The sequence below is a fragment of the Fundulus heteroclitus genome, chromosome 22, assembly GCF_011125445.2.
Source record: "Fundulus heteroclitus isolate FHET01 chromosome 22, MU-UCD_Fhet_4.1, whole genome shotgun sequence".
Lineage (NCBI taxonomy): Eukaryota > Metazoa > Chordata > Actinopteri > Cyprinodontiformes > Fundulidae > Fundulus > Fundulus heteroclitus.
The window spans coordinates 1,908,375-2,145,123 of NC_046382.1; the positions used below are offsets into that span (position 1 = coordinate 1,908,375).

Consider the following 236,749-nt stretch of genomic DNA (forward strand, 5'->3'; position numbering starts at 1 on the left):
TATTTTTTTTATTGTTCTGTGTTGCTGTAGTTTCATTAGGGGCCACTAGATGCTGCTATAAAGAGCTTTATGTGTATAATAATATAAGTCCAACAACTTCTCACAGTAAAACTTTGCAAATTGTGCAGTTTATCATGATTTCTGTAAAAACTTAGTCTTAACTCAGCACATTAACATAAAATTAAAGATGAACTAAAGACTTACAAACCCACCAGAAGGTTGGCAGTGACAGCTGTGTTGTCATAGCAGAAGATACCAACCATTTATTTTACTAAACTCGTAGGAGAGATAAAGTCAAAATTACTTTCAAACTGAATCAAAGCATTGGTTAATGCTCCTGAATTACATCACAGCCCATGATCGATACTAGGGTTGTCAAAATAATTGATAATCTGTTTCCACATTACCAATACCAAAACATTGACTTATTCAAAAGTCCTTATGTGCAGCTAAATCGATGATCAGCAACGATGATCAGCTGTTGGAAGTTAAAACTCTGCAAACGTGTTGAGTTCAGCTAGATAATAAAAGAGGAACATTCCTTTAAACGCAGACGGACAATTAAAATCTCAATGCTGAATGATGCCAAGGGCTAGCTATCGCTACAATATATCGAGACAAGATAACACTATAAGCTAACACTACGACACTGATGTTTGAGAACAATGTGAGAAGGTCATTAAATCTCCTGTATCTGCAACTGTGAAGTAGTTAACCTCCCGGGCGACATAAGCTAGTTATATCTGGTTAAATATTAGCTTCGCAGACACAGACAGGCCAGATGTCGGGGTTCTGGCAGTCTGAGTTTATCTGTTGAGATGCACTTTTGCTCCGTTCTGCTACGGTAACAATCAACTAAATATGATGATAAGCTAATGACTTAGCTAGCTAATAAACAGTGAAGTAACAAAACAAACCAGGGTCACCCCCCCCCCCCCCCCCCCCCCGACCATTACTCCTCTGTGTAGGTGTAAGGCTACTGGAGGTTAATGTGGCTAATAATAACACAGGTTCTGGTGGAACCAGACTATTACAGCAGCACAAATGAATTACAAACTTGTTTGAGTGCTGTTCCTCAACTGGCCACCAGGGGCTGCTAAAACGCATTATTTGTAGTTGCACTGTCTCTCCGGTCTAAAATAATAATCTCCCAGTCCCACTCTGACTCTTTCCATCCTGAAACTGGTGCCATGATTGTATTTTTCTCCAGATTCTGAATGAACAGACTCAGATTTGCCTAAATTCCACATTTGCAGTGAAACTTCTGCGATAGACTGGCGACCTGTCCAGGGTGTACTTCACCTCTCGCCCTTTGACAGCTGAAGATAAGCACCAGCACCCCCTCACGGCCCCACAAGGGATAAGCATGTCAGAAAATGGATGAATGGATGAAACTCATGTTCCCCAAATCTGCTGAAACCAGGTTCTTCTGCAGATTTAGTTAAAACCGACCAAGCATACCTTCATGTATCTCAACCTGAACCATAACCTTGTGATTTAGTGAAGGTTGTTCTGAAGTTCTGCAGTGTAAACAGACCCATTAAACATGATCTGGGTCATAAGGTTTACAGTTTACTTACAAAAAATCTAATAAAAACAACACTCCAGATAAAATTTAGTGAAGCCAAACATCCCCAGTGAGGATAAATCCACCTTTCCATGAACATCAAACCGTCTGAAGCATCAATAAATATAAAAGAAGAAGAAATATGGTGAAGGAGGATGGACTTCATCACTTCCCTCTGAGATTCTGCAGCAGCTTCACCTGCAGGAACAGCAGCTCTGTGCTCAGAGAAAACAGCCTGAAGAGGATTAGTTCATTTTTGACCAGGTTGTAACTATTCTGTCTCGTTTTGGACGTTTTCTGGTTGTTTTGATCTCTTCATGTCTCCTTTTCTCAGTCATTTCTGTCTTTGTACTCCTACTCTGGATGTGTTGAGTCCTCTAACTGTGACTGGACTGAGAGTTGACTCTGATCCACAAACAAGCAGATTTTATAAATGAAAATTTTCCCTTTTGGCTGACATCAGGGACCATAAACGTCCCTGTTTGAGCTCTGAGATGAAGCTGCTGCAGAGACACGAGTAAAGCTGCATCTGTTGGTAGTTTCTGGATCAATCTGCTGCCAGCCTCCCTTCCTAAAAACAGCAGACAGTTGGTGAAAGAACCCTGATGTGATGCTGTTTAGTTCAGGGATCGTCATCAGATTTAGAGATCTCAAAACATTAAAGCTCCACAAATGGACCTGCTGCTGCTTTGAAAAACAACGTTTCTGCTAAACTCAACCTTTATACAATAATAAGTTAAAATTAACCTCAACGAGTCAAACAGGCACATCTGCTGATTAATTAAAAAACATTCTTCATTATTAAATTATGATGAATTTCATCATGGGAAAAACAAAAGTCATGTTTTGTATTTAGAATGAATAAGATTTTTGTGGAGAAAACATCAAAGTTCAATAAACAACTAAAAGTAAAAAGTTATTTTTCTGTCTGCTGTGCCGTTTTGCTTTAGCGTGAACCTGGCTGTGTCTGAACTGAACGGCGCTCTGATGTAACTCAGCCAGACAACAGCAGGAGTTCCTGTCTGGAAGCAGAACCACCAGGCAGCATCGTTTCAACATCAGTAACGCACAAATAAACCCAAATCCGTGAGTTTCCGGCCCGGTTAGCGCGGCAGCGTCCAGCTGGGGGCCGCGGGGCTCCGCCAGCCGAGGGTCTACACGTTGATGGCGTGAGCGTGCTTCTTGCACAGAGGCTTGTCTTTCTTGGAGTAGAAGGGCTGACCCTCCAGGTTCACATGGCAGACCTGCAGCGACAGCAGCAGTTAGAGTGACAGAACCAGAACCGCGACCAGAACCCCCGAACAGAACCGGGCTCTCACCGCGCACACGAAGCAGGTGTCGTGCCAGGTGTGACCCAGAGCCTCGATGAATTTGTCTCCAGCCTCCACGGGGAAGTCGCAGCCGTGACATTTGGTGCTGAAGAGGGAGATGTAGTCTGCAGACACACGAAGGAGGGAAGGTTCAGATTTTAAGAAAAGCTGGAAAACAATCAGCTGCTCTGGTTTTCAGGTGGAACATATTTCAAATCTCAGCCAGGTCACCATTCAATAACTCAGTAACCTCCATGACGGTTCCCTGTTCCCCCCCTCAGGTTCCCATCTAGGACCGGCTAAGTCCAAAACCAATGACCTCCTCCCTCTCTGGACAGTACGCATGCATTCGACTCCCGGTCTGTGTTTGGTTCTCGGTGTTCTGGCTTCAGGACGACATCACGTACCTTTCTCACAGTACGGTTCTCCGTCCTCCATGTGGAACAGGCTGTTGCCGAACGGTTTCCCACAGGCGGCACAGACGAAGCAGGTGGTGTGCCACGTCTGCCGCAGGGCGTGCATCACCTCCTGCAGCACACGGAGCATGTGGACGTCAATTCACGGCCACCAGAACATCAATGATTACAGAAGAAACTTTAAACCAGGATTAACGTTAACGTTTACCTCAGCCTCCCCTCAGTGGCGCCCCCTGTCTACAGTCTGTGTTCATAAAACATGCTCAATAAACAAATAAAAACTAAAATCTTCATAACACCAAAGCCCTGTGATCTTCGGCTCGTCTACCTCTAGAGGACCTCAGGGCTCCATCCTGAGCCCAGTTACTGTCTCAGAGCTGCTCACTGAGCCTCCAGCCCTCATGTCTTTAAAGTTATGGTCAACAAAGATTATGCGTATTTTTAGCCTAATCATGGGGCTAATTAGTCCAGCATTGATCTTTTGGTCATTTTAACTTTAACTTGGGCTGCGTCTGGCGGTTCTACTGCCCGTTTTCGCCCGTTATTTGACTCCTCCCTGCTCAGATTATCTTTGTCTGGTTTAGTGATTCCTCCGGCCTGGTAAGGCCTGGAGGAGGAAAACGCCTCCTGGGTGTTGCTTTAGCCCCCCTGTTGTCACTTTAAAGAAATGTGCGAGAATATGGATAATATTTTATAGACGTTGTTTGTGGTATGCCCGAGATAATATGCTTGTGTTCAACTTTAGGAAATGTTCTGTCTGAGTGAACGTGGCACTTTTTAAAGCATATTGTTTTCCTTTGTGTATGTGTGTCTATCTATCTATCCATCTTTCTATCTATCTATCTATCTATCTATCTATCTATCTATCTATCTATCTATCTATCTATCTATCTATCTATCTATCTATCTATCTATCTATCTATCTATCCAGGCCAGCTGACAGCTTTGCTAGGGCCCGGGACAACGCAGTGTCCCGGGCGGGTGCCATGGGCGGGTGCCATGGGTGGGTGGGTGGGTGCCATGGTGGGCACCCACCCACCCACACATCCACCCACACACACACACACACACACACACACACACACACACACACACACACACACACACACACACACACACACACACACACACACACACACACACACACACACACGCACATACACACACACACACACACACACACACACACACAAACACACCAAAAAAAATTAACTTAACTGTATACTTCATGCCCTGGAAATCTCTGTATTTTATACTGGATATTTTCAACCCATCTATTGAATTTAGTGCACTAGTTGATCTTTTCTTCATCAGAGAACAGCAGCACTGCAGCCAAAATATGGCCTTTTTTGACCTGCTGTATATTAGCCGGTCCCTAAGCTTGATGTATCATGAAACTGTTGACCTTTCGGGTTTTGTGATTTTTATTTTATTATTACAATTAAATAATAATAATGTTATGTTCATAGTGTTTTTTTCCTAATCCACCTCTTATATCTTTCAATCCTTATGTAATTTTGTCAGTGTTGTGTGCACCTGCCTGTTGCTTTAATCCTATAAATTTCCCCGTCGTGGGATAAATAAAGGATTAGCTAATGTTATTTTATCTTAAATAACACTTTTTAATAGGATATATGTACTGGGTTCTTTCAAGGTCTTAATTACATTTTCTGTATGGGCTCCAGTAACATATGATATATAATATCTACTTTGAAAGTTAACATGAACTGCTGCTGAAGATGACCACTCTGCTCTACCTGGATGTTCTCTGGAGGCCTGAAACGCCTCAGTCACTGATGTCAGTCTGTGGGTCTGTCGGGGTAATCAGAGAACTTTCATCTCCTCTCCGTTTCTGTCGCTCGACGTTTTCCTGCTCATGATTTTTCACGTGTTTAGATAAATTTGTTGTGTTTCCACTGAATTTAACCGGATTTTTACAAAACATACAGCTTGATTTCATTTAAGGTATTAAAATAGAGCCAAAAGGTCTCTTCTGTTTTTCTGCTCCTGCAGTCTCTCTCTCTCTTCGAGTCTGATCAGCAGCAGCGCGGTTGTTTGTGAGAAACAGTTGAGTGGGCGGGCCAGGCTGAGCCTGCGTGCTGATTGGCTGGGGCCGCTGAGCTATGTACGAGAGGGGAGGGGGACCAGCAGAGTGCCGTGACACAGAGTGTCAGTCAGTCAGCATGCGCTGACTGACTGACACTCTGACTGACCATTAAAATGATCAGTCAGAGTGTCAGTTTTGCCCCCCCCCCCCCCCCCTCTGTCCTGGGCCTGGGACAACTGACCCGTTTGTCCCCCCCTAACGGCGGGCGTTGGGGGGGGACAGAGTAAAAAAACAGAACCAAACTAAAAGTAAAATTTTCTTGAAATTAGTGTATTTTTCCTTGGTTTGAGCAGGTAAATAAGACTATTTTGCAAATGGAATGAGTAGTTCTACACCTAAAGTAAGACAATTAGATAAACTGCACTGAAATAAGATGACAGAGACGATTTTGTTCCTGTTTTAAGGAGAAAATCTTAGTCCATTGGGAAATAATCTAATTTACCTGCTCAAATCAAGGAAATACTCTAATTTCAGGAAGATTTTACTTTTAGTTCCCTTGTTTGCAATAAAACAGTTTCTGCTCCTGAAACACTTGAAAGTGAACAGAGCCATAACGAGCCGGTGGAACTTGGCCTTTATACGACCACAGCTGAGGCGTCTGTCTCAACGAGACCCAAACGTCTCTGGCAGAATCTCACCGACTCCCAGGGAGCTTGGAGACGGTCAGATCTGGCTTTGCTACAAGCTGAAGCCAGATCTGACCCTGAAGACCCTGGTGACTCTTCATCATGACCCTAACACTACTGACTACTGAGTTCCTGGTACTTCAGGCATTGCTGGAGTCTTCCCCCCGACGCATCGGTCTCACCCCCATGATCTTGGTGTTGCAGCGAGCGCAGGTCGGAGCGAAGAACTCCTCGTAGCAGTTCTCACAGTAAACGTTGTTCTGCTCCTCCACGAAGCTGACGTCGGCCAGGGACACGTGGCAGTAGTGACAGTTGAACTCCTCGGGGTGCCAGGACCTGCCGAGGGCCACCAGGAAGGGCCCCCTGAGGACGACAGCGACACGTTCACACCGTCAGTCTGTAGCAGAGGGTAAACAAAGCGGTGGCAGCGGACGGCAGGTACCTGATGACACTGTTGCAGGCCGAACACAGCGGCGTACGGCTGCTGGCGGCAAACCGCTCTGCTCTCTGGGCCACGCCCCTCGCCACAGGAAGGAAAGGGGCGGGGCTAGGCGTGACTGGGGCGGGGCTGGGAGCCGCCGGTCCAGCGGGTGAGGGGTTAGGGATGTAGGTCGGTGGGGGAGGGGCTCCTTGGGGAAGCGGCTGAACCTTCATGGAGGAGGTGGTCGTCTTACCGGGGTCAAACTTATCGGCGAAGTTGGTGTCGGTCACCCACGGCGGTCTGCCGGAGGTGCCGGAGTCCATAGCAGGAGCAGAAGGAGGCGGGGCAGGGGCGCCCCCTGGAGGTGGGGGGTGGTTGGGGACTGGAGCTGAAACCGGAGGCAGTATTGTTGAAACAGATCATGACGTCAACAGTGTGGTATTAATCATTATCTATAAAATAAAACTTTATATTGGGTGACAAAAGACAATAGATAATAGAGCAATTATTGTTAGTACAAAACCTTTTCACACAAAAACACATTTCCGGATGTCGTACTGTATGATAAAATACTAAACAGGAGGAATAGTGACCAGTACCACCTAGTCTCACACAACCCCCCCAATGTGACCCGGTTCTGGCTGTACACCACCAGCTAGGACTCACCTTCTCATTCAGCAGTTTGCCTTTATTTTTATTAGTACCTATGACGGTACAGCTTGCACAGTGTGTATATTTGAGCTTTAGACACAGCTCAAATATACATTATTTATTTTAGTTATTTCACAATTTTGTGTTTCATACATAATTCTGTGAACTGTTGAGTCGTAGTTTTGATGTCTTCACTGTGTAGCTGGAATGTGGAAAGTCATAGAAATGAAGGAAAAGCCATTGAATGACAAAGGTAAGTCATAACTAATGACATCCCTGTTCTAGACGTCTCGTTCCTACACACCTGATTCATGCAACATTCTCACCAAGACAGCAACTTCTGCTGGGATCTGTTAAAAACTCAAACGTTTAAATTGAATGTGTGGCATCAAGCTCAAAGGACCCTAAGGACCAGGGATGGGGACCCCTGGCCTTCATTCACTGCTCTGAATGGAGGCTCTGGTAGCTGCCTAGTATCTCTGCTTCTATGCTCCTGATGCCACCAGGTATGCCCCCCAGTGGCCATCATTGGCATGTCAGCTGCTATAATATTCCAATCAGTGGTCCCAATCACATCCAGGATATCCTGGGGGCTAAACTCTTTTAAGTCCAAGTAGAGAAACTTTGGGTAAACTATTGAACTGAAATACTTGATTGTCTCCAAGGAGCCATGGTGGGCACTCACCCAAAAATCAAGACATTAAGACATTAAAACATTTTTACAGGATATTATCTGAACTCCAGGAAGCACTTTTTTTATCAGGAGTGATTTAAAAAGCCAACAGCTAAAGGGATAAAAGACCTCAGGCATCATTTAAGCCTCACCTGGCTGGGAGGGGTAGATGCAGGCCGTGCTGACAACCTTAGGGGGGGCGGAGCCAACAGGGATCTGGATGGAGCTCTGCTGGGTGGGCGGGGCTTGTTGTGGGGGTGGCTGCTGGTAGTGCTGTGGGACTGGTTGGTACTGCTGCGGCATTGGTTGGTACTGCTGTTGGATTGGTTGGTATTGCTGAGGGGGCGGAGCCTGGTACATGGGTGGGGGCATTCGGTACTGGCTGTAAGAGACAACAACCAGGTTCAACATCTACAGCAGAACTTTATTATGCTTCTGAGAAGGAGGACGTCTCATTCACAGCCAGCAGATGATCCTCTGCTTTATCATGCAGGGTCCTGATTACACATCCATCCTTCATCCGTCCATCATCCATCCATCCATCCACCCCATCTCTAGCAGTAAATGTACCCCCTAGTCCAAGAGCACAAACCCAGATCAATCCATCGTTCCCAGATCTGAGTCTTTAATCAGTTCAGCTCTGCCGACGGCCTGATAACTGACTATCTGTAGAGCACTTAAACGCAGCACGTTTCCTACAGCAGACTCGTAGACATTATATACATGGACGCCTCATTAAGCGCTGGAGTGCATCCTGCGGCGCCGCCATCTTGGATGGGTCTCTCCTGCTCTAGGCTGGCGTAGGCTAGGCTAGCAGCTCAGGATTGTACACATGAGAGTGAAATACATTCAAATAAACCATCCAACTCTTTTCTTTATTAAACTATAAAATGTATTAATCTATCATTTATTAATTAATTATCATTTATTAATTTGTAATACCACACGTCTCTTTGTATTAGAGCATAAAACAAAGCATTTCAGCATGAAATTATGTATTTATTTACATATTTAATAATATCCCATACCACATATACATCTGTTGAAGAGCATACATTTATGAAAGACATTGTTTAAACGACATATTTCAGAATTAAAACATGTCTTTTTATGTGTGACAGCGTCCTGTATCATACCCACATCTCTGCTGTTTGTAACAAACCAGAATCGCATAAAAATACAGGTAATTATGATTAATTTGAGTTGGGCAAACAGCTTCCTCACGACAAATAAATGCACTGGGGTCAGTGAGAGACCCATCCAAGATGGCGTCTGTGCTGAAACGTCAGCTGCATTAGGCCAGTTAATGGCGGTCCTGAAATGTGACCAGAGGGAAACTCCCACCAAACATCAGACAAAGCAGCTGCCTTCCCACCAAACACATCCTTACTCTCTGACGTCTCCTGCTTTATTTCAGTTTTTCCTGCCGACCTTTGACCTTCTCAACAGCAGCAAATTGCTCCATTGATAGAAAAGCTGGAGAACGGTCCAATCAGAGGACGGGCGGATGTGCTGGGAGTCAGGAATATTCCAGGACTGAGTCTAAACTGGGAGCCGTAGCAGCAGCAGGAGGAATCTGATTACAGGTTGTTCCAGGGAGGGTGGAGGAGCAGTAACGTTAAAATGGGACCAGCCGTCACTGGCCGTCTAAGATAAAGATGCATTTTCTCTTGCATTGAGGAATTTCATCAATTCTCCTCCCAGCAGATGGATTTCTGCCCTCCTCCTCGTCTGTGGTCCAGAATCTAATAAAGTCCCATCAGTGAGTGAAAGCAGCTGAAATCCAAGCTCTGCAGAGCTGGAAATCATCTTAATTCCTGTCCTGGCTGCAAAAAGATTTCAGAGTCTGAAGGAGGCGTTCAACCTTCATCCAGTCCATGACCTCTGATCCACCACTAACGCAGCTCCACACGACCAAAATGAAACGGATCAGAGAATCAGGCAGAACGTTAGAGGAGAAGCAGCCGTCTCTGTCCCCCCCCCCCCCCCCCCACCTCCATCAGTCTGGACCACAGGGCGGGAAGGATCAGGAGGTTCTGTGCTGCTCCTTCAGACTGAATCACAAGCTAGAACTGTTTCTGATGGTTTTAGTGCTGATTAAACACACCTCCAGTTCATTTCTGTTCACTTTATTCAATAAATTATCATCAATAAATCAAACAAGCAGCCGATTTGCTCTAATCTCTGGACACCAGAGAGAAAAAAACGGACCTGACAGTTTTTCTAATGAGCAGAAACCATCTGAAACCAGAGCAGACCTCCAAATGTTCCCCTTAAGGAGGAGGTTCTGCTTCAGTGGAAAATTGTTCCTTAGGAGCTCCGGGTCTGGTTCTGGGAACCTCTGAAAGACTTATTTGATTTACAAGAAGTTCTCTGAGGAGATGCAACATTTCAACAGGAATCCTGCAACATCTTATCTACACTGAACCAACCAGCAGCTATACGCTGATACTTTCCTGCCTTAAAGCCTCTAAATCCACAACAAAAGACGGCCGAACCCAAAGAAAGTGTAATTTGTAATGGTTCTGATCCAATCTCAGGTTTTCTTTTGCTGCGGACATTCAGAGAAGAAGCTGAACCTTCCACAAAATGAAAGGAAACCTTTATATTAGACCCTGAACTCTTCACTTGTTGCATTTTTCTCACTTTCCTCCTTCTGTTCTGATTCAGCTGCATCTCGTCTGGCAGCAGATAAATGAATATATTTAGTGTTTATATCAAGACGGATGAACTTAGAGTTTTTTTCCAGTTTTCTATTGTTTTAATAGAAAACAGTTTTATTGTCATTTCTAGTGTTTTAAGCTGGAAGTCGATGCGATTTCTCTAGTTCTCTTGGCCTGGAAGCCGTGAATCAATTGCTTAAGGAAAGCCTCCACCCAGGGAGACACTCATCCCTGCTGCAGCCTCTTTATTGGTGGATAAAAGCTCGACCTGCGCTCCTATTGATTCCTGTTGAGTCATCGGACGCAGGATGGAGTCTGACAGGAGGCTGCTTCAGAGCGATGCAGCCGGGATCGATGGGATGTAATGGAGGCATGATTAAATAAGTGCAGGGAGAACAGAAAGCTCCATCCATCATTGGTGAGGGGGGGGGGGGTGGATGGAGAGGAGGAGGCAGCAGCAGCTGCTGCAGAGCAACAGGCTGGGAGGCCCTGGTGTTTCAGCTGTTCTCCAACAGAACCAGCACATTTCTCTGCAGCTTCAGCCTCTAATGGCTGCAGGAAAACTGGGGTCATTTACAGCCAACGTGTTCCTGCAGGTTTTCCACCATCCTGTAACATTTAGAGGATTTTAAACCATCTTCATGGTCCTTCAGGTGATGGAGAGACAAACGTCTCTCCTCCTCAGGTTGATACGACCTCTGATTCTGCAAACATCAGCCAAACACAACAATATTCATGTTTCAGTCCGTCGGTGTGATGAAATAGAGAACCCGACAGGAAACTGATGATCGCTGATGAACAAGAACTTTTCATAACAGAAAAGGTCCAAGAGTCCAGAACCACAGATCCACAGAGGAAACTAAATTAGAGCAACAGGAGACATGACCACAGAGACGACGAACAGCTGTAAACCTGGAGGTGCCAGCAAGAGGATCTGACTCAGCCCCAAGTCCTGGACTACAAACATGAGTCCTGGACTACAAACACGAGTCCTGGACTACAAACCCGAGTCCTGGACTACAAACATGAGTCCTGGACTACAAACCCGAGTCCTGGACTACAAACCCGAGTCCTGGACTACAAACATGAGTCCTGGACTACAAACCCGAGTCCTAGACTACAAACCCGAGTCCTGGACTACAAACCCGAGTCCTAGACTACAAACCCGAGTCCTGGACTACAAACCCGAGTCCTGGACTACAAACATGAGTCCAGGACTACAAACATGAGTCCTGGACTACAAACATGAGTCCTAGACTACAAACCCGAGTCCTGGACTACAAACCCGAGTCCTAGACTACAAACCCGAGTCCTGGACTACAAACATGAGTCCTGGACTACAAACCCGAGTCCTGGACTACAAACCCGAGTCCTGGACTACAAATCCGAGTCCTGGACTACAAACATGAGTCCTGGACTACATACCTTAGTCCTGGACTACAAACATGAGTCCTGGACTACAAACCCGAGTCCTGGACTACAAACCCGAGTCCTAGACTACAAACCCGAGTCCTGGACTACAAACCCGAGTCCTAGACTACAAACCCGAGTCCTGGACTACAAACCCGAGTCCTAGACTACAAACCCGAGTCCTGGACTACAAACATGAGTCCTGGACTACAAACCCGAGTCCTGGACTACAAACCCGAGTCCTGGACTACAAACCCGAGTCCTAGACTACAAACCCGAGTCCTGGACTACAAACCCGAGTCCTAGACTACAAACCCGAGTCCTGGACTACAAACATGAGTCCAGGACTACAAACATGAGTCCTGGACACAAACCCGAGTCCTAGACTACAACCCGAGTCCTGACTCCAAACCCGAGTCCTAGACTACAAACCTACAATCCAAGTCCTGGACTACAAACATGAGTCCAGGACTACAAACACGAGTCCTGGACTACAAACATGAGTCCTGGACTACAAACCCGAGTCCTGGACTACAAATCCAAGTCCTGGACTACAAACATGAGTCCTGGACTACAAACACGAGTCCTGGACTACAAACATGAGTCCTGGACTACAAACACGAGTCCTGGACTACAAACATGAGTCCTGGACTACAAACATGACTGAAGTTTCTATCTCATTTCTATCAACTGATGCTGGAGACCATGTCAGGGTGGGTTTGGTGCTAAAAACATGTTTGTTTTCCATCACGCAGCGATGAGAGAAGGTTCCTGAACGCAGCACAGAAACAGAGGCGTGTTGGAAGAGAAAGGTGTAATTAGAACAAATGTTTGTTATTCTTTACTGAACGTCTCTGCATTTATTACAAAATATAAATTGTTGTTTTCTTCTAACGGACTTATATGTTTTTAATGAGTTTTACTATAACATGAAAGTCAGACGCCTGTATCATCTGCTGGATTTTTACAGGAACAAGAACCTTTTCATGGATCAGAACCTCCAGAGAAGAACGGGCCCATTACAGAGAGGGAAAACTCTACCAAGAACCAGACAGCTCTTTAATCTGGACTTTTAGTTCTTTGTTTCCTCCTGATGTCTAGGTATTCAACAGAATATTTTTCATTAATCTCAGCTGTGTCTCCTTCTTGGTTCCACACCTGTAGTGGATTCAGATCCAGAGGCCCGGATCTGAAATCAGCCTGAATCTATTTCATGGATTATTCCCAGTTTTCCATAAACATTTTTAACTTGATTTTTATCTTTCTGGCTGTCAGTGTTTTAAATCCCAACAACAAACCTGCAGGTTGTTGTTTAATCTGTGCACAAAAGAGACGTCATCAGTCCTACAGCTCCTCCTGCTGGTGGAACCTACTCATTACATGTAGATTGGTTTAAATGGAGCCTGATTAAAACCAGAACATGCGGGGCACCATCAGTGATCCAACCAACCTCCTGAGAACCTGTGGGAGGAAGGATCAGCTTGTTCCTGCTGGGATAATCATGTTAAACACCAGAGGAGGACCAGTGAGGGGAGAGGAGGTGACTGAATCCAGGGAGGGAGTGCAGAGGATGGGGGACTGTGCTCAGGTGAGGAGGCGGGGTCAGCCTACCTGCTCCTCCTCGTCACCTCCTCCTCCTCCTCCTGCTGATGCTGCAGAGCTGCAACACAAACACGAGGAACGTTTCTCAGAAGCTTAATAAACAGAAATGTGTCGTAGAATAAACCCTGAAACAGAAGAACATTAGTCTCCATATTCCTTCCTTAAACAGTATAAAGGTGTTCATGCTTCGTCTCACTTGCTTTGTTTCTTCCTGCTGTTTAAGCTGCAGCCCAGAAGCTGTTGTCCCTCTTGTTAATGTTTCAGTTCCTGCACTGCAAAAAGGAAACTAAAAGTAAGTAAAATCTTCTTGAAATGGTTGTATTTGTCCTTGATTTGAGCAGATAAATAAGATGATCTGCCAGTGAAATAAGATTCTTGCATTTAAAATTTATCTAATTATCTAATTTTAAGGGTCAAAATACTCGTTCCATTGGCAAATAATCTTATCTAGCTGCTCAAATCAAGGACAAATGCACTAATTTCGAGAAGGTTTTACTTACTTTTAGTTCCTTTTTGCTGTGTGCTTCTTCTCCAACACCTCCAGCGCTGAAGGCACCAAACCACGAGGAGCTCCTGGTCGTAACGTGTCCCATTTTTCATGAAAACACCTCCTACCATCACAGAGTCTGGCTGCAGGGACTGGATGCTCTGTTTTCATCAAACATCTGGAGAACCGACCCATCTGGTCCATGGTGGTCCATCCCAGAAGCCTCTGAGCCCAGAGATACTGAACCTGCTGAGGAGAACATCAGGCTTCCTCTCTGCTCAGCGAAGGCTGTGAATGTAACCCTGGATGTAGAGCAGGATGAAGGTTCTCCAGAACAATCCCTGCTCCACAAGGTTCTACTGGGGCTGGATGATGGTTCTGGATGCAGAACCGTCTGAGGGATCGACTGAAGCTGCTTGTTGGAACTCCTCCAGACTACCTGGAGGGTTTCATGATGTTCTTCTCTGGAGGTGAAGGAATCTGCAGATCTCTTCAAGAGGAATGTTGCTCCTCAGCATTTTATGGATGCTGCTTCTAGACTAAATGTCCACAATTAGTCACACGACGGGTTTAATGAGCTGCAGCTTAAAAGCAGGAACTGATGGATCTGAAACATCTCAGCTGCACCCAGTCTGACCAACATTAAAGTCATAATGACTCTAATAATTTAACTGAGAGGAACCGGCCAAAGCACTTACAGGACTCGGTGTGGGTCATGTGGGCCAGGAGCTGGAAGGTCTTGGACTGGGAGCTGGTGCTGCGACGGCCCCAGTCATTCAGGTCCTGGTCCTTCTCTGTGATCCGGACCGCCTGATGGACCGGGGAGGTGCCGTCCACCAGCCGGTCCTTACCCGACACCGGACTGCAGCTGGATCCCCCAGAACCAAAGCGGGTCGGCACAGAGAGACACTACATGAGAACACTGACTGCCAGGGAAGGAGCTTTCTGAATCGTGGAGGTTCTGACGCCTGAACCCGACAGTTCAGGCCGACGCTGCCAGAACTGTTGGGTTCTGTTTAGAGCTTAATGACATAAAGAGGAAAACACAGTGAAGCTTCTGAAGATCGGAGCAGGAGGAGAAAAAGGAGAAACCAGGTTTAATTAGCAGCTGATTAAATGTTCAGAAGGAGAAGAACACGGATCAGAACACCCAGGGTTTCTCTCTTCACTTTAACCTTTATCTCTGGTTCTCGACTTTATTCTGGGTCGATCTCAGCCTCGTTAGGATCTCTAGTCAGTCTGTATCGTATTTTAGGAACGTTTCTGTTTGGTCTTGTCTCTTTTTGTATGTCAGGAATCCTGATTACATCTTTATGTTCATTAAAGGCCATTTCTCTTGTGTTTTAATGAGATATTATAGTGTTTGTTTTCTATCAAAATCAGAAACCAGCAGAAAAAAACTGATCCTGGGATAAAGAAGCGCTGCAATGATGTTCTCACAACAAAAAATACAGGTTCAATGTTTTATCACAGCAGTGAAAGAGAGAGAAATCATAGCTGTAAATAAAAACAAAAGCTCCTCTGACTGTGATGACATTTATTGGCAACAGTAAAAATAGTTATTGATGCAACTGTTAAACCTTTGTCTCTTTCCAAACCGGTGAATTTCCAAACAAAATGAAAACTGCAAAAATTAGCAGATAGACTCCAATTCACCAACTATAGACTGTTTCTCTGCTTCCACACATTTTTGATGATTTTAGAAAAACTCTTTATTAACAGTCTGGAAAACTTAATTGATAAACACAAAGTATTTTCTAAAAGTCAACATGAATTTAGATCTTATAGATCAACAGCCTTGGCAGGGATTCAGCAGCTTCATAGATAAAAACAAGTTTGTAGTTGGTCTGTTTGTTGAACTAAAAAAGGCATTTGACACAACTGATCACATTATATTAAAAATAGAGACACCACTCTATTATTTTAGCTTTGTACGATCAGGACGGGTTTAGGGAAAACTGTAAGACCTTCAGCGATAGTAAAAATATTTTCTGAAAGCAGAACTGTAAGACACCAAACTGACTGAAAATGGTGACCCCAGAGTGAAGATAAGTTAAAAAATGTGTTTTCACTGAGAGAGGCTGCTGACCTCTAGTGACCTCTGGTGACCTCTAGTGACCTCTGGTGACCTCTGGTGACCTCTGGGGAGAGCAGATGAGAAATAAAGCCCAGACCAAATGTACGCTACATGAAAACTGTAATTGATATCTGAAAAATAGTTCAAACCGTGAGCGACAGCCTTACTTCATTAGATGTAAAAGATTTAACAATGTGAATATGATGTATGGCTCCATCATTTCTGGGCAAGCTGGGACAGAAATTGCATTGAAAAAAATCTGTGCAATTCTGAGACTTTCATGCAGTTAGGATAGCCTTCACAAAAAAAACTATAGGACCTAGACCTAGAGCAATTCTGAATATATTCTATGAAAGCTGAAAGACGTGACCACAAACTGTGCAAAAACGGCGACTGTGGAGCGACATTTGTGGCTGTGAGGGTGAGTTAAAAATCTATATTTTGTGGGGGAAAAAACTGTTAGCTGTGATCGCACTCTAACATTTTCCCACAAACTTTGTGGGGGTTTGAGGCGCATTTTGAAGAAATTGTAGCAAGTGTTAACATACGGTCTCCACTTCTGAAGAGAGGACGGATGTATCTACAAACTGAAAGATAAAACCGTGTTTTAGGACAACATAAAACAACACAGGGAAGGCTCAAAAACAGTGGTTTTGATTACTCCACTCATTCCAATGTGATTTTTTACCATGTTTTTTTGCTAATTATGTCACCATAGTAACTGGAAACACAAAGAAAAGTAATAGTACACATCTCAAGATAGAGACGCATATTTTGATACATATATTGATAGGGTGCACCCTACAGTTTGGGCTGCATTTATGTCCACGTGTTAATAATAAAGAGTCCAGATTAGAGGTGAATGGTAATGGGTGGCGCTCCAATATGAACAATACTTTTCCAGACACGCTCATCTTTCCAGGTGATTTAACAGAAACTTGGCAATTGTGATCAGCAGCAGCATCAGAAAGTTTAACCTTCCTCTGGTGTTAGCTTTCTGCTGCCATCCGTAGTGTTAGCGGGTCATTTTGGACCTGTGTATTAAATCAGCCATAAAATACCCTAAAAACAATCTTTTATCATCCAATGTTTTGTTAACTCTTGTTTAGCTGGTTGGGCTCCCTTTTCCATGAAAAGATTGGTATTAATATTTTTTTGTGGCCCCTGGGCCTTTGTTTTAACAGCATATCTTCTCCTCATTGTTGCATCCTGTGAATTGGAGATGTGTACTCTGCAAGTCACCACCTCTACACTCAAATGGCTTGACAAGCCTGGACATGTCTCCCTTTGTTTGTTCTTGCAAAAAGGCAAAGAGAAAAGCCCCCAAATGAAGCTCAAGTGGTTGGAGGAAGAGGCTGTTGGTTGACTGTGTGTTCATGATTTAATTTTGGGCATTTTTTATTGTTTTATAATAGAAAATTTTAACCGGGTCACAAATGACCCGAACACCACAAAAGTCATTTTTTTCACCAGAGCACTTTATAATTTAGTAAAAAAAAAAAAAAAGATTTTACTTTGTTTAAATGGAAGTCCCTGACAAAGTCAAAAAGTTTCAACTCAAAAAACAAATGTATGAAGTGCTTTTATGCCGTCGGAACCCTAACACCATAGGAAGGTTAACACAGAAGACTTTCCCCACATCTCCTCCAGCAGCAACATCAGCTCCAACCCAAAAGTCCCAGACACACAGAAAATGGACTGAACCAACAGCGGACATCAGAACCGTCTCACATGTCCTGATATCTGAGGTAAACGTTGACGCTCAGACTTCTGACAGTGAAAATGATCAATGAGAGCAACAAACATCCAGAACCAGAGGCTGGAGCTCCAAAGGTTCACACAACCAGAACCCAGGAAGAAACCCCCCCAAGATCTGATCTGACAAGGAGGTCTCAGCATGAAACAGGAGGGAGAGGAAGATTAGAAGGAGACGCTGAATGGTGGAGGAATCATTTCTGGGTTAATCAACATCCAGCAGATGGAAGTCAGAGGGAAACATGGAGAAAGAGAAGCTCAGACAATAAACCCGTCATCAGCTCGTTTTAAGCCCTGCAGATGTTCCCAGATGCCTCCAAACAGCAACAAGCTCTCATCCTGCTGCTCTAGACTGGACTCATCATGATGCTGCGTCTCCAGACACGAGGACAAATTCAACATCAGCATCTTCATCTCACACACATAAAACTTTACAGGAGATGAGCGCCGTAAAAACCTCACGGAGAAAGAGGAGGAGAAAGAGCAACTAAATGGAGGAAGAGGAGGAGGAGGAGGAGGAGGACAGCATGAGGAGGTGTCCCTACCCGGCATCGTGTCCCTTGGCCTGTGATTGGCCGGCGATAGTGTCCATGATGGCGTCCTGAGAGTACAGGCTGATGGGCGTGTTGTACTGGGCGTGGATGATGGTGGCCTTGCCGCCGGGACCCGTCACCTCGATGCTCTTATGGCTGGAGACGGACGTGTCCTTCATCACGCTGGGGCTGAAGCCGGCGCTGATGGGGGGGACGGAGGGGACAGGGAGGGGATGAAGGACAGGACGGACGGTTGGAGGAGGATGTGGAGTAGACGGGTTTGTGTTTAAAAGAAGAAGAACCATCCAGGCAGCTCCATGCTCACAGCAAACACACCAGGCCCGGTCCATTCAGCAGAATTCAGGTTCTTACTGTCATCCGCGTGGAAGAACCTCAGAAACACCCAACAGAACACGACAGGGGGGGATCCAATCAGAGGAGAGGACAGACGATGTCCTCTCCTCTGATTGGATCGCCTTGCATACATAGGCTGTGACTTCTAGTTCCAAACTGTCCACAACCAAAACCAATGATGAGTCTTTGTAGAAACAACTGACAACAAGCTGAAAGCAGGAGAACGGAGCTGGTTCTGGTTCTGCTGGTTCTGGTTCTGCTGGTTCTGGTTCTGGTTCTGCTGTAGCGGGTCAGACCCGTCTGTCACAGAGTTACTTTTCTAATTCCATCACCACCCAACCTCAGACTTCAGTGGGTTAAAGCAGAACTGTGAGGTATTTACGGATATAAATCTGAAAAGTGTGGTGTGCATCTTTGGAGAACCACCTCTGACTGCAAGTCCTCTGGGATATCTAAGAATATCAGTTTTCAACACGGATTCTCAGTTGGATTCATGTCTGAACTTTGACTAGGCCATTCTAACCTATGAGTCTGATCTGATCTAAACCATCCCATAATTCTCTGGCTGCATGTTCAGGGTGGTTCTGCTGCTGGAAGTTTGAATCTCCAGCCCAGTCTCAGATCTTCTGCAGCCTCTAACAGGTTTTCTTCCAGGATGGTCCTGGTTCATCTCCATCCATCTTCCCAGCAGCTCTGACATGTTTCCCTGTCCCTGCTGAAGAAAAGCATGATGCTGCCACCACCATGTTTCACCGTGGAGATGGTGGGTTTTAATATTCCATCATGCAGCAAAACCTAATAGAAAATGTCGTCTCCTCTGATCAGATCACCGTCCACATGTTTGCTCTGTCTCCTACAAGACTTCTAGCAAACTGCCAACAAGGCTTCCCCTACCTTTCTTTTAGTGAAGACATTCTTCTTGTCAGTCCTCTATAAAGGTCAGATTTGTGGTATTCATAACCAACAGATTGTCCCACCTGAGCTGTGGGTCTCTGCAGCTCCTCCAGAGCCACCACGGTCCTCCTGCTTCTCTGATCAATGCTCTCCTGGTCCAGCCTGTCAGTCCAGGTGGACGTCCATGTCCTGGTAGGTCTGCAGGTGCTCCATCCTCTCTCCAGGTCCACATGATGATCAGAACTCTGGGAGGTTCTGTAGAACCTGAACCTGCTGTAAACTGGACCAGAACTTCCTGGTTCTTCTGGAACATCCCTGGTTCCCTGGTCTCTACGATGCTGGTTGTTCTCTGATGTTCTCTGAAGACCCACTACAACATTCAGGGAACATCTACAGTTAGACGGAGGTTTGTTGACACACAGATGGCCTCTGGTTCTGGATTGGTGGACTTCTGATGGTAACCGGTTGGATTAAACTTAGAGGTTCTGAGTGAGAGAAGCTAAATACGAATGCATGCCACACTTTTCAGATCTTGTTTTGTAAAGATGGTGAAAACCATCAATCATTTTCCATCCTCTTCACAGTGGTGATGGTCCATCATGTAATAAACCCACTGAAGCTTGAGGTTGAAACGGAACAAACTGGGTTGGTGTTACAGGGATGTGAATAATTCTGGCAGGTTCTGGAGTTTGGACTCCTACCATGTTTAGAAGGTTCAGCCGCCACCTGTGAAGACTTTTCCTGATCGGCTCCCAGACAGATTAAAATGAAATGATCTGTCAGGTGGAGTACCCAGTGGAAAGGCTTCTGATGGAAAAGCTTCAATAAAAGCTGAATTTTCAACTGAATGACAGAAAATTACATTTAATCATCTTCTGCCAGTTTGTTGGTTCACAGCACTTAGAAATCATCTGCTGTTTGCATGTGAGCGGCCCAATTTAACACCAGACAAAATGCTGATCCAGAGAAGTCTTTCAGCTTTCAATTTAATTAAATAAAAAAAATAAATATCAATAGAACTAAATGTATTCATATTGACCAGAAAATGATTGTAAATTAACATAAATACTCATAGTTTAGCAGAATGTTGAGATATTCCCTGACTAAGAAACAAAACAATGACTGTTTATTATCTTTCCTTTAAAGGATCAATTAAATTAATGACAGATTTATGTTGTCATTTCCTAAAACTGCTGATCTGATTTAAAAACAGATAATTCTACGTTCGATTTGTGGAGCAGAGGTAAAACCGAACAGACCTCATGAATTTAGAATTAAAACACCAAGATTTTCCAAACCTAAGCAGCAGGTAGACATGAACCAGGTCATTAAACATTTCTGACACATTCCTCTTTTCTTCTAACAGTACAAACTTTTTACACCAGGAATAATCATGCAGCTCATGCAGCCTTCAGGAAGGTTTCGGGTTTTAATGCAGAGCTAAAACTTAACAGCTCGGCTGCTGTAAAATCTGGTGATTAGTGGGATAATCTGGCCCAGAATGTCTCACATAATGAGACGGACATTAATGAATAACACAAGAAAATACTGAAACATTTGCTGTTCAGATTAAATTCAAACTTATTTTTCATATTAAATAATGTTAAAATGACCAGTTTACTACAAACCATTAAGATAATCTGACATGAAAGGTGTTATTCTGATGGTTAAAGCCAGGAAATCACTTTGCTAAACTGTGAACTTTAAACCTTTAAGGCAGTTTAGAGTATCTAGCAACAGCTTCCTGACAGATCAGAGGGAATTATACCGTTAGTTTCATTTACTGCTAAAACAGTGAAACGTTCCCCTGAAGGGTTTCGCCAAGCAGCTCCCAGACGGGCATCAAACCGCCAACCCAACAGCCTGTTACTGTACAGCTGTCCATCTGCAGACACCAGCAGCACCACGACATGCCTTCACACAACAAACACACAGCCAAGGCGCACTCAGCAGGAGAGGATACTAACTTGGGAGGAGTGGGGCAGAGAACCTTTTAGACAAACAGCAGAGACAACAGAGACACAGAGGAGAGAGAAGCATCATCAGAAACCCTTTAGATGGAGTTAGATGGAAGGAGGCTCAACGTCCTTCAGAAAGAGGAACTCTCAGTAGCTTCTTGACTGCAGGGAAGTTGGACCTGTGAGTTAAGAAATGTGGTTTATCAAGACCTTCAGCTCTTCCTCTGATGGCGCCGGAATCACCTCTACTCTCCACAAAAACCAGCCTGGAAGAGGTCAGAGGTCATGACCTTCCTGCAGCCGTCCAGACGCTCTGCTGCTGAACTCTGCTGGGATTGTTATGACGGAGTTCTGCGGGCTGGTGAAGTTATCAGTGGACTGGGATTCAACAGAGTCAATGGAAAGCTGATGGAGTCAATTTAATGCTGGTATATATTATTAAATGCTGCTACTGAAGCATGTGATGTGTCATGATTACTGGGTCCTGGAGCAGGATTCATAAAAGGAGCTAAGATGGCCAAAGAACATCCAGTTTCCTTTTCCTGTGAGAACAATCATGAACATTACAAAGAGGAAGAAACTGTAATGTTGTCCAAAGCTCTTATTCTCATCGTTATGTAGAGAAACTGATCTCTTCGGCTGCTGGAGAGGTTCACTACAGGCGCAACAAAAACAGAGAATATCATATATGAGCCACGCTTCTGTTGAACAAGAAGGTGGCAAAAATATATATATATATATATATATATATATCGCCGTGCTTGATATATATATATATATATATATATATATATATATATATATATATATATATATATATATATATCAAGCAGCACGTTAGAGAAGCGTGCTTGTGTTCTGAGAAGGGTGCAAGTACCCAGTTTGATCCCCGCAGACTACCACTGTGGGTCCCTGAGCAAGACCCTTACGTGTTAAATGCTGAAGACAGATTTCATTGGAAGGTACAATAGAAATGACGAGTAATGATTTCTTTCTTTCTTTGATGCAGGTATACCAATGAAACTAATGGTGCATTCCATTTACCTCAAAACTCAAATGAGCCAGTTGGAGATGACATAATTTCCGATTTTCTGCGTTCCAGTTTCCCTCTTGTAGGATAGAAGGAAAAGCAATGGACGCTTGCAAAAAAGCCATTTTTAGATGTACAACTTGAGTCTCAGAATGCCTTTTAAAGTTATGTTATTGCAAAATTTGTCTTTTTTACATTCCTTATCAGCGCCTATTAAGACAGAATGACCATACATGGTATTTTGGGCACATAAATAGCGCTGAATCATCATGTTTTATGAACACAGAAAAATAGCACCTGTATGACTTAATACATTTTAAATGAATAATAAAGTGCAACAAACAGCCAAAGTACAAAGCTTTACCGAATGTTGCTAAAAGTTCAGCCATCTTGAATGCACAAATCTGAAATGGTCCTGTTGCACCAACTTTCTGACTTGTAATTCCAACTTCAGGGGATGTTCCAGTGGAACTTTCCAGCTCAGAGGACAAACTGATAATTTTAGTGGGCAGGTCTCACTTCCAAACTTTTAGACGGTACATCTATTTCAGCTCCAGTAGCTTTGGGAAAGGGTTTTCTTCTGATTTTTGACGGAGAACCAAACATACTTCCATGATGTGTAGAAGACAAAGAAGATAAATAGCATTTGATGAAGAAGAAACCGTATGCTGAGCAGGATCCATACAGAGTGAGGACGTTTAGATTGTGATTGGTTTTAAGACAGACAGAAAAAACAAATCTCTGATATTTCCTGTTTTTCTTGTCCTCTAAAAAGTAGATTATTAACATCTGCAAGGCAGTAATGGAAGTAATAGAGAGTTCCACGTCTTACAGCCGGTTCCCTCTAATGGAGACTGAATGCAGGCTGGGGAAGAGTCGCTGCTGACCAAGGAGTCAAACTGAGTTCTGCTCAGGGGTTAAGAGACATACCAGGGGAGCTCCTCCAGAGGACAGGTAGATCTCCTACATCTGATGGAGGATGTAGGATATTTTTGACTTTTTATTAACATCTGATCTTTTTACATGTGAATGTTTCCTGATGGTCTCAAGGTTAAAGTTTTAATAGGTTGAGTGGAAGTTTGTATTTATGTGAACTTTCCTTTAAGAGGGCAAGATATTTTATGTTTATGTATGCATTTAGGATTCTTGTTGTGTATGATATCAAGAGTTTTATATTAAATGTAAGATTGATTTTAGAGTTTAATTGCACTTTGAGTCAGCAATCATCATTAATATAAAACAAGTTCCCAAAGCCCATCACAGTGTGAGGTTAAGTTACTGTGGAACTTCCTGAGAGGTCTACTGACCTTTAGGAGCGTTCATATAACCTAGCAGGTGCTCAGCTTCATCGTTTACACAGTAACCAAATCACAGCTGAGGAAACCCTCCAGGCACGCCGGGCAGCAGAGTGTAACTCCTGCAATGTGACCGGCGGTAATGTCTCTGGATAAACTGTCCTCTTTACTTTCAGATAGCACTCTCTGTCATGATCACTAATTCATTCAGCTGGAATCAACAGCCAATTGATCTCATTAGGCTCTGCAGTCACGTTTTGCTGTGTGAGGTAAAAGATTTTGACCCTGAATGTTCTGAACAGCCAGTGTTTCTCCTCCCTCTGGGTCAGAGGTGAACAGAGCAGAGGTTCAGTGGAGCTGCTGGGGTCCAGGTTAGCTGCAAACATACCTTCTTGAGGTTTGTGTTGACACAATGCCAGGATGGAAAGATAAAAGCAATTGCATTCCTGATCAAATATATCTGAAACAAATCTGTTCAAGTTCTATGGAGTTCTGCTAATGACCTGATTTTGTGATTCAGGTGTGTTGAAGTAGAGACACGTCTAATAGCTCCACAACACAATCCTTGGACTGGAGTTTGATGCCTGTCCCCTAAAGCAGGGGTGTTAAATTCCATACCAGTAGCAACTCTGATTATTTAAAGTCAATTAGATATAATGAATCACCTCTAACTAATGCTATGTTCACTCTGCAGAGAAATGTAACCCTTTCACGGCAGTGTGAACAGACCAATTCCGATCTTTTCGTCTCCCAAAAAATCTGATTTGTGCCACTTCCATATGTGGTACTAATTTAGAGATCTATCAGATTTTTTTAAAGCTTCTGCGGTCGGAATGGTCACGTTGCATTTTATTCGTCTTTCACGTCACTCTCCTGTTTCTCACTACACATCCACACTCTGTAGTAGCAGTTAGCGCTCCATAACAGACTGTTTTTAATACCTGTGCTGCTTTCTTCTTACCTTCTTTTGTCTTGCTACGATGTGGTCTTATTATTGTCAGCTCTCAATGCTCAACAGATTTCTAATAATAACAAGGAGACACACTGGCTGGTATCTGCATTCTCATTTCTTTTGGGAGGTTTTTCTAAACAAAACTTTATTGAACACTTCTAGAAACAATTACATCCACCATTACATCCACAAACAGTGGATGCTCTGTGACGTCTCCTTCTGTTGTCTGTGCACATGCGGGTCACTTTACAGTCTTGAACCATTCAGACAGCAGAATGATGGTGGTCGCATTTAATAGTAGTATGAATGGCCACCTCAGAAAAAAATCAGGAATCGGAATTGATCATCAAAACCTACAGTGTGAACATAGCCTATGAGACTAGAATAAGACACTTTAGGATCTGCCAAAAACTGCCTTTCAAACATGATTTTAATCTGTGTTTGTATGTTAAATGAGAAATGTAAAATGTATTCAGCCTCTTGTTTACTGAAAATCAAGTCTTGTTTTAGTTTTTTTTTTCTCTGGACGATATCTGAGATTTGACCAAACTGTTTGTGGTAACAAATATACTAAACAGCTCCAGGTTGTTTGGGTTGTTAAATTTACGAAAATGTAATTAAACTCAGTTTAGAGATGACCTAATGAAGCATGATAACCTCTGCTCTCATAACCAGATTTATATCTGAGAACCAGCCTCCGGTTTCTCCTTTTGTTAGTCGTCTTTTTCTCTACGTACCCAACAGGCCGACCCGCCTGCATGGCTGCCATCTCCCTCAGAGTCTCCTCTGAGTACAGGCCGATAGGGGAGTTATACTGCCTCCTCTGACGGGGGCTGACCGCTTCCCCTCTCCTCCCGGGAGAGCCTTTCTCTACAGGCTTGGATGAGGCCGATGGGCGGCCATTTACCTGCACCGACTGAGGCACCAAATGGAGGAGGGTGAGTCACGGGGGAGACATAAGGGGGAGGGTGCACAAAATGTTGGGCATCAGCTATCTGATGAACAGATTAAAACGTTTATTTAGACTTTTGACAGTTTTTTTTATTTCAACATCATCACAATGTTTTTCCAGTTTCAAAGACAAACATTGCATTTTTAAAATAAAGAATGTTTTTTGCTTACCCCCCTTTTGTTGTTATATTTCATCTTCTACATACATACTTTACCATGATTATGTTAAGGACTTGTGATCGGAGAAGTTTAACTGTGATTGAGAGCATTCCCCAGGATTTTAAAAAGAGAATTATATTCTAACCTGAAACACGTTTTCACTAAAACTACAAACCAAGTGTCTGCACTGCTGTTTCCAAGTAAAAATACCACATTTCTGTTGTTTGTTTAGCAAATTAGTAAGTAGTGGCTTTATTTGGACTTTCACAATGTGTAAATTAGTCCAGTATTAAAAAATAGAGATCAATTCCATTCTTCCGTTTGTTAAATCATATTTTAGGCAGTTGAACAATTTAATTTTTGTGGCCCTTGTTCGCATTTCCTTCAGCATCCTCTAGGGGCCCAAAAAGCTGTAATCGTTCTGAGTCCCAAGAGTCGATGTGACCAAGCAAGTGTGTGTGTGTGTGTGTGTGTGTGTGTGACAGAGTTCCTGTTTATCCCAGTCCGTGAGGACCAGTGACAGTCATTCTGCTGACTGAGGACATTTTGCAAAGCGGGGACAACCTAGAAATTAGAGGACTTGGTCCTGTATATAAAGTATGTACGCTACTGTTATGTTATTTGTGAGTAGTTGTTCACAGATTTCCAGTTTTATCTTCTTTTATCTTACAACCATAGTCATTATTATTTGTTAAATGTGTACTTGTGATTAATTTGTATAAAGTGTTTGCCTTTTATTTATGATAAATCTTTACCAAATTGGGATTAAAAATGTGTTTGTACTGATAAAAACGGATGACTTCATGACAAAGGAGAACAAAAAGAAATGGGAAAAAAGGAATCATTTTGAATAAAGAAATTACACAACAACCAAATGACTAGAGACAAACAGCTTCTGTGATGGTAAGAGAGCGGGTGGAGCTACCTGCTGATGGGGGATCATGGGAATCCCTGCATCCATTCTTGGTGGCGCCATTGGAACTGGTCGCTTCGACCTGCAAGAAGAAACCAGAGATAAAGAGGATTATAATAGTGTTTAGACCATGTTAAATCTTCTTCTGCTCATCCTGAAAGTTAAATTAACCTCTGAACAGAGTCAGAAAAGAGGTGATGGGTGGATTTATTTCCCATTTGTTTAAACATCTAAGCTGTGACTGACTGCTGTCTTCGTGGGTGCTGTGACAGAATCGAGGCACAGACAGGCTGAAGTTAACCCATCCCTGTTTTACTCTGACTCACCAGGAGGAGCAGTATCAGTCCTGCTTCAGCTGACCTGTGAACCGGTAGACTGGCAAAGCAGCTGCAGGTATGAAAGCTGATTGGTGGATTTAAAACTAAAACACACGTGCAGTTTGGATTTAATAGACAATATTTGTCACCATTAACATTGGATGTGTCGTGGTGCGCTAAGACAGAATCGGTCAGTGAACTCTTTGTGGTTGTGGCAAGTTAAACTAGTTTATATGATTCAGACATCTAACCAGGATGACTCTGAGATTTGCAAGCTGATCAGCCATGTTTAGTTAAACGTCTATAAACTAGAACATGAGGTCAGAGTGCATCAAGCAGTCACTTTTCTATGATTCCTCCTCTCAGCATCCTGGTGGATATGATAGAAACTATGCTAAGATTAGAAGGTAAACAGTTGCAATATTTAGTTTGTGTCCTGTAGAATCAAATCAGCAGAAACAAAGCTTTAACTTCTCTGCAACAAGTGAGAACAGCAGGAGGTCGAGGGTGAGAAGCTGGGTTGAACTTGAGGGTTAGAAGTGTGTGAGCCTCGTGGTCAGAAAGCTACTGCTCCACATGGAAGAAGGTCCTACAGGAAGAGCAGTCAACAAACTTCAGAGAGGAAAAAGTAAAAAAAAATGGTGCTGTAGCTGGAAACATTATTTGTGAAAAGACACAAACTCTGTTCACTGGGGAGGAGTTGCTCTTAAGGCAAGGCAAGGCAAATTTATTTGTAAAGCACATTTCAGTACAGAGACAAGTACGCAAAGTGCTTTACATGATTAAAATATAGGAAAATAAAACAGAATAAAAGCAAGCAGGAATAAAATGCAGAAACAAAATAGAACATGGGCAAATATAAATTAAAAGCAAACAAGTAAAAACAGTTGGACTACAAAGTAAACTAATGACGTTTCAGTAAAACAGTTTAACTAGAACAGCCGAAGGCAATCCTAAACAAATGTGTTTTTAATCTTGATTTAAAGGAATTCAGGCTTTCCGCACTTTTACAGTTTTCTGTTAGTTTGTTCCAGATCAGTGGAGCATAGGAACTAAATGCTGCTTCTCCATGTCTGGTTCTGGTTCTGGTTCTGGTTCTGCAGAGCAGGCTGGAGCCAGAAGACCTGAGTGGTCTGGAGGGTTGATGCCCTGATAACAAGTCTGTGATGGATTTAGGAGCTAATTCAGGGATTTATAGACTAACAGAAGGATTTTAAAGTCTATTCTCTGAGATCCAGGGAGCCATGGAAGGACTAAAGAACATTTTGAGAGAGTCTGTCAAATGACTTTGTACTGTGTGTGTTTGGCACCAGTGGCCTTTATTTCACAGTAAGTGGGGTTGAGAGAAAGGAGGAAGATATGAAACAAAGGACCACAGGATGGGACCCCAACCAGGACGACTACGTTGAGGACTGAGGCCTTTGATCACGTTCTCTACTCCAGCGCCGCCACCACGCTCTACACTCTACTCTATTCTAAAATCTTAAGGCTGTGAGAAATGTTCCCACCAACAGTATTCAGCAGTCACTCTGAAACATATAAATTACTTCTCTACAGGATTTAAATGGGAGTAAAAGAGGGGCTTAAAGGTTGTTGGGTTAAAGTGCTTCCAGGAGAATTCAGATCTTACTTGGTCATGGTGAGCGCCAGGTTGTGATGGGCCATCTTGATTTTGTTCTGCGCCTCCAGGTGCGTCATCCCCTCTGTGCTGACGCCATCGATGGCGACGATGACGTCGCCCTGGATCAGGTTCCCCTGCGCCGCCTTGCTGCCCGGAGAGATCTGTCCAAACACAAAGACGTTCCCCTGTGAGAGCCTGTGAGGGTGATGAACTCCTGCTGGAGCACAGGTCAGTGCACACGATGCCCTGCATCTCTGGATTATTTTATCCGGAAGGCAGCAGAGCTTTCCGTGAAACCATCAGAGAAATGGGGCAGAGCATTAATCAATAAGTTAATGACTCATACGCTCGGGTTACTGTAATCTGAAAATCTGAGGACACGCAATCTCACCACGTTGGAAGACGGAGGGAATCAGGTCAGCATGCACAGGTTTGCTCTGCATGAATGTCTGACAGAGGAGAACTGGACCAGAAAGGTCTCAGAGAATCAACAGAGAGCAGCGGGTCAGATGAACATGACGTTTTCCATTGTTCAGCTTTAACCTCTAACTTTAACCCTGCAGCATCACTGCAGCATTAGGCGTTCCCAGTCTCCTGGACCTCCTGAAACGTCTGGACCTCCTTAAACTCCTGACTCTCCTCCACCTGCTCACTCCCGCCTTTTTTTAGCTGGTTGGTTTATGGCGGCTGGATTAAACAGAACCAAAGTGTGGAGTTTGATGCAGAATGCCGCTCACTGAGCCCGAACAATACCGGGCCTGTCCGGCCGGCGGACCGGCCTAGTTTCCCAGGAGCCTCTCACACTGACCCACATACGTGTTCCACACAGCAGGATCACATTTCTAAACTGCCAGGACCTCTCCCACGTTAACTGAGGACCAGATGATCTGGGTTTTGGTTCTGCTGAACAGGTTTTAGAGAGCAAGTTCTCTTTCTGTGTTGAAAAGGATCCCTGCAGGTGATCATTATTTAAAACAGATTAAAGCTGATGCTGACTCCTCTCTGTGTGATATAAACTTAACGGAGATCTGGAAATATGGACAAGAAAAAAGCCAGAGACACACAATATGTCATGATATTTAACGTTTCATTGTCATATAAATATATTTGATCCAGTTTCAGTTCAGGGTTTGTCTTTTTGAAGCTCAACCATCATGTGTTCTTTATCTATATGTTTGACCCTCAGCTTTTATGTGACTTTTAGTGGAACATGTTAAACTTCTTTGCATGTTTCTTTTTATATTACATTAAATCTGCTGTTATCTCATGTATTTGCAGCCAATTGCCCACCCTTCCCTTAATATCTTTGGCTCTTTGTTGGTTTGGTCGGAGCCAAGCTGCTCTGTCTATCACTCCCAATGCTGCCTGGGTTTTTGGGAAGGTTTTGGTCAGTTCTTGTAAATTTGAATCTTATTTATGTTTATATTATTTATGTAATGTTTTTTTTTAATGCAAAGATGCATCAAGTGTCTCTGCAGTGTCTTGTTTTCTTATCAAACACCACCGTTTTAATAGAACTTGCAGAGAGACGCCCACAGAGAGCTGCTGCACAGTTACAGAGGTATAGCGTATGTTGGAGGATCTCTGCAGGAGCAGCTGTGACCCTTCAGAGTCGTCTCTGCAGGGCGTGGCGGTTTAAACCCAGCAGGCTGCAGAGACACAAGCCAAACATGTCAGATTGTTTCACAGAGACAGTCCTGACAGGAACGCCTGCTGGTTGGTCTCCTCTGACGTCTCATTATTGAGAATCCTTGCAGTAATAATGCTCCTTGTGTTCATGTCTCTGCTTTAACCTTCAGAGGCTGGATGGTGAGTTACATCCTGCAGGAGACGTTTAATCTATTTTCAGAACTTTTAATCTCCTGATGTCTTATTATGCCATGATCTATGGCTTTCTGTCTCGCAGATAAAAGGTTCTGGTTTGGTGTTTTGTGGTTCTTAGATGGATTTTGTTGCAATAATCTAATAACTGATTCATTGCCCTAAATCTGCTCTCTGCTTTGGTTTCAGTCAGTCGGCTCAACCCTGACGTCCAGAAAGAGCTTTTAGATTATCTATTTATATGATCTAAATCTAATTCCTAATCATTATTAAGCTGTTTAGTTAAAATTATAAATAACAAAGACTGATATTATGACTAGTCCCTTACTCTGGTTATCTGACGCTGCCTGTAATCAGGTCTAATTAAACCTCTGAGCTCTCAGATGTGTTTCCTTCTAGCTGAGCTGTGGGAGCTTCACCATCACCAGAAACCCGAAATCCCCCCCGTCCTGCATCCCTGCTGATCTAATTTGGGACGTCCGGATGTGGGAGCGTTTGGGATGCCCCTGAGCGGCCTGTGTGTGCTGCTGTAACCGGATGCAGGAGAACCTCAGAGCGCCGGGTCAGCTCCATGTGTTACAGCGGGGATCCAGTTACCGAATGCTCGGCTTTCACACACTGTAAAACTTTACAGGAGCAGCTGAGGGGGCGGCTGGACGGACGGCAGCAGGAAGACCGACGCCTGGGCTGCAGAGCAGAGGGCTCAGATTGTCTCTGCAGGCACCAACGTGTGAGATAAAAAATATGCTTTTAATAAAAAAAATCAATATGAGACTCTGCTGCAGATGGAGGATGTTATTGGTTCAGAGGAAAGCTGCGTCCTTCAGAAACGCTCAGATTCCTGCTGAGGAGAAATTAAAGCAGCTCGACTGAACTGAGCTGCAGGATGAAGCTTTTCTGCAGAAAATCTGCCTCAACAAAGAGCCGAAAACACTGACTGGGAATCAAACTGAATCAGCTTTTCTTGTTTCTTACGGAACCAAGTAACAAGAAAACGTGGTCCGGTTCTAGGATGTGTCCAAATGAAGCCACTAGAACGATCTGATGTCAAAGCAGGTTGGTGTTAACGAGGAACCAGACACACAGCTGAGTTCTCTCTGGTTAATTGGGTCCGCTGCTACCAGTCAGCTGTGTTTTAACAAAGAGGAACCATTGATGCCGGCTGTTAATAAACTGTTAAAAACCCTCTTCTGGAACCAAAAACACAGTCATGGTTTGGTTACCAGACACAGCGCCACCCGGTGCTTGGTGCAAGCTACCACAGTTTTAAAACAGAAGTCAGCTGACCCCCAGCATATTCAACAATTATCCTGAAATGTGTGAACTTCCTACCTGCTATAAACGCTCCCTATCAGAGTCTGTACCTGTAGCCTACCATCCTCCCCCTGCCTAGAACAATCAACACTCCCCAGGTATTTATCCCCTCCCCTCCTCTCCTCTCCCTGAACACTAACAACTGCGTATCTGCAGACCCATTTGTGAAACTCCTGAGGTTTGCAGATCATATCACTGTCACTGGTCTGAGCTAGAACATCAACACCTAAACACAACTGGAGATTCAGCCGTCCACCTGCCCCACAAGAGCAAAGGACACTCTTTTAACGACAATGAAGTCCAGATGTTGAAAAGAGAGAACAGATGGTTAGAAAGAAGTGAAAGAAGCCATCTTGGTCCAAAGAGCAAAGCCATCAGTGAACAGAGGAGGAGGATGGAGCTTCAGCTCCTCAGAGTTTACAGCTCTGTCCTCCAACACGTTCCAGAGAGATTACATCAGCATCTCATCATGGTTCAGGAGACCAAGTCCTCCACTCACACCAAGCAGCAGCTTCTAACCACCAGGACAGTGATGGTGGCTCACTGGTTCTGACCTGGACTGGTTCTAGGAGGATGGACCTCCATGTGCTCAGAAACATCAGCGCTCCACCTGCAGGTTGATCAGAACCTCCAGAACTGACAGAGACTCCTGGACAGGTGAGGAAACGTCTTCAGAAGAACTGAACAATAGTCCGGTTGCCTCTGATTTAAGCCTGTTTGCTGCTGATGACCCGGATCACTGAGGATTTGCACAGGCATCTATATAAATGGAACCTGAACTCTTGCAGTATTTGTGCGTTCACAAACACACGAGAATCCATCTTGTAGCCCTCAGGCTTCAACCGTTTGTGCCCGAACCAAAAACAGTTTGGGCCAATCATGTTGCAGTATTGAGGTTTAAGGCGGGACATGCGACGAAAGCAAGAGTGGCTGAGCCGCTGGTTCTCAGCAGGTAAGAAAATATTTGATTATTATGTTCTTTTTTCAACTATGTTAACATTATTTACCATGAAATTGTTATGATATTTTCTTACAAAAAATTATTTCAATATATAATCAACTATTATATATCGAGTTAAAATAACAATCACACAACAGGAATTGAACTGTGCATGGAATGACTGAAAAAAATTGCCTAAAAAATAACATTGTTTTGGCGCACAACGCTTGCCGTACATTAAAGTGGCTTTAAGTGTTTTAGATGAGAAGAAAAGAGAAATGACCTCGGCCATGATGATGTTCTAGCTCAAGAGGACCAGCACTGGATGATAAAAGCAGCTCTGAACTGTCCTTCACTACACAAAAAAAAAAAAAATGGAGGTCGGACTCCACAAGCTAGCGCATCTTATGGTGATCCTGATGCTGCGCAGACGCCTGTAGCTGATGATTTAGCTGCAGATAGAGACTCAACACTAACGTTAGATAAGATGAGGAGAGGCCAGACTGTTGGTCAGAGGATCAGATGCTGCTGATGAGAAGCTGGAAGCACCGAACCAGTAGAGATGAACCCAAAACCTGCTGGAGACTTTGAGAAAGCTGATATCTTCATTCTAAACTACGTCATCACTGTTATTTTTTATGAAACTACTGTTTTCTAAACAATTATTAATAATTAACATTTTAACATCATGCTGTATGTGCAAAACCTGCTGTTATATTTCAATTATTCAAAGTACTAAAACTGGCACTTATAAATTCCTGATGGAGTGAAATGTTCTCACAACAATGTTTTCTGCTTTTTTGTCCTTTATCTTTCAGCCTCTGTTATCTAAAATAATATAACATATTTTCAGATTAAAGGGAAGTTTATGAGGTGGCATGGGTTAGTTGAGACCAGACCTAATATATGTTACAGAAGGAAACGATAATAGGCGTATTGAAAATCTTAGGTTCAAACCCTATAACGTCTTTATCTTTTTAAGGATCATTTGTTCTATATTTTAAGGTTTTTAGGTGTTTTTCCATGTCAATGTTAACACCATGAGGCTTGAAGTTAAAAGCGGCTACATGGCACTTTGAATTTGGCTCCTGTGGGTTTGATTTAGAACTGATTTAGTTATTTTGTTCTTTTTTTTGTCATTTCTGTACAATGAAACTATTGATCCACAGATTGACAGACGGATCTACATGAAAATATTACTCACGTTTCTCTCCCATATTTGTATAACATTGATGTAAGTACCAACACTTATTTTTTCCATTTAAATCACTGATTGAAAGGAACACATAATGCAAAAGAAATAATAATTTATTAGTGCCCATATTTCCGTAGATGGAATCAGAGAAGGATGATATTTTGGAAGCAGACCCCGACCAACAAAGGAATATTAATCTGGATGAAGGGGATCTTTCCGCTGCTGCTGAGAATGCTAACTCTGCTAGCAGTGGATGGATAGAGGATCTTAGCAGAAGTCAAGATAGACCAAGACAACTTCTGCAAACATATCCGTCTCGCCTGTTTGGAGCAACAAAGAAGTTTGAACTAAAGTTGACTTGATCAACATTTTCCACCTATGCAGAAACATCTGCAGAAACAGAACACAGAGAAACCACTGTGACAGTTTACATACTTCACTATTCAGCCACATGTCATGATTCTATGCCTTAACCGAGCTGCAGAAAAACACAAATCTTCATATCCACTGACTGGTGAACGAGTTCTGGGTCAACATGTGTGTGTTCAGAAATTAAGGAACAAATGATCCTCAGTAAAATGCTGAGCCCCCCTCAGCGCCTGCAGGAATAAATCTCTGCTGACCCATAACGCGAAAAATAGCAATATCCGCGTTAATCACCGTGGTTCACAGAGCTAAACTGGGCTGACCAGAACCCCGTACAGAACAACTTGAGAACCGTCCAGAACCAGAGGTCCAGATTAGATGAAAGCTGCTATCAGAGCAATCTGGGCTTCCAGAACCCCTCAGCAGAACCACGGGCTGGTCTCCTCCTTTTCTGCTGCATTGATGCAGGAATTCATGCAAAAGGAGCCCAGACCCGGCACTGAGAGCAGAACCTGAACAGAACATGGACCTGCTGCTCAGTTGGCCCACATTTCTGCCTCAAAACCATTTTTACTCGTCTAATGTGATTTCTTTAAAAAACTGAATGTTGGCTTTTCATGAACTCTGAGCAAGAATCGTCAACATTAAGGAAAATAAACAGTAAAATCTGTAAATCTTTGTAACGAGTCTGTAAAGCTACAGTTTCACCCTTTTGAGCTAAACTATTGAAATAAAATCCCTTTTCAAAGATATTTCAGCAGCAACAATCTGTCCTCTGGACAAATGAATGAAGCTTCCTGGTTTTAATTTGACTCATTTTCCAGAATAAGAGTCAAAAACAACCCAAATTAGACCGTAGACACAAGTAGACCCAAATCAGACAGAACCGGCCGGTTCCTGCTAAGCGTCAGGAGTGGACCGGTCGGTTCCTGCTGAGCGTCAGAAGTGGACCGGCCGGTTCCTGGGTGGCGTTCAGCCCACAGGAGGTCCAACATGTCAGCATCCCTGCAGCAGATGCAGGGGTGAGAACAGACAGGAGGTTCTCCTCTCCGGCTATTCACAGACGGAGCTCTGAAAACCTAAACCAGCTCCAGTTTTAGAAGCTGCAGCTCTGCTTTCAGGGGCCGCCGGGGGCCACGGAGCCACCGCGGCCCAAATCAGCCACCAGTCAAGTCTGAGAGCACAAAGAGCTGCAGGGGGAACAACCAGCCAGCTGTGGAGCAACATTTCACAGTTTATGTCCAACATTTCACAGTTTATGTCTGTTCCAATGAACACGCAGAGAAAGCAAAGCTCAGTTTTAACATCCGCCGTGGAGAGTTTAGGTTTCTGATCATTAGCTGCGGTCCAACCAGGACAGGTAGCTGGTCTGGCCTTAAATCACTCATTCAGACACAGAACCTGAGCTGGAGTCCTGAGGGACCCATCAGGAAACACAGACGCAGGTTCCCAGCAGTTCCTTACCCTGGAGATGGTCAGAGGCATGTTGAAGTCCTTGCCCCCCTGCAGCCTGAAGCCCCAGGGCCCGGGGCCTGGCAGGGTCACCGTGTAGGCGCTCATTCTTCCAGAGAAGCCAGGAGGAGCTCCAAACTGAGGGCGGATCTCTGAAGCACAGCCCCACGCTGAGCAGAGAGACGGGACGGAGGCTCTGGAGGAGGACAGCAGGAGAACGATGGGGGAACTGAGGCGAAGGCACCGAGGGAAGCTGAGGAAGAAGAGGAACCTGCCTGCTCTGAGCTGAAGTGACAGCCTAAGAATAGACAGAGATAGCAGAGTGGCATTGTGGGAGGGGGTGAGGGGCGAGGGAGGAGGGGGGGGAGGACTTATATGGCGTGAAAGGGGACACCCGGAATGCCAGGCTCGCCGTGATTCACCGGGTTAATATAGACCCAGCAGATTCCTGCGGACCCCCTCCCCCCCCAGGCCGGTCCTGCAGGGCACAGGGTCTCCCTGCGACCCAATCAGGAGCCGCGGCAGGAAACGTCTCGTTATCTGGGAGCTGATAAAACCCAAACTGAAAGGCCAGGAGCTGAGAGGCTCTGATAGGGAAAAGGTCAGCAGCAGCAGGCGGGTCGTTAATGCCGGAGGCTACCGTCCGTCTGGAGTCAGAGTCCAGCATCTCCCTGACAGACGCAGGAGGAACAGCCGGAGAACCACCAGAACCTGAACACCGGGGGACACAGAACCCTGATCTAAGTTTAAAACGTTACAAAGTCCACCCTGTAAGAAACTAAATATCACCGTCGCCTGTCCAGCAGAGGACAACCCAGAGACAACCCAGAGACAAGCACAGGTGTAGTACAGGACAACTCAGCAGGTAACCTGGACAGCAGAGTACCCAGAGAAAGCCCAGACATGACAGGAGAACATGAACGTTCCACACAGAGACGGCCCGGCTGGGATTTGGACCTGGGAGCGTCTCCCATCTTCATCTGTGGATGGAGATGTGCAGAGAGTCAGTTTGTCTGGAGATGAGATGAAATGACCAGCAGGGGGATTGCTGCATTAGCTGGCACTATTTTCAGCGGCGGAGTGATCCGTGGGTGTCGTCTGCAGGGTGAGGCCTGGAGATAGAAGCTGGAAGAAGCTGCAGAAGCTTCTCCAGGCTTCAGGCAGGTAATGAGTTCCTGATGTTCCTCAGGTGTTAGAGCAGGTAACGACCACAGATCAGCAGGTTCCTGGGATCTGCAACCTGCTTCATCACCAATCCTGGAGGACAAACACATTTTCTTTGAAGAAACGAGGAGATTCTGAGGCGTGACGACATCCGTCCATCCCCAGAAACACAGAACAGCGACGATATAAACTGGTAGTCTGATCCAGAGCCAGGATCCATGGAGGTCTGGGTCTCTGGGAGATCTGGACCTTCAGAGGATCTTCAGCCTGGCACCAGAGGAGAACATCATCAAATGTTCCTCATAGAGACCTTCAGACAGATGGTCCCCATGCAGAGCAGCAGCTCAGGTTCCTGCACCACGTGATCCGGGTCATGCATGTAACGTGTTCTGCAGGGACTGATCCCAGAGCAGCTGGATCTGCTCAGCGTCCCGTATCATCGGCTAAGTTTAGACGCCTTTGTGGCAGAGAGGAATCTGACAGAGGCGCTGCAGAGCTTCCCCAGGCTGAGGAAAGGTCACACCGGGTCCATCCCTCTGCTTCCAGGTTCTGCCCAAGCTCCGCACCTCCCTGTGATCCTTATATCTGGATCACTGCAGAACCGGGCCGAATCTGAGCGAAGGAGTTTATGGAAACACTCAACAACAGACTGACCAGAACAACAGATCATTTATAGATAGTTAATCAAATAAAATACAGCAAGCAGCAGAAACAGGCCTGTGGTGCTTCTGGACGACATCATGAACTCATCGGGTCTAGAACCATCCAGTCTTCTCAGAAGATCAGGAGAACTTCAGCTACGCTAAGGAGACCAGAACCCAACACAGCCGTAGATGTTTTACTGCTAACGGTTCTAAAGAACCGCTCCGTGGCCCATTTTGTTCCCTTCATGAACACCAACAACCATGAGACAGTCACACTGAGCCTGGTTCTGGTTCTGCTGGAGGTTCTCCTCCCTGTTAAAGGGGAGTTTTCCTCTCCACTGTCGCTTCATGCATGCTCAGTATGAGGGATTGCTGCAAAGCCATCAACAATGCAGACGACTGTCCACTGTGGCTCTACGCTCTTTCAGGAGGAGTGAATGCTGCTTGGAGAGACTTGATGCAACCTGCTGGGTTTCCTTAGAGAGGAAACTTTCTCACCAACCTGGAGGATCTGATGGAGTCTGACTTTGGAAAGAGACTTGAGATGATGTGTGTTGTGTATCATGAATCTGAGCTCCATAAATAAAATAAAATTAAAGTCACACAGATCCTTTCTTCTTGTCCTCCATTCTGATGCTCAGTTTGAACTTCAGCAGGTGGTCTTCACCACGTCTACAGGTGCCTTTAACTGCTGCCATGTGATTGGCTGATTCTCCTCCAGGGGGAACATGTGTTCCTAATAAACCTACCGTCATTATATTTTAATGTGTCTTAATCAGATTTTGCTGCTGCTGTTTGTCATAGCTGGCCCCTTCACACAGAGTTTAATCCGTGTTGTTTATAGACGGACATTAAATGAAAAGGGGAGAATGAGCATTAATTAGCTGAACCTGTATTTATTCAGTCCTCTGCTGCTAATATTCATCATGGCCTCTTTGCTCCACACGGCAAACACCAGAACAGGAACATAAAACCATCCCATTGCTTTTGGTTAAGGTGTGCCAGCCCTTAATTATCAAAGCCCCCCCCGACCTCCTACCCTGATTTAAGATCGCTGAGGAAGATTTTAAGTGACTCTTTTACGGTCAGAAGACCAGCAAAGGTCCAAGAGTCTCTGGGGCTGGTAGAGTCAGCTTCAATCGCTCCATCATGAAATGACGGCAGACCTGTAGCCAATCACAGACCCCAGCAGGTCAGGAAAAGACGCTGCTAACCTGGGTCTACACTTCATCCTGGACCACCAAGACCATCCAGGCACACAAACAGGATCCTGTTCATGGACTTCATCTCCACCTTCAACACCATCAGACCAGACATCCTCCACCAGAAGCACCCAGTGCCGCCCTCCACCTGTCACTGGATCACCTGCAGGTGAGGCTGGGGAGCATCTCCTCCTGCTCTCTCTGGACCTGAGCTGGTCCTCCCACACGGACCTGGTTCTGCTCCACCTTCCCCAGGACCAGCTGGTCGTCTTCTCCACCACCATCCTTCAGTCCTCCATCAGTGTGGTTTGGGTCGTCTACAGAACAGGACCGGTCCAAACGGTCCAAACAGCAATGAACACTCAGGTCTGCAGAGAGGATGATCAGAGCGGACCTTCCCTCCATCCAGAACCTGAACGGGTCCAGAGTGCAGTGTCTCTCTGATGGATACTAAACAGTCAGAGGACCCGGATCAGTACCAGGGTCTTTGGTACCAATCCAACCACGTCCTCCTCTTTCCTAAAATCATGCATGTAAACATTATTCACAGAATTATTCTTTGTGTTTAAACTTAAGGTCTTTGCTGTGAACAGAGAGGAACCAAAGTCTAACTCCTCCGTCTCCAGCCTGGTGACTAAAGCCCATTGTCTCTGTCTCAGTGGGAGTGGGTCCAGTTCAGTGGGAGTGGGTCCAGTTCAGTGGGAGTGGGTCCAGTGGGTCCAGTGGGTCCAGTTCAGTGGGAGTGGGTCCAGTTCAGTGGGAGTGGGTCCAGTGGGTCCAGTGGGTCCAGTTCAGTGGCAGTGGGTCCAGTGGGTCCAGTGGGTCCAGTTCAGTGGGAGTGGGTCCAGTGGGTCCAGTCCAGTGGGTCCAGTTCAGTGGGAGTGGGTCCAGTGGGTCCAGTGGGTCCAGTGGGTCCAGTTCAGTGGGAGTGGGTCCAGTGGGTCCAGTGGGTCCAGTTCAGTGGGAGTGGGTCCAGTGGGTCCAGTTCAGTGGGAGTGGGTCCAGTGGGTCCAGTGGGTCCAGTTCCACTGACGGAACCAGCGGACGGTTTATGGAGCAGAAAGGAGGATGAGTAAAAGCTGCTGACCTTTAGTGGAAAGGTCAGAGCGTTCATGAGTGAGAGTGGAAGGCCTGATGTGACAGAGAGCCATGCAGCTGCTGAGCATTAGCCCCCCCCCCCCCCATACCGTCACCACGGTGACAGAGTAAACTGATTCAGAGCCTCAGGCGCTGATTAAAGGTCAGATCTGCACACCTCAGTCCCTCTGAGACCAGAACCATCAGACAGAATTCACCTTTAAAGATGTTTTATTCTCTACGACACTGAAAAAAGCTCAGATCAGGTGTGTAAGGTTCACCTGAGAGCCCAGGTAACCCCGCCCACCTGCTGCAGCTTAGCTCCGCCCAGCAGGGCCGCTCCGTGCACAGAAACCAGCAAACACCCAGAAAACTTCCAGACCCGGAGCTCTCAGGTCCGTCCGGACCCGGAGCCTCTGCTGCCTCCGCGGGGGGAGGCGACCGCGGGACCCGGCGGCAGGAGCTGCCAGCCGGGCGGCGGAGCTCCTGATCCCGGAGCTGCAGGAGGCGGAGGAGGCCGGGAGGGAGAGGAGAGGGGAGAGGAGAGGGGAGACGGGGTGGAGGAGCAGGAGGGGGAGGAAGCATGGTACCTGTCTGCGGCGATCCGGGGTCCTGCTCCGGTCCCCGTCCAGACTCCCTGCCTCGGAGCAGGAGGGAGGCCCGGGAGAGGGGGAGGAGGCCCCGCGGGAGGGGAGGAGGCGCAGCAGGAGGGGGGGTTAGAGGATTTTCATTAACGGGATTTTCATTTAAAGAGACAGGAGGCCTCAGTTAACAAAGCCTAAAACTCTCAGCTCCAGTTTCCTTTACAGGTTAAACGGCACATTTTATGTTTAATTAATCAGTTAATTAATTTATTTTTTGTTTTTTGTTCTGTCTCTTTCCAGGTTGGATTTCATCAGTGCTTCAGTTTTGTTTTCAGTCATTATTGCTGACCAGTATTTAAGGGACTTATCCAGCAATATGCACAGTTTTAGCCTTTAAATCCATGTTTTGTCCCTGGAGTCTCCAGGAGAGCAGAAGGTGAATCCAGACTTTCCAGGAGCTGCAGACAGAACTTTAGGTTCTGTTTGGGTCTGATTATTCAAGACATTCAGCTTTCTCTGTTCTATATTACATTTTTAACAATTATGTCCCAGTATTAGCTGCAGAGCTGCTGTACAAGGTCCTGGACTTCCTGCTCACCAAGTTCACAAATCCACCATTTCTATTTTGTAGATGAAGGACGCCGAAGCTACAAGCAGAAAAGTCAAAACGTTTGGCTGTTCGTCACCAGACTACAAATATGGCTGCAGGGGGCGCTGTTAAATGCACAGTGACATGGGAGGGGGGGAATTCAGATTTAAAGAGACGGCACCAAAACGAGTTGCTCTCAGTGAGAAAATGGGGAACGTGGAGTACATTAATAAGGAATTATGACCATAGCATTTTGGTTCCTCTTTATGTCGACGATGATTTTAATACGAAAAGGAATGCATTAAAACTAGGATATGAACCCTTTAATTAACCAATATTCCTCTTATAAACCATTTAGCAAGAGAAACAGGTTGTTTTGTTCTGAACAGACAAGTTTCTGGAAAGAACCTGTTAGGAAAACATGAGACGGTGATTTTAGATCCAAATGCCGACTCAGCGAGCTGAAAGCCTGCAGCAGATCTGAAGGACGATGCATCGCTGAGTTCCCGTTTCATCGTGCAGAACTGTTCTAATGTTTTCTATTCTAACTATGTTTTCAGCTCAGATGTTTCTCAGAGAAAAACAAGTGTACTGGTGCAAAAAGCAACATTTATGTCTCTGCAGATAGAAAGAGAGCTGCTGGGGTGTGGAGAACAGGTTTTTATTTAGAAAAATAATGAGATCAGCAGCGAGGTACACAGCATAAATAATATCTGCTTCTCAGAGCAGAATCACAAACACGTGCTCAGCTTGTTTTCTGTGGGCTCTGCAGGATTTTCTGCGTGTTAAAGGGAAAACCTGGAGTGACGTTCTGACAGGAAGTGATGGAAAAACAAGGTTCAGCCCGACTCTCTGCTGGTCCACTTCTACTGACCAGACCAAAACCTTCCTGCAAACAAAGAGTGCAGAAACATTCCAGCACCGCTTCGGACAAAGCAGGCTGATCCAGAACCCCCCCCCCCCCCCCCCCCCAGCTACAGGGTCACAGCTTCAGCGTCCCTCAGCTGGACCAACAGCAGAGAGCAGACACAAACATCCACACCAGAAAACTACAGAAACATGTCAGGAGAAGTTCTGGACCGTTTCTGCTGGACAGAACCAGAGAATATTTAAAAACCTAAATGTTGGAAACATTGAACAGATCAGGATTTATACAGACACCTATAAATACGCTGCAACATGAACAGTTGGACTCCTTTGGTTCAGATTGCTGCCACAGCAACAGTCCACCATCGCTACATGCATGCTCGGTATGAGGGATTGCTGCAAAGTCAACGACTCAACGCCAGCAGCTGTCCTCTGAGGCTCCATGTAGATCCAGGAGAGAATGCTGCCGGTCAGTGACTGGATGCAACCTGCTGGGTTCTAGAGAGGAACCTGTGGACCAACCTGTCTGGAGGGTCTGATGGAGCTTGGATAGAGCGATGTGTTGTGAATAATATTGAAGAGAACACCTGTGCAGGTGTGCCTGGCCTCTCTGCCTCTACAGCCGGTTGATTCTTCTCTCTGAGATCATCCCTGATGGACCTCCATGTATCCAGCAGATAAATCCCACCAGAACCGTCCAGCTGGTTCTGGTCCATCACATCGTTCTGACTCCGCCCATTTTCTGCATCTGGATTAAATCGTCTGTTTTAAGGCTGGACTCTCCTTTATTTACAGCTTGTTGATAATATTATTATATCACAAACATATTAAAGCCTCTAATCAATCCTTGAACTCCAGCCGATCCAACATCAGAGAACTACAGAGAAGATCCACAGGTTCAGGTGATTTTTTTTTACATGCCGTTTGGTTTTAGGTTTTATTTTATCCTGTTTTTGGTTTTTCTCTGAGCTCTGACTCCTCTCAGGTCACCAGATCTCTGCAGATGACCCGTTTCCAGGTCATCTGCAGGCCTTGACACTCGGGTTCGTTTGCAGATGATCAATCAGACCCACAGACATGGAAATGTGGTCTGAATGATGCCTTTAAAGCTGAAAATGTCTTTACTGTTATGGTTTGGACAGGAAAAGGTTTCAGATCCTGCAGCTCTGGGTCCAGCTGGTTAGTGCTGATAGTCTTTGGTCCAATAACAGCTTTTATCTTTATTAATGTACATTTTATTGCACACTTTATTGTTAATGTTGTATACTGACATGATGGGAGGGACCTTTAAGCAACGTGTGTGTTACAACTGACAACTAAACCAGAACTATTGTTAAGACGTTGGGTTTGGGTCACGTCTGTCAGAATAAATCCGACCCACAGACCCACAGACCCACAGACCCACAGACCCACAGATCCACAGATCCACAGACCCACAGATCCACAGACCCACAGACCCACAGACCCACAGATCCACAGACCCACAGACCCACAGATCCACAGACCCACAGATCCACAGACCCACAGACCCACAGACCCACAGATCCACAGACCCACAGATCCACAGACCCACAGACCCACAGATCCATGTGTCGGAGCAGCAGCTGCAGTTAACAAGTTTAGATTAAAACGATTGTAGGAGTCAACGTCCATAATTTAACAACTCGGTGGTTTCATCTGTTGGGAGCAGCGGTGCCAGGAAGTGGGCGGGGCTCTATCCAGGCCCCGCCCCCGCGTTGGATGCCTTGGGTCGGTTTGTGCGTGATCCGTTCCGCCCAATGGAGAGGAAGGGGCTCGCCTCAGACGTGATGACGATGCTGGGGATTCGTCCGATCTGGCCTCTCATGACGAGTCCCTCAGAGACGTCTCCGCTCTGTCCAGGAAGACAAGGGAGAGTTCAGGACACTGAGACAGAGACGGCAGGACAAGAGGAGATGAAGCAGACTATACGGGTAAGGCCAGTCCTGACACCATGAGACAGCATGACGGACGTCAGCAGAGACAGACCAGACCATGAAGACCACACAGACCCAACAAGACGTAGAACGTCGATAAAAACAGGAGAAGCAACCATGAGGAGACGAAACGATCAAAGATAAAGATCTGATAATAAATATTTTACTCCTGGTAAATAACTGAAGAATGTCCTGGACTCACATTTGAGAAGCTGTGGCGTTCACTGAGTCCTCCCATGGAGATGGTGTCATAGGACGTCTGAAGGAGGCAAAGCAGATCAGATGTTAGACGATGAAGTTTCATCTGAAGTTTCATCTGAAGTTTCATCAGAAGTTAACGTCTGAGTTAGCTTTGGCCTTAGCCGACGTTAAAAACAGAACATATCAACATCTGCAGCCTCAGTCATTGTCTAGTTTTATGGAGGCTCCATGCTTCCATCGCTGGTACCTCACTCTGCAGAGTCACGAGCCTTTAGCCAATCAGAACTCCTTTCCTCTGATTTATTCCCCTCGCTGTCCGTCTGGGAGGACCCTGAGAACATGACAGGAACCGCCCTGTGTCAGAGAGCTCCACCCAGCAGGAGGAACTTCAGCAGATGCTGAGCACCCAGAACCAGAAGGTGCTGCAACGACGACATGAAGCATCCTCCCAGGTCCGTGTAAAGATGATGGAGAACGTCAGGAAACATGGTCCACACTTCATCCTGGACCAGGTCTTCATCAGAGTAAAGATTATTTAAGACGCATGAAAGCTTGGATTGACTTGGAGAAAGAAAACTTTTGGGATGAAGGTCTGGAGAACTCTGTGGTTCCGGCTGCTGGTGATGGGAAGGGATCTACAGCAGACAGTTGGAGATGGTTAGGGGACACAGTGTGGGGAGAATCCTCTGGAGGTCCACTGTCATCTCCACAGTCCTGAGCTCCAGGTGGCTCTGACAGCACCAGTGGACCCGATGATCCACCTCCATCTTCAGAAAGAGAGACGTTGCTCCTCCTTACCAGAAGGAACCAGCAGAGGAGACCTGAGACTCAGGAATAATTTCCAGGGTTGTCCAGTCCAAAGATCCTAACTCGGTTAGGATCTTTGGACTGGACCACCAGACAAAGGTCCCAGAGTCGACTGCTTGGAGAGATCAGTCAGCAAAACTGACTGTGGAAGGAAACGTTCATGAGTCTGCTGTCAGTAGATGGATGGATGGATGGATGGATGGATGGATGGATGGATGGATGGATGGATGGATGGATGGATGAATTAATGATGGATGGGTGGATGAATTAATGATGGATGGATGAATTAATGATGGATGGATGGATGAATTAATGATGGATGGATGAATAGATGGATTAAATAATGATGGATGGATGGATGAATAGATGAATTAAATAATGATGGATGGATGAATTAATGATGGATGGATGGGGGATGGATGGATGGATGGATGGATGGATTAATGATGGATGGATGAATTAATGATGGATGGATGGATGAATTAATGATGGATGGATGAATAGATGGATTAAATAATGATGGATGGATGGATGAATAGATGAATTAAATAATGATGGATGGATGAATTAATGATGGATGGATGGGGGATGGATGGATGGATGGATGGATTAATGATGGATGGATGAATAGATGGATTAAATAATGATGGATGGATGGGTTAATGATGGATGGATGGATGGATGGATGGATGGATGAGGGAGGGATGAATGGTTGGATGGATGAATTAATGATGGATGGATGGATGGATGGATGGATGGATGAATTAATGATGAATGGATGGGTGAATTAATGATGGATGGATGAATTAATGATGGATTGATGGATGGATGGATGGATGGATGGATGGATGGATGGATGGATGGATGAATTAATGATGGATGGGTGGATGAATTAATGATGGATGGATGAATTAATGATGGATGGATGGATGAATTAATGATGGATGGATGAATAGATGGATTAAATAATGATGGATGGATGGATGAATAGATGAATTAAATAATGATGGATGGATGAATTAATGATGGATGGATGGGGGATGGATGGATGGATGGATGGATGGATTAATGATGGATGGATGAATTAATGATGGATGGATGGATGAATTAATGATGGATGGATGAATAGATGGATTAAATAATGATGGATGGATGGATGAATAGATGAATTAAATAATGATGGATGGATGAATTAATGATGGATGGATGGGGGATGGATGGATGGATGGATGGATTAATGATGGATGGATGAATAGATGGATTAAATAATGATGGATGGATGGGTTAATGATGGATGGATGGATGGATGGATGGATGGATGGATGAGGGAGGGATGAATGGTTGGATGGATGAATTAATGATGGATGGATGGATGGATGGATGGATGGATGAATTAATGATGAATGGATGGGTGAATTAATGATGGATGGATGAATTAATGATGGATTGATGGATGGATGGATGGATGGATGGATGGATGGATGGATGGATGGATGGATGAATTAATGATGGATAGATGATGAATGAATTAATGATGGATGGATGGATGGATGGATGAATTAATGATGGATGAATGGATGGATGGATGAATTAATGATGGATGGATGGATGGATAGATGGATGGATGAATGAATGATGGATGGACAGATGGATGGATGGAGGATGGATGGATGGATGGATGGATGGATGGATGGATGAATTAATGATGGATGGATGGATGGATGGATGAATGATGGATGATAGATGGATGGATGGATTAATGATGGATGGATGGATGGATGGATGGATTAATGATGGATGGATGGATGGATGGATGGATGGATGGATGGATGGATGGATGGATGGATTAATTAGTGTTGAATGGATGTCAGATGGAACAACTGTGCAGTGAAGCTCAGAGACCAAACAGCTGCTGGCAGATCTTCACCTTTTCAAAGATGCCAGAGTCGTGGTTCTTCAGCTTGAAGCTGGACGAGTGTCTGAAGTCCGGCAGCTCGGCCGTGTCTCTGCTGATGTCACAGGAAACCTGCCGGCTGGCCGGCCGGGAGCCCAGACTGGTCAGGTCGGCCTCGGTGTCGGTCAAACCCTGCACAGACAACCATCTGCATTAAGCCCCGCCCCCTTCCTGTCTGCAGGAGACATGGGAGTCTGAGGCTCACCGATTCGCTGTCTGAGGCGGAGGAGAGGCGGGACTTGGCGCTGCTGTGCCTCCTGTACTGGCTGCTGATGTCGGAGCTCTGACTGGTCAGGGTGGAGCGCCGCGTGGAGATGAAGCTGCTGCTGGTGGAGCGCAGGTCACGAAGACGGACGCAGAGCAGGACGCCCAGACACGGGATGTACTTGGCTAGAGCCATCCTGGAGGAGAGAAGAAGAGCTTCACAGTCTGAGGATCAGCTGACCCTTTGGTCCCAGACGCACTGATCTAAACCCTGACAAGGATGAACTAACCATGTCTGACCACAAGGTGGCAGTAAAAACAACACGAGAGGAAATATTCTGAGCTCATTTATCCTCATGACATCACTGATTCCTTTCTCTGAGTAATTAAATCAAAACGTGTCGGTGTTGCAGTCTCGTTTAGATGTTTACAGCAAAAAAAATAAGAAAATATGCAGATTTTCTCCTTTTTAAGCTTTCTAGACCCTCAATAATCCATGTCCTGTGAAAACTCATCATGTGTGAGAGTTTAATTTCCTGCGGTCCAGTTAACATCCTCAGCCATTAGGAAGTGATTATTTCAGACGAGGTTTACCTCGGATTAACAGAACCATTAAAAACCGGACGCTTCACTGAGATCACGTTAAAAGGTTCAGGTTGTTCTGAAACAGCTGCAGGACATTTTCATTTTCATTGTTTTTATTTCTCACTCAGTGTTAAATAGAGCAGGACAGGAAGAATCAATCTTTTTTTTGTTTTGCTGCAACGTAACACGAGTTCAGCACAAATAGAACATTTTACCTATTTTTGTTGTCAGTTGGAAAACAAAACAGAAGTTTAACATTTTTAGTTTAAAAACTGAAAACTAAGATTAATTCAATAAGGATTTTGTGTTGCTTTAATGCATAGTTGAGAGGAAATTTCTACACATTTTTACACTAATAATAGTGTAAATAATAATGATAATGAGTAATAATAATGATTTATCATTAAAGTTCCTTATTGCAAAGACATTTGATGCTAAATAAAAAAAATTAACAGAAAAAATCAATTGAAGGAAAACAATATATGGTTATCTTACTAGATTATTCATTAAACTATAAAACTCAAAATAAAGCTTTAAAACTGAGCAGCTTCTGTGACCTAACCAGAGCCGGCCCAAGGCATAAACAAACTAAGCTGTTGCTTTGGGGCCGGCAGAGGGCCCCAAGAGAGCTACAGTTCTCACACAGAATGTAGATTTATAAAAACTTAATTTGTAAAATATTTAAAAATAAATCAGTTTAAAATTATTTAGAACTTTATGGATGATAGAAAGCTGTTAGTAGTTTGATAGTTATGTTAGTAGATGGAATTTAATCAGTAGTTTATTCATTTCTGCTGCTTGTGTCATATTTAGTGTAATGACAAATTAATCGATTAATAATAAGTCCCCCCCCCCCCCCGCAGACCCCACAGACCGTAGACTGGGGCCCCTGGGGGACTCACCTGTACTTTGGGTGTGTGATGGCGTAGATGATGGGGTTGTGGATGGCCGAGGCTTTGGCGATGACGGCGGGCACCGAGTTCATGTAGGGAGTCAACATGTCTGCGTACCTGCAGCAGAACCAGAACCAGAACCAGGTCAGATTCACACGCTTCATTAACCCTCATCTGTGTGTCAGGAGCCAATCAGAGGGCCTGGTTGGTGCATTTTAGTGTTTTGATAAAGAAGGTGATCGCTGATGGAGAGAACAGATTTAAAACTGAGTTGCCTGTTCACCTGTCTGCTAATTCTGAGCAAGACTGTCAATTATAAATAAAAAACGGAGGTAAAATTGTCCTAATCATGACACAACAGGAACTATTTTCCTCCCAGCAGTTATTTAAAAGTGATGACTGTAAACCTGGACCATGATCTACTGGATTCCTCCCTCAGTTACACCACACTGCTCTGCTCTATCTGCAGAATGTTTTTCAAAGAGCGCCCCCCTCTGGTAAGAGGAAAAATCTTTGTTTCTGCTAGTGAATGCTCAACTGACTCTAATCCAGCAGTCTGGGAGGATCAGTTCTGCCCCAAAGAGCTTATTTTCTCTTTCATTTATCAGAACATTTATTCTTCACAAGAAAAAACAACAACAGGAGCTCTTATTTCTAAGGAATCTTTAACGTGATCAACAGGAAATGTGATGCTTTCTGAGTTATTTCTAAAGTTATGTCCAAAACATTAGCTGCAAATAAACTCTCTGGTCCGAGCTTTAGTTTAAAGATTGTGGCATATTCGGGTTATTAGAAAAATGTATAAGCCTTGTGTCTTGACATAAAATATGAAAAAGAGGAGTTTGCCACATTTTCAACAGTTACCTGATCTTAACTGTAAGTCAGTTTTTACTGATAGGAAACTTGTCTGACTGAATTTACACAGCTCTCACTGAAACATCGAGTCTCATCAGAGCCAGAAACTACGAAGCAAAAAAATCATTAAAATGTCACAACCAGCCTTTGCATTTGTTTTTAAAGTTGATACATTATTTTAAAACCAGCTTTCTGACACAGGAAGAGCTAAATATACTTTTCTACTCTGTCTTGTACCTTGTGTCTGGTTAAATGCTTAATATCCACAGACGGTGTTGAATCAATAACCGTCACTCCAAATCTTCCTCATGAATAGCTTAACCCATGAGAATTAGCTTCTGACTCAGTGACTGATTGTTCAATTGATTTGAGAAAAATAGAGTATTTGACCCCACTGCTGTCTGACTGTCATTATTTTAACTTCCCTTCTGTCCATTCATTATGTGTATAGCATTAGCTTGGCATAGTGTAGCGTTAGCTTGGGGTCGCATAGCATTAGCTTGGTATAGCGTACCATTATCATTGTGTAGCACAGCATTAGCTTAGTTTAGCATAGCATTAGCTTGGTGTCGCATAGCATTAGCTTGGTGTAGCATAGCGTTAGCTTGACAGCAAAGCTAAGAGTTAAACATTGACAAGTAAACAGGCTGATTATGTGGAGAAAAGTGAGACTTACATGTCCCCTGGCTCTTATTATAAACTATATGTTAGGAGGAACATGCAGACATCTGGCTGCTTACGTCAGTTAACAGATTGCTGATCAGAACTGGAGCAGAAATTATAAAAGCCTCTATCTGAATAATGCCAGAATTTAGCTTTTCTAATAGTTTGTGACAAGGTTTTTTGCCCCACGGAGGCTTACAGGCCCGCTGGGCTCTTCACAGAGAGAGCTATTACATCTCTGGATAGGTACAACGGTAGTTCTCTCAGACAACTGGTCTCCTAACTGCCTTTTCCTCACAGCATTCACCATCATGCAAGTCTTTAGTTAACACAATTAAATTTGAATAACACTTTACTATCACTACTTTGTTCTTGGGTGGACCCTGGTGCACCAATGGCATTCAGAATAGAAAATCTTCACTTTTCCTCAACCTGCAGCTGGAAGTTAGCATGGCTATCGTTAGCTCACAGCGTGATAACAGCAGGTAAGCAAAAGTTGTCAAATAAAGATGGAAGCCCTCGTGGGTTTGTGTGTTGTCTGATTTATTCCGACGTTACCCGGCGAAGGCGGTGAGGGCGACGGTGGAGTAGGGCGACCAGGAGACGACGTAGAGCAGGATGACGATCAGGGCGATCTTTGCCATCTTCCACTCGTTCTGCAGCCGACGGAAAGTCTTCACCGAGTCGCGGCTGCTGCTGTGACTGTGGGTGCTGCCGCTGATCTTCCCCACCGCCCTGCAGACATCAGACACACCGCTCACTGGAGCAGGCCTGACCGGATCCCCAACAGGACACCAACACAACCAGAAACAGAAACAGAAGAACAGAACAGAACCGGAAACGACCCGACTGACCGGTTGGTGGAGCGGATGGCTCTGAAGATGAAGACGTAGCAGTAGATGATGATGAAGAGCGGCAAGAAGAAGACGAAGATGAAGAGCAGCATGGTGTAGGCTCGCACTGACGGGGTGAAGGTCATGTAGTCCCAGGTACAGGAAGTCAGGAGGCCCTCAGGGACGTAGGCACCTGGGGGGGGGGGGAGAGAGAGAGAGAGAGACAGACAGAGACAGAGAGAGAGAGACAGAGACAGAGACACAGAGAGAGAGACAGAGAGAGAGAGAAAGAAAGAAAGAAAGAAAGAAAGAAAGAGAGAGAGAGAGAGAGACTGTGCTGAAGCTGGGTTTCTGCAGGAAACTGTTTTTGTGTTTTTGTTGTGTTTTTGTTGTGTTGTTGTATGTTGTGTTGATGATGTGGTTCCTGTGTTGTTGTGTTGTTGTCTGTCGTTGTGTGTTGTGGTTGTTGTTGTGTTGTTGTGTTGTTGTGTGTTGTTGTGTGTGCTCGCTCTCACTCCAGCCGAAGAACGGCGGCAGGCTCCAGCCCAGCGAATACAGCCACGCCACCAGGAGGACGAGGAGGGCCCGTTTCCGTGACAACACGCCGATGGAGGTCAGAGGGCGCGTGATGACGAAGTAGCGATCGATGGCGATCACCATCAGCGTGATCATGGAGCAGATGCCAAAGAGGGCGCCGCAGAAGGCGTAGAGCTCGCAACCTACAGAGCAGAGAGGAGCCGTGGATCAGCCTGCTGGTCCAACGGGCCGGTTCTGATATTACAACGACCAGCAGAACCAACAGAACCAGCAGAACCAACAGAACCAGCAGAACCAGCAGAACCAACAGAACCAACAGAACCAGCAGAACCAACAGAACCAACAGAACCAGCAGAACCAACAGAACCAGCAGAACCAGCAGAACCAACAGAACCAGCAGAACTAACAGAACCAACAGAACCAGCAGAACCAGCAGAACCAAGCTCATTTCTCTGGCTCTGTCCAGAGGGTTTAACTTTCAGCCATGAGGGACGTTGAGACAAAACAGATTTTCTGGTTTTACTGAATAAACTGAAGGAAGTTGAAGCTGCAGAGAGAATCAGGATCAAAGCTGAAGTTTGGACCTGAAACTTTATCCATTTCATCTGCAGTAGCTCAGTTTGATGTTTTAACTGCAGCGGTTCACAAGCCCCCTAGTGTTGGAGTTTTGCTTAACAGCCAACATCAGGCTCATTTTTCAGCATTAATTTCAACCTGAGGATCACAAAGCTGTGATTTTGGCCCCTATGATGGAAGACGAGGGCCCCTCTCGTTCTGCTCAGGGCCCACATGTCTGTGACGGTCTCCAGACGCACCTTTCTCTCCAAAGATCCACCTCTTGTGCATGCTGGTGGTGAAGAAGATGGGGGACTGGGTGATGCACATCAGCAGGTCGGTGATGGCCAGGTTTATGATGAACATGTTGGCCGGAGTCCGCAGACTGCGGCTCCTGCAGAGACACACAGATTTACTCTAGACCAGCAAACTTCTAATGGTTAGGGTTAAACAGTTTTCTGTCCTCATCTGATAAATAAATTCTGGTTTCTGATGATTTTTTTTTTATTGAAAACTAATTTCTGGAATTAAATGTTCCATTTTTACACCACATCAGCTCACAGGGAAGGATGACACGACTTTACTTCCTGGTATTTTTGTGTTGACAGTCTGGGGTGGGCACGGCCCCCCTGAGCCCACCCATGATTCTGACGTTTGGTTTGAATTTAGCTGTAATTTACCAGGCAGGAAAGGAGATTAGATGCTTTTGTTTCATGCATTATGTTAATATAAATGTATGCAGGCAGGTGGCGCTGTGGGCTGTAAGGAACATCTGGTTTAGTTACATCTATGAAGTCTTGTTTTTGAAATCTAACATTAATTGGTTCCTTAACGTGTATTTGGAAGGAACCGTTCTCAGGTCATTATCAGAACCTTTTGTCTGTTTTTTTAGGGGATTTTAACCTTATGGGTTTAAATTATTTAGTTCTGGGCAACTCAGGGTCACATGTTTATTATTTAAAGAAGCAGCTGAAACTGAACAAGTCAAAAATTAAAACTGACTGCTGAAAATCAGATAAATGTCTATTCAAGCTAAAATAAAAAAACATTTCTTTTAATAAAGTAAAAAATAAATAGTTTTAAGCATTTCTTTTTATTTTAGGACTCAAGATTATTTTTTCTCTACAGGTATCCTCAAGCATCTGGCTTTCTTTATAATACTATTATAATAGTAATAATAATACTATTATTACTATTTAGACCCTTAGATCCAGGTTAAATTTATGGTTTCTGCCAAATCAGTTTTAACATTTTACCTGGAAAAACAGTATTTGCTTTTTGCTTTAGTTTAAGTTAATAGATGAGAAGATGAGGAAAAATGACTCCAGTTTCTGAACTGAAACTGGAAGAAAACAGCAGATTTGGCCGTTTTACTGTAAATTATAACAGAGCAACTCTTTTCCCTGATTGTTTACCTGTTGGACTTCCTGCATTTTAAATTGGACAGAATTTTAGTTATTAAATTATTCTACATCAAACCAAGCCGCTGACATTAATTAATTAAATTTAACAGATTTTTTTCAGGACCTCTCAGAGGCGCCGCAAACAGCGATGACCATATTTGGTCACAGGAAGTCCCGTACCTGCTGAAGGCGTAAATAACCAGGAAGTTTCCGACCACGCCCGTGATGCCGATGACCAGGATGACAGAGCCGATGGTGTAGTGGGCGTGGTCAGGGACGTCCACAGTGGGGAACGGGTGTGGCAGCTCCATCGCCACCTGCAGGACAGAACACACAATTACAGGTAGCTGTGACACGAATAAAAACGTTCCACCTCGTGTTCTTAGCATGCGTGAAACGACAACGAAGACTCTTTGAATAACCGTGAATAATCTGCTGAATCTTTGCTTCAGATCCACAACATCTTCACCATCATCACCATCATCACCATCATCACCATCATCTCCATCATCTCCATCATCACCATCATCACCATCATCACCATCATCACCATTATCACCATCATCTCCATCATCAGGCCTCTATAATCTATGTTCTTCTCCTCTGTGGTCACCGCCCGGCCAAAGGTTCTCCAAAGTAACCCCATGGTAGAACTCAAGGTTCCACCAGCCTCTGTTGAATGTTCCCGTCTGAGGGGTCAGAGGTCACTGCTGTCCAGCTGAAGCTGCTCCCCTGAAAGTCCTCCAGACTCCCTGGATGGTCTCAGGAAGTTCTGCCCTGCAGACGGTCAGATATCCAGAAACCTCCAAACTTTGTTTACAATTTCTGGCTTCAATCAGCTGGAGATGTTTGGTCCTCCAGGATCTTCTCTGGTTCAGAGATTCTGTGGCCTGTGGCGTCTCTCAGCAGCCTGGATCCAGAAGATACGGCTCAGCAGATGTTCCACAGCATCACGGGATTGACATGAACATTTAAAGCAAAATGACGTGATCAGGAAAACCTGAAGCTCCATTATTTCTGTTGTTTAATTGGCCCAAATGTTCCTCATGTTCTGTGTTTTCTGATCAAAATGTTCTCGTCGTTTTCCAGGAGACACGACGATCCTCACCATCTCTGCTGTGCTTCTACATGGCAGCAGGTCCAGTAGACCCAGCAGCCCTTCATGTCAGAACTCTGTAGAACCTCAGCATGTGGTCAGCAGCCTCTCATCTCCTCTCAGCAGAAACATCTCCTGGCTGCAGAAGAAGCTCCTCAGTCTGAGATAAACCCGTCACAGCAGGAGAACGTTCACAGCTTTAATTAAACCTGACGTCTCACAGCATCCAGCCCGGCGTGAAGACGTCTGATGGTCCTCATCTCCTGCTGTGGCCCACAAAACCAGATCAGACGTGAAGGAGCTCAGAGGTCCAAACAGGAAACTGATGATGATGGAGAACCTTCAGAGGAAGGAACTCTGCAGGTTCTGGCTCCGTTCTGTTGGTTCTGGATTCATCCTTAACGGGTTCTCAGCTTTCATTCTCTGGCATCTTCACTAATATCTCAGGTTCTGTCCACTTATGACGTTTCATCAGTCCGCGTCTCGTTCTGCATCTTAGGTACGTTTCCACCGCAGGAACCTTTCCCAGGAACCAGGGCAGGTTCTCAAAACCAGATCCAGATCAGGGGAGCAGAGAGGATTTTTACCCCTAAATAATGTTCTGGTAGGAAGGTGATTAAAACTCCCCTAAACATTTAAAGGTTTGTGGAGTTTTTTTCTCTTTTCATGTTCATGTTAAAGTTTTATTTTCTGTCTCTGGTGATTGTTTCTCTTCTTTTGTGTTTCTGTGGTTCTGGTTGATCCAGGATCTTTAAACTTTGACTTTACAGAAGGAACCAGTGGCTTGTTCTTCAGTCCAGGTTCAGAAGAAGCTGAAGCCTTCAGAGAAGCTCCTCCCTGGTTCGCCAAAGCAGAATTTAGAGATCCAGGAGACCATCAGGTGGATCACAGATCCACTGTTGATGGAGGCTGATGAGCTTCAGCTCTTCATCAGACTCCATGAAGGAAACCCTGCCGCTGCTTTTTTAAAGGAAAACACGTTTATCTGGAGCTGTGGAACAAAAGTTAAACCATTTCCTCTGATCTATCATGCTCTGACTGTAGGGGGCGCTGTTTCTCTGACCCATAACAGCAGCAGCAGCATGGAGGATGAAACTATTCAGCAGAACAATGTTCACCTCAGGTCAGATTTTAACAATGTCTGCATTTAAAACTCTAAGCATTGCTTCTGGTTCTGCTGCGACCCGGTAGATCAACCTCAGAACCACTGATCCACTGATCCGCCTCACATCGTCTTCAGGTGATGAAGAGCAGCAGCGAGGCAGACCATGGACACCGATAAAGCTCTCACAGAACCAGACCTGAACATTCAGACCCAAACAGGTTCTGACAGAACCAGACCTGATCCAGCTGTGAGGAGAACCCAGAACCACAGATTTTAATCATTTTAACCATATTTTAGATTATAAATCATCATAATAAAATCCAGGAAACATTGTAACACCTCAGGGAGAACCATCTGTTTTATCCATTAAAGGCGTTAATTAAATATCAGCTAAATAAACTTAAAGGATTCGTCTTATTTTTCTGTATTAAAGCAGAAACGTTTATACTGTTGGGTCCAAACAGGTCGGTTCTGGAGCCGGACCAGAACATTTCCTCTCTTCTTAGAAATCTTCTGTTTTCAGGCATTTTTCACCAGAACCCCAGCAGGGAGGATAAATGATCCCAAATAAGAGACGCTGTCTGGGCTTAGCCCTCCAGAACCTCCTGGTCCGGTTCTGACAGCAGCCGGGTCTCTCGTGTGATTTGTTCTGAATGTTCCTGTCTGAATGTTCCTGTCTCTGACGTCTTCGCCCCGGGGCCCGCCGTCTGATAATCCGTCCTGACTGCTGGACAGAAGGTCAGCGAGGCGACGGAGCAGGACTCAGCGTTTTGGAGGCCGGGTCACAGCCGGGCCGGGCCGGGCCGCTCAGAACCAGCAGAACCCTCATCCTGTGGGGTTTATCTCCATCAGGACAATTCAGAGACGTTCAAACTGAATTCAGGTGGAAATAATCAGAAAAATGTTCCTGAATGCCGCTGAGGAGATGAAGCAGAACCTCTGCAGGGGAACGTTGGCCGTCGGGTTCTGGAAACGTCCCGGTAAACCCGGGAAGGTCCAGCTGGGTCAAACAGCATCAGTGCTCTCCGACCCGTTAAGGTTCTGGTCACCAAACAGTGTTCAGAACCACAGATTTCTGTTAAAACGGGCTGATTAAGGCAGAACCAGGAGGAAACAGGAAGCCGGACTGAAGCAGCCTGCAGACAGAACAAAGGAACCAGAACCTGGAACACGAGTCGCTGTGAAAAGTTTTAACACCCCTTTAACTTCTGCACATGTGACCCGGTTCTGATAATTTACCTGAGATACGCCTGAATTAAACCAGTTCAGCTCTTCTAACCCTGCGTGCTGATGATGTCATCCACTGACGTCAGCGAGTCAGTTTGTCCGCAGCATCAGTGAAATGGGTCAGAACCTCCAGCTTAATGCAGAAAAGACTGAAACCGCTGCTTTGGTTCAGGAAATGTGAGAATCGAGATCTCTGCTGAGCTACAGAGTACGAGGGGAACCTGGCTGCAGTTTGGACTGGGATCTAAGTTTATAAAACGACCTAAAGTCTGATGCTAAATAAGATGTTATGTCAGGTTTAAGATGCTAAATCAGGTTTAAGATGTTAAATCAGGTTTAAATCGGGTTTAAGATGTTAAATCAGGTTTAAGATGTTAAATCAGGTTTAAATCGGGTTTAAGATGTTAAATCAGGTTTAAGATGTTAAATCAGGTTTAGGGTTTAAATCAGGTTTAAGATGTTAAATCAGGTTTATGATGTTAAATCAGGTTTAAGATGTTAAATCAGGTTTAAATCAGGTTTAAGATGTTAAATCAGGTTTATGATGTTAAATCAGGTTTATGGTGTTAAATCAGGTTTAAATCGGGTTTAAGATGTTAAATCAGGTTTAAGATGTTAAATCAGGTTTAGGGTTTAAATCAGGTTTAAGATGTTAAATCAGGTTTATGATGTTAAATCAGGTTTAGGGTTTAAATCAGGTTTAAGATGTTAAATCAGGTTTATGATGTTAAATCAGGTTTAAGATATTAGATCAGGTTTATGATGTTAAATCAGGTTTAAATCAGGTTTAAGATGTTAAATCAGGTTTAAGATGTTAAATCAGGTTTAAATCAGGTTTAGGGTTTAAATCAGGTTTATGATGTTAAATCAGGTTTAAATCAGGTTTAAGATGTTAAATCAGGTTTAAGATGTTAAATCAGGTTTAGGGTTTAAATCAGGTTTAAGATGTTAAATCAGGTTTAAATCAGGTTTAAGACGTTAAATCAGGTTACTACCATCACCAGAATGAATAACTGCCTGTCTGGACAGGACATCTGAAATCTGATGTTTTTCATCCAACCAGGCTGAGCTGGAGAAGTTTTAAAAAGAAAAATCAGCAGAAATGTTTTGTCTGTAGACGTTCAAAGCTGGTGGAAACAAACGCCAGAAGACCTGCAGCTGGACCTGCTGCCAGAACAGGTTCTACAGAGTTCTGGACTCAGGGGAAATGAAAGCAGATGCACTCCACACTTTTCAGATTTGTAAAAATAAAAACATGTGAATTAACTCAGTCCTCCCTCCCTGTGCAGAGCTGACCCCAGAAATCTGTGGACCCCAACAGAACCACACCAGGCGGATTGAAGGTTCTGGTTCTGTGTGGTTCTGATGCTCCTGCTTCCTGAGATCTCCACATCCGTCATCTCACCTTTCATCTTCAGATGTTCTGCCCGGCTTCTGTTATGGAGGTTTCTGATGCGTTGGGCCCAACGTCTGCTCCAAACCAGAACCTGGAGGTATTAATAACCTGCTCCAGAGAGGTCCGCCTGCAGGAATGTCAGCTATGCCAGAAGATGGAGAACGCTGGAGATCAAACTGTCCTGGAAGCTGGGAGATGTCCATACATGGAGAGCTTTGTGGCACCAGGTGGCTGAGAGGTTTGCTGAAGACCAGGATTAGTGTCTCAGAGGTTTAACCCTGAAGCTGCTCCACGGTTCCTTCACTTAGCGCCTTAAATCCTCACGTTCTACACAGAGAGTGGTTAGGAAGCAGAGAACGGAGCAGCAGTTAGGTTCAGGAAAGCTGCTCCTATGAAGAAGACCTCAGGAACAACGCTGTTAGGAGAGGAGAGACCGAGGAGGAGATGTCTGTTCATAATGACCAGAACCATGCAGGAGAAACCCAACACGGCCGAGCAGAACCTCTCACATCAGCTGTGAAGCATGATGATGATGATGATGATGATGATGATGATGATGATGATGATGATGATGGGCAGCCATTCTGTCCAGCAGCTGAACCCAAACCGGGTCACCAACAGAACAATGAGGTCAAAGGGTTCTGCAGGAACGGCCTAGTCAAAGTCCAGTTCTGACTGAAACGAGGAGGTGGGACCTCCAGAGCGCCGAGCAGAAACCTGGACGACCTGAAGCAACGTTGGAACAGAAGAGCGGAGAGGCTGGTGAACCCAGACAGGAAGGTTCTGGTGATCCAAACAGGTCTGAAGAACCTCCAACAGAACCGAGCTCTCTGATCCGATCCCTTAGCGGTTCTGCTCAGCGCCACGGTGAGATGATCCCACCACCTCCTGACATCATCATCTCTCCCAGAGTTCATCCAACCCAGAAGAACAGGAGCTCAGACGGACCTTCAGATTCTGACCCGGTCATGAGACGGGTCAGCGGGTCAGAACTTTGGTTCAGTCGGGTCAGAACATCAGAACTGCAGCATCCTCTGGGTTCTGCCAGGACGTTCCCACATCCTCTGTGCACCAAACCAGGTCTGGTCCCGGTTCTGAGATCCTGGTTCTGACCCACAGCTGCTGCACACTAACCTGCAGCAGCTGCATCAGAATATTCTTCTGGTTCTGGTTCTGGTTCTGGTTCTGGTGTGCAGGTTGTCTGCAGTCTAACCTCTTCTGTCTCTCCCTGAAATGATTCTTTTATTGTGGAGAAACTTCTCAGCAGCATAAATTCCTGCTGAGTCGTCTGAAGCTGCTGGAAACGTCTCCAACGTCCTTAAAGCCTCAAAGTTCTCAGCAGAACCTGAACCCACCTCAGAGGCGCCGACCCGTTTCTGCTCAGCCTGGTTCCGGTCCGGTCCGGTCCGCTAGGCGAGTCTGGAGGTAAAAACGGCCTGAAGACACAACGACTGGTCTTCATGTCTAACCATCACTGAGGAGGAGAAGTTCTCCACCTGGAGATCTTCCAGAGGAACCAGCAGAGGAACCAGTAGAGGAACCAGCAGAGGAACCTGCAGAGGAACCAGCAGAGGAACCTGCAGAGGAACCAGCAGAGGAACCTGCAGAGGAACCAGCAGAGGAACCTGCAGAGGAACCAGCAGAGGAACCTGCAGAGGAACCAGCAGAGGAACCTGCAGAGGAACCAGCAGAGGAACCTGCAGAGGAACCTGCAGAGGAACCAGCAGAGGAACCAGCAGAGGAACCAGCAGAGGAACCAGCAGAGAAACCAGCAGATCTGCAGCCTCACAGCGGAAACTTGGCAGAGACCCACCGACCATCGACCCTTCTCAGAACCCACATGTGAAAACCCAGAGGACCGCAGGCTGCCCTCTGCAGCGACCCGGACCTGCTGCCTGGGTCCAGCTGGTTCTGGGTCAGCTGGTTCTGGATCAGCTGGTTCTGGAACAGCTGGTTCTGGATCAGCTGGTTCTGGATCAGCTGGTTCTGGATCAGCAAACTGGACCCAGAGCTGCGTTTTACAGCGGCAGGAGGAACAGAACTGGGTCTCCTGTGAAGCTGCAGGGAGCAGACAGCCTCAGGCTCTGGGCTGATCTCAGCTTCGGACCTCTGATGGTACCGATGGTACTGATGGTACCGACCTAAATCATCGTTATGGTACCGATCTAATTGCTTGTCTGATCGGGTCCGGTCCAGCCCATGCAGATAGAACCCATTTCTACTGCAGGAGACCAGAAAGAAAAGTTCTGGTCTCGGTTCTGGGATGAGGTCCTACCTGGTTCTGACGAGCCCAGCCTGGAGAGGTCCGTCCAGTCAGTCCATCAGAACCGCTCCTCGCTCTAACAGGTTCTGCTCTGATCTCTGCCGCTGTCAGAGTGAATCGGGTCATTTCATGCGATCAATACCTGGTTCTGTTCATGACCCGATAATATTTCCCTCAGGCTGCCGCCATCTGGGTCAGACCAGCAGAACCCAGAACACCTCTCACAGAAGCCCGCTGGTTCTGCCAGAACCCTGCCAGGTTCTGACAGCAGACTGGACCCAGCAGAGTCACTCACCGTGGGGGGTTCTGCTCCGGGGAGCTCCTGGTACCGGCTGGGATCCACGGCCGGGCCGGGCTCGCTCCACGCTGGTACCGCTGGTACCGCTGGTACCGTGGACAGCGCCGGAGCGTCGGAACCGGGCGCCGCGGTGCAGTCCAGCTGCTGGGGTCCGCAGATGGAGCCGGAGGTCCGGGGGGACAGCAGGAGCAGCAGCGCGCTCCTCCCGCTCTCCATGCCGCTGGCTCCGCCTCCTCCTCTGCTCCTCCTCCTCTGCTCCTCCTCTGCTCCTCTGCTCCTCTGCTCCTCTGCTCCTCCTGCGGCCTCTGACCGGAACCACAGGTGGACCTGTTGGAACCACATGAAGTGATCAGCCGCTGTTCCTCTCATTAATATTTATTTTGAGCAGTTTTTGTTCCTTTGGCCTCTTTTCTGGATCCATTTTAAACACATTTTTGTATTAGTTACATTTTATCTTTTTTTGGTTTATTATAATCGTTTTTATGGACATTATTATTATTATTATTATTATTATTATTATTATTATTATTATTATTATTATTATTATTATTATTATTACTCCTAGAACACGCAGGTTCTCTTCATGTTCCTGCAGAGCAGCAAACTGGACCCCACAGTTTATCTTTAATTAAAAGAAGTTATGTAAACGTAGACATGTCATGTTTTAAAATTATGCAAATGTTTAGATTCTCTTAAAGGTACACTGAATATTTTTAATTGTTAAAACACAGCTAATTAACACCTTTAAAATGAAATTACTACTTATTAGTACTTTGATGCAATCAGCTGGTTTCCTCATATAGGACATTATTTTGACCAATCTGTATAATATAATTGAATTTGACTTTGTAAAGAGCCTCGAGATGACATGCTTCGTGAATTGGCGCTATAAAAATAAAATAAAATTGAATTATAATCTAATAAATGACAGAGTTCCCTGTTTTAAAGCCACAGCGTGTCTGCAGAGAAGTGTTTCAATAAAAAATTCAGAAAAGTCAGATTTCTTCTCCTCTCAGGAACCTGTTGGTGTTTTCTAGCCTGAATTCACAGTTTTTTAATCTGCCGTCCCACAAGGTTCCTCGTTAGGCCTCCTTTCAGTTTCAGTGTGCAGAACCGTCAGTTCCTACAGAACCGCTCAGTCCTGATGAAACTAAAAGGATTAAAAAGTAGAAAATGAATTATCTTCCTAAAACCTGTTCAGCCTGGAATGAGTCTGTTTTACAGCTGAAACTGGAGAAAAGCTGTCAGTAACAACCAGTTCAGACCCCAGGAGGCAGAACCAGAGACCATGTGGATCCTGACAGACGTTCCTTCACAGATACATGAGAGCAGCAGCGGTTCTGACCGCATCTCTGAACCTACAACAACTCTGGATCATTTATGGATAAAGAGTTTAATGAAAAACAGAAATAATCAGTGAATAAATGGATTATTCTCTAACGCCTCCACAGTTCAACAGTTTCCTCTTGGTATTGAATATTATAACAACTAAATTAGATCGTTGCTTTGGAAACTAAAACACTCAGCAGATCAAATTTAGACCCAAACAGTTTTAATTTCTCTGGAAAGGTTTGAAAGATAAAAAAATAAGAAGGAAAAGTTAATGACAGCTTCTAAAACACCGTAAAAGGAGACCAAATGACTTAAGCTGGGTTAATATAATAATAATAATAATAATAATAATAATAATAATAATAATAATAATAATAATAATAATGGCTGGGTTATAATAATAATAATAATAATAATAACCAAACCACCAGATTCTGGATCTTTTGTACCTGAAAGCTGCAGGAAACCAGGAGGTTCTGTGAGGTTTTAGCTTGAAGGTCCAAGTAAAGCAGGCGGTTCTGATAGTTTCTGGTTCGTCTTGATGGAGCAGAAACCTCCAGGATCCAGCTGGTAACTCCAGACGCCTCCGTCAGGTTGGTTCTCCTGCTGGTTCTGCTGTCGGTTCTGCTGCTGGTTCTGCTGTCGGTTCTGCTGTCGGTTCTGCTGCTGGTTCTGAGCTCACAGGGAGAAGGACCCGGCTGCACGGCGCTGACGTTTATAAGAGGCGCGGCTCTGACGCCAGATGTGGGTCTGTGGGTCAGAGCAGCAGCAGAACATCCTCAGGGATTACCTGCTGACCTGCTGACCTGCTGCTGGTTAATTCCCATCAGACAGAAAGGAAAGCTGTCTGACACCAGAACCACAGACCCACAGAACCACAGAACCACGGACCCGCTCCGGTTCCGTGTCTCAGGCTGTCTCCTCTCAGCAGGAAGAACCTTCCAGAACATCTGCTGCAGGACCAAACATCTGGAAGGTCCTTCAGTGATTAGATGGACAGGATCTACTCTCAAACGTCTGCCTTCCTAAATATCTCCACTTTCTCTGAGGCTTAGTTTCCTTTTTCAATAAAAATGTTGATTTTTGTTTAAAATCATAAATAAACTCAGAAAAACACCCTGAGAGACAAAAGGAGATACTGGAAGATCTCCATCAAGCTTCAGATCTTCTGAAGGAAAACATATTTCACTTTATTAATAATCTACTTTATTGGTCTTAATTAATTTCGTTTTATTCAATATTTTTATTTTTCATGTGGCAGATGGTTTTAAAATAAATTAATCTTGAAGTAGAAAAGATTTAGACAAAGACCTTTAAGATGAATCCTAATTATGGAGAAACAAGTTGTAAAAGTAAAAAAATCAGGATAAAAACAGACAAAAATAGCAGCTGCTGTGTTTGCAATAATTATATAATATATTTATATTTTAAGGCTCAGCAGGACCTCTGGTCGGTTCTCCAAGAGCTTTCTTCAGGCTCAGGAGTTTCAGGTAAACAGCAGAACCTCAGCAGAACCTTCTAATAGTGGATCAACAAGTCTAACGGTGACGGTCAGAACTAGAAGAGGACCATCAGCCGGTCAGCCCGTCACTCTGATGGCTTCTTCTGCTCCAGAGCCTCTTTTTTTGGTGGAAATACGCGACTGGAGCCAGCGGCATGGATCAGAACTGCATCAGTGGAAAAGACCACTCAGTCAGCCATTACCATCTAACATAGAAAGTACTCCTGGGTCAGTGTGAGCTTCTGCTTTCTGTGTCTCTGCTCTGTCTTCTCTAACATAGAAAGTACTCCTGGGTCAATGTCAGCTTCTGTGCTTTCTGTGTCTCTGCTCTGTCTTCTCTAACATATAAAGTACTCCTGGGTCAATGTGAGCTTCTGCTTTCTGTGTCTCTGCTCTGTCTTCTCTAACATAGAAAGTACCCCTGGGTCAATGTGAGCTTCTGCTTTCTGTGTCTCTGCTCTGTCTTCTCTACCATAGAAAGTACACCTGCATCAATGTGAGCTTCTGAGCTTTCTTTGTCTCTGCTCTGTCTTCTCTAACATAGAAAGTACTCCTGGGTCAATGTGAGCTTCTGAGCTTTCTGTGTCTCTGCTCTGTCTTCTCTAACATAGAAAGTACTCCTGGGTCAATGTGAGCTTCTGTGCTTTCTGTGTCTCTGCTCTGTCTTCTCTAACATAGAAAGTACACCTGCATCAATGTGAGCTTCTGAGCTTTCTGTGTCTCTGCTCTGTCTTCTCTAACATAGAAAGTACTCCTGGGTCAATGTGAGCTTCTGAGCTTTCTGTGTCTCTGCTCTGTCTTCTCTAACATAGAAAGTACTCCTGGGTCAATGTGAGCTTCTGTTCTTTCTGTGTCTCTGCTCTGTCTTCTCTAACATAGAAAGTACTCCTGGGTCAATGTGAGCTTCTGAGCTTTCTGTGTCTCTGCTCTGTCTTCTCTAACATAAAAAGTACTCCTGGGTCAATGTGAGCTTCTGTGCTTTCTGTGTCTCTGCTCTGTCTTCTCTAACATAGAAAGTACTCCTGGGTCAATGTGAGCTTCTGAGCTTTCTGTGTCTCTGCTCTGTCTTCTCTAACATAGAAAGTACTCCTGGGTCAATGTGAGCTTCTGAGCTTTCTGTGTCTCTGCTCTGTCTTCTCTACCATAGAAAGTACTCCTGGGTCAATGTGAGCTTCTGTGCTTTCTGTGTCTCTGCTCTGTCTTCTCTAACATAGAAAGTACTCCTGGGTCAATGTGAGCTTCTGAGCTTTCTGTGTCTCTGCTCTGTCTTCTCTAACATAGAAAGTACTCCTGGGTCAATGTGAGCTTCTGAGCTTTCTGTGTCTCTGCTCTGTCTTCTCTAACATAGAAAGTACTCCTGGGTCAATGTGAGCTTCTGAGCTTTCTGTGTCTCTGCTCTGTCTTCTCTAAGCCCCAGTGGGTGGAGGCAGATGAGCGTTCCCACTGAGCCTGGTTCTGGTTCTGCTGGAGGTTCTCCTCCCTGTTAAAGGGGAGTTTTCCTCTCCACTGTCGCTTCATGCATGCTCAGTATGAGGGATTGCTGCAAAGCCATCAACAATGCAGACGACTGTCCACTGTGGCTCTACGCTCTTTCAGGAGGAGTGAATGCTGCTTGGAGAGACTTGATGCAACCTGCTGGGTTTCCTTAGAGAGGAAACTTTCTCACCAACCTGGAGGATCTGATGGAAGCTGACTTTGGAATGAACCTTGATGATGACGTGCTGTAGCCATCTAAATAAAAAGCTATTGAATTAAGCCGCTCTGGCCTGAATCCCTGTGGTTTTATAACGATCATCAGCTGAAGGAGGGACGGGTTCTGGTGGATCCGGGCTGAACTGGGTCACTGTGCTGGATTATTCATTTCATATCAGCCTGCAGTCAGGTGGAAGAGGGCCTGATCCTGCAGGCTGGAGCTGGCCTGTACTTCAGGGGGCGGCCAGCAGGGGGCGGTGGCGCGCGGCTCAGTGACACCGGTCGGAGAAGAAGAAGAAGCGGCGCAGCTGCTCCAGAACCAGCATGGGGGAAGATCTGCGCTCTGAGCTGCAGGAGTTCCTGCAGAACCTGAAGATCCAGACCAGCTGCGTGGAGCATCCTCCGGTAAGAACCAGAACCTGGATCAGAACCTGGACCAGAACCTGGATCAGAACCTGGAGAACCTGGTCCTGGCTGCAGAGGGACGCTGAGCTCCGCCGAACCTCGTTCCTTTTCTGACGGTTTAAAGTAAAAACTGTTCTGTTTAAACCTTTTAGACATTTTACCTTCAGGAAGGACACATCTGGACCTGGACCGGTTCGCTCTGTGGTTCGGCTCTGTGTCAGAACCTCCTGCGGTCCAGTTTTAGCGCTGAAGAGTGGGTTTCTGCTCTTCATCACAGACACGGAACCAGCTCAGTGTCTCTGCAGAACCTTTCCTCTGACCCGTTTCTTTGATTTGGACCCAAACAGCCGGAACCAGTGGAACCAGAACCTCTTTGGTTAAAGGTTCGGGTTCTCCAGGTCAGGGTTCTGCTGAGGCCGCAGCTGTAAAGCAGGTCTTTTAACCAAATGAAGGAACTTTTCATAACCGGTCTGACTCGTTCCAGCAGCACCGAGCCGCTCTGGCCGGCAGGGGGCGCCACGCTGAAGCGCTGCATGTGTGTCTGAGCTGAGAAAAAGACACAATAATGATAAAGCTTTAGTTATAAAGTGAGTAATACGTCATGGTGAGTAGAGGAAGTTATGAATAACACATGAGGGGAAATCTGGGCGTAAATAAATGAATAAATGTGGCAGAAGCAGTGAAAGGAGGAAAGAGATGAATTCCTCATCATGTCAGGGTTTTCTAATTTTGTGGGACCCACAGAGCTCTGCTGCCTCCTAAGGGGAGAGTGACACGAGGAAAAGAAAAACCAGTAAATACATTTAGCCTGTGGCTGTCTGTGGAGACAGAGTTCCACCTTTTAAAAAAGTGCAACAAATACTGATTCTGTTCATGTTTACATACCTATGAGCAATAGGTTTCTCTGCGTTAACATCAAAAACAAGCAGCAGTCAAACTTGCAGGTAAAGGGTGATAAATGTTTCTTACTGTCACCTGGCCGCATCAGGTTACTGTGCATCTCTAAGAAGCAGATTAATTTCTCCTACTACTGCCTGAACCTCAGCAGCTCCTTTGTTTCCTGATTAATCCAGGTGAGTCTGGCTGGTTACTGAGGTCAGACACACCTGGATTAATCAGTCTGACCAGTAATGAAAGGCAGGAAGTAGTGGAGCTGTGCTTAGAGCCTGTTTGGGATGAGAAAATGGGTTGTGGTGATGTGAGGTGAAACAAAGGCACAGACTTTAAAATCCTCCTGACATGAATGCCAGTGATTGTGTGTGTAGTGCAGCATGAGCATGAATAAACTTACATAAAGTGTGTATAACTACATTATGTGTATGGTAGTAGTTGATGTGTCAGTATATTGTTTTTGCTCCTTTAAGGTGAGTTAACTCCGGTCAGTGAGTCACTAACATGAGATCATCTCTGGTTTCTTCAAGGCGTTCTGTGTCTGAAGAGCCATCAGCCACGGTATCCAGAGGTCTGGATAAAATAAGAGGAGAAGAAGATATATAATGTGCAGAACTGAAATTTTTAAGACACAAGAAAAAAATACAACTAATCTGCCTCTTAGTTCTGCCACAGCTAGGGAAGTGCAGTGAAATTCATGTTCAGTGCAGAGACTCAGAAAGAGGTTATATCCTCAGACAATTAGGCTTCTCAACTCAAACCTGAGTCACTCTGTTTTACACAGCATACTTCACACACTACATTACTCAATACATTAAAGACATTATGTAATTAAAATCACTTCCAAAAACATTAGAATGTACAACATGAAAACTTCCTATTATTATTTTTATTATTATATCATCTAATTAAATACTACAAATCTAATAACGACAATATTAGGAGCTAAAAGCAAAAACAACATAAATGAACATTAAACAGGCAGTTATCTCTTCCTCCATCATTCTCAGATCATCCAGATCTTCATTCAGTTCTCCTGTCACTGGTTCCTATTTTTTCATGAGGAACTTTCATAAATCCAGACTAAGCAGTAGAAAAGCTAAACCTGGAAGTCTATGCTCATAAATCACCACCATGAATCAGCAAAGCGTCACGGTCCGGTTCTGGTTCTCAGTCCTGATGTTCAGCTGTGAGTCTGATCTGGAGCTAGGAGAGGTGACAGGTGAGACGTTCTGGTTCTCCAGGCCTTGACAGGTAAGACGTTCTGGTTCTCCAGGCCTTGCTTTCACATCGGTTCTCCAAGATGTAGCCGGTGGGTGGAAGGTCAGAGAAGATCACCTTCTGCAGCTTCCTCTGCTCCCCTAACGTCCAGCGTACCCTGCAGTGATGCTGCTGGTCTCTCTGCACCAGCAGACGTTCCTGAGGAGGTTCTGAGGGAACCCAGCCGTCCTCAGTGTCCTCTGAAGGTGCTGCTGAGCACCTCCTGGTCCACCATAGGGTGGATGGACCAGGAGGTGCTCAGTGACGTGGACCTAAAGCTGGGGACCTTCTCTACCGCTTCTCCATTGATGGTTGCCCGTAGAAGAACCGAGCTGGCCTTCCTGAAATCCACCAGAACCTCCTCGGTGCTCCTGCGGTCCAGGATGAGGATGCTGGTGGAGCAGCAGGTTGTCAGGATCCTTCAGTTCCTCCTGAGTCATGAGCACCAGAGATCAGCCCTGTGGTCACCGTGCTGTCTGACCTCTGGACAGGTTGGCCTTCATGGTGGACAGCAGGGGCCTGAGGCACGCCGCTGCTGGAGGTGATGGTGAAGGTCTGCTTCTAACAGCGAGGGACTGTTGGTCAGGAGGTCCAGGGTCAGGAGGTCCAGGGTCAGGAGGTCCAGGGTCAGGAGGTCCAGGGTCAGGAGGTGCAGCTCAGGGCGAGGTTCTGACGTTTGAAGGAACATGTGACTGGATCAGGAGCTCAGAGCTCATCCTGGAGAGGTCCACCTCTGATCAGAGACCCTCTGCTGCAGGTCTTCACCGTGGAGGAGATGATGCCTCACCTGCAGGATGTGAGCGGCGCCGTCACCAAGAACCTCTTCCTGAAGGACAAGAAGAAGAAAGGCCTGTGGTTGGTGTCTGCTCGCCACGACCGGCAGGTAGGACCTCAGAACCGGTCCGTCTCAGAACCGGTCCGCCTCAGAACCCGTCCGCCTGGACCGTGGGACCTTCTGGGCTCTAACGGGTCGGTCTTCTCCGTGTCTCTGCAGGTGAACCTCAACGACCTCGCCAAGAAGCTCGGCGTTGGCAGCGGGAACCTGCGGTTTGCCGACGAGGCCACCATGGTGGAGAAGCTGAAGGTACCGACAGGTCCTGAAGGAACGAGGCGGACCTTAGAGTCTGGAGAAGCCTTGGTCCTGTTAGATCGGTCTGGGTCCCAGGAAGGAGAATGGAGATCTTTGAGGAGTCCATCCTGGACCAGAACTCCTCAGCTGGTAGTCTTCATGGGTCTGAAGCTCGTAGTAACGTTGTCTCTGGTCTCCTCTCAGGTGGGTCAGGGCTGTGCCACCGCTCTGGCGCTGCTCTTCGATAAGGACCGGAGCGTGAAGCTGGTTCTGGACCGGGACCTGGTGGAGGGCGGCCACCAGATGGTCCACTTCCACCCCATGACCAACGGCGCCACCATGGGGCTGAGGCCAGAAGATCTGCTGCGCTTCCTCAGGGAGACCGGACACGAGCCCGTCCTGGAGAACTTTGAGTAGGACGGGCTGGACCTGGACCAGAACCTGGACCTGGACCGGGTCCTGAACCTGGACCTGGACCTGGACCTGGACCTGGATCTGGACCTGGACCTGGACCAGAACCTGGACCTGGTCCTGGATCTGAACCTGGACCTGGACCTGAACCAGAACCTGGACCAGGACCTGGACATGGATCAGAACCAGGACCAGAACCAGAGCCTAGACCTGGACCAGAACCTGGACCGGGTCCTGGATCTGGACCTGAACCAGAACCTGGACCTGGACATTAACTGGACTTATCTGCAGGGATCAATCTTAGACCAGAACTTTTGTCTTCTGTGATCTTCATGGTGGAAACACAGAACTTCTCGCCTGATTTTAGCAGAAGTCCTGAAGGTCTTACTTTGGTTCTGAGAACTTGAGCCTCAGGTCCATAAGTCCTGGTTCTGATGTTTAAGTTTAAAGGAGCAGTAAGTGAAGCTTCACCTCCAGGCGGGACGTTCTGTCTCTAGACCAAAGCAATAGATCGACCCCATAGATAAACTGATTAAACGATTAATGATCCAGATACAATGGTGCTAAATGAAAATATTCATCTATATCGTCGTTTTTAAGATTATTATTATTTTAAAGTTAGAAGAATGCAGTTTTTTATTTAAATGCCTGATAGACATAAAAAGTCAACCCATATTTATTAACTTTCTGTGAGCTGTTAGAAATGTAATTATCAGTTTGATGGCAGATAATCATAATAATCTGTAACAAATCGTTATTTGTTATATCAGCAGATTTCTGAAATATCGCCTTTATTTGTTCGCCATTTTTAGTTATTTCCATCTAAAATAATGAATTTTGCTTATTGCTCCTTTAAAGTTTGTCTTCAGTTTCTTTTGTCTCAGTTTCTGGTCTCCAGATTAAACGTCTCCTGCTGACGGTCCGTCTCATTAAAGGTCCAACAGAACCAAAGTGACTCCGGGAGAGTTTTACTGCTTCAGATGTTTCCTTCCCTGCTATGGGTCCAAACTGGAGGCCCAGTACGTACCGGTACCGGTTCTGTTTCATCTGGGAAACAGAACCAAGGCGGCTCTGAGACGGGGAAGAAGGAGCCATGTTGGTTCTGGTGCTGCTTCTCTGGCTTAGTAAAGGCAGGAGGTATCAGGTTCTGCTGGGGTTCTGGTTCTGGACCGGCGCACCAGCCTGTGGTTCTGGATGATCACCTGCAGCAGTCCGGGTTCTGGTTCCGGTCAGAAACACCTCAGCCTCCGAGGTCCTTCAGGGAGGGAAGTCGGGTTTAATAACAGAACCAGAACCTGCAGCCTTTGGACCTCGGCTGTAGGACCTGAGCTGGACCCGGTTCTGGACGGGTCCGAATGAAACATCAGAACCTTCAGAACAACAAGCAGCAGAAATTATCCGTTTAGTGCGAAACATGAAAGAAAGTTTCCAGCAAAGCTTTAAACTGAATTAAAGGCAAATTTATTAATAAAGAACTTTTCAGAAATAAAGTTCTGATTAAAACCTGCCGTGATAAAACGGACCCGGTCAGCACCGACAGCAGCTGGTTCCTAATCTGAGCTCTGAAGAATTTGTCTAAATTCTGATTTAATGAATCCAGATGCTAAATGTCTGTTTTCACAACTTGGAAGCAGAAATAATTCACAGAAATTAAGACAAAAACATTATTCTTTGTTTAATAATCCAGATTATTTAATTATTTTCAGTTTTCTGTAGCATCATTTATTGAAAATGTCTAGAAATAATACCAAGTTTCTTTTCCTCGTTGTTTCAGCTCAAAACTTCACAACAAAACTCATAAAATATTAACTTTTTATGGCTGTTATAAACACGGCTCAGCAGAACGTTTATAAAAACCAAAAGTTAAAGAAGCTTTTAATTTGTCTGCTAAAGCTCAGGAACGTCAGGATTAAATGTTCCTTAACTCAGAGGATCTGTGAGCTTCATTCCTGGTGTCAGAAATCATGGCAGAGAGAGAAAGAGGTGGGGGAGGGGGGAGGGGGCCTGCATCCTTAATGAGGCTCTGCCTATTGTGGCTTTGTTGAGTAAAATTAGCAACTGAATGAAGCTGACCTGCAGGGCCCGGTTCCCAGGAGTCCTTTCACACGCTCCGGTTCTGCTCCGCTGTCATGTTCCCATGTTCTGATGTTCTGATGTTCTGGTTCTGGACCAGGAACCGGCTAATATGTTGCTGAATAAACAGTTTTATCGCTGCTTTTCTCTGAGTCGATCACTAACATTCAGCGTTGATCAGAACAGCAGCACCAGGCCCGGTTCTGTTCTGTTCTGCAGGGCCCGGTTCTGTTCTGTTCTGCAAGGCCCGGTTCTGTTCTGTCCTGCAGGGCCTGGTTCTGTTCTGCAGGGCCCGGTTCTGTTCTGTTCTGCAGGGCCCGGTTCTGTTCTGTCCTGCAGGGCCCGGTTCTGTCCTGCAGGGCCTGGTTCTGTTCTGTTCTCCAGGGCCCGGTTCTGTTCTGTTCTGTCCTGCAGGGCCTGGTTCTGTCCTGCAGGGCCCGGTTCTGTTCTGCAGGGCCCGGTTCTTTTCTGTTCTCCAGGGCCCGGTTCTGTTCTGTTCTGTCCTGCAGGGCCCGGTTCTGTCCTGCAGGGCCTGGTTCTGTTCTGTCCTGCAGGGCCTGGTTCTGTTCTGTTCTCCAGGGCCCGGTTCTGTTCTGTTCTGTCCTGTAGGGCCTGGTTCTGTCCTGCAGGGCCCGGTTCTGTTTTGCAGGGCCCGGTTCTTTTCTCTTCTCCAGGGCCCGGTTCTGTTCTGTTCTGTCCTGCAGGGCCCGGTTCTGTCCTGTAGGGCCCAGTTCTGTTCTGCAGGGCCTGGTTCTGTCCTGTTCTGCAGGGCCCGGTTCTGTACTGCAGGGCCCGGTTCTGTTCTGTTCTGTCCTGCAGGGCCTGGTTCTGTCCTGCAGGGCCCGGTTCTGTTCTGCAGGGCCCGGTTCTGTCCTGCAGGGCCCGGTTCTGTTCTGTTCTCCAGGGCCCGGTTCTGTTCTGTTCTGTCCTGCAGGGCCTGGTTCTGTCCTGCAGGGCCCGGTTCTGTTCTGCAGGGCCCGGTTCTTTTCTGTTCTCCAGGGCCCGGTTCAGTTCTGTCCTGCAGGGCCCGGTTCTGTCCTGCAGGGCCTGGTTCTGTTCTGTCCTGCAGGGCCTGGTTCTGTTCTGTTCTCCAGGGCCCGGTTCTGTTCTGTTCTGTCCTGCAGGGCCCAGTTCTGTTCTGCAGGGCCCGGTTCTGTCCTGTTCTGCAGGGCCCGGTTCCGTTCTGCAGGGCCCGGTTCTGTTCTGTTCTGTTCTCCAGGGCCCGGTTCAGTTCTGTCCTGCAGGGCCCGGTTCTGTCCTGTTCTGCAGGGCCCGGTTCTGTCCTGTCCTGCAGGGCCCGGTTCTGTCCTGCAGGGCCCGGTTCTGTCCTGCAGGGCCCGGTTCTGTTCTGCAGGGCCCGGTTCTGTCCTGTCCTGCAGGGCCCGGTTCTGTTCTGCAGGGCCCGGTTCTGTCCTGCAGGGCCCGGTTCTGTTCTGTTCTGCAGGGCCCGGTTCTGTTCTGCAGGGCCCGGTTCTGTTCTGTTCTGCAGGGCCCGGTTCTGTTCTGCAGGGCCCGGTTCTGTCCTGCAGGGCCCGGTTCTGTTCTGTTCTGCAGGGCCCGGTTCTGTTCTGGAGTGCCCAGTTCTGTTCTGTTCTGTTCTGCAGGGCCCAGTTCTGTTCTGTTCTGCAGGGCCCGGTTCTGTTCTGTTCTGCAGGGCCCGGTTCTGTTCTGTTCTGCAGGGCCCGGTTCTGTCCTGCAGGGCCCGGTTCTGTTCTGTTCTGCAGGGCCCGGTTCTGTCCTGTCCTGCAGGGCCCGGTTCTGTTCTGCAGGGCCCGGTTCTGTTCTGTTCTGCAGGGTCCGGTTCTGTCCTGCAGGGCCCGGTTCTGTCCTGTAGGGCCCAGTTCTGTCCTGCAGGGCCCGGTTCTGTTCTGCAGGGCCCGGTTCTGTTCTGTTCTGCAGGGCCCGGTTCTGTTCTGCAGGGCCCGGTTCTGTTCTGTTCTGTCCTGCAGGGCCCGGTTCTGTTCTGTCCTGTAGGGCCCAGTTCTGTCCTGCAGGGCCCGGTTCTGTCCTGCAGGGCCCGGTTCTGTTCTGTCCTGCAGGGCCCGGTTCTGTCCTGCAGGGCCCGGTTCTGTCCTGTTCTGCAGGGCCCGGTTCTGTTCTGTTCTCCAGGGCCCGGTTCTGTCCTGTTCTGCAGGGCCTGGTTCTGTTCTGTCCTGCAGGGCCCGGTTCGGTTCTGCAGGGCCCGGTTCTGTTCTGTTCTGTTCTGCAGGGCCCGGTTCTGTCCTGCAGGGCCCGGTTCTGTTCTGTTCTGCAGGGCCCGGTTCTGTTCTGTTCTCCAGGGCCCGGTTCTGTCCTGTTCTGCAGGGCCTGGTTCTGTTCTGTCCTGCAGGGCCCGGTTCGGTTCTGCAGGGCCCGGTTCTGTTCTGTTCTGTTCTGCAGGGCCCGGTTCTGTTCTGCAGGGCCTGGTTCTGTTCTGTCCTGCAGGGTCCGGTTCTGTCCTGTAGGGCCCGGTTCAGTTCTGTCCTGCAGGGCCCGGTTCTGTCCTGCAGGGCCTGGTTCTGTTCTGTTCTGCAGGGCCCGGTTCTGTTCTGCAGGGCCCGGTTCTGTCCTGCAGGGCCTGGTTCTGTTCTGTTCTGCAGGGCCCGGTTCTGTTCTGCAGGACCCGGTTCTGTTCTGTCCTGCAGGGCCCAGTTCTGTCCTGCAGGGCCCAGTTCTGTCCTGCAGGGCCCGGTTCTGTCCTGCAGGGCCTGGTTCTGTTCTGTTCTGCAGGGCCCGGTTCTGTTCTGCAGGACCCGGTTCTGTTCTGTCCTGCAGGGCCTGGTTCTGTTCTGTTCTGTCCTGCAGGGCCTGGTTCTGTCCTGCAGGGCCCGGTTCTGTTCTGTTCTGCAGGGCCCGGTTCTGTTCTGTTCTCCAGGGCCCGGTTCTGTCCTGTTCTGCAGGGCCTGGTTCTGTTCTGTCCTGCAGGGCCCGGTTCGGTTCTGCAGGGCCCGGTTCAGTTCTGTCCTGCAGGGCCCGGTTCGGTTCTGCAGGGCCTGGTTCTGTTCTGTTCTGTCCTGCAGGGCCCGGTTCTGTCCTGCAGGGCCCGGTTCTGTCCTGTAGGGCCCAGTTCTGTCCTGCAGGGCCCGGTTCTGTTCTGCAGGGCCCGGTTCTGTTCTGTTCTGCAGGGCCCGGTTCTGTTCTGCAGGGCCCGGTTCTGTTCTGTTCTGTCCTGCAGGGCCCGGTTCTGTTCTGTCCTGTAGGGCCCAGTTCTGTCCTGCAGGGCCCGGTTCTGTCCTGCAGGGCCCGGTTCTGTTCTGTCCTGCAGGGCCCGGTTCTGTCCTGCAGGGCCCGGTTCTGTTCTGTTCTGCAGGGCCCGGTTCTGTTCTGTTCTCCAGGGCCCGGTTCTGTCCTGTTCTGCAGGGCCTGGTTCTGTTCTGTCCTGCAGGGCCCGGTTCGGTTCTGCAGGGCCCGGTTCAGTTCTGTCCTGCAGGGCCCGGTTCGGTTCTGCAGGGCCCGGTTCAGTTCTGTCCTGCAGGGCCCGGTTCTGTTCTGCAGGGCCTGGTTCTGTTCTGTTCTGCAGGGCCCGGTTCTGTTCTGCAGGGCCCGGTTCTGTCCTGCAGGGCCCGGTTCTGTTCTGTTCTGCAGGGCCCGGTTCTGTTCTGCAGGGCCCGGTTCTGTCCTGCAGGGCCCGGTTCTGTTCTGTTCTGCAGGGCCCGGTTCTGTTCTGCAGGGCCCGGTTCTGTCCTGCAGGGCCCGGTTCTGTTCTGTTCTGCAGGGCCCGGTTCTGTTCTGCAGGGCCCGGTTCTGTCCTGTTCTGCAGGGCCCGGTTCCGTTCTGCAGGGCCCGGTTCTGTTCTGTTCTGTTCTCCAGGGCCCGGTTCAGTTCTGTCCTGCAGGGCCCGGTTCTGTCCTGTTCTGCAGGGCCCGGTTCTGTCCTGTCCTGCAGGGCCCGGTTCTGTCCTGCAGGGCCCGGTTCTGTTCTGCAGGGCCCGGTTCTGTTCTGCAGGGCCCGGTTCTGTCCTGTCCTGCAGGGCCCGGTTCTGTTCTGCAGGGCCCGGTTCTGTCCTGCAGGGCCCGGTTCTGTTCTGTTCTGCAGGGCCCGGTTCTGTTCTGTTCTGCAGGGCCCGGTTCTGTTCTGCAGGGCCCGGTTCTGTTCTGTCCTGCAGGGCCCGGTTCTGTTCTGTCCTGCAGGGCCCGGTTCTGTTCTGTTCTGCAGGGCCCGGTTCTGTTCTGCAGGGCCCGGTTCTGTCCTGCAGGGCCCGGTTCTGTTCTGTTCTGCAGGGCCCGGTTCTGTTCTGGAGTGCCCAGTTCTGTTCTGTTCTGTTCTGCAGGGCCCAGTTCTGTTCTGTTCTGCAGGGCCCGGTTCTGTTCTGTTCTGCAGGGCCCGGTTCTGTTCTGTTCTGCAGGGCCCGGTTCTGTCCTGCAGGGCCCGGTTCTGTTCTGTTCTGCAGGGCCCGGTTCTGTCCTGTCCTGCAGGGCCCGGTTCTGTTCTGCAGGGCCCGGTTCTGTTCTGTTCTGCAGGGTCCGGTTCTGTCCTGCAGGGCCCGGTTCTGTCCTGTAGGGCCCAGTTCTGTCCTGCAGGGCCCGGTTCTGTTCTGCAGGGCCCGGTTCTGTTCTGTTCTGCAGGGCCCGGTTCTGTTCTGCAGGGCCCGGTTCTGTTCTGTTCTGTCCTGCAGGGCCCGGTTCTGTTCTGTCCTGTAGGGCCCAGTTCTGTCCTGCAGGGCCCGGTTCTGTCCTGCAGGGCCCGGTTCTGTTCTGTCCTGCAGGGCCCGGTTCTGTCCTGCAGGGCCCGGTTCTGTCCTGTTCTGCAGGGCCCGGTTCTGTTCTGTTCTCCAGGGCCCGGTTCTGTCCTGTTCTGCAGGGCCTGGTTCTGTTCTGTCCTGCAGGGCCCGGTTCGGTTCTGCAGGGCCCGGTTCTGTTCTGTTCTGTTCTGCAGGGCCCGGTTCTGTCCTGCAGGGCCCGGTTCTGTTCTGTTCTGCAGGGCCCGGTTCTGTTCTGTTCTCCAGGGCCCGGTTCTGTCCTGTTCTGCAGGGCCTGGTTCTGTTCTGTCCTGCAGGGCCCGGTTCGGTTCTGCAGGGCCCGGTTCTGTTCTGTTCTGTTCTGCAGGGCCCGGTTCTGTTCTGCAGGGCCTGGTTCTGTTCTGTCCTGCAGGGTCCGGTTCTGTCCTGTAGGGCCCGGTTCAGTTCTGTCCTGCAGGGCCCGGTTCTGTCCTGCAGGGCCTGGTTCTGTTCTGTTCTGCAGGGCCCGGTTCTGTTCTGCAGGGCCCGGTTCTGTCCTGCAGGGCCTGGTTCTGTTCTGTTCTGCAGGGCCCGGTTCTGTTCTGCAGGACCCGGTTCTGTTCTGTCCTGCAGGGCCCAGTTCTGTCCTGCAGGGCCCAGTTCTGTCCTGCAGGGCCCGGTTCTGTCCTGCAGGGCCTGGTTCTGTTCTGTTCTGCAGGGCCCGGTTCTGTTCTGCAGGACCCGGTTCTGTTCTGTCCTGCAGGGCCTGGTTCTGTTCTGTTCTGTCCTGCAGGGCCTGGTTCTGTCCTGCAGGGCCCGGTTCTGTTCTGTTCTGCAGGGCCCGGTTCTGTTCTGTTCTCCAGGGCCCGGTTCTGTCCTGTTCTGCAGGGCCTGGTTCTGTTCTGTCCTGCAGGGCCCGGTTCGGTTCTGCAGGGCCCGGTTCAGTTCTGTCCTGCAGGGCCCGGTTCGGTTCTGCAGGGCCTGGTTCTGTTCTGTTCTGTCCTGCAGGGCCCGGTTCTGTCCTGCAGGGCCCGGTTCTGTCCTGTAGGGCCCAGTTCTGTCCTGCAGGGCCCGGTTCTGTTCTGCAGGGCCCGGTTTCTGTTCTGTTCTGCAGGGCCCGGTTCTGTTCTGCAGGGCCCGGTTCTGTTCTGTTCTGTCCTGCAGGGCCCGGTTCTGTTCTGTCCTGTAGGGCCCAGTTCTGTCCTGCAGGGCCCGGTTCTGTCCTGCAGGGCCCGGTTCTGTTCTGTCCTGCAGGGCCCGGTTCTGTCCTGCAGGGCCCGGTTCTGTTCTGTTCTGCAGGGCCCGGTTCTGTTCTGTTCTCCAGGGCCCGGTTCTGTCCTGTTCTGCAGGGCCTGGTTCTGTTCTGTCCTGCAGGGCCCGGTTCGGTTCTGCAGGGCCCGGTTCAGTTCTGTCCTGCAGGGCCCGGTTCGGTTCTGCAGGGCCCGGTTCAGTTCTGTCCTGCAGGGCCCGGTTCTGTTCTGCAGGGCCTGGTTCTGTTCTGTTCTGCAGGGCCCGGTTCTGTTCTGCAGGGCCCGGTTCTGTCCTGCAGGGCCCGGTTCTGTTCTGTTCTGCAGGGCCCGGTTCTGTTCTGCAGGGCCCGGTTCTGTCCTGCAGGGCCCGGTTCTGTTCTGTTCTGCAGGGCCCGGTTCTGTTCTGCAGGGCCCGGTTCTGTCCTGCAGGGCCCGGTTCTGTTCTGTTCTGCAGGGCCCGGTTCTGTTCTGCAGGGCCCGGTTCTGTCCTGTTCTGCAGGGCCCGGTTCCGTTCTGCAGGGCCCGGTTCTGTTCTGTTCTGTTCTCCAGGGCCCGGTTCAGTTCTGTCCTGCAGGGCCCGGTTCTGTCCTGTTCTGCAGGGCCCGGTTCTGTCCTGTCCTGCAGGGCCCGGTTCTGTCCTGCAGGGCCCGGTTCTGTCCTGCAGGGCCCGGTTCTGTTCTGCAGGGCCCGGTTCTGTTCTGCAGGGCCCGGTTCTGTCCTGTCCTGCAGGGCCCGGTTCTGTTCTGCAGGGCCCGGTTCTGTCCTGCAGGGCCCGGTTCTGTTCTGTTCTGCAGGGCCCGGTTCTGTTCTGCAGGGCCCGGTTCTGTTCTGTCCTGCAGGGCCCGGTTCTGTTCTGTCCTGCAGGGCCCGGTTCTGTTCTGTTCTGCAGGGCCCGGTTCTGTTCTGCAGGGCCCGGTTCTGTCCTGCAGGGCCCGGTTCTGTTCTGTTCTGCAGGGCCCGGTTCTGTTCTGGAGTGCCCAGTTCTGTTCTGTTCTGTTCTGCAGGGCCCAGTTCTGTTCTGTTCTGCAGGGCCCGGTTCTGTTCTGTTCTGCAGGGCCCGGTTCTGTTCTGTTCTGCAGGGCCCGGTTCTGTCCTGCAGGGCCCGGTTCTGTTCTGTTCTGCAGGGCCCGGTTCTGTCCTGTCCTGCAGGGCCCGGTTCTGTTCTGCAGGGCCCAGTTCTGTCCTGCAGGGTCCGGTTCTGTCCTGCAGGGCCCGGTTCTGTTCTGTCCTGCAGGGCCCGGTTCTGTTCTGTTCTGCAGGGTCCGGTTCTGTCCTGCAGGGCCCGGTTCTGTCCTGTAGGGCCCAGTTCTGTCCTGCAGGGCCCGGTTCTGTTCTGCAGGGCCCGGTTCTGTTCTGTTCTGCAGGGCCCGGTTCTGTTCTGCAGGGCCCGGTTCTGTTCTGTTCTGTCCTGCAGGGCCCGGTTCTGTTCTGTCCTGTAGGGCCCAGTTCTGTCCTGCAGGGCCCGGTTCTGTCCTGCAGGGCCCGGTTCTGTTCTGTCCTGCAGGGCCCGGTTCTGTCCTGCAGGGCCCGGTTCTGTCCTGTTCTGCAGGGCCCGGTTCTGTTCTGTTCTCCAGGGCCCGGTTCTGTCCTGTTCTGCAGGGCCTGGTTCTGTTTTGTCCTGCAGGGCCCGGTTCGGTTCTGCAGGGCCCGGTTCTGTTCTGTTCTGTTCTGCAGGGCCCGGTTCTGTCCTGCAGGGCCCGGTTCTGTTCTGTTCTGCAGGGCCCGGTTCTGTTCTGTTCTCCAGGGCCCGGTTCTGTCCTGTTCTGCAGGGCCTGGTTCTGTTCTGTCCTGCAGGGCCCGGTTCGGTTCTGCAGGGCCCGGTTCTGTTCTGTTCTGTTCTGCAGGGCCCGGTTCTGTTCTGCAGGGCCTGGTTCTGTTCTGTCCTGCAGGGTCCGGTTCTGTCCTGCAGGGCCTGGTTCTGTTCTGTTCTGCAGGGCCCGGTTCTGTTCTGCAGGGCCCGGTTCTGTCCTGCAGGGCCTGGTTCTGTTCTGTTCTGCAGGGCCCGGTTCTGTTCTGCAGGACCCGGTTCTGTTCTGTCCTGCAGGGCCCAGTTCTGTCCTGCAGGGCCCAGTTCTGTCCTGCAGGGCCCGGTTCTGTCCTGCAGGGCCTGGTTCTGTTCTGTTCTGCAGGGCCCGGTTCTGTTCTGCAGGACCCGGTTCTGTTCTGTCCTGCAGGGCCTGGTTCTGTTCTGTTCTGTCCTGCAGGGCCTGGTTCTGTCCTGCAGGGCCCGGTTCTGTTCTGTTCTGCAGGGCCCGGTTCTGTTCTGTTCTCCAGGGCCCGGTTCTGTCCTGTTCTGCAGGGCCTGGTTCTGTTCTGTCCTGCAGGGCCCGGTTCGGTTCTGCAGGGCCCGGTTCAGTTCTGTCCTGCAGGGCCCGGTTCGGTTCTGCAGGGCCTGGTTCTGTTCTGTTCTGTCCTGCAGGGCCCGGTTCTGTCCTGCAGGGCCCGGTTCTGTCCTGTAGGGCCCAGTTCTGTCCTGCAGGGCCCGGTTCTGTTCTGCAGGGCCCGGTTCTGTTCTGTTCTGCAGGGCCCGGTTCTGTTCTGCAGGGCCCGGTTCTGTTCTGTTCTGTCCTGCAGGGCCCGGTTCTGTTCTGTCCTGTAGGGCCCAGTTCTGTCCTGCAGGGCCCGGTTCTGTCCTGCAGGGCCCGGTTCTGTTCTGTCCTGCAGGGCCCGGTTCTGTCCTGCAGGGCCCGGTTCTGTTCTGTTCTGCAGGGCCCGGTTCTGTTCTGTTCTCCAGGGCCCGGTTCTGTCCTGTTCTGCAGGGCCTGGTTCTGTTCTGTCCTGCAGGGCCCGGTTCGGTTCTGCAGGGCCCGGTTCAGTTCTGTCCTGCAGGGCCCGGTTCGGTTCTGCAGGGCCCGGTTCAGTTCTGTCCTGCAGGGCCCGGTTCTGTTCTGCAGGGCCTGGTTCTGTTCTGTTCTGCAGGGCCCGGTTCTGTTCTGCAGGGCCCGGTTCTGTCCTGCAGGGCCCGGTTCTGTTCTGTTCTGCAGGGCCCGGTTCTGTTCTGCAGGGCCCGGTTCTGTCCTGCAGGGCCCGGTTCTGTTCTGTTCTGCAGGGCCCGGTTCTGTTCTGCAGGGCCCGGTTCTGTCCTGCAGGGCCCGGTTCTGTTCTGTTCTGCAGGGCCCGGTTCTGTTCTGCAGGACCCGGTTCTGTTCTGTCCTGCAGGGCCTGGTTCTGTTCTGTTCTGTCCTGCAGGGCCCGGTTCTGTTCTGTTCTGCAGGGCCCGGTTCTGTTCTGTCCTGCAGGGCCCGGTTCTGTTCTGTTCTGCAGGGCCCGGTTCTGTTCTGTTCTCCAGGGCCCGGTTCTGTCCTGTTCTGCAGGGCCTGGTTCTGTTCTGTCCTGCAGGGCCCGGTTCGGTTCTGCAGGGCCCGGTTCAGTTCTGTCCTGCAGGGCCCGGTTCGGTTCTGCAGGGCCCGGTTCAGTTCTGTCCTGCAGGGCCCGGTTCTGTTCTGCAGGGCCTGGTTCTGTTCTGTTCTGCAGGGCCCGGTTCTGTTCTGCAGGGCCCGGTTCTGTCCTGCAGGGCCTGGTTCTGTTCTGTTCTGCAGGGCCCGGTTCTGTCCTGCAGGGCCTGGTTCTGTTCTGTTCTGCAGGGCCCGGTTCTGTTCTGCAGGACCCGGTTCTGTTCTGTCCTGCAGGGCCTGGTTCTGTTCTGTTCTGTCCTGCAGGGCCTGGTTCTGTCCTGCAGGGCCCAGTTCTGTCCTGCAGGGCCCGGTTCTGTCCTGCAGGGCCCGGTTCTGTCCTGTTCTCCAGGGCCCGGTTCTGTCCTGCAGGACCCGGTTCTGTTCTCCAGGACCCGGTTCTGTTCTCCAGGGCCCGGTTCTGTTCTGCAGGGCCCAGTTCTGTCCTGCAGGACCCGGTTCTGTTCTCCAGGACCCGGTTCTGTTCTCCAGGGCCCGGTTCTGTTCTGCAGGGCCCAGTTCTGTTCTGCAGGGCCCGGTTCTGTTCTCCAGGGCCCCGTTCTGTCCTGCAGGGCCCGGCGGTGCCACCTGTTGCCGCTGAGCTGCTGCTGGCCCTTTAAGGGATCCAGGAAGTGTGCGGGAGCAGGCGGGGGTGGGGGAGGTGTGTGATGAGGAAACAGGTGTGTGTGCTGACAGGATGATGTCATTCCTGGCTGAGTCACCTGCAGGACGGCTGCAGGGAGGAGGAGGAGGAGGAGGAAGGAGGCCCAGCAGGAGGAGCAGAGCTGCTGCAGGGAGCTGCAGGGTGTGAAGGTGAGCAGGAGACCAGGGAGCAGGAGCAGATCTGAGGCCTTTCTGCTCCTCCAGAGGGTCGATCTGGGCCTCCAGGTCTGAGCTCCAACATCTAAACCTGTTAACCAGGAGATCAGGAACCGAACCTGGAGGTCCAGCTGTGACTGGACCAGAACCTCTGAGATGTTCCACCACCTGCTGGTGATGGATTATAGTCATCAGGTTAGATTTCTCTCTCTGACACCTGATGTTTAATTTATCAACATTTTAATTCCCATTTAACAGTAAAGTAGCTAAATGTGATGTAATATCCAGATTAAACCTTTATTTCTACAGACTCAGTAGAGTTTTAATTCCTGCAGCGCCTTAAAGCTGAATAAAGTTTTAGCTCCTGTCAGCTTCTGGTTCCTCATGGAGCCCAGAACCTTTGGTCGGCACTAGGGCTGGACGATAATTCAATAACTATATATATATATATATATATATATATATATATATATATAATAGACATACATCGATAATAGAAAAAAAGGGTAAATACAAAGTTAAATAGAATAACAGTTTTCCTTCCTTTTGCATTGTAGCCAATCATGTAGGTTAATATTACATCATTACATTCTCCCAGCCAATCACAGTGCAGACCCAGGATGCTCCACTTTAACGGGTTCAGAGAGCGCGCGTTCTTCTTTTGTCTTCAAAAACTTTCAGTTTTGGTAAAAAGTTGGTTGAATCAAGTTTGAATTCAGTGTTTGTGTTCTTTATCTAAAAACAGGTTGCTAAGCAACAGGATAAATGATCAGGGCTGCACTTTAAATATATGTTTTGAATTTGTTGATAATTATTGATATCAATCAATATGATCTATTTTATCAATATGCTTTTTTTCTATGTCGTCCAGCCCCACAAGCAGTTTCCTTATCAAACGCAGTTTCATAATTAACGAGTTCTCTGATCGTTACCATAACGGAGAAAATTAAATGTGGTGCTGCTGGAAGTTCTGGACCAGCTGTTGGAAGTTCTGGACCAGCTGCTGGAAGTTCTGGACCAGCTGCTGGAAGTTCTGGACCAGCTGCTGGAAGTTCTGGACCAGCTGTTGGCTCCGGTTAGTCCAGATGTTGCTGCTGGTTGATCGTTCTCATTAAAACCCAAACATGGATGTTCTCACCTGTAAAGATCCTGAAACACTGAATCAACATGTTTAATATCAAAGAGAGGAAACATGGAGCTGAGAAGGTTTTAGAACCAAAGCAGCAGATAAGCAGGAGGGGAACCAGAGCGGGTTCTGATCCAGACATCAGGACCGGTCTGGTTCCAGCAGATTAGAAAATCATCGGGAACCAGTTCTGGATCCGGTCCATCCTTAACTCCCTGCTCTCTGATGTAAATGGTTCTGGACGTCTGCAGGACACGCGGGTTTCACCATCTAGATCTTCAGAGCGTTCTCCTGGAGCAGGACCTGATGTTCTGGCAGGACGCCGCTTTAAGGCGATTCGGGTCGGTACCGACGTTTAGGGAGCAGGTGGTTCTGCCTGAAGTCATCTGATGACTGTAAACCTTCAGGAGAACTTCCTTCACCCTCATGGAAACAGGAGCAGGCGGCGGGTCAGCCGGGTTCTAACGGATCTGGGCCCTAACAGAACCCTTCGGATCAGGGTGGAACATGAAGTGGAACATTACAACGTAAACTTGAAGCCTTTTCATTTTTCTACGCTGGGTTCTGGTTGTTGAACGCTGAGGTGGTAGAACTTTACTGGACCTCTGGTGGTTCTGAGGTCCAACCGGGCCAGGAGGCGTCAGAACCGAAGCCAGAACTGAGCGTCTGAGAGCAGATAGTCACGGTTCTGTGTGGGAAGCCGTCACATGACTGCAAGAGTAAACAGCTGGGATCTGATAGGGGATGATGGTGATGATGTCATGCAGGTAACACACCTGTGTGTGTGTGTGTGTGTGTGTGTGTGTGTGTGTGTGTGTGTGTGTGTGTGTGTGTGTGTGTGTGTGTGTGTGTGTGTGTGTGTGTGTGTGCGTGTGTGTGTGAGTGTGTGTGAGTGTGTGTGTGTGTGTGTGTGTGTGTGTGTGTGTGTGTGTGTGTGTGTGTGTGTGTGTGTCACCTGACAGGATGTTTAATGTTCAGCTGGTTCAACCAAACGTGTTTTTATGAGTCACCTTTAAATGATTTTCTGTTGACTCGGCGGTTCCTCTTCACCAGCAGAACCTTTCACGGTTCTGCTGGTGAAGAGACAGAAAGCTGGACGGAACCAAAGCTTATCGAGGAACCTGCGGTACTGGTCCAAACCCAGCAGCTTTAAACCAGAACCAAACTCCCTTTAAAACAGCCGGTTTTAATCTAGCCGACTAAAACCGATGGAAACATGTTGCCAGCAGCTTTTTATGCTAAAACTAGAATTAGAACAATAACTGAGTCAGAAATAATGAATAAAATCTAAATGATCAACCAGGAGATGAGATCCAGTTAGATCCGATCCTGGTTCTGAGGTCAGGATTGGGTCTAAAGCTAAATTAGAGGCGACACATGAGAACGTTTTTTATTTGCTCAGAACATTTAAAGTTTTCCACCTCAGAGCCTTTGAATAGAAATATTTTAAACTATTATTGTTTAACTTATTCCTGTTAAACTCTCATCGTCTTTGCTCCAAAAAGCAGAACTCAATAAATTTGTTTATTCAGTTCCACTGAATAAACAAATTTCTCCAATGTGAGATCAATATAGACTGTCTTATCTTATCTTTACTGGGGAGGCAGAAGAACTTGAGTTCTGCTGGTCCACAGGCCCAAAGTTCTGGCTTGACCCGTTGTGCGCTGACCTTCTCACACTGTTCAGACTGTTGGATGCTCCAGGCACTGCCTGATGGCAGAAACGTTAAACCTTACTCCAACATCAGGGAAGGTCCAGATGAGTTTTTCTTCACGGTAAAATCCAGAACTTTGGAATCCTGGGGAGTAGAACCAGCTTTACTCAGGAACTCTGACTAAAGTTAACCTGCCACCCAGATTGATGATGGTAGCTCTGTCCGTTCTGCTCATTATCGATCCGGTTCTGCTCCCATCGGTCCGGTTCAGCGAAAGGAGAAACATTCAGCAGAACTCTCTGAGCTGATTGGGCGAAGCGACACCGAGTGCCCGCCTACCAAAGGCTGGTTTTAGCCAATCACGGTATCAAATCAAGACATAAGCCACAGGTGCCATGAGAAACTACAACTAATGCTGGTTAAGACACTTCTTGCTGTTCTGTCAGAGAAGAAATCGTGGATTCTGACCAATCAGATGTGAGCAGCTCTTGCTTTTTTCACAGCCAGTATGTCCCGCCTTAAACCACAATACTACACCCTGATTGGCCAGAACCGTTATTGGTTTGGACCCAAGCAGTTGCAGCCGGAGCAGTACAAGATGGATTCTCGTGTGTTTGTGACATGTTCACTGATAGTCATCTCATCTCTGGTGAACCTGAGATATTTGAAAGAACCGAGCTGTTCAACTGGTCGACCATGACTAGTGATGGGATTGAGTCCAGCCGGGGATTATGATGCATGTACGATGTCGGAACGTCACTGAAGGTGTACGTTACACTAGTCCGTAGAAAATCTGAGATATGGCTGCCTTGTACTACTGCTTTAGTGGTGCTAGCAGCAGGAATAAGCAGTTATTTCTCTCTTCTCTCCATTTGTGTCTGGACCCACAGTCCAGACACAAATAGAGATGGTTTAGAGGCCGGGCGGTCGTCAGGTGGAAATGACAGACAGAGCTGGGTGCCATCAGCATAGATGTGGTGTGAGAAGCCATCAGAGGATCTACTGAGGACCAGACTGTCCCTCTGGCTGGTTTTAGGGATCCTATCACCGCCAGCAGAGCCGTTCCTGAGGAGTGGAATCTCCCCAGGTCGGTTTGGGTCAAGGAGTTTTAGCTAGCGGTTAGTTAGTTACCTTGTTAGTTCGTAATGCTAACAGGAGTTAGCCTGGCTGCTGATTACAAAATCGACTCATTCTGGATCCTGAGCTGAGGTCAGACTCACAGACTTCAGCTCTGTGGGGGGAAACAGCGCCACCATCAGGGCAGACTGGACATTACACAGCTTGACTCTGAGATTCTAACCTTTTAGACTCAGAACGCAGTGAAAACCCTGTTCCTACTGGACCTCCATCCTCCAGCGAACCTCGTAATGAGTGGCACATCGACACAGTTCGTCTCAGAAAACTCTTTGTGTTTGATTTTTTTTTTCAGCTTTTTGTCCTCAGTCTCATTTGGCCGAGCTCTTTGTGCAGCGAGACGGAGCGAGGGGGGGGGGGGGGGGGGGGGGGGGGACGTCTCATTAACGCGTTCTGACAGTAATCAGCTTTTTAAAGGGACATAAACGCCAACGAGTTTGTCCAGCTGTCTGCCGTCCAACAAAAGACATGAAGATTAAAGGTTCTGGACTGGATTCTGTCTGCAACGCTAGAAAGGAGAAGGTTATAAAGATGATTTAAAGAGATTAGAGTGTTACATAAAAACTTTAAATACACTTTAACTCAAGAGCAGATCAAAAGAAGTGAAATAACTAAAATTATTAACAGGCCTCTGTCAGTTTTCCTAACTTTACTGGTTATAAATGGTAGAAGTCCTGCAGACTGACAGAACCAGGGCGGCCACCTGACCAACGCCGGCAGGTAAGGCAGGTGAAGTGCCTTGCCCAAAGACACCATGACTGAGCTGGCTGGAGCAGGGATTTGAACCGGCAACCCGTCAGTTACAGGACCAATGCCTAGCCCCTAAACTGTCACCGAAAACTAAAGATAAAACAAAAAGCCTTAGAAGTTGATAAATTTTTCTCTTTATCAAAATGACAAATTAAACCTTTTAAAATTCATTTAAATATAAAATCATATTTTCTTCAGAGGAAAACTGTAAAACGGAAGAATAATAAATCCTGACGACTCTCAGGTTCTTCCTCTGACCTGAAACCTTCAGGACAGCGTTGAGGTGAAACATCTGAGGAGGAACGGCGACCTAAACTGAACCCGGAGGAGGAAAGACGGCGTTTGGACCTTCTGGACCTTCAGAACCAGCGCTGGTTCTGGCCGCTCTGTTTCCTCCTGACTGCAGCGCAGCGCCGCCATATTGGACAGGCAGCTCCCTGCTGATCCAGATTAACATCTGAGGAGGAACCAGAACCTCTGGGGCCCGTTTGGCTTCCTGCCGGGTCGAGCTGCAGCTGCAGCAGCGCCGATAAGCTCCATCAGAAAGTTCTGTTGCCCCGGACCGGACCGGACCCGCCCGGAGCCGGAAAACAGGCGCGACACTTTCCACAGCAGGAACACACGTGGCTCCAGGCCCGTCTGTGGTTCTGGTTCTGGGTCGATGTTTCCTGAAGCTGATCTGTGATCCGCTGTGGCAGAAGAGTTGGACCCAGAGCTGCAGAACCTCTGAGTCAGGGTTCGGTACCGTTTACTGGCCCGGTTGGTCAAAAGGTCCATTTAAGCAGAACCTGTCGGGTCAGGATACATAAATCATGTTTTTACTTTCAGAACCAGGAGGCAGCAGAACTCCTTCCTGCCTGAGAACCGTCATCCTGACCTCCTGTTCTGACCCGAAAGCTGCTTCAGGGTCCGATTCACACCAGAACCGGTCCCACTTTAACAAACCTTTGTTTTCCAAGCACACAGACGCTTTATGAGCAGAACGTGGGTTTCAGTGAGGAGCCTCGGCGTCGTCTGATCCAGTTGGACCCGGTTTGGGCCCGGTTTAATAGAAGCCAGGCGGCGCATTCTGCAGCAGAGGAATGTTTGAGGTTCTGCTGCGGTTCTGCTGCGGTCCAGATGAGATCTCCACCCAGACGGAGCCGAGCTGCAGCCGCTTCTGTTTCATTAAACAGACTCACAGCCGAGCTCAGCGGTTCTGTCCAGCTTTAACTCGGGTTCTGTACGGTTCTGCTCACACACTTTGGGCCTGGGTGTCGCAGAAGGAGATGAAATCGGTTCTGATCCGTCGTCAGCAAACAGCTGCTGGTTGTTTTACAGTGACTGGCTTCATTTTTACGATGCGGTCCATTTGCCTTCAGTACCAGAACAGCTGAGCTTAAACAACATACTGACTGGACCTCTCAGAAACCCGACACAAACCATCAGAACCAGAACAAACGGGCCAGAACTCAGAGACAGGCCAAACCCATGCTGCTGCTGCAGGTCTTTCCTCCGGCTGCAGCAGCACTGCAGTGTTCTGTCTGCATGGTCCGGTCACACCGGTTCGGATCAGAACCAACGGGTCAGCGGGGCTGGTGTGTCCTCAGCCGCTCCGGCAGAACCAGGCTGCCACGGATCGATGCTCACACGCTTCTAACGCGATCGATGAGCGGATCGATGCAGCTGCTGACCCACAGCAGAGCTGCTCGGTCAGCTCACAGCTGGAACCGCCGACCCGATGGACCGGGTCAGGGTTCAGAACCTGCCGCTGAGTCAGAGAGGAAGCCCATTGGTCAGCCGGCGCCGAGCATCGGACCGCAGAGCAGAGAGCAGCTGCTGGACGCCGTTTATATTTATATCTGGATTTATTGAGTTTATTACCTTAAAGTTACCAAGTTATTTATAATATTATTGTTTTATAATCTTTGAATGTGGTTATATTACTATTTTCCTTCTCTGTAAAATTATATTTATTTAAATAAATACAACAAATTAACAAGTTTAGGTAAATAAAAAGGTGGATAGATGCAAGAGAAAAAGGTGATAAATTTAAATTCTATTCTTCTCAGAGAAATAAATGTTTTTCTGGGTTAAACTCGTCCCCCACTGAGCGGTGCAGGGGGGGGGGGGGGGGGGGGGGTCAGAGTCAGGGGCCCAGAGTTTCAAACCGGCAACCTTTGAGGCCTCTTTAGGATGCAGACCTCCACCTCCCATTTCATAAACTTTGTTTTTTAAAAGATTGAAATGTTTTCAGATTTTGCCCATTTTTATCCTCCTATAATCAACTTTATTCAGAGAAGTTTAGTTGCAGTAATAATAATAATAATAATAATATTAATAATAATAATAATAATAATAATAATAATAATAATAATGTAGAGCCGGACTTCCTGAAGAACATGTTATGTGGTTTTATTGAGTTTTATTTGTTTTAATTTCGTTTTATTAAATTTAATTTTGTTTTTTTGGGTTTTTAATACTTTTTATTTCGTTTTATTAATTCTAATTTAGTTTTATTGAGTTGTATTGAATTTTATTAGTTTATATTGAGTTTTAATTCGTTTTATTTGGTTTTATTTATTTGAATTTATTAAAATGTTGTGCTAAGTTTTATCTTTATTTATGTTAATTATGTTTTATTTATTTTAATGTAGTTTTATTTAGTTTCGGGTGGTTTTATTTATTAGAATTTAAATTTAGTTTCATTAAGTTTTACTTGGATTTATTTCGTTTTATTTGGTTTTATTTATTTTAAATTAGTTTAATTTAATATTTATATGGAGTTTTATGTTTAATTTAGTTTTATATGGATTTATTTAGTTTTATTTATTCTAGATTAGTTTTATTATCTTTAATGAATCCACAGCGGGACTTTTTTCTGTTAAACAAATTAAGGAAACTATAACTGGACCCGCCCAGCTAAATCAGCCCCAGAACCGGAACCAGCGGGACCAGCAGCCCTCTGCCCCTTCACGCGCACAGACCAGCGCGCTCCCGGCCGTGCACGCGCCTGCGCTCGGCCCCGCGCTGCAGGTAGTAGCCCCGCCCCCTCCGCTCCACACAATACCGCCGCTCCGGCTCCGTCCCGTCCGGGTCCAGACTCCGCTGTCCGGTTCCGAGGGGCCACAGATCCAGACCCGGTGAAGGTTCTGCTCGTCCAGCCAAGGTGAGCTGCTCTGCCGAACCTCGGTGGTTCTGGTTCTGACCGGGTTCGTCTGCTTGCTGCGATGCTTTAACACGGAGCAGCCGCTGCTCCGCAGTCGGTTCCGGTTCTGCGGCTGACGGTTCTGCCCGGTTCGGCCTGTCTCCGGCCTCCGGAGCGGACCCGGTTCCGGTCGGGTTCGCCGCTGGCCGCTCCGGGTTCTTTGTTCCGGGAAGTTCTCTGGAAGTGATGTCATGCTTCCAGCTCCGGACTCCGGCTGGAAAACCACGGCGGTTCTGCCGGTTCTGCTCACCGTGGGTTCGGTTCGGGGTTCGTTCCGGTGGGATGTGGATGGTTCCGGTTCAGGAAGGATCCTCGGCGTGGGTTCGTGGGTTTTATGAACTCCCGGTTCCGGATGTTTTCCCCCCGGGAAGGACATGAGGGGCAGTTCTGACTCGGATGTGGTTCTGGTTCTGGTTCTGGTGCCACCGGAACAAAGTTCCTGGTCCACATCAGTCCGCCGGGACGCCGGGTTTGTTCCCCCAGAAACTCTGGGTCTGCGTTTCGTTTCTTTGTTCTATCAGAACAACGAGCAGAACTTTAATGGAACCCGAGCAAAGAGACCCAGAACCAGAGTTCTGCCGAACCGGACCAGCAGGATTTATCCAGAACCTTCATTCTTGGTCCCAGAACCCCTCCAGCTGATTGTTGGTGCTGTTCCTCAGAGAGGAGAACTTCTCCAGACTCCATGGAAACAAACTCAAACTTCCTCAGAAGCTTTGGACCCAAAACTGCTGCAGCAGCGCTGAGCTCCTGGTTCTGGTGGTACCGGTCCAGATGTTCTGACCCTGAGAATAACCAGTGACTAGATTTAAGGTGAAGAACTTTGAAATGGGTCCGGCTGCTGAGGTTCTGGAAATCAGAACACGGTTCTGTTCTGAAATGAAAAGGCAAAGCGGGTCCGGTACCGCTGACTGTTCTGCCGGTCCAGTCCTCAGAATTAACAGAACCGTCCAGAATCTCTGAAACCACAAGCAGAACCTCCTCCAGGTTCTCCACTCTGAAACAGTTATTAGTTCTGACTGGATCAGAACCGTCGGCCCAATTACACACAGAGGAGTGGACTTTGGTTCTGGTGGTTCTGGTCCAGCTGATTGGTCGGTCTAATTCTCACCTTTAGGAGAACCCAACATGGTTCCGTTGAGTTTGGGTCGGTTTAAACCGGGCCGTAGAACCTGGACCGTGAACGGTTCTGGAGACGTGAAGCTGTGACCCAGCTACTGCTTACTGAGCTGTTCTGTCAGTTTAAGCAGCTCCTGGGTTTGGATCAGAACCAGAGGGTTCTGAGCTGAACAGAACCCATGGTACCGCCTCTGCCGGGCTTTGCTGCTGACCCGGTTCAGGGTTCTTCCTCTGAAACACCTGCTGCTGCTGATCCGAGTCGCTTGGGTCCGGTTTTAGAAGTCCGTTACCAGAACCGGCTGAGGTCCAAAGAGCGGTTCTGGAAAAGCCCAGAAAGCCCGATGACCGGATCAGGGGTTCTGGACTTGCACCTGAACACGTGCCCTTGAGCAAACTGCTGGTGGAGGGAAGAACCGGACCGTCAGGTCCGGTTCAGCCGGGTCAGGGAGGTTCTGCTTGGTGCTGATACTCATCTGGACCTGTTGGAAAGGTTCTGATGGGGTCCGAGGCGGGAGGGGCTCCTGGGTGGGACCAGAACTTGGGTTCTGATTCTTTTGGGTTCTGAACGTTCTAGATCCTTCCAGGTTGTCTTCAGAGGAACTTGTTCCTGACCCATGAGAGGAGGACTGGACCCACAGAACCTCAGACAGAACCTTCTGCTGGGGTTCTACCGGCCGACCCGTTTCAGAACATTGGATGCTTTAGAGGTTCTGGTTCCAAGCTCGGATGTTCTGAAGGACTGAGGACCTGGTTCTGGTTCTGACTGGACCTGGTTGTGACTCGTGTTCTGACCCGGTTCTGGTGAAATGTTGGTTTGTGTTGTGATATTAAAATAATCTCAGGGTGTTCAGGTTCTGATGAGAGGTCCAAATCTTCAGTGGTCAGAAGTTTCTGATTGGATCAGAACAATTCTTCCTGCTCTGTTTATACGGTCCGACTCAGCGACCCATATGACCCAGCGAGGTTCTGACCCGGCTGGACCATGTGACCCAGTGAGGTTCTGTTCTGACCCGGCTGAACCATGTGACCCAGTGAGGTTCTGACCCGGCTGGACCATGTGACCCAGTGAGGTTCTGTTCTGGTTCTGTTCTGACCCGGCTGAACCATGTGACCCAGTGAGGTTCTGTTCTGGTTCTGTTCTGACCCGGCTGGACCATGTGACCCAGTGAGGTTCTGTTCTGGTTCTGTTCTGACCCGGCTGGACCATGTGACCCAGTGAGGTTCTGTTCTGGTTCTGTTCTGACCCGGCTGGACCATGTGACGCAGTGAGGTTCTGTTCTGGTTCTGTTCTGACCCGGCTGGACCATGTGACCCAGTGAGGTTCTGTTCTGGTTCTGTTCTGGTTCTGTTCTGACCCGGCTGAACCATGTGACCCAGAGCCGACAGATTCACCAGAGGTTTCAGTTGCAGAACCTCCTCAGTTTTTATTTATTTATTATTTATTTAACTATATTTAGTCATTTTCCAGTCTGGGTTCAGATAAAAACACTAAACATGATTTAATGTTCTAATCATTCCTGCAACGTCCGTCATCCAGACCCGCTTTTCCCTCCGGGTCGGCGGTTCTGGTGTCCATGCTCCATCTGGACCCGTCTCAGGAGCTAGCTAACCGTTAGCATGTTGCCTCTCTAGCTAACCCAGCGGACCTCAGAGTTCTGGTTCTGGTTCAACGTTCCGTCTCTCAGGGATTTTACACGTTCTGCTCCTTTACTGCGGTTCTGTGGTTCTCCTGGTCGTCGGTTCACAGAAACGGTTCTTTTTGTTTCTCCTTCTCTTTCCCCCGCGGCAGCGTTACAGCGCCACTCACTGGCGTGGCAGAGGTATTACACCGCCTCACAGACCGGTCCCCCTAACAGCCACGGTTCTGGACTGTAGGGGGAACCTGGAGTACCCAGAGAGAACCCACACATGCACAGGGAGAACATGCAGAGAGAGGTCAGCCTGGGATTCAAACCCGGGACCTTAGCAGCTCTTCCTGCAGCGACAGGAAGTGATGTGGAGGAAAACCCGACTGCAGGCGGCGCTGTGGGAACCTTTCAGACAGGAAGCTGGAACCACGGTGGGGTTTTGGCTGCTTTGGGTAGAAAAGATGAAGCTAAATGAAGATAAATCTGCAGGAACAGGGAACCAGGCTGCAGGCCCGGCTGCAGCTACCGGACCAGAACCAGAACCAGAACGGTTCTGAAGCCCAGACTGGCCTCCAGGAATGAACCACGTGAGCCCAGAGCCACAGACGCTGTAATCCTGGCGTCTGATCAGGCTAATCCGGCCTGACCTCCTGCTCTGACCTCCACGGTACCTCCTCTGCCTCCCAGAGACGGGGGAGGCCCTCATCAGCGCCTCCTGCTGACCAGAACCTGCTGACCAGAACCTGCTGACCAGAACCGCTCCTGCTGAACAGAACCGCCTCCTGCTGACCAGAACCGCTCCTGCCTCTGGGTCGGGTCCAGACCCAGGGGGGACTGAGCAGGCGGCGTGTCTGAGGGCGGGTGGGTCCTGTGACTCCTGGTGTGGTAAACAAGCGCTCCCTGGAGTGATCCCTCGGCGCCGCCCGGCTCCTTAATCCGTCTAATTCCTGAGACTCAGAGGTTCTGAGAAACGGCTCCTAGTGGCGCCGTTTCCCTGAATCCCCACCAGAACTCGTCTGGTTCTGCTGCTAGAACCTGTAGTTCTGGTTCTGGTGGTCCAGGGAAGGTTCTGGATCTTTATCACAGATTTTAATTGAATGTAAAGTTTGAATCAGACTTGAATGAAGCTTTTATCTGTTTGTGCAGAAACGGGTCGACCCGCTCAGGGAACCGGGCCTGTCGGTTCTGACGCTGCCTGCAGTGACGCAGCGTCTGCTCCAGCCTGGAATTATCTCAGGCGGTCCGGTTATTACCGGTCCTGGTACTTCCCAGTAATGTCGGGTTTGCCGACCCGAACCGCCTCCTCTGTCATTACCGGGACCAGAACCTTTGGGTTCTGCTGCCTCAGCGAGTCGGACTCTAATTAAACTCAGACTCTGCTGTTTGTGTCTGGTTCCTGTTGTCTGGCCTCGTTAGAAGTTCTGATCCGATCTTAAAGATGTGGTTCTGGTTCTGGTTCTGCCTGTCAGACTGTCCCTGCTGGGATCCGGCTGTAGAACCGGGCCTTAGATGACATGTGGACAGTGCCTGTAATCCCAGAGGGATGAGCGGTTCCGCCGGGTTCCTCTGGCAGCTCACTGTTCTTGGTTCTCCTCCTGCAGGCCGGTTCTGATCCCTCCGCTGACCTCTGACCTGTGTGACCGTGAGATCCGATCCGGTCTGAGCCGCCGGGTCGGTCCGGTAAAAGCTCGGATCTGGGGGTTCTGGGAAGGAGAGGACTGAAGACGTTCCTCCAAGCTTCACAGGAACGTGGACGGAACCGACCCGAGATGTGAGGTGAACCACCTGGACCGGGTTTCCTTCCCTGCGGCGCCGCTCGGTCGTTTGGACCAGAACCTTTGAGACCAGGTAAGAAGCAGCAGCAGCAGTTTGTGGATTTAATGTGGGGGTTCTGCAGTAAAGCTGGTTCTCCTCCCTCTCAGGTCCAAACGGTTCTCCTCCCTCCCAGGTCCAAACGGTTCTCCTCCTGTCTCACCTCTGCCTGGGTCCTCTGGTCTGGAGGAGATGGATCCTCGGACCGCCGGTTCTGGAGAACCAGAAGGTTGATCCCAGAGGGGCGCAGCATGTCCTGGAAGAGGAACTACTTTGCGTCGGGCGGCGGCGGAGGGACACAGGGAGTCCTGGCGCCGCCCACCATGACCTCCATCACCGCCAGCAAAGGGCTGAGCAACGAACCGGGTCAGAACAGCTGCTTCCTGAACAGCGCCCTGCAGGTACCAGAACCGCTGCAGTCAGAACCGACTTTACCTGGAACCAGAACCAGGCCCAGACCCCCGGGTCCGGGCCTGGTTCTGGTTCTACGGGCCGGTACCAGTACGTACCTGGCTGCCAGGGGTATGAATAGTTATGGCCTCTGGGCGGGATTATAATCCTGAATTTTATAAAATTATTTAAACGAGGAAAATAATTAAAGATAAAACAAAATAGACGAGATTCTGGATTATTATGTAACATTTAGGGGATTTAAGGTAGTTAGAGATTAGAGATAGTTAATTACGGATAATTAGAGATAATAATTAGATAATAATTAGAGATGATTAGAGATCAGAGATAATTAATTAGAGATAATAAAGATAATTAAAGATGAATAGGGATAATAATTAGAGATTAGAGATGATTAATTTGAGATAATTAGAGATAATACAGATAATTAAAGATTATCAGAGACAATAATTAGAGATAATTAGAGATAATAAAGATAATTACAGATAATTACAGATAATATTTAGAAATTATATAAAGATAATTACAGATAACTAAATATTAGAGGTATTTAGATATTAGAAATAATTAAAGAAATTTTGAAATTAGAGGTAATTAGACATTAGTGATGGTTTAAGTTAATTAGAGATAAACCCACCAGACGGGTTCCTTCATTAACGGGTCGCCTGAATCTCCAGGAGGTCCAAACCGGTTCAGAACCACAGAGGAGGTTTAAACTCACGGCTGCTGGGTTTTCAGGACTCAACAGAACCGGAGCTCACAGAACCAGGAGGTTCTCTGGGCTCGGTTCTGCTGACTGGGTTAGGTCATGTTTGGTTCAGAGGAACTTGTTGCATCCCGACCAGAACCTTTCACAGCACCGGCGCCATGAAAGGTCCGGTTCCTTCCTGCTCCGCTGGAAACGGGCCTCCTCACGGGCCAGTCACTCAGGATTAAACAGCTGGTTCTGACTGCTCTGCAGCTCCCGCGGTTCCGTCCGGACCCGTCAGAACAAGGTGATGGAACCGAGCCGTCAGACCAGAACCAACGAAGAGGAAGAAGCAGCTGAGAGTCAGACATCAGAGCGGCGCCGGTTCTCCTCTCCGGCCCGGATAGGAGAACCGGCGCCGCTCTGCCGCACCCTGGATCATTTCCACTGACTGGTTCTGTTCGTCGGCGCTGAGAGCCGGCGACCCGCGGAGACGTGAGCAGAAGGTCCGGTACCGACGCAGTGACATATTGGACCCGGTGGGGGGGCAGGAAGGAGGAACAAACGGAGCTGCTCCTGCTGTCCCCCTGTGGTTCTGTTCCTGTTCTGCCCGTCGGCGGTTCTGTCCGGTGTCAGGATGAGATCAGAACAATTTAACCAGCTCTAAATGGACCCGGTTCATCCAGACACATCAGAACTTAATCATTTAAATCAGCCGGATCAGAACCTTTTTATGGCAGGAAGGATTTCTGACCCGTTTAGTTCCAGCACCAACAAACCTTTTAAGGTCCAGATCAGGTTCTATTCTGGCGCTGGCATCAAATAAAGACCAGAACTCTGAAGCGGATCGGACCCAGGACCGGTTCTGGTCGGTTCTGGTTTGCCGTGGAGGTGCAGGACAGCAGGTGCTGACATCTAGTGGTGGAGCTGGAGATAGCAGCCTCTTTAAAGCCCTGACCTCTCTGTGCTACACAGGGAACAGAACCAGGAGAACCGCTGCAGGTTCTCTGAGGTTCTCCCATTCAGACTTTTGTTCTTTCAAAGACGCATCGAATGATTCGGATCAGAACAGGAAGCCTGTTTATTCTAAGCTGCTAAAAACCCTGAGATAAATATTTAAAAAGTCTTTTTAAAGCTGAGAGGCAGCCCGGGTCCAAGAGGCCCGTCAGAAGAAATGATCAGAACCGCGTTAACGGATCTCTGGGACGTTCTCCTCCAGCCGTGCTGATCAGGAGAACCTGCTCCGTCTTCCAGCGTCTCCTCAGACGGACCTCAGACGGTTCCTCTGAAGATTCCCCCCCACACCGTCACTCCGTCTGCAGCTCAGGTTCTGCAGCTGTGGTTCTGCAGCTCTGGCTCTGCAGCTCTGGTTCTGCAGCTCAGGTTCTGCAGCTCAGGTTCTGCAGCTCTGGTTCTGCAGCTCTGGTTCTGCAGCTCAGGTTCTGCAGCTCTGGTTCTGCAGCTCTGGTTCTGCAGCTCAGGTTCTGCAGCTCAGGTTCTGCAGCTGTGGTTCTGCAGCACTGGTTCTGCAGCACTGGTTCTGCAGCTCAGGTTCTGCAGCTGTGGTTCTGCTCGTTCTCCGTGTGCTCGGCTCTGATTGGTCCGTTGTGATCTCAGGTCAGCAGCTGATTGGCTCCCAGAGCCCCTGATGCGGATTTGTCGCCTGATAAAATGTTCTAACGGGTCGGCCGGACCTGCTGCAGCTCAGGAACCGTTCTGCTGTGTGGAGGTCAGTTGGATCTCTGAGGCGTTATTATCCAGAACCTGTTCTTGATCTGAGGTTCTGGTCCAGGCAGGAGAACTCGGTTCTCCTTCACGGTTAGATATCCCGTGACTCTGAGACTTGGGTCTAAAGGTAAAAACCAGACGCTGCAGGTTCTCCTTCCACCCTGACAGACAGGAACCAGGATTAGTTTAGTCAGCACGGTTCTAGATACTCTGACAACGGTCCTACGGCCCGAATGCAGCAGAACCGAGCCCAGCCGGGCCGCAGGATGATCTTTTAGGATCCAGAGAAAATATCTAAAGCTGTCAGAGGTTCATCAGAATCAGTTCAGAACCGATTCTGTGGGTTTGTTCTCCTCAGGTTCTGTTGGTTTGTTCTCCTCAGGTTCTGTGGGTTTGTTCTCCTCAGGTTCTGTGGGTCTGTTCTCCTCAGGTTCTGTTGGTTTGTTCTCCTCAGGTTCTGTGGGTCTGTTCTCCTCAGGTTCTGTGGGTCTGTTCTCAGGTTCTGTTGGTCTGTTCTCAGGTTCTGTTGGTTTGTTCTCCTCAGGTTCTGTTGGTCTGTTCTCAGGTTCTGTTGGTCTGCTCTCAGGTTCTGTTGGTCTGTTCTCAGGTTCTGTTGGTCTGCTCTCAGGTTCTGTTGGTCTGTTCTCAGGTTCTGTTGGTCTGTTCCTCAGGTTCTGTGGGTTTGTTCTCCTCAGGTTCTGTTGGTCTGTTCTCAGGTTCTGTGGGTTTCTTCTCAGGTTCTGTTGGTCTGTTCTCAGGTTCTGTGGGTTTGTTCTCAGGTTCTGTTGGTCTGTTCTCAGGTTCTGTTGGTCTGTTCTCAGGTTCTGTGGGTTTGTTCTCCTCAGGTTCTGTTGGTCTGTTCTCAGGTTCTGTTGGTCTGTTCTCAGGTTCTGTGGGTTTGTTCTCCTCAGGTTCTGTTGGTCTGTTCTCAGGTTCTGTTGGTCTGTTCTCAGGTTCTGTGGGTCTGTTCTCCTCAGGTTCTGTGGGTTTCTTCTCAGGTTCTGTTGGTCTGTTCTCAGGTTCTGTGGGTTTGTTCTCAGGTTCTGTTGGTCTGTTCTCAGGTTCTGTTGGTCTGTTCTCAGGTTCTGTGGGTTTGTTCTCCTCAGGTTCTGTTGGTCTGTTCTCAGGTTCTGTTGGTCTGTTCTCAGGTTCTGTGGGTTTGTTCTCCTCAGGTTCTGTTGGTCTGTTCTCAGGTTCTGTTGGTCTGTTCTCAGGTTCTGTGGGTCTGTTCTCCTCAGGTTCTGTTGGTCTGTTCTCAGGTTCTGTTGGTCTGTTCTCAGGTTCTGTTGGTCTGTTCTCAGGTTCTGTGGGTTTGTTCTCCTCAGGTTCTGTGGGTTTGTTCTCAGGTTCTGTTGGTCTGTTCTCAGGTTCTGTTGGTCTGTTCTCAGGTTCTGTTGGTCTGCTCTCAGGTTCTGTTGGTCTGTTCTCAGGTTCTGTTGGTCTGTTCCTCAGGTTCTGTGGGTTTGTTCTCCTCAGGTTCTGTTGGTCTGTTCTCAGGTTCTGTGGGTTTGTTCTCAGGTTCTGTTGGTCTGTTCTCAGGTTCTGTTGGTCTGTTCTCAGGTTCTGTTGGTCTGTTCTCAGGTTCTGTTGGTTTGTTCTCCTCAGGTTCTGTTGGTCTGTTCTCCTCAGGTTCTGTTGGTCTGTTCTCAGGTTCTGTGGGTTTGTTCTCAGGTTCTGTTGGTCTGTTCTCAGGTTCTGTTGGTTTGTTCTCCTCAGGTTCTGTTGGTCTGTTCTCCTCAGGTTCTGTTGGTCTGTTCTCAGGTTCTATTGGTCTGTTCTCAGGTTCTGTTGGTCTGTTCCTCAGGTTCTGTTGGTCTGTTCTCAGGTTCTATTGGTCTGTTCTCAGGTTCTGTTGGTCTGTTCTCAGGTTCTGTTGGTCTGTTCTCAGGTTCTGTGGCACCTGGACATCTTCCGCCGAAGTTTCCGGCAGCTCTCCACCCATAAGTGCATGGAGGACTCGTGCATCTTCTGCGCCCTGAAGGTAAGGTACCGGTTCTACGTCTCGGGCCGACCCGGTTCCAGGTTCCGCTGTCTCACCCTGGTCTCCTGTTGTCCTGCAGAACATCTTCGGCCAGTTCCAGTACAGCAGTGAGAAGGTTCTGCCGTCAGACGCGCTGCGCAGCGCGCTGGCTAAGACCTTCCAGGACGAGCAGCGCTTCCAGCTGGGCATCATGGACGACGCCGCCGAGTGCTTCGTAAGGCTGGCCTGCAGGGCGTCCGCGGACCAGAACCAGAACCAGAACCCGCTGATGTTCTGTGTGCTTTCAGGAGAACATCCTGATGAGGATCCACTTCCACATCGCAGACGAGACCAAAGAGGACATCTGCACCTCCAGACACTGCATCCCTCACCAGAAGTTCGCCATGACGCTGTTTGAGCAGGTGAGCTCCTCAGAGAGCAGAACCCGGCCAGACGGAACCAGGCGGTCCGGTTCAGAGCTGCTGCAGCTTCCGGGTCGGTTCTGCTGGGACTCCTGTGGGACTCTGCTGCCCTGGGTCCGTCCTGACAGGCGGCTGAACCTGAGAATCTGCAACGATCTGAAGCGTTTCTGTCCAAACGGTTCTGGGTTCTGTAGACGACCAGAACCGGGCCAGGGGGGTTCTGTGTGGGTTCTGTGTGGGTTCTGTGTGGGTTCTGACCTGGCATGTTTCTGCAGTGTGTGTGCAGCAGCTGTGGAGCGTCTTCAGACCCGCTGCCCTTCATCCAGATGGTCCACTACATCTCCACCACCTCCCTCTGGTGAGTCACAGCGCCGCCCGGGTCGTCGCCAGGTAACGCATCCGGGTCGCCTAGGCAACCGCTGACGTGTGTCTGCAGCGGCTAACGAGCAGAGACGGACCCAGGAGAACGTTCAGCTTGTTACCCGCCGGGCTCCTGGGCCGTTCTCCTCCTCTGGCCTGGTTCTCCTCCTCTGGCCTGGTTCTCCTCTGCGGTTCTGGTTCTCCTCCTCTGGCCTGGTTCTCCTCTGCGGTTCTGGTTCTCCTCCTCTGGCCTGGTTCTCCTCTGCGGTTCTGGTTCTCCTCCTCTGGCCTGGTTCTCCTCTGCGGTTCTGGTTCTCCTCCTCTGGCCTGGTTCTCCTCCTCTGGCCTGGTTCTCTTCCTCTGGCCTGGTTCTCCTCCTCTGGCCTGGTTCTCCTCCTCTGGCCTGGTTCTCCTCTGCGGTTCTGGTTCTCCTCCTCTGGCCTGGTTCTCTTTCTGCGGTTCTGTAGAACGTCGCTCCGTTCGGGTCGGACCCATCAGGGTTCAGTACCGGCCAGAAGATCCAGACTCAGAGGATCAGCAGGTGGAGGTCCGCCTTTGAGGCTGTTCATGATCCCAGCAGGACGTTCTGCAGACGTTCCTCCAGGTTCTGCTGAGTGGGCATAAACGGCGCTCAGTGAGAACGTCAGCAGAAGGTCTGGATCAGGTTAAACCAGCCGTCTGCAACCTTTACGGTCCAAAGAGACGATTTTGTCCCCAGTCCAGCTACATGAAACCCGCTCAGAGGCAAAAAGGACATCTTCTGTTGTTCTGTTGTTCTAATTAAACTCACTGGAGGTCATTTTTAAAGAACCATTTCCATCTTCACCAGTGAATATTTATGAAAAGCAGAGAGGTTCCTACCTGGTGACAGGAGAAGCAGATCTGAGCAGGTCACATGTTGGACAGAGAAGATGGTTAGAAAGAGGCGTGAAGGAAGCCATCTACGTTAAGAGAGAGAAAGACCTTCAACAGAGGAGGAGGCCTTAGGTTCTCTAAAACTTACATTACAGCTATAGGATTAATTCCAGCCAATCATCACCTTAACTCTCACCCTCATTCAGGTGATCAAACATCGCTCCTTTAAGCCAAGCCACTAACGACCCTAACGACTCCTCGTTACAGAGGAGTGAACCAGTTTCTGCTGAGTCTGCATGTTATCTAAGCCATTACAGGCCTTTGTTAGGCAGTAGTATAAAGCTTGGTACTCATCATTACTCCAGACTTTTTGAACTGAGAAAGCTTCCTGGAGAGGAAGAGAAACGTCTTCAACTACAGAAAATAAGTCCAGTTGCTTCATTTTTTACCTTTTTTTGAAATGACCATGACCTGATGATTAAAAACATATTGCAGATGTCTTTAGTTTCATTCTGTTGTGAAAATTAAATGCATTTATTCTATGAGAACACTGAACTGCTTAATCCTGCATGTTTTTATTATATAAATGTTTAACAGCGTTAGCTGGTGCTTTAGCATTTTGAGGCGTTGTGGAGGCTCTAAGGAGCCTCAGGCTGCAGAACACTGGGTTACACAGTCAGAACCGGAGATATGATGGAGGATAAAGAAGCAGAACCAAGCAGAACCAAGCAGAACCAAGCCGTCCATTAACTGAGTCACGCCTGAGATGACCTCGTCCTGTAATTAAGAGTTTTAGTAGCTGCTGTAGTCAGTGAGCAGGTTAGCTAGCGTTAGCGACATGATGAGTCCAGAGGACTGTGTCCCTCCTGACCTGCTGTCCTGCTCCTCTTCCTCACCTCTTCCTCAGCAACCAGGCGGTGAAGATGCTGGAGTCCAGGGAGAAGGCGACTCCCAGCATGTTCGGGGAGCTGCTCCGTAACGCCAGCATGGGCGACCTGCGCAGCTGTCCTGTAAGGCTCCCAGACACACAACCCACCACCGTCCTGCTGCTCCACACCTTCACACCTTCACACCTTCCTCCTCCTCCTCCTCAGAGTCAGTGTGGCCAGCAGCTGCGCATGGCCCGGGTCCTCCTCAACAGTCCGGAGATCATCACCATCGGCCTGGTGTGGGACTCGGAGCACTCGGACCTGGCCGAGGACGTCATCCACTCTCTGGGCACCTGCCTGCGGCTCGGAGACGTGAGGAGTTAAATCTGCAGCGGACCTGAAGGTACGGCTGATGATCCTCAGAGAAGGTGCTGACCTGGACTTCTCCCTGCAGCTCTTCTACAGAGTGACGGAGGAGAAGGCCCGGCAGGCCGAGCTCTACCTGGTCGGCATGGTCTGCTACTACGGCAAGCATTACTCCACCTTCTTCTTCCAGACCAAGGTCAGACGCTGGATGTACTTTGATGACGCGCATGTGAAGGAGGTAAGATCACTCTGGAGTCTGGCTCAGGTTCTGCTGGAACCCAGCGGGGAACAGCAGAACCTGACCATGTGCCTGGTTTACAGGAACATGGTCAGGTTCTGCTGGAACCCAGCGGGGAACAGCAGAACCTGACCATGTGCCTGGTTTACAGGAACATGGTCAGGTTCTGCTGGAACCCAGCGGGGAACAGCAGAACCTGACCATGTGCCTGGTTTACAGGAACATGGTCTGTGAGGATTCTATCAGGATCTTTATTCCGATGTTTATTATGTTTTTCACGATCCTTATTACAGTCTTTATAGCTGTCTTTATTATGATTTTAACTACGATCTTTACTGCGATATTTAGGATTTTTATTACGATCTTTAATGCAATCTTTATTGCGATTTTAATTGCAATCTCTAAGATCTTTATTACGATTTTTTAATACAATCTTTATTACAGTATTGATTATGATCTGTATTCTAATCATTATTGCGATCTTTATTACATTTTTGATTTTGATCTTTATGATTTTTGTTTATTATCTTTATTGCAATTTTTATTACAATCTTTATTATAATACTTATTACCTTTATCATTATTGTAATTTTGAAGATCTCTATGAAAATCTTTATTACGATTTTGATTGCAATCTTTATTACAAACTTAATTTTGATATTTTTTCCAATCTTTAAGTTCTTTATTACAATCCGTTTTGCGATTTTTATCATAGTCATTATTGCGATATTTATTACATTTCTGACTACAATTTTTATTATGAACTTTAATACGATCTTTATTGTGATCTTTATTTGCGATTTTTGTTCTTTTTTATTACAATCTTCATTATGATCTATATTAAGGTCTTTATTATGAGTTTAATTACAGTTTTTATTATGATTTTTATTATGATCTATATTACAATCTTTATTATGATCTTTATTATGAGTTTAATTACAGTTTTTATTATGATTTTTATTATGATCTATATCACAATCTTTATTATGATCTTTATTATGAATTTAATTACAGTTTTTAGTATGATCTTCATTATGATCTATATTACGATCTTTATTATGAGTTTAATTACAGTTTTTAATTATGATTTTTATTAGGATCTATATTACGATCTTTATTATGATCTTTATTATGAGTTTAATTACAGTTTTTATTATGATTTTTATTATGATCTATATTACGATCTTTATTATAAGTTTAATTACAGTTTTTATTATGATTTTTATTATGATCTATATTACGATCTTTATTATGAGTTTATTTACAGTTTTTATTATGATTTTTATTATGATCTATATTACGATCTTTATTATGAGTTTATTTACAGTTTTTATTATGATTTTTATGATGATCTATATTGCGATCATGTTTAGCATGACCTGGATGTGGTTCTGTTGGGGATTCATGTCTGAAAACCAGCAGCAGGTTCTTTGCCCATGAAGCATCTCTGCTGTTCTAGTGTGGAGCTGCAGGAGCTCAGTTCTCTGTCCACCTCTGGCGCCCCCTGCTGGTCATCCTGTGGAAATCATCACCAGTAATAACAAAGGCTCTGTTTGCATTTGATGAGTCGCTCCTCCTCTCCACAGCAGATTTACATCCTGCTGAAAACCAAACCTCATCGCTCCAGATTTTCCTTCACAATAACGGAAAATATCTGATGATCCCCCTAACCCCCCCCCCCCCCCTCCCATCCCTCCATACCTGCTGCTCTCCAACAACTTCTGCTTCGCTGTGTCATTCTGTGCGGCTCTGCTCGCTGTGAACACGAGGAAATCCCTCCATTGTTTGGCGGCGCAGCTGGACGGACTGAGGGTGCGGTCAGCGGCCGCTGTGAATACTTTCTGTCCACGCTGCAGACCTCTGCCTCTTCCTCCCTGCTAAACAAACACCCACCGCTTGTTGCTCCGCTGCCTCGCTCTGGGCCGGGCCGCTCCACGCCGGGACGTCCCGTCAGATCAGAGCGCAGCTTTGGAAAACGGAGGAAGGGTGAAAACGATAAACAGGAGCTTCTGCTTTACGCAGAGAGAGAAACGATAAGGAGGACAGGAGGACAGGAGGAGGACAGGAAGAGGACAGGAGGACAGGAAGAGGACAGGAAGAGGACAGGAGGAGGACAGGAGGACAGGAGGAGGACAGGAAGAGGACAGCAGGAGGACGCTTGTTTTTTCCATCAGGGGACGACAGACGGTGAGGCGGGAAAAAGGCCGAAAGGACTTCAGCTGAAATGTTTCACAGATTTACGGCTTAAAGCTGAGATTTTACTGATATTTATTTATTCCACAACACCTCCACAACTTTTTACCAGGTTTAGTCGGGTTTTCCTTTAGATTTGAAGAAAGTTTCCTGTTAGAAGTGAATTTATCTGAGTTTTTAGCAGTTAAACTTAGTTTCTAAAATGTTAAAAATCAGCTGAGCAGAAGAATGAAGTAAAAAAATAAATTCTCAGTGGATAAACTTCAGTATTTCAGCTACAAAGAAGCAGAGATGGAAAACGCTGAGAGGGGAAAGTTTCCAGGTGTGAATAAATAATGAAAATCCTGAATATAACGTCTGTTCAGTTCCTCTGGTGGTGCAGGAATGATCAGAATGAGGTTCCAGAGATGTGTGAAAAACTGACGGCTCCTGCTTCAGAAAGTATTCACACCCCTGAGCTTTTTCAGCCTTGAGAGGGACAGAAGTATTCACTCCCTTTGAATGAGCTCCGGTTTAGATCTTGATTTGGTTTCATATGAGATCTTCTCAGTTGGTTGACGGGTCTCTGACAGGAATACGTTGTGCCTTGAAAAAGTATACACACCCCCAGCTTTTTATGTTTTATTTCATTCCAACTTGTAACTGAAGTGTTTCAAATCTTATTTTCTGTGATGAATCGGCATAAAATAGTCTACATTTGTGAATGAAATGAAAAAATAGGATTTAAAAAAATGTAATAACTGAAAAGTTGCAGATAAAGTATTCACCCCCTTTGCTATGAAGCCCCTAGAACAGGGGTGTCAAACACACGGCCCGCGGGCCGGAACCGGCCCGCGGGCCGGAACCGGCCCGCGGGCCGGTTCCGGCCCGCCGAACAATTTAGTCCAGCCCGGTGGCTAAATGCATTATCATTATTCAAAAAAACAAAAACAGTGTCCTGTCTGGCAATGTGGTAATAAGAATTGTTGTCATAATGGCAAAAAGAGCTCATCAGATTTGACTTTCACAAGTGGAGCAGTACTGCTTTTGCCATAGTGCTCCGCTGGATTTATGAATGTGAATAGTTTTATTATGATTCATGCGGGGAATATCTCAAATGATATGGACACTACAATGGGAAAGTAGGAGAGGAAAGGAAGAACAAGAAGAACAAAAGACAAGGTGAAAGAAAGAGGAGATAAAAGGAAGAGAATGATAAAACAAGTATTGAAAAAAACATTTACTTCGTTTAATTGAAAATCTGCAGTTCCTATATTGTCCACGAGGGGCGCTGTGTTTTAATCAGCAGATGGTAGCACTGAGCTTCAGATGTGGAAAATTGATTTTAAATCATTCCTTAATTTTTATCTGATGTATTTTGTCATGTAGGACAGTGTTTTTAAGTTTCAAAAAATGTGAATAAATGTTTTTCAACATTGTATAATCACTGTGATCAGTTCTTATGCATAATGCACAAGTAAATGTTTAACTGAGTAAAAGTATTGTTGAAATTGCACATACTTTTCTTAAAAACGCTGAGGTTATTCATAATTTGTGTAAAAGTGAAATTCATTTAATATAAAAATCAACAACAAGTCCACATTTATTAGTTCTATTTAATCTTGCAATGAGTTTACTCGTGTGGCCCTCTTGAGATCAGATTAAGCTGAATGTGGCCCCTAAACCAAAATGAGTTTGACACCCCTGGTCTAGAACGTTCTGGTGCAGCCAGTTAACCTGAAAAGTCTAATAGTGAAATGGAGTCCACCTGTGGGCTGTCTAAGGTCACATGACCTGCCAGCATAAACACCTTCCTGAAGACCAAGGAGCTCCAGACAAGTCAGGGTGGAGTTAGAAAAACATCCAGATCTCTGATGTTCCCCTGGAGAACCTTCAGACCCATCATCAGCTGGTACCACAACAGACCTGCCAGGAGAGGACCGCCCATCAGAACCCACAGAGCGGGCCAGGAGGGCTTTAAGCAGAGAGGCAGCACAGAGGTCAAAGGTCACCCTGAAGGAGCTGCAGAGCCTGGAGGATCAGGCGTACGTTCCATAGAGCCGGGCTTCATGGAAGAACAGCTAGAAAAAAGATGCTACTGAGTGTTAAAGATGAGAAGGCTCTGAGTTTGCTAAAAGGCACGTGGGCAGCTCCCCATAAGAAGGAGCTCTGGTCAGATAAGACCAAAATTTAACTTTTCACCCACCAAGGAAAGTTCTGTCTGGCCCAAACCCAACACATCCCATCCATCCAGAACACCGTCCCCACAGTGGAACATGGTGGTGGCAGCATCATGTTGTGGGGACGTTGTTTAGCAGCAGGGACTGGGGAACTGGTCTGAGTCGAGGGAAAGATGGTGCTGAATCCAGGGATGCTCTGGATCAGAACCGGTGTCAGTCTGCTCTCACCTGATGGCCACCAGCTTTAGCTCCTGCAGCAGTTCTCTGCCTGCTGAGGTTCTGTCTCTGTTCTCCCGTCAGATCGGACCCAAGTGGAAGGACGTGGTGTCGCGCTGCATCAAGGGCCACTACCAGCCGCTGCTGCTGCTGTACGCCGACCCGCGGGGGACGCCGGTGGCGGCGCAGGACCCGCCGCCGCGCCTGGACCTGCAGCACCTGAACAAGGCCAGTTACGACAGCGAGGACTCGGGTAACTACAACACAGCTAGGAGACGTAGAGTTAGCCCTCAGGTAACTACAACACAGCTAGGGGACGTAGCGTTAGCCCTCAGGTAACTACAACACAGCTAGGGGACGTAGCGTTAGCCCTCAGGTAACTACAACACAGCTAGGAGACGTAGCGTTAGTCCTCAGGTAACTACAACACAGCTAGGAGACGTAGCGTTAGCCCTCAGGTAACTACAACACAGCTAGGAGACGTAGCGTTAGCCCTCAGGTAACTACAACACAGCTAGGAGACGTAGAGTTAGCCCTCAGGTAACTACAACACAGCTAGGAGACGTAGAGTTAGCCCTCAGGTAACTACAACACAGCTAGGAGACGTAGCGTTAGCCCTCAGGTAACTACAACACAGCTAGGAGACGTAGCGTTAGCCCTCAGGTAACTACAACACAGCTAGGAGACGTAGAGTTAGCCCTCAGGTAACTACAACACAGCTAGGAGACGTAGCGTTAGCCCTCAGGTAACTACAACACAGCTAGGAGACGTAGAGTTAGCCCTCAGGTAACTACAACACAGCTAGGAGACGTAGAGTTAGCCCTCAGGTAACTACAACACAGCTAGGAGACGTAGCGTTAGCCCTCAGGTAACTACAACACAGCTAGGAGACGTAGCGTTAGCCCTCAGGTAACTACAACACAGCTAGGAGACGTAGCGTTAGCCCTCAGGTAACTACAACACAGCTAGGAGACGTAGCGTTAGCCCTCAGGTAACTACAGCACAGCTAGGAGACGTAGCGTTAGCCCTCAGGTAACTACAACACAGCTAGGAGACGTAGCGTTAGCCCTCAGGTAACTACAACACAGCTAGGAGACGTAGCGTTAGCCCTCAGGTAACTACAACACAGCTAGGAGACGTAGCGTTAGCCCTCAGGTAACTACAACACAGCTAGGAGACGTAGCGTTAGCCCTCAGGTAACTACAACACAGCTAGGAGACGTAGAGTTAGCCCTCAGGTAACTACAACACAGCTAGGAGACGTAGCGTTAGCCCTCAGGTAACTACAACACAGCCAGGAGACGTAGCGTTAGCCCTCAGGTAACTACAACACAGCCAGGAGACGTAGAGTTAGCCCTCAGGTAACTACAACACAGCTAGGAGACGTAGCGTTAGCCCTCAGGTAACTACAACACAGCTAGGAGACGTAGCGTTAGCCCTCAGGTAACTACAACACAGCTAGGAGACGTAGCGTTAGCCCTCAGGTAACTACAACACAGCTAGGAGACGTAGAGTTAGCCCTCAGGTAACTACAACACAGCTAGGAGACGTAGCGTTAGCCCTCAGGTAACTACAACACAGCTAGGAGACGTAGCGTTAGCCCTCAGGTAACTACAACACAGCTAGGAGACGTAGCGTTAGCCCTCAGGTAACTACAACACAGCTAGGAGACGTAGCGTTAGCCCTCAGGTAACTACAACACAGCTAGGAGACGTAGCGTTAGCCCTCAGGTAACTACAACACAGCTAGGAGACGTAGCGTTAGCCCTCAGGTAACTACAACACAGCTAGGAGACGTAGCGTTAGCCCTCAGGTAACTACAACACAGCTAGGAGACGTAGCGTTAGCCCTCAGGTAACTACAACACAGCTAGGAGACGTAGCGTTAGCCCTCAGGTAACTACAACACAGCTAGGAGACGTAGAGTTAGCCCTCAGGTAACTACAACACAGCTAGGAGACGTAGAGTTAGCCCTCAGGTAACTACAACACAGCTAGGAGACGTAGCGTTAGCCCTCAGGTAACTACAACACAGCCAGGAGACGTAGAGTTAGCCCTCAGGTAACTACAACACAGCCAGGAGACGTAGAGTTAGCCCTCAGGTAACTACAACACAGCTAGGAGACGTAGCGTTAGCCCTCAGGTAACTACAACACAGCTAGGAGACGTAGCGTTAGCCCTCAGGTAACTACAACACAGCTAGGAGACGTAGCGTTAGCCCTCAGGTAACTACAACACAGCTAGGAGACGTAGCGTTAGCCCTCAGGTAACTACAACACAGCTAGGAGACGTAGCGTTAGCCCTCAGGTAACTACAACACAGCTAGGAGACGTAGCGTTAGCCCTCAGGTAACTACAACACAGCTAGGAGACGTAGCGTTAGCCCTCAGGTAACTACACGCCTCTCTGCAGCTGTTGTCTCCATGAAGCAGCAGCTAACAGCTGGAGGCTGTAGCAGCAGAAGCAGCTCCGTGTTTCATTCATAACCCCCCCCCCCCCCCCCCCCCCACAGGCCGCGAGCCGTCCATCTCCAGCGACACTCGGACCGACTCGTCCACGGAGAGCTACAGCGGCCGGCAGCCCTCCCACCATGAGTCCCTGGCGAGTCGCTGCTCGTCTGACTCCCAGGGAACTGTCGTCTGCACGGAGCGGCCCGGCAGAACCCTGCACGCCTCGCTCTGCAGCCTGGACGCCACAGGTACCGTGAGGGCGCCGCCCTGTCGGCGTGCCGACGCCCCGCTGCAGAACATCCTGTCCTCCACTCATGCTGCATGGTGCGTGAACCATCCCATAATCCATCTGTTGCCCCGCCTCTCATTGTAAGGCCACGCCACGGACGCTGAGCAGCAGCAGCCTCTGAGGAGAGGAGGCGGAGCCACAGACAGGAGGCGGAGCTCCAGCCGGTCCCGCCGAGTTAAACAGGAGCCGTCGTCGGCCGGTTACCACAGCGATGGTAGGCGGGGCTTAGAGCGACAAGAAACACTTAAAGCTTAAATGTTTGAAAATTAACCCCACCTTAAATTTTAGTGGCTGAAAGTTTTCCCCATCAGATAATAAAGAGCAGAATATAAAGCTTTTCCTGCAACACGTCAGCGTCCTTTATTTCTCAGGGAGGAGATTCTCTATTAGGGCTGGACGATAATTAAATAACTATATATATTAATGATAGAAACAAAAGGTCAGTAAAAACAGTTTTCCTTGCTTTTACATTCTATCATGTAGGTTAATATTAGTCATTACATCCAACCAATCACAACGCAGACTCAGGAACCAAGCTCCGCCCCTTCAAAGAAGTCAAAGAACACGATTTGTTTTCTTTGTTAAAAACTTGCAGTTTTAGTAAAAAGTTGGTTGAATAAAGGGTTGAGTTTGAATTCAATATTTTATCTAAAAATGGGTTGCTAAGCAACACCATAAAGTGGCCAAGGCTGTATTTAAAATATGTTTTGAATTTGTTGATAATTATCGATCAATATATTTATTTTATCGATATGCTAATTTTTTCTATATCGTCCAGCCCTATTTGCTGTAAAGTAATTTTCTGCAGAGCTTTCAGAAACAGAGTAATAATAGACAGTGACCAGTAAGGAGTTTAGTCTCAGACAGGTTAGGGCTGAGGAAGCCACGCCCCCTCCTCCAGGTGTTATCAGCTCAGGTAGATTCATTCATGGTTCCTCCTTTCTGGCTCATTCCTCATGAATTCATCCCTTTATCTCCTCTTCATTGCTGCTGTCGGTGTCCTCTGTCCTCCCTCCTGTCTCTCTGTGTCTCCTCTTGTCTCCAACATGGTTGTCTTCTCCTCCGTCCTCCAGGAGAGACCTTAAAGGAGCAGCAGGTTCCTCGGCACCTCCCCAAGTCTTCGTCCTCCTTCTCATCTTCAACCAGTCGCCTCAGAGACTTCAAGGAGACCATGACCAACATCATCCGTCCCTTCTCCTCCTCCTCTTCCTCCTCTCTGCCGGCCGCCGTCCTCTCCCCTGAGATCTCCTCCTCCTCCTCCTCCTTCAGCCAGAACCTCCCTCCTCCGTCCTCCTCCACCAGAGTCCAGGACTGGGAGGCCGACAGCACCAGCAGCGAGTCCAAGTCCAGCGCCTCAGGAGGAGCGGGGAGGTACCGGCCGGCTTGGAGGCCACGGAGGGAGACGCTGAACATCGACACCATCTTCACCCGCGAGAGGCGGAGGCAGGCGGGGTACAGCCCCCTGGGAGGTCCACCGCCTGATGACGGAGGACCTCCTGAGCCCGACGGAGCCCACACCTCCTTCTCAGCCCAGGAGGAGGGGTTGTCCACCAGACCCGGCTCCTCCAGGACTCTCCCCAGCTCCTTCAGAGGATCGCAGCTCCCTCCTCCTCCCCCTCCGCCTCCCAGGCTGATCCAGAGGATGGAGAGCGGCTATGAGAGCAGCGAGAGGAACAGCAGCAGCCCCGTCAGTCTGGACCTGAACCTGGGAGACAGGTGAGGGTCCACGGAGACGGGGAGAGGGGGGGGGGGGGACCTGGGAGACGGGGGGGCTGGGAGACGAGCGGGGGGACCTGGGGGAGACAGGTGATGGGAACCTGGGAGACGGGTACAGTCTGTCTCCTCACCAGGTCTACCTCTGACACGTTGGTTGTATCAGTTCCTGAGTTTCTCTCTGGGAACCAGCCAATCATCTCTCAGCAGGATATCTGCTGAGAGATGATTGGCTCCATCATCACTTTTCTCCTCCTAACGTGACTAAAAGTTCTGGTTCCTAGTCCAGATGCAGCCGACACTGTGAGTCTGGTTCTAAAGGACAGCTCAGGGTTTCTGAAGGTCTGTGTCTCCAGGTAGTTGATGTCTTCCCTGCAGCAGACCTGATGCCTGGAGCACCAGGAACCAATCGGTGTTTACACCACCCACAGGCAGCAGGAACCAATCACCACCTGAAGCAACTCCAACCTAAAGCAACGTTGTGTTGTGGATATTGGCCACATAGTTTTTACATGAGATTAGTTCCTCTGTTTTCTAACATGTTAAAAGAGGCGGTGGAACAAGTTTCAGCCTGAGGTACCAGCTGAAAACATAATAAAATTATATTTAATTGGGTTAAATTACCTTATACCATGATCTATGTGAATACTTGATTCTGATTGGCTGCAGTGTTAAAGAACACCTTAAACAATGTTCCAGTCAAATAGCTGGATTGTTCTAAATTATTACGCTGACTCAAACGTTGGCTGATAACGGTAAGATAGTTAATGTTGGATGGACTTTGCAGAAGCAACCGGTTCACGCCTCCGTGTCGTCCATTAATTTCTGATAACAGAAATTATTAGCTTGGAGGGCGTTATCGCTTACTTAAATTTAAGGTAAGATAACAGCTGCTCACAATTACCCTTCATAACCTTTCAACCAGTTTATAACTGCAGTACTGAGACAACACTGACCCCTGCAGGTACAGCTGGGAACTGCAGCACATTTAACAGAAATTTGTATCCGGATGCATAAAAGTTTTTGAAGTGATATTAAAACATTTAAAATCTGAACTTCTGCAGGTCTGAACCGTCAGCTCCGCATGTGTTGCAATTTTAAAAAAGGAAATTATAGCGCTGACATTAACGTCAATGCAAAAGTGAATTAAAAGCTTTTAGATCAAGAATTTCACAAAACATGAAATCACTAATGAACGGATAAAAACAAACTAAATGATGCAGATAAAATGTGACTTCTATGAACAAATGTTGGTCTTGGTTCTGCAGGGAGAGTTCAGTGAGGAAACCTTCGTCCTCGTCAGGACCAGCATGGAGGAACATCAGGTCCAAGAGCAGCGGGTCTCTGCTGCAGGACCTCAGCTCCTCCAGCAGAGGGAGCCTCGGTATGAAGTTCAGAACCCTGACCCAGAACCTGTTCTTCTTCTGTGGCCTCTGACGTGTCCGTTGTTGCTGCAGCGCCCCCTGCAGGCCGCAGCGAGCTGGACGAGCTGCAGGAGGAGGTCCTGAGGAGAGCGAGGGAGGAGGAGCAGCAGCGGCGGCAGGAGAAGGAGAGGGAGGCGGCCCTCGGCTTCAACCCCAGACCCAGCAAGTACCTGGACCTGGACCAGCTGCAGATCCAGGGTCAGTTCTGCAGGTTGAAGCAGAAAGTCGGACCCTGCTGGTTCTGACGGCAGCGGCTCCTGTCAGTGGCCTCCTGTTGCTCCTCAGGAATGTCTCTGTTGCCTTTTGGGTTAAAGTGTGACGTTTGGGTTCAGATAATAAAAAGTCTTGATCTCTAGAAGCCCTGCGGTTCTGGTCCCCCTTTAAGAAAGGCCCGGGTTAAACAGGAATGGATCAGAACCCCGGGTTCCTGGAGGAGTTTTAGTTTGGACCAGCAGGAGTTTATTCCTGGTACCTGTAGGTTGTTGACCAGAACTGGAGCAGATCGCTGAGTTTTATAACTAATGGGTCACCTGAGCTGGTTCTGATGTTCAACTGGACCAGAACCAGCAGGACCTCTGCTCAGAGCTCTGTTAGACGGATCAGACGGCGTTAAAAGCCGAAGGCTCCTTCACCATCCTACCGTCTGCGTAACGGTACCGAAGCATGAAGGACAGAACCAGACCAGAACCAAAGAGCGTTGCATGAAGGCAGATTTGTTTCCACTGAGTCAGCAGATTTCTTCAAACTTTCAGCAAATAACTGATTTAACTTTTCCCAGAATCCTCAGCGCCGGATTACATGAAAACAAGATGAAATCATTCCGGTTCTGGTGGGTCTGTGTGAATATTAGAACCGGGTCCTGGTTCTGCTGCTCATCTGCTTCAGGGTCAACATGTTCTACCTGCAGAGATGTTCTGCAGACCTCTGGAACCAGTCAGCTGCTGCTCACCTGACAGTTTCTTTGTGGTTGTGGGTTAAAATCCCAGTACGGTGGCAGGTTGCTGTTGAGCAACGTTGAACCTAATGTAAAGCGTGTGTGTGTGGTGGGGGGGGGGGGGGTGGTCCGCATGTTGACCAACAGGAATGTTCCTGATCTGCTGAGCGGCTCAAACTGCAGCACAACAGAAGTGATGATGCAGCAGCTGCTGACTCTTTGGTCTGGGGCCCATTTTCCAGCCTGTAGGACGTTGTGGCCGTAAGGCGTGGCCTCATGAGAGGGTTAGGGCTAGGGCTGGGTTTAGGACTAAAGTCTGAATTAGGCTGAGGTTAGTGTTAGGCCTTAGAAAATAATGCAAGTCAAAGTCCCCATAAGGATAGAGACATAATGTGTGTTTCCTGCAGGTAAAGGCGACAGCTTCGACAGGTGTGTGATGGAGGCGGAGCTCCTGATGGACCAATCGATACGTTTGGAGCAGGCGGGCGAAGTCACAGCGGCGCTGTCGGCCGTCAACGACGCCGTGTGTAAGCCCCTCCCACTCCACATGGCCCCGCCCCTTAATGAACCACCTGTTTGTGAAGGGGCGGGGCGTTCAGGTTACACATACCTGCAGTCAGGTGAACAGGCTCATCACGTCTCTCCTTGTTCTCTAAAACGCTTTAAAAAGTTCGGTTTGCAGATTTAAAAAGATGCTGAAAATGAAAGTAAAGCCGACTATAAGGCGGAGTTAGACCCGTCTGAGGCTGCGTTCACACTGCCGGTCCTAATGCTTAATTCCGATTTTTTTGTGAAATCGGATTTTTTTGCGTGGTTGTTAATTTCCAAATATATGCGACTTTTAAGTGATCTCCTGTGTGAACTGAATGCGTTCAACCTAAGTGTCCCGCATGCGCAGTAGAGGACGCGATGACGTCACACGTAGCAAAGCGTCCTCAGTGTTTGTGGAAGTAAACATGGATTATAATGCTGGCGCATTTTACGTTCTTTAATTTCTTTTCTAACCGGAGCTTTCCCTCCATTGACTGCTCTTGTCATTGTAGTCCGCTATGGGTGTCGTCTTTCTTCCCGCTTCTGCATAGCAGGACGCAGAATACTGACGTTTGTCGAGTATCAGTGACGTGTAGGTCGGATAAATGCGACCCGGCCGTACAGACACAGGTCGCATTATTCAAAAATCCGATCTGTGTTGTTCACACTGTCATAAAAAGATCAGATACAGGTCGCATATGGGCAAAAAATCAGAATTGGGTCACTTCAGGTTGCAGTGTGAACGTAGCCTCAGTGGTGATGCTGCCAGGTGGAGGAAACAGAACGCTGGTTCTCCTCAGAGGATCCAGACCAGCGTCTCTGTTACTGCTGGGGGTCCGAGTCTCTGTCCACTTTAATTTAGGAGAAATATGATCAGCAGCAGATAGAATAGCTGGTTTGGACCGAGGTTCTCTGAGCAGAAAGGAAAGCCCAGATCAGAGCTGCTGATGGAAACTGAACTCTTCTCCTCCAACATGGACTAAATACCTGAAACATGATGGAAGCTGCAGGAGAAGAAGAAGCTGCATGGAACCTTCAGCCCAGTTTCTGTTGGTTTTTCATTCTTTCTGTTCCTGATTTCTCCATTTCTACCCCACACAGCAGACACCGTCTCATCAGCACTCTTTGATTTTTACATAATGTTGCTGTAAAGTTATTATTTCTGCATGTTTTTCTTTTCATTTTCCATTTATCCATTTTTCTTTGTCTTTGTTATTTTTGTACGTGTGCATTGTTGTGTAAATCATCCAACGCTGCAGCCAAACTACGGCTGGTGGCGGCTGAGGGCGGAGCTAGTGGCCACAGCCGGCTGCAGCGCTGCATGCGGAGAGCCCGCAGCCTGCAGCAGCGCATGCAGCTGCAGGAGCAGCAGCAGGATTCAGAGGCAGTAAAGCAGGAGCCGGAGGAGCAGCAGGTCCAGGAGCAGCCCAGGTACCACCTGCACTCTGCTCAGCCAATCAGAGGTCCGGTAGGCTCAGGGGTCAGCAGGTCAGACTGAGGGCTCAGATAAACCTGATAAAACTGGTGTAGTGCTGCCCCCTACTGGATATAATGGGGCTAGCTGTTGGATCAGAACAAACATGATGTAGAAAAGGGAAAAGAAGCACCGACATCTCATTTAGTCATGTTTCTATGAAATGATCCTGAAAGGTTTGAATCTCCCGGTCAGCAGACACATTTATGTCCTGAGAACATCTAAGCCCCGCCCACTGAAAGCTGCAGATAAAATCAACATTTTTAATCTTTAACAGGTTGTTAATTCAGTTTCTTTCTGTTTTCTCTACAGTGAAAAGCCTCTCCCGCTCTCAGTACTTCTGACAGACAACCAGGGCGACCAATCAGCTGCCTGTCAGGATCAGCAGGCTCCTCCTCTTATTACTTGCTTTGTTAAGCCCCTCCCCCCTGCATCAGGTTTGCCCTCTGACCCCGCCTCCAGCCCTGCGTCCTCTTCTCCAGGTAGAGACAGTAGGAACAGGAGCCCCTGCTCTCGCTTTGGGAAACCCCTCAGTAACGCCAGGTCCCTCCCTGCTCTCTCTGTGGACACCTGCCTGGAGGATTTGGCTCCGCCCACTCCACCTGAAGAGGAGTGGCCAATACCATCCCAAGCCCCGCCCACATCCAGGCCACGTTCTCCATCAGCTACTGACACCAGCAGGTGTCATGTGATGATGGGGGAGGACACATACATAAATAAACAGGCCACGCCCATTGGCTGTAACCCTGCCTCCACATTAGCCCCTCCCCCTTCCTCCTGCCCAACCAGGAAGTGGTCTTGTTTGAACCTGGACTCGGATGTCATAGATTCTCCGGACCTTTCGATCAGCCACCCCTTCTACTCGCCCTCAGACTCTGCCTCCACCCCCCCACCTGTGACCCTGCCCCTCAGGACCTGCTCCCCGCCCCCCAGCCAGGTTACCCGACCCGCCCTGCCTGTTGAACGCTGGGCTGAGAACGTCAACAGGTACTACAGCTCCCACAATGCAGCGGGAGGTGGAGGAGGAGCTGCAGAGGTCGGGGAAGAAATGTCGGAGCTGGAGACGCTGTACCAGGCCAGTCTGCTGGCTCCCAGCATGCACCGGGGCAGCCACGGAGTCAGCCCGCAGCCAGGGGGCAGCAGAGCAGGTAGGGACCGCAGAGACACCGACTGGGGTGACATTAGAGAAAAATACTGAGACAGGAACAGTTTCTGCGACGTCCCTTTTTTAACCGTCGCTAATTTAAAACTTCAGCTGAAACCAAACACAGTTTATCCAGTGAGATTGTTATTTTATTTACTTTTCGTCTCTAAAGTCCTAGTGAGAAACCGTCCATGAACTTTAGAGCCCTGCGCCTCGTAGGAACCACTGGCCATATAGTGATTCTGAAAATAAATGTTTCTAGAATGTATAAATCTCCTTCCTTCCTGTAAAACATGCAGTCAGAGCTCCTGATTAAGAGTTTACCCCACAGACTGTTTTATAGAATTATCTGAGAATAATACATTTTATTTTATTGGACTGATGAGATCTTGGACACATAAATATAAGCAGCCCTGATCCACTGCTTATTGACTGGATTAATGTGTCATTCCTTCTTCAAACGGTCTTAGAAAGTGCAGATAAGTAGATCCTGAATGAAAGATGCATGAGGACAGATCCCTGTGGAACTCCACCTCTGGGTTATTCAGTCACATTAAATAAATTAGAGACAGGAAAGGCTCCTCGTCTCTAAAACAAGATTTAAACAACTTTTTCTCTGCAGCTTGGCTGTTCTGGACTACCTGAATGCTTCTTCCAGATAAAGCTGCTGATGGACCAGTAATGGAGCCTGGCTTCCTGATCTCAGCTGCAGCGTCTCATATCAAATCCAGGATGAATCCTTCTGGTTTGTGTGTTTCAGGTGTGAGGAGGATGCTGCCAGGTTCTGGACGCTCCAAAACACCAACGGCTGAAATCGAGAGATGTGCCTACAGAAGTCCGGTCTCACCTGAGCTGAAGGTAAGACTGACAGGAAGCTGCTGCCTGGTCCACCAAGGAGACATCCTGCAGTTTTAAAACAGCATTAATACTGAAACCAGGAGACGGACTGAGTCATAATCCTGACTGATTGATAAATCCTGAGCTGCACTGCTGCTCAGTAAACTCTGAGTTTTAGGGTTTTATCTGCAAACATCAGGAGCTGCTGCTGACCAACAGCAGAGCATCAGAGGCTCCTGTGTTCATCTCAGGTTAACGTGTTCATCTAAGAAAGTTCAGACAACTATCAATGCAGCATCACCTGAAGAGGAAGATGTGGAGGCTGGAAAACTAAACTGGAAGTTCTGGATATGATTGTAACTCAGCTCTTTAATTAAATTACTTCAAACTGAGGAGAACTAGTTTTTAATGAATCCTCTTCAAATGGTTTAGTCACACGATGCTTTAGGTCTCAGAGGGAATGAAGATCAGGTTCTTCCTGCTGCAGCCGTTCCTCACCTGAGCTCACTTTAGGTCCATATGGAAACACCTTTTAATGGAAACATGGTCAGGTTCTAAAAATCAAACCTTCATCTGTTCAAATATGTGGCAGGAAATAAGATCCTGATGAGAAAATGAATCTAGAAATTCTGATCAGATTCATTAAAGTAAATTTATTGTTTAACCAGAACCTGTTTTCTGTTGCATGAACTTTCTGTGGACTTAATGAAGTTCATGGTAGCAAAGTTCTCCCTAACTGGTTCTGAACTCACCTGTGCCCTCTGCAGCCCCCTGCAGGCGAGGATGAGAGCTACAGCGCAGAAAACCTGCGGCGCCTCGCTCGCAGTCTGAGCGGAACCGTCATCAGATTCGAGACCACAGAACCCCCCACGCAGCTGTGTAAGTCACACAGGTCCAGTTCTGAGAGAATAGTGCTGCTACCTGGTGTTAATATGACGTCACTGCAGTTTATGTTCCACTAAATTATCTTATTCCTCAGATACTTCTGATAGAAAAGAGTTAAAGATCTAATGAAACCTGGGAAGTTAATTCTGTTAAGAGAGATAAAGTTAGCTCAGACTAAAGTCCAGCAGGTTTAGACCCAGAAGAGCTCCAGCAGCTGCTGATGTTCACTCATCTTGTATTCAGCCCTGAGGAGTCGCCTCAGGCTGCTGCATTAAACATTTATGGCTCATTTAGTTCCTCCACTTAGCTTTGCCCTGAGCGCCGTCTGCAAGGTGAAGCTGGTCTGATCCAAACTGACAGCTGAGCTTCGTCTTCAGAGGAATCCTGATGCTTTCCTGCAGGATTCTTTCTGATGCTGAACAGCTGATTTAATGAAAACTACGGTGGCTCAGGAGGTCCATGTTCTGTCAGGAAGCCACTCAGAGACTTGATCACTTTCTGTTTTCAGTTCACCTTCATCGTGTTAACTGTTGTTTCACCTCTTCATCTTTCTTTACTCCCCATCTTCATCCCTCCTCCTCATCTTCCTCATCACATTTGGTCCTGAAGGACCCCCCTGTGTCCAGGCCCCCCCTCAGACACTCAGATCTCCACTCCTCTTCCTCCCTCTTCCTCCGTCGTCCCAGCACCTCTTCCCTGCACCCCCCCTCCTCTACCTCCTTCGCAGCAGACCACTCCTCCTTCCACCAACCCCAGCACCACGGCCCCCCCGCTCCACAGCACCCCCACACGCAGACATCACGACCCCCCAGCCTGGGGCCCTCCACCTGGGGACACTCAGGTAACCCACTGCCGCCTCACCTCCATCTTCACCTCCGCGCTGTTCCACCAGCGTCTCCTCCATGAGTCTCACGTTGAGTTTTTCAGCTTCAGAGGCTCAGTCTGATGGAGGCTAAGGCTCTGACCTCCACTAGAATCAGATTCAGGTTGCAGCTCGTTGGCGTTCACAGCCTTTACTGTAGTTTAGGGGGGAAATGGAGCGACCTGATTGCTTCTCCATGTCATTGGTCTGTTAGCCGTTCGTCAAGCTGCACATGATGCAGACATGACTAAATAAACTAGTTTTCACATCTAGAGAAACAGAAAATACCTATACCCATCCGAAGTAGGTAAGGGCCCCTGAGTTCTCAAATATCCCTTAACTCAACTTACAACAACTTATAAAACTTTTTTGATGTTTCTGGGAAAATATTAAGTTCGAAATCACCAGACAACACACAGGATCAAAGTCTAGAACATTGGAACTTTATATTGATTTAAAACCCAAAGATAAACAATTGTTCAACAAAATATATGAATGCAGTTTCTCAGTTGTCTAAACGTTTCAAATCACACTGTGTGGGCCCACACTCTCAATCATACACCTAAGCCAACAAATAGTTCACTAAAGTTCGTCCCAGAAAAACACGGAAATAAACTCGTTGCAGGCCTGATGTGATACTGCAGTGTGATACCTCACTCCATAGGAAAAGTCTTCAACCTGAATGTCACCTGTCCTTCAATCCCAGTTGGAAAGGAAAATATGATGTTGGATTTTTTCAGCTCTTATCAGTCCACCAGAAATCAGCAGGCAGCAGAAAGGTCCAGGGAAGATGTAGTCCTCAGACACCATAATATACATTCTTAACTTAAACTCATCTTCTGCACTGTTCTTGACTCTGGAAGCTCCTACGCCAGAAAAAATTCCTTAAGTCTTCTGTCTGCTGAGTTATTTTAAAGTACTCAATGCCGATTCACTTGGTTACGGAATGCTAATGCATTATCACACTTTAAACTTTACTCCTGACTACTATACTGCAAATTCTGAGTTGAAATATGCACAGTAGCAGGAAACTATAAAATTTCGGAAGAAATTTAGAGAGGGTCCTGCATCGTGGTGCGTACCATCCTAACTGTATTCAATTCAATTCAATTTTATTTATATAGCGCCAATTCATGAAACATGTCATCTCAAGGCACTTTACAAAGTCAAAATCAATCATATTATACAGATTGGGTCAAACATTTTCTATATAAGGGAACCAGTTGATTGCTTCAAAGTCCTGACAAGCAGCATTCACTCCTGAAGAAGCGTAGAGCCACAGGAAGAGTTTTTGAGAGTTGGAACCTAAGGCCTCCTCCTCTGTTTAAGGTTGGTCTTTCTCTCTTGACGTAGATGGCTTCCTTCACACCCCTTTCAAACCATCTGTCTTCTTTGGGGTGTGAAGGAAGCCATCTACGTCAAGAGAGAAAGACCAACCTTAAACAGAGGAGGAGGCCTTAGGTTCCAACTCTCAAAAACTTACAACACAGCTATAGGATTAATTCCAGCCAATCATCAACTTAACCCTCACCCTCATTCAGGTGATTAAAACATTGTTCCTTTAAGCCAAGCCAATAACAACTCTAACGACTCCTCGTTACAGAGTTCCGGTCCATTCTGCTGGCTTAATGGCTTTAACGACCGCCCATTACTAAGGGGTGGTCCTGTTTCGGTTGAATTTGCATGTTATCTAAGCCATTACAGGCCTTTGGTTGGTAATGGTATAAAGCTTGTTACTCATCATTACTCCAGACTTTTTGAATTGAGAAAGCTTCCGGGAGAGGAAGCGAAACGTCTTCAACTACGGAAAACAAGTCCAGTTGCTTTGTTTTTTTACCCTTTTTTTTGGAATGACCATGACCTGGATGACTGAGAATCTTCACCAGCATAAAGAAAAACTCCCCAATTAACAGGAAGGAAAAACCTCCAGCAGAACCAGAACCAGTCTCAGTATGAACGGTCATCTGCCTCGACCCACTGGGGGTTACAGAAGACAGAGCAGAGACACAACAAGAGAGACAAAAAAAGCACAGAAGCACACATTGATCTAGTAATCTGTTCTACATTAGATGGTAGTAGCGGGTGATCTGTCTTCCCTGGATGATGTCACAGCTAACAGAACGTCAGACCAGGTGTAACTACTATGAAGAAAAAAGAGAGAGAGCAAAAAGTTAAAAGCTGAAATGATAACAGTAATTTCAATGTAATGCAATGCAAAACTGGAGAACAGTAGAAACCAGTAGAGTGAGAAAAATAGGACCCTGATGTCCTCCAGCAGCCTAAGCCTATAGCAGCATAACTATAGAGGTAACTCAGGGTAACATGAGCCACTCTGACTATAAGCTTTGTCAGAAAGGAAAGTTTTAAGATTAGTCTTAAAAGTAGACGGGGTGTCTGCCTCACGGACCAAAACTGGGAGTTGGTTCCACAGGAGAGGAGCCTGATAGCTAAAGGATCTGCCTCCCATTCTACTTTTAGAGACTCTAGGAACCACCAGCAGACCTGCAGCCTGAGAGCGAAGTGCTCTGTTAGGAACATACGGGGTAATCAGAGCTCTGATATATGATGGAGCTTGATTATTAAGGGCTTTATACGTTAGAGAAGAATTTTAAATTCTATTCTTGATTTAACAGGAAGCCAATGAAGGGAAGCTAAAATTGGAGAAATATGATCCCTCTTGTTGATTTTCACCAGAACTCTTGCTGCAGCATTTTGGATCAGCTGAAGACTTTGAACTGCATTTTGTGGACTTCCTGGTAGTAAAGAATTACAATAGTTCAGCCTTGAAGTAACAAATGCATGGACTCGTTTTTCAGCATCACCCCTGGACAGAATGTTTCTAATTTTGGCGATATTCCTGAGGTGAAAAAAGGAAACCTGTTTAATATGGGATTTAAATGACATGTCTTGGTCAAAAACAACACCAAGATTTTTTACTTTATTACCAGAAGCCAAATTAATGCCATCCAGATTAAGTATGAGTATGTATGAGTTACCCTTGCGAATATTATATTCCTACGTTCATCACAGCCCCCACAGTTGGAGTCAAAAGGTGCCATGCTAAGCCAATGGAGCATGTCCCTGACTTCCTAGGAGCCCCTGGCTAGCAGAGTTCCGTTGTCATGGAAACTTACTCACAGCTGCAGCCCTCGCTTTCTCTGTAAAATCAGAACAAACCTAGCTAAGCAGAAGTTGGTAGGACCTTCCTAGAGCTACTTCCAGTTAGCAACATGCTAACCGTTAGCCGCTAATGTGGTTGTGTTCAGTATCACCGGGTGATGGTACTCTGTTAGTTTGGTTCCCTGTACTGGGGAGTGCCTCAAAGAGGGGGGAAATACTATGGGATATTTGGGCATGTTTTTAGGCTTATTACGTCGCCACGATAACTCAAAAAGGCAGGTGGTACAAAAAGCACACTTCACAGGATAAAGACGCACGTTTTGATTTATATAATGTGGGGGGGTGGAAATGGAATACTCTAACCCTGCCACACCAAGATGCAATCCACCAACCTCTTGCATGGCAAACCCACACTTTGCCTCTGTGCTATACATCAGCCATGTATACTAATGTATTTTTGGGACTATAAGTGTGTGCCTGGCCCATTGAAAAGCATTGGCGGCGCTTTGCCCTGAGAAGCACTCCATATCTCAGTAACGGTCGTCTATGGGCCTCCTGCAAGGTCCTGTTGGAGTCCAAGGCCCAATAGGACAATATTTCAAATCCAAAAAGGGACAGAAAAATGACACATTCCTGATAATCACCGGAAAATTTTAAAATATTAAGAGGAAGTGACTTTGCGAATCTCAGTTTCCTACGTTCATCACAGCCCCTAGCCTCGTGAGACCATCCTGATCTCGCGAGCTTTCAAGGTTTCACTCGCAGATCAGTCTGGCTACTCTCCGTTAAAGAAAATTTGGAGCCGTTCACCAAACGAACGTCCAATCAGCGTTGGCTTTGAGGCGGGTTGAGGTGTGACGCAACGAGAAGCGCGACAGTTCAGTCTAAAGAACATGGCGGCTTCAGCCGATGAAACTAGCGTTAGCGTGGCTATCGAGCAAGTTTTATCGGAATTACAGATTATTTCTTTGCTGAGCTAACGAGCCTTTACCTGCAGCAGCAAGAGTAGCTTGGCTTGTGGTTGTGTTTTCGTCGTCGCTCGTAACAGAGCGACGACGAAGCATGTTGACGAGTACGTCATATGCTTCGTTGATCTGATTGGTTTATTTGGCCCGTCTATCACCAACATAGGCCAATCAGCTAACCAGTATTTTCGCCCCTTCCCAAAATTACTTCAACGAAAGGTTTCCAGATGGATATGCGGAGCAAATCTATCTGGCGGCGTCAGGTTACACAGCCCCTGCAGTGGGTGTCAAAAGTTGCCATGCTAAGCCAATGGAGCCTGTTCCTGACCTGCAGTAACCTCTGTCCAGCAGAGCTCCGTTGTCATGGAAACTCACTCACACCTGCAGGTGTCCTGCATGCACACACTTTGGCTCAGTGTCTGTCTAATTGGAATATAATGGCAAAACTTTGCCTCGCACAACATCTCATATTCTGAGAACCGTAAGGACTAGAAACGTAAGTTTTACTGCGTTAAATTCGGAACAGATAGGGGAACAAGACTATCTGTTTTTGCTGGAAATATTTTAATAATCACACCCTCACAGATTTATTTTAACTCATTTAAAATGGTTAAAACTTTTTTATTCATTACAATACTTTTAACACTGTTCAAAATACTGTTTTTAGATCAACTTTAAATAAATTAGATTAACTATTGCAAATCACTAGTTTCAGACTGGGTTACATTTGGTTTCTAACCAAATAAAGGTTCTGGTTCTGAGAAGCTCAGACTGGAACCATAACCAGGCAGAATCAGGTGTTCTGATGGGTCCGCAGGGAGAACAGTCTCCTCTGTGCTCTTACAGTGTTCTCCTTTTCTCTCCTCCTCTTCAGGACCTCCTTCGGACCTCCAGCAACAGTTTCTGGTTGTGTCTGACAGGAGTCAGACTCCCTCAGGTCTCCCCAGCATGGCGCTGAGTTACGGCACTCTTCCTCGCCGTGCCCCGCCCTCCTCCTCCTCGCTTCCCAGGCCCAGAACCGGTCCTGCTGCTCCTACGGGTCCACAGAGTCTCTACGCCACCCTGGCCCCGCCCCGCCGCATCACCAGTGCCTCCAGCAGCCACCATCGGCAGGCCTCTCTGCCTGGGGCAAGAACCGGTTCTGCTCCACAGCGCCCCGGTGTGGCGGGAGACGTCCCCTCTCAGCCTCTCCGCCTGGACGTCCCCCCCGAGACCGACTGGCGCCGCCATGTAGAACACAGGACGGGTCCGTCCAGCTCCTCCTGGGACCTGCGGTCCGTCCGGCGCCAGCAGCCCCTCCAGTTGACGGACAGGGGCCCTCGGTTCTGCTCTCTCTGCCAGCGACTTCCTGCAGAACCGTGGCGTCCTTACTGTTGGACCTGTTCTGCTCACCTGGACCGGTGCCGTTCAGGCAGCAACCAGTGAGACCTCAGCAAGTTCCTGCTGGGATGAAGGTTGGAGGTCCAAACCCAGAGCAGAGGAGACCTGCTGCTCCATAACCAGAACCCGAGCAACACCTTCAGGAACATCAGCCAGTTTCTGCTGGACTGATCAGAACCCAGCTCCACTGGGTCCAGATGTGGACCCTGGTATCGCCATCCTCTCATGCAGAACCGCCTCTGTACTGTGTAGAACCTGTTTGGGCTTCAGTTCTGCAGCAGATGAAGTACGGACCTCCTATGTGCAGATTGAACAGAACCTTGTATTTTGCTGTAGGCCTGTGGTTCTGGTTCCTGAGTCCAGTGGACTCCTCTGTGTTCCTCTCGTCTGGGTTGGGATGTTCTTCTTTCTTTAGATTCAAACTGAAGCTTCTGGCTGAGCTGCAGCTCATATTTAGCATGATGTTTACTATGGTAGCCTCAGTGTTCTGCTCTCCATGTGCAGATGTTCTCGGTCCAGCGGTTCCACTGCGTCCACCTCAGAAGTTCTGAAGGTCCATTTTGTGCAGGAGGAGCTTCAATATTTTCAGCTTTTCTTTAGATGAAGGATCTGATGGCTGACTCCACCTGGCTGGAGCTCCTGGAGAGCTGAAACAAACGAACCCTAAAGCCAGAACTTTAGATTTTGGTAATTCTGGACATGAAGCATCAGAACCAAACCTGCAAACTTTCTTAGTTTCAAAGATTCAGGTCTGAAATCAGAAAGTTCTGTTTTCATGGTGTCAAGGTTTTTATTTCTGCTTTGTCAGATTTTATTTTCTTGGTTTTCTGCCCACCTGACAGAGTGAGATGATTAAAGGTTTCATGGAAACGTTTGGACCTGATGTCTCTGGTTTCAGTCAGACGTTCTTCAGATGTTCCAGATGAGAAGATCTGAGCATCTGGTTTGGTTTCTGCAGGAGGTTCTGAACTCATCCATACATCCAGAACCACTTAAATACAAGGTTCTCCTGCTAAATCCAGACCAGACAGGTTGGTTTCTTTGGACAACTTAGCACATTAGCAACAAACGTTAAATATACACAAGTGCTGTAAGAAGGTATTCACACCCGCACAGATTAGTTCTGGTTTTGCTTTTTTTGGTCCCAATTAAATGTTTCAGATCAAACTGATTTTAATATTGCATAAAGAAAACGTGAATAAATGCAATAAGCAGTTTTCATATAAGAATTTTATTTATTATGAAGGAAAATCTACAAACCAGCTTGAACCTATGTGAGAAAGTAATCACACCCTCTTGTTAAATCATGAACTGTAATTAAAGGACATTTTTAAGGAAGCTGACTGATTCTCAGCCAAAACTGCACCAATAATTAATAGACCTGCAGATAAAACAATTTAAAAAGAACCTTTGACAGCTATAAGATCATAAAAAGCAACACATCAGCTTAACATATTCACAAACATTAGAAAAACAAATTGACGTTTATCAGTCTGGAAACGGTTAGAGAACTACTGGGTTCGTATTCACAAAGATCCTCAGAGCCTCTCAGAGCTCCTGTCTTAGTCTAGAAACTCCTCCTAGGAGTCTGAGCTTCAGAGATTCAGATGCTGCTGAGACTCTGAGGAAGAATGACAGACACTTCTATCTTAGTCAGGTGTGGTTGACCCTGTTGCCACGTGCTGTGATTGGTTGATAGTTCAAAAATAATACAAATGCTCTCCTAGTGATGAAATGAGAAATTAAACGATTAGACTGGATGAAGAAATATGTCATGATAAAACTGAACTAAAGTAAATAATTGTCCCACAGCATCAGAATGAACACACCTCATTTACATCCTCATTATTCTGATATGCTTATTTATTTTTACTCACCAGTCATTTTATTACTTCATCTAGTTGATATTAACACTCACCTGGCAGCATTTTTCTGGGATTGTCTGCTTGTATAAAGCAGTTGGATTTGAAGAAATGACAAAAACATAAAATGAAGAAAAATGGTGGAAAAGCTGAATTGGACAGCAACTCAGAGCTCTGAGAGGAGAATAGAGGAGTGTTGAAAGGTAAACTGGTCCCTGGATTACAGAGCAAATAGTTTAAAGCATGTTGCTGCAGATCACATCATCTTCTTCTCTCTGCATCTTTGGTGCTTTTATGCACCAGCCTCCAGTGTGAGAAGCACTGCAGCAATCAAAACGAAGAGATGGCATCACACAAGCAAACTTCTAGACCATTTAGACGACTGACATTATCATGCGGTACACAAAATACTTTCGTCCTCGGTTATATCCACTTTTTATTCAGGACTATCTAGTATTTATCTAATATTTATTTATCCTCTAAATCCCATTAACATAGCAGCGCCTTTAACCAGTCAGTCCACTGAAACAAATAAATTTCCCCTTATGGGGATGATAGTTTGTTATATCAATAATTGAATCCTGGTTATAGAAGTTTATGAGCTCATTTCCTCTACTGTTATCTCTTTAGGAGCTCTCTGGAGGCCTAAGATGCTTTGAGAATAACTTTTATTTTACTGAGGTAAAATTAGAAGAAAAGTCTTAGAAAGAATATAGAAAGACTTTTTACTAAAAAGACGTCACAACTTTTAGGCTTAGGGATCTTTGTGAATACGGACACTGGGCTCCAGAGAACAAAATGAGTACCTTGGTCCAAGGTTTACTTTCTAATGTCTTGGTTGATTTCTTTTAATATTTCCATGATGTCACAGAAGGAAGCAGAGAGTTTGAGATGATGCCTTAAAATAGATGGATAAATGTTATTAATTAAGAAAAATAACATGAATCAATCCATCAGAAGTTCACAAAGCAAATCATCTTCACTTTGCCAGCTGTTTAACGCTGGAATAATCCAAATAACACATGATGTCATGACCACATTTAAGAGGCGTTTTGTCAGCAAATATACAAAATAACATGTAACGTTTGAATCTAAAAAATCTTAAGAAAAATAGGAACTGACAGAAATGTAAATGTTCAGAAAAAAACTGTTAACATGTCACTGAAATCTGAGTCATGAAAGTAAAAACCCAGAGAGAAAGTCAACATGCTGATATTCAGAGTGAAGCTTTGACTGGAAACAGGCAGAAAAACAACATGTGGATCCTGGAATAATCCCAGCTTCCATCTTTAAAGGACCCGAAGAGGAAGAAGTTTCCAAGGAATCATTTAGAAGAGTTTCACAAAGAAACAGATTGAATCCATGAATGTGAAAACGTGTTTCTGAGTGAAAGAGACAGACATGAACAGACTGAACTATCTGTTCAACAGGGAGAGGCTTTCTCTGACAGGAGGAGATTCTTTAGACTCAATTTAGCATAAAAAAAATGAAGAACCTGGACTGGTATACCAGAACTCAAAGCCAGGATGCAGAGGTTCAGTGAATGTGGTGTTGAAGGTGTAGAGGTGGATCAGTGAGTCAGAGGAGACTCTGTAGAAGGACAGAATACCAGCAGGATGGTCCACATACACTGCTACTCTGTTAGAGACAGAGGAGGAGGAGATAGATGTTTGTCTGTCATTGTGCCAGACAGAGTAACCATAATCAGAGCAGTTCAGACTCCAGGAGTGATCATTCCCTCCAAACATACAATCTCTAAAATCTCCTCTCCTCTTGATTCTTCTGTAACTCACTGATATTTTAACGTCTTCTCTCCACTCGACCTCCCAGTAACAGCGACCAGTCAGATCATCTCTACACAGCAGCTGAGGAAAACCAAATCTGTCTGGATGATCAGGATATGACTGAAGCTCCTCCACATGTGTCACCTCTCTGTTGTCTTCAGACAGTTTGAGTTTTCTGCTCACTGTGTTTGTGTCGATTGTGAGTTGACATGAATCTGATGGAGAGAACAAAGACAATCCAGCTGCAGTTATTGATCATTTATTGATGATGACTCCTGAATGAGTGATGGACAGTCTGAAGATGGTTGAATGTGAGCTGCTTTGTTGTCATGAATCAAATAAAAACACACTTACACCTCCATGGACCTGGTGTCAACCATCGTTCTCCAGCAGGCTCCACCCTGAAAGGAGGAGGGGGGGTCAGACCATCAGTCTCTTTCAGCAGCAAACATGGACATTACATGTCTCTCAGACACACATTGTCCTCCACTGAGACAGGACCAGTCCAACATTTGGACATGCCCACTTGTAAAGATTATGATGGAAACACTGCAACCTGCAGTGGATGTAGGAGGACAGTAGGTGGCGCTGTAGCACAACTAATTTGTCCAAACATAGAAAAAGCGCCAACAGAGAGGAGAAAGGAAATCCCTCAGTAACAACCTAAAGAAACAGCCTGAAGCCTAAAAGGACATCAGGAAACTAAGTCAACATTTCTGGAAGCTCCACCTGATTTAATAATCAGCATTAAATACAATCAATCTAAACATTGACACCAACTCTGGATCCCTGTTACATCCACACTCCCACACACAGACGGAGGAATAAAAGACTAAACAGACCTGTGGAAATCTGCTGTGGCCACACTGGAAGATCCAGAAATACAAACATTAAAAAGGGGAAGATGGAACAGGAGATGGACAGGCGGATTGGTGCGGCGTCTGCTGTGAAGCGGGCGCTGTACGGATCTGTTGTGGTGAAGAGAGAGCTGAGATTTGAATATTTATATATGTACCGTAAAGAACCTGGTAGGTTGTAAGTATAAAGCCGGGCGTACACTGTACGAGTTTTTCCCCTTTTCGGGCCGATTCTTCAGTCGTGCGAGCATTTTTTGAATCGGGCCGAATTTCAGCTTGATCGTAGAGGGGGGGAGGAGGGGGGACTGGCTTCTCACGACTACCTCCCGATCAGGAATCGGACGATCGTGAAAATCAAACATGTTTGAAATTCAGTCGGCTGTCGTGAGGTTTTCGTGAGCGCATCCTGCTGTTCAAGCAGAGCTACGAGGGGGCGCCGTCCCCTCCTCTCCGTCCCCGCCAGCGGAGGGAGGGAAGCGGGCGTCCCTGAAGCAACCTCCGGCCGGTGTTGGGGAGGGCGAGCCGTCCGGTCCGTGCAACGCGCTGGCCGCCTGTTTCAGCACTCCTCCGCGCGCGGGGGGGGGGGGGGGGGGGGTGGTTGTGCGGGGCGGGCGACCTGCCGTGCCGCGCGGCCGCCGATGCGTCTCGTCTCTCCTCTCTCTCCTCCGTTCCCCCGATGCCCGGTGCCTCCTGCGGGCCTCGCCAGAGCTGGGCTCGAACCCCTGCTCTGGGTCCCTGTCACCTACCGTCGCTCGCCTGCCTCTGCCACCACAGTGAGCGGTCCCAGAGGGGACACGACGTACAGTGTGAGCAGTCCGGTCTCGTCCGAGCGTCACGCTGCACAGATCGTGAGCGGTGAACTTTTTAAACCCCGCGGTTTCGTCGCACAGTTTGAGATGTATATAAGTACCACGACTGAAAAACTCGTACAGTGTACGCCCGGCTTAAAACAGGGTAGGCAATAATAAGCTTTACTTCAGCCTATTCCTTTTTTGTGGGTTTGTTTGTTTATCGTTTTTTTTACTGTTTCCTGTGTTTAATGTTGAATAATTTTCTAAAATAAAGTGAAAGTGATTTTTTTTTTTTTTAAAGATTCCATGGTCCGCGAGTGGATAGTTTACGGCATACTTGACAGAAAGACGGGGGAAAGGATGCTAAGAGATGATAAGCTAACCTTGGATGAGGATGAGAAAATATGTCATGCTAGTGAGCTAGCACAACAGCATGCAAGGACGTTTGCTGAATCGAATGCATCGGTAGTGCACAAGAGTGCTAAAGTAGCGGTCGTCAGAAATAAGATGAAAAGAAATGATTGACAGAAAACTAACAAAGACGCAACAGGCTGCAAACGATGTGGTGGAAAACATGAGCCAAGGCAGTGCCCTGCATATGGCAAAAGATGTGCAAAATGCAATGAAAAAAATTATTTTGCCAAACAGTACCTGACTAAAGACAGATCAAAGCCAGTACGGGTAGTTGAGGAAACAGACCTGAGTGAGACGTTCTTCATAGCCATGGTGTCATGTGGAAATGCAAAGAAAGGGCAAATAACAGAGGCACATGAAAGGCACATAGAAGATGAAAACTGGATAGTTTCACTGCCAATAAATGGAGCTTTGGTAGCACTAAGAATTGACACAGGCGCACAAGCCAATCTGATCAGTATGACAGAAATCAGGGCTATGAAAGAAAAGCCGAAAATATTCAAGAAAGCAGTGCAGCTGAAAGATTACAACGGAAAAGAAATAGAAAGCAAAGGTCAGTGTAGACTAAGAGTGACTGTGAAGAACAAAGAATACAGTGTGATGTTCTCTGTAGTACCTGAGGGTCGTGAGTCACTGATAGGAGGGGTCACCTCAAAGAAACTGAATCTGGTGAGAAGAGTCTACCAAATCAGCTGTTCAGAAGCTGTGAGGGCACACAACAGCACAGTCAACTCCGTAGTGCAACGTTTTCCTGATGTATACAAAGGACTGGGCTGCCTTCCCTACACATACTCAATTCAGTTGAAAGAGGATGCGCAACCAGTGATCCATGCTCCAAGGAGAATCCCAGCTCCACTTAGGGAGCGCCTTAAGAAAGAACTGGACAGAATGTGTGAACTGAATGTGATCACAAAAGTAGAAGAGCCTACAGAGTGGGTAAACTCTATGGTGTGCGTAGACAAAAAGAACAAGAACAGGGAACTGAGGATTTGTATGGACCCAGGAGACTTAAATAGGAATATTAAACGTGAGCACTACCAGATACCAAAATGTGAGGACATTGCAAGTGAAATGGCAGGTGCCAAGTATTTTTCCAAGTTGGATGCAGCACAGGGATTTTGGCAAATTAAGCTAGATGACAAAAGCTCACGATATTGCACATTAAATACGCCTTATGGTCGATACAGATTCCTGCGCATGCCTTTTGGCATAATCTCAGCATCAGAGATCTATCATCGAGCCATGGACAACTTGCTTGAGGGCCTAGAAGGGGTGCGATGCTACATTGATGATCTAGTCATATGGGGGTCCACCTTACAAGAGCACAACGAGAGACTGGCAAAAGTCCTCCACAGGATATGTGACAATGGACTGAAATTGAATTGTGCAAAATGTCAGTTTGGTGTGTGAGAAATAACATTCCTTGGAGACAAGTTGTCTGCTGCAGGAAATGAGCCAGATGACAGGAAAATAAAAGTCCATAGCATGCCACGCCCCACAGACAAAAAAAGGTCTACTCAAAATAATGGGGATGATCAACTTCATTGGCAAGTTTATACCCAACTTATCTGTGAAAACATCAGCACTGAGGGAACTACTGCATGACTCCACAGAGTTCAAGTGGACAACAAGGAATGAGCGAGAATGGAATGCTCTAAAGACAACTCTGACCAAGTCCCTTGTGCTTGCGTATAGTGATCCAACAAAGAGACAGAAGATTTCAACAGATACGTCGAAAGATGGCCTGGGAGCTGTCGTCCTATGTGTACGGGCTTCCCTCTTTCACTGTCGAAACAGATCATCGCCCTCTGGTGTCAATCATAAAAAAGAGTCGCAACGAGATGTCGCCCAGGATCCAGCGACTCATCATGAAGCTGCAGAAGCTGCGGAGGGGGCTTGAGCACCTGCCCCTTTGCCCCTTGGTGTCCAAAATGCCCTTTTGTCAGTGTTTTTTTTTTTTTTTCATGTGTGCGTGTTTGTTGGTGTGTGTGTGCATGTCCAAAATAATAATAATTTAGATCTACCGTGGCTGGTTACATGATCCACATAACGTGCCCTCACTCTGCCCTACTTTTTCTCTGGCAGCTCCTAGCTCTGCTGCCTCGGGCTGCCCGGTCTGTCCTGCCCCTTTAAATCTGCAGCACACTTGACTGTGCTCTGTGCTGTTTAACTCCACTGTCATTGGTTATACTGCTTTAAATCCCGCCTTCCCTCTTTCTGATTGGCTGTTTTCTAGTGCGTCCGTGTGCGTGCTTGCTTGGAGCAAAGATTTCAGTTTTGATTGCGGTTACCACAATTAATACTAGGCTACGAAACTAGTCCCAGTTAGGAAACTAAATATTACGGAGATGTAGGGTGCAGAAGCTGGCCGACAGGAGGAGTGCGGAGAGACTGACCAGGAAGGAACACCGGAGCCGAAGACTTGAGACCAGGGCGGAGCACTTGAGACCAGGATGAAACCCAGGAGTTGAGAACTTGAGACCAGGAAATTCAAATACTCCAAAGTGGGAAGTAAAGCCAGGCAGAACTAGAACGCAAAACTAGATCGACACTAAGAATTCTAAGAAATCTAAGAAGAAACGAAATACTCTAGAACAAAGAAATGTTTTGTAACTCAAAACACAAGGACCAAAAATAACTTAAAACAAAAACAGAAACTAGAAAGCGCTGGACAGCATAGTCTAAACATGCTGGGCAGCGGCAACTGTTACGCTGGGCAGCAACGACTAGAAGCGCCGTTTTAAAATGCTGGGCAGCATCAGAAGCGGGCCTCGCGTAGAGCGATCCCGGGGAACACAGTCAGAGGCAGGGCGTCGCAACACAGTGACCCAGGCGAGACGGACCAGAGGCGGGGCATCCATGAAGTCCCCGAGCAGAGGTGGAGCAGATCCTGCCAGCTTCTGCACTAAGCTCTGTGCGTGCTCGGGTTCATCCTTTTGGCCGGTCCGTAATGTCATGATTTGTCTTAGGATGAACCCAGACACAGCACGCACACACAGAGCTGGTTGTTGAAGTGAGTTTATTGAACAGTTTGGATGATGGATGACGAGAGGAACCAGAGTCTTTTAACTGACGGAGATGTAGGGTGCAGAAGCTGGCCGACAGGAGGAGTGCGGAGAGAGTGACCAGGAAGGAACACCGGAGCCAAAGACTTGAGACCAGGACGGAACCCAGGAGTTGTGAACAGGAGTCGAGAACTTGAGACCAGGACAGCTCACCAGGAGTTGAGAACAGGAGTTGAGAACTTGAGACAAGGGCGGAACACAGGAGTTGAGAACTTGAGAGCGGGATGGAACAGTGTCTTGGGTTGAGGTTGGGCTGGAACAGAGCGGAAGCAGAGTCTCTGGCAGTGACTGAACAAAAATGAAGCTGAAGTAAAGTCTTCTGGCTGACTGAAACAAAAAACTGAGCTGACACAGAGTTCTGGCAGAAACTGAGCAGAAGTTGAACACTACGGACCGGCAACGAGAACAGAATGAGGTGAGTATATATAGAGGTGAACACAAGTGGCAACAGATCAGAGATAATTGCAGCCTGACAGGTGGAACCAATCAGGCTGCGCAGGGAAGAGAGAGAGGAAGGGAGGCTCAGCATGCAGCCTACAAGCTGCATTCTGACACTCTGATGCAGTTCAGCTATAAATAGCAGGTGATATTTCTTGCTGCCTAACTGCCTAAACAACTGCTATATTTTGTTTAGCATTTTGATTTTTTATAATAGCGTAATTAGGATTCCACAAAATGATAGTGCTATTTATTTCATTATTTCTACTTCTAGAATTAGAATTACGACAAATACAACCGAGGAACACCATTTACATTGTTTTTATTGTACAAAGGTTTCCACACTGTCCATTAGTAAATTAGTACAAACCAGGGGCGGAGCTAGATTTTCTCATCATTAGGGACTTAGCCCAAAAAATATTACTTCGTTATGAGGGTAATTTGGTACAACATAAAAGTAAAAATTATTTAATCTGTTTATAAATTTAATTTAATATAGGCCTTAATTTAATATAGGCCTTAACATATCTTAAAGTTTTATCTGCTGTTCTTTAATAGTCTTACTGGTATATACCAATAGTATATTGTTCTCATTTGAATGATGAAATGGACAACCACTCATGTAACAATTCAGTCTTGGTGTCACCAATCTTACTCAAAGTACAGTATTGGGTCCTCCATGCTCCTCATGTATAAAAGTTTACTGCACATTTAAACATTGAAATCTCACTATTGTTAGGAAAATAATTAGTTGTCTGAGAGGATGTAGGTAAGGAGAAGCTGCTATCTACACTTCAGATATATGATGTAAGAAATGTGTTTGGAATGTTAAGATCAATTACATGAAATGGGCTAAGGAGAACATCTACAACCCAGTTGTAGGGAGGTCGTAGCCTAGTGGTTAGAGCAGCGCGCTTGCACTCAGAGAAGGTTGCAAGTACCCGGTTCGACCCCCAGCGCCTGCACTGTGGGTCCCTGAGCAAGACCCTTAACCCCCGATTGCTCCCCGAGCACCGCACAGTGGCAGTCCACTGCCGGTACACCCTGGACAGGTCGCCAGTCTGTCGCAGTGCAATGACAATAGAGTTGAATTCTATTCTATTCTAATTTTACATTTGTTGAAGTTTGAATTTAGTATTTGAAATGCTGTCAGTGTCAGTAACGCTTCTACTTCCAGTGCAGAGTAAATACAAGAAATTTATTTGCAGTCCCTTGAATGTATAATTTTGCTATGTTTTATGATGCAGAGTATCTTAGATTAAAAAGATAAGGGTGGGGTTTATCTCTCCACATTTCCATATCTTCAAAAGAAAATAGAATCTTTGTGCATTTGGGGTGAGCGGAGATGAGCGGCTGAGATCTCGCGAGAGCTGTGCGTAAGTAAAATGGAGGCGTTCATGTAATTCAAATCAAACAAGCTAAGGTAAGAACGAACCAATAACTGAAAATAATACAAAGTTAAAGCCCAAACATTTACAACTGTCTTATTTTCTACGAGGGAACAAACTGGACGAAGAGACCGTGACGAGCCTGGAGTGCTACCTGGACGAGTGTTTTGATAGCATCGTGATGGGGAAGGCCCAGAAGCCTACGGCTGCTAGCACACCGTCACTTAAGCGCACTCGTTCTAATTCCACCAGTGCGTCTTCTTCATCCACTTTGTCTCCCGACAGGAACTTCAGTGACATCTTGGAATCCATCGACAAGAAGCTTACCAGCCTTGACGCGCGTCTCGCCTTGGTAGAAGTTCTACATAAGGAGTTTCAGTCTCTGAGAGAATCGGTGGAGTTTAGCCAAGCCCAGCTAACAGCTATGGCCGCCGAGAATGACGCGCTGAGGGGGAAGGTTACGGAGTTGACCGAAGGGATTATCCAGCTTTCCGGCGAAAATAAGAAAATTAAGGAATCCATTCTGGACATACAGTCGCGAAGTATGAGAGATAATCTCGTCTTTGCAGGCATCCAGGAGCAGCAGGGAGAGATAGCAGAAGAAACGGTCCGGAACTTTCTCCAGCAGAAGCTAAAAATCCCGGCGGATCAGGTAAAAAACATCACTTTTCATCGAGTCCACTGGCTCGGAGGTAAGAAACCCGACAAAATCCGTCCTCGCCCGATCATAGCTAAATTTGAGCATTATAAACAAAAATAATTTGTTAGAAGTTGCGGCAGGGAACTGAGAGGGACAGACTTTATTGTTAATGATCAGTTTCCTAAGGAAATCCTAGATCGCAGGCGAGTACTGTTCCCAATCAGGAAGAAATACATGATGGACGGCGTTAAAGCCACCATATCGGTTGACAGACTTTATATTAATGGACAGTTGTTCAGGGATCAGAAGATCACCCCTTGGCTTTATTAGTTACACCACAGGTGGACTTAAAGCATGTTTCAATGACTTAAAATAAATAAATAAAATAAATAAATAAATAAGACGCACAGATCGGTACACGGTGATAAATTAAATACACGCACAGCTCAAGAGCACGTTGGTATGGTTGGTGTTCACGGTTGGGTACACAAGGCACGGGCTATGGTTTATCCCTTTACACACTCTCTTACTCTTTGCACTTTTTTATTTTTTTGTGTATTTCTATCTTATTTGTCTGCTTCTTTCCTGATCATCAGTCAATCACAAGCACATCATATGATGCTACCTGGGTCTATGTATGACCTTCTAACTTCTCACTCACATCTATGGCGAATGTAAAGTTTGTGACATGGAATGTGCATGGGGCTGGCACCAGAGAGAAAAAAATGAAGATCATTAACCAGCTTACTAGATTAAAGGCAGTTGTTGTCTTATTGCAAGAAACCCACAAATCAGCTACAAATGCAAGTGAGCTTAATTCACCTGAGTTCCCTAATGTGTTTGCGGCCTGCTATAACTCTAGACAGAGAGGTGTAGCAATCTTAATCCACAAAAACGTTAGTTTTAAAATATTAGATAAAACTATAGATCCTGAAGGTAGATACATAATAATTAAAATAGCTATCCATAACCAGAAGCTATGTATTGTCAGTATATATGGTCCAAATGTTGATGACCCCTCTTTTTTCCACCAATTCTTCCTTGCACTTTCAAAACACGGGGATTGTTCACTAATTATAGGGGGTGACTTCAACTTTGGTTTAAATAACGATATAGACAGGTTGAATAAAACAGGGACTCAGCATAGTTGGCAGTCAGTAAGTGTAGTCAAACAATACATGAGTGATTTTGGTCTTTGCGATGCATGGCGTTCTCTTCATCCTATTAGTAAAGAATACACTTTTTTCTCAAATGTTCACCATTCGTACTCTCGTCTGGACTACTTTCTTATAAGTAGCTCACTGCTGTCGGTTGTTTCAGAGACGGTAATTCATCCTATTGCTATCAGTGATCACGCTCCTGTTACTCTCACCTTAATTAATAAAAAAATAACCACACAAAACAAAAGCTGGAGATTTAATACATCACTGCTTAAAGATGAAGAATTTATAAAATTCATTAAAGAACAGTGGGCCTCATACTTAGAATACAATGATCAACCAGGTACATCGGCATCGATATTGTGGGAAGCTGGAAAAGCAGTGATGAGAGGTAAAATAATTTCTTTCTCATCTCATAAAAAGAAAAAAGAAAACAAAAAGATTCAGGAATTAGAAAAAAACTTAAGTTACTAGAATCATCTCAAGAAGAAGGAAAGTTAGGTAAAATCCGTGAAGTAAAATTAGAACTAAACCACTATATTGAAAAGCAAAATAGATTTCTAATACAAAGACTCCGAATAGAAAATTTTGAACATGGCAATAAGTCAGGAAGCTTTCTAGCTAATCAGCTTAAAATAAATAAGGAGAAAACTACTATATTTGCAGTTACAGATTCAACTGGTAATACAGTAAGTGAACCAGAGTGTATAAATAATACCTTCCGCGATTTCTACAAATCTTTATACACACCACAGATAAATCCATCAGAGAAGGATATTAAGCAATTTCTGGATAAAATTACACTTCCTAAATTATCAGATAACCAAAGAATGACACTGGATTCCCCGCTGACAACAGCTGAAACCCAGGAAGCTCTTAAAAGCATGCCTAATAAAAAGGCTCCAGGTCCAGATGGATTCCCCACTGAGTTTTATAAAGAGTTCTGGAATATTCTAGCCCCAACGTTCCACAGAATGTGGCAGGAAATACAGGAAAAAGGTAGATTTCCAGCTAATATGAACTCTGCCACCATCAGCCTTCTGCTCAAGCCAGACAAAGATCCTGTGTTGCCCACTAGTTATCGTCCCATATCCTTAATTAATGTGGATATTAAGATAATCTGTAAAGCTTTAGCAAAAAGATTAGACAAAGTAACTCCTCTCATAATACATCCAGATCAAACTGGTTTCATCAGAGGAAGGCAGTCATCCACAAATACACGCCGATTACTTAATTTAATTGATTATTCCTACAGTAAAAACATTAAAACCAATATATTGTCTTTAGACGCAGAAAAAGCATTTGATAGAGTAAATTGGAAATTTTTATTTGCTACTCTTCATAAATTTGGTTTTGGCGATTTATTCATAAACTGGTTAAAAATTCTATACAATTCTCCAACAGCCTGTGTCAGGACAAATAATCAAATATCTTCCAGTTTTTGTCTACAGAGGGGCACCAGGCAAGGATGCCCTCTTTCTCCATCACTTTTTTGCCATCTTTATAGAACCTCTAGCAGCAACAATCAGACAAACAAAAGCTGTAAAAGGTATAAAATGCATGAAAATAGAGCACAAGATTAGTCTGTACGCGGATGATGTATTACTTTATCTCCAGCATTCAAATAATTCTCTTTTACAAGTAATTAGAATACTAGAATCTTTCTCTAAAGTATCAGATTACTCGTTAAACTGGTCTAAATCTACGGTACTGTCAATTAATTGCTCTCTCGAAAACTCCCTAGATTTACAAATGCAAACAGGAAATATTAAATATTTAGGTATTACTGTGTCGAATAAATTAACAGATTTACTTAAACTTAACCATGCCCCACTTTTAAACAGGATAGAAGAGGACCTTGAAAGATGGAAATCGCTTCCAATCACACTTATGGGTAGGGTAGCTTCAATAAAAATGATGGTCCTACCTAGAATTAATTATTTATTTTCAATGGTCCCCAATAAACCATCATCTGACTGGTTTAAATCTCTAGACTCTGCCATTTCTAAATTTCTTTGGAAAGATAAACCCCCACATATTAGCTTAAAGACAATACAGAAGACTAAAGACAGAGGAGGATTAGATCTGCCTAACTTCCATAACTATTACTTAGCAAATAGGCTACAATACATCTCTAAATGGATAAAAAATAGTCTTTTAGATGAGCCTTGGTTAGATATAGAACAGGAAATGTGCAATAATATCATGATTTCAGATCTGCCGTTTATTAGCTCAAATATAAAACGGCATACATGCTTCAAAAATATCAACATTAGTTCTACTCTGACAGCATGGTGGGAGTTCCTCAAAATGACAAAGTCATCCCTTATCCCATGCAGTCGTACACCTATCTGGAATAACCCTGATATCCTACAAAATAATAAAATGATAAACTTTACATAATGGAAGAATAAAGGTATTAAATATCTGGAACATCTACTTGACGGAACCGAGTTCATCAATTTTGCTAAACTAAATATGCAATATGGCATTAGTAAAAATAAATTCTTGGAATATGAACAACTTAAATCTATAATTAAAAATAAATATAAGCATATTATTGGTGGTTTACAAGTCCCAACTAATATATTAGAGTTCTTAGATTTAACCCCCCCCCCCAAACTACTGTCTAAATCATACAGGACACTGATAAAATAGATGATTCGATATCTCTTCCTATAATGAAGTGGGAAAAGGATTTATCAGGCACCTTTGAACAAAATATCTGGGCTCAGATATGTCTAAGAACTTTCAAATTGACTAGAAACACCAACTTACAACTAATACAATACAAAATCCTTAACAGAGTACACTACACAGGACAAAGATTATTCAAGATGGGTCTGGCACAATCTAATATCTGCCCACACTGCATAGGCAATCATCCTGATAATTATTTTCATGCGTTATGGTTATGCACACCAGTCAAGAGGTTCTGGACACAGATATGTAAGGACTTATCAAAGTGCTTGAGCTGTAAAATTACACCTTCCCCATCAGTTTGCCTGCTCAGAAATTTTGAGGAAAGTCCTCTAAAAAAAGAAATAGTTTACATGGTTTTTACTGCTTTATGTATCGCAAAGAAAACTATCCTCATGAATTGGAAAAGTAAACAAAATCTCAGTATCAATCAGTATAGAGATCTTTTGTTGGATCATATTAATCTAGAGACAGCATCTGCTTCCACATCTGATTGGTCTCTTTGGGCTCCTCTGATCAACACCATCACTCAGTGGAATAGGGGGCGGTGGGTTGCTTCCTGCAGGGCGCAGTGGCTGGATGGAGGGGTTCCTGGGGCCCTGGGGGCACTTGGAGTAGGGCGCCTGGTGGATCCGGCTCCGGGGTCTGTTGCCCCCATCTGGGAGGAGTTTGGGAGGCCTACGGGTGGCCTACAGCAGCCGCTTGCGGCGCTCTTTGGGAGCTGCGTGTTGACGGACGTGGGTTACTGACCTGGTAGCTGTGCTGCCGCTGGGTGGGGCCGGGGTGGGTCTGGGGGTCTGGGGTCCCTGGGGCGCGCCGCCCTCGGGCGGGGGCCCCGGCGGGGCCTCGGGGGTTCCGGTTCCGGGGGGTGTGCCGCTTTTGGTGTGGGCCGGCGCGCGCCCGGGTGTCCGCCCCTGCACGGGGCCTCTGGTGCGCTGGGGGGCCTCGGGGCCCGTTGAGCTGGTAGGGGGGCATGGTCATTAACATCTCTGGGCAGATGCTCTTCTCCTTCATTGGATAGGCACTCTGCCAGTGGGGGGAGGGGGAAAGGAGGGGGAGTAGGGACCTACCCAGCCTGGATGTCTACTGTCAAATGTATGGTGAGTTGTTTGAACGTTAGTGTTGGGGAGGGATTAAATCTACGGGTGGGGGGGGGGGGGGGGGGGGTGGACGTTCTGGTGGGCTTGTGTCCGGCCCCCTGTCCCGGTCCTGGTCCGTGTCGTCTTCCGGTGCGGGTTTCACCTGGGGGGTGGGGTTTGGGATGGCTCGTGCGGGCCGGCTGGCCAGGGTCCCCCCCTCTTATTTATTATTATTAGGCGCCTGCCATAGCATTTGCAATGAGGAGGCAGTGCTGTGCGAAGCACAGCACTGCCTCCAATGCAAATGCATGGAGGCACCTATTACTATTCACCTCTAAACGCGTCTCTATCTTATTATTAATATTCTTAATTGTTTGACGCTTAATGTGGCCCGAACCGTGGCGTGCACCCCCACAACATAGGTATCAAAACGTGCGGCTCGGTCGGGAATAGTGTGCTACTACTTTGATTGGGGTTTCGAGTTACCATGGCAACAAAATTAGCGAAAAACCACCCCCAAAAAACCCATAGGAATGAATGGAGTTGGGTAGAAAGAAAGCCTAAAAAAAGCCTTCAAAAGACCATTTTCAACGCTGCACTGTGTCGCCATGCTTTCACCTATGAACACCGTTTAACTTCCAGTTTGTAGATATATCTGTGACCTACTCAGAAGTGAAAACGGGATGTAGATATCTTTTATCGTCTCTTCACAGTTACTCCTCAAAGCTAATGTCCAAAAATCAGCGAAATCATCGTTTACAATGAAAGTCAATGACGGAATTCTCCAACCGCTAGAGTGGCCCACTCTAGCTTTTTTAAAAATTTCAAAACTCCGAACAACTTGACCTTACTCGCTCAATTTTCACTCTACGTAGACAAATTATACATCAAAACAAAGGTATTTTTGTCAGGATTCGGGAAATGTAACCCTCATTGGTGTGGCATTTATAGATTTTTCGCAAATCACCTCAGACCGACACAAACCCGAAACCTCCCCCATTCATTTCCTATGGAGCGGTTTTGAAAAATGACGTCTAAAAATCCAAAACATCACATGTTTTCGCATCATCGCTACTCCTAAACCGTTTTATGTACAGACATGAGACTTTCACACATTAATGTCCCAACCCTTCTGGCACTCACAAAAAAGGAATTTTGTGGATAACTGTTACGGTTTTTCCGCAGGAACAATTTGTTCGGGAGTAGCGAATGTGCAAAATCCTAAAAACGCTTTGGAGCTGCATTTTCCCACATCATTCATTTTTTTACATCGTCGCTGTGTCTACACCGATTTTTGTACAAACATAAAAATGGGCTTCATGGTCCTCAAAAGCCTGCTGATACTCATGGTGAAAGAATTATTTTGATAGCTCTTATACTTTTTGAGCTACAGCGATTTGTTCGGAAGCGTTTTAAGAGGATTTCTGAAAATCCATAAAAATCCCATTTAGATCATAATTTTTTACGCCTTTATTAAACTTTTTCCAGCAAAAAACGATAGCTTTTCTTCTTCCCCTATCCGTTATGAACTAAACGCAGAAAAAATTACGTCTCTACCATTTATAGATCAGGAGATATGAAGCGTTGTTCGGGGCAAAGTTCTCCATTATAATCCAATAGGACTTATTGTGAGCAAAGTCTCTGCACTTCGGCATTCTGGCCGCTGCAGGTGTGTCAGTGAGTTTCCATGACGACGGAACTCTGAGGGCCAGAGGGACACGCTCCATTAAGATACAATGGCAACTTTCATCGCTCACTGCAGCAGCTGTGATTAATGTAGAAATATGAAATTCGCACAGTCACTTCCTCTTAACATTTTAAAATTTTCATGTGACTTTCAGCCATGTGTCACTTTTCTGTACGATTTGGGATTTCACATGCTTTCCTATTGGGCCTTTGCTTCCAACAGGACCTGGCATGATAACCAGACACGACCCAATTGGCCAATACAGCACCACCCACCTGTGGGAAATGGCACTACATGTCATTTTGGTCAAATGTTGAGTTCTGGGCCCAGATGTGGTGAGGCTGAGTTGCTAAAGGAGGCCAATCTGACCAATGAACTTTGGTCACGTTTGGTGACATTAAGTATTGGCACCCCTATTTGAGGCACTTCCCAGTACAGGATTTGGACCAAACTGACAGAGTATAATCACCCGGTGATACTGAACACAACCATGCTAGCGGCTAACGGTTAGCATGTTGCTAACCGGAAGTAGCTCTAGGAAGGTCTCACCAACTTTTGCTTCACAGAGTCTGTTCGTACTTTAGAGAGAAAGCTCCACAAGAAATTTGGGCTACGTTGCATAAAGCATATCCCAGCTATGAGGTGTCAAACATCCAATGCTTTTCAATGGGGGATTAAACCCCTTATGCTCCCAATAATGCACGCCCATATATGGCGCTACAGTATAGCTCAGAGGGAGAGTGCAGGCTTAGCATGCAAGAGGTCGTGGGATCGATTCCCGGTGTGGGAGACTTAGTTTTGTATTATAATCCCCACAGTGTGTATATTAAAACATGTGTGCTGATCCCATGAAGTATTTTTTTGTACCACCCGCCATTTTGAGTTACCATGGCAACGTTATAAACAACGTTTTTTCTCCCTATTTGAGGCTCATCCCAGTACAGGATTTGGACCAAACTAACAGAGTACACTCACCCAGTGATACCATACACAACCATGTTAGCGGCTAACGGTTAGCATGTTGCTAACCGGAAGTAGCTGTAAGAAGCTTGTACAAACTCCTGCATGACAGATTTGGTGAATTTTAGGATTTTCTCCCTTTTTAGGCACTTCTCAGTACAGGATTTCAACCAAACTAACAGAGTAACATCACCCGGTGATACTGAACACAACAATGCTAGCGGCTAACCGTTAGCATATTCCTGAACGGAAATAGCTTTAGGAAGGTCCTATCAACTTCTGCTTAGCCAGAGTTCTTCTGCCTTTACAGACAGAGAGAGGGCTGCAGCTGTCAGTGAGTCTCCATGACAACGATGCTAGCAAGAGGCTCCTAGGAGGTCCGTTGACTTAACATGGCACCTTTCGACGGCCGCTGCGGGGGCTGTGAAGACCGTAGGAAGCTGAAATTCGCGGTCTTGCTTCCTGTTGCTATTTCTGACAGTACAGTACGCACCAAGTGGCAGGCGCCTTACTAAATTTCTTCAGAAATTTTTCTAGTTATTATTATTATTATTATTATTATTTAATTATTTATTTATTTATTTAGTTTAAGTAGGCTTGGTGGGTGGGCTGGGGGGGGTTAAGGTGTTGGTCCTGGTGGGTGGTTGGCTGGCGGGCCCTGCGGCCTCTCCCTGGCCCCCGGGCTACGGTGGTGCCGCTGGCGAGGCCCCCTTCTCGGGGTGGGGCTTTCGGGGAGCGGGGGTGCCTATTGGAGTCAGTAGGGGAGCTGGCTCCCTGGGTTGGCTTCCCAGTCATTTGCTCCCCATCCCCGGACTCCTCCCTCTGCCTGCTCCATCACGCCGCCACACATGTAGGTCCTGAGGGAGGGGGCGTTACTGGAGGTTGCCACTTTCTGGTGACACCCCTCTCCCCAATTTTATCATTCATCTTAGACACTTTCACTTCAAACATTTTTCACATCGCACACTCATATAGTCCATGGTAGGGGGGCGTGGGGGGAAGACGTCTGGGGGGGGGCTTATGTTGTGTGGGCCTCACCTCGGACGGCTCCCTTCACCTCCTCTCCCACTTAGACATTGAGGGTTCTGGGCAGTCGCCCGGAGGGGGTGCGCTGGCAACAGCTACCTTCAGGAAGGGGGGTGGGCTGTGCCATGCATCCCCTTCGGCGCTCCCAGTTTTTAAACGCACTTGAGAACAACATGCAACAACACAACATTTGAGCAGGCGTAGGGAGGATCGGGGTCTTCTGCACACCCCCGTTCTCCGATGGCGGCAAGGAGTCTGGGGCCTGGAGGAGGTGCGGGCCACTGTGTCCGGGGTCTTGGCGGGGGGCTGCGGTGTGTAGTCAGCGGCTTTCCAGGTCTGGGGCTGATGCCTCCGCTCCCCCCAGGAGAGGCGGGGGGCAGGGATGGCAAGGGTAAGGTGGGGGGAGGGAGGGGGTTTATTAGGTATTTAGGGGGAGGGGGGGGCTATGGCCGGGTGGCTCGTGCGGGTCGTGTTGGCCCGCCCTCTTGGGGGGGCCCGGTCTGGGGGGCGTCTGGTCTGGGGCCGGGGCCGGGGGTCGGGCACATGCAGTCGTATAGTCGATTTGAGGTGACCCCCCCCCTCTGGTCAGTGTTGGATGTGAGTGTTATGTGGGAATGTGTGTACAGCACATTTTCTCTGTGTGTGGTGAGTGGGGCACAAGGGAGGGATGGTGTGAATGAGTTTTCCTTTTTTTTTTTTTTTTCCAGGTATGGGTGTGGTCCGCTCCCTCTCCCAAGAACATCTCAAGTCTCCGCTAGGTGCGGAGCCCATCCCCCCACGTCCTGCCCTCCTCCACTTCGTTGGCGGGCGCCTTGGCCCTCTGGCGCTTTGGTTGGCTTCGGGTTTGGGGCGGGTTCCCGGGCGTGCGCCGGCCCACTCCCGGCGGCCTCTTCGCGGGGCCTGGCCCCCCGGGGGGCGGCCGGGGCCCCCGTCGCGGGGGCGGGGCGCCCCTGGGGCCTCTGGCCCTCAGGGCCCATGGCCGGGACCACTTCAGCGGGGCTAGCTGCCGGCGGAGCCCACGGGCTCGTCCCCGCGGCTCTTGAGGGCGTCGGCATTGCGGTGGCTGGGGGATTTCCTCGGGGTCGTCTCTGCTCCTTCCTTGGGGGGGGGGGGTTGCAGATATCCTGTGTCGGCCCCTCCTGGGCGACCTGCTTTAGGGACCCCTTTGGGAGTCCGGGGTTACGGGTCCCCTGACGCCTGCCTCTGTGCTCGGGGAAGGTGGGTCTTCGGTTCTCCACAATCACTATCAAGCTATTTCTGGATAATCTTCACTTAAACTAGTGCACTTTCACATCTCCCACAGGTGCTGGGTCCCAGGTATTAAGTGTTCACTTATATACAGTAATCTTATAATTTATTTATTTATTTATTTATGTTCTTTCACTTTCTTTTTTCAAATATCACATTACACATGTCAGCTTACATAATAATATATATGATTTAGCAATGGCATCTAGGTGTTATTCGAGTGTATCTGTTGCTTTATGTCTGTTGGTTGTGCTGTTCTTTTTGTGTCTCTTTCCGGGTGATGGAGCAGACAAAGAAGGTTTTATCATTCTCTCCCTTTTATCTCCTCTTTCTTTCACCTCTACTCTTTTTTTCTTTTCTTTCACTTTTTGTTCTTCCTTTACTCTCCCATTGTCATGTCCATATAATTTGAAATTCTCCTTGCAGGAATCATAATAAAGCTATTTACAAGCATAAATCAAGTGGAGCACTATGGTGAAAGCTGTTCGCTCCACTTGTAAAAGCAAAATCTGTCGAGCTCTATCTGGCATTGAGACATCAATTCCTATTGCTAGACAGGACACTAGGAAAAAAAAAAAAAAAGAAAATAGAGGATATATCTAGACAACAGACATATTTTGAATATAGCTGGTTTAATTGATAAGTTTTTACCATCTGTTTCTGTTGCTGGTAAGTTCAAATGCAAACTTTTTCAAAGTGGGAAAAAAGTCCCAATTCAACGTTCATCAGATCAGGCGCTGCTTTATAATTTATAATAATAATTGAACTTTATTGATCTAACAATGGAGAAATTCACTTCTACATCTTAACCCATCCCCTCAGGGAGCAGTGGGCTGCCACTGTGCGGCGCCTGTGGAGCAATCGGGGGTTAAGGGTCTTGCTCAGGGACCCAGAGTGGTATTCTGTGGGAGTTGAACTCAGAACCTCTGGGAACCAAGCTCAATGCTCTAACCACTAGGCATCTAGTGTGCGTCGTGCTTGTAAATTTGTATAAATGTAGCAAGAAATACTGCTTTTCTCTTTAGACAGAAGAAACGTGTCCTGACGCTCAAGTCAAGCATAAAGAAATAGGAGCATGCATATTGCGTAGGACCAATGATGTCAGACCAATGAAGCGTCCCTAGGGTTAAAGTTCAAATCAAAGTTCAAATCAAACCTACGCCCTTGATTCCATGTTACATTCTTTATAGTATGGGTTGGTACATTTCAGCCGGTTGTATAGCAAGGTATGTTTCTGTATCGTGTTTTAAATCCGTGCCCCATGTGCCCTCTTTTAACTTTGAGCACCTGCCCCTACAACGGTCTCTGCACGGCCCTGCTGCAGAGGTATGACTTTGAGTTAATATACACTCCAGGTAAACACTTAGTGATAGCAGATGCGCTGTCATGAGTGCCAGTGATGAGTGAAGTGAGTTCCACTGAAAGTGAAATTGAAAATCACATCAACATGATAGTTGAGTCCCTGCCAGTATCTGATGTCAAAGTAAAGCAAATATGTGATGAATTGGACAAGGACAAATAATTACAAACAGTAATCAGCAACATGCTCACTGGATGGCCCAGGGGTTCCTGTCCAAAATACTATCACATCAGAGCAGAGCTAAGTGTGGCAAATGGACTGTTACTGAGAGACAATAGAATTGTCATCCCACACAGCCTTAGGCCAGAGATACTTAGCCAGCAACATGAGGGACACCTTGGATTTGAGAAATGCAAAAGGAGAGCCAGAAGTGCCGTGTATTGGCCTGGCATTAATAGTGACATAGAAAACATGGTTGGAAAATGTGAGACATGCAACAAGTACCAGAGCAAATAGGCGATGGAACCCATGATGATTCCAGAGCTTCCAACTGCACCATGGGAAAAAGTTGGAACTGACCTGTTTCATCGCAATGGAAATGACTACTTGCTAGTAATTAATTACTACTCAAAGTTCCTGAAATTGCCCTGCTGTCAAGCACAAATGCCAGTACTGTCATTATGCATGTAAAGTCCCTATTTGCCCGGCATGGAATACCAAAGACTGTAGTGTGTGACAATGGTCCTTGTTACAACTGCAAAGAGTGGCAGCAGTTTGCGAGCCACTATGGCTTCAATCACATCACATCCAGTCCTCAGCATGCACAGGCAAATGGCAAAGCTGAAAAGGGGGTGCACATCATCAAACAGATTCTGAAAAAGACCACACACAGCAAGTCAGATCCTTACTTGGCTCTTCTAAGCTACAGAGCTGCCCCGCTTGAATGTGGTTTATCCCCAGCAGAACTGTTAATAAACCGCAAATTGCGTACAACCCTTCCCTGTTGCACAGACATCAAGCACAACACAGGGATACAGACAAAGTTGGAGAACATGAAATGGAAACCGAAACAACGCTATGACAAGTCGACAAAACCTCTCAGTCCACTTGCCAAGGATGACGTGGTACGAATCCAGGATCAAGATGCATGGCACAGGAAAGCAACTGTACTCCAGGAGGTCGGACCTAGATCCTACAAAGTGAAGACTGAGGAAAAACACGTGCTAAGAAGGAACCGCCGCAGCCTTCTAAAAACAAAAGAGACTTTCACAGAGATTGAGATTGATGCTGATGCATTCAGTGCAAGCACAGAATCGAAAGCTGACAATGATGGACGTTTACAGGAGGACACAAGCAATGTTCAGTCGGAATTACCTGTCCTGAGAAGATCTGGGCGCCAAACAAAAAGACCTGATAGACTGAACTTGTAAGAGTATGGACTGAATATTGCTTCACTGTAAAAAAATGTTGAAAAAGAATGTTGATCAATGTTTAAAGTAAGCATCAGTATGTTAGATCAAGTAAGTAAGTATCAGTGCATTATTAGATCTACAGAAGGGAGGATGTGTTGATAGGCAGAATGTATTCAATGATAGTTCCTGATATGGCCACTAGATGGACATACTGAGTTTACAAATACTAGGGCAACTACATGAATAGGTAGTAGAACTAGAAATAAGGAACATGTAAGAAGCACATGAGGTTGCTCGTTAAATAAAGTTAAACACATAGAGAAAATACATAGAGAAAGTTTAAGGCAAAAATTACAATGAGGTTCTTTAGAACTCCAGAACTTACCTCACATGCAAATAACCTAGTTTATGATGGAGAAACTGCAACACCAGATAACACCTATGTGTTCTGGTCCTGACCCAAGCTGAATCTGTTCTGGAATGATGGATTTGAGGCTATAAAGCAGATATTAAAGCCAACATATCTTCAGAACCCAGTTCTATATCGTGGGTCTCATCCCAGACGGGTCAGAGGGGCGAACAAAGATCTACTTCTTCAACTTGCTGCTGACTGCAGCCTTGAAATGCAGAACTAACTAGATCAAGGCAGAACCTCCATCCTGCAACTTGGACCAAAGGGAGAGAATAAACTTGACCACAATATACCGAGGAGAGACAGAACCTTTCTGTTCTGTCTCTCCTCGAGGTCGGTCGGTTTTTCTTCAGCTCTCCAGAGCTCCTTATCTGCTTTTACCCTGCCCCCATTCTCCTGCTATTTGCTTCGTCTGTGTCTTTTGTGCCATTTCTTCATAGCAACCGAAAGCTCTAAGGCAATTATGGATCTCGTCAGCTGGTCTCTCAACGCTATTGATCAAATTTTTTCAACTGGAAAGCAAAGGACCGGGGAGCGTGCCTGTCCCGACGGAACTTTTTTTGCGGGATACATCTTGGACCCGTGGCAGAAATGGTCCACGGTGTGCCTCTCAATTCTTTCTGTTGAGGATGTCGAAGATGCCTACTTATTCGGATTTATGATACTTGGATTCCTCATTTTTGGCCTTGGAGGATATTTAATGTATCAACACCTTCAAAAGCTGCTGGCGGTAAATATGGCCCTGATGAGACTGCCAGCGGCAGTCGACGCGATCACGAGGTCGTTGAATGAACAGAACGGACGGCTTGATAAGCTGACCGCGGTTGTGGTACAGAGGTGAGGTGGGATAAAACCTGGAAGTGTGAACGTTACTAGCCCATCGATTGGATTATTGGAATATTGGATCCTGGAGCCAGCGGCGAAAAGACTCTAAGGCTGACAGAAAAGTTGGTGTCAGCTTGTTCTCATAACAAATTCTGTTTTCTTCAAATCGGACTCCCCGCTATCAAATTCTCCCTGGTTGTTATGGCGACATCGCACAAATTCCCTGCTACCCCACATTCCTGCGGACATCTGTGGAGGAGTCAAGCCGGAGCGGCAGAGTGATAAGACTTTCCATCAAGGACACTTGCCTGCCGGAGGACGGCCTTCATGGACATACAGATTTCCACACAACATGCACCCAGACACACATATGCTCACAAATACAGATGACTTTACCCGACCAGAACTCAAATGTTTACCTTCTGCATATATGTGTCTTGTCATTGATTGTGCTTTTTGTGCAAATGAGGGTTTTTTTGTCGGGTGCTTCACATTTTGTGTGGAAACACAAATTGTGCAGCACCTGTCTTTTTTTCTTTCCCTCCACTCGCCCAGTGTAAATCTTTTTTCAACAGATCTCAAGGCAGCGCCTAGGGACCCCGTGTAAAGCGGGGTCTGGGGCAGTTTGGGGAACGCACCTCACGGCTGCGCTATTTAGCAGCGGCCGACTGGGTGTGTTCCTGGCAACGCAAGGCCTCAGTCAATTGTTCCCCCAAAATGTTTGTTAAGTGTATGTGATGGACGGTTGTACTGGAACTGAAATTTCGATTGTAATGCAAATTGCAGTTGACTAATAAAATTGATTGATTGATTGATTGATTGATTGATTGATTGATTGATTGATTGAATCTAAATGCATACTGCTGCATCTTAATCTTCCCAGGTCCATTCAACCTGACGAGCTGACTGTTTTCTGTCAGACTGACTAAGGGACAGAGGACATGTTTCTCCCTCTTCCTCCTCTCTCAGAGCGTCTCTACACCTGCAGCGGGTTCCTCCATACCTGAGAGCTTCAAGTCTCCAATGTGGATCCTTCAGTCCAGCCGACAGCAGCTTCACTCCTGAGTCTCCTGGATGATTGTAGCTCAGGTCCAACTCTTTCAGATGGGAGGGGTTGGAGGTCAGAGCTGATACCAGAGAAGCACAGCCTTCCTCTGAGATCAGACAGCCTGATAAGCTGCACACACACAATTCAACACATAATCAGAACATGAGAACGTCTAGGTAGAAGTTCTGGGCTGGTCATTTTCATCTGGGGAAAACCCTAGAAACGGGTGATCAGCAGGTAATATATAAATCTATCAGTATTTTGTTCTGTAGCAGTGGCGGCTGACCCATAGGGGGCACTCGGGCGTTTCCCTCCCTAGACGTGGAGGGGAAAAGTCAAAATTTATATAGATTATTATTCATTATTAATGTAGTAGAAGTATTATTAATGTCAGTTTTTACTTAATAGTACGTGGCTACATGTAATAAGAATTATTAAAACACTTCTACTAATTAACTCTACCAATTGACTCTCATTTAACAGTGCATTTCCACCAACAGAACGTAAAATTTCTCTTCTTCTACACTTGTGGGGCTGTGACTCAAGGAGCCCTACAAGTGGAGTGAAATAACCAATCATAATTGTACATGTTCGTAATAATATACGTACATGTACAATATATGCAAACCCTCTGGTATGAGTCTGTGAAAAGGATTAATAAGACAAAAACACCAAAATAATCCTTTGTGAACAATGTTTTTTTATTATTAAATGCTTATTGTGGAATCGTAGTAATTTTCCGACTTTTAATTTAAATGCATGTACTGGGTTAGGCAGGGAAATCTATTGGCCACCCCCACCAAGATTTTTTTTCACCAGCCGCCACTGTTCTGTAGGTAAAAAAAGTAACATCTGAGACATTTAAACAGATGAATCCTGACTAGAGCTCCACTGGGATGGAAACTCTGCAAACTGACACAAACTCTGCAGAAGGTTCTGGCTTTAAGTTCCAAACTTGACCTAAAATACCAAAAAATACACTGGTGGTCCAAGTAGAACCATGCTTCTGGTATTTAGAAAGCTTTAATCTCATTGATGGAGTAAAGAAATGAAGATGAGATCATTAATTATGCAGTGGTTTCAATTCATAGAGAATGAGGGTCAGACAAAAAAGTTAACAAATATATTATTAAAATAACATTTAGATCATCTTTGACAGCAGGAAATCTGGTTTCAACAGAGTTGAGAACTTTGTACCTGAGAGTTTCCAGTTGGCAGTGTGGACTCTCCAGTCCAGCAGAGAGAAGCTTTACTCCTGAATCCTGCAGGTTGTTGTTACTCAGGTCCAGTTCTGTGAGACTGAAGGAGTGGGAGCTGAGAACTGAGGACAGAGCTTCACAGCTTCTCTCTGAGAGGTTACAGCCACTCAGTCTGAGGAGACAGGGAGACACATCTGGTATTAAACAATTCAACAAAATGTTTATTTCTTTCGAGAAACCAATGTTCTCTGTGGAAAGATTAACGAATCTCTCTTATTTTCTGCCTTTATGTTGCCTATTGTTGTAAACTGGTTTATTATAAATAACCTATTAATAACTTATTATAAATAACTTAGAACACCATGAATCAATATTGACCCCATGAAGGTCAGAGAAGAAAAGTTAACAAACCTGTTAATGAAATAACATTTAGATCATCTTTGATAGCAAGTAATGGAAAAAAATCTGGTTTCTACAGGATTAAGAACTTTGTACCTGAGAGTTTCCAATTTGCAGTTTGGACTCTCCAGTCCAGCAGAGAGAAGCTTCACTCCTGAATCCTGCAGGTTGTTGTTACTCAGATCCAGTTCTCTGAGACTGGAGGACTGGGAGCTGAGAACTGAGGACAGAGCTTTACAGCTTCTCTCTGAGAGGTTACAGCCACTCAGTCTGAGGAGACAGGGAGAAACATCTGGTATATTATAGACTAAAAACACATTAATGTTTATTTACCTCATTAGCAGATTTCTCACTACCAGAAATTAGCAGCAACAATCTATGTCCTTACAGAGCTTTGTTGGAGGTTTTAACCACTGGCAGCAGCCTTAGGAGAACCTCCTCTGAAGCAGAGTATTTCTTCAGGTCAAACACATCCAGATCTACTGCTGATGACATTAGGATGAAACCCAGAGCTGACCACTGAGCAGGAGACAGTTTATCTGAGGAGAGACTTCCTGAACTCAGAGACCGTTGGATCTCCTCCACTAGAGAACGATCCTTCAGTTCTTTCAGACAGTGGAACAGATTGATGCTTTTCTCTGCAGACACATTCTCACTGATCTTCTCCTTGATGTACTGAAGTGTTTCCTGATTGGTCTGTGAGCTACTTCCTGTCTGTGTCAGCAGACCTTGTAGCAGTCTCTGATTGGTCTGCAGTGAAAGTCCCAGGAGGAACCGAAGGAACAAGTCCAGGTGTCCATTTGGACTCTGTAAGGCCTGATCAACAGCTCTCTGGTGAAGAGACTTCAGACTGGGCCTCCTAGAAAATAGGAGACCCAAAATCCACATTGATATTGATTGTGTTTCTTCCATCAGGTTGACACCAGAGTTGATGAAGGTCAGATGAACATGAAGAGCAGCCAGAAACTCCTGAACACTCAGATGGACGAAGCAGAACACCTTGTCCTGGTACAGCCCTCTCTCCTCTCTAAAGATCTGTGTGAACACTCCTGAGTACACTGAGGCTGCTCTGATATCGATGCCACACTCTGTCAGGTCTGATTCATAGAAGATCAGGTTTCCTTTCTGCAGCTGATCAAAAGCCAGTTTTCCCAGAGACTCAATCATCTTCCTGCTCTCTAGACTCCAGTGTGGATCTGTTTCAGCTCCTCCATCATACTTGACCTTCTTCACTTTGGTCTGAACCACCAGGAAGTGGATGTACATCTCAGTCAGGGTGCTGGGCAGCTCTCCTCCCTCTCTGGTCTCCAACACGTCCTCCAGAACCGTAGCAGTGATCCAGCAGAAGACTGGGATGTGGCACATGATGTGGAGACTTCTTGATGTCTTCGTGTGGGAGATGATCCTCCTGGCCTGCTCCTCATCTCTGCATCTCTTCCTGAAGAACTCCTCCTTCTGTGGGTCAGTGAACCCTCTAACCTCTGTCACCATGCCAACACACCCAGCAGGGATCTGATTGGCTGCTGCAGGTCGTGTGGTTATCCAGAGGCGAGCAGAGGGAAGCAGTTTCCCCCTGATGAGGTTTGTCAGCAGAACATCCACTGAGGTGGACTCTTTAGCATCAGTCAGGATCTCCTGGTTCTGGAAGTCCAGAGGAAGTCGACTCTCATCCAGACCATCAAAGATGAACAGAACCTGGAAGTGTTCAAAGCTGCAGATTCCTTTGGTTTCAGTAAAGAAGTGATGAACAAGGTCCACCAAGCTGAACTTTTTCTCTTTCAGCACATTCAGCTCTCTGAAGGTGAATGGAAATATGAAGTGGATGTTCTGGTGGGCTTTGTCTTCAGCCCAGTCCAGAGTGAACTTCTGAGTTAAGACTGTTTTCCCAATGCCAGCCACTCCCTTTGTCATCACTGTTCTGATTGGTTGATCTCTTCCAGGTGGGACTTTAAAGATGTCTTCTTGTCTGATGGTTGTTTCTGGTCTGTGTGGTTTCCTGGATGCTGTTTCAATCTGTCTGACCTCATGTTCATCATTGACCTCTCCAGTCCCTCCCTCTGTGATGTAGAGCTCTGTGTAGATCTGGTTCAGAAGGGTTGGACTTCCTGCTTTAGCGATCCCCTCCAACACACACTGGAACTTCTTCTTCAGACCAGATTTAAGTTTATGTTGACAAACTGCAGCAAGATGTTCTAAATTAAGAGAAAAAGTAAAATCAGGAGGGAAACTGTTAGGTATTACATAAAGCTAAAGGTTGTTAGAGCTGTTGAAAGCAGATAATTTACAGGCATTGTGTACATCACAGATGTTAAATACATGAATAGGGGCAAAGGGACTAAAGGAAATGATCAGTATCTCCTGGCAGCACGTACACTTGGATAAACTTGGACTCCATGCTATTCCACAGTATGCCAGATAATATCCAAGTGGTGACCAGTTTCTACTGGCGCAATGAAAGACGCTGTAGGAGGAGATTGGCTTCTGTAAAGACTCACGTTACCAGCATTCTGGGCTCATACTTCCTTTTTCCTGTGTTACCTGTTAACACAGCCTCAGTACTGATCTGTACCATTTCTGTAGTATGTTTAGATTCAAAGTGTTAAAGTATAGAATTCTCTTTCAAAAGTCATTTCCTACAAATTTCTATACTTTAGCACTTTGCATTTAATGTGTCACGGCTTCTCTGGGATAAAGGTACCGGACAGGGCGCAGAAATAATAAGAAAATTAAGTGTTTAAGTTAAGAAACTGAAGAAAAAATCTCTGTTGGTTTATAGAACAATATTTTAGTCAAACTTTTTTGTTGCACAAATTAACAACTGCAAAGACATCCACAGAACAGAACCAGAACCAAACCTTCCTCTAAATATATAGTTCAGATATTTCTCTGCAGGTTTTTAGTGGTACTCACTGATCCACCTGCTTTTTTTACATAATGGTGTAGCCCTTCTGTGATTGGGTGTTTACCTATCAAAGTAGTCCTGTCAAGAAAGTAAAGATAGGGGCTGAGCAGCAAGAGAAGCGCTAATCTTCGGCAGCTAAAAGGTTGGTTGATGCCAGGCAGCTAGCTGCGCAGTTTCTTTTCTGGTAAATTTAAAGTGTCCCTACACCTTTAAAATGTTAGTTCTCTTTGTCCGCCTAGCTTTTTGCCCATTTCTTCTTTCTCTATAGCGGACATCAACACTTGACATCCATGTATTAGCAGGATAGGCTTTGATTAGCGTTCGCGTACTGGCCGAAACAAAGTGCACAAAACAAATAAACAATGTAGCCAAGCTTCGAGGTAAATCATTTTGCCTCAATGAATTTTGTGAATTTAAGTCAGTTAAGTTAAACGACAGACATTTTGGTCGATCCTGACCACTTTTTTTGGTCTTGAGGCCACAGAGGAGATAACGCCACAGCCAAGACGTCTGGGCCTCCCTACTGAAGCTGCTACCCCTGCGACCCGTCCCCGGATAAGCGGAAGAAGATGGATGGATGGATTAGTAAATAAATTATTTGAAGCCATCTGGTAATAGTAAGATTTAGTGAACCTTAAACATACTATCTTCCTTGAGAACAATAAGCAGTGATTCTGTTCTGGCTGAAATAAATGTTAAATCTGTTGTAAACATCCAAGAGCTGCCCGGCTGGGTCTGTCTCTTCTGCTTCGGCTATCTGATACTGGTTTTAAGAGACCTTGAAAGGGCGCCTGTGGAGACTGAACATCACTAATGACAAATGATTCTCACTGGGGGTTAGCAAATCTCTTCTCAAGAATAATAAATGAAACATGAAACGTCTGTGCTCAGGTCAACTAAATGTAGCCTGCGTATATAGAATGAAACCAGTAAGTACAGTAATTATGCAACTATGTTTGACAATGTGCAAAATCCGCTCACTTAAAGTCTTACCTTAGATCAATTGAAATATAATAGTTGTATACATTTAAAAGCAGTATTAGCACTAAATTTACCTGGTGAAAATGACCAGAAAGAAATAAACACTCAGTAATAAGTTAGTAATCCTTTTTCTAACAAGATAAATATTAATAACCTTGCGTGCAAAATGAATTCTCGTGATATTTGTGCGTTCACAAACACAACTGAATCCATCTTTTACTGCTTAGGCTTCAACCGTTTATGTCTGAAACAAAAATAGTTTGGGCCAATCACATTGTGGTACTATGGTTTAAGGCAGGACATACCGGTAAAGCAAGAGACCCTCTGTCTGAGGGTCCTGTACAGAGGCTGGTGCATCCCAAGGACAAAACCCCAAAACCTAAGATGAGCAGAGTGGTGTCTGCAGTTCAGTCAGTGAGGAATGTTCTGATTTTTATATTGGAGAAACCAAACAACCTCTCCACAGACGCATGGCTCAACACAGGAGAGCTACCTCCTCAGGACAAGACTCTGCTGTCCACCTACACCTTAAGGACAAAGGACACTCTGTGAGGACCAAAATGTCCACATTTTGGACAAAGAAGACAGATGGTTTGAAAGGGGTGTGAAGGAAGCCATCTACGTTAAGAGAGAAAAAACAACCTTAAACAGAGGAGGAGGCCTTAGGTTCCAACTCTCAAAAACTTACAACACAGCTATAGGATTAATTCCAGCCAATCATCACCTCAATTCTCACCCTCATATTGGAGATCAAAACATTGTTCCTATTAAGCCAGGCCAATAACAACCCTAACGACTCCTCGTTACAGAGGAGTGGACCAGTTTCTGTTTAATCTGCTGGCTTAATGTCTTTAACAGCTGCCCATTACTAAGGGGTGGACCTGTTTCTGTTGAATCTGCATGTTATCTAAGCCATTGCAAGGCCTTTGTTAGGCAGTAGTATAAAGCTTGGTACTCCGCATTACTCCACACTTTTTGAATTGAGAAAGCTTCCTGGAGAGGAAGCGAAACGTCTTCAACTACGGAAAATAAGTCCAGTTGCTTTGTTGTTTTTTACCTCTTTTTTGGAATGACCATGACCTGATGACTGAGAATCTTCACCAGCTTAAAACTCTCTACTTTTCCGTTCCTCTATTGACCTTACTCAAAACTCTTTCTCTGCTCTCTGCTAATTTCTTTGCAAAAATAACCTGGTCAATATATTTGGAACATCCTAACAAAAGACATCTAGTCTCTTTGAGACATTATCAGGTGCTGATTGGAAAACCAAATTGCCCAAAAGGGACATGAAGGCTCCTGGGTACACAGAAGAAAAACTGAAAGCAAAATTATCTTCTGCAGATGATGTGAATAAATGTGATTCCATCTCTTCAGACATCAGTAAATGTGTGATTTATCCATCAGGTTAAATCTTTGTAGAAATCATCTTACTGCTCTGCAGATGGTCAGCCAGCTCCTCCTGCTTCATCCTCCTCAGGAAGTTCACAGTGATCTTCATCAGTGCCTCTCTGCTGCTCCTCCTCTGCTCTTCATCCACACCTTCCAGCACCTCCTCATCATCATCTCTCTGACTCTCTGAGCAGTCTGGGTCATCTGGAATCAGAACCTTCTGGATCTTCTTCAGCTCCTTCTTCACAAAAGTGACAATGTGGTCCTCCAGCAGCTGGAACAGAATAATATATGAAGGACACATCAGACTGAGATCATGGATCCAAACATCAGAACCATGTTGGACAGACTGAAGGTCCACTGGTCCACAAAGTCTAGCATGGAGACAACTGTACAGAACCGATGGAAAAGTAGTTGTTGTACATGTACAGACCATAAATATGGAGTCCAGCTGGGTTTGATGCTGCTGGGCAGATGGACCTCTGGGAACCTCTGAATTCTGCTGGTCCACTCTGTGGAGGAACCAGAACAATTAGGAAGGAAGTAAATTCTCATCCAGCAGCTGATGCTGATGGAACAGTGACCCAGAGCTTGGGGACAGTGGAGGTGAAGGTTCTGTCCACTCAGGTCTTCAGGACAGTGAATGGGACATCCAGCAGGTTCTGATGTCCAGATCAGAGGTGGTTTAGTTCAGGGGTCTTCAACCTTGGTCGTCAGCGTCCACTATCTTGCATGTTTGCATGTGTCTCATCTCCAGCAAACCTAATTCAAATGATTGCATAAACCCTTAGCAGCCCTCAAATGCTGCAAGGCCTTTTAGTCACCCATTTATTTAGGTGTGTAGATACAAATGCAATGTGCATGCTGGTGATGAGTTTACACTGGCCAGAACGTACTGAAATGAATGGATATCTAAAAACACAATATTCTTGCCAGCCAAAGTGTTTTTATGTTTTAAAGTTTATTGTAAGAGATATAGATGGCAGGCAGGCCGTACATGCTGAACACCAGTCCTGAAATTGACCAGAAGATGCATGCAGAGACAGACTTGACTAGATGTTGCAGATGAGTCCCCAGCGAAGGCAGAGTGAGACACACAATCCCCAGGAACAACTTGAAACAGACGGCACACACAAGCACAAGTAAAGCATACTAGTGAGAGCAGACGAGAACTGGTCCATGGGATCAGCTGGCTGAGCAGTACAATCACTGGTAGGAAAAACTTGTAGGTAGCGAGAAGGAAAGAGGCGTTCTAGCAGGTAGTGATTAAGTGAGGCAGTGAACAAGGTAGAATGAGTTTAGGATAATTAACGAGTGAAAGGTGGAGCTGATTATGGTGAGAGTCATGACTGGAATGTGGCTGAGATGAGCATTAAGTGGATAGTGAACAATCAGTCTAAAATTCACAAAACAAAATCCCAAATCATGACAAAAGTAATTTGATTACAAGCATTACAGTCAATAAAAGAAAACCACATAAAACACAGAAAATAAAACTAAAAAAGAGAAAAAGGTCCTCTCTTTGGGCTGCCACCTTATCTTGGTGGAGGGGTTTGAGTGCTCTCCGAGGCTTTAAGCCCCTAGTGGGGTCACCCAAGGCAGACAGGTCCTGGTGAGGGACCAGACAAAGAGCAGCCCAAAATCCCCTTATGATGAGTACAATTAATGGATGTCGTGTTCCCTAGTGAACACCAGCGGTGAGGGAAGCTGTCAAGCTGAAGAAGGAGTCCTATCAGGCTTTATTGGCCTGTGGGACTCCGGAAGCAGCTGATGTGTACCAGCAGGCCAAGGCGGCTGAGCTGGTCGCTGAGGCAAAAACTCGGGAGTTGGAAGAGTTCGGAGAGGCCATGGAGAAAGACTTCCGTACGGCTTCAAGGCGATTCTGGTCCACAATCCGGCGTCTCAGGAGGGGGAAGCAGGGCAGTACCAACACTGTTTATAGTGGGGGTGGTGTGCTGCTGACCTCGACTCGGAACGTCGTATGTCGGTGGGCGGAATACTTCGAAGACCTCCTTAATCCCACCAACACGTCTTCCATTGCGGAAGCAGAGCCTGAGGACCCTGGGTCGGGTTCTCCCATCTCTGGTGCTGAGGTTGCTGAGGTTGTTAAAAAGCTCCTCGGTGGCAAGGGCCCGGGGTTGGATGAGATTCGCCCTGAGTACCTTAAGGCTCTGGATGTTGTGGGGCTGTGTTGGTTAACACGGCTCTGCAGCATTGCATGGACATCGGGGGCAGTTCCCCTGGATTGGCAAACTGGGGTGGTGGTCCCCCTATTTAAAAAGGGGGGCCGGAGGGTGTGTTCCAACTACAGAGGAATCACACTCTTAAGCCTCCCTGGTAAGGTATATTCCGGGGTTCTGGAAAGGAGGGTCCGTCGGATAGTCGAATCTCAGATTCAGGAAGAGCAATGTGGTTTTCGTCCTGGCCGTGGAACACTGGACCAGCTCTACACCCTCAGCAGGATTCTGGAGGGGGCATGGGAGTTTGCCCAACCAGTCTACATGTGCTTTGTGGATCTGGAGAAGGCATTCCACCGTGTCCCCCGGGGGATCCTGTGGGGGGTAATCCTGGAGTATGGAGTACCGGGCCCTTTAATAAGAGCTGTTAGTTCTCTGTATGACCGGTGTCAGAGTCTGGTCCGCAATGTCGGCAGTAAGTCGGACTCATTTTCCGTTAAGAGTTGGACTCTGCCAAGGTTGCCCTTTGTCACCGATTCTTTTCATAACTTTTATGGCAGCCAAGGTGTTGAGGGGATCTGTTTTGGTGGCCTTAGAGTTGCGTCTCTGCTATTCGCAGATGACGTGGTTCTATTGGCTTCATCAGGGCGTGATCTACAGCTCTCACTGGAGCGGTTCGCAGCCGAGTGCAAAGCAGCCGGGATGAGGATCAGTGCCTCCAAATCCGAGACCATGGTCTTGAGCCAGAAAAGGGTAGAGTGCCTTCTCCGGGTTGGGGAGGATGTGCTACCCCTAGTGGAGGACTTTAAGCCTCTTGGGGTCTTGTTCACGAATGAGGGGAAGATGGAGCGGGAGATCGACAGGCGGATTGGAGCGGCATCTGCTGTGAAGCGGGCGCTGTACCGATCTGTTGTGGTGAAGAGAGAGCTGAGCCAAAAGGCGAAGCTCTCGATTTACCGGTCGATCTACGTTACTACCCTCATCTATGGTCACGAGCTTTGGGTCATAATCGAAAGAACGAGATCCCGGATACAAGAGGACGAAATGAGTATTCTCCGTAGTGTGTCTGGGCTCTCCCTTAGAGACAGGGTAAGGAGTTCACTCATCCGGGGAGGACTCAGAGTAGAGCCGCTGCTCCTCCACATAGAGAGGAGATAGTTGAGTCTCTGTTGTCTTACTGCAAGGCCACTGGGGGTTAATACCCCCAGTGGCCTTGCATAACAGCCTTGGATAGCGAAGACAGACAGAAACAGGGCAGATGGGCTGATGGCCAAATCGAGGGGTGCAATTAATTTCCATCTATGTGATCTCTGCTCTGTTTTTCAGTAAAAGTGCTGGAATTTCATTACTCCGCCATTTCCTTATTCAATAAGTCTAGAAAGTCAGTAATTGTTTAGAATTCCGATCACACTTGTTAAGACTTAATGCAATATACTGAATTCCTTAGAGAAGAAACTTTTTGACCGATCTGTATTATCTGACTTTGTAAAGTGCCCTTAGTGGGGACTGATGCAAGGGCGGTGTCAGTTAACTGAGTGAAGGTGAAAATAAGCAGAGCAAATAATGTTATTAATTTGGGACCGAAAGCAAAGGGTGCTATCGAAGATGACAGCGATACTTTTTACCTGGAGAGAAGGGGAGCTTGAGGAACTGTCAATAATTAGAGAAAGGTTATTGACTTCAGGGAGGGTTGAATTGGTACCAAATAGGAGAATTTCTGTTTTATCAGAATTTAGTTTAAGAAAGTTTGCAGTGAACCAGGAGTTAATAGAGGGGGTAATGGCACAGATGGTGGGCAGGGTAGGTAAACCTTGGTGTCATCAGCATAGCAGTGAAAGTGGCGAAAGATAAAGCTAAATTGAGAGATAAATGATAAAAAAAGGAGCGGGCCGAGGAAAGAGCCCCGGGGTACACCAGAAGTAGAATTTTTAGAACCTGCGAGCTGTTTGAACTGTTTAGAAGCAATAGAGCTTTCTGAGCTATCTAAAATTTTAGCTTCATCTAAACCTTCTACCTGTATTTTAGACCCAATCCCAACCAAGTTGCTTAAGGAGGTATTCCCTCTGATCAGTGGTACTATTTTAGACATGATTAATCTATCCTTAGTAAATGGATATGTACCACATGCTTTTACAGTAGCTGTTATTAAACCTTTACTTAAGAAACCATCTCTTGATCAAGATGAGTTAGTAAATTACAGACCTAATCTTCTTTTCTTATCTAAAATTATTAAGAAAGTAGTTGCTAATTAACTATGTGAAAATTTACAAAGTAATGACCTATTTGAAGAGTTTCGGTCAGGCTTCAGATCTCATCATAGCACTGAAACAGCTCTGGTGAAGGTCACTAAAGATATTATCGTGGCCTCAGATAATGGACTTGTGTCTGTACTTGTCCTGTTAGATCTCAGTTGTTGTGCCATATTACAGCCATAATGATGAAAATAATTGAGGTCAGATTGAATTCTGACCACACAGCCGCAAAGGAGAGAGAGTCAGCTGGGACGGCCCTTCTCCCAGCAGGGGTTCCCTGTTGCTATAAAGGTTTTCCCCCACAGACAAAAGGCCCTTCTTCAGACTCCAAGCTGCTCAGACCACCTCTCCCTGGAGCAGACCAGGATAAAGCTACTTCATCCTCACCTTCTTCCTGATTACGAAGAGAGGCCTGAACAACCATGGGCCCTGGCCAGGCATGACTGACGCACAAGCCATCACCTGGGAGAAATACCTCGTCGCCCGAGAAATGGAACCGGACAAATCAGAGTTAAGTCTGCTGTCTCAACCTCAGCGTCAGGAGCAGAAGGAAGAAATCCTGCCACGCCAAAAACAGCTTTGTTTATTTTTGTCAGCCTTTACAGGGAAGTGAACCCCAGACGGAGCCGAAAAGCCGGCAGAGGGACCCACTTTGTACGCTGAGAGAAAGAGGGAGCTGAAATACAGACTGCCTGGAGCATCAGTCGAGCCTCCCACCCCCCCCCTGACCACATGTGGCTGCTTTTACTGCCTTCCCTGGAGGACCAAAGTGGACAGAACTCACATTAGGCGCCGACAGGTTTGGGCAGAGAAACCAGAGTGACAGGTTAGAAGGTTAACTGGGAAATCTTGTGTGCTGCGTTATACATGGTCCCTTTAAAACAAAGGGCTAACGGAATCAGCCCATGCTAGATTCCAGTTCCTTAGCATTGCTAATATGGTCAAGTGTGTTTTTATGGTTATAACAAAGATTATCTCCACAAGGATTTCATATATTGATGGGACATTAATGTTTACGTTATCTGGCTCACTCATTATGACCAAAGCTTTTATTTGTTAGCGCCGAATGTCCGCTAGCCAAAATGCTACTAGCTTCTGTTAGCTCCCGATTTGCGGACATTAATATAGGGTGACCAAACGTCCGTATTTCCCGGGACATGTCCGTATTTCACGTCCTGTCCCGGGCGTCCCGGGTTTTTTTTAGAAAGTGAGGAAATGTCCTGCTTTTTAAATTACCTACATTGGACCATTAAATTGACAGGCACTAGGGCACTGCGCACAGCGCTGCGTGTGACGTAACCCCTGAGCCGCGTCAGTGCGGGCAGCCCTGTTCTTAATCAGAAGATAGATAGCGTGGATAACAATATCTATCGATCGATAGACGTGGGGCGTGATAGGAAAAAATAGGGTCGATAAAAACTTCGATAGACAGTTTTACTTCCTTGCTACAGTCGGCACGCCGTCACTAAGCGCCGCCCTCTCAAACCACAACACAGAGCATGTGAATATGTAGCAGCAAGTAGCGGCGGAGGAAACGGTCCCAAAACAAGGTTTTACTAGTTCGCCAGCCTGATAGAAATAAACAACAGTGATTTGTAAAACTTGCAAGGAACCGGTAAAAGCAGAGTCTGGTAACGCAACCCACCAGTATTCATCACGTAAGCCGCTCAGCCGCTCACACCCGCAGCAGCGCGAGCTGCGCGGCCCCACGAGCTGCGCCTCGTCGTCGTCGCGTTCTGTAACTTCTTCCAAAACAAAGCAGGTATAGCAGCTAAACTGGGCTCCCTTCTTTGTGATAAAATGACAAAGCGTCCAAGCGGCATAAGGACATAACGCATGCAGTAACGTGCTTCATAGTGATGGATATGTCTGCTGTTCTCTGCAGCTGAAAAACCTGGCTTCAAACAATAACCTGCCACTCTTGATCAGCTATATAAAGTTAAGTTATTTTTGTTAAAAAAAAAATCTGTTATGGTTAAAAAAGTTGGTTGAATAAAGATTTAATTGGAATTCTGTGTTTGTGTTCTTTAAATCAAATCATTTAGCAATATCATAAAATGTCCAGGCAGAGCTGCACATAAAACTTGGTTTTAAATATTTTCAATAATTATCGATATCGATCAATATGCCTTTCCTTTTTTGATCGATAAGCTTTTTTTCTATATCGCCCAGCCCTATGCCACATACATCTCTATGCATGGGAACAGAGATTCCCAACCTCCCAACCCCCCGGCTCACAGGTGTCCTGCTTTTCCCAAATGAAAATATGGTCACCCTACATTAATATTAAATATTAATGTTGGTTTAAAGGCAATTTTGGTAACTTTAAAGTAACCGATTTTAGCGACCAATCGCCGCAGCACCCCCTAGCATCCGGAGGTATCATTGCATTGATAAATTCAACTTCTCCTAAGGTAATCATTTTACTGAGCAAATCATTAGTCAAAATGTTATTTCCTCAAATTATGTTTTGTGTAACTCAGGATTTGCATTGTGAATGGATTAAAACACATGTCAAACACATGTTAAATGTTCTGAATTAGTCAAGCCAGTTTAACCCCAATTCACCTTCTTTAAGTTGAACTTTGGTTCTTTAACTTAAACAAAATATTATTTCATCAAATAGTGTTTTGTTTAACTCAGGATTCGCATTGTGAATGGATATAGCACATGCCAAATGTTTTCCTAAATTAGTTAAGCTAATTTAACTCCATTCCAAGCTCTTTGAATCAGATCTGCAGTGAACGGGATTCACTGAATTATTCTGATTATGATCAACCACTTTTGTTTTGTCTATTGTTTGTTTTTGCATGTAAATAGTTCCTTAGCTTAGTTTCTTTTTATCTTCATTTTGCTTAGTAGTTTAGTTAAGTTTCACCAGCCTAGTAGAGAGGATTTATTGATTGAAATATAGTGTTAATACAGATAAACCGCATTATATAGTGATGTTCTCTGGATGTTCATTTTATTTCTGTTATTAAATTCTTGAACTTGAAAGAAGTTGTCACTCCTTTATTCTATGTGTGTGCAGAGTTTGCTGTTAAAAGATCGCTAGTGCTCGAATTCATCCCTTTCAATCGTTGTCTTGATATCAGTTTAAGAGTTGATTGTCACCAGACAATACTTAACAGACAGAGGGTTATTTAATAAACATTAAATAACTTTAAACCAGGGGTGTCAAACTCATTTTGGTTGAGGGGCCGCATACAGCTTAATCTGATCTCAAGAGGGCCACACGAGTTAACTCATTGCAAGATTAAATAGAACTAATAAATGTGGACTTGTTGTTGATTTTTATATTAAGTTAATTTCACTTTTACACAATATATTATGAATAATCTCAGCGTTTTTAAGAAAAGTATGTGCAATTTCAACAATACTTTTACTCAGTTAAACATTTACTTGTGCATTATGCATAAGAACTGATCACAGTGATTATACAATGTTGAAAAACATTTATTCACATATTTTGGAACTTAAAAACACTGTCCTGCATGACAAAATACATCAAACAGATACAAATTAAGAAATGATTTGAATTTTTCCACACCTGAAGCTTAATCTGTTAATTAAAACACAGCGCCCCTCGTGGACAATATAGGAACTGCATATTTTCAATTAAATGAAGTACATGTTTTTTTCAATAATTGTTTTATGATTCTCTTCCTTTTATCTTGTCCACTTGTGAAAGTCAAATCAGATGAGCTCTTTGTGGCATCTTATTGCCACATTGCCAGAGAGGACACTGGGAAAAAAAAAAAAAAAAATATATATATATATATATATATATATATATATATATATATATATATATATATATATATATATATATATATAGATATAGATATATAGATATAGATATAGATATAGATATATAGATTTTTTTTTTTATATAATGATAATGCATTTAGCCACAGGGCTGGACTAAATTGTTCGGCGGGCCGGATGTTTGACACCGGTGTTTGACACCCTTGCTTTAAACAGTGTATAATTGCACAACACAGTGCTGCATTTGATACAGTTGATCACAATATTCTCCTAGACAGACTTACATACTGTAAACATACTTTAGGGATTAAGGGGAAAGAGTCCCCCAAAAATAAATTTCTTAATCAATCACTTAATCTGGATGGCATTAATTTGGCCTCTGATAATAAAAGTAAAAAATATTGGTGTTATTTTAGACCAAGAAATGTAATTTAAATCCCATATTAAACAGGTTGCCAGAGTTTCCTTTTTTCACCTCCGGAATATTGCCAAAATTAGAAACATTCTGTCCAGGAGTGATGCTGAAAAACTAGTCCATGCATTTGTTACTTCAAGGCTGGACTATTGTAATTCTTTACTATCAGGAAGTCCACAAAATGCAGTTCAAAGCCTTCAGCTGATCCAAAATGCTGCAGCAAGAGTTCTGATGAAAATCAACAAGAGGGATCATGTTTCTCTAATTTTAGCTTCCCTTCATTGGCTTCCTGTTAAATCAAGAATAGAATTTAAAATTCTTCTTCTAACGTATAAAGCCCTTAATAATCAAGCTCCATCATATATCAGAGCTCTGATTACCCCGTATGTTCCTAACAGAGCACTTCGCTCTCAGACTGCAGGTCTGCTGGTGGTTCCTAGAGTCTCTAAAAGTAGAATGGGAGGCAGATCCTTTAGCTATCAGGCTCCTCTCCTGTGGAACCAACTCCCAGTTTTGGTCCGTGAGGCAGGCACCCCGTCTACTTTTAAGACTAGGCTTAAAACTTTTCTTTTTGACAAAAATTATAACTAGTGACTCATGTTACTCTTAGCTACCTTTATAGTTTTACTGCTATAGGCTTAGGTTACTGGAGTATATCAGGATCTAATTTTCTCACTATATTGAGTTCTACTGTTGCAGATTTCCTGCTTTGGGGGCCCCTTTGTGAGTCTGGGGTTATGGGTCCCCTGACCCCTGCCTCTGTGCTCGGGGAAGGCGGGTCTTTGGTTCTCCACAACCACTATCGAGCTATTTCCTTCTGGATAATTCTCGCCTAAACTAGTGCACTCTCACAAACTCCCACAGGTGCTGGGTCCCAGGTATTAAATGTTCACTTATATACAGAAAGCCTGTAATTAATTAATTTATTTTCTTTCACTTTCTTTTTTCAGGTATCACTTTACACATGTCAGCTTAAATAATAATACATATGATTTAGCAATGGTATCAAGGTGTTACTCGATTGTATCTGTTGCTTTATGTCTGTTGGTTGTGCTGTTCTTTTTGCGTCTCTTTCCAGCTGATGGAGCAGATAGAGGACGTTTTATCATTCTCTCCCTTTTATCTCTTCTTTCTTTCACCTCTTCTCTTTCTTTTTTCTCTTCTTGTTCTTCCTTTACTCTCCTACTTTCACATTGTAGTGTCAATATAATTTGAAATACTCCCTGCACGAATCACAATAAAGCTATTTACATGCATAAATCAAGCGGAGCACTATGGCAAAAGCCGTTTGCTACACTTGTGATCGAGGAAGCAATGCTAACGCTTGCTTCCTCGATGCGAGCCGCCATTGTTGTTGGAATCTCACGGTCGCTTCTCCACTACGTCACATCCATGAAACTCCCACCCTGCGTCCTGATTGGCCAGACCATAAAATTGGTTGGAGAAATCACTCTCTATGGGAGATGTCCCAGATGTATGTGAGTGAAGCTAGGCGGAGCGACATTCATATGGCGAGATTCAGGTTATAGCCTAACTGCTATTGCTTTTATTTAAAAAAAAAAGTCTTATAGCATAGCATTTTCATTTATTTACACAGGCACAGTGCCCTAACCTGGGAGTCTCTGTCCTCCTCACCAGCATCACACAAACTTGATCAAGCGAATCAGGGTTAGAAATTACCCTTGGTGTGCAGGGTTAGGACTTTTTTTCCTTTTATTATTGTAATTTGATAGAAATGGGCTATATAGGCAAATCGCTATGTTTGTTTGAGGGATCGTGGGCAACAGGGCCATTCTGTGGATCGATGTGCTTTTTCCGTGCGTCATGCGCATCACACTCATGTGGTATGCCTGTGTGGTTGAGGACCTGACCTGCAGGTTTGTGATGCGACGTTGCTGTTTTTGTGCACCATGCACATTATGTCGTAGGAGTAGTGTTGGTGTGGGTCAGGTGCGGTTAGTGTGGCACCTCCAAATATAATCCTGCAGACGCCCCAAAGAATCTTCCCCTTATTTCAGTCTCTGGCAAAGCTGCAGCTGTGGTGATCTTTGTTTAGCTCCAGGCTGTCAGGCAGGAAGTTGTGGATGTGAAGAGCTGATTAAGATGGTGTTTGGACATTGGAGACCAGAGGAGCTCTTATCTTGTTGTTTCTACTGAACAATTCCCTGTTTCAGATATTGTTGTTAAGTCCACGGAGACTGTTGCGTTTGACATGAATACTGTCACTGATCCTCCAACCAGTAGAATAATGATAAACATGGTGTTTTCATTGTAAATGGGATTTGTCAGCTTTAACATTTTATAATTAAATTCAGAAAAATAAAATCAAAGATTTTTCTTCTACTTGGTTGTAAGGTTGCTGAACAGTTTTTGCTGAACTTCTGTAGATAAAACAGTCGTTTTTTTATAATGAAAATGTCTTTACCAAAACAAAATGTCAAATAGCGAAAGATCTTGATCACAGTTCAGGCAGGGCCGTAAAGTGTGTGTGTGGGGGGTGGGGGGGGGGGGTGGCCCCCTGGCCCCCTGGCCCCCTGGCCCCCCTTATTCCAACACCAGTGCTAAAGGCTGAAATGGAGTGAAACTGAACATCTAAGAGGAACCATGATGAAGTCTGGCTGCAATTCACCACTTCATCTGTGGGGCCAGTTTCCCCGTCTCCAGGCTGAGGGTCACCTGGGTCAGAGCCACCGTTAGGACCACACATTCTACCAACAACTTTTTTTTCCATACATCAAAACTTTTGGATGTGGTCAATGAGAGCCCAGAGCTGTTAAACATGATGTAGCAGCATCCAGGAAGCCTCCACCAACATCCATTCTTTCCACTTTCACTGCTGTGGTTCTGGAGAACATCCAACACACACCGCTTCACATATGAACATAGAAATGTGGAAAAAAGAGCTGAGCTCACGTTAAACACATGTTGGAATAAAAACATTTCAGACTGACTCAGTTTCCACAGTCACAGCAGTTAGATACAGCTCACCTCTCTGAGGATGCAGGTCCTGAAGGTTTGAAGTCAATGATCTCATCCTTTGACCTGTCGCTCTTTAAGGACACACAGCTGGGTTCTGGTTCTGGTTCTGGTTTCGGTCTCTGGTGGATCCTGACAGAAACATTAAGATCAAAACACATTCTGTGAGGTTCTGTTTCCATTTCAGCCCACATTTACATCACTGACCCATATGGGCAGAACTGGGCTGAAAAACTGGACCCAGATGTAATTATCTACAAGTTAAATAACGTGTTAATTATCTATTTAGGTTTGATGCTGAACAACTCTGGGTAAAAACTGGGACCCATATGGGTACCAGAGGTTCTGCTACATTTGATCTGATTTACCTGAGACCCATTTGAGACCCAGTTAGTACCTCTATAGCGGGGCCAGCTGGTTCTGGTCATCTTGGTTGTATTTAAAACATTTCAGACTGAGTCAGTTTCTACAGTTACAGCAGTTAGATACAGCTCACCTCTCTGAGGATGGAGATCCAGGAGATTTGAAGTCATTGAAGACATCCTTTGACCTGTCGCTCTTAAAGGACACACAGCTGGGTTCTGGTTCTGGTTCTGGTTTCAGGCTCTGGTGGATCCTGACAGAAACATTGAGATCAAAACACATTCTGTGAGGTTCTGTTTTCATACCAGCCCACATTCTGGACCTGTTTAACTGAGCTGCTGCTGTGTTCAGTCTGGATGAAGCAGCAAAGAGGAACAGCAGCAGCTTCAGGACCACTTGGTCTCTTCTGGCCTGATATAGTGAGAACGCTGTGTGAAAAGGGCTCTGGACACTTAGAGATGCTGATCTCACCTCTGAGCGTGGCTCTGGCTCTCAGCTTCCCCACACAGAGTGCTTTTAGAGGGAGGGACTCCCTCCTCTCTGTCCTCAGGCTGATCCATGCTGCTGAATTCACATCCACATCAGCTCACACACACTTTCTACCTTCACCTGCAGAGGAAACACACATCATTCATCTGATCATCAACTCTGATCATCCTTTACATCATTAGTGCTGGAAAAAGATCAGCTGCTCCTCCTCTGATTGGCTCTTCTTCTGCTGTACTTCTACTATCAATCCACTAGATGGAGCCAGAACAGACCTGGGTCCGTATTCACCAAGATGCTTAGCCTAGAAACCAACATTTCATCCTTGTTAGATCCTGACAAAGGGTCAATTTTAAGGAGATTTAAATTGAATTTCCAACCTCCTCTGCTCTGTCTTTGTCTTTCTGGAGGAGTTTAAAGGTACATTGGTGTGTCAGTGATGCAGCAGAGATACTGCAGTTAGTTTCTAGATCACATGTGATTTCTGATACAAGCCAATAGTCTAGTCTGGATTTAGCTGCTCCATCCAGCTTGAACCAGGTCGTTACTGTAAATAATTACTTGTTGTTAATAATCTATAAAATAAAAGGTAAAGGTATGGACATCTGGATGTAAAGCATCATCGATCACTCAGCTTGAACTCATTGCAAAAATCTCATCAAACACAATCAATGATGATTCAAAAAGAATCAGGAGAGATCTTTTAAGCAATTCATCTGTCACCATGTTAGTCTCCAAAAATAAGTTCACAGTTTAATATCTTTGAAACAACCTGAAACAAACCGTTTCAATAAATTCTGTAATCAAGTTTTATTTTACCACTAACTATTATACCCATTTATAGTTCCTGATATGTGAAATATTTCAGTCATTCAAACATCCAGTGACCTAAAGAGACTTTTTAGATACCGTTATTTTCCCTGTAAAGTTCGGGGTTATGGCGAACTCTGCTGACCGATTTGCGCAATGACATAGTTTGATTCCAGGAAATAAAACCACGACGCAGTTTGTTCAGTGAATAAAACAGAGACATTTCAGCTGTTCATCACGTTTGGTTCCAGATAATCAATAATCTCATAATCCTGTAAATTATTCTCCAAACAGTAGATATGAAACCTTTGGGCTAAAATCAGAAGTGAACATGTTCTCCAGAGCAGAAACAAACAGGAAACTTCCTCAAGACAAAGTTCTGGTAGGAAACAGAGAAAACTCACAGTTTGTTCAAACGGTCCAAAGTGCTGAAGAACAAGATCTGAACAGACAGATACCAAACACAACCACCGATGAACCAAACTGGGTTCAAAGTGAAAGTAAAAGTAAAGCGAAACAGATGTTGGACCATAGATATCATATAGGTAGACGCCGCATAGAGTGGCCGCCATCTTGGATGGGTCTCCCACGCGACCCCAGTACATTTATTTGTACTGAGGAAGCTCTTTGCCCGAATAAAACAAATCACAACGCCTTGAATTTTTACCCGATTTTCACACGGTTCGATTTGTTACAAACTGCAGAGATGGGGTTATGATACAGGGCGCTTTCACACATAAAATACATGTTTTAATGCTGAAATACGTTGTTTAAACAACATATGTCATGAATGTATGCTCTTTAACAGGCAGACATACACTGAAAAAAGTGATTTTGGAGAGTGGTAAATATGATCTATACAAATCATATGAAATTTAACTTATTTTTTCAGTCAGCCAAGGAATTACAAAATAATGGGTAAATTCTACATATGCTACCCATTCGTTAACATTAAAAACCATTACATAGGAAAAAACAGTAAAATATACCCCCGAATCTTAAGTCCGGCGCTCCAACGTTGCGCATGCGTCATCCGCCAAGAAAAGGAAAGAAGAAGAAGAAGAAGAAGAAGAAGTTGCGCATGCGTCAGACCGCGTTTTTGAATGAGCGGGACAGGAAACTCTGCATCCTCTCTACCAACGAACCGTGAGCTGAAGGTAAGCTATTTGTGAATAATACCGCAAAGGCAAATTGTAATATTTGAAAAGATGAGATATTACACTTCACTTATATTCGATGTGCATCTGTATAACATGCCATTACTTGAAATCAAAGTTTGAATCTGTCCCTGGCGCCACCATGGCTGTTAACTGTCTGGAGTTGCAATGAAATGTGTTCGCGGTGTGCTACAAGGTTAGCCAGCATGCATGACTGTTACCGTTGGTTTTAAGGTTATAGTCAACGCCAGTTTTTTGTAATATATTGAATGGGCTGATGTTTAGGCAACACATAGACTGTAGAGGGGATAGTTCAGCTTTTGCCGAGGGTGGTTAAAGTATAATGGTCATTAAGTATCTGCAGGTCTCTGCTCCCACATCACGCTGCACCGAGACACAGGCAGTTGTTGTTTACCCGTTAGCTCCGTTAGCTCCCTCAACATGGCTGCTAGAGTCGGTCTCCGCCGCGGTTTTTTTTTTAGTTTTGCGCAGAGCGGGGGAGACGACAAGCGGAGCGGGGGGGGGGGGGGGGGGGGGCAAGGAGGAGGAACGGACCGACTCGCGGAGCGGGGGGGTGGAGACGACAAGTTTTGCGCGCAGGGGGGGGGGTTTCCCTGCCATTCGAAAGCAACAACAAAAGTGTTAATGTGCAAATTAACATGCAAGCATGAGTTTTTTTTTTTTTTTTTTTTTTTTTTTGGAACGTTAGCGAGGCGGTAGCCTGAGTTTAGATAGCGCTGCGGGAAACCCTGTGAATATGACGTGTCGCACGTCTTTTCCGCTCAGTCGTCATGGAAACAGGACGCTCATCCAGCGTGAACTAGAGTGGAAACAAACATGTTGTAAAATGAAAACAAAGTACCACTGTATCCCGCCTTTATGTGTGTAAACACCCACTGTTGCTGTACCAAATCTTTTTTTAAGGAATTGTTTGTTCAAGTAAAACATTTTAGATCTATGAAGCTAATTCTATGAAGAATGAATATTAATAAATGCAATTGCATTGCCTTTATTTTAGTGAGGTAAGTACACAGTCAGTTATTTCTGCACAACAGACCCTTGTCAGACAGACCTCTCTGATCAGAGGAGCACAGAGAAATTTACCTTATGTTTAGTTTCTAGCTTAATTAAAGAGCCTCAGAGTAATTGTGATGTTAGATAAATAACTTGTAACTTGTTGGTTGTTAAAGGGAGAGTGGAGACTGAATTCCACATCATGGTTTAAAACAAAACCTGCATGATCAGAACCTTGGACCCGGTATCACAGCTCTCGTCTCGCGGCATCACAATTCTGGGCCCCGTAAAGCATAATCTCTTGTTTATGAGGTTGTTCATGAGGTTAACATGGAGATAATAATCTCTGAACTATACATTATCCCTTATATATTTCTTCTCCCAGGTACATGTCTGATCATTTCTTTTTCTCTTATTTCTGTTGCAGCCAGTATTTGCCCTCTCTTCAGTTCCTCTTGTCTGTCCTCCACAAGCAGGGACTCACTGATAGACCACTCTGCTTCCAGTTCTGGGGCTGACACACTCTCCCACATCCCCACACCCAGTGTATCCTTTACAGGTATGCAAGTTAGCTAAATAAAATAAATAACATTGACCTTAAAGGGGTAGTTACCTCAACCAAAGACCTCAGTTATTGGAAAATGAACTGGAAATGCAAGTTGTGCAACTTCACAACTTCAAAAAGATTAGACCTGCTGAAACACAGCAGGCTAATGCATGGGCATTTTGGTCGAGTCCACTCCATACCCTGCCTCTATGCAGATTGTCCTTGCAGCGTCAAGACATGGGGTGCATTAAGGACACATTTATCAAGGCATCATTTTCAGTCAACCCAGCCAGGCAACGTCCTTTCGTTCACATGCATAGTCTGTAATTCATGCTGTTTTGACAATGAGAGGCAATTTTTTGAACATCTTGGTGTCCATCTAAAAAAGTTTGAAACTGTGCCATGTGTTTTTGAGGGTTGTGATTATAAAGCCAACAAATATACAACGTTCCACAGCCACAAGAGTAGAAAACACAACCCACATTCATTGGAAGATTTCAAGATTGATGTTCTTCATCAACACCAAAACAACCCGGATGAAGAAAATGATTTTGTTGAGGATGAAAATGACTGTGGCTCAGTTCTTGAGGAGGATGAGGACTTAAACAAAATTATTACTAAGAGAGTGGGATTGCTCCTCATGAAAATGGAGAGCATTTTCAATGTTTCCAATTCATGCATTGATGAACTAGTAGAGGAATTTCATTTCCTTACAGCGTCTGCATCAGGTCCCGTCATTAAAGAGATAATTATGAGCACTTTGCGAAAACATGGCTGTACATTAGAAGACTCAGTGATATCAGAACTGGTCAAAGACCTTTGTCTTCTAAGCCCTGTCTGTGCTGCTTTACAAGTGGGTGGGCCTTTAAGCAGTCAGTTCAGGAGAGAGCAATTTAGAAAGGAACATCTCTCATCAACTGAACCAGTTGAGTACATACTTGATAGTAAAGAGAAAAAAACATTTCAGTATATACCAATCCTTCCATTGTTATCTCAACTTGTGGACAACAGACACATTCAAAATACAATATTACAAAACAAAAGGTCATCTGATGTCTCTTCTGGTTACAAATCATTTCATGATGGATCTTTACTAAGAGAAAACAGTTTTTTATGTGAAGATGAACTTAAAATCCCGCTCATCCTTTATATAGATGATTTTGAGATATGCAACCCTCTGGGAACATCGCGCAAGAAGCATAAAGTCACAGCTGTGTACTGTGTGTTTGCAGACATACCTACCACATTGAGATCTCCACTGACTTCAATTTACTTAACCATTTTGTGCAAGGCAAATGATGTCAACCAGTATGGCTACGCAAAGGTTTTGGACCCACTGCTCAAAGATTTGAAGTCCTTTGAAGATAATGGTATTTTTGTTTCAAGTCTGGGCAAAGTGGTCAAGGGCACTGTACTTGCTGTTGTCGCTGACAATCTTGGCGCTCATTCAATAGGTGGGTTTGTTGAATGCTTTTCAGCTTCACATTTCTGTCGCTTTTGCATTGGAGAACGGTCAGAGATCCAGAAGCATGAAGTAGGAGAAGGACTATTTCCTCTACGTACTAAGTCTAACTATGCCATGCACGTCAAAGCAGCACTGTCTAATCCTGCAGAAGCTCACCACTGTGGTGTTAAAAGACAGTGTCCCATCACAGACAGACTCAGTCACTTTCATGCTACATCAGGTTATCCCCCTGATGCTTTGCATGATTTGCTGGAAGGGATTGTACCTGTGGAAATATCACTCTGTCTTGATGTGTTAATCAGGAAGAAATACATCTCTCTTCAGGATCTTAACCATTTCATCCTTTGCTTTCCTTACAAATGGAGTGACAAAACAAACTGCCCACAACCCATTGCCCCAAATTTCAAGTCACGAAAAAGTGTAGGAGGTAACGCACATGAAAACTGGTGTTTGTTGAGATTGATACCACTCATGATTGGTGACAAAGTCCCAGAAGATGAGCCTGCTTGGGAGGTTTTGATGACCCTGAAAGATGTTGTTGAGCTTGTCATGGCTCCTCTCCACACAGCTGAGACAATAGGATACATGCAGAGTAAGATTTCAGAACACCGTTACAGATATTTCGAAGTGTTCCCAGACGAGAAAATGAGACCAAAGCATCACTTTCTTGAGCATTATCCTTTGCTTACAACTGTTTACGGGCCACTTGTACATTTCTGGACTATGCGGTTTGAAGCCAAACATCGATTCTTTAAAAGGATCGTTAGGCAGACTGGATGTTTTAGAAACATTCTCATGACAATGGCAAGAAAACACCAGTCGATGATTGCGTATCATGCCCACAATTGCAACAACCAAAGGCCAGCACTGACAGTGTCACAAAAGACCCAAGTGGTAGTCGATGTTCTAAAAGACAGCATTAAGGAGTCCTTTGCAATGAAGTTCCCTGGGGAAGAGTTTGTGAACATGACAAATAAAGCAACCATTTTAGGCACAGTCTACAACATTGGCATGATCCTGCCATTTGGCTCAACAGGAGGCCTACCTGACTTTGGAGAAATCCAGCAAATAATAATTTTGCACAACACTCCTGTCTTTGTTCTGAAGTTGCTTAGTGGCTGGTACTGTGAACACCTGAGGAGTTTCAAAGTAGAGCCCACAGGAGAGACAGAAATCCTTAAACATTCTGAATTTAAAGATACATACCCCTTGGCTGCATACAATACAGCAGATGGCCGTATGGTGTCCCTTAAACACTTCATTGCATTAGAGTAAGTGTAATGGGTTGATTATTTCTGTTATGTGTTGTTTTATCAGTGTTATCATACAACATGTTATATCAAACTATTAACCTGTCTCAACTTCTTTTCTTTCTCTGTCTCTACAGCTGAGGAAGCACACACCAAACAGCAATGGCAGTCCAGTTAAGAGTCATTTTACAAGAACACAGCATTAAGAAGTTGACACTTCCAACAGGAATTCCCAATACAGTAGACGATCTTGTTTCCATAATTACTGAAACTTTCCAATTGCATGGGGAATATGGACTACTATACCAAGACAAAGACTTTGACAATCAGTTTTTCAGTGTCACCTCAACTGCTGACTTGTATGACAAGGCCACTGTTAAAATGATCCTAAAAGAGCCTAACATCACCCTTGACCTACACCCAATATTTGAATCAGGACCATCATCTACATTGAGCTCTTTGAGTTCTGTGAGCACCCATCCTGCAAGTACTCCTGAAACAAATATCTGCCCTGAAGATCATGATGCATCCTCACAGGTGTCCGACTCCACATCGTCAGGTTCCAGCGACACCATTATTCTGCCTGATTCATGTCGCCTTGCTGCATGGCCAGTGCCATTTCAAGTACCTGAGTTTTCCAGAGACATACAACTAATCCTTGCAGAGGCAAACAACTCATATCATGCCACTGGAAGACACTTCACGGATGCCAGCGTTAAATCAGCAATAATGCAAGACCTTGCAAAAGTAATTTTTTCGTACACTGCTTACCCAACGAATCAGCAGATCCTTTCAGTGGCTGAAGCCTTGGTTTCCAAGTTTCCATGTCTTAGGGAACCAGGATCATTTGCAGGCTTATATGGCTGGCAGCAGCGCATAAAATACAAGATGCACAATTACCGGGCCAAGCTAAGATCTCGAAAATATTCTTACCCGGAAATTGAAATCAACACCTTAAGAAGGAAGCATCCAGCTGATGCAGTGCCATCAAAAAATGTAAAAAAGCCCAAAAAAGCAGAGGTTAATTACCTCCCTCCGCACCCTACTGGTGAAAGCCAAGAGACACTGGAGAAAGAGAGGCTTGAATTAACTTGTGAAATAACAAAGAAAAACAATGCAAAGATAATTGCAGATAAAATGAATAAAACTTTCTCTAGCCGAAGAGTTGAAGTAGTCAGCCTAAGCCCCTCTGTGATTGTGTTTAAAGAAAGGTGGCCAGCGTTATTCACTGAAGCTCAGGTGAGAATGTATTTATAATTTTTCCTTCCCATCAAGAAAAATGTATGTGATTACTATGAGATCTGGTCTGTCATTTAAAATTTTATTTTTGTCCTTTTATTTCCTAGATCAAGGAAGAGTTCAGACGTATCACAACAGTTTCTTTGGAGGAGACGTTCATGCTAAAGCTTGATGAGTACACACCAGGTCTTCTGCAGCTTATGCGTGCTAAAGGAGGGGCTGCTGGTTCCAAGATGCACCCTCTGTTGGACACTATAAATGACGTATGTTATTTTACTTTTTTTCACAAATATGTTATTATTGATATAAGTGAATTAAAAGTGAATTAATTTGTAAAGAATTGCTTTGTTGTGCACAAAGTTGAGCTCCTTACCAACCTAAACTACCCTTTGGTTTTTAAACAATTCGGTCTTGGTGTATGCAATTCTCTCCCCACTCTCCACTAACAGTCTTTTCACTAAATTGTATCTCCCTACAGACACAGAGCATTGAGAAAAAAAGGGATGCAGTTGTCTGCTGCCTCATTAACTACCTTGGTGAAAGACAAGAAGATCTTTTCCATGACTGCCAGGTATGTCATTTATAACAGATGATTGATTAACTCAAGGGATCCTCTCCTCTCCTTTCCCCTTTCTCCCCTTTTATCTTCTGATGACTCCCCTCTGCTCTCCTTTAGATAAGTTGAAATGTATTGAAACGGCATCTGCAATAAAATTCAAAATGTGTATTTTTTTTTGTTTCTTTCTTTTTTAACATGTAGGGATGTGAGGACTACACAGACAAAACAATGAAGGTGATCGTGATGCACAACATCATGGCTGAGGAGGATCCATCAGATGTGTCGATTGTGATTGAGGGAAACCAAGTGATGGAAGGATGTGGAAGCCGAACAAAGGCATGTGTACTGCTGATGGGACTGATATATGCCCTCAACCTTGACTATCCAAAGCAGCTGAAGAACACATTTGAAGCTTTTCAAAAACTCTTTTTGGAACTTGATGGGGAGAAACTACTGAAGAAGGTTCACAGCCTCAAAAACAAGCTCATGCAATAGACATACATTTCCCTCTTGTTCCAAGAGGATCTTTTGTCTGGACAGAGAGTTTTAATGGAGTATAGTTTTATATTTTTGTTCTCTTCCGTCCTCTGCTCCACACACAGACACAGAAATATATGTACAGATGGATACATAGGTATGTTGCAGCCTCTCTCAGCCCACTCCATTGTTCTCTGATTTCTCCACATTGACAGAAATGGAAAAGCAATAGAAACTGGCCAGTCTGGTTAATACCTCTGAGTGAATCCTAAAGAATTTTGAACTCACCCTCTTTCCCTCCCCATTTGTTTTTTTATTTTATTCTCATCCTGTCTCTGAGAGTGAGAGCAAGCGCAGAAACTAAAGAATGTTGATTTTCTGATCTGTCTTTATCTGTCTTTATCCAGATGTTTGATACTGTACCAATTATCCAGAAAGAACATTTGAAGCCATTAGCTTAGTGCGCTATAAAACTGGTTTATTCATTGAAATGTTGTGTGATGCTGTGTACTGCACTTACTTCATTTTTTGATAATTTAGTGTATTATTGCTGCATATAAACAGGGCAGTTCAGTTATTTGTTGTGTATTAATACACCTGCAGATCTGCAGATTTGCTCAGTCACTGTTGTGTGAGGCTGAAGAAACACAAGTAAGAGATTACAGGAAAATCTTCATGTAATTGGACACCTTCATGTAATAACACAGGTTCATTATTTGAAATATTGTGTGACACTGTTGTGCTGCAGTTTATTCTGTGTTTTTGATGACTTTATGCATTAAAAACAATGAGAAGGTGTATGATCTGAATGTCTTTTTTGGGGTACATCTTACCTTCTCTGAATAAGTAATGGTTATTAACTGATTTTAATTAACTTTTATTTGTAATTGTCAGGTATTACCTACTAGCAAACAAGACATAGTTTTACCTAATTTAAATGAGTAAGTAGCTGTTGAATATATACATAAATATGAGGTAAATTTTAAACAATTTCTTTAAGTATTTCATATATTTTTTGTTCAGTTATTTTATACTCAATATATGGAATTGAATCTACCCCAAAAGAGTCAATGCAAATTGTTACCTCACATTTATTGGGTAAATTCTATAGGTTACTTTTTTCAGTGTATGGCATATTGATGCATAAATACCGGATTTCTCACAGAAAGACTTAGTTTATGCTATTTTAAAAAGACAGACATGTATGGCATATTATTAAATGTGTTAATAAATACATGCTTCATGCTGAAATACTTTGTTTTTTGCTCTTAAACAAAGAGACATATATTACAAAACAGCACATGTATAAATTAATAAATTTTATATTTTAATAAACAATTTGGATTGTTCATTTAAATGTATTTATCTCACAGGTACAATCCTGAGCCTTCACACACCAACAAAAATTTCTTCATATTTCTGCGTGCTGTGCACATGTGCATACATAGTTTTTTAAAGGCCTGGTGTTCTTTAAAATTTCCAGGTCAATCCAGTGTCTTACTCTGCCTGCAACTAGGGCTGGAGTTTAAGACCCTTCAAAGTGAACTCTTTTGCAGCTTCTTGCATGTGTTTGTACTCTGTAACTCCAGGGTACTTAATTTGGCATTATACAGACTTTGTTTGTGAAATATGGCGATAACAGATTAATAAGCATAAAATTACAGTCCATCTGCTGGGTTTCTGAGTTGTTCTCACCAAGTAAAACTCATCTTCAGAACCAATCTCCAGCCTAAAATGGTGATGTGCACCGTGTGATCTACTTTAAGTAGTTTTTGCTGGTTATTGCAACTGTAAGCTGCAGAAAATAAAGTAAAGTTGCTCTGTCTGCATTTATTCTCATTGACTCCTGTAACATTAGACATTCTCACAGCAGTTTATCGTAGTTGCAATCACCAAAAATGGTCAGGTCACTCTGTCCACTGGTTAGCATGGAGAACAGAAACAACAGGCGGTCATCTTCTCTTCCGTTTTGAAATGCATGCAGACATATATTTATTCCACTTCCTTTTATATACTCACAACAGGATATTGGTTGAACGTGAGCATGCACACTGTAATAATATGACGTCACTACTTTAGCTATCTAACATGACTTTGGCCTAGTGGTTAGAGCAGCACGCTTGCACTCAGAGAGGGATGCAAGTACCCTGTTCGATCCCCAGTGCCTGCACTCTGGGTCCCTGAGCAAGACCCTTAACCCCAGATTGCTCCCCAGGCGCCGCACATGGCAGCCCACTGCTCCCCAAGGGGATGGGTTAAGATGCAGAAATGAATTTCTCCATTGTGAGATCAATAAAGTTCAAATATTATCAATTATTATTATTAACAAACAAAATGTTTAACAGCTCCCATGCCAGCCTTGGGTAGAAGAGACCCACCCAATATGGCGGTGACGCAGGATGCGCTCCAGCACATAATGACACATCTACATATGTAATGTCTGGGTGTTGGATCTCTGGAGTAAACAAGGGGGAGGGTCTTGGCAGTGGGCGGAGTTTAGGAAAGTCATGATTGGTCAGATTACATCTTGTTGATGACAGACCTAAATCAAGAAGCTGGGGTCTCAGGGTCTGCAGACACTATTCAGAATCAGAATCAGAATCAGTCATACTTTAATAATCCCAGAGGGAAATTACTTTCGTTACATGCTCCAGATATACACACATTTATATATATATATTTACAACATTCCACACAAGGTAATATGATATATACATATATATAAGTCAATATATACATATATATATACATATACATATATATATATATATATATATATATATATATATATATATATATATATATATATATATATATATATATATACATATAACTATAAATCAAGTAAAGTGATAGTGACTTGTGCAAAGTGCAAAGAATGCATAAATGTCAGTTACAGAGGGGGGTGTCTGAATCACTGAGGGAGGTGTTGTAAAGATTGATGACTACAGGCAGGAATGATTTCCTGTGGCGCTCAGTGGTGCATCTGGGTGAGAGGAGTCTTCTGCTGTAGGAGCTCCTCTGCTGGGCCAGTGTGTCATGAGAGGGTGTGAGACATTGTCTATGATGGACTGGAGCCTGGACAGCATCCTCCTCTCTGCCACTGCCGTCAGAGTGTCCAGCTCCTCCCCCAGAACACCCCGCCCTCCTGATCAGTTTGTTCAGTCTGTTGTTGTCAGCGACCCTCGGCCCGCTGCCCCAGCATGTGACAGCAAAGAAGAGCGTACTGGCAACAACAGACTCATAAAACATCCTCAGCAACGTCCCACAGATGTTAAAGGACCTCAGCCTCCTCAGGAAGAAGAGTCGCCTTTGGCCCTTATTGTTAGTCAAGCTTATTGTTAAAGTACACTCCCAGGTACTGATACTCCTCTACAGTGTCAACATCAACATGTATGCAGCTAACAGCTCCACTGCTGTGAGCTGACCACCCCCACGGTCCACCTGCCAGTTTCTTCACCATCCTATAAGCTAATGATTCCTGATAGAAAGTATACTGTATCCTTTCTGGAAGTTGCTCTAAACAAGATGAAGCAGCAGCAGGCCTGCTACACCCATCCTGGAGGTCAGGTCCTTGGATGATCTGTGCAGGTTTTGTAAAGCTGAACTTCAGCATGTTGAACCTAAACATTAAGAACAGGATTAGGTCATCATAGGTCATGTGTAGATAAATGTCAGCTGGCAAATACTTTAGGCGACATAGTGTAGGAGAGGATAACTTAGATTAAAGTAGAATAATAAGCTTTGTTTTCTGTGAGGTGCTGAGTGAATTATTTAGTTAGTTTGGATTTTTTTGTACAGCTTTTTTTCCCCACTGTTGTGGATAAATTAAAACTGATGTTGTTAAATTAATAAGAAGGTTGGTGATCTTTATACAGCAACAGATTTCAGAACAGAACAGGTGTCACAAAGGTGTCCTACAGCTGCTCCAGTCAGAAAAAGAAAAGAACTACCCTTTTAGTGTATCTTTGAAATGAACTGAACCAGAGAACCCAAAATTCAGCCAGACAAGGCAGGTAACATTTAAAGTCAGTTTATTTAATGAAACAGCTGCAGGTGGCAGGGAATCATCAGCGTCAGGGACAGAAACCACTTCTCATGATCCGGGAACAGGCGGGGAAGGATGCTGGTGATCTCTCAACGCGATCAGGAGAGCGGTCGGGAAAACTCTGAGGAAGTTTCTCCAGAGACTGGCTACAGCTCGGTGGTCAGAAAGCAGGCAATGGGTCAGAACTGTGATGACAGAGGCAGGCAGGATGACCGAGGGGATAAAACAGAGTCCGTAGTCTGAGAGCAGCTCCAGAGTCAGAGCCAGGTGATCAGAAATCCACAGACAGTCCAAATCAGAATCCATGAGCAGAGTCAGGGCACAAAGACAGGTCAGCAATCCAGGAAGCATCTCTGTCACTCCGTCACTTCTCTGGGTATCACAGTACATGATGACGGAACCACAGCGAACCAATCTAACAATAAAGTTAAAATAAATCACATTGAAAAATCACTAAATCACTTGTTAACCAGGTAATATTTGGTAAAATTCTGTTCGTTAAAGCTGAAGGCCTTTCAAAATGAATTTACCCTTGTCAATCATAATGTTAAACAGGCTCTCATAAAAAAGGTTAATTACATCATTTTTAATTTTATCTGGAAGATATACTATTACTATATTAGTAAAGCTAAAATAATTAAGGATTACCAACTTGGATGTTTAAAAGCATCAGAATATGAATCTACAATCAGCAGGTTGAAAATAAACTGGATAAAGCAGTTTTTTATCCCTACTGGTTCAATGTGGTTCTACAAAACAAAGTGTCTGTTTGAGAGTGTTGGTGGTCTAAACTTTATGCTGATATGTGATTTCTATGTATTCAAAACTAAAATTAAAATTATCAGACTTCCATAAGCAGATGCTACTATTTTGGAAAATGGCCTTTTCTCACTTTACGCCATATAACTCCACCTTGTGGAACAACAGGGATATTAAACTAAATAGAAAAACTATTTTCAAAGTGAAAATGGTGTTTTGTAGATCTACTGGATGAAAATGGAGATTTATTACAGTTTAGGAATTTTGTTGACAAGTTTCACTTAAAATGTTCATATAGAGTATTTAAAGCTGTATGTAAAGCAATTCCACCTTCCTTAATTCAGTTAATCCAAAAACATTTTGGTCTATTGAACAGTGGCTGCTAAATTACCTGAGTTAAACAGATATAGAATTGAAGAAAAAACGGTGTAATATTAAAGTTATCAGAAACACTTTCAAACTGAAACTTTTTACCAACTTTAACAAGCAAGGTGGGGTTGCTAAACCAAACTACTCCAAAACAATTCTATCTGCAAATAGTTGAAGTGGCTGGTCTCAGCCAGAGAGAAGGGAACTCAGTTTAAAATCATCACTAATTACTACCCTGCTGCTGAAACATTGAAGAACTGATTTAAGTTTAAAGTGGAATTGTGTCTTTTGTGGGGAGGGTAGTGAAACAGTACAACACTTTTTTTTTTCTTGCCCTATTTCTTTCAAGTTTTGGGAGGAAGTTATCACCTGGTTTAATATATGTCATGTTCTCGTTTTTGATCTCCTACAAACTTTGCTGTATGTTGTAGCTGTCCCTCAAAAATACCATAATTTAGTAAATATTATTTTCATTTTAGGCAACTATCACATTCAAAGTAAAAAATGGAAAAACTGTTTTCCCCTCTGCAGATTAAAAAATGAACTGAGGAACTATTTTCATTCTGGCTGATGATTGAGCTCTAAAATGTCTTTGACACAAAAGCCTCTCATTGTGACGTCACTGTAACCCCCTTTGTTGTTAGTTTTGTCTTTACTCTGTTTGTTGCTGGATTCTTTGTTTCTTGTTAGTGCTGTCGCTCTTAATTTGACTTTGTGTGCAATTAAAGTCCCTATGAAACTATGTATCATTGCAGTTGTCAATAAAGCTTTATAAAAAATAAAGTATTAAGAGTGTTGGATACTAGATGTGATGCTGACTTTCAGGAGCTGTGATTGGTTCCAATTCTGTCCAATATTTATTTTATCTAATACGTGTATTTTATTTTGAAAAGAGGAAGTGCTGACCGTCGTTACTTCCTGTCTGTCGGTCCACGCATGTGTTCACCAGCCTCGCTGTAGTCTAACCTTTCTGACCAGGGCGTGGAGCGGAGAGGATGCAGCAACAAAAAGAATGCTACATTGGTGAGTTTGGTGATACAAAAAGCTAATGTGTAATAAAACATGTTAGTGGGATAGATGACTAATAATTTTCTAAATCAGAAAACGGAGCAGAGAGGTGGTGTGAATATTTTCTACTGTGCTAAACTTGAACAGCATCTTGGTGAGTCAGTTTAGCTTCGTCGATAGCTGAAGTTGCCGCCAAGTGTGAGTGAGAGTGCCATGCTAACGGCTAGCTATGAAATCAGCATGCTAATCATGGGTGCTAATTAGCAGGGTTAAAGGTAACATCCCACCAAATAAACATTTTTTGTGAATAAACTGTTAACAAGATTGTCGTATACCATATGGTACAGTCAACATATCCTGGTAATTATTTTGACAAATAAGTGCATGTTTGTTGAAATCCTTCTTTTATGTCTAAAATCGTCTGTGTGGCGCTCTCCTAGGGCTAAACGGTGGTCTTGCATTGGATTTTGAATCTGCATTGCAATTGGTTTAAAAGTTTTTGTGATGTAATTTGGAGAAACTGCCGTGTAGTGCTACTGTTGGGGGGTAAAAGCATCATAAAAGAAATAAGAAAAAAACCCAGCTCCATCTTGTGCCTCCATAGTGACAACGGTTGCACACTGTAAACCTTTGATGTAAATTTACAGTTAAATCTGAACAGTATGTTACTGTATTGCTGCCATACAGTATCATAATGTTACCTGCAATGCAACTCGGAGAAAAAAAATTATTGCAGCCATTTCAGAGGATTTACATTTTACAAGATTACTATAAATTTTACTGTAAACAGCTAAGCATTATGGGAAGGTGAAAGAAAAGTGTGGCAACACTGTAAACTCCAGCCCATCAGTCACAGGATAATCTGCTCAGCTCACTGCAGATACCTGGAGATGCCTGACGTCCTCCACACTGTCCACAGAGTAAGTTAACATTATTCACAATTTTGTCCCTGATTTAAATAGGGGATTTGAAGAGTTCTCCCTATGAGTTTTCTGCTGTTTATAGCTTAAACAAAACTGTTGAAAAATGTCATCTTTGCAAGCTAACATTAGCTAAAACTAGAGAGTTTTAGCCTTTTGTCTCAATTTAAAGTTATACCAACATAAAAACATCAGGGGATTGCAGTGTTTCCAGCAGCGCTATCACCTCACCAACCTCCCCCCCTCCCAAAAAAAACCCAAAAACCTAACTCGATATGCTAGCATGTTTATTTGACGGTAACAGGCGTTTTTTTTTTTCGTTTTTGTTGCTTTCGCGCGTGCATATAGTGAATGGCAGTGAAAAACAGGCGTTCCGCTCCGCCGGTCGTCCGCGCAAAGCTTGTCTTCTCCATCACGTATCACGTTATACGTTAAGAGTTGTCGTTCTGACTTCATGACAGCAGAGGGGCAATCGAAACAACTGAAACCCGCCAGGAGGATAGGAGGAGTGGTTTGGCTGAGGAAGACTGATGTGATTTTACAGCTAACACCCACCCCACAGGTGAGTTTTAAAACTTTCCTGCTAAAAAATGTTTAGCTAAATATGTCATAATTATGCAGAGAGAGCATTTACGATTTCAGTTAAATGCACTGCCATGTTACTGGTTACTTTTCAGATAGACATCAATAAGCATTTGCTGTTCTGTACAATGATCTCTTCAAGATAAACCTGACCCATGATCCTTAAAGTCTAAGTCGCACGTAAAATGCATTTTAACGCAGATGCACTAGGTCTGCACTAGGCCTATAAGCGACACTACAGCCACCAACTACGCACCTAGAAGGCATTTTATCTTGTAATTAGTTCGCCAATATTTTTTATAAGCGTTTGCTCAAAGTAGACTTAGATCAGCAGATTTGGTGTGTGAAAGAAGATACTGGAAAACATGCATATATATCCTTGTTCGCTGTACCGGTTGTACAATGTAAACAATGTGTGTTTCTATGCAAGTTCGATTCGCGCATTCTCGGTGTTCTTGTACTGATGTCACACGTCGGAAATGGCCGATCGTAAACGGAGGCAGCACTCAAACGCAAAGTACCATAATCGGTGTAAAAAATGTGCGATATTTCATATTTAAACTTAATTTGAACACTTTTGATACATGAATATTCAAAGTTTACCTTGTTCTGGAAGTTATTCAACAGTTTTCAGGATATTTTTTTTTATAAGACTTAGACTTTAAAGAAAACTAAAGCACAGATATTTATATTTTATGGTGTTGAGAATGTCGAAATAGCCCGGCTGATGTTCTGTCAGAGGGCCAGGAAGGTCAAGCTTCATTGCTGGGAAGAGCGTGCACAAGGCAGGTTGAGACACATTTTTGTATTAGAACTAGTTATGTTATATTATGAAATGTACATATACCCTTTTATTTATGTTTTACCTTGCTAAAATTAACATGCTTTAATTTTACAATTGCTGCGACATGCACAACTTAGTGACTTGTGGAAGGTTTTTCCTTTCCGCACTTTAGTTTTGTCTCTGATTTTAAAAATGCATTATAATGGAAGTTTGAGAAATAATTTACACTATCATCTAATCTTTAATTCTCCTTTCAGAAATGAACGTCTTTTGAGAGACGTGTGGTGTGCAGTAACTAACATATACTACACTGTGCTGCACTCACCAGAGGACAACGGTTTGCTTGACCTGTCAAACATTTTACACATCTTCTGTTGTCTGTATTTGTCCCAACACTACAAGCAAGTCTTGACTTCAGCAGCAGTGGCTGGGATAACCATTCACTCAGAACGGAGGGTAATCTAACACTCATTCAGTTCTGGGAGATGGGAACCATCCAGCATGCTGTGGTAGAACCAGAAATCACAGAGGTAAGAGGGATTTTTAGTGCTTGCTATTATAAGGTTTTTCACATTGATCTGATTATTTTAAACCAGAAAGGAATTTTATCTTACTACACCAATACAAAATAACGTTGAATACATAGGGGTGGCGTTCGAACTGTTTTTTTGAAATGTGTCTATCATGGTCCTGCATTATGACTATTTGATTTAGCAAAAACTGCTTCAAGTGAGAATGTATCTCAACGTTGTTTAGACCAGTGGGTTTTCAATCCTGGTCCTGATCACCCACTGTCCTGCATGTTTTAGGTGTTTTCCTGCCTTTATACACCTGTCTTAAATACACTGGTGAGAAGCTGGTGAGAAGGTAATGCAATCTTTTGATGCAGATGTGGAGTAGAGACATGTCTAAAACATGCAGGATTTAAAAACCACTGGTTTAAGCCATACCTTTCTTTCAAGTACACAATGTATTACTGAACAAAATGTATAACCTGTAACTTGAAAAGCTAGATTGAGTAATTTTTTTTCAATCTTTAGCTCCATGCATTAAAATTGAAGTATTTTCAGTAAGTTGTAGCAACACAATTATGGTACATATCTCTATCTTTCTCTTTTCTTGCAGACTCTGCCTGCCTCATATTGACTGGGAAGACAGTTCACTGCTTGATGACCCACACTATGGGGTCACTATTCCTGAAACTGGCAACGTGTTGAGCCCCCAAAAAAACTTGTAGCACTGAGAGCAGCTGTAGATCCACTGGGACATTCTGAATCACTTGGCTCATATATATATATATATGTTGCTACTGTCCAGTATGACCAACACTTTCCGAGTTTAATCTTGGTTACCGTTATTGCAAAAGGTTTTTCAGTAGTAAAATCCAGCAAGGAAAATGTAACTAAATCAATGTATTCACTGATTAAAACTGTAGAACTGTTGGGATTGCTACATGTAATTGTATATGTACAGTATATGGTACTGTATAAACCTTTTAAAAATGCTGAGGTTATTGAAAAAAGGAGTACATGGGGCTGTTACTTTTTTTTTTTTTTCCCCCAGTGTCCTGTCTAGCAATGTGGCAATAAGAATTGATGTCTTAATGCCAAATAGAGCTCGACAGATTTTGCTTTCACAAGTGGAGCAAACAGCTTCGCCATAATGCTCCGCTTGATTTGTGCATGTAAATAGCTTTATTGTGATTCCTGCAGGGAGAATTTCAAATTATATGGACACTACAATGGGAAAGTGGGAGAGTAAAGGAAGAACAAGAAGAGAAAAAAGAAAGAGAAGAGGTGAAAGAAAGAAGAGATAAAAGGGAGAGAATGATAAAACGTCCCCTGTCTGCTCCATCACCTGGAAAGAGACGCAAAAAGAACAGCACAACCAACAGACATAAAGCAACAGATACAATCGAGTAACACACTTAATACCTGGGACCCAGCACCTGTGGGAGTTTGTGAGAGTGCACTAGTTTAGGTGAAAATTATCCAGAAGGAAATAGTTAAATAGTGGTTGTGGAGAACCAAAGACCCGCCTTCCCAGAGCACAGAGGCAGGGGTCAGGGGACCCATAACCCCGGACTCACAAAGGGGCCCCCAAAGCAGTGCGCCCAAGAGGGGCCATCACAGGAAATTTGCAACCCCCCCCCCCCCCCCCCCCCCGAGGAAAGAGGAGAGACGACCCCGAGGAAATCCCCCAGCCACCGCAATGCCGACGCCCCCAAGAGCCACGGGGACGAGCCCGTGGGCTCCGCCGGCAGCCAGCCGCGCTGAAGTGGTCCCGGCCATGGGCCCTGGGGGCCAGAGGCCCCAGAGGCGCCCCGCCCCCGCAGCGGGGGCCCCGGCCACCTCCCGGGGGGCCAGGCCCCGCGAACCCGCAACCGGGAATGGGCCGGCACCCACCCAGGAACCCGCCCCAAACCCGAGGACCGACAATGCGCCAGAGGGCCAAGGCGCCTGCTAGCGGAGCAGAGGAGGGCAGGACAAGGGGGGATGGGCTTCGCACCTGGCGGAGACTTGAGATGACCAGGTGTACCTACTATGAAGATAAAAGAGAGAGAACAGAAAGTTAAAGCAGAAATGACAACACATAATGCATAATTGAAAAACAGTAGAACTCTATAGAGTGAGAAAATTAGATCCTGATATCCTCCAGTAGCCTAAGCCTATAGCAGCATAACTATAGAGGTAGCTCAGGGTAACATGAGCCACTCTGACTAGAAGCCTTGTCATAAAGGAAAGTTTTAAGATTAGTCTTAAAAGTAGACGGGGTGTCTGCCTCACGGACCAAAACTGGGAGTTGGTTCCACAGGAGAGGACCCTGATAGCTAAAGGATCTGCCTCCCATTCTACTTTTAGAGACTGTAGGAACCACCAGCAGACCTGCAGTCTGAGAGCGAAGTGCTCTGTTAGGAACATACGGGGTAATCAGAGCTCTGATATATGATGGAGCTTGATTATTAAGGGCTTTATACGTTAGAAGAAGAATTTTAAATTATATTCTTGATTTAACAGGAAGCCAATGAAGGGAAGCTAAAATTGGAGAAATATGATCCCTCTTGTTGATTTTCATCAGAACTCTTGCTGCAGCATTTTGGATCAGCTGAAGACTTTGAACTGCATTTTGTGGACTTCCTGATAGTAAAGAATTACAATAGTCCAGCCTTGAAGTAACAAATGCATGGACTAGTTTTTCAGCATCGCTCCTGGACAGAATGTTTCTAATTTTGGCAATATTCCGGAGGTGAAAAAAGGAAACTCTGGCAACCTGTTTAATATGGGATTTAAATTACATTTCTTGGTCTAAAATAACACCAATATTTTTTACTTTTATTATCAGAGGCCAACTTAATGCCATCCAGATTAAGTGATTGATTAAGAAATTTATTTTTGGGGGACTCTTTCCCCTTAATCCCTACAGTATGTTTGCAGTATGTAAGTCTGTCTAGGAGAATATTGTGATAAACTGTATCAAATGCAGCACTGTGTTGTGCAATTATACACTGTTTAAAGTTATTTATTGTTTATTAAATAACCCTCTGTCTGTTAAGTATTGTCTGGTGACAATCAACTCTTAAACTGATATCAAGACAACGATTGAAAGGGATGAATTGCACTAGCGATCTTTTAACAGCAAACTCTGCACACACATAGAATAAAGGAGTGACAACTTCTTTCAAGTTCAAGAATTTAATAACAGAAATAAAATGAACATCCAGAGAACATCACTATATAATGCTGTTCATCTGTATTAACACTATATTTCAATCAAAAATCCTCTCTACTAGGCTAGTGAAACTTAACTAAACTACTAAGCAAAATGAAGATAAAAAGAAACTAAGCTAAGGAACTATTTACATGCAAAAACAAACAATAGACAAAACAAAAGTGGTTGATCATAATCAGAATAATTCAGTGAATCCCGTTCACTGCATATCTGATTCAAAGAGCATGGAATGGAGTTAAATTAGCTTAACTAATTTAGGAAAACATTTGGCATGTGCTATATCCATTCACAGTGCGAATCCTGAGTTAAACGAAACATTATGTGATGAAATAATATTTTGTTTAAGTTAAAGAACCAAAGTTCAACTTAAAGAAGGTGAATTGGGGTTAAACTGGCTTGACTAATTCAGAACATTTAACATGTGTTTGACATGTGTTTCAATCCATTCACAATGCAAATCCTGAGTTACACAAAACATAATTTGAGGAAATAACATTTTGACAAATGATTTACTCAATAAAATGATTACCTTAGGAGAGCTTGACTTTATCAATGCAATGATACCTCCGGATGCTAGGGGGTGCTGCGGTGATTGGTCGCTAAAATCGGTTACTTTAAAGTTACCAAAATTGCCTTTAAACCGACATTCATATTTAATATTAATGTCCGGAAATGGGGAGCTAACAGAAGCTAGTAGCATTTTGGCTAGCGGACATTCGGCGCTAACAAATAAAAGCTTTGGTCATAATGAGTGAGCCAGATAACGTAAACATTAATGTCCCATCAATATATGAAATCCTTGTGGAGATAATCTTTCTTATAACCATAAAAACACACTCGACCATATAAGCAATGCTAAGGAACCGGATGCTAGCATGGCCTAATTCCATTAGCCCTTTGTTTTAACACTAGAAGTCCCAGAGAATTTCAGTTTTCTTGCAAGCCCCCCTCCCCTCCTCAGGTTTGTGTATTCACTCTGCCTTGCTAACTATCCCTATTGTAATGCAAATAACCTGTGACGGGTCCTAGTTCCTGAGCTGAGAACAGGTCATAGCCATGCTTTTCCAACAAGGCAAGGCAGAGCCTATTTATATTGTCCATTCACCAACAGACTCATTTATATTGTAAAGCTCACTATGTGAAAGAAAGAACAATTTAGAGAATAATTGTATTTTGTCTTGTCTCGCCTTTTTATGTCATTCAACATTTCAGCTTAGAAAATGACAAGAAGTATGACTTCAGTATTGGAGTAACATTGATTTCACCCGAGGAAAAGCACTACATATAAAGCTACAACTGTCCCATTTAGTAGTTTCCACAAACCCAAAGTGAGTCCTTCCTGCATTTGCGACAGGTATACTGTGTGCAGTGCATACAACGCTCAGTGCTGTGGTTCCTGTTGCAGAGATTGCGCACCTGGCACTGTGTTGTTTTACCATGAGAACGTCTCTTCGTCTCACAATGCTGTCTCAACTTTTCTTCTTGTATATACATAAAGCAACAGATACAATCGAATAACACCTAGATACCATTACTAAATCTATGTATTATTATTTAAGCTGACATGTGTAATGTGATACCTTAAAAAAGAAAGTGAAAGAAAGTAAATAAATAAATTATAGGCTTTCTGTATATAAGTGAACATTTAATACCTGGGACCCAGCACCTGTGGGAGTTTGTGAGAGTGCACTAGTTTAGGTGAAAATTATACAAAAGGAAATAGCTCGATAGTGGTTGTGGAGAACCAAAGACCCGCCTTCCCCGAGCACAGAGGCAGGAGTCAGGGGACCCATAACCCCGGACTCCCAAAGGGGCCCCCAAAGCAGTGCGCCCGAGAGGGGCCTTCGCAGGAAATCTGCAACCCCCCCCCAAGGAAAGAGGAGAGACGACCCCGAGGAAATCCCCCAGCCACCGCAATGCCGACGCCCCCAAGAGCCGCGGGGACGAGCCCTTGGGCTCCGCCGGCAGCCAGCCCCGCTGAAGTGGTCCCGGCCATGGGCCCAGGGGGCCAGAGGCCCCAGGGGCACCCGCCCCGTGGCAGGGGCCACGGCGGCCCCCCGGGGGGCCAGGCCCCGCAAAGCCACCGCCGGGAATGGGCCGGCGCCCACCCGGGAACCCGCCCCAAACCCGAGGACCGTCAATGCGCCAGAGGGCCAAGGCGCCCGCCAACGCAGCGGAGGAGGGCAGGACGTGGGGGGATGGGCTCCGCACCTAACGTAGACTTGACATGTTCTTGGGAGAGGGAGCGGACCGGACCCAAACCTGGAAAAAAAATAAAATAAAAAAAATAAAAACTCATTCACACCATCCCTCCCTAGTGCCCCACTCACCACACACAGACACACAAAAAAGGACGCTGTACACACATTCCCACACAACATTCACATCCAAAAATCCCAAGTGGGGGGGGGGGGTCACCACAATTCAACTATATGACTGCCTGTGCCCGACCCCCGGCCCCGCCCCCGGACCAGAAGCCCCCCGGATCAGGCCCCCCAAAGAGGGGGGGCCAACATGACCCGCATGGGGCTGTTACTAAAATTGAGGATGCAAACATGGTGGGACAATTAGACGGGGCTTAGTTTTCCACGTTGCATAATAAACATACACTTTGATAAAGTCTTTATTTCCAATTCTTACCACTATTAATCAACGTGAATACACCATTTCCACAAGGCTTGCTTTTATTGTTCAACTTAAGACAGAACTTATCCAGGCTTTTTCCATGTATTTCCATAAAACTGTCTGATGAAATGGGTGAAGCTAATAACAGGAAAACTATGAAAAACAACTTCTACATGTAAGACAGGCAGGAAATTTAGAACACTGTAAAACCTGGCCTTTTTTTAAACCTCTGTGTTCAGCCTAAACGGCTCCACTAAGCGCTATAAACATGCTGCACCATTTACTGGTCAAAGTAATTTTTACTGGTCAAAATTTTTTTTTAAAGGGGAAGTCCGGTCAACAAGGAAAAATCAGGGTATCATTAGCTATAACTAAAACTAATACGTTTGTGGTTATTTAATGAACTTATCTTTAATCAATAAGAAAATAAAAACATAAATTGTCGTCTGAATCACTGTGTATGGGGGCTGACATTACTGCCCATATTTGGGCAGTAATGGGAGCCAATAGGAGCCGTTCTACACAGCTGCGATCATCAACAATTTCTTCGGATTTCCAGAGGACTTCACCACTGACATTCCCAAGAGCTTTTGCTGAAGCAACAATGCCCACGTGCATGGCCATCGGATGTTCTAACACAACTGGTAAAAGTGGAAAAACCATTGCTTATTTCAACTTCCCGATTCATGAGCCACCGGGCTCGTAGCTGGATTGCCAACTTGAACAGAGCGGATTTGCCATCTAACTTCTGGCCAGAGAGAAAACACGTCATATGCAGTGACCATTTTGAAGAAGAATGTTTTGAACATGACATGAGAGCGAGGATTTTCGGTAAGTTATTTTTTATTTTAGAATTTTTTATTTAGAATTTGCGGGGATGGTCACCGAGCAGAGGGGCGGAGGGATACCACATGTGATGTGGTACTTCATCACTCTCTGCTTCGTACAGAACACCAGTCGTCACCATGTTGGAAAATAGTGCGCCGTGACAAACAGAGCGTTGAAACTTGCTCAACTGCGGGTCCGCCGGGTGACGTCAAAAAATGAGAGGTGACAGTACTATTCTTGACCAAGATGGATTCCTCCACATAAACATGATTAAAGAAAATTATTCTTAATTAAAAAAACTTATAATTTTTTGCACAGTATGTAGTAGTTTTATATTTAAAGTACTTTCAGCAGTTTGAATTCTGATTTTGACCGGACTTCTCCTTTAAACAAGCCCAGATGCCATCAAGTCTATTGAATTTTTCAGTTTTGGTGGTGTGATGGAAGCCGGAGTATCTCAGATTGTATTGATGACCTGGGTAGACTACCATGACTAATCTCCACGTTAGAGTTTGTGTATGATCCTTCCATCCAACCCAGATCTTTATGATGGCCTTCAGTTCATCGGTAAATGCTGCATTAATTTCTTTGATGTCTAGAAACTCCATGGCAGCTTCTACCACTGTCTTGATTCTATCACTTTTTCTTTGTTGTCTTGATGTAACATTGATAACTTTGCATATGAAAGCTATAAAGCCCTTCTTTTCTGCAATCATTTCATTTTCTTCCATTATACACTTATGGCTACATGTCTGCTATGGAATCTGTTCTTTCTGGTTGAACTGTCCTTGTGTGTTTTCTCTGGGGTAGTCCTTTCTGTCTCGTACCATCATTTAATTTTATTTGATATTCTGTTAATCTGTTTTGTTCCATTCCACCAACGTTTCGTACAGCCTCTGCATATCACATTTTGTTTAAGATTTTATATTTCTGCACTTTTTTCACTTGTTTCTGAACCTCACATCCAGCAAAGGCAGCACTATGTTCTCCCCCACAGTTACAGCATTTTAACTTTGCATCCTTGTTACACTTGCATACTCATGTTCTCCCCCACATTTCGCACATCTTTGCCTCCATTTACACTGTTGCACTGTATGTCCCATTCTTTGGCATTTAAAGCATCTTAACGGTTGTGAACTATATTCCCTAACTTTATAATCTATCCATCCAACTTTCACTTCCGGAGGCATTAAGTGGGTCAGAAAATGGATGGATGGATTTAATGTAACCCTAATAATAGTTTCTCCCAATTTAGCTTCATTTGTATTTAAACTGTTTGTCATTCGTGGTTCTGTTAGTTACACTGCTGGCTACAAAAATTTATAGATGATTCCACAGATGTCATATTATAGTTTTTTGGACTGCTGTTTGGGTCCCACTTCCATGGCCGCAGTTTGACAAGCACGTGACACACCTCTTCGTCTTTCTCTACTCCTCATCTTCATCCCTCCTAATCTTCATCACCACATTTGGTCCTAAAGGACCCCCTGTGTCCAGGCCCCCCCTCAGACACTCAGACCTCCACTCCTTTTCTTCCCTCTCCCTCCGTCGCCCCAGCACCTCCTCCCTGCACCTCCACCTCCTTCACAGCAGACCCCAGCACCACGGCCCCCCACACGCAGACATCACGAGAAGCCTTTTGCTGCAGCACCTTTTCAATTCAATTCAATTCAATTTTATTTAAATAGCGCCAAATCATGAAACATGTCATCTCAAGGCACTTTACAAAGTCAAGTTCAATCATATTATACAGATTGGGTCAGATTATACAGATTGGTCAAAAATGTCCTATATAAGGAAACCAGTTGATTGCATCAAAGTCCCGACAAGCAGCATTCACTCCTGGGGAACCGTAGAGCCACAGGAAGAGTCATCTGCATTGTACATGGCTTTGCTGCAATCCCGCATACTGAGCAAGCATGAAGCGACAGTGGGAAGAAAAACCACCCATTAGCGGGAAGGAAAAACCTCCGGCAGAACCGGGCTCAGTATGAACGGTCATCTGCCTCGACCGACTGGGGTTACAGAAGACAGAACAGAGACACAACAAGAGAGACAAAGAAGCACACATTGATCTAGTAATCTGTTCTACATTAGATGGTAGTAGCGGGTGAGCCGTCTTCTCTGGATGATGTCACAGTTAACAGAACGCCAGACCAGGTGTACCTACTATGAAGATAAAACAGAGAGAACAGAAAGTTAAAGCAGAAATGACAACACATAATGCATAATTGAAGAACAGTAGAACTCAATAGAGGAGAAAATTAGATCCTGATATACTCCAGTAGCCTAAGCCTATAGCAGTAAAACTATAAAGGTAGCTGAGAGTAACATGAGCCACTAGTTATAATTTTTGTCAAAAAGAAAAGTTTTAAGCCTAGTCTTAAAAGTAGACAGGGTGTCTGCCTCACGGACCAAAACTGGGAGTTGGTTCCACAGGAGAGGAGCCTGATAGCTGAAGGATCTGCCTCCCATTCTACTTTTAGAGACTCTAGGAACCACCAGCAGACCTGCAGTCTGAGAGCGAAGTGCTCTGTTAGGAACATACGGGATAATCAGAGCTCTGATATATGATGGAGTTTGATTATTAAGGGCTTTATAAGTTAGAAGAAGAATTTTAAATTCTATTCTTGATTTAACAGGAAGCCAATGAAGGGAAGCTAAAATTGGAGAAATATGATCCCTCTTGTTGATTTTCATCAGAACTCTTGCTGCAGCATTTTGGATCAGCTGAAGGCTTTGAACTGCATTTTGTAGACTTCCTGATAGTAAAGAATTACAATAGTCCAGCCTTGAAGTAACAAATGCATAGACTAGTTTTTCAGCATCACTCCTGGACAGAATGTTTCTAATTTTGGCGATATTCCTGAGGTGAAAAAAGGAAACTCTGGAAACCTGTTTAATATGGGATTTAAATGACATGTCTTGGTCAAAAATAACACCAAGATTTTTTACTTTATTACCAGAGGCCAAGATAATGCCATCCAGATTAAGTGATTGGTTAAGAAGTTTATTTTTTGAGGACTCTGGTCCAAAGATTACAACTTCGGTCTTGTCAGAATTTAGATGCAGGAAATTTAAAGTCATCCAGCTTTTGATGTCATCAAGACATGACTGCAGTCGAAGTAATTGATTGGATTCATCAGGATTTATGGATAAATATAGCTGAGTATCATCATCATAACAGTGGAAATTAATCCCATGCTGTCTGATAATTTTGCCTATCGGAAGCATATATATAGTAAAGAGAATTGGTCCAAGGACTGAACCCTGTGGTACTCCACAGGTGACCCTAGAGTTTGAGGAAGATTTATTATTAACATAAACAAATTGGAATCTGTCTGATAAGATTTAAACCAGCCTAATGCTTTCCCCTTAATCCCTACAGTATGTTCAAGTCTTTGTAGGATAATATTGTGATCAACTGTATCAAACGCTGCACTGAGATCTAACAGGACAAGTATAGACACAAGTCCATTATCTGAGGCCATGAGAATATCATTAGTGACCTTGACCAGAGCTGTTTCAGTGCTATGATGAGCTCTGAAGCCTGACTGAAACTCCTCAAGTAGGTCATTACTTTGTAAATGTTCACAAAGTTGATTAGCAACTACTTTCTCAAGAATTTTAGATAAGAAAAGAAGATTAGATATAGGTCTGTAGTTTACTAACTCATCCTGATCAAGAGAAGGTTTCTTAAGTAAAGGTTTAATAACAGCTACTTTCAAAACCTGTGGTACATATCCATTTACTAAGGATAGATTAATCATGTCTAAAATAGTGCCACTGATCAAAGGGAATATGTCCTTAAACAACTTGGTTGGGATTGGGTCTAACATACAGGTAGAAGGTTTAGATGAAGCTAAAATTTTAGATAGCTCAGAAAGCTACTACTTCTAAACAGTTCAAACACTGCGCAGATTCTAAAGATTCCTCCAATGCCGCCTCACTTACTGAGGACGAGGTAGTCATGTTTGGAAGGATGCCAATTATTTTATTTTTAATGGAATAAATTTTTTTTGAGCTTACTCAAAAACATTTCAAATAAGACAAACATTTAACATATACCGATCCCTGGACGGTGATTACAAACAAAAAACGGCCGACGACGCCATGACCGCCGCGCAGGAAAAAAAACAAAGCTTACCGTTCGATCAACTCGGCCCGTTTTCCGGTCTTTTTAGCCCTCGACACTCAAGCCATCGTTTGAGCTGAAGGTTGGTGTGTTCTTCGACAGTGCGACCAGTAATCCGTGCGCCTGGAACATCGTCTTGGGAAAGTTTAACGGCTGTAAAGTCGGTCATATCGCTGTTTCTGTTGTGCGTGTAATAGCTGGTTGCTACGGGCGTTCTCTACCTGTATGCCCTACCTAAGCGGCAAAAGGGGCGTTGCTCTTGAGTCGGTGACGTCACGTGCGCGGTACGCCATTGCAAGAGCTCTCGGCCCGCACCCACAGGTTCAGAACTCTCGTGCAACACCGCGAGAGTCGGTCTTGCTTTACGGCGAGAACTCCATGTGTTTTTGCCCTGCCATTCACTATATGCACGCGCGGAGGCAACAACAAAGAACCGCGTGTTAACGTCAAATAAACATGCAAGCATATCGAGTTTTATTATTATTATTTTTTTTTTTTTTGAATGTTGGCGAGACGCTACCGCGGCGGCCGTGGCGAGGCGGCTGCAAGATAGGGCTGCGGGAAACCTGATGTTCATACTTTCACTGTGTTAGTCATTGTTTGTTCTGCCGTTTTTTTTACTTTTCGTCGTGTTCGCCTGTCTGCTAAACTCAAAACAACCGCACATGGCTTGACGGAGAAACCAGAACAGCTGAGCATCTTTATGACAGTGCACTTTTACTTTCGCCCTCTGGGGGAGCCTCGCTGGAAAATCAACCCCGGTTGCGTAGTATACCTTTAACTGAATAAAGTAAAAATAGCAATAAATAATAAGCAATAACCATGTAATCCGGAGAGACGGCATCCATCCCACTTTGGATGGTGCAGCTCTTCTTTCTAGAAATCTGGCCGGATTTATTAGTTCTCCTAAATGCTGACAACCCAGGGTCCAGACCAGGAAGCAGAGCCGTAGTTTAACACACCTCTCTGCAGCTTCTGTACTGTTACCCATCCATTATCTTATTGAGACGGTGTCTTTCCCATGGCCAAAACTTAACAGATCAAAAACTTATCTAAAAGGAACAAATCATAAAAACCTAATGAAAATCAATACTGTTCACCTCGAACCTAAAAATAAGACAATTAAATGTGGTCTTTTAAATATAAGGTCCCTCCCTCCAAAGACTTTGTTAGTTAATTAATTGATTTCTGATAATCAGATTGACTTATTTTGTCTCACAGAAACCTGGCTACAAGAGGACTACGTTAGTATAAATGAGTCAACTCCCTCCAATTATTCAAATTTCCACATTCCCAGATCTGTGGGAAGAGGAGGAGGAGTGGCAACCATCTTTCAGTCTGATTTATTAATTAGTCCCAGGCCAATTAATAACTACAGTTCTTTTGAACATTTAACCCTCAGTTTCCCTCATCCAAACTGCAAAGCAATAAAACCTCTTTTGTTTGTTGTTTTGTATCGTCCACCAGGCCCTTACACTCAGTTTTTGGATCAGCTGTCAGACTTCTTATCTGATTTGGTGATAAACACTGACAAGGTTATTATAATGGGTGATTTTAACATTCATGTTGACACAGAATGTGATAACCTTAGTGTAGCCTTTAAAACTATCCTAGATTCAATTGGTTTTGCTCAAAATGTGCATAAACCGACGCACTCTTGGCTCCATGCTTTAGACCTTGTGCTGACATATGGCATTGATTGTACAGAATTAACAGTATTTCCTCACAACCCTGTCCTATCTGATCATTTTTTAATAACATTTGAGTTTAATCTAACTGAGTTCTCCACCCCCAAAAGAGGGTTCCATTATAGTAGATCTTTATCAGACAATGCTGCATCAAACTTTAAAAAGGCTGTCCCCCTCTTAATATCCTCCGTATTGCAGAAATGCCCTGCAGATAGCAGCAATGTTGTTTCTTCGAATTCACAAATAGATGTCTTTGTTAACGGTATGACTTTGTCATTGCGTTCTGCATTAGACAATGTAGCTCCCTTGAAAAAGAAGGTGATTATTCACAGGAAGCTGGCTCCTTGGTTTAATTCAGAGCTGCGTTCCTTGAAGCACAATGTTAGGAAATTGGAGAGAAAATGGCGCTCTACACACCAAGAGGAATCCTACCTAATCTGGAGGGACAGTCTCAGACCCGGCGGCATGGGCGGGCATTGGGGGGCCGTGCCCGCCCTGTGAGCCAGCTGTGCCCGCCCTGGACTGGAAGCTGTATTTTTTATTATTTTTTTACCTCGGAGTGGCCAACGTCCTTTTAGTACCATCTTTGATGTGCCAATCATACAATTTAACCAATCAAATCAACGACCGACGGCAACTTGCTAGCCAATCACAGCTGGAGTGGGGCGGGACACAGAGTCATAGCCTTCAATCGCCATCGTAGTTCGGTTGTGGTGGTCACCGTTGGTGTCGGTAGAGCGGGATGAAAATTTGGTCTGATTACCAAACAATTACAAGAAGTGACAACGAAGCAGAGAGCGAGCTGGAAGGAGCGTTATTAATTTCTGTTTGAAATGCCAGCACTGAAGTCTAAACTGGAGTAAACATTAACGCTAGGAGGGTTAGCTAGACAGCTAGCAGGGTTAGCTAGACAGCTAGCAGGGTTAGCTAGGACAGCTACGAGCACAAGCTGTTCTGCTCCTTGTTCTCATAGCTGCTGTAATTACAGAACCTGTTCTAGTCACAATTGTTACTTCAGTCAGTGTTCAGCCTGACACCCGCGCTCATGTTTATGAGCATGTAGCTTATGCTGGACTTTTAAGTTAAGACACAGCGCTACAGGTGACAGCTATGTCACTGTTAGTTTCCAGTAACCCAGAGCAGCATAAAACCTGCCCAACTTAAAATAAAAATACAAGCCCAAATCTCAAACTCTCTCATGTTAAAAGCACAGAACTAATAAACACATAAGAACATGCCATTAGCACACAACTGCGCCGAAGCAAAGAAAAAAACTGTGCATATTGGCTCCAAACAAAATGTACAATCAGACAACCAAATAACACAAGATTTCTTTAACAATCAGGATATATCAACCGGAAAAAAATAAATTATAAATAGCTTCCCAATATGAGTTGTAAATCTACCTTAATATAAACGTAATTTCTCTTAGTATAGCTCAACTAAACATTTCTCTTACACGCAGTCATGAAATTTTTTGAAGTTGATAAGTAGAACTCAACCCCTCTTGGGCGTTTACACTGACCAAACACTTGATTAACCGTTATTCTTTTCTTGTTTTACTATAACAATATTATTCATTATAACTATTATTCATTGATGATGTCAGATCGACAGATTCAACTTATTTAAAAAATAGATGACTATTTTGATATATTTTGTTAGTAATTCTTTCTAAAAGCCCAACAAATGTTATGAAAAGCTTCTAAAAATTTTTATCTGCCCATAAGCTATATTTTTTCCAGCTCAATGTGTTCAAAAGCCTAATTGGTTGGAAACCTGCCTAATTTGGCAACACTGACTACACTATTGCTATTTGTTTGTTCGTTACAGTAGTCACAGAGCCACTGTTCAGCCTGAAACATATATATATATATATATATATATATATATATATATATATATATATATATATATATATATATATATATATATATATATATATTTTTTTTTTTTTTTTTTTTTTTTTTTTTAAGTGTGCCCCCCTAAAAAAATGGAATGCCCCCCCTGTAATTTGTTTCTGCAGCCGGGTCTGGACAGTCTATTGTTGTATAAAAACACCCTTCGCAGAGTTAGAGCAGCATATTTTTCATCATTAATTGAGGAAAATAAAAATAATCCTAGATTTCTCTTCAGTACAGTTGCCAAACATACACAGAGTCATAGCTCTGTTGATCCATCCATTCCCTTAGCTCTTAGCAGTAATGACTTTATGGGATTCTTCATAAATAAAATTTATGCCATTAAAAATTAAATAATCAGCATCCTCCCAAACATGATTACCTCGTCCTCAGTAAGTGAGGCAGCATTGGAGGAATCCTTAGAACCTGCGCAGTGTCTGAACTGTTTAAAAGCAGTAGAGCTTTCTGAGCTATCTAAAATTTTAGCTTCATCTAAACCTTCTACCTGTATGTTAGACCCAATCCCAACCAAGTTGTTTAAGGAGGTATTCCCTCTGATCAGTGGTCCTATTTTAGACATGATTAATCTATCCTTGGTAAATGGATATGTACCACAGGCTTTCAAAGTAGCTGTCATTGAACCTTTACTTAAGAAACCATCTCTTGATCAAGACGAGTTAGTAAATTACAGACCTATATCTAATCTTCTTTTCTTATCTAAAATTCTTGAGAAAGTAGTTGCTAATCAACTATGTGAACATTTACAAAGTAATGACCTACTTGAGGAGTTTCAGTCAGGCTTCAGAGCTCATCATAGCACTGAAACAGCTCTGGTCAAGGTCACTAATGACATTCTCATGGCCTCAGATAATGGACTTGTGTCTATACTTGTCCTGTTAGATCTCAGTGCTGCATTTGATACAGTTGATCACAATATTCTCCTACAAAGACTTGAACATACTGTAGGGATTAAGGGAGAAGAATTAGGCTGGTTTAAATCTTATCTGTCGGACAGATTCCAGTTTGTTCATGTTAATAATAAATCTACCTCAAACTCTAGGGTCACTTGTGGAGTACCACAGGGTTCAGTCCTTGGACCAATTCTATTTACAATATATATGCTTCCCATTGGCAAAATTATCAGACAGCATGGGATTAATTTCCACTGTTATGCTGATGACACTCAGCTATATTTATCCATAAATATATGGGTTTGATATAATATATGGGTCCCAGGAGGAGCTGGACGGGTCCGTCCAGCTCCTCCTGGGACCCGCGGTCCGTCCGGCGCCAGCAGCCTCTCCAGTGGAAGGACAGGGGCCCTCGGTTCTGCTCGCTCTGCCAGCGGCTTCCTGCAGAACCATGTCGTCCTTACTGCCGGACCTGTTCTGCTCACCCGGCCCGGTGCCGTTCAGGCAGCAACCAGTGAGACCTCAGCAAGTTCCTGCTGGGATGAAGGTTGGAGGTCCAAACCCGGAGCAGAACGTCAGAGGAGACCTGCTGCTCTAGAACCATGAACCCGATCAAGACCTTCAGGGACATCAGCCAGATGTGGACCCTGGTATCGCCCTCCCCTCCTGAAGAACCGCCTCTGTTCTGTGTAGAACCTGTTTGGGCTTCAGTTCTGCAGCAGATGAAGTACGGACCTCCTGTGTGCAGCTTGAACAGAACCTTGTATTTTGCGTAGGCCTGTGGTTCTGGTTCCTGAGTCCAGTGGACTCCTCTGTGTTCCTGTAGGCCTGTGGTTCTGGTTGCTGAGTCCAGTGGACTCCTCAGTGTTCCTCTCGTCTGGGTTGGGATGTTCTGGTTTCTTCACATCCAAACTGAAGCTTCTGGCTGAGCTCCAGCTCATATTTAGCATGATGTTTACTATGGTAGCCTCAGTGTTCTGCTCTCCATGTGCAGATGTTGTCGGTCTAGCGGTTACACTGGGTCCACCTCAGAAGTTCTGAAGGTCCATTTTCTGCAGGACGAGCTTCAATGTTTTCAGCTTTTTTTTAGATGAAGTAACTGACGGCTGACTCCACCCGGCTGGAGCTCCTGGAGGGCTGAAACAAACGAACCCTAAAGCCAGAACTTTAGATTGGGGTCATTCTGGACATGGAGCATCAGAACCGAACTTGCAAACTTTCTTAATTTTAAAGTTTCAGGTGTGAGATCAGAAAGTTCTGTTTTCATGGTGTCACGGTTTTTATTTCTGCTTTGTCAGATTTTATTTTGTTGGTTTTCTGCTTATTTTTCTATGCTGCCCACCTGACAGTGGACCTGATGTCTCTGGTTTCAGTCAGACGTTCTTCAGATGTTCCAGATGAGAAGATCTGAGCATCTGGTTTGGTTTCTGCAGGAGGTTCTAAACTCATCCATACATCCAGAACCACTTAAATACAAGGTTCTGCTTCTAAATCCAGACCAGACAGGTTGATTTCTTTGGACAACTTAGCACATTAGCAACAAATGTCAAACATACACAAAGTGATGTGAGAAGGTATTCACACCCTCACAGATTAGTTCTGGTTTTGCTTTTTTTGGTCCCAATTAAATGTTTCAGATCAAACTGATTTTAATATTGCATAAAGAAAACACAATAAGCAGTTTTCAAATCAGGATTTGATTTATTAAGGATGTGAGAAAGTAATCACACCCTCTTATGTCATGAACTGTAATTAAAGGACATTTTTAAGGAAGCTAAGTGATTTCTCAGCCAAACATCAGCCCAATAATTAATAGACCTGCAGATAGAACAATTAAACAGAACCTTTGACAGCTGAAAGATCATAAAAAGCAACACATCAGCCAAAAATATTCAGAAACATTAGAAAAACAAATTGACATTTATCAGAGTGGAAACGGTTAGAGAACATATCTCAGACTCCTGGATCCGTATTCACAAAGATCCTCAGAGCCTCTCAGAGCTCCTGTCTTAGTCTAGAAACTCCTCCTAGGAGTCTGAGCTTCAGAGATTCAGATGCTGCTGAGACTCTGAGGAAGAATGACAGACACTTCTTTCTTAGTCAGGTGTTGTTGACCCTGTTGCCCGGTGCTGTAATTGGTTGATAAAAAAAATACAAATGTGCTCTTAGTGATCAAAGGAGAAATTAAACAACCAGATTGGATGAAGAAATATGTCATAATAAAATTTAGCTAATTAAATAATTGTCCCACAGCATCAGAATGTTTGAACTCATTTAAATCCTCCTCATTATTCTGATTTGCTCATTTATTTGTACTCACCAGTCATTTTACTACTTCATCTAGTTGATATTAATGCCCACTCACCTGTCAGCATTTTACTGGGATCCCCTGCTTATATAAAGCAGTTGGATTTGGAGAAATAACGACATAAAATGAAGAAAAATGGTGGAAAAGCTGAATTGGACAGCAGATCGGAGCTCTGAGAGGAGAATAGAGGAGTGTTGAAAGGTAAACTGGTCCCTGGATCACAGAGCAAATACTTTAAAGCATGTTGCGGCAGATCAGAGCATCTTTTTCTCTCTGCATCTTGGGTGCTTTTATGCACCAACCTGCGTGCTTAGAAGCACAGCAGCAATCAAAACAAAGAGATGGCATCACACAAGCAAACTTCTAGACCATTTAGGCAGCTGACATCATGAAATCCAGAAAATACTTTCTTACCTCTGTTATATATCACATTTTTATTCAAGATTATTCAATATTCTAATATTTATCCTTAATCAATCTCATTAACATAGCCGCGCCTTTAACCCGTCGGGATGCTGAAACTAATTCATTTCCCTTGATGGTGGTGATGAAGTTGATCTTATATCAATAATTGAATTGTTAAAGAAGTTTATGAGCTCATTTCGTCCAGAGTTCAGGTGGTGGATCGGCCAATCAGCTCTCTCTGTTTCCACCATCTTCCTGCTTCAGGCTCAGTAATATAGAAATATCTTTCCTAAAAAGACGTCACTAAGAGCTACTTTTAGTTCTAGGAATCTTTGTGAATACGACCACTGGGCTCCTGAGAACCTTGGTCAAAAGTTTTTTTTTCTGATGTCTTGGTTGATTAATGTTTCCATGATGTCACAAAAAGAAACAGAGAGTTTGAGATGATGCCTTAAAATAGATGAATAAATGTAATTAATTAACAAAAATAACATGAATCAACCCATCAGAAGCTCACAAAGCAAATCATCTTCACTTTGCCAGCTGTTTAAAACTGGAATTATCATTGACACATGATGTCATGACCACATTTAAGAGGCGTTTTGTCAGCAAATATACAAAATAAAATTTAACATTTGAATCTAAAAAATGTTTAGAAAAATAAAAGTTCAGAGAAAAACTGGCAACATTTCAATGAAATATGAGTGATGAATGAAAGTAAAAACCTAGAGAGAAAGTCAACATGCTGATATTCAGAGTGAAGCTTTGACTGGAAACTGGCAGAAAAACAACATGTGGATCCTGGAATAATCCCAGCTTCCATCTTTAAAGGACTGGAAGAGGAAGAAGTTTCCAAGGAGTCATTTAGAAGAGTTTCACAAAGAAACAGATTGAATCCATGAATGTGAAAACGTGTTTCTGAGTGAAAGAGACAGACATGAACAGACTGAACTATCTGTTCAACAGGGAGAGGCTTTCTCTGACAGGAGGAGACTCTTTAGACTCAATCAGCACAGAAACACTGAGGAACCTGGACTGGTATACCTGAACCCAAAGCCAGGATGCAGAGGTTCAGTGAATGTGGTGTTGAAGGTGTGGAGGTGGATCAGTGAGTCAGAGGAGACTCTGTAGAAGGACAGAATACCAGCAGGATGGTCCACATACACTGCTACTCTACCAGAGGCAGAGGAGGAGGAGGATATATGCATTCCTCTTTTATTGTGCCAGACAGTGTAACGAACATCAGAGCAGCTCAGACTCCAGGACTGATCATTCTTTCCAAACGAACAGTCTTCAATGTCCCCTCTCCTCCTGATTCTTCTGTAACTCACTGATATCTCAACTCTTCTTCTCCACTCAACCTCCCAGTAACAGCGACCAGTCAGAGCATCTCTACACAGCAGCTGAGGAACATCAAATCTATCTGGATGATCAGGATATGACTGAAGCTCCTCCACCAGTGTCACCTTCCTGTTGTCTTCAGACAGTTTGAGTTTTCTGCTCACTGTGTTTGTGTCGATTGTGAGTTGACAGGAATCTGATGGAGAGAACAAAGACAATCCAGCTGCAGTTATTGATCATTTATTGATGATGACTCCTGAATGAGTGATGGACAGTCTGAAGATGGTTGAATGTGAGCTGCTTTGTTGTCATGAATCAAATAAAAACACACTTACACTTCCTCAGACCTGGTGTCAGCCATCGGGCTCCAGCAGGCTCCACCCTGAAAGGAGGAGGGGGGTCAGACCATCAGTCTCTTTCAGCAGCAAACATGGACAATGTCTCTCAGACACACATTGTCCTACAATTATCTAGCGTCAACTAATACGGTTTGGGGGACATAGAATCCTACCTGAAACTGCTGGCTGAGGATAAGTGTAAATACAGTAAGATTGTTATTCACGCCGAACGGAGGTCACTAAAGTTGGTGTTGCTTAGGTGTGGAAGTTTGCTAAAACAATGTCGGACTCTGTAATTTTCTCTGCCCCCCTGCCTCATCTGACCAGTGATGACATGTTTAGCCGCATGTCATCATTCAACCGCTGGTTGTCTAGGTGGTGTCCTGAAAACAACGTAGGCTACACGTAGGCTACAACAGCAGGGGGCTCAGGACGCAGCCCAGCACGGGCTCCCCTCAGGGCTGCGTCCTGAGTCCCCTGCTGTTCACCCTGATGACACATGACTGCGCTCCCAGGTTCACCACCAATCACATTGTGAAGTTTGCAGACGACACAACGGTGGTGGGCATGATCAGGGAAGACAACGACCAGGACTACAGAGAGGAGGTGGAGCAGCTGGTGGACTGGTGCAGAGACAACAGCCTGATCCTGAACGTGGAGAAGACAAAGGAGATCATCGTCGACTTCAGGAAGAACCAGCCTCACCCCGCTCCACTGCTCATCAACAACTCAGCTGTGGAGGTGGTCAGCAGCACTAAGTTTTGGTGCTGCTGACCAGATTTTCGATCACAAACTGATCTAAAACAAACAAATCATAAAAATCTAATAAAAATCAATATGACTCAACTTGAACCTAAAAATCAAACAATTACTTCAATTCAATTTCAATTCAATTGTATTTATATAGAGCTGATTCATGAAACATGTCATCTCAAGGCACTTTACAAAGTCAAATTCAATCATATTATACATATTTAATTTGGTCTATTAGATATAAGGTCCCCCCCCCCCCCCTTTACAAAGACTTTGTTAGTTAATGAATTGATTTCTGATAAACAGATTTTTTTATTGTCTCACAGAAACCTGGCTACAAGAGGAATACGTTAGTATAAATGAGTCAACTCTCTCCAGGTATTTAAATTTCCACATTCCCAGATCTATGGGAAGAGGAGGAGGAGTAGCAACCATCTTTTAGTCGAATTTATTAATTAGTCCCAGACCAATTAATAACTACAGTTCTTTTGAACATTTAACCCTCAGTTTCCCTCATCCAAACTGCAAAGCAATAAAACCTCTTCTGTTTGTTGTTACTATTATAAACAGAATTTTACTGATAGATTTGTCACATGAGTATAATATATAGATAACTAGTATTGTAAACTAAATTTAGAGCTGGATATGTACCGAATATAATATACAGGTGGATATTACTATAAATAGAGTTTTACAGATATGTACAGATATGTATATATAGATGTTGGGAATATTTTGTACTTCTTTTATTGTGTTAATGATTTATTGGGTTTTTCATCATATATTTACTGGAATATATAAGTGAGGTGGTTAGTGTTGTAGCTTTATCATTTGTTTGGGTCCTTTACTATCTTCTGCCATTCTAGGAGACCTGCAGAAGACAGGAAACATGTTGTGTTGATAATGGTACAAGGAATTTGTGTAACTGTGATGCACCCAGTTATCTGTGATACTTGTGACCCATTTTCTGAGTAATGAATGGTCTGCATTGAGTGCCTGGAAGAGATGTGATTAAATCATGCTGTGTTATCTTGGATGTGACTGTTCCCCTACTTCCTTAGTGCTGCAATGGTGTTTTGTAATTAAGGACCTCCCCTATTTGAAATAAAAAGAGAGGTGATGACGGGGTGTGCTTCAAAGCGATGAAAGATTTGTAAAGGAGCAGATCTCTGTCGTTTCTCCTCTCGAGAGCAAAATTAACGTCTGTTGTCTTTTCTCCCTGATGTGTGTTGTTTATTGAATGTTTTAGGTGCTTTAAACCTGACATTTAATTGGTCCTTCGAGCCGGAGACCAACATACCGGAGGATTCCAGCAGGTGAGGTGAAACCGGGTTAAAGACTGTAGCCACAGCTTAAGAGCCTTTTCCAGGACCAGATCCATCCTGCCAGCTGGAGTCCAAAGGTTGACGGTACTCTGTTGCCATCAGACTGTTGAACTGCTGAAGCCACAAAATGAACTCTGAACTGCTGAAGCCACAAATGGACTCTGTACCACATTCGTATATTTGCACGGTTTTAATAATACTCACCTGTACTCTGTGATCTCACACTGTCTATTTCCCCTGCATTGTTTACATTTCAATTGTTTACTATAAATCACTGCTGCACCTTATCCTGTAATTTACTGCAATTTACTGTAATTTTGCAAGCTGTATGCAAACTAAATGTTATTTTGTACACACTCTGCATACAAATGACAAATAAAGTTGTCTAAGTCTAAAACTTTCCTTTTTGACAAAGCTTATAGTTATGGTGGCTCATGTTACCTTGAGCTATCTGTGTAGTTATGCTGCTGTAGGCTAAGGCTGCTGGAAGACATCAGGGTCTATTTCTCTCACTCTACTGGGTTCTCCTACTGTTCTCCAGTTTGCATTGCTTATCGTCATTTCAGCTTTTATCTCTTTGTTCTCTCTCTTTTTTTCTTCATAGTAGGTACACCTGGTCTGGCATTCTGTTAACTGTGACATCATCCAGGGAAGACAGATCACCCGCTATTACCATCTAATGTAGAACAGATTACTGGATCAATGTGAGTTTCTGAGCTTTTTTGTCTCTCTTGTTGTGTCTCTGCTCTGTCTTCTGTAACCCCAGTCGGTCGAGGCAGATGACCGTTCATACTGGTTCTGGTTCTGCCAGAGGTTTTCCTTCCCGCTAATGGGTGGTTTTTCTTTCCGCTGTCGCTTCATGCTTGCTCAGTATGAGGGATTGCTGCAAAGCCATGTACAATGCAGACGACTCTCCCTGTGGCTCTACGCTTCTCCAGGAGTGAATGCTGCTTGTCAGGAATTTGAAGCAATCAACTGGTTAATTAATTTTAAAGTCAGATTTTGTTTTAAAATCTTTATCTTTTTTGAAGCCGTGCTGAACTGTTCAACTGAACATGAAACATTAAACAACAGTAGTGAACAATTTTTTATTGCTGGTTTAGCCACCTTAGCTACTGTTGGCAAAACAATATCAATGACAATGACACTTTTCTAGGTAGTATTTTGTGTAAATAAACAGATGAAACATCCCGTCTGTTGAACACTAAAAGGTAGCACCAGTAGGACTGACTAAATGTTACGTACAATAATAGAGAGCTGCTACAAAGAGCCAAAGTATGAAGAATTTCAATAGTCCAGCCTTGAAGTAACAAATGCATGGACTAGTTTTTCAGCATCACCCCTGGACAGAATGTTTCTAATTTTGGCGATATTCCTGAGGTGAAAAAATGAAACTCTGGAAACCTGTTTAATATGGGATTTAAATTACATGTCTTGGTCAAAAATAACACCAAGATTTTTTACTTAATTACCAGAGGCCAAGTTAATGGCAGATTGCTGAGGGAGTGGAGGGCGACATCCAGCTGACATCCAGCTTTTGATGTCATCAAGACATGCCTGTAGTTGAAGTAATTGATGGATTCATCAGGATTTATATATAAATATAGTGTCATCAGCATAACAGTGGAAATTAAAGAGTAATATAGTAAAGAGAATTGGTCCAAGGACTGAACCCTATGGTACTCCACAAGTGACCCTAGAGTTTGAGGAAGATTTATTATGAACATGAACAAACTGGAATCTGTCCGACAGATCAGATTTAAACCAGCCTAATGCTTTCCCCTTAATCCCTACAGTATGTTCAAGTCTTTGTAGGAGAATATTGTGATCAACTGTATCTAATGCAGCACTGAGATCTAACAGGACAAGTATAGACACAAGTCTATTATCTGAGGCCATGAGAATGTCATTAGTGACTGACTGAAACTCCTCAAGTAGGTCATTACTTTGTAAATGTTCACAAAGTTGATTAGCAACTACTTTCTCAAGAATTTTAGATAGGAAAAGAAGATTAGATATATTTCTGTAATTTACTAACTCAACTCATCTTCAAAACAAGGTTTCTTAAGTAAAGGTTTAATAACAGCTACTTTAAAAGCCTGTGGTACATACCCATTTACTAAGGAGAGAATAATCATGTCTAAAATAGAGCCATTGATCATGGGGAATATCTCCTTGAACAACTTGGTTGGAATTGGGTATAATGAATGAATAAATTATCAATTTAGCCTGCTGTTGTGCAAATGGAATAGACAGCAGTTGTAAACTAGAGGCATTTAGCAAAACACTCCTATAAAGGAGTGGTTCTACAGGTGGTGACCACAGACCACTTCTCAGTTCCTCTGCTTTCTGGCTGATGTTTTGCTCACTTTTGAATGCTGGCAGAGCTTTCACTCTAGTGATAGCATGAGACAGAGTCTACAACCCACACAGGTGGCTCAGGTAGTGCAGCTCATCCAGGATGGAGCATCAATATGTTAACATCCAGTAAGTAAAAGAACAAAAAAAGTAGTTCATTTCCTCCTCTGGTACCGGCAGTTGATGCTATGCTAGTGGTTTGGTTGAAGTAATTTTGGAGATGATTGAACTTCAGATGTGTATCCAGGTCATGTGGGAAGTTTCAAAATAAAATATTTTCCAAAATTAAGTGCTCTACAAACTGCCACCAGCAGCAGGTTCCTCCATACCTGAGAGTTTCCAGTTTCCTGCATGAATCCTTCAGTCCAGATGACAGCAGCTTCACTCCTGAGTCTCCTGGATAATTGTAGCTCAGGTCCAACTCTTTCAGATGGGATGGGTTGGAGGTCACTGCTGAGACCAGAGAAGCACAGCCTTCCTCTGAGACCAGACAGCCTGACAAGCTGCAGACACACAATTCAACACATGAGAACATGAGAAAGTTGAGGTAGAAGTTCTGGACTGGTCATTTTCAGCTGGGAAAAACACAAGAAACTGGTGATCAGCAGGTAAAATATAAATCCAACTGTATTTCCTTTTGTAGGGAATAAAAAGTAACATCTGACACATTTAAACAGATGAATCCAGACTAGAGCTCCACTAGGATGGAAACTCTGTAAACTGACACTAAAGGCGCAGTTACACTGGCCCACCCTGCTTGGCTCCTCCCTGCTCAGTTTATAGTTGCCGGTGTAGGGATTCTACCAGCCTAGAACGGTCTAGAAGAAGGATATGCCTCCTGGGCGTTGCTTTAGACCCCCCCCCCCAGTTGACACTTTAAAGAAAAATCTGCAAGAAATGGTAAATCTTCATACATCATTATAAATGAAACATAAATAAAAGAAAAAATATAAATAATGTTTTTATACCTGTACATGCGAGAAAGTCTAGGATATATATTTTTTTAAGGATTTTACGACACTAGTGGCACAATTTTTGTACAGTAGGCTGACAGGAAATGGGGCATGAGAGAGGGTAGAGATATGCAGCCAAGGACAATAGCTCGGGGTTGAACCTGCGTCAGCCACGTCAAGGGCTAAGGCCTCCATACAGAGGTTGTGCACGGTAACCACTGCGCCACCAAAGCACGCCCTCTAGGATATTTTTAAGGAGTAACCCATGAGGATAAATATCTGGATCTCCCATCTAATAATGGAACAAAGCAGAGCCTGTCTGATCTCTGTCTGCTTGTGTTGGAGAGTTGTTGCAGGTTACTGGGGCAAACCGCTCCTTCTTGAGAATGTTTTCAGAGTTATTATTTACTCCTTTATATGAGATCTTTTGTCTCAGTCATGGCGAGGAGAGTACATAAATAGAAAAGATTCTAACGTCATTAAAACTATTTTTATTTTCAGGCTTTTTCCCCTGATTGTCTTAGGGTGCGAGCTGTCCGTGCCCATGTACAGCTCCCCTGGAGCAGGCAACGCTCACGAAGCCACCTGCCTCCTCCCCCCGGATGTTTTCAGATACATCTAGTTGTAATGTACAGTTTAGTTTAAATATTTTACATCAGAAATGATGGGAATGATGAGAACAAGTTAGAAGTTTAAAAGATTTTTAAAACAGTGATATTTTTTATCGATTTGATTGCGTGCTGACTACCATCAGGGGGCTGCTCTGTCATTGGAAAGATAGGCCTGCAGCAGGGAAAAACAGACAGCCGCTGCCTTCTACCACATGAGGGGGATGGATAGAACTTCAGAGAACAGCTTTTGTGTGAAATGAGACAAACTCTTGATAAAAACATGGATCTGATGCAGCATGTATAGAAAGCTGAAGTTTAATTTTGTTTAAAAATAATACAATTAAATTTCAGTGTGACCCACTATGTTCATAGTGATCCTTAATATTAATTTGTCGCTCTTCCCTTTAACTGGACTTCCTCAGAGCAAACCTTCTCATTTCTCCTCATCACCCCGCAGCCAATCACTGAAGAGAGGGGCATTCACTCAACACTGCTCTAAAGCAGCACAGTTTGACCCAGCTCTTCGCCAGGGCAACAAAAACCCAGTCTCTCGATTATGAGCCAGTGTAATTGGGACTAAACTCTGCAGAAGGGGCTGGCTTTAAGCTGGGCCTAAAATACCAAAGATAACCTGGTGGTCCTAGTAGAACCATGGTTCTGATGTTTAGATAACTTTAATCTCATTGATGGAATCAATAAATGAAGCCAAGATAGAGAATGAAGGTCAGACAAGAACAGTTACCGAAACTGTTATTAAAATAACATTTAGACTATCTTTGACAGCAGGTAATGAGCAGAAATCTGGTTTCATCAAGATGGAGAACTTTGTACCTGAGAGTTTCCAGTCTGCAGTTTGGACTCTTCAGTCCAGCAGAGAGAAGCTTCACTCCTGAATCCTGCAGGTTGTTGTTACTCAGGTCCAGTTCTCTAAGACTGGAAGACTGGGAGCTTAGAACTGAGGACAGAGCTTCACAGCTTCTCTCTGAGAGGTTACAGCCACTCAGTCTGAGGAGACAGGGGGAAATATATATAATATTATACATAAACTGAAACAACATGAATAAATGTTTACTTCATCAGCAGATTTTTCACTATGAGAAATAAAAGCAGCAACAATCTGTGTTCTTACAGAGCTTTGTTGGAGGCTTTAACCACTGGTAGCAGCCTCAGGAGAACCCCCTCTGAAGCAGAGAATTTCTTCAGGTCAAACACATCCAGATCTTCTGCTGATGACACTAAGATGAAGATCAGAGCTGACCACTGAGCAGGAGACAGTTTATCTGTGGAGAGACTTCCTGAACTCATAGACTGTTGGATCTCCTCCACTAGAGAACGATCCTTCAGTTCATTCAGACAGTGGAACAGATTGATGCTTTTCTCTGCAGACACATTCTCACTGATCTTCTCCTTGATGTACTGAAGTGTTTCCTGATTGGTCTGTGAGCTACTTCCTGTCTGTGTCAGCAGACCTTGTAGGAGTCTCTGATTGGTCTGCAGTGAAAGTCCCAGGAGGAACCGGAGGAACAAGTCCAGGTGTCCATTTGGACTCTGCAAGGCCTGGTCAACAGCTCTCTGATGAAAAGACTTTGGGTCAGCTTTCTTAGATACTGTTCCTGTTTCTTCCATCATGTTGACACCAGAGGTGATGAAGGTCAGATGAACATGAAGAGCAGCCAGAAACTCTTGAACACTCAGATGGACGAAGCAGAACACCTTGTCCTGGTACAACCCTCTCTCCTCTCTAAAGATCTGTGTGAACACTCCTGAGTACACTGAGGCTGCTCTGATATCGATGCCACACTCTGTCAGGTCTGATTCATAGAAGATCAGGTTTCCTTTCTGCAGCTGATCAAAAGCCAGTTTTCCCAGAGACTCAATCATCTTCCTGCTCTCTGGACTCCAGTCTGGATCTGTTTCAGCTCCTCCATTATACTTGACCTTCTTCACTTTGGTCTGAACCACCAGGAAGTGGATGTACATGTCAGTCAGGGTGCTGGGCAGCTCTCCTCCCTCTCTGGTCTCCAACACGTCCTCCAGAACCGTAGCAGTGATCCAGCAGAAGACTGGGATGTGGCACATGATGTGGAGGCTTCTTGATGTCTTCATGTGGGAGATGATCCTCCTGGCCTGCTCCTCATCTCTGAATCTCTTTCTGAAGTACTCCTCCTTCTGTGGGTCAGTGAACCCTCTGACCTCTGTCACCATGCCAACACACTCAGCAGGGATCTGATTGGCTGCTGCAGGTCGTGTGGTTATCCAGAGGCGAGCAGAGGGAAGCAGTTTCCCTCTGATGAGGTTTGTCAGCAGAACATCCACTGAGGTGGACACTGTAACATCAGTCAGGATCTCCTGGTTCTGGAAGTCCAGAGGAAGTCGACTCTCATCCAGACCATCAAAGATGAACAGAACCTGGAAGTGTTCAAAGCTGCAGATTCCTTTGGTTTCAGTAAAGAAGTGATGAACAAGGTCCACCAAGCTGAACTGTTTCTCTTTCAGCACACTCAGCTCTCTGAAGGTGAATGGAAATATGAAGTGGATGTTCTGGTGGGCTTTGCCTTCAGCCCAGTCCAGAGTGAACTTCTGGGTTAAGACTGTTTTCCCAATGCCAGCCACTCCCTTTGTCATCACTGTTCTGATTGGTTGGTCTCTTCCAGGTGGGACTTTAAATATGTCTTCTTGTCTGATGGTTGTTTCTGGTCTGTGTGGTTTCCTGGATGCTGTTTCAATCTGTCTGACCTCATGTTCATCATTGACCTCTCCAGTCCCTCCCTCTGTGATGTAGAGCTCTGTGTAGATCTGGTTCAGAAGGGTTGGACTTCCTGCTTTAGCGATCCCCTCAAACACACACTGGAACTTCTCCTTCAGACCAGATTTCAGTTTATGCTGAACTGCAGTAAGATGTTCTAAATGAACAGAAAGTAAAGCCAGGAAAGAAACTATTAGATATTGCATGAAGTTAAAGGTTGTTGGAGCTGTTGAAACCAGTTATTGTCAAAATAACAGATAATTCACAGGCATTTTGTACATCACAAATGTGTAATATATATATATATATATATATATATATATATATATATATATATATATATATATATATATATATATATATATATACGGGACTAAAGGAAATGATCAGTTATCTCCTGGCAGTATGTACACTTGGATAAACTTGGAATCCATGCTATTCCACAGTCTCCCAGATAATACCCAAGTGGTGACCAGTTTCTACTGGTGCAATGAGAGGCGCTGTAGGAGGAGATTGGCTTCTATAAAGACTCACATGACCAGTATTCTTGTCTCATTCTTCTCTTTTCCCGTGTTGATACCTGTTAATAGAGCCTCAATACAGATCTGTACTATTTGTGTAGTTTGTTTAGATTCAAAGTGTTAAAGTATAGAATTGTCTTTCAAGATTAATTCACTACAAAAGAAGTTATTCAATGTGCCACCGCTTCTCTGGGGTAAAAGTACCGGACAGGGTGCAGAGGCATTAGCTGCTGACAGGCAATGACTTTTACATAATGGTGTTTCCTCTGCCTGCAACATGGAAGCAGAAGACCACTTTATATCCAATCTTTATTGAGATTAAGTATCACAGAATACAGCATACTTCAAGCTGAAACATAACAACCCCACCAAAAAAGTACTGATAATGTCATGTTTTTTTTCTGTTATTTTTCAGTTCCTCCTCCTGTCACTCAGCTCACCCTCCACTCCCTCAGCAATCAGTCATACCTGTTAGGCACTAATCAGTCAGAACTAACTCCACCTGCCAGCCTCCCTTCATGAGCTCCCTTCAGTTTGCTCCTGGTCGCCGGCTCTTCTTCAGTCACTACTACCACCAAGCCTACCAGGTCCAGTCCGCATCAGTCTCCATTCACTTCACGTCTGTCAGCCTGGTTTGCCTCTGTTAGCTGTTGGATTCCTGCCACCTCTGTGCCTCTAGTTAAGCTTCTGCCAGCTGCTGGGTTTCCTGCCACCATGGAGATTCAAGTTAGCCTCAGCTAGCTGACAGGTTTCCTGCCTCATCTGAGCTTCAAGTAAGGCCTCTGCTAGCTGCTGTATTTTCCTGCATCTTCTCTGAACTTCAAGTAAGGCCTCTGCTAGCTGCCGGGTTTCCTGCCTCATCTGAGATTCAAGTAAGGCCTCTGCTAGCTGCTGGATCATCCTGCCTCATATGTGCTTCAAGTCAGGCCTCTGCTAGCTATTGGATTCTCCTGCCTCTTCTGTGCCTTAAGTCAAGCCTCTGTTAGCTGTCTTCTCTGTGCCTCAAGTCAAGCCTCTGTTAGCTGCTGGGTTTCCTGCCTTCTCTGAGCCTCAAGTCAAGCCTCTGTTAGCTGTTGGGTTTCCTGCCTTCTCTGTGCCTGAAGTCAAGCCTCTGTTAGCTGTCTCCTCTGTGCCTGAGGTCAAGCCTCTGTTAGCTGCTGGGTTTCCTGCCTTCTCTGAGCCTCAAGTCAAGCCTCTGTTAGCTGCTGGGTTTCCTACCTCCTCTGTGCCTCAAGTCAAGCCTCTGTTAGCTGCTGGGTTTCCTGCCTTCCCTGTGCTCCAAGTTTTCTCGCTGCTTCATTGCCTGGATCTTCTGCTGCTCCTGTACTCCCGCAGCCCCGCTCTCCCTAGAGCTGTCTAGCACAGCTTCTCTGGATTTCTCCCCGCTCCGTTCCTGTTGGCCAGCTCCTGCACCTGTCAACTCCTTTCTGGTAATAGACTCTGGTTCTCATCATCCACTACCCACTGTTTGCAATAAACTCTCATAACCAGGTGTGTGTGTGTGTGTGTGTGTGTGTGTGTGTGTGTGTGTGTGTGTGTGTGTGTGTGTGTGTGTGTGTGCTCAGTCTGGGTTCATCTAAGACAAATCATGACAGATAATAATAAAAAAAGGATAACGTCATAATACAGCTTGAGTATACCATAAGTCAAAAACATTCAAATAAAATACATCAAATTTATTGGAATAAATTAAACATTTTAAAGAGATGACATGTTTTTAATGCTTTCCAATTTACTGTCTTGTAGTGAAGAGATATAATGTTTTACATACAGAATAAACTATGTGAAGTTTGGCTTATGATTGGAGAACTTGCATCTAGGTGTGAGAAATAATTAAATCAGAAGAAGCAGGTTAATTAAATAAAACTGAGATTGTAGCTTGTTGTCATACCCATGGTGACCAAATAACACATTTTCCCATCAAAAATAATAGTGAGGGTAAATATTTTCTATAATAAAGTGAGAAAAATTACTCCAAAATGTATATGGGCAATACCAAAATAAATTAACTACTGTTTCTGTTTAAACATCACAGAAAGTACAATTAACTTGTGTGGTAACAGCCAAACTCTACTCCAGCAAATGTTCTCAACAAATCTGGACCAGTAGGAGTAGGAAGATGGTGAAAAAGATTCTGAATTGTCCTGTTCTTCTGTTTGGTATATAAAGATGATAAAAAAACACAAGTCTTTCCAATGTTCGTGTCAGTGACTAGGGGGGAGGAAGGTCGAGTATAGCTACCAAATACACCTCTGTGACGAGAAGTTATACCAGAAGGGATGGCATCGAAAACAATAGAAAATGCCTTTGGAGGAACAGGAAATCTGCAATGTTGTAAAAATTCAGCACTCTCCCGCTCCCCCTCCCCTCTCATACATGGCTCAGCGGCGCCAGCCAATCAGCACGCAGGCTCAGCCTGGCCCGCCCACTCAGCTCTCACACAAACTCATCACACAAACAGCTGAGAGAGACCGCAGCAGCGGAAAAACAATTTATCAAAGCACGTGAAAAACATGAAAACGTCGAGCCACAGAAACGGAGAGAGGAGACGAAACTTCTGTCATTGCCCCGACAGGCCCACAGACGTCTCTGACTGAGGCGTTTCAGTCCTCCAGGCAACATCCAAGTAGATCAGTGTTCATCTTCAGCAGCAGTTCATGTTAGCTTTCAAAGTAGATATTATCTATCATATGTTACTGGAGCCCACACAGAAAATGTAATTAAGGCCTTGAAAGAACCCAGTACATATATTAAAAAGTGTTATTTAAGATAAGATAACATTAGCTAATCCTTTTTTTATCCCACGATGGGGAAATTTATAGGATTAAAGTAACAGGCAGGTGCACACAACACAGACAAAATTACATGAGGATTGAAATATATAAGAGGTGGATTAGCGAAAAAAAACACTGAACATAACATTATTGTTATTATTATTATTATTATTAATAATAATAATAATATTATTATTTAATTGTAATAATAAAATAAAAACCACAAAACCCAAAAGGTCAACAGTTTCATGATACATCAAGCTTAGGGACTGGCTAATATACAGCAGGTCAAAAAAGGCCATATTTTGGCTGCAGTGCTTGCTGTTCTCTTATGAAGAAAAGATCAACTAGTGCACTTAATTCAATAGATGGTTTGAAAATATCCAGTATAAATTAAGATAAGTGCTACAAATGTTACAACACTTTTGTTCATATCGCAGCAGAACATTAAAATAAAAGTGCTCTTTACACTACTTTTGAATTCATTCTTGGAGTTTGCGCATACAATCCATTAATCATGATTAATCGGGCAAATTATGCGATTAATCGCGATTAAAAATTTTAATCGTTGCCCAGCCCTAGTTTTTATATACAATACATTTATTATTCCATATGAATCCTTTATGTGGGCTGAAGTTGTGCTTGTAAATTAGGGACCATGCCAACAGCATTTGCTTGTAAAGAGCCAATAATTTAAGTAGAATTTTATAAATAATTTAATTGCAAAGTAAGAAAAAATCGCGACATCCTACCATGGTGAATATATGATGAGGAATTGCATTCCATAAAGAGGTTGGACATTTTAAATAATGTTTTATCCAATTTATATTCAAAGTATTATTTCATCCATCCATCCATTTTCCGTCATGCTTATCCCTCATGGGGTCGTGAGGGGTGCTGGTGCCTATCTCCAGCATTCAATGGGCAAGAGGCGGGGTACACCCTGGACAGGTCACCAGTCTGTCGCAGAAAATATGATTTATTGTTGTGAAATCAACAAAGTTGAGTCCCCTTTTAAAGTAATCATTAATCAAAGCAGTCTTCTTTAGAAAATGAGTACAACACTTCCAAACAAAATCTAAATGGGCTCTATTTATAGTTTTGCTTGTATGAGTCTCTACATCCAATGATTGGGCAGCATAAGTTAACCTCAATATCCCTTCAGCTTTGAGAGCAGAATTCTTCTAAATCATGCAGAAGCCATAGGTTTATTTTTTTCAGTTTTTTCAATTATAGGATTGAAATGATTGAGGCATCTTTATGTCTCATTTTGGTCAATATTTATACCCAAATATGTAACAATTTTTGACAGAAATATTTGAAATAGAATCAGCATCACACTCAAACCGGGATATGGTTTGTAGTGAGCAAAACCCTGAAGCGGCACTGGATTTATTTATGTAAATGTTTATGGATGCTATAAACAAATATGCTCCCTTAAAAAAAGTTTCTTGTCAAAAATAGGTCTGCCCCTTGGCTTGACCTTAGTCTTAGGATGCTAATGGCAGAGAGAGATTCAGCTAAAGAAGTCTTTGTGCTCTTTGGATCTATTGATGACAGGTGGAAATTCTGTTCTCTACGTAATCAGATCTCAGTGCGCCGGCCCGCTCCCGGCGGCCTCTTCGCGGGGCCTGGCCCCCTGGGGGGCGGCCGGGGCCCCCCTCACGGGGTGGGGCGCCCCTGGGGCCTCTGGCCCTCAGGGCCCATGGCCGGGACCACTTCAGCGGGGCTAGCTGCCGGCGGAGCCCACGGGCTCGTCCCCGCGGCTCTTGAGGGCGTCGGCATTGCGGTGGCTGGGGGATTTCCTCGGGGTCGTCTCTGCTCCTTCCTTGGGGGGGGGGGGGGATTGCAGATATCCTGTGTCGGCCCCTCCTGGGGGCCGACACAATCACTATCTCCACAATCACTATCTCCACAATCACTATCAAGCTATTTCTGGATAATTTTCACCTAAACTAGTGCACTCTCACATCTCCCACAGGTGCTGGGTCCCAGGTATTAAGTGTTCACTTATATACAGTAATCTTATAATTTATTTATTTATTTATGTTCTCTCACTTTCTTTTTTCAAGTATCACATTACACATGTCAGCTTACATAATAATACATATGATTTAGCAATGGCATCTAGGTGTTATTCGATTGTATCTGTTGCTTTATGTCTGTTGGTTGTGCTGTTCTTTTTTGCATCTCTCTTTCCAGGTGACGGAGCAGACGGAGAAGGTTTTATCATTCTCTCCCTTTTATCTCCTCTTTCTTTCACCTCTACTCTTTTTTTTCTTTTCTTTCTCTTTCACTTTTTGTTCTTCCTTTACTCTCCCATTGTCATGTCCATATAATTTGAAATTCTCCTTGCAGGAATCACAATAAAGCTATTTACAAGCACAAATCAAGCGGAGCATTATGGCGAAAGCTGTTTGCCCCACTTGTAAAAGCAAAATCTGTCGAGCTCTATCTGGCATTAAGACATCAATTCCTATTGCCATATTGCTAGACAGGACACTGGGGAAGAAAAAAAAAAAAAAAAAAGATCTCAAAATGAAATAAGGTAAAAAAAAAAGGGACTACTTTAAACAAAGGTTATATAAGGTGAGGCACAATAGTACAGGAATATGTAATGTTTTAAATGAAATCATGGGTCGGAAGACAATTGTGTGCACACTCTTTGTTGAATCAAATGAATTTGTTCTCACAAAGCCAGATGATATTGCTAATCATTTTAATAATTATTATGTTGAGAAAGTATCTCAATTAAGGCAGACTATGAAAACTTCACACAACATTAGATCATATGGGTGTATTAAGAGCATTATAATGAAAGATAAAGGTTGTGAATTTATATTTCCAGCCACCACATGGACATCAACAAGTTGATGTCCATGTGGTGGCTGGCCACTAAACCTCTACTGCAATGATTCATATGACTAATGAGTGGCTTAAAGCAATAGATAATTCTATGTTGGTAGGTGTTATGCACCTGGATTTTAGTGCTGCTTTTTACATTCTTGACCATACTTTAGCTCAGACACATACATTTTATGGTTTTAATTCTTCTGCAATAAAGTGGATTGAAAGCAATCTGTCTCTTAGACCACAAAAAGGTTTATCTGAATGGCAGCCTCTCCAGATGAAGAAATTTGGAGTGTGGAGTTCCATGGGGCAGCTGCTTAGGTCCTTTACTTTTCTCAATCTCTGCTAATGATCTATCTTGGGCTAAAAAATGTGCCAGAACTGTCCTGTACGCAGATGATACCACTTTGTATTATGCTGCACCTTCATGCAGTGAATTAAATCAGGTTTTGAGCAGATAACTGAATGTTGTATATGATTGGGGGGTGAGTAACAAACTGGACCTCAACATCTCTAAGACTAAGTGCATGGTGATTGGTTCAAGGCACAAGCTGTCCACAAGCCCAAAGCTTAATTTACATTTTTGTGACTTGACGGTTCAACAAGTTGAAAGTGCCAAACTCCTTCATGGTATGGTAGAGTGTTCTCTGTCTTGGTCTCACCACATTAATTATATTGTTCTGAAAATTTGAAGACCAATTAGTACAGCAAGGAAATGGTGCTCTTTAGTAGCCCATCCCCTTTTATGTCAAATAGTTCAGAATCTAGTCTTATGTCATTGTAAGAGATTGTGTGACCCCAGAAACTGGACCGCAATATCGGTTGCCTTGGAGATTGCAGATGAACGGACTCGGAGGCCAGAGCCTGACATACTAAGAATGGACAGAATCGGGCGTGCATGTGGCGCAGCGGGTTGCGCGACCCATATACAGAGGCCTTAGTCCTCGATGCGGTCGACCCGGGTTCGAATCCGACCCGCGGTCCTTTGCTGAATGTCTCTCCCCCTCTTCTATCCTACTTTCGGAAAAAGAGAGCTTTCGGAGAGCCGCAAAAAATCCCCCCCAAAAAAAAGAATGGACAGAATCACTGATTGGATAAACGTGTCAGCTGGGACACATATGTATTGCAGTCCTCTCCACCTATGTAATGAACAGAACACCGTTATCATGCTGTAAATGCCCCTGAATGGGTGTAACACATCTGATCCTATATAAGGTCTGGGTGAAGGATGAACATGAGGGTCTCTCTCTCTCTCTCACGTCCAAAAATGACGTCTGTGTTGTTGTGTAAAAGAACAGTACTGAAATGAAGCCTTTCTCTGCCTTTTAGATTAAATATGGTAAATATAATTCTGGTTCCATGAGTCTTTTTACTCCTACAGAAGTCTAAAATAGAAATACCACATTATTCAGTAAAATAACCTGGGGTGACCGCAGCAAGGTCAAGAATCAGTAACATCATCTTAACTATTGCTCTACAGTGTGAACATCTGCTGCCAGGGGGGAACTTAAAAAGCTCGCGGTTGTTCAGAACAAGGTAGCATGGTTGGTACTGACCCATTAGAGCTAATGTCAACCAGATGCATGGCCGCCTTTCCTGGCTTATGGTTGAGAACAAGTTTTTTTTTAATACACTTATGCTGTTCAAGTCAATCACGAGCAGTAATGTTCCAGCTACTATACATTCACAAATAATTTTTAGTAATTCTGCTCATGATTACAACACTAGAGGTTCCAGTAATGGGTAGCTTGTTTTTCAGGTCCAAAAGCCATTGCTCTAAAGAGATCTTTTATATATAGATCATTGCGTCTTTGGAATAATCTACCTCAATACATCTGCTGCACTCATAGCAAATTATCTTTTAAAAAGAATCTGAGACTCCATTTGATGCCTTGAAGTGTTTTTGTTTTATTGACTGTTTTATTTTATTTGTTTTGTTGGCTGTTTTATTTAACTTGTTCTTTTGTGTATTATCTGATCATTTCTAAACTACGGTGTGTTGAGAAAGGATATTTCTGGAAATGTAATATTTGTGACTGTGCTTTTTATTGTATGTTTTTAATGTGGACCCCAGGAAGACTTAATGTGTTTTCACTGTGTTTTTAAAACCGCTGGAGCTAACAGGCATAGCTTCTGTTAGTATTCTGGAAACCAAGCTTTGCTGATGAGGTTTGAGTGTAATTAATTCTGTAAATCATTCTAAACTGTCGCTGTTTATCTGCCAAACCTCTGCTGTTGTCTCTGGTTGCATTCTTCACTTGTTGAGACAGGTCCTTAGCAAAACAAAGGTTAGCTTCACATAAAGTCGGGTGATTTTTGCCAACACTCCAGATGGCCTCTTTATACAACCTCAGTGAAAACCGCTCCATGATAGTTCTATGTTTCAAACTAATATGCGAATGGTTGCCCAGACGGTAAGCGACATCCACAGCAACAGATTACAACACTAGAGGTTCCAGTAATGGAACCTCTAGTTCCATTACTAGAGAGACCAGAGGTAGCTGGTCTCTCAGCTACCTCTGAAAGATTTCTTAACACAGTTTCACTACATTTTACTTGACATTTTCGTCTGGGTCCTCGACAACTCCGTAGAGCTTAAGGTTCCATCTTCTTGAAAAGGTTTCCAACTCATGAATGTGTTTTTTAGCTTTTCGACCATTTCTTCTTCCTCCTGCAGGCGGGTGTTGATTGCCTCTACTTTCTTCTGGGTGTCCTTTATCTCTTTACATGCAAAGTCCACAGTTTTTTCAGACCTATTTTCCAATAGTTTTAATCAATTTTCTTAGAGTTCTCACTCACCATTTTGTTGAGGGTGTCAGAACGGTTGTTCATAAGTTTGGAGGGGGTGGCGATTACAATATTATCCTGCTGCGAGATACTCCTCTCTGTCTCATAAACAGCTTTTTGTGCTGTGGGAAACTTGGAAGGGACAACTGGTAGTGGGGGAACTCCATATCCAAAAAGAGAACAGGTACTGGGGTGAGAATATTACTGTAATCATGGCATGAGGGTTAGAGCTGTCATAAACAATTATATTTTAGCAGCCGATTATTATATTAATATTCTGACAATTAATCAAGTATTCGATAAAAAGAATTTCATCTTTTTTTTCTGCATTCCAAAAAAAGTAAAAAACAAAGCAACTGGATTTTTCTGCAGCATTTTCACATAATTACTTAATCTTATTTATGAATAATAGAAATAAATAAATAAATAACTAAAAAGTTCTAGGATCAAAATGTTAAAAGTTCAGCCCTTTTTGGTTTCACTTGCATATTACATTCTGGATTATTTCTAGATTGAAAACATAATTCTATTCATATAAAACAGAACCCTTCCAGTTTTCTTCAGGGCTAAGTTAAACTCTTTTTGTTCTTGTAGTCCACATACGGACAATAAGAATAATGACACGTTCATCAAAAAGGTAAACAGCTAATCTAAATTCAGGCACAATAAATACTGCCTTTTGAAAAAAATATTTTCCCATTTTATTAGAATTCAAATATCTTTACTGTCCCCCAGTGAGGGAATCTGGGTGTGACAGTGGCAAAACCAGGTCGGCCTAGACACCGGAGTTATGCACAAGATTAATTAATATGAAAAAAGCTACATCTAGAGTTAAGCTGCACAGTACAAGTGAAAGAATATATTGCAACTATAGATATTACGAATATTAAGTGTTTAAGTTAAGAAATTAAAGAAAAAAAACTCTGTCGGTGTACAGAACAATGTAATATTTTAGTCAAACCTTTTTTGCTAAACAAATTAAGAACTGCAAAGACATCCACGGAACAGAACTAGAACCAAACGTTCCTATAAATATATACCAAAAAAAGTAAAAAAACAAATATAAATATATATGAATATAAAGTTCAGCTATTTCTCTGCAGGTTTTTAGTGGAACCTGCACTTAAAGTTATTTTCATTCTGCAGTGAAGGAGCTCTGCTTTGATGTGTCCAATGTCCTTAAACTAAAAACCAGATGCTTTGTGTTCTCCTGTCCCTCATAGTTATTTTACAGAACAACCTAACAAACTCACCCTCTGTCTACATTTTTCGGATGTTTTTATCGTGTAAAGCACTTTGCATTGTCTTTGTACGAAAATGTGCTATATAAATACATTTAGAAGAAAAAGGTGGTCGCTGAAAAAACTCTCTGCTTTTCTGTTCCTCTACTGACCTTACTCAAACTCTTTCCCTGCTTTCTGCTTATTTATTTGCGAAGAAACCTGGTCAATGTAATTGGAACATGCTAAGAGAAGAGGTCTAGTCTCTTTTAGACATTCTCGGGTGCTGATTTGAGAACCAAAATGCCCAAAAAGGACCCGAAGGCTCCTGGGTACACATATGAAAAGGTGAAAGCAAAATGATCTTCTAAAGTTCTGATGTGAATAAATGTGATTCCATCTCTTCAGACATCAGTAAATGTGTGATTTATCCATCAGGTTAAATCTTTGTAGAAATGCTCTTACTGCTCTGCAGACGGTCAGCCAGCTCCTCCTGCTTCATCCTCCTCAGGAAGTTCACAGTGATCTTCATCAGTGCCTCCCTGCTGCTCCTCCTCTGCTCTTCATCCTCACCTTCCAGCACCTCCTCATCATCATCTCTCTGACTCTCTGAGCAGTCTGGGTCATCTGGACTCAGAACCTTCTGGATGTTCTTCAGCTCCTTCTTCACAAAAGTGACAATGTTGTCCTCCAGCAGCTGGAACAGAATAATATATGAAGGACACATCAGACTGAGATTGTGGATCCAAACATCAGAACCATGTTGGACAGACTGAAGGTCCACTGGTCCACAAAGTCCAGCATAGAGACGACTGAACAGAACCGATGGAAAAGTAGTTGTTGTACATGTACAGACCATAAATATGGAGTCCAGCTGGGTTTGATGCTGCTGGGCAGACGGACCTCTGGGAACCTCTGAGTTCTGCTGGTCCACTCTGTGGAGGAAACAGAACAATTAGGAAGGAAGGAAATATTCATCCAGCAGTTTTCACAGATGAATCAGGAAGAGCTTCATGGTACAAGTACTTGTACCATGAAGCTCAAGGAATATTAAATAAAAGGATGAATGCCAGAACGATCAGAACCATCCATCCAATATTTTAGAATGTGTGTCTTCAACTGGGACTTTACACCTGTCCACCCTGTCAATAGAGCTGATGCTGGTGGGGACAGTGACCCAGAGCTTGGGGTCAGTGGAGGTGAAGGTTCTGTCCACACAGGTCTTCAGGACAGTGAATGGAACATCCAGCAGGTTCTGATGTTCAGATCTGAGGTGGTTTAGTTCAGGGGTCTTCCACCCTGGTCCTCAGGGCCCACTATCCTGCATGTTTTAAATGTGTCTTTGCTCTAGCACACCTAAATCAAATGATTGCATAACCCCTCAGCAGCCCTCAAATGCTGCAGAGGCTTTTTAGTCACTCATTTATTTAGGTCAGGTGTTTAGAGACAGGGAAACGCAATGTGTATGCCGGCAACGGGTTTATACTGGCCAGAATGTACTGAAATGAATGGATATCTGAGAACCCGATATTCTTGCCAGACACAGTGTGTTTTAAAAGTTTATTGTAAGAGATGTAGATGTCAGAAAGGCAGTACATGCTGAAAACCAGTCTGGACTGGGGACCAGAAGATACATGCAGACATAGTTGACAAGATGTTGCCGATGAGTCTCCAGTGAGGGCAGAATGAGCCCTGATCTCTATTTATTCACTGGAGTGCTGGCATTTGACATTTTAAAAGTTTTAAGCCCCCCCTGAACATGAGAAAAGCCTCGTTATTCGATGCTGTAGCGCACATATTCCCTAGTTACTGGAGGAAAATAGGGAGTACCAATATGGCGGCTGGTGGCTTCACAGTGACGTGTATTATACACGGCCAATGCGCACTCCTGTAAATAAATAGAGCTCAGTGACAGTCAGTGAGACACACAAACCCCAGTAACAACTTGAAACAGGCGGCATGCACAAGCACTAGTAAAGCATATTAGTGAGGCAGAAAAGAACAGGTTCACGGGATCAGCTGGCTGAGCGCTACAATCACTAGGAGGAAAAACTTGCAGGTAGCGAGAAAGGAAGAGGCGTTCTGGCAGGCAGTGATTGAGTGAGGCAGTGAACCAGGTAGAATGAGTTCAGTCAGCGAGTGAAAGGTGAGAGAGTGGTGACTGGAAGGTGGCTGAGATGAGCATGAAGTGGATAATGAACAATTAGTCTAAAATACACAAAACAAAAGCCCAAATCATGACAAAAATCACAAGATTACAAGCATTACAGTCAGAATCAGAAATACTTTAATAATCCCAGAGGGAAATTACTGTTTCAGTACAACCACCATCACAAACATTTCAGGGGGGGACGATTTACTGAGGTCAAGCTGCCAAGGACACTGTTTACACGGTGCCCACAAGGCGCTGCCATTACTCTGTGGAAAGATAGAGGGCACAAAAAGGAAGGTGGGAGGGAAAAAATGTATTTCAAACTGTATCCTATAACAGGATACAGTTTGAGATATCAAAAACCTTAGCACGAGAAGCACAAATAAAACGAGACACATAGCAGAAAGTTAAAACATTTGAGACTAGTCGCGTATAAGTTCATCTGTTTTTATGAGCTTCAGTTATGTGTGTCTGTTTGGGTGAAAGTGTTTATATTTCCGTGAACACTCTCCAAAGGCCATTGTCCTTGATGTTATCAGCCGCCCAATAGTTCAGAAAGCATCCGCAGATGTCAGCGGGGGGGGGGGGGGGGGGGGGGGCAGGGGAGAGTTCTGAGCTTCTTCACCATAACAATCCAGGAGTGTCATTGATAGGGGAGGCATAATACAAATACTTTATTTGTTATGAGGCAAGCTGCACTGACTTTCCTGTCAGCTTTAAGTGTTTTGCTGGCTCCAAATGGTAAATCCAATTTTCCAAATGGTTGGGCTTTTCCGCACTTTATATCCAGATGTTATCCCATCACCCCTTTGAGTTCAACCACCAAAGCCAGTCTGCGTACCAGCACAGCCAGCTTTTCGGCTCTGCTCCTCCACCTTTCAGGTCTGTCCGTTCACTGCCTTAGTGATCACGTCATGCAGCCGGCATCTGCTGTATTTGTTGATACATCAAAAATCCTCCAAATCCAATAAGTAGAAATCCAAGTATCATGAATCCAAACATGTATACGTTTCCACGTCCAGGAATGACAAAGTCGAAAGACACACCGCTTGCCATCCAAGAATATAGGGTGTATCCCACAAAATGAGTCAAACCAGGACCGGACAGGTCCCCCTTTTGTTGCCTAACCGTTGAAAAAAATGTATCAATGGCATTGAGAGACCAGCTTACCAGATCCATGGTTTTCAGAGTTTGGGTGTTATAAAGAAAGTGGTCAGGAAGACAAGACATAGCAAAGCAGGAGAGGAAGGGGGGAGAAGCGCTGGAGGGGAGAGAAAAAACACGACAGACCTTGAAGAGATACAGAACACAGAGTGAAACTAAAAACAGAAAATGTCCACAAATGAGAGCATATCAAAGGATGTTCAAACAGATAAAAACAGTTCCTTACCCAAACCTTGGTGGGTTTTGCCCCCAACCCTAAGGTCAGTGGGTTTAATTCATCGTCCTAACCAGGTAGTTGTAGTTTGTCCCAAGAGGTCTGACCCTTGCCTTAACCTTGGTGGATGGTTTACCTAAACTTAATTATTTGTTTTCCTGGCCTAAGATCAGTGGTCTTTGTACCTAACCCTAAGGTCCGTTAATTTCAAAGTCATCAACAATGCAGACGACTGTCCACTGTGGCTCTACGCTCTTTCAGGAGGAGTGAATGCTGCTTGGAGAGACTTGATGCAACCTGCTGGGTTTCCTGAGAGAGGAAACTTTCTCACCAACCTGAGAATGATTGTATTAAATTTGACTTTGTAGGGCGCGCTGGTGGCGCAGCGGAGGCCTTAGTCCTCGACATGGTTGACCCGGGTTCTACTCCGACTGCCGCATGTCTCTCCCCCTCTTTCACCCCCCTTCCTGTCAGCCTACTGTGTTAAAAAAAATCAAGCCACTAGAGCAGTGAAAGATCTCCAAAAAAATAAAATTGACTTTGTAAAGTGCTTTGATTGGGAACTGAGTGAAGCATGGTGGTGGTTTATGGAGTGAAGGTGGAAATAAGCAGAGCAAATAATGTTATTAATGTGGGACTGAAAGAAAAGAGTGCTTTCGAAGATGACAAAGACTCTTTACCTGGAGAGAAGGGGAGCTTGAGCAACTGTCAATAGTTAGAGAAACAATATTGGCTTGAGGGAGGGTTGAATTTCTACCAATTAGAAGAATTTCTGTTTTATCAGAATTTAGTTTAAGAAAGTTTGCAGTGAACCAGGAGTTAATAGAGGGGTGAGGTTAGGGTAATGGCACAGACAGTGGATATCATCAGCATACCAGTGAAACTTGATATTAAAGTGGATGGAGCCAATGGGGAGATAAATAATAAAAAGGAGCGGGCTGAGGACACAGCCCTGGGGTACACCAGAAGTAACAGGAGAGTGATAGAAATGGAAGGCTTTGAATTGAATGAACTTAGTGTGGCCAGTTGGCTAAGAACAGAACCAGGAGAGGGTTGTATCTGTTATGCCAATAGAAGAAAGTCTCTGGTGGAGTAGGGAGAGTGAAATGGCATCAAACGCTGCACTCAGATCAAGAAGTATCAGGAGGTAGAGAAAGTTGAAGTCAGCGGCAAAAAGAAGATCATTAAAGATTTTAATTAAGGCTGTTTAGGTGCTATGGCGGGGGCAAAACCAGGCTGGAACTGCTCATCTAAATTATCGATGGTATGATGGCTGTGAAGTTGAAAAACAACTATTTTTTTCAAGGATCTTTGTGATAGATGGAATGTTTGATACAATGTTCCCCCTAATTTTTCACGTGTCTGAGCAAACACACAAACCCTAAGTGTTCACTTGACCTCCGAGCAACATCGCACATGCACACTGAGGCTACATTACACCTTTCCAAAACCTGAGATTATAACATGCTACATAGTTTACTAAAAGAATCAAGTTACGGCAAGAATTTCTTTTAGATTACTTAGTTTAGATACAAGTGATTTAACCAGATTACATGAAAAAAACTAAAATATTGGATTTTTTTTAGCTGTATAATATGTATTATGTCAGAGTAGGGGTCCTGCTAAGGAAGAAACAAGCGACATGTACAGTATGTCTTTCTGAGTTCAAATTTCATTGCAATTAAATTATTTATATTTTGTGCAATGGGATTTAGCACAAGCATGTGGTGCTGTGCAGCCTTTCTTCTGTCAGTCTGCTCCGGGGCAGCTGTGGCTACAATGTAGCTCACCATCGTCAGGGTGTGTTTGTGCATTAATGGGTGAATGATTGTATTGTAACGTGCTTTGAGGTCGAGGGAGTTCATAAAACACCGTACAAGCACAAGCATTCGGTAGTCCTCAGGCATGCGCTTATATAGAAATGTATAAACAGAGTTGCATTTCAAAAATAGAGGTAAAACAAGAAGGCTGGTAAGAAACAAGAAGGCTGGTAAGAAATCAGAAGCTATGCACTGCAAAGGACTTCAACTGCAGATGATAACACCAGCGGAGCACTAGCCTGAAACAGCAGGTGTAGCGCAGTTTCTGTTTCTTAAAGAAATGTAACGGGTCATTTCCAGAACCTCAGATCCCTGACTGAGAGGAGCAGTCCACACTAGGGTTTAATTATGTGCTAAAATGTCACAACATGATTCCTTTAAGTTTAGTTTCCAAATTGAACAAAAAAGTTGTTCAAGAAAAATCTAGAGAAGAATTTAGACCAGAAGTCCATATAAAAGTGTATGTACATCAAAAAAGATCCGTCTGTCCGTTTTCTTCCGCTTATCCGGGGTCGGGTGGGGGGGGTAGCAGCTTCAGTAGGGAGGCCCAGACGTCCCTCTCTCCAGCCACTTGGGCCAGCTCCTCAGGAGGAATCCCAAGGCGTTCCCAGCAGAGAGACATAGTCCCTCCAGCGTGTCCTGGGTCTTCCCCTTGGCCTCCTCCTGGTGGGACGTGCCCGGAACACCTCACCAGGGAGGCGTCCAGGAGGCATCCTGACCAGATGCCCGAGCCACCTCAACTGGCTCCTCTGGACGTGGAGGTGCAGCGGCTCTACTCTGAGTCCTCCCCGGATGACTGAGCTCCTCACCCTATCTCTAAGGGAGAGCCCAGACACACTACGGAGAAAACTCATTTCAGCCGCTTGTATCCGGGATCTCGTTCTTTCGGTCACGACCCAAAGCTCGTGACCATAGATGAGGGTAGGAACGTAGATCGACTGGTAAATCGAGAGCTTCGCCTTTTGGCTCAGCTCTCTCTTCACCACAACGGATCGGTACAGCGCCCGCTTCACAGCAGACGCTGCACCAATCCGCCTGTCCATCTCCCGCTCCATCTTCCCCTCATTCGTGAACAAGACCCCAAGATACTTGAACTCCTCCACTAGGGGCATCACATCCTCCCCAACCCGGAGGAGGCACTCTACCCTTTTCCGGTTCAAGACCATGGTCTCGGATTTGGAGGCACTGATTTTCATCCCGGCCGCTTCGCACTCGGCTGTGAACCGCTCCAGTGAGAGCTGTAGATCACGCCCTGATGAAGCCAATAGGACCACGTCATCCGCGAATAGCAGAGACGCAATCCTAAGGCCACCAAAACGGATCCCCTCAACACCTTGGCTGCGCCTAGAAATTCTGTCCATAAAAGTTCTGAACAGAATCGGTGACAAAGGGCAGCCTTGGCGGAGTCCAACTCTCACCGGAAATGAGTCCGACTTACTGCCGGCAATGCGGACCAGACTCTGACACCGGTCGTACAGAGACCTGACAGCCCTTATTAAAGGGCCCGGTACTCCATACTCCCGGAGTACCCCCCACAGGATCCCTCGGGGGACACGGTCGAATGCCTTCTCCAGATCCACAAAGCACATGTAGACTGGTTGGGCAAACTCCCATGCCCCCTCCAGAATCCTGCTGAGGGTTTAGAGCTGATCCAGTGTTCCACGGCCAGGACCAAAACCACACTGCTCTTCCTGAATCCGAGATTCGACTATCCGATGGACCCTCCTTTCCAGAACCCCTGAATAGACCTTACCAGGGAGGCTTAAGAGTGTGATTCCTCTGTACTTGGAACACACCCTCCGGCCCCCCTTTTTAAATAGGGGGTGGTCCCCCTATTTAAAAAGGAGATGTACAGACCGGTTTAGGATGTACAGATTTTCAGACACACCTAAAATCCTTAAATCTTCTCAGAAATTGATGGTGTGCTTTATAATCCGGTATGCTTTATATATAATTACCTTTGTGTTTATTGACAAATTCTATTTCATATAATGCACTCAAAAATCTGTTAAAATGTGTAAGGACTGTCAAGGTACCTCAAAATCAGTGGTGTGGTGAACTCGTCCATCTTCCATGTTATTCACAAATTAATAAAATAATTTGGACATTAAATGTTGTCAGGGTGCAATTCTGCCTGCTGCACCTGAGCCTTTCCAGCACCTTCCTTCTCCCGCCCAGCTCTGTCTTCATTCTGCCTAATCATCCACACCTGTTCAACCTTCATTTGTCCTGGACTCATTCCACCTGCAAGCCTCCCTATATGAACTCACTCCAGTCAGCTCCTCACCGCCTGTCCTTCCTCAACCTTCCCACGCATGTCAGACAGAGATTGTCTGTCCCACATCTGTCTGTCAGAGTTTCCTACGTCTGCGTCTCTCTGCTGCACTGCTGACTCTACTGCTACCTCAGTGTTCCAGCGCTCCAAGTAATCTCTCTACTGTGCTGTTGGTTCTCAGCACAGCATATCTAGAATATAAAATTCTAGAGGAATTTGTGGACATTCAATTATTGGGTCAACATTTATTGTGTTCTTTAATGATTGTAAAACAGATGTGCCGCATGTTTCTAAAATTATTTAGGAGGTCTTAAAAGTTTGCCTTTAGCCGAACCTTTAATAAACAACACCCTTAGGGACTTTTAAGTTTCTAGAAATTTACCGATCCAGTAACAAGTGCTGTAGTATAAAATTAACTAGGGCGGTGGTCAGAAAATAGGTGGCCTCAGGCCACCTAAAAGGGTGTGGTCCTAGTAAACTTGCTTTGTAGCTCGGTGTCTAACACGGGAGATGAGTAAAGAAAGCGATTCAGTGCCCAACTGATTTTGCTTTGATTTAAAAAATTGTCTTTTGGCATAAATTGTCTGGGCCTCCCTACTGAAGCTGCTACCCCCGCGACCCGACCCCGGATAAGAAGAAGAAGACGGACAGACGGACGGTCTTTTGGCATAATTATTTGACATTTTATTTATTTACATAGACACAGCGCCCTAACCTGGGAATCTCTGTCCTCCTCACCAGCATCCCGCAGACTTGTTCACGGCAATCAGGGTTAGGAGTTAACCTTGGTGTGCAGGGTTAGGACTTTTCTTCCTTTTATTCTTGTAATTTGATATAAAATGGGCTATGTGGGCAAATCGCTATGTTTGTTTGAGAGATCGTGGGCAACAGGGCCATTGTGTGGATCGATGCGCTGTTTCCGTGCATCATGCACATCACACTCATGTGGTATGCCTGTGTGGTTGAGGACCTGACCTGCAGGTTTGTAATGCGCTGTTGCTGTTCAGCCGGTGCAGCCGTTCCTCTCCCTCTCTTCCCGCAGGTGGTTGCTGATGAGCAGGGAGGCGTGGAGAAGATTGCCTAACCGTGGAGAAGCAGGTGTTCAGCCTTTATCATTTATTAACAGAAACCTAATCCATCCATCCATTTTCCAAACCGCTTTATCCCTCATGGGGTCGCGGGGGGTGCTGGTGCCTATCTCCAGCGTTCACTGGGCGAGAGGCAGGGTTCACCCTGGACAGGTAGCCAGTCTGTAGCAGGGCAACACAGAGACAAACAACCATTCACGCACACACTCACACCTAAAGACAATTTGGAGAAGCCAATTAACCTAACAGTCATGTTTTTGGTCTGTGGGAGGAAGCCGGAGTACCCGGAGAGAACCCACGCATGCACAGGGAGAACATGCAGACTCCATGCAGAAAGACCCAGGGGTGTACTTGAACCCAGGACCTTCTTGCTGCAAGGCAACAGCGCTACCCACTGCGCCACTGTGCAGCCCAGAAACCTTATATATTTTATAAAACTAAATATTCTGTGTCAGGCAGGAGTTCTGAAGACTGCTGGAAAGATGGAAAAGCAAAGACTGAAGGCTATTAAAAATTCAGATTCTTAGCCACAGCCATCTGAAAAAGAAAACATGAGGGTTTCCCTTTTATCATATTTTGTTGCTATTATTGCAATTATTTAACCTACATGAAATGGGCTAAAGAGAGCAACTACAACCCAGTTGTACATTTGTTGAAGTTTAAATTTAACATTTGAAATGCTGTCAGTGTCAGTCACATTTCTACTTCCAGTGTAGAGTAAATACAAGAAGTTTATTTTCAGTCCCTTGAATGTATAATTTTGCTGTGTTTTATGGTGCAGAGTATCTTAGATAAAAAAACAAAATGAGGGTAGGGTGTATCTCTGTGCATTTCTATATCTTCAAAAGAAAATACAGGATACATCTAGACAATAGACATATTTTGACTATATTTGGTTTAATTGGCACATATTTACTGTCTGTCTCTTTTGCTGGTAAGTTCAAATCCAAACTTTTTCAAAGTGAGAAAAAAGTCCCAATCGACACGGTACTTATGGAACCATTGTTTATCTTGCACTTGCTGCTATTGCACTTCTGGTTAGACCTAAACTGCATTACGTTGCCTTGTACCTGTACCTGTGTAATGACAATAAAGTTGAATCTAATCTAATCTAATCTAATCTAATCTAATCTAATCTAATCAGATCCAGTGATGCTTTAAACATAACAAAAAGCATCTAGTGTGTGTCGTGCTTATAAAATGTGTATAAATGTAGCAAGAAATGCTGCTTTTCTCATTAGACAGACGAAACACGCCCTGACGCTGAAGTCAAGCATCAAAAAATTGGAGCGTGCATATTGCGTAGGACCAATGACGTCACACCAATGAAGCTTTGGGCCAATAGTGTCCCTACCAAAGGTCAAATCAAACCTAGTCCTTGCACAGAACTATCCCTTTCCTTTCGTTCTAGAACCCGACATCCCGCCGTCTCCCTTTGTCTCCTGCGCTCCTCAGATCCCTATGTTCCGTCGTCTTCCGACGTACCGTAGGTCTACTCTGTTTATTTAATAAAACCGCTAAACCTTGACTTGTTTCCCTGAGTGCTTCTGCATGTGGATTAAACACCTGAAAACCATGACACATTGTAAATGGGATTTGGCCGCTGTAACATTTCCTTATTTAATTCAGAAAAATAAAATCAAAGTTTTTTTTTCTACTTGGTTGTAGCGTAGATTATGTAACTGTCATGATGTGGTGGTGGCATGGACCTAGGCGGCAACGAGGCAGAGGCAGGATGGTGGTGAAAACAAAGCAGAATTTTAATGAGCGCTAAACTTACAAGACCTCTGGCAGCAACAGCAACAGGGAGAACACAGGAGGACCCGACAACGGGGAAACAAACAGAGAGAACTTAAATACAGGCTGGTGAGGCAAATCAACTAATTAACTGAAACAAGTCCACAACTCAGAGGATCTTGACAGTAACCTCGCCAAGCTGCTTCCACAGGCCTTGTTTTTATTTTTCTTCTATTATTTTAAAGAAGTTCTCATGAACACAGAAGCTCATTACTATTGTTTTCATCTGCCTGCATTTCTTCCACATAGTGTCCTGCCATCGGTGCGCACGGCGCTGTGCTGTGGCACACTGCAGCTGCAGCTGTTATTTGCAGTCTTTGTGAAAAACACTGCATGTGTTGTTTA

The 236,749-nt window shown here is 45.1% G+C and overlaps 6 protein-coding genes and 1 long non-coding RNA gene across 16 annotated transcripts; 3 read left to right on the forward strand and 4 right to left on the reverse strand.

The window, feature by feature from the left end:
- Positions 1–2,421: 2,421 nt before the first annotated feature.
- On the reverse strand, positions 2,422–36,167 carry LOC105921038 (LIM domain-binding protein 3). 2 transcript variants are annotated; one of them, XM_036126197.1, is made up of 12 exons: positions 35,843–36,167; positions 28,752–28,903; positions 26,817–26,886; positions 25,519–25,697; positions 14,632–14,801; positions 13,456–13,504; positions 7,924–8,153; positions 6,469–6,835; positions 6,209–6,389; positions 3,285–3,405; positions 2,887–3,002; positions 2,422–2,811 (listed from the first exon to the last, which is right to left on the reverse strand). In XM_036126197.1, exons 1-12 carry the CDS (start codon positions 35,936–35,938, stop codon positions 2,722–2,724), a joined length of 1,821 nt encoding a protein of 606 aa, XP_035982090.1. In that variant the 5' UTR covers positions 35,939–36,167; the 3' UTR covers positions 2,422–2,721. The 2 variants fall into 2 exon arrangements, with proteins under 2 accessions (XP_035982090.1, XP_035982091.1); XM_036126198.1 differs by lacking the exons at positions 13,456–13,504; positions 14,632–14,801; positions 25,519–25,697 and adding exons at positions 18,311–18,499; positions 21,514–21,536 and having other exon boundaries at positions 35,843–36,150.
- Positions 15,385–18,276, reverse strand: LOC118557093. The gene is made up of 2 exons (XR_004927585.1): positions 17,632–18,276; positions 15,385–16,987 (listed from the first exon to the last, which is right to left on the reverse strand). It is a non-coding gene; the product is annotated as an uncharacterized LOC118557093 (long non-coding RNA).
- Positions 36,168–43,501: 7,334 nt separating the features above from the next.
- On the reverse strand, positions 43,502–61,026 carry opn4a (opsin 4a (melanopsin)). 2 transcript variants are annotated; one of them, XM_036126199.1, is made up of 11 exons: positions 60,785–61,026; positions 53,583–53,719; positions 52,260–52,393; positions 51,423–51,626; positions 50,929–51,100; positions 50,633–50,809; positions 48,566–48,673; positions 47,080–47,275; positions 46,848–47,006; positions 44,115–44,171; positions 43,502–43,830 (listed from the first exon to the last, which is right to left on the reverse strand). In XM_036126199.1, the coding sequence occupies exons 1-11, from the start codon at positions 61,001–61,003 to the stop codon at positions 43,672–43,674; spliced, it is 1,722 nt and encodes a 573-aa protein (XP_035982092.1). In that variant the 5' UTR covers positions 61,004–61,026; the 3' UTR covers positions 43,502–43,671. The 2 variants fall into 2 exon arrangements, with proteins under 2 accessions (XP_035982092.1, XP_035982093.1); XM_036126200.1 differs by lacking the exon at positions 60,785–61,026 and adding an exon at positions 60,502–60,688.
- A 4,554-nt stretch (positions 61,027–65,580) lies between these two features.
- zgc:64201 (prolyl-tRNA synthetase associated domain-containing protein 1) lies at positions 65,581–69,425 on the forward strand. Its single transcript, XM_012856714.3, has 4 exons — positions 65,581–65,717; positions 68,626–68,751; positions 68,863–68,952; positions 69,142–69,425. Exons 1-4 carry the CDS (start codon positions 65,637–65,639, stop codon positions 69,352–69,354), a joined length of 510 nt encoding a protein of 169 aa, XP_012712168.2. The 5' UTR covers positions 65,581–65,636; the 3' UTR covers positions 69,355–69,425.
- A 12,003-nt stretch (positions 69,426–81,428) lies between these two features.
- On the forward strand, positions 81,429–125,221 carry usp54a (ubiquitin specific peptidase 54a). Of its 6 annotated transcripts, none has more exons than XR_004927581.1 (23): positions 81,429–81,512; positions 93,718–93,964; positions 94,039–94,329; positions 98,644–98,736; positions 98,816–98,950; positions 99,024–99,137; positions 99,413–99,495; positions 101,260–101,362; positions 101,447–101,593; positions 101,676–101,825; positions 106,478–106,646; positions 108,901–109,086; positions 109,213–109,341; positions 110,201–110,843; positions 112,109–112,224; positions 112,298–112,462; positions 113,606–113,725; positions 114,989–115,160; positions 115,516–116,351; positions 117,108–117,205; positions 117,952–118,063; positions 118,679–118,910; positions 123,891–125,221. XR_004927581.1 is itself a non-coding variant. In XM_036126176.1 (22 exons), coding segments are annotated over exons 3-22 (3,723 nt in total). In that variant the 5' UTR covers positions 89,084–89,330; positions 93,718–93,964; positions 94,039–94,179; the 3' UTR covers positions 123,893–125,221. The 6 variants fall into 6 exon arrangements, 2 of the variants coding, with proteins under 2 accessions (XP_035982070.1, XP_035982069.1); XR_004927579.1 differs by lacking the exon at positions 81,429–81,512 and adding an exon at positions 89,085–89,330; XR_004927580.1 differs by lacking the exon at positions 81,429–81,512 and adding an exon at positions 89,085–89,330 and having other exon boundaries at positions 94,065–94,329.
- Positions 125,222–127,657: 2,436 nt separating this feature from the next.
- LOC118557086 (NACHT, LRR and PYD domains-containing protein 12-like) lies at positions 127,658–216,028 on the reverse strand. Its single transcript, XM_036126187.1, has 7 exons — positions 214,126–216,028; positions 213,828–214,001; positions 152,187–152,360; positions 151,690–151,863; positions 150,448–150,621; positions 128,397–128,443; positions 127,658–128,257 (listed from the first exon to the last, which is right to left on the reverse strand). The coding sequence occupies exons 1-7, from the start codon at positions 215,946–215,948 to the stop codon at positions 127,731–127,733; spliced, it is 3,093 nt and encodes a 1,030-aa protein (XP_035982080.1). The 5' UTR covers positions 215,949–216,028; the 3' UTR covers positions 127,658–127,730.
- On the forward strand, positions 171,618–179,115 carry LOC118557087. 3 transcript variants are annotated; one of them, XM_036126203.1, is made up of 5 exons: positions 173,250–173,339; positions 176,180–177,281; positions 177,389–177,544; positions 177,760–177,852; positions 178,042–179,115. In XM_036126203.1, the coding sequence occupies exons 2-5, from the start codon at positions 176,205–176,207 to the stop codon at positions 178,333–178,335; spliced, it is 1,620 nt and encodes a 539-aa protein (XP_035982096.1). In that variant the 5' UTR covers positions 173,250–173,339; positions 176,180–176,204; the 3' UTR covers positions 178,336–179,115. The 3 variants fall into 3 exon arrangements, with proteins under 3 accessions (XP_035982098.1, XP_035982096.1, XP_035982097.1); XM_036126204.1 differs by lacking the exon at positions 173,250–173,339 and adding an exon at positions 175,991–176,063; XM_036126205.1 differs by lacking the exons at positions 173,250–173,339; positions 176,180–177,281 and adding an exon at positions 171,618–171,766.
- Positions 216,029–236,749: the final 20,721 nt, after the last annotated feature.

Bases quoted from the DNA above. Each gene is read 5' to 3' on its own strand.
- LOC105921038 (XM_036126197.1), bottom strand. From the start codon at position 35,938: ATGAGCGCCTACACGGTGACCCTGCCAGGCCCCGGGCCCTGGGGCTTC. The intron at 3,406-6,208 runs GTGAGACCGATG...CGTGTGCTGCAG, and splicing joins GCAACACCAAGATCATGGGG to GAGGTGATGCACGCCCTGCG. The intron at 3,003-3,284 runs GTACGTGATGTC...GTGTGTCTGCAG, and splicing joins AGAACCGTACTGTGAGAAAG to ACTACATCTCCCTCTTCAGC.
- opn4a (XM_036126199.1), bottom strand. From the start codon at position 61,003: ATGGAGAGCGGGAGGAGCGCGCTGCTGCTCCTGCTGTCCCCCCGGACC. The intron at 51,627-52,259 runs GTGCGTCTGGAG...TCTGCTCTGTAG, and splicing joins GTGGATCTTTGGAGAGAAAG to GTTGCGAGCTCTACGCCTTC. The intron at 50,810-50,928 runs GTCAGTCGGGTC...TGATGTCTGCAG, and splicing joins GCCATCCGCTCCACCAACCG to GGCGGTGGGGAAGATCAGCG.
- zgc:64201 (XM_012856714.3), top strand. From the start codon at position 65,637: ATGGGGGAAGATCTGCGCTCTGAGCTGCAGGAGTTCCTGCAGAACCTG. The intron at 68,752-68,862 runs GTAGGACCTCAG...GTGTCTCTGCAG, and splicing joins CTGCTCGCCACGACCGGCAG to GTGAACCTCAACGACCTCGC. The intron at 68,953-69,141 runs GTACCGACAGGT...GTCTCCTCTCAG, and splicing joins CCATGGTGGAGAAGCTGAAG to GTGGGTCAGGGCTGTGCCAC.
- usp54a (XM_036126176.1), top strand. From the start codon at position 94,180: ATGTCCTGGAAGAGGAACTACTTTGCGTCGGGCGGCGGCGGAGGGACA. The intron at 99,138-99,412 runs GTGAGCTCCTCA...ATGTTTCTGCAG, and splicing joins CCATGACGCTGTTTGAGCAG to TGTGTGTGCAGCAGCTGTGG. The intron at 112,225-112,297 runs GTATGAAGTTCA...TTGTTGCTGCAG, and splicing joins CTCCAGCAGAGGGAGCCTCG to CGCCCCCTGCAGGCCGCAGC.
- LOC118557087 (XM_036126203.1), top strand. From the start codon at position 176,205: ATGGCAGTCCAGTTAAGAGTCATTTTACAAGAACACAGCATTAAGAAG. The intron at 177,282-177,388 runs GTGAGAATGTAT...TTTATTTCCTAG, and splicing joins CGTTATTCACTGAAGCTCAG to ATCAAGGAAGAGTTCAGACG. The intron at 177,545-177,759 runs GTATGTTATTTT...ATCTCCCTACAG, and splicing joins TGTTGGACACTATAAATGAC to ACACAGAGCATTGAGAAAAA.
- LOC118557086 (XM_036126187.1), bottom strand. From the start codon at position 215,948: ATGCAATATCTAATAGTTTCTTTCCTGGCTTTACTTTCTGTTCATTTA. The intron at 150,622-151,689 runs GTACAAAGTTCT...GTGTGTGTGCAG, and splicing joins TGCCAACTGGAAACTCTCAG to CTTATCAGGCTGTCTGATCT. The intron at 128,258-128,396 runs GTAAGTGTGTTT...TCTCTCCATCAG, and splicing joins GACACCAGGTCCATGGAGGT to ATTCATGTCAACTCACAATC.